This window comes from Brienomyrus brachyistius, chromosome 2 (assembly GCF_023856365.1).
Source record: "Brienomyrus brachyistius isolate T26 chromosome 2, BBRACH_0.4, whole genome shotgun sequence".
NCBI classification, from domain to species: Eukaryota; Metazoa; Chordata; class Actinopteri; order Osteoglossiformes; family Mormyridae; genus Brienomyrus; species Brienomyrus brachyistius.
The window spans coordinates 23168079-23449167 of NC_064534.1; the positions used below are offsets into that span (position 1 = coordinate 23168079).

General features: G+C 38.5%; 9 protein-coding genes across 16 annotated transcripts in view; 3 read left to right on the top strand and 6 right to left on the bottom strand.

Moving 5' to 3' along the window:
- Positions 1-9390: 9390 nt before the first annotated feature.
- On the bottom strand, positions 9391-15154 carry zgc:101858 (uncharacterized protein LOC449555 homolog). Its single transcript, XM_049002880.1, has 8 exons — positions 14996-15154; positions 13063-13233; positions 12768-12946; positions 12196-12289; positions 11102-11171; positions 10770-10806; positions 9937-10000; positions 9391-9650 (listed from the first exon to the last, which is right to left on the bottom strand). The coding sequence occupies exons 1-8, from the start codon at positions 15116-15118 to the stop codon at positions 9492-9494; spliced, it is 897 nt and encodes a 298-aa protein (XP_048858837.1). The 5' UTR covers positions 15119-15154; the 3' UTR covers positions 9391-9491.
- Positions 15155-17689: 2535 nt separating this feature from the next.
- epg5 (ectopic P-granules autophagy protein 5 homolog (C. elegans)) lies at positions 17690-49005 on the bottom strand. The gene is made up of 45 exons (XM_048984797.1): positions 48846-49005; positions 47610-47765; positions 46489-47463; positions 45932-46175; positions 45632-45768; positions 42988-43095; positions 41395-41468; positions 41135-41255; positions 40840-40954; positions 40511-40661; positions 40261-40416; positions 38826-38980; positions 38574-38728; positions 38236-38376; positions 36707-36868; positions 35754-35876; positions 35158-35420; positions 34885-35025; positions 34579-34723; positions 33876-34073; positions 33676-33786; positions 33479-33601; positions 33177-33343; positions 32623-32844; positions 31546-31669; positions 31310-31457; positions 30352-30523; positions 29179-29341; positions 28915-29057; positions 28627-28783; positions 28343-28537; positions 27075-27288; positions 25749-25885; positions 23097-23304; positions 22922-22997; positions 22718-22818; positions 22432-22607; positions 22063-22248; positions 21722-21925; positions 21418-21562; positions 19882-20124; positions 19302-19521; positions 18789-18995; positions 18536-18650; positions 17690-18237 (listed from the first exon to the last, which is right to left on the bottom strand). Exons 2-45 carry the CDS (start codon positions 47664-47666, stop codon positions 18052-18054), a joined length of 7764 nt encoding a protein of 2587 aa, XP_048840754.1. The 5' UTR covers positions 47667-47765; positions 48846-49005; the 3' UTR covers positions 17690-18051.
- A 1106-nt stretch (positions 49006-50111) lies between these two features.
- Positions 50112-61280, top strand: med27 (mediator complex subunit 27). The gene is made up of 8 exons (XM_048999521.1): positions 50112-50402; positions 51213-51357; positions 53164-53294; positions 53666-53759; positions 54551-54658; positions 56730-56771; positions 57696-57773; positions 59615-61280. The coding sequence occupies exons 1-8, from the start codon at positions 50179-50181 to the stop codon at positions 59747-59749; spliced, it is 957 nt and encodes a 318-aa protein (XP_048855478.1). The 5' UTR covers positions 50112-50178; the 3' UTR covers positions 59750-61280.
- A 14208-nt stretch (positions 61281-75488) lies between these two features.
- LOC125722625 (electrogenic sodium bicarbonate cotransporter 1-like) lies at positions 75489-102599 on the top strand. The gene is made up of 23 exons (XM_048998809.1): positions 75489-76050; positions 77439-77599; positions 78804-78956; positions 85002-85075; positions 86822-86979; positions 87096-87183; positions 88760-88914; positions 90953-91051; positions 91330-91504; positions 91676-91809; positions 92470-92741; positions 93409-93476; positions 93805-93987; positions 94344-94457; positions 94669-94830; positions 95273-95451; positions 95915-95987; positions 96718-96786; positions 97087-97260; positions 98088-98234; positions 100031-100118; positions 100386-100441; positions 100699-102599. Exons 1-22 carry the CDS (start codon positions 75725-75727, stop codon positions 100427-100429), a joined length of 3096 nt encoding a protein of 1031 aa, XP_048854766.1. The 5' UTR covers positions 75489-75724; the 3' UTR covers positions 100430-100441; positions 100699-102599.
- On the bottom strand, positions 102591-156646 carry adamts3 (ADAM metallopeptidase with thrombospondin type 1 motif, 3). 4 transcript variants are annotated; one of them, XM_048998803.1, is made up of 23 exons: positions 156236-156646; positions 155547-155568; positions 154436-154854; positions 140521-140677; positions 133647-133831; positions 125775-125858; positions 125390-125546; positions 123589-123694; positions 122726-122869; positions 122489-122621; positions 122101-122214; positions 121835-121980; positions 121118-121293; positions 120662-120795; positions 119635-119758; positions 115084-115164; positions 113733-113896; positions 113179-113335; positions 112971-113103; positions 112154-112361; positions 110493-110610; positions 104633-104793; positions 102591-104528 (listed from the first exon to the last, which is right to left on the bottom strand). In XM_048998803.1, the coding sequence occupies exons 1-23, from the start codon at positions 156302-156304 to the stop codon at positions 104517-104519; spliced, it is 3204 nt and encodes a 1067-aa protein (XP_048854760.1). In that variant the 5' UTR covers positions 156305-156646; the 3' UTR covers positions 102591-104516. The 4 variants fall into 4 exon arrangements, with proteins under 4 accessions (XP_048854760.1, XP_048854752.1, XP_048854765.1 ...); XM_048998795.1 differs by having other exon boundaries at positions 102591-104793; positions 125399-125546; XM_048998808.1 differs by having other exon boundaries at positions 102591-104793; positions 122101-122148.
- An 8771-nt stretch (positions 156647-165417) lies between these two features.
- Positions 165418-196431, bottom strand: smarca2 (SWI/SNF related, matrix associated, actin dependent regulator of chromatin, subfamily a, member 2). 2 transcript variants are annotated; one of them, XR_007386466.1, is made up of 34 exons: positions 196292-196431; positions 194428-194680; positions 192642-192771; positions 191590-191919; positions 191342-191443; positions 188349-188589; positions 187850-187976; positions 187109-187282; positions 186279-186452; positions 185977-186147; positions 184941-184991; positions 184673-184803; positions 184327-184384; positions 183779-183876; positions 183509-183656; positions 181848-182011; positions 181648-181714; positions 181087-181197; positions 180751-180993; positions 180486-180599; positions 180294-180401; positions 180091-180177; positions 179840-179886; positions 179539-179705; positions 178231-178394; positions 177403-177630; positions 176352-176429; positions 174588-174806; positions 173671-173888; positions 171839-171944; positions 171368-171469; positions 167384-167510; positions 166802-167228; positions 165418-166585 (listed from the first exon to the last, which is right to left on the bottom strand). XR_007386466.1 is itself a non-coding variant. In XM_048998754.1 (34 exons), exons 2-34 carry the CDS (start codon positions 194653-194655, stop codon positions 166550-166552), a joined length of 4686 nt encoding a protein of 1561 aa, XP_048854711.1. In that variant the 5' UTR covers positions 194656-194680; positions 196292-196431; the 3' UTR covers positions 165418-166549. The 2 variants fall into 2 exon arrangements, 1 of the variants encoding a protein (XP_048854711.1); XM_048998754.1 differs by having other exon boundaries at positions 167092-167228.
- Positions 196432-233688: 37257 nt separating this feature from the next.
- Positions 233689-236478, bottom strand: dmrt2a (doublesex and mab-3 related transcription factor 2a). 2 transcript variants are annotated; one of them, XM_048998818.1, is made up of 4 exons: positions 236299-236478; positions 235642-236059; positions 235351-235453; positions 233689-235011 (listed from the first exon to the last, which is right to left on the bottom strand). In XM_048998818.1, the coding sequence occupies exons 2-4, from the start codon at positions 235990-235992 to the stop codon at positions 233963-233965; spliced, it is 1503 nt and encodes a 500-aa protein (XP_048854775.1). In that variant the 5' UTR covers positions 235993-236059; positions 236299-236478; the 3' UTR covers positions 233689-233962. The 2 variants fall into 2 exon arrangements, with proteins under 2 accessions (XP_048854775.1, XP_048854773.1); XM_048998816.1 differs by having other exon boundaries at positions 235642-236062.
- Positions 236479-248035: 11557 nt separating this feature from the next.
- Positions 248036-257547, top strand: fbp2 (fructose-1,6-bisphosphatase 2). Its single transcript, XM_048998820.1, has 7 exons — positions 248036-248308; positions 250157-250319; positions 252901-252993; positions 253873-254013; positions 254266-254403; positions 256103-256222; positions 257309-257547. Exons 1-7 carry the CDS (start codon positions 248136-248138, stop codon positions 257495-257497), a joined length of 1017 nt encoding a protein of 338 aa, XP_048854777.1. The 5' UTR covers positions 248036-248135; the 3' UTR covers positions 257498-257547.
- A 237-nt stretch (positions 257548-257784) lies between these two features.
- The window catches only part of LOC125722583 (death-associated protein kinase 1-like), a 38675-nt gene continuing 15370 nt past the window's right edge, over positions 257785-281089 (bottom strand). For 2 of the 3 annotated variants that reach the window (XM_048998766.1, XM_048998774.1), the window contains exons 6-26: positions 279627-279675; positions 279512-279538; positions 276345-276497; positions 276039-276084; positions 275285-275374; positions 274652-274744; positions 273172-273291; positions 272496-272594; positions 272243-272341; positions 271630-271728; positions 271307-271504; positions 270830-271027; positions 270452-270550; positions 268970-269047; positions 267497-267719; positions 266781-266963; positions 266347-266544; positions 264028-264166; positions 263808-263928; positions 260726-260914; positions 257785-260506 (exon numbers count right to left, since the gene is read on the bottom strand). In XM_048998766.1, the coding sequence (XP_048854723.1) occupies positions 259268-260506; positions 260726-260914; positions 263808-263928; positions 264028-264166; positions 266347-266544; positions 266781-266963; positions 267497-267719; positions 268970-269047; positions 270452-270550; positions 270830-271027; positions 271307-271504; positions 271630-271728; positions 272243-272341; positions 272496-272594; positions 273172-273291; positions 274652-274744; positions 275285-275374; positions 276039-276084; positions 276345-276497; positions 279512-279538; positions 279627-279675 (3740 nt within the window). In that variant the 3' untranslated portion in view covers positions 257785-259267. Of the gene's footprint in view, positions 260507-260725; positions 260915-263807; positions 263929-264027; positions 264167-266346; positions 266545-266780; positions 266964-267496; positions 267720-268969; positions 269048-270451; positions 270551-270829; positions 271028-271306; positions 271505-271629; positions 271729-272242; positions 272342-272495; positions 272595-273171; positions 273292-274651; positions 274745-275284; positions 275375-276038; positions 276085-276344; positions 276498-279511; positions 279539-279626; positions 279676-281089 lie in introns of those variants that run through there. The other variant, XM_048998780.1, reaches the window with a different exon arrangement.

Sequence of the window (281089 nt, forward strand, 5' to 3'; positions counted from 1 at the left end):
TTGCAAGTGTCAAACTGGTTGCTAGTGCACAGATTTTCAATCTGTAGATAAATGCCGAAATAATAATTAGAATAAGGTAATCGGAAGGAAAACCCTTCAAGTTAAATAATCTTCCACAAGTTAATCTCAAAACTCTGCTGGATTAACCACCTTCCCTGGGCACCGACAATCTCTGGCAACTGCTTGGAATATAAAGGGTCAGTCGTGATTCTGTCTTGCACGCCTGTGTTTTGTAGCTGCTGTGGCAGACTGTACAATGCAGACTGTCCTTCCAATGCTCCAGATAGTATCATATGCCAGAAGTGTTTAGTCAGAGTCTAGTCCGGATTTGCGCATTAGTACCTTAGTGGAGATAAGTAGTACACTACTAACAAAATTCACTTTTTTCTCTAATGAATTTTTAGGTTGTATTAAGTCCATTTAGGGAATGCGTTAGCCATCAAACCTCTCTTTTGTAATTCTGATGCATGTACTATTTTTTTTACCCTACCTGGAATAATCAGATAATCCCATTATATGTGTTTCAATACCCCCTGCACTGGAACTACTATATATATTTAGCTTGTTTGTTGCCAGCCAAATAAAAATAATAATTAATACTTTTTATTGATCCCCGTGAGGAAATTCTTTTCACGCCTCCCCCAGCTTGCTCTGCGTAGATGAGAGCCAGCTGGCCGTGAAGGGTAGCCACCCATAGCACCTTGCGGGGGGGGGGGGGGTGGGGGGGGTTACAGATCTTGCTTGAGGATGAACAGACGTACTGAGGCTGGACTTGAACTGACAACCTTCTGATCTCAGGCCCAGATGCTTAGCCCACTGTGGGTTACAAACTTCATCAGATGAACACTTGGAAGAAAGTACTTCTATGCTAACGTCAACCTCCAGCACTAAAGATGCTCTGAATGCTTTTCAATATATGTAAGAGTCGCAGTAATGGGAGAAAGCCAGCAGCCTCCTCTACCTGGAGGAAGCCAATCTCTGCACTTCATTCCACCTGAGACACCTTGCATGGAACAGGTGAAACACAATGGAGATCCCTGCTATAGTTACAGCGCTGAAGAGGGAAATTTTCCATAGATCTTATTTATCAATCTAGTGGATTTTGTACTCTCTAAATACTTCTCTTTCTGAGAACATACACGTATGATCAACAATTAAATTGTTATTGGCATAAAAAGCAATACCAAACGTGTCACTTATTTGTTTAAATGATCAGCATGAAATTCCTGCATCCTCTCTGGTATCCAGAGTTTGTACTGGGTAAAAACTGCAGGTATTTCACTAAACCTGTTGTCAGCATTGCATATGGTTTGTGCTGCTATTAGATATCGAAGTATTACTAATTATGAGCTGATACTAAACACTGGATAATAAAAATGACTGATGTTAATTGGCATACGGGATCTGAATCGCTGACGGTAATAGTGTAGTTTTCAGTGGCTATTGGCAGTATTCAGAGGGTATTTTGGTGATTGCTGCTCATACTGGTTCCTTGAACTATGTACTGGCATAATTTATACAGCTTTACATTTATTCATGTAATGAAAATCATTTATATCTTTACTGTAGTCCTCCACTGAAGTAGATTGAATACATGAAATCAGAGCTAAAAACATACCATTATTGATTCTGGAATTTCCTTAATCCATATTAATTGTAATTACAAATAATGAAACTTCAAACAATAAAATGTTAAGGGAAGAATAATTTATTTTGCAAGTTTACAAAATGTAGGCTGCACTTCAGGGTTTCTCCTTTTCTCCAGACGTCCTCAGCTGCTGTGACTGTTGGATGACTGTTGCATCTCTCTTATTTGACTCTCCCTGCCAGCCCCTGGAGGTTTGGGCTCCCCCTTTGAGTCTGGTCCCTCCCAAGGTTTCTTCCTTCTGGGAGTTTTTCCTTGCCACTAATCACCTTTGGCTTGCTCACTGGGGGCTTTGGGATCGGATGCTGTAAAGTGCTTTGAGACGATGTAATGTTGTGATAATGCACTATACAAAAATAAATTTGTTGTTGTTGATGAATGGTGACGTATGAGATCCTGAGATTGGGCTGCTGCTCCAACGATGAGTGGCAGGAGGCTTTTCCCGGGAACTGCAGGATGGAGATGCCTGAGGATTTGTTCTGGAGTGAAGACAGAAAGAGAAGAAGGGAAGAAGCAGAGGGTGTGTGGAGAAAAAGACTGCAGAAGCAGTTAAAGTTGTACAGATGAATTGTACAAAGTGCCCTTGAAGTCTTGGGCTACGAGGGATCCTGTGCTTAACAAAAATAGACAATAAATTAATTCTAATTAATCTTAAGACTTATCATGTCTATCTGTTTATGAGTTAAAACACCTAAAATAAACTTATTTTGGAACTTCCGATTCCAAAGCAAAATACAGTAGCAAACTGAGGCTAGGGTTAGGGCTAGAAAAAGTATGGCATATCCAGAGATAAACATGTGTTTTTATGACAGTTCTGCTGCCCTGTAGGATAGTAAACGACAGTTTAAGATGGTTTAATAGCATATTTCCTGCTTTCCAACAGCCTGTTGATTAACCCTAAGGCCCCAAATTAGGGTTATGGTTAGCAAATTAAGGCTAGGGATAGGGTTAGACAAAACATGGTATATCTAGACATCAACATGTGTTTTTTATGACAGTTCTACTGCCCAGAAGGATATTAAACTACAGTGTAGCATGTTTTAGTAGCAGATTTACTACTTTCCAACAGCCTGTTGATTCACCCTAAGGCCCCAAATTAGGGTTAGGGTTAGCAAACTGAGGCTGAGGTTAGCACTAGAAAAAGTATGGCATATTCAGAGATAAACATCTTTTTTAAGACAGTTCTGCAGCCCTGTAGGATAGTAAACCACAGTTTAGGATGGATTAATAACATATTTCCTGCTTTTCAATAGCCTGGTGATTCACCCTAAGGCCCCAAATTAGGGTCAGGCTTAGCAAACTGAGGCTAGAGATAGCGTTAGAAAAAGCATGGTATACCTTGGTATCAGCATGTGTTTTTCTTGACAGTTCTGCTGCCCTGTAGGATAGTAAACCACAGTTTAGGATGGATTAATAGCATATTTCCTACTTTTCAACAGCCTGTTGATTAACCCTAAGGCCCCAAATAAGGGTTAGGGTAAGCAAACTGAGGCTGAGGTTAGCGCTAGAAAAAGTATGGCATATCCAGAGATAAACATCTGTTTTTCTTGACAGTTCTGCTGCCTTGTAGGATAGTAAACCACAGTTTAGGATGCTTTAGTAGTATATTTCATCATTTCCAATAGCCTGGTGATTCATCCTAAGGTCCCAAATTAGGGTTATGAAATAGTCTGTCATTATTTAAATATTAGCAACCACATTAGCAATAAAAACCACTGCACTTTGAATGACGTTAAAATATGTACTTTTTTGCCGTATTATATACATTTACTATGTCATTATAGTATAAAAGGTTAAATAATCAAAGCAGCACAACATCAGTTGAAGAATTCAAAGACATTTTGGAGAGCTAACATGCTACTCACCTCTGCGCCATTTTCACTCAGAGTTTGTTGTGCTTTAAACGGTAAAGTTTGTTTACGTTGTTTCTATGGAAACTGCTCTGACTCTCCGCTTGCTCGTAATATAAAGGCATGTATGCAGTAATTGGCTGATTGCAGATTTGATCCCTATGCAATAATTGACCACTGACCTCTTGGACCCTCTGTGCTGCTGTCACCTGCATTGAGGCAGCTGTTACGTTTGCTGTCATTACGTTCAGCCCAAAATGTCAAAGTACAGGATTTCAGCTTAGATTTGAATTAGTAACAGGACCGTGGCAAATAAAACATATATGTTATTGATCCCATGAGGAAAGTCTTCAATTTTCTCCTTCTTTCAGTTCTTAAATAATGGGTCAGTTCTTGCTGTGTTTGGTTGGGATTTACCATTTTAACATTGTAGCAGTTCTCAGGCAATACACAGATAAATTCATTTTTTAGCATAGAATTGTTTTGCTGTAAGCGATTACCTTCATATTTAAACAAAGGTCCTTGCTTTGGATAAGGGCAAGATATATCAGTTTTGATCATCTGTACTCTGGTCTTACTCCCTGCACATATGGATGGCATGGAAGGACAGTCACTGCAGTCACCTTAGTGGATGGAAGGCCACATGTCTGTCTGTCCGCCATAAAAGAAATAAACGGAGGAGTTGGAATTGCTTATGATTATGGAGAAAATGGTTGGCCATCGTGAAAAAGGTATGGAAATGTTTACCAATTCACATAAGGGACTGCATAAAGGGTTGTTTAAATCAGTATGGGAGGAACTGATGTGCTTGTGTTAAGATAACTACACTTAACCTAAGTGTGTTAACCCATAACCTAAGTGTTTTTCTCTTGAATTAAACTTAACTTTTAAATTTAAAATGTTCCGTATAATACTGCTCCAATAACACATTGCATGTCTAATGAGTCAGTTTGCCAAATATATACTCTATCTCACTCCATCCATCCATCCATCCATCCATCCATCCATCCATTATCAGCAGTCTCAGCAGGGAAACCCAGACTTCCCTTTCCTCGGCCACTTCATCCAGCTCCTTCGGGGGAATCCCGAGGCGTTCCCAGGCCAGCCGAGAAACATTGTCTCTCCAGCATGTCCTGGGTTTTCCCCACGGCCTCCTCCCAGTGGGACATGCCTGGAACACCTCACCAGGGAGGCGTCCAGAAGGCATCCTAAGCAGATGCCCGAGCCACCTCATCTGGCTCCTCTTGATGTGGAGGAGCAGCGGCTCTACTCTGAGTCTCTCCCGGATAAACGAGGTCCTCACCCTATCTCTAAGGGAGAGCCCAGCCTGAGGAATCCTGTGTATTAGCAATCTCGTTCTTTCGGTCACTACCCATACCTCATGACCATAGATGAGGGTAGGAACGTAGATCGACTGGTAAATCGAGAGCTTTGCCTTTTGGCTCAGCTCCTTCTTCACCATGACAGACCGATGCAGCGCCCACATGACTGCTGACGCCGCACCGATCCGCCTGTCGATCTCCCGCTCCATCCTTCCCTCACTCGTGAACAAGACCCCGAGATACTTAAACTCCTCCACTTGGGGAAGGACCCCCTCCCCGACCTGGAGAGAGCACTCCACCCTTTTCCGGCTGAGGACCATGGTCTCGGATTTGGAGGCACTAATTCTCATCCCAGCTGCTTCACACTCGGCTGCGAACTGCTCCAGTGAGAGCCGAAGGTCACGGTTCGATGAAGCCAACAGAAGCACGTCATCTGCAAAATGCAGAGACCTAATCCTGAGGTCACCAAACCAGACATCCTCAAGGCCTTGGCTGCGGCTAGAAATCCTGTCCATAAAAGCTATGAACAGAATTGGTGACAAAGGTCAGCCCTGGCAGAGCCCAACCCCCACTGGAAAAGAGTCAGACTTACTGCCGACCATGTGGACCAAACTCTGTCACCAGTCATACAGGGACCGAACAGCCCTTATAAGGAAGCCCGGCACCCCATACTCCCGGAGCACTCCCCGCAGGATTTCCCAAGGGCCACGTTCAAATGTCTTCTCCAAGTCCACAAAGCACATGTAGACTCGTTGGGCAAACTCCCATGCACCCTCCAAGACCCTGCTGAGAGTATAGAGCTGGTCCACTGTTCCACGGCCAGGGTGAAAACCACACTACTCCTCCTGAATCTGAGGGTTGACAATCCGACACACCCTCCTCTCCAGGACCCCCAAATAGACTTTACCAGGGAAGCTAAAGAGTGTGATCCCCCTATAGTTGGAGCACACCCTCCGGTCCCCCTTCTTAAAGAGGGGGACCACCACCCCGGTCTGCCAGTCCAGAGGCATGGCCCCCGATGTCCATGCAATGCTGCAGATGCGTGTCAACCAGGACAGTTTCGCAACATCCAGAGCCTTTAAGAACTCCAGGCAGATCATATCCACCCCCGGGGCCCGGCCACTGAGGAGCTTTTTAGCCACCTCAGCGACCTCCGCCCCAGAGATAGGGGAGTCCACCCCCAAGTCCCCAGACTCGTTGGAAGGCGTGTCGATGGGATTGAGGAGGTCTTTGAAGTATTCCTTCCATCAAGCTAAAACATCCCAAGTTGAGGTCAGCAGCGTCCCATCCCCACCATAAACAGTGTTGATGCTGCACCGCTTTTCTACCCTGAGCCGCCGGATGGTGGACCAGAATCTCCTCGAAGCCGTCCAGAAGTCGTTCTCCATGGCTTTGCCAAACTCCTCCCACACCAGAGTTTTTGCCTCAGCGACCACCGAAGCCACATTCTGATTGGCCCGCCGGTACCTATCAGCTGCCTCTGGAGTCCCACAGGCTAAAAAGGTTCAATAGGACTCCTTCTTCAGCTTGATGGCAACACTCACCACCGGTGTCCACCAGCGGGTTCAGGGATTGCCACCGTGACAGGCACCGACCACCTTACAGCCACAGCTCCAGTCAGCTGCCTCCACAATGGAGGCGCAGAACATGGCCCATTCGGACTCAATGTCCCCTGCCCCCCTGGCACATGAGAGAAGTTCTGCCGGAGGTTGGAGTTGAAGCTCCTCCTGACAAGGGATTCTGCCAGACATTCCCAACAGACCCTCACTATACGCTTGGGCCTGCCAAGCCTGACTGGCTTCCTCACCCACCAGTGGAACCAACCCACCACCATGTGGTGATCAGTTGACAGCTCCGCCGCTCTCTTCACCCAAGTGTCCAACACATGTGGCCACTAGTCCGACAAACGACCACAAACTCCTGGCAACTCCTTCTGTTTTTTACGGTTTGAACTGTGTCTGCTTCTTCCCACCATATCTGTTACGTAATGCGATGGCCGGCTGCAAACTCACCAGCAACCAGCAGGGGGCAATCAGACCATCCATGTTAATATTAACCATGGTTTCCTCTTTGGGGGCCTTAAGAGGTAATAACCGGGCATGGCTGGTGACCCCTGTTTGGCCCAGCCAAGGAGTGCAGCTGTCCCTGCCAAGGCTCATAGCAGGAACAAAAAGGGACAGAAGAAAGAAGAATCAAAGGGCCTGCAGATAGTGCTGGTCAACTTGCTTTTCATAGGTAATATTGGGGATGACCATCCTAAAGGGAAAACTACATCCAGTCTACCCCTACCCCTATGTTTCTGCATTTTTTTCCTCTTGTATCTTTGCTAATAAAATTTGCCCTGAGGGGGTTTTCCTGCATCTGAGCCTTTTTGTCAGTGACAAGACTCTCAGTCACACTCTATATATCTGTGCACTTTGTTGTATGTTGCTGTATGGAAAAGAATTTCCCATTGAGAAAAATAATGTACATGATCTTAACACAACACATTGTCATTTATGATTTTGGTTATAGTCATGTACTGTGTTTCTGATTTTTTATAAATAATTGGCAGAATTTTACTAAGCACGTGTGGTTTGCTTGTAAGTTAAATGAGGATACCTTGTATTTCTTAATGATTTTTTTTTACCACAAGGTTAAAAAAGCATTAACAAAGGATTTTGATGAAAAACTAAAATATTTATGTCTGTGTGTTTTTTCAGTGTTAATTGAGTCTGTCCCTGTGTATTTCAGGTTTCCGTAGTTTTTATGTTGGGCTTTGTTTATAATTTTGTTAAAATGTGCAGTTTTCCGAGAATTATGTGTAATCAATTGAGTAAAACTGTAAAGATAAGATATTATTTTATTGTATATTGTACAAATACAGTGGGATTCAGTGTGCAGTTCCAAGAATATATATATAAAATATAGCATCAGAAGACATGAACACAAAATAGACAGTAAAATGTGTAAAAATGGTAGAATGTGAAACATATATGTGTGTGCAAATCTGCACATGTATAAAGCAGCAGTTTACCATCAGGATGAGGTGCAATGGACACCGTAAGCATGAAAGGTTGGCAACTTTTTCCAAAGGTGCTGTGCACACACACAATTCACTCTATTGTTTAAGCAGATTGAGGGAGTTTTTGAAATGGCTCAATCGGAGCACACAGCCAGCTTAGATGTGGTCGTAGTCTCTCCTGCTGAAACAGTTTCCAGCCCGGCACCAGCAGCCAGCACACAAAAGCCTAATCTCATCCAAGAGCTCCGGCATAACAGCCAGCTGTTATACTTAGCGAAAGCACCTGTGCTCTTGACAGTTTGTCTACCGGAGAGAAAAAGGTGGTCCTAATTGATTAGAGTTTCCAACAGTCAAAAAGCAGCAGTTTGTGTAAAATCCCTCCCCAGGGCCAGAACTTCACATTGAGGTGAAATTGAACTCCCTCTCCAGCAACATAATCTTGGTTTTTCACGCTGGAACTAATGGTCCGACTATCCGAGGTATTAAAGACAAACTTCATTTCTGTGTGTGCAAAAGCTAAAACAAAATGCCGGAATCTAATTATCTCTGGTCCTTTACCAATTCTCTATAGAGGGGATGTAACCTAGGGCAGGCTACTCTCCCTAATCCTCTGGTTAGAGACTTTGTGTGCATCTCAAAGCATAGCCTTCGTTGATAATTGTCATTATTGTTCTTTGGGAATGGCCTGGTTTTATAAATAGGACAATCTCCATCCTAATTGGATCATTTATGCTATCTCAAAACATGGCAAAAGGTTTACCTGCCTGACTTCTGTGAGCAGCACCCGGGCCCCAGCCTTGTGACCTTAAAACGAAGGCTGTTTATTCTCCCACCTTTAGATCATGTTCAGCCTTGACCAAGGAGCTCCATCACATGGCCTCCCCTAAATCTAACAAATATTTGGAAACAGAACTGAATCAGCCTAGAAAGAATACAGCAACTATTATTAGACCAAGTCTTTGAGCTAAACGTTCCACTGGGAGCTCCTGTGCGCATATCTTGATATCATTCCCATTAATAAGATTGAATGAGTCACAATACAAACCCATCGTAACATGCACACTATTGATCGTTCGCTGTTTAGGAAGTAAATCACTTCTTGTGAATCACATGGTGTGATCCTTGGAGGTACGTAATTTTTTTTATAGCCATTGCCTGTATATTGTCTCATTTGTGTATTCTCTACTCTAACTCACGTTGATGAATAACTAAGGGAATCTGACATTTTTCCAAGGGTGCTAATAATTCTGGAGGGCACTGTATATAACCAGCCCTGGATGGAGAACACAGAGCCATTTTGTGGGCTCATCATCGCCATGGTAATCGGCGGGATGCAAGTTGCAGTGCCATTTGGGTGACAAGTATTGGGTGACCTATGGAAAAACGGATACAAGGACCAGAAAGTACGTATCTTACAACTTGTGTTCCACTTTGATAAAAATAAGCCTCCAATTCTACAAGTTCCACCATTCTTTAACCCCTACTGCGAAATGGTTTGATGAAAATATGAAATGTTTATTTTGAGGGAGGACATTTCGATCACTTGTTACACAGGAAAGACAATGTGAATTATTTTTCAATTCAATTTATTCCTTGCTGTTAAAAGTATGTGCGACTACCTCAAGAAATTATGTCTGTTGAATTCCCAAGTGGCTAATCACTGGCACTGGTTACCGCGGACACATTGCATGACGACCCCCATCTACAGGTAGAGTGACTCCTGTGATGAAGGATGCTGCATCAGATGCCAAAAAAGCAATGGCATGAGCCACTTCCTCAACCTCTCCTGGGCGACCAAGGGCATGGGTCTGTTTACTTTTCTCCAGGAACTATAGACGAAAAGGACAGAGACAGTAAACCATATTGTTTACCATTATTCTTTCTGAGAAAACAAAAGTCATTGCAGACATTTAAGACAACAGAACTACAACTACTTGGTCTTCTGTTAAATTACAAGACAAACTAAATGTGATTGTATTATCTGTGGCTACTCTTAGGGCTTATAACCACATGTAATTTTAAAATCCAACAGACTATTCTGTCCTGCAGGTTCGTCAAATTTAAATTGCCTTCAGATTATTGCAGTGTGACAGTGAAGTATTTAGAATGAAATACCTTAGCATACTGCTCCTCGTCCAACCCTGCACGCTTGTGAACTTCAGTGATAATCACGCCAGGGCTGACAGGGAGAAACAAACATGCAAATGTTTAAATGCATATAAAGCACCTTTAAATTTGATAGACTGGCTGTGCAAAGGACAATTTTCAAATTCATTTAATTGTTCTCTCTAATTTATAACTTGGGTGGCCAGACCCCAGATTAGTAAAAAGTATACAATACAATTGCAACAAACACAAATACAAGCAGTGTAGTGAAATGGATAAATTTTTTACAAAGAGTTTTAAATTATGAAGTCTAGAGCTTGGGTGATATTAAGGTAATATGGCATACCAGGGTATTTTGAAATCCTTAAAACAAAATTAGCTGTGACCCTCACCAGGACTGCCCCCTACCCCTGCTAAGATTTAAAATACCCCTGCTTTTCAAAATACCATATACCAAATTCTGCTCTGTGGAAGACAAAGCTACTGAAATTCCTTTATCTTGCATAGGTACAGTCAGCACACACAGACGTGCAAGATCTCCACCAGGCAGAAAAATCTGGGCTACACTCGCACCGTCCACAACTATCCAGCGCGAAACACCGAAGATTAAATTTACATCACCTCACCCTTTGTGCGATCAAAAGCACAGAGAAAAGTGAAACATGAATCGACCAATCATGTTTACCAATAAAAACAGCATTTTGACTGAACAAGTCATTCAATTTCTACTTTTATTCAGATCTCTAATAGAAGAAATACCAACATACCCAGCCGTGGAGGCCGCCACTGCTATTCATATTTTTAACAATATACATTTTTTTAAATCTGATAATACCACTTACCAGACTGAGTTGACTCGTACTTGTTTGGTGGACAGTTCTATAAGAAAGTTGACATGAAATAAATGCTAATGAAATTAAAGATGGACAATGGTTTCAACTCATCTAGATATGCAAAATAAAACCAAAAATATGTTAGAGAATGAAAAAATCCATCATTAATATATAGATCTATTTGGTGCATATGGTGTGTATAAATGTTTCTATATGTGCAGTCATTTTGGAAGTGTGTATATAGAAATATCCATATATGGCACAGTGGTTAAAACACTACATGAGTATGGCTTTGTGGTATTTTTAAGACAAAGATATCACAAGCAAACAGGTTCACTCACCCAGGGCAATGCAACGAGTAAACTGGTCAATGGCAGACTTTGACATGCAATAAGCCAGGACTCCAGGAAACTAAACCACAAAACAGTTCTCATGAGAACGCATAATTTTCATGTTTCTTTATTTCTAAATAATTTTTACATAAAATTTTACATAATATCTGACAATTGCATATTGCATTCTTCATTTTGTATTCAATCTTGTTTTCTTCATTACTAAAGACAAGTAAGTGAATATTGGAAATGCAGAAAGTCAAATGTCTCGCATAATAAAATGTAGGTGCTGCTAGCATTATTTAATGATGATATCAAGTAATGCCTTGCTGCATTTTATCCTGACTTACTTCTGTCCACAAAATGCAAAGCGCTGATATCAATTCTGTGCACAAAATGAGACGTTCCTTTTGATTTCTGTACATGAAAGAAAGTGAAGTCTTTATGCTTTCATGGATACAGTACAGCAAAGCACTACTTGACTTCATTAACTAATGTTTATTTGTGGCACAGAATGTATTTTTGCATGAAAATGAGTGCTTGACATTTGGCACCCCGTATAGCATGACATGCAGATAGACATACTCTAGTTTTTGATTATTTTTTTATTATAGTTATTCAGTGATTTATTTATGTATTTATTGGCTACTATTAAACAATAGCTATGATTTACCTCCAACCTTATTAAGATGTAGCCATATTCCACATTTTTTCTTACTTGCTTTTAGTAATTTCATTGTTTGGCTTCCTTTGTAATCATGATTTTTTATATATATCAAATATCAAATATATATATTCATATATATATGAATATGTTTCTGTAGTTTTAGTTTTGTATTTTGTACTTCAGAGCCCCTTAATATGACTTAATATATAGTAAATAACATTAAAACAGAGAATTGGTTGCCTCTTATTACTTTATCATCATTTTAATTTATTATCTTTTCTCATAGGTCTTTCCTTTTCGAACACAACCAAGGGAGCATGTGGAAAAATCAATTCACTACACACATATACAGTGTACAGTATGTTTGTGTATGTAAGACAAAACTTGAACCTTGCCCTCTATTAAACTATATAACTCTAAGTCCAGCGATACCTACTGATCTTTGGCCATTGACACTGGATACGTTCACAATGGAGCCCTTAGTTTGGATAAGATGAGGAACACAGAGTTGAGTCAGATGATAAACTGACCTGGCAGACAGAAAAGAATCGTTATGCTACAATTATAAAATACTACTTAAAAGAGCAGTAGGTATTACATACAGAACAATTAATTAAATATTACAAGACATAGATGTGGGGTGTATTATAGACAGATGATTGACAGTAATAATTAATACGAATTAACACTTTATTGATTCCTGTGGGGAAATTCTCTTTACACCTCCCCCAACTTGCTTTCTGTAGGTGAGAGTAAGCTGGCTGTGAAAGGCACCATCCAGGGGGTGGGGGGTTAAGGGCCTCGCTCAAGGAGCCCCCGATGTGCTGAGGCCGGGCTCGAAGTGACAACCTTCCGATCACAGGCACAGATCACTTAGCCCACTTAGCCCCCCGCCGCCCACCCTCCGCCCCTCAATCAGTCACTACTATAGAACATAAGCTGCAAGGTCGAACAACATTTTACATGTAGAAGTCACAACACAAAAAAATAATTCAGAATTAATCATACCTTACGTTGACATTCATAACCTGGTCAAACTGGGCTAAGTTAGTAGTCTCTATACTGCCCATGGCCAGAATTCCAGCACTGTTCACCAGGACATCCAGCCTTCCAAAATGAGAGACTGTCTGTTCCACCACACTTTTCACCGCCTCTTCATTAGTCAGATCTCCAGGAACTAACATGGGCTAATAGTGGAAACACATTCTTAATATGACTAGTATTTGATTGAAACAAATATATATTTTTTATATTATATATTAGGTGTGTGTGTGTATATATATATTTATATAAATGCAGCTACCTCAGTTGCTCCTACGTCTGTACACTGTTTGGCTATTTTCGCGAGATTGTCCATATTGCGGCCATTTAAGGCCAGCTGGGCTCCCAGTTTTGCAAACAGGATGCTGGCAGCAGCACCGATACCTGAGCTGGCTCCTGTTATTAGAGTCACCTTTCCTTTTAGAGAAGAAATCTGGGAACACAGACAAACCAGAACATAGTTCAGACTGAGTTCATCAAGTACACAATTTTTACATTATGTATTAAATAATATGTATTAAAGCATAAATCCAAAACAACAACAAAAAACAATCATATAAAGTAATTCATCTAGGTAGTAAACACATATTTCCTCAGTAAAAACACCTCATTTAACATTAGAAATATCATAATATTATAATACAGGGTAGGGTTGTCAAACTTCAGTCCTGGGGGGCCGGAGCCCTGTGTAGCTTAGTTCTTTCCCTGTTCCACCACAAATTATTCAGCTCAGGAGCTGTGTGGTAATTAGCACAAGGTGGTACAAGGAGTTGAATCCCGTGTGTTAAATGAGGGGAAAGTCCCTCCTTCAGGATGGGTTTGACACACTTCACAAAGGCGATAAATCTATTAACACTGGGAATCAGCCATATAAACCACCCAGTCCCCTGTGGCTTTTAGTCTTTTGACATTTTCAAAATTTGATTTCAATACCTATTTAAACTATATTTATAGCAAATAAAACAGTTACAGGTACAAAATATTCAGACCTTGGGGATAATAATGCAATATATACAGAAAAAGTTTACTATTGGGTCATTCAATTTTAATTCAATAAATGGCCATTTTTGATTATGATTAAATTTGACATGTGGTTTTCGCATACTACTGTTTTGGTCAGGTGGCTGGTCTGAGATTTTCAATTAGAGACAAGTCTATACACACATTTATATGTATGTAACAGTGTAAAATAGTCTGTTTAAATTGTAAATAGTCTGCAGAGTTCGTAAACTACCCTGATGCTTTTGATGTAGTTAACTGTAGGTTTATAATTGAATAATACTGATTTGCTGTAACATTTCTTGCACAAGCGTGAGATTCAAAAATCGTGAGTGTCAGGCCAGATGAGTGAGAGCCTGAAACCCTTCACGTACTTCCCAGAAATGTCGTTTTTTAAATTTCCCTTTGCGTTATAGAGCCTTTTCTGCAACCCGGGTACCAAAAAAAAATAATGTTCATTCAGGATGTCTTTTACAAGCTCTAACTTTTCTAACAACACGGATCAGCTGTAGCTATAGATCTAACCGCGATCAAGGACCATGCGCACTCGCAGATGACAGGATGGCCAACTCTCACCACTTGGCATGACGCTCTGATCTAAAGTCATTCCTTTGGACTCACGGTCAAATCTTACGGCAAATCTGTATTATTTCCATTATAAACCTAAAATTAACAACATCAAAAGGGGTAATTTGCAAACTGTACAGACTATTTACCAAGTAATACAACTGATCGATGCATGCAACTGCGTGTGCAGACTTGTCTCGAATAGAAAATCACACCAGTAAGCTGACCAAAGTTGGCAACCCTGAGATGAACGACTTGTGGTCTTAATTATCTAACACAATAGCATCCATATTTCATTATATATAGATCTACGTATGTTAGGTAAATTCAAATAAATTCATTCATTACGTTTATTGCATCCACTGCACGTTAATGTACCGGCTGTAATGACCCTATCCTCACTCTTCCGGTTGTTCCTAATATCATTATTAATATATAACATTTAACATTCCACGAAAATATTAAAATACTAAATCAACAAACCAAACTTGTGTTACTACTAAGAACAATTTTATCAGCAACATGGACAAAAGGCAACAGAAGAAACTTTTACTGTATTCATTTAAAATAAAAATACATCATCAGCAAGGACCCTTCCAAAGGAACGTGATAAAATAATTAAAACTTACTTTAAATGCATCCTCGGCCATAATTACTGCGTCGTATTGCTGCTGCTTTTGCAAAACCGTACTACAACCTGCACATACAGAAAAATACGTCGCAGTATAAATGATGTCATCACTCGCGGCCATGGAGTCGAGAGTATTTTACTTACGTGTTCATGGGAGGGCAGAAGAAAAACGGAGAGTTCCCGTTTTTGAGGCCTCGTTTTGGGGGAGGCCCCTGTGTAAGCCCGTGCATTAAAGCGCCCCAAAGTGAGCCCTTATTATATCATATATAATAATGTGAATCATTATTATATTTACACACACACACACACACACACACACATATATATATATATATATATATATATATATATATATATATATATATATATCCTTCTTTATCTTCTTTCAGAATTCTTTACTGGAAAATTGCTTTTTTAACCCATCCACTTTCAATAAAATTATAAAAATATAATATTGTACTTCAAAAAGAATAGGTTTTTGATAAGTTGCTGTAAGTGATGCTTTTTTACACACAAAAAATGTTAGCAGATATTAATGGAAAATCTCATATTGGATAAGTGTTTATAGCAGATCGATGGATAGATTATGGTAATAGAGGTGATGTCATGAATAACTAGGGGTCACAGCTACTATTATGCATCATCATCCCCCATCATCGCAACCCACAGAGCTGCCCCCCCCATCCTCAACAAATGTATTTTCTGTAGGAGGAAACGTAAAAAAAAATAAAAATAAAAAAAAAATAGGAAAAACGCAAAAACTGTGAAAACTGCACACACAGAGACCTGGGCAAACACACGTGTATCTTTATGAAAAAGCCTCTGCACAGATACTGACAGTGGCAGTTCTAGCTTGGATGGTGCCCCTCGTCAACAAAAATTGTGGGTTTAATACCCCAGTAACAATAAACTCACCATTTGGCGTTGTCATTTTTAGTAAGATGTTTGGAATGGTACAAATAAATTATGATAAAATTAAAAACTACATGAATATAGAAAATATTATTCATAAATATCAAAAAGACGTAACAAAGACAAATAGCAACTGTAGTATATAAACTAAAAAGTGAAAAAGAATTGCATTATTACACTATTATGCCTACGCTATTGGCCAAGAAACATACTGGTGCTGTTTGATTACCTGTATAATATTATACAGGTAAAGTGATGAAATGGCTGCATTATTTATTTTTTGGTCATTCCTCCTTTTCTCTTTACTAATTTTTCTAAACTGGGCACCTGAAGGCTTTATCCTTTTCCTATTCAGAAAGTTAATTTGGCAATCAAACATCAATACATTAGCCATCCCCTAACACTGTCAACCAGTACTCAAAACTAAACCAGTTCACCTTTGTGGTGTGCAGACTGGCTTTATATTATTCTTAACGAGTTTGCACAAACCAGAAAAAATGCAACAACATGTCTGTGAAACTATATATTCACAGTGTTATGAATAAATTGTGGTTCATTTGGAAGCATTTTTGTAGGGTGACTGATTTTACTAATTACTTTAGTACTGTACACAGATACGGGGCGCAATTTGATAGATTCCCCTGCTCCCCCTACCTTGGGCTTCCAGTGGGGTGACCTGAGGTCAGCCCAGCCCTGCCCCCTCCCCATCTTGTACTTTGGAGTGGTACCCTGCCTAGCACACAAACTAGCATCAGGGTGCCCACTCCGACAAGGTTCATTGACCCACACAGTGACATGATATAATTGGCGTGACATGCAAGTGAGTGGTAGAAAACCAATCACACAAATGTCACCATTCCAAATTTTTGTGCGAGCGCCCTTTCCCCCCCTCCCATACCTAAACCCACCAGTGCGTACTGGAGAGGAGAATTCACCTGATGGGAAAACCCATGATTTACGTGAAACAATATGGATTCCGTACTTGTTGTGGAATACTGAACTAAAGATTCTCCCTCACACAGCGGTGGGAGGTTTGTGGGAATATGCCAACATAATCTAGCAAGTGGTTTGCGGGCATTTTACTGAATCCTCTGGCACATAATGCAGGAGGGGCTACAGGAAAATGAGATTCTGAAATTGCTAAGAGTTAAGTCCACATACTTGGCCTAAATGTCTAGGCCATTTAAAGTGGCCAGTAACCTCTCTTTTCCAGTCTTGTGACTTTCATCAATAGCTGTGCATGAAAGCATATGGTATATAGGGTGAGGGTTTCAGCCTGGACATAGGACATGCTGGAGGACTTGTATCTCCCAGCTACCTTAGGGACTCCTGGAGTTTGTCTAGAATAAACTTGAATCTGTGGGCTTGGATAAAGATAAAGCCATCCAGGACAAAGAGGTCTGGACTGACCTGCTAAGCCTCACCAGCAATAGAAAGTTGAAGATGAATGGATGTATATACATTTTTGGAGTGTCACTATTCCCAGATTCTCCCTCTAATGTATCATTTGTATATGTACTGTATATGCTTAGTGCTTGTTATTTGCATTGTATTACCTGAAAGAATCATGAACCTATAAATAACAACTTTAAAAGTTGAACCTTTAGATGTCTGTTGATCAAAGAATAACAGATAATAGAACAAACAGCATGCTAAAATGCAGGTACATGATGTGCATCACTGTGAATGCAGTTTAGGTGCATTTTCATTGCAAAACCAAACTAAAATTAGATGAGTATTATGTAACAAATGCATCTACTTTAATAAGATCTACTTTCAGTAGGAGTTATAACAAGTTTTAATGTACATCTCCATCAGTATCCATCAAATGAATGCAACAAATTTTCTCCGCATTTCTAAATACACATAAATAGATCCGCAATAGTGCACAAAAGTAGTTTCATACAATTTTTATAGTCTGACACAGCCTCACATTTTCAAGGACTTGATGTACACAGATGATTTGAGAGAGAAACTCATGCAAAAATCAACAAGACCCACAAACACATGAAGCCTTGTATCGGAATCACACAACCTTGAAAAACCTTTTCTTGCATTCAACATGGGGAATGGTAACTGCCATTATCACAGGGTATTATGTGATTTTGTTATTCAGAGCGCAATCAGACACTTGGGATAGTCTCAGTCTCGCAGAATGTCCAGGAAGTGGATGTCGACATATAGCGAGTTAATAAGGAGGGCAAACAAGTGGCTCCAGTCTTGCAGACAGTGTCCTCGGTACCTAATAAACTGACACGTCTGATCTAAAGTCAGCTTGAACTCTGAATACTGCTTACTTTCAGACATGGTCTCCAAGGCTGCCAGTGCCTGAAGGAAAACACACAAAAATATTTAACATACAAAGTCAGCCAATCAATCAGTCAGTCAGTCAGTCAGTCAGTCAGTCAGTCAGTCAGTCAATCAATCAATCAATCCATCCATCCTGAGTGGTGGTGGGTCCAGTTTACACATGGCACAAGGCTGGGGTACATCCTGGACATTAGTCCAGTAATCATACAAAATATGTCCTAGAAATATGCGCTTCTTTATTGAACTAAATTGTATTTTAAGATATGTACAACATAGAAACATTAGAACCTTTAAACCAATGAGTGAGTGAGCTGACCTGCTGAGCTTTGGCAGACATTTCGAGGTCCATTTCAGGAGTGTTGCGCACCTGGCTGTTTGAAGACACCTGGCTCAGCAGGAAAGCAGACATGCTGCGAGCCACGACCCGGAACCTGAAAGTCAAAATCACAAACACACGGTCTAATGAAAGTACCAAGTACCACACTAATCAAGATATACAAGTGGAATTATAAAAAAGCAATATTAGAGGCAATGACACTCAAACTCCCCTTACAAATCCCCTTACGTACCTGCTAGAGAGTGGTGACTTTCTACCCAGACCGATAGCCCCCAACAAACCCGAGCTGAGCCGTTCATCACTAAGTTGGGCCATTCTGTTTTGCAGGCTAAGCAGGAGGGATTCCAGGCCTAGTGCCTGGACCTTATCCAGCTGCAGCAGAGTTAACTGAAGGGCCTTGTGCCACCACAAAAACAACTTTGCCTCATCAGCAGGACCACTGAAAAGTAATGAAAGTAATATGCAAATTTACATATGTAAATTTTGATAATCCTTTAATGTCTTTGGATACAGACTTACAACATGGTTACTGATGAATTTTTTTTTATTAGCCAGGTTAATATAGATTTTCGTGGTCAGGTTGAATTAACTACCGTTAATGCTAATCAGTCACTCAGGTATCATAACTAGTGACTATAAAATGGCAATGTCCAATAATGAGATGTTACAGTCATTAAGCACTTGCTTTAGTCTAGGGAAATACCAAATGTGTATTAAAATTCATTTTAATGCCAAATGAAATCACCTGGGAAAGACCTGGTTGATCCATGTGTTGAGCAAAGCCAAAGTCTTTTGCTCATTGGATGATGTTTGTTCGAGGTTAAGCTTCTGCAGAATGTAGACATGGAGGGTGAGCAAGCTACCCATTGCCAGGCTTTCCTTGATAAACTCCTTCACAGTTAGTTCAGGGACCTTCATGGAGGCCAGAATGGGCCCCCAACCAGAGAAATGATTTGTAGGACTCACTAGTCAAAAACAAAAAGAGAACAGGCTATTTTTTTGCTTTCATATAAAGGCTTATCATACACAATAATATGCTGAACATCCATGTACTGAAGATCCATAAAACTAATCACTTCATTCATCTTCAGTCAATTTCTCTTAGAGAGGGTCTTGATGACCCCTGTCGGGGCATTTGAATTTTCACTGTACTGCCAGTCTGTAGTCTAGGGCAGTAGCACCGGCTATGTAAAGGCTAATATAATTTAAATACGAAAATCAAATGCTTCTTTTTTGTTTTAATTCATACTGATTGTAAGAATGAATGGAAAATACATGAGCATAGTGTTTCCCAAAGGGATTATATCAAACTATCTTCTACTTACTGTCAGCAAAATAGGCCAAAATGCAGGTTTCAGTCGTATGAGTCATGTGCCGCACAGAAGCCAGAGAATAGCAAGAAGCTGTGAGTAGTGCCAGTGCGAGGTGGGAGTTGGCCCGTTTCACCACCCAACTCTGCACTCTGGCTGCCAGACCCTCTGCTGTAGATATGTCTGTGCTGTTCAGCAGTGTCAGCAGCTCTGCAAACAAGCTGGATATGGCCATGTGTCTTTGCTGCTGATCAGTCTCTGAAAGGAAGACCATAACCACTGTCTCAATTCTCATCCCCCCACCAATTTTGAGTAATCAGCTACCCTATTGTACACCAGCTCCTCAGCACAATAGGACAAGAGCAGTATTTATCTTTGTATCAACCATACCAGTGTTCCAGCAAAGAGGTCTATTTGTTGTTTCATCACTATACATCAATGAGCCAAAACAATACAACCATCCCCATGTGATGTGAATAATGTTAACTATTTTGTAAAAACAGTGCATGTTAAGGTCTGTGATATATTAGATAGTAAGCCAACATTCAATATTCATAGTCAACGTGTTGATCACAGATGAAATGGTCAATGATATAGATCTGAATGACTTTGATAAGGGCTAAATTATTGTGGCCTGACATCTAGGTCAAATATTCTCTGCAATGCCAAGGTTTGTGGGCTGCTCAATGTCAACTATGATGAGACTACACAGAGAGTGGTCAGAGGAAGGAAAAACCAATGGTCCACCAACAGGATGCTGGGGGCCAAGACTCCAAGGCTATCGTGTCTGGTACAAACCAGGAGAAGGGCCACTATGGCACAAATCGCAGACAATTTTAATCATGGTTATGGGAGAAATGTGTTACAACACACAGTGTATCAAGCCTTGCTAATTATATGGTGCCATGTAGCTGTGGATCAGACTTGTTGGTCCAACACATCCCACAGATGCTTGACATGTACCCAGCCATCCAAATGATGTAACAGAAAATAGGATACATCTGCCTATTGTGCCAAGATGCAGTTCCAATGCTTTCATGTCCATTGGTGGTGCTTTCAGGGGTTAGCATGGCAACTCTGACTGGCCTGCAGCAAAGCTGCCCCATGCGCAGCAATTGCATTGAGTCTTGGCTGCCCAACACCTTGTTGGCGAATAGTGGTCTTCCTCTCCGCACACCACTCTCAGCAGGAACTCACCACGGCTGACCATGAGCACCCCACAAGCCTTGCAGTTTGGAGACACTGCTCAGTAGTCTTCTTATAATATTTTCAAAGTCATTCAGATCATTACCCATGTCCATTTCTTCTGCATTCAACACTTCAACTACAAGAATGGAATGTTAGGTTTCTATCTAATAAAACTTAGTCCTTGACCCGCAGCATTTGTAGTTTGTACCATCGGTGTATTGTTCCTAAATTTTATTAAAGGTTTAATCTTTGACTCAACTTTTGAAGTGCAATTCCATGAAGAATTATAAGAAAATGTATCACTCTCTTTTGAACTTTTAGTTTGCAAAGCAAGTAAAAACCGAAAGAGCCTACAAATCTTACCTGGTGGACTGAAGAGCACAATGCACTCTAAAAGCTTTTCAAATTCCTGTTCCATAGAAATAAGACTGACTTTTCCATTCTGATCCAAAGAGGTCAAAAACTTTACCATCAGACGAATGTAGGATTGGCACTTCAAGGTGATGTCCTAACAAAACAACAGAACATCCAACTGAATGTTATTTCTAGAAGAAGAAGAATCTACCGCAGCAGCATTCTGTCATAATTAAACCTGTATACAGAGGGAGATCTGAACAACTCAAAACATCTAGTTCTTGTACAATTCAAATTGCAGGTGCCTGCATACCTTGTACTGTGACCCATTTGAGCCAAAACCTGCCGCCATCTGAAGCAAACTGAAAATCTGCTCTGAGGAGTCATTCTTGCTCAGGATGAGTGTTGGTGAATAATGCGTATCAACATAACCAATTACATTCTGGTAGGAGGAAAAATCCACAAAGTACCAAGGGAAGAAGCTGGACTGCCCCAGCAGATTCAAGAGAGGGGATTCCTATAATGAGAAAAAAAAACAAATATAGTATTACAATATGTACACACACAAAATTAATTTGGGGGAAATCAACATTTAGTGTTTAAGACGAAATCTTTGTATACAGTTCTGATAAAAAGCTTAATGAAGTTGCTTACCGGCATGAGAAGCAGATGTTCCTCTTTGGCCAAGAAGACCATCATATAAAAGAGGTATATGACCATAGACTGGTCTGCAGGACTGGGCTGGGGACCCAAGGCATCTTTCAGCACACTGACCCAGTTGACCTCACAGAGCACCTCACCAAGGAAGAGAAAGCAGCTTTTCGGACTGCCCCTTTCCACCTACATGACATATAGCAAACAAGAACTGAATTTTGACTATTACAACAACAATGTAAGCAAACATCACCATAATAGGAAGAGCACCTTTAACAATAATTTAAGAATAACTACACAATAACATATAATGAAGAAATCACAATATAAATGATACAATGATGAGTAAGATATCATAGGTTCTCTCACATTGAAGAATTTGTTCATAAGGGTCTGATCAGGGTAAAGCTCCCTCCAAGGTAAACTCCTGTACGTGGAGTGGTAAGTGGACAGAAGATACTCTGGAGTCTTGGGAGCAGAGCAGGTATCACAGTAGTGCATGAGATGAAGCCACAGGGCATCCCTGTGTTTGGACTGTAGCAGGCCTGCGTCACAGCAAAGTAACAGGAAAACATGTTTCTGATACCATCTTATTCTGCTCATCATTTTGAAATTTCATGCAGATTGTCAGGTTAATTATTTGTGCTTGTCGTACTTTGAAATTTCTCGTGTAAGGAGCAAGTAAGCTGGGTGTACAGGTCTACCAGTTTGGCTGCTGCATTGTTGTCTGTCTCCAGCCAGGGGAAACAGCGTTGTCTACAGGAAATAGCATGCAGAGCACATCAGAGTTAGGTACACCTTACTTACACCTCTCAACAAAACGCAATGTTGGAAAATCTAACATTTAAACAGATTATACCCAGCATCACTTGACTCTTCAACTAGAATCCAGGGCTTAAAAAGGGCTAGGATCTTTGTGTCCAGGTCTAAAACAGCTGAAAGAAAATGTTTTTAAAAGTGGGTATGGTACATAGCTAAGTTACTTCACCAATATATTAGAACAATTAAAATAGAAACGACTTGTTTTTTCCTACCTTTAACAACTGTGTTGCTGCCAGGAGGCTCCTTAGCACATTCTATAACTTTCATATCTACGATGTAGTTAACTAAATATGCCAAGAATATCTTGATTTCCTCAATGTAAGGACTCCATTTGCAGTAAAGGCCAAAACTATGGAAATCTGGGTTAGACAGGCGGAGCTTCATGAAAAAACTGGACAGCCACTCAATTGTCTCATCAACCTGAATATATAAAGATGAAGCACACAACATAGACACATTCAACATTTTGTGCTGATAAACATTTTCAGGAGACAGTGAATATTCAGAAATATCCATCCATCCATTTTCCAAACCGCTTATCCTACAGGGTCGCGGGGGGTCTGGAGCCTATCCCGGAAGCAATGGGCACGAGGCAGGGAACAACCCAGGATGGGGGGCCAGCCCAATTCAGAAATATCATATATTATATACATTTGATATATTATACATATAGTATATATTCACTGATCTTGTTTTGCTTATTTACATAAAGTATTATTCACCATTATAAAACTAGTACATTACTGTAAAAAAATAAATCCTTTTGTTTGTATTGGTGGGCCACATTTAATAGTAAACAATACTTGTACGTATAAAAATTAAGAATTGAGCTCATAAATTCAGAGGTTTATTCTGTCAGGTTGCTAAATAGGTTTTTGACAAAAATAAGAAAAACTGCATGGGTCTTAACATAACACAATCTAACAGTCATTTATTTTAAGCAGTTTTTAAAATATTTTTCATTGCCTTATGTATGATATTTAAAATATGTTTGATCGCCCACATGCGAAGACGTTTATCATACTGATCGATCCAGTTATAAATGAAGCTTCTTCAAAATGGATACTTCTATAGAACCAGAGGTAACATATGATTTAAGCTTCAGCCTTGTTAAGAAATTTATGCTGATATATTATGGGCTGAAGTGAATTTATCAATAATCCAGCGGTTTTAATACTGAAGTTACACATGTACCATTAATCTTTTTAAGACAGTTATAACTTGAATTACTTTGTCATCAATTAATTTTCCAGAAGGCTGATCATGTACAATAATTAATAATTAATCACAGTTTATAAGACTGATCAATATAAATATATAAATCCCCTGACAGCTGATTAATCTGATCACTGATATAAAATTTGATTCTACAACAAATCACATGACGTGTGTACAGGTGGAAAATGCAGACCAATAATAATATTTTAAGTATTTGTTTTATATTTAAAGGTAATGCATATCGAATCTTTAGAATGCATACTGAACCATTCCAAAAAATGTATTTTGTGCAATAAATATGTGTACTTAATGGTTTCAGATTAGTCATTCATCATTTTCTTTTATTTTCAGGTGTGACCTCTGCAGTGGATGGACACATAAATGTGGCAAATATGGAAGGAAAAAAAAACTATACATAAAAAATTATTGTAAAAATGTGTGGCCAGCACTTGAGGCTAGTTTTGGTATTTTGTTGCACATGTGTTTGTTTGTGTGAATTAATATTTCCAATAAGGTGAATGATAGGACTCTAATAAAGCATACTAGGCCATCGAAATATGCTACCTATTTATGTTTAGGGGGAATGTGTCACAACTGATAAAATTAACAAAATGTATGTAGAATTTTCTCATAAAATATTTTAGACTATGATAAAAATCTACCTATTGTTTTGTATTGGTGGTAAATTTTGATAACTAACTCTGCGTGAAAAATTCAGCAGGGAAACAAACTTTTAAATAGGATCCCATTGGGGCGGTGGTGAGCAACTGATAGCTTTCCAAATATATAAAAATGTATAATATGAAATATATACAAGTTACCTACTCAGTTAGTTCTTTCTAACCTAGCATTTCCTAGTTAATGGCAAGCATGGGGACAGTTTGGTTTTCCAAAAAAAATGAAAAAATGAAATGCTTAATTCATAATTGTACATGCTGGAATACAAATTTTGGTTTGGGGGACAAATAAATGTCACTAAACTGAATATGTTTGCATTCCATTTCTCAGCTGCCACCAATACAATGCAAAGACAACGACAAAGAGTAAATGTTTCTTTCACATATTTTTCTAAAAATCACATTAAGCAAGAAGCAAGTAAAACAACTATTCATCCATGTGATTTATTATTTCAAATCCTACAATTGCTACAGTATTAGGATTTCTTTTTGCTTTCTCTGAATTGTTTTTGGTTAGACATGCCAAATGTTAGTGTAATCATCTGGCAAATGATACAATATACACATTACATCACAAAAGTCTTAAGCAGTCAAAAAAACGTTTAAACGTTTAACTTGGAAAAAAGCATTTTCAGGGGCACCCCAGCCATTCTATGTATTTGTTGCATTTCACCTACAACTTACTTAATTCACTACTTAAGTAACTTGATGAAGTACTGACTAGTCAAATTGAGAATGTCAGTGGTCAACATATATACACAGAGATTGGACAGCTATTGTACATACTGGGGTGACAGTAGGAAAAAATACGAAATCACAAAACTGGCACATTTTATCATGTATAATATAGTTTAACACCAACATCAGGTGAAATTAGGTGAACACCAACAAGGTAAAATATTTTAGCAGCCTAAGACTTTTGCGCAGTGCTGTACATTCATTATGGGCCGTCAGTGTATGTATATTTACCTGCTGAGGTGAGAGCGAGATGGAGTCCAGAGCCAGAGCAGACCCTAGGATTGTTGATGCCTTCATCTTGGGAGAACAGCCAAGAACTTGAAGAAAACTTCTCCAACACTCTGGACTAAGAAGTTGCTCAGAGCAGCCTGTGAGCCAGAGTTTTAGGTAAGAGCAAGGAACACCTCTTTTATACTAAGAACCTAATTTTGTATTATACTAGTATTATGTTAGATACTTTAACAGGGTGAAATTTTAGTATCAATATACACTATATTGCCAAAAGTATCAGTATACACACACAAAAACTTTAATGACATCCCAACCTTAATACATAGGCTTTAATATGTTGCACCATTAAGAGTTACTCTCATTGGAACTAAGGGGCCAAACCCAACCTCTGAAAACAACCCCACACGATAATCCCCCCTCCACCAAACATTACACCTGGCACAATGCAGTAAGCCAAATACCGTTCTCCTGGCAACCAGAAAACCCAGATTCATCCATCGGATTGCCAGACAGAGAAGTGTGATCCGTCATTCCAGAGAACATGTCTCCACTGTTCTATAGTCCAGTGGCAGCGTGCTTTACACCACTGCATCTGACACTTTGCATTGCACTTGGTCATACAAGGCTTGGATGCAGCTGCTCGGCCATGGAAACCCATTCCATGAAGTTCTCTACGCACTGTTCTTGAGCTAATCTGAAGCCCACATGAAGTTTGGAGGTCTGTAGCTATTGACTCTGCAGACAGTTGGCGACTTCTGTAATCTGTGCACCTCAGCATGCGTTGTCCCCGCTCTGTAATTTTACGTTGCCTACCACTTCGTGGCTGAGTTGCTGTTGTTCCCAATTGCGTCCCCTTTGTTATAATACCATTAACAGTTGACCGTGGAATAGTTAGTAGCAAGGAAATTTACCAATGGACTTATTTCACTGTCACTGTATCACACTTGAATTCATTGAGCTCTTGAGAGCGGCCCATTCTTTCGCAAATGTTTGTAGAAGCAGTCTGCAGGCCTAGGTGCTTGATTTTATATACCTGTAACTATGGAAGTAAGTGGAACACCTGAATTCAATGATTAGGACCTGTGTCCCAATACTTTTGGCAATATAGTGTAGTTTATGTCTATGAAATTATTTGTGGAATATAGCTGTACAAACCACAAATATCTCATACGAAATGTGTCATATCATGCAGGTTTATCCACATTTGATATAAAAGTAAAATCCGTAAAATCTAAATGGATGCAAAGGGCTGATATCTATAAATATCTAAAATTAGTAAATGATAAACACTGGATGTTCTGGAAGAAATGCAGACAGCCATCTTACTTTGTATTAGAAGGCGCAGACAGTCACTGTAGTGATCTGGGAACTGGTAGCAGAGTAGCTGTGCCCAGTGCTTACAAAAGAGGTTGAAGGGCATGAGGACCTCAGATTCAGGTTCCATTCCACAGAAAGACAGAGCCAAATGTACATGCTCTACCAGGCGGCTACGGTCACTGAACGATGGCTGGGCTGCGATGAACCACTGGCTCATGTCGAACTGTCCACAGGGCAGAAAAAAACTACAGATCATAATTACACAAGTGGAATACTACAAAACACATTTAAAATATGGAAACTTCTATTTCACTGTTTTTAAAAAAATACTTTGATAGTATTACCATTACCTTATATTTAGAGATGGCTTAGCATTCCAATTAAGTTTATTTGCTACAATTAAGAAACACCAGAATCATTTACCAATGTTTTTAACTATTCAGAAATAAAGACACATTCTGTATATACAGTGCATATAGAAAGTCCACATACTGTTTAAAACTTCGGACATGTTAGGGCAAACAAAGTATAAAAATTAAAATACATGTAAAATGTTGCTCAAATTTTCAATGAAAATTAAAAACAGATATATAGCAGTATATACCAGAGCAGCAAAATATCCTATGAATTACTGCCAATGGCTCTTTTGCAAAAAAAACAGGAATATCTACCTTATTCTTCTTACAAAACACCCAATAAAATAATGCAAACTCCACCAAATGTTATAGTATTAATGGATTCTGCGGGTAATTCTTCAGACAATAAAACCTTTTCCTAAACATGGCTACAGAATTCTAATGGTGTTGCTTTCCCCAAAGAATAATGAGTCTTAGTTTGACCTCAGATTCGTGCTGTCAGAGCTGTTAACGGAACATATCTTGAACAAGATATTTTTAATGTGCAATTCCTCTGGTATAATTAGCTATCCAATACCATCCGATCTGGGGAGTCTCTCAAAAAATCTCACTGCTGTACTCTGACTGTTTTATTGATTTAATGCCCCATTTCAGTATATGACACATATATTCTTGCGGAAGATGTTTATTCATAAAGCCTTTCTGAAATTTGGTTCTAAGCAGCGTTTTTGCAGCTCTTGCTAACTAGCTTGCAGTTATTCCTAGTTGTTCATTGGGAGGTCGGCCATGCAGCCCTTACTCCAACATTGTACATTGTATTGAATAAAAACAACAGGCAAACCAATGTAGGCTTCCTATATGCACCACGTTTATCTTGACAAGAAGTTACTACTACAAAAAATACAATAAAATTCGGTGAACCTTAGTGAGTAGCATAAAGGTGATATCTCCACTGTCAGTGTGAAGAGCTCCCACAACTTCCCCATACATGTCCACCAGCTCCCCAGGGGACGCATTGGGGGTGAAGTAAGGGGACAGCAGGGTACAGAGATGCCGGTTCAGCAGAACGGTCTTTAGTAAGCGCCTGCATTCTGATTGGACACCTTGAATGAAAACCTGGTGTGAGGTGAATAAAAACAAGTGAAAGCTTGTGAAATATGCAAAGTGTGAGGTTTATATATTAATAATATATGTAATACCTTTACCTGTCCAAGGACCTCAATGCAGGAGGAGAAGAACTGGCGCGTGGGGGGGTACCGCTGGGTGTCCTCACAGACAAAGGACACCAAATGGTAGAAGGCTGCAACACCCACATTCCGTATGGCAGAGGTGGGCATCGCTTTGAAGCCATTGACAAGAGCCCTACGTGAATAAACACAGGAGAACTCATGTTTCTTTTAAGCATAAGTGCTGCTTTCCTACTACATGCTTTCTGAATTTCTTATAACGAAATATAGTGAATAATTCAAACGTGTTAAAGAGGGGGTACTGACGTGATAAAGCACTCCACATGCACTGCAGCCTCCACCACACACTGGGGGGGGCGCTTGGTGGCTTCTATCTGCAGCTGTCTGACGTCACTGTTGAGGGACTGAATCTGATTATACACTGGCTCCGACTTGCGCATGACCTCAAACTGCATAAACGAGGGTCAAAACAGGTATCAGTAAACAGCAACGCTTGATACAGACAATTTCAAGCTTATGTTTTTTTCACAAAAATTCAAGTCGGTGGAGCTGTGAAAGAACAAGGCCCACCATGACCGTGATGAGGGCGGGGCCCTGACAGGGACGGCCCCCACTGCCCTTGCACTCCAATCGCATGGTGATCTGCTCCTCGTGGTTACTGTGCAGCTGAGGAAGACTTTCCAAGAGCTCACTGTGCAGAGCTACCTGCTGGGTTTCACGCAGCACCGCCAGTCTAAATGACAAGGACAATCACCACAACCACACTGAATTTCATATGCTGTTATTCCTATAGCATTCTTACATATATACAGTACCGTGCAAAAGTCTTAGGCAGCCAAAGAAAATGTTTAAATGATGTTGGTGTAAAAATATGCCATTACGCCTGTCAAAGTGTGTTAGCTTAGCCATTTCAGAACCTCTGCTAAAATCAACCCATTATTTGCAGCAACCACCCGGTAGACCCATGTATCTTTTGACTTGGCCACTAGCACACTTGTATAAACACTGGCAATATCTTGTTGACTTTTTAAACCAATTAAATGAATAAATTAAGGGAGACGGTGGTGAAGTACATTGAATGGCTGGGGTGCCGCTGAGGAGAGGTTTGGGAATTGAAGCAGTCCCATCCAACAAGATATCAGTAACTTTTTGGAAAACAGAAAGATTCATAGTAGGTTTTATTGTGTTACTTGCATTTTTCATATGTTCTAATGTTAAATTGTGGATTGTCCTCTGACTAAAAGTGCATTACTACCCAAATAAATAGTTTTAAACATTTCTTTGGACTGCCTGAGACTTTAGCACAGTACTATATGTTTATTTTTTACATTGTGTTTTGTTGTCTTTCAGTTTACACCTGGAACGTTTCAACATTTTATATACCTAAAAAAAGACTTTTCCTTGACATATTGCAAATGCCTGTGAATGCATCTACGTTTTTCCTTCATCATGCCACCCTGTCAGACCAGTAGCAGCTGCAGAATATTTTGATTGAGGTTTTAGCATACTCTATGTTAAATATTATTTTATACATAACAGTTCTAATACAATATGCTCTCTATACTACTCCTTTGGAGACAGACACTGCTTTCATAATCTAGGCCACTCTTCACGTTTTCACATAACAGCATATAGTAAAAGGTCACAGACCAGTTACATAAAATGACTAAACATAGCCCTCATTTTTATTTGGGGAAAAACATTAAATCAGAGATGGAAGTGTGCAAATGACTAAATTCTTACTTTGCTTGGTGCTGTAGTTTCTTAAGGTCTTCTTGGAGCAACTTGGAGGACAAATTCTCATCAGAAAGGCAACAGGGTGCAATGTTTGGAACAGGGGGTCTCATAGGTGCCAGTTCGAGGGCAGGCTGGGGTCGCACGTGCTTTCTCAGGTTCATCAGGATGCGCTCTTGTGCTTTAAATATGTACAAAACTTTTTAGAGCACCGACATCATAATGAATTATTATCATTTTGTTATTTTTCTACCACTGTAAATGCATTACATAGATATAAAAAGATCTATCGGCATTGTACAAGCAACTCCATTATAAATAAAGCACATATTTGTTGAGAGTAGCTGACCTCATAAGGCATCATATCCCAAAAATCATAATATCCCAAAAATATAATTTACATCAACAGAACAAGAGGGATTTTCCAACAGGTTCTTTTCTGAAATACATAAATGTGTTTGCCTTTTTAAGTTAAATCAATGAGCATCTCCCCCAAATAAATGAGCAGGCAACCTGAGAAAACTATCCACTACAATGTGAGATCTAGTTAATTATAGTTAATTAGTCCTCAATACTATTCCCATCAAAAGTAAGCTCTGAAAGATATATATGTGTATATTGTCCATTGAAATCCTCATTCATATAGTTCCAACAGACCATGGTAACAAATTTTTTTAGTAAATATAGCTGACGATGATAAATGGTTATGAAATTTGTACAATTAAGATGGGCAGGAGGTACACTGGAGATGCAACTTGGGGAATGGTCTTACACCATTAATTGTAGCCATTTTTGAGTAGAATTAGATTTTTTTGAAGAGCCTAATTAACAGTGGGTGAAAACTTCTCAGAATTTTGGGCGCTCAAGATGCCATACTGAATGCCAGAAGGAATCAGGGAAACAAGTAATGGTGCAAGATTACTGGCAATTAACTTAAAACAAAATTAAATAAACAAACAATGCATACCAGCTTGAGGACTGAAGAAATCTGTGAAAACAGAGTTGCTATCATTCTGCAAGAGTGATGGTTCTGCCCTGACTTTTTTGCAAAGCTGTACTGTTTCCCTAACTTCATGCTGAACACGTTCCATATCTACAAACTCCATCCAGAGCTCCTGAAACAAAACCACACAAGGGACAGTAAATTTTAAGAAAAAAAATTGAAGTTTGAGGAAACTTTGCTGAGTTAGTATAGTAACTTACCTGCTGATTGTGCATGATTTTGGCCAACCGGTGTGGATCGTGCTGTTTGGGTAATGAAGGCAAATATACTTCCTGTTGTTGAAGATTTTCATCTTCTAACCAAACCATAAACACACTAAAAAGGCTGAATAAGAAGAAAATGGGGAAAAAAATCATTTCTAATACAGAGAAGATTTTCAGGAAAAAAGTAACTGAATGGGAGAAAAACATTTTTTAGCTTGAAACTAAATAAGGGTAAAATATTATCTGGACCACCATAGTCATCCATCCATTTTAAATAACCAATAAATATTGATTAATAAGTTGCTGTGAGTTTGGTGGTTATGACAGGAAGCATGGGTCATGAGGGGGGAGTCAGTTTGTTGCAGGACTTGGATTCACGCAATGAGAAAGGCCAATTAGCATAACTATTTTCTTCTACTGAAGTCCACACACCTATCATATCACTGCGCAGAAGATACGAACATGAGACCCCGGTGATGCCTTTTGCACGGTAATACAATTGGCGTCTGGAGTTTGGCAGAAGAAAACAGTTCCTACATTTAACTGCTCACTACAAAGTTTGTGGATTATATTCAATAACCCAGACATGATTTCTGGTAAGAGACACTGCAGTTCAATTTCTCAAATGTATTTTTTGGCACTTTAATCACCACAGAAAGAACGATATTAAGACCTAATATATTAGAGAAATGCCCAAAACTTCTACAGCTGATATCTCCAAAACTAGGCCACACCCAGCAGAACAACCTAGATGGATAGATAGCACTAGAGTCCCTCAAAAATATACCGTTTCAGTTTTGGGGTGAATTGCCCATTAAAAGAAATTTACATAAAATAAAAAAAATCATTCCAAATTTTCTACACTTATTTTTGCCTCACAGCTTTGAGGTAAGGAATCTAAAGCCTAGTAAGGGCACAAGGCCCCACCATGGTCCTGACCAGGAACATACAAAAAATGGATGGTTAGAAGATGGATTATTAACCAATGGAGGTAGTAAAGATGATAACAACACAAAGAATGGCTATCTGGAAAAATGCCAGGACGACAAGCAAAGTCATGCAGCTCATGCCTACCGAACTAATTCAGTGTGTAGTTCAGGGGAGGTAATATATTGCGGACATGGATATAGCAAGGGAGGGTCTTCTTCACTGGTGGCAGGTGGTATTTTTAGGGCCTTGCTAGCAGCATGGTGGAAATCTGACACCTGGATGAGTCTCTGCTTCAGCTCTTTAAGAAGAGCAGTATGTGCTGAACTCTGAAAGAAACGTCTCCCAATGCAACCTTTGGTTTCCAACCTGGGGACAGATGACACAACAAATTACAGTATATTATAAAACAAAGTGATATGAAAAAAAGTCACAAGCAATGTTACCTAAAAACAGATTTCTCATTGCAATGTCAAAAGTCATTCTTTTGAAAGGCATACAATTGATTTGAAAAATAAATGGAGCATGTTTTTGAAGAAACAAGGTGGCATGCGGAAAACTAAGGCTGCATTCAAAAGCACAACTTTGAAGCTGTGGGGCAACACCAAGGAGTCACAATACGGTTTTTATCCAAGATGTGAGATCCTCCTTAAATTAGATTCATTACTATCTATGTATGTTTTGGTCCTACAAGTGAATACCCAAACTCAGGCCCTGGCTGGCGTAGGTACAGCTGCAGGAACTTCTGCCACACTAGTGGGAGCAGTGGATGGTCAGCTGAGGTGGCTAAGGCTTGATGTGTCCATCGGTACACCATCATCCTTTCCAAGGAAGGCACCACAGGAAGCTTCAGGCGAGCTTGAGCTTTCTTTCAACAAAACAGAATGAATATACTCTGTCAATGTGTTCCAAAGTGCATTATTTCACATGTACAAAAATCTAGAAAATGCAAGGATAATGCACATGAATTTTACTTTTTTCCATACCACATGATTTAAAGTACCTTGAGAGCCTGCTCAGAAGAGATGGTGGGGTTTGACAGCAACTCATGTTCTATGCAGAGACGCAGCTGAGAATCCTCCTCAAAGATAGCTTCCATGTTCAAGGTCAACCAGGCAAACCACACCTGGCAAAACATAAATATTAAGGGAACTAACAGGGACACCCATAACATAAGAAATTGGCTGTTTAGTTCCTTACCTCATCTGTGAGTGCATGTCCTTCAATGAAGGAGGGTGTGACATTTCCAGCCACAAACCAACTCACAAGGGAGGACCACAGACCTCGGTCTCCATGGAAGCCTAAGAGCCTCTTTACACAGCGAAAATCAAATGCAACATTTTGTATTTTTTGTATATGACATAATAAACAAAAAAATACAGAAGTCTTAAAAGTAATACCTTGTGCTGCTGGTACAGAAGTTTCTGTATACACTCTTCCTGTTTGTGCAAAACAGCAGCCTGACACAGATGGTCCATCAGAAAAAGAATAGGCTTTTCTCGATACCAAAAATCCTGACCAGTCAACATCTGGACCCAGAACTCCAGCACTGCAGCTGGCCCAACTCGACCAGCCTTGCAACCCTCAGAGACATGAGCCTAGAGAACAAAACATTCCTTATTCACTACTACAAAATCAGAACTGTGAGTATATCTGTGTTCTTTCATAACCATTTTATATACAAATGCTCCTTACTTTATGATGGTGCATTATTATTTTATTTATGACTTACAATATTTTGACTTTACAATGGTGCATGGCGATGGACATTCAGTAGTCATTAAACTTTGAATTTTGATCTGTTCCCGGACTAGTGAAACACCATACTTTTTGCTGATGCCAGGCGATAGCAGCAACCACTCAGCCCCGCTTTCAGTCTCTATAGTGATTGCGAGTGCAAACATCTCAATGAGTGTTTAACAACATTTAATGACAGGATTCATTTATTTACTTACCAATTACTGGTATTTAGTTAGTCACAGTATTTGGTAATTTACTTATTCAGTGAAAGTAGTTATGTATTTATCATATTCATGTTCAACGTACAGATGTCCTAATGAACCCATCGTATTAGCTAATGGAATTCATGCCCTGGGCGACTACCTGTATAATGCTGTTAAGGAGTTTGACATTTTCTCCATAGGATGACCTTGTGAGATGCTGAGCCACCTTCTGAGTGACTTGCTGGGCCATTCCCTGTGGAGTACCACTTTCCAGTTGGAAGAACAGCCGGATACACCTCAGGAATCTGACAGGCATACAGCACAATCGTACTCAGATATACAGTCTCGAAAAAAATTGCAAGCTTTTGACAAACAAAGAACATTTCAAAGTGACAAACTGTTCGACCCAAAATTAGTTAAGTTATTAAAAGCTTGTTTAATAAACCACAGCAAAAATGTCCTTAACTGTTCATTTTTGAGCAGGTAGAATGGGTAGGAGTACGCCAGGGGAAGAAAGTTCTCCAGAATCTGCACCACAGCTCTGAGTTGCCGGGAGTTTACCAGCGTCCACAGCAAGTCAAGACCCTCACTGCAGAATTTCTCCAAGCTATACAGGCATACATATTGACTTACTCACACATTTTACATATGACACTTCTACGTATCACAAAAATAGTGATGGCACGATAAACTTTGCAGATAATCGGTAAAAATATTTTAATAAAATAGACAACAGAACCTGTGTCCAATGGTGGTTACGGCAATGGCTAGAAAGCAGCCGATTGGGAGTCCAGTCTTCACTGCTTTGAGTATAGGGTACATGATAGGTGAATCAGAGAGCTGTGGGATCAGAGTGCTGCTAGGAGATGCTGGGGTCCATGTGTGCTGGGGGCAGCGCTCAGTCATATGGAGCTTCAGACGCAGCACTAAATCCCACGCCCAATTACTGAAAGAGGCTTCAGGGGTGCGGCCAAGGCGGACAACGTTGGCGAGGTAAGATACCTAGACATACGGAGATAACAAATCTATGCTGAGAACAGCACCTGTTACAAACAGCAGACAACACATTCATTCATATCGATTCATGCAGTCGAAGGAATTTTAAACAATAGTGTCTGCTTTAGAAATTAAATGTAAACATGAACTATATGAACCTATAAAAATTCTAAGTACTCATAATTCTCACAAATTAAGAAACATGTTTAATTTTCAACTCAAATTAATTTTCACTCATTCTAAAATGTATTTTTCACAATACAATTTTCGTAACTTTGAAAACCGATAATGAAAAATACAACATCACAAAAAATGCAAAAAACACAACAATACACAAACCTGCTTGATGCCTTCTGAGACAATCCCTTCATAGGGTTTATCAGTGAGATGTTTCTGATAGGCCTCAACCACCAGCAATGACACTTCAGTGTGTAGTGCAGGTTCCAAGACTAGGGAGCCATCCTAGCAAGACCACGCATGACATTAACAGAAAGTAGGGCTGTTACTATCGATTGTATCAATATTTGAGCAATTCGTCAAGTAATCATTCATAATATAATATAATATAATATAATATAATATAATATAATATAATATAATATAATATAATATAATATAATATAATATAATATAATATGACATTGCAATTGGTGCACACTCAGTCACCCATACGGAAGATTCAGGCACTTTTAATTTACTTAAGTTGGCTGTTTTTGGACAGTGGAAGGAAACCAGAGGATCCGCCAAAAAGCCGTGCACATACAGGGTGCACATGCAAACTACAGAAACCCAAAGTGCTGGTGTGCTACCTAGTCTGCCACTGTGCCACCCTGACAGGTTTGCATGATGTGTGATAATTAATACTGACATGGCATTTCATGCACATACATCTGTCGCATTGCGATAATCTGCTGGGTTGAAAACATCACTAAATTGCGCTAAAACAGTATTTGTCGAGTCAAAACAATACATGGGTGTGTTGGACAGCTATTTCAAATACTGTGGTTTTAAAAGAGGCATTGAAATAGCTAAGCTAACACACTTTGACAATTATAATATATTTTTACGCCATCATTTAAACATCATTTTCAGTGACTGCTTAACACTTTTGTAAGGTACTATATGTTTGTCTGTGCACTATGGTCTCACTACTGTATGTACTAGAATTTCCCCCTGCAATGAAGTCCATCTTAATATTTATCTTAATGTCAATGAAGTGTGTTTAGGTGAATCGTATAATAAAATTTAACACTGACAAACAGAAAAGCTTACAATGAGTTCATTAACCTTACCTGACAGAAGCTCCAGTTGAGTCTTTCAAGAATGATGCATGCAAGCTTGTTCTCCACAGTTATGAGGCTGTAGTCCAGGAGCCAGCTGTGAAGGATCCTCATGTCATAAGTTGCAGGCTTCCATAAGTGGAGGGGCAGCTCTTTGAACAGATACAAAGACACCTGTTTGCAGAATATAGCAGAGATGGGTTTAGGACTCAATTAATGAGAAACAAAATGATAATAGGCTTGGTTAGATTAATATGGAAGTCTGTAGAGGATAACTTTTTTGTTTTTCGTTATCTTGAGATCACAACTTATTTTTTCTTGTGATCTGGACATAGCCCATGTCACTTTCCCATGATCTCGAGGTTTAGTATTATCCTCATGGACGAATGCATCAGATTTTATTTGATCATGGACTGTCCCAATCAGAATCATAATCATAATCAGAAGACTTTATTAATCCAGGAGGAAATTGCTCACATTGCGACTGCACAATCACATATAAACACGAAGACAAGAACAATACAATACAAATATAAAAATAGGAATGAAGTGTAACACAAATTATGGCACTGTTAAACATTCTAATAAATACATTTTTTATTTAAAAAATAAAATAAGATAGAAAATCTAAAATACCTTTGTCCAAAAGTTACAGGAAAAGTAAACGTGTATATTGTACAGTAAAAGTATATTGCACCAATATCATAAGTGGTTATATTGCACTTCTTTGAAAAACCAAGTTAGACTTCAAACTGTGGGAAATATCAAGGTATATACTGTAATATAACAACACTGTCTGTCGGTGCTAGAAAATTGTCATATTAGTGTTCATCATTTGAGAAGAAGGATCAGAAATTTCCTGTTATACCGTCGGATAAATTATAGTGAGCCTGAATGAGTAGTCAGTTTCATTACCAACCAACTGGAGAGTCCGGGATGTCTCCATGGTTACTGGGTGATGTTTGAAAGATGTTGGCTTAACAAAATAAGAAAAATTAAGTTGGTTATGTCTAGATCATGAGAAAAATAAGTTGTGATCTCGAGATAATGAAAAGAAAAAAAAAGCTTATGCATGTCCTCTACAGACTTCCGTAGATTAAACTATGTTGAGTATTTTATTTATTTTTTTTTTTTTGCTTAGACCACCTGTATTTATTGCGGTTCTCACTTCGTTTATTTTATTTTGGGCAGTAAATCTGGCAGGATTGCTATTGATACCCCCCCCCCCCCCCAACAAAGAACATAATCACCACCACAACTCTTTGTCGTGTTTCACTACTTCAGTGTTTTGCACACTGGTGTTGTTATACTTACTGATTGTTGAATTGTTACATAATTTAACTTATAACTTATTTTTGCTTGCACTGCATTGCATTTCACTACTGCCATTTTTGCAAAGTAGTAAAGTAACTTATCTAAAGGTTATTCTTGTACCTTGTCTGCATTATGTTTGTCTGTTTTCTATCTTTACATTTAAGCACCGTTATAGGTAAGTCCCATACATTGCACATATGGTTAGAAAAGTGTGAATGCAGACCCACCATGCCCACTTTGTCAATGGTCTCCTGGAGTCGTTCCAACAGCACAGAGATAATGTGAGGGTGAGATGTGGCTATCGAGGATAGCAGCTCACGTCCAACCTTGGAGAAATTCTCTCTTGTGGTCATACTGACATATGACACCTTGAGGAAATAAAAGCAAATAATTTTCTCAATTGACAATAAAAACGCTAGCACCTTAAGCTCAAGAGCACATCTATAAGCTAAAAAAGTCTTATATTGTATAACACAAAACAGACTGCAAATATTTACAACAACTTGAAGTCAACTAGCAACCACAATAGACTTACTTGGGTAACAGAGTTAGTACATTAACAAACCTTATATATTTTTAGCACTACAGTGCTGACAAACTCAGGATCTACATTGCTGTGATTGGGTTCGGCCATGCGTGCGAGCGTGGTCAGCAGACATATCCCATCAGAGCTGTTCATCTCTGACAGCCAGCACTCAAACTTGTCCTGGTTCTCAGATTCTGAAAGTGTAAGGATATAAATATATATATATCTTTTTACAATTTATTAAATCAGCCTAAAATTCCTTATTTATTTGTGTACCTAAAATGACATTACCTGTAACTTTGGCACAAGGGCCGATGCTTAGATTTGAGCAAAGCCCTTCCAGATCTTCAGTCTCCGCACGCTGCATGATGTAGTAGATTTTCCAAAGCATGGCACTAGAGAGGGTTCCATAGGGCATCTCTGACATAAACAGCCAGATTCCCAGTCTGTCAAAGAAAATAAAACAAGACGCAAAACAAATTCATTCACATACATGCTTTTAGTTTTTTATCAGCACTTTCCAATATTAGATATTAGTAGCACAGCTCCCCTCCAGAGGTCTCCCAGTACAAGTAGTCTGACCTACTCCTGCCCAAAAGGAGTTACACACTAGACAGAACTCCATAATTATTCATAATTATTTTTTTATGCCATCACAGAAACTGCATAGACCCCCGCATCCATGAATTTAGTCATCCATGGTTTACCATGGCCTACATAAAAAAAAACAGACATTCCAGAAATAAAAGGTTCATAAGTTTCAGATGGTGCCAAGTGATTACAGCCTGTTACATGGTGAAATCCACCAACCTGTCATTACAGGTACATGATACAATTTTTTTCATTATAAAATGTGTCAAAATTAAAATTTTCATTGTTTCTTCATCCTTTGAGAGGTATAAAAAGCATGCCTTTCATTATTCTATTACCCCTTCATAAAAGATATTTTTCGTTGCTCTACTGTCTCTTGGGAATTAGGCTACAACATCCATAACACTTCCATTTCAGTAAGAGTACAGTACTGTATAATAATGTACAATGTATTTAATGTTGGTAATGTATTACTGTGCTTAATGTTACAGATAAGCTTTACGATATGCATGGACAAGAAAATCAAGTATATAATGGGATCTGCAGATCTGGCATTATTTACAGTTTCAGTGACCCACAGTAGTTCTTGCAATGCATCGCTTGTGGATACAAGGAGACTACTGTATACTTATTTATACCACACCATATGTACCACAGTACAAACTGTCCCCAATTTATGATTGGGTTCCAATCTGACAGACAGGTCGTAAGTTGAAATGGACATATGTTACAATACGATAACCTTGTGGGTGTGACAATGAGACTGGAAGATAACCATGAGGTTGGGATAGTTACTCTACCAAACAGTACAGTACCTTCCAGTAGCAACTATAGTACGTCGTACAGCATATACTAGGTAGCTTAGTATTTCTGGGCACATGGCCACCCAAAGTTTATTTTTACATACATTTACTTAATTTTTTTTTATAAACTTTGGTTGTGTGTGAATTTTTGTCGCATAGGTTGTTAAGTCAGGGACATGACAGTAACGTTGAATTTAATAAAATATATTCATATTATTTCATATTATTAACTGATGCAGTTGTCTCACTTTCACTGAATTTTCAGGCTGTTAAACTCATTTAAAATATGCAGACTCCAAAACATTCTATACTTTGGTCCACTAGACACTCACCTCTTGGCCCTTAAGACATGCAGCACAGCCCCGAAGAAGAGCAGGTCAAACTCCTCTTGCAGTTTATCCATGGACTGCAGCAGAGCCACGGATTTGTTGGCACCTTTTAAGCTCTTGTACTGAGCCCAGTGGTCACTGACATAGCAAAGAGCCAACCTGCCACAGGGGAATAAAGAGCCCCAGCTTTATGCTTTATCGCAGATAGAAAAACAGGTATCCCATGTCTATTGTATTCCCCATCATGAAATACCTGATTGTATATCCAATGCGCTTCACGAATCTCCTGTATCGGGCTCTATTATATGTCTGCAAGCCAAAAGCCAAAACCTCCAAAAGACATGAGGTGAAATCAAAGACTTTCATAATCTCTTGGCTGGTTTTAGCCTTGGGGTCATATTCACCTAACCAAAAAAGGCAAAAGAGTTTACTATGTATACAATAAAATTTTGATGAATTGCCTATCTATCACAATCATAGGTGCCGCTTCATATAAAATGTTTTTTCCTTACAATTCAAACAGCCAACATCATACCTGCCAACAAAATACTTCAATTTATACCATAATGCCATATTGTGTACCTTTCACTGTGAGTCCTAATAAATTCTTGAAAAGCTCATCAAAAGGAAACTGAGAAAAAAAGGAAATGAGGTCATCCTCTGACAAAAGCAGCCAGCTTGTCTCAGGGTCTTCTTCCTGTGAAAATGGCAATTGCTTAGGTCAGATGTTCAGTAATATATGAGCTTTATTAATCAATTATTAAAAAGCAACATTATTAATTATCCCAGATCATGCTAAAAACTACACAAAGAAATCATGCTAGCTATCCATACACATTCATTACAACATCAACTTTAGAACAATATCACTACTTACCTCCTCTCCACCCTCATCTACCAGGGTCCAATTTCCCGATCCTGGTCCTCGATCAGAATTGCTGCTGGAACTGGTCTTGCTATCACAGTTCCTCAGATGACACAGAAAATCAGCTCGGTTCCTATGATACAGACATTTGGAATCAGGGTGGGAAAGCCATCTACCTGTACATAATATTCTATAATGGTATTACAGTGCAGTATGTTAGCAAATTCGTAATTCTCTGTCAAGCACAAAACAACAGTTAACATGCTCTTTACCTAACTGGTGACATCAGTATAGCCAGTGCCTGCATAAAGTGATTCATTCCAGATGGATCATCCAGCACTTTCACCTGAAAAACAACATTTGTTTAAAAGAGCGGAACTACTGTTATAATGTATTGTTGACCACAATATTTTATTACCCCAGCGATAGGCTGGCCCCCCATCCTGGGTTGTTCCCTGCCTCGTGCCCATTGCTTCCGGGATAGGCTCCGGACCCCCCGCGACCCAGTAGGATAAGCGGTTTGGAAAATGGATGGATAGATGGATATTTTATTACAAAAACCTTTTATTGTGTTTTGTCCGACTGTGTAATCATTTCAACAAATGCGTATGAAAAAAATGTCATGGCCCACAATGAGATTATTAAAATGAGGCTACAGTTGTATTTAAGATGCTGCATTCAGACATATTTTAATTTACTGTTTCTCGGCTGGTGGGTCACCGGACCATTTACAGTGGATCATGAAGTATGTGAGTCATGCAGTACCAGTCCTTGTCAACATGGTGCCTTAGATGAGCATCACTGCCAATGGCCCCCATCCAAGGCAAAGTGAAATTGGCTGGCAAGTTGGCACCCCCTGAGAGGTTGGTGATAAAGGCTGATAAAGGTTGATAAGGTTCAGTCAGATAAAGGTTGGTGGGGAAGATGGTGGTACAGGAGGTAGTGCTCTCGTTCGGCAACTGGAGGGTTGCAAGTTCGAGCCCTGGTTCCTCTTGCCCCCATCAAAGTGTCCTTGAGCAAGACACTGAACCCCAAATTGCTCCCGGTGAGCAGGTTGGCACCTTGCATGGCAGCCTCCGCCACCGGGGTGTGAATGAGTGTGTGGATGGGTGAATGTGAGGCATGAAATGTAAAGCGCTTTGAGTATTCGTAGGAGTAGAAAAGCGCTATATAAATGCAGTCCATTTACCATTTACCATTTAAAGGCAGGTGCCTATGTTGCCTATAGAACTGACTGACCCTGGGATCATGGTAAAATTTCCCTGGTGGCATGGGTGACAAGTCTCACTCCCCCCCACCCCCACCACTTGCCAAGGCTAAGACTCAGTTTTCATCAGACTTTACAGTTTTTGTCATCCATTACTCTGTTTTCGCTGCAGCTAGGTTGACATGTTTTCAGTCAGCAAATTTTACTGTGAGCACCATTCAGTTGGTTTAAAAGTTACACAATTTGGGTTGTGACTTAATGACCAAGGAAAACCCTGAGTGCTGAGGCTAAAACAGCTGAGAATCACATGATCATTGGTAAATGGAAATTTCGCAATTGTTTTGTTTCTCCAATTTCAGCAACCCTATTACGTTTAAGTACTTAAAGAAAAACTCTACATAAATCCGTAAAAAGCATCACTGCATCATCGGGAGTAAAGAATATATTAGAAATGGTCTTATCAATCTGTCCTACTCCATGGGCATCATTAGGCCTGATCACTCGGGAAGTTGGCCCTGAGTATTTTAAGCCTAGCCCCAATGCCAATCTTCCTTCAGAAAAAGATTAAGTCAAGCCCCAAGTAAACATGACTTAGTCTCTGGTCTTTTCAAACAACCAAAAATGCCCCCGCCCTACTCCAAAAGACAGCATGACTTACCTGGAGGAAAGACACTGCCCATTCTCCCACTCCAGAGGGGCAGCAGAGAAGATGATTAAGAAGATACAGGTGGTCCCCAGATGAGCCAACACGGTGCAAGACCGATACCTACCAGAGTGCATTCAATACAGGATAGTTAGCTGGATGCAAACAAATATTTGTCATAATATCAATTCAGGCTATGCATTTAAGTGTGCTTTCCTTTCCTTGAGAGTTCAGCACAGTCCTTCTACAGAAACCTTTGAAGTACAGACATCATTCTTTTTTTGAGCCCATTTATTAATTTCACCTGCTTGTTATTATTAATAACATAAAACTGACTTCTGCTTTTTCTCTTGGCCAAACCACAGACCCAAATGTCTGTTTCAGGTACCCAAGACATGTATAGTAGCCCTTCCAAAACTTGGGGTTGCACAAAACACTTTAAGTTTTCCCCTTAAGTGTGACACTTAAGGTTTATTTTCTCCTTAGCTAAGGGATTTATTTAAGGGTGTTGGACAGAACCCCTTAAAAGGTTTCCTTAGTTAAGGAAAAACATTAAGGGATTTCCAACGTTGAAAGACATTTTACAGCAGTAAAACTGTCCCATTTCCATGGAGACCGTTCATATGCTTGCACTTGTGCCTGCTTGTGATTCCCGTTATCACTTCACAAAGTTACTCACAAAGTAAAAAAAAAAAAGACGACAAGAAAGCCAAATTGGACAGAGGAGGAAAAGATTATACTTTTGGAGGCATACAATAAAAGAAAGAACATACTAAAAAGTAAATCTGATCCGCAAATAACAGAAAACAACGAATGTAGGAGGAAATTGTAATGAAAATTAATTCAAGAAGTCTGGTGAAAAGGTCCATCCAAGAGGTCCAAAATAATACAACTTATCTGTTCTGGCAGAAAAGAGATCACTAATTACAGAAGAGAACGCGACAAAACTGGTAAGATGACTCTTAGGCCTACCAGTTGACATTAACTTACAACTTCAGATAGGTTAAATGACTAAAGGACTGAAGGGAACTGTCTAAAGTATTCACTGCTGACAGTGAAATAGATCTCTGTAAGTTGCTCAACTTCTTTCAACAAGTTGTTACACATTAAAGTATTTAAGGTATAGATATAAAGTAGACTGTAAGGGTGTGTAACGTTATAGGCTATGGTTAGTTAGCGAGCTCGGCTGAACGTGAAACTGGCTTAAAATTCTATGACACTCACGTTTAGACTGCAACCTAATATGCTAGAAAATAAATAATTACCAGAATTTACTCTATACAAAATGTCATTTTCAAGGTGGAGGTCCACCTCCAAAACCTCTTTCAAATGAGGCAGTGATGGTAGCGGACATGAATGACGCGGCACACCGTTGACTTGTGGACATGAAATACATCTCCTGTTACAGCCTGAAAGGAGTCCATAGCACAAAACTGCAGAGCAATCATTAACTGTAACGCAGCTGGAAGAGCACAGCTTCGGATTGTGGGGCGATCCAACTGCAGACGGTCGGACAAATGATTAATTGACTGCTGGTCAAATTTATAATGCAAAATCAATTGCTCATTATTAAGCGTGTCTAAGGGGTTCTCTCGGTCACAGAACACTCTATTTGTGACGTGTTAATTTTCGTTATTTATTATCATAAACTCGGCCATGTTGCAGTCAAGGTATGGTTAGAGGTACTTTAATTTTTTTCCCTTAGTTTGGTTGCTAAGGTCTTTTGTGCAACTGTTAAGGGATTCCTTAAGTATAAGACCAAGATAAGGAGAAAAACTTAAATACTTAAGAGAAAATTTTAAGGAAACCTTAAGGAGGAGACTTAAGGGTGTTTTGTGCAACCGACTTTATTTTAAGAAGACCTTAACTTGGACTTTAAGGAAATTCTTAACTTAAGGTGTTTCCTGCAACCAGCCCCTGATGCTAATTGTGTTTTCCTGTGTTTGCTTTGTTTTCCACACCTGTATCCAAACAGACTGTCCATTCCATCCTCCCATCCTTGTATCACATTACTGTAAGGCTTGGCCTGGAAACTCAACTATGCTGAAACTACACTATTAATTAGCCAGTCAATAACCACCACCCACAGGTAAGCCCCTACGGGTCTTATTTTAGGACAGCCCAGTCCTTGATCTATGAATTGGCTGGCTTTATATATCTATTCACTCATAACCTTCTGTTATATATAGTCTGATACCAAAGAATATATAATAAACAATGTCTCAGTTACACCTACAGCACCAGAGGTACCAGTCAATGTGAAGACTTTACTATTTTCCACACATTCAGTTATTGATATACTTAAACTAGGATGAACTATAATTCAAACAAAATTACGTTGGATTTTAGTACTGCTGTCCACTCACCCCAAACTTACTTTATGTATTTCTTCCCAATGTAACAAAGGCTCTTTTTATTTAGATGTAATCAATGTGGGAGAAAAGTGTCTCTGTTCTAGAAGGTCATCTATGCTGTCACTAACTTTTCGCCAGCATGAAGACTTCTGCTCTACATCGAACTAGATTATTCTCCTAATTTTCCAACGGCAGAATTTTAGAAGAAATATATAACGACACACCAAAGTCAGATTCACTTCACTGCTAAGAGAATTTTTGAAAACAAGCAATCATAACGTAAAACATAGCTGACGGTTAGGTACCAATTTCTGGAGCCACATGTGGACGTCATCCTGGAATTGTTTGTCCTCAAGGATTCTGCGAGTGAAGCTGAAGAGTATGCTGATGCATGTCTTAAGTGGATGTAAACTAGAAGGCTGGGCCATCAAGTCTGGGCAATCTGTCAAAAATGTCAATCATGCACAGCATTGGATATAAAGTGAACAGCAGAGTACAATTTTATGTCACACACTAAAATACTATGGCAAATTGCTCCAGTGCAATTGATACACAGAACAAGTGCATTGAAAGAACTTAAACAAAGACACAGGGTATGCACTCACCAGTAACAGATTCATCCACAACTACGTTCATGGTTACTGGATTCTTTCTGAGCATATAGTAAAGGTAAGAGTCCACCTGAAGGTGTGATAGCATGGTTGTGTATGTGTGCATTGCAACTGTTTGGTGCACCAGGTCTGTCTTGGTTTTAAAATGATGTTGCAATTCTGCCAACACAGTTTCATTCAGCCCAGCCTGCTGGAATCTGTGGTATCCACAAACCTTGGCCTGGTCTGCACATACACCCTGCCACACACAGAGATAGAAACTTAGGATTTGAACTGAAGAAAAAAGTCACTTCAGAATCAGAATTTATTCAAATCAGCTTATCAAAAGTAAGATACAAAGTCAATATCATGAACAGTATGTGAGTGTTATAAAACATGGCAAATACTGATAGCAAAGCAATGGAGTCATGTGACAATTTATGGTGACTGAACTTCAGAAAATGTATGTATTTTTGTTTTCCTAATACTAACATACTAGTTCATTACAAAAAGCATTTCCACTCTTTTCAAAGGCAAGTAATGTAATGAGATGTTGAGATCCTAGTTCTCACCTGTAGCGTGAGCTGCTCATCTCTGAAACTCCACAGCCGATTCTGAGTGCTCTTGCACTCCGAGTTGGCGGCCTGGAGTTTAGCTTGGGACTGGCTCAGCTGGTGACAAGACCGCCAATACTGCTGAAGCAACTCATGCAACTCGTGCCCCTCTTGGTGGGCTATGACTTCAAATTCAGCCGCATGGACCTCAACGTGCTTAAGCAAAGATGCAGGATCCCACATTTTCAACTGCTCTCCTCTTAATTCTTGTGGGTCTGAGTACAGCTCTGATAGTTCTGGGTATATCTTCTGAACCTTTCCCAGTTCCAGCTTTATAGAATGTATTGGCACTAGACTGGAAACTGATGATTCTTCATCTGCCAAGGGAAGCACAGCTGGGGCTTTTTCCTCAAGGTTACACAATACTTCAGACATCTTGTCCTGAACGTTTGATGTTTCATTCAATTCAGAACCAATGGGATTCTGATCCTTTACTGAAAACAACTGTGGTTCTATTATCTGTGCAGTGGCAGAGGCATTACTTTGAGGATACAAGATTGGAATACTGTTTTCCAGTGGGTTTAATCCACAATTCAAAGCTTTTTTGTCACAATTCAGTTCAGTCAACTTGTGATGAATACTGAGCAAATCATTGTCAAACAACTGGCAGCCTCCTGTGCTGTCCTTAGACTGCTTTGCATCCATTTTGTTGATACAGTCCCATGTTGTCTCATCTTCCACATTTTCTGCACTTGTAAATCGGTCTTTCTCCATTTGTGTATGTGCAGTAAATGCTGGATGCTTCTGCTCTGCCGTTGGCCATTCAGTAGAGAGGCTAAGGGCACTGGACTGAGAGGTGGTCATCTGTCTAAATGTAGGATCCAACAACTCACCATCTTCATGTAAAGACAGAAGAGGCTTATCCTTTTCACAATGTATAGGACCATGCCTCCCTGCTTGGTTTACACCTTCACATTGCTCCTGCTTTTTACCCTTAACATAAAATTAAAATGTTTACAATTATTAGAATGAGCATGTACAAAAAAAAATTTGGTCTTTTTGTCCAAACATCAAACAAATAGAAAAAAGATTTATACACAAAGAAACAAACAGCACACGAGCATTAGTTTGGTTTTTACCTGAGACTTCCCAGTTTGCTTAGTCTTCTTTTTTTTTGGTCTCACAGCTTCAGCCATCCCTCTTATTCTAAGGGCAGCTCCCACTTCAGCATTTCAAACAATTGCTTTGCTGTTGGATAGTTTCACCATTTCACACTCACCACTATTTACACTTATCTGTTATGAACAAAACAGCATAAAAACTATTAGATTCCATACATCTGCATATAAAAAGCATCACACTTTATATCTGACTTTCGCTTCATAGTGACTTCACTGAGACAAGACACAAACTTCAGACAGATCTTCAAGAAGAAATTGATATCAAACATTACATCAGCTTTGCCCTGCAGTCATCCAGCCTTTTTCATACATGGGAACAGGGTAATTTTACCGGGAACAGGAAACTGAATGATTATAAAATTACTTTTTAAAAATGATGTTAGATTATACTTTAAACTATACACCCTAAGCAATTATGAGACTTTATTTTATTTTTAAAATTTAAAAAATAGTATGGGTAAGCAAGCTCGACTGAAATTTTTTTTCCGCACAAACTTCACTAAACAACAGAAACACATTGTCATGCAACTTATACACAGTTATGGCGATAAATGCTGTATTCCCATGTACGTGTTAATATCGGATTCAAAAATATTCAAGCGAGAATGGCTTCACTACAGTAAACAGCAAATATGTAATGAAATGTAATGTCACGTAACTGTAGTTTTACAAATTATGGAAATGACAGGGCGTTTCGCATTCGTCGGGCACAGGACGTACAGTCCACTGTCAGCATGTAGTGTAAGGTCAGCGTTTACGTTTCTATTATAAGCAGTATAAGCTATTACGTGAAATCACTGTGTTTAATAAATGCCACAATATAATAACGAAACATATACGACTAATTACGTATAAACACATATGTTTTTCTGCTGAATAAAAAATAAAGTTGGCAGATTTCAGTTTTAAGCTAAGAAATATTACAATTACAAATATTACAAGCTTGGTTGAAACAGTATCGGCCTTACAATAACAATAAATGTATTATGAACATTACTTAAAATAATGACACAAAAGGATTTTCGTGACAACTAGTCTGACAACTGGCTTGCCATTATCGTAATGCAGTTAGCTACCAAGCTATCAGACGTAATTATTCATAACATAGTTCTACTGCTAAATATACAGCTAATGGGCCACATTATAAACGCACGTTGATAAACGGATGTTATAAATAGATATGAATTGTCATACCGAACGTAAGTCTGCTTGTTGTTGACTTCAGTCTTCATTATCCGATCCATAAACATAACCCAAGTCACTCGCAATTTCGTGTTTGTTGTCTTCCTGAAAACGGTGACTACGTTCACGTAACGTAACACCTACGAAATCATGTTCGGAGACTGCGCAGAACGCAGCACTATCATTCAGTAAAAATCAGCTCAAGACTAGACACATACCCTTTTATAATAATAATAACAACGTGCCGCGTAATGGGTTGATGGCCAATCCCGGGTTATTCCCTATCTTGTTCCCGCAATTTCCGTGATTCCCAAAAAAATCGATGCATCATCATAATAATAATAATAATAATAATAATAATAATAATGTTCGTGCCCATTGCTTCCGGGGTAGGCTCCGGACCTCCCGCGACCGTTATAATAATTAACATCTCATATGAATAAAAGACGTTTTCCCATATGTATTGTTTTACTTTATAATTTTCCACATGGCTTGTAATTGTTGCTGTTAAAATTAAAAGTTTACTAAAAGTAAATAAATCATATAACCATTCAATTCACAACAAAACCATCGAAGATGAATCTAGTGTAAATGGTGAGTAGTTATATATATTTAGCAGATGCTTTTGTTCAGAGTAACAGGAATAAAGGTCAGCGATTCCCTGGAGCAACTGTATTGTATTGTATTGAATGCGTTGAATATTTGGCATCCTATGAGTAAGTATGATTCCTGCGTTGGTGATAGAATAAATTAAGCTATAATATGAATAAAACTGCTTATACGTCTTACTTATGCATATTATAGTTATCCCAATATTCAAAACTGCTCAATCTATGAAGAAATATTTTCTGATCGACTATTACATTACCTCACATTTAATTATTTTCTTATTCTACTGGAGAATTCTCTTAAATCTTTTCCAGTCGGAATTTTTCTGCAGAGTTTAAAACATTTTCGTATTTGTTTTTACATAAATATTACCATTTACTTATTTTATGCTCTACCTTTGCGCAAAGCTTCAACGTTCATGCAAAAGCTTGAATGGGTGATTCCTCGGCACCGCACTAGTCTGAATGGACCAATTTGAGTTTTTTCCAGTGGCTGGAGTGCCAATCCTGCCACCAACCCCCAAGCTTTTCCCTGTAAGTTAGAGAACCTCCTTATAGGGCTGGATGTAGATTAACGTCATACCCAAAGTGGTTGGGGTGTAATTAAAGTCTGTGACAAATATAAGGCTGTTATAAGGTCTACTGTTACTTGTGAAACAAACAGGAATAGCGTTAGAAATCGCGTACACGCCCCTTCCAAACTGCGTATCCCACAATTCTTTGCAAACCTTTGACCTATGAGTACCGACGTAAGGAAAATGGCGGAGGTGATGAATGTTGGTGTGAATTTAGAAGCTTTTTCTCAAGCAATAAGTGCGATTCAGGCCCTTCGTTCTAGTGTAACTCGAGTGTTCGATTCGTTGAAAGATGGGATGAAAAATAAAGAGACTCTTGAAGGGCGAGAAAAAGTGTTTACCACTGAATTTCAAGATAACCTGCAGTCGGTGAACCGAGACCTTAAGTAAGTAAAGGCGTAACGTTTACGCTAGCACTGAATGTGAATTGAGTTATCAGAATATAAAGTGTAACCCGAAATGTACCATATATTTTTCTTAGAATTTATAGGTATTTCTTACAGGAGAGACGTCTTTATGTTTGGTTAACTAGCTCAAAGCTACGGATGTGCTAGCCTGCTACAGCTTTAATTGGATACGAAGCAGTGCTGATGAAGTTCTGTAGTTCATGAAGCGTAGCATTAGTACAAATTCATCTCAGTCGACTTTGGATAAGTTCTGAGCATAGATTTTAATAGAGGCCTTTAATATTCCTTTCTAGTTGTAAACAAAGTGAGAGTAGATCATGGGGTTGTACAGAATCCCGAAATTCACACTTATAATCGAGTAAGCCCCTCTTAAAGAAGCTGTTATTACCTGGTTTACTTCGATCTGCCATTTGAGTACATGTGATTGTAAGTACTTGTGGTATACGCCATTATTCGCCAAGGTGTGTATCCCTTTTTATAATACAGTAGCCTCTTCTTTCTTATTGCCATCTGTCCATCAAGCCTTTTCAAAAGCATTGAAATTCAGCTTTTAATTGCTTGCATCTTAAATGAATGTGTGTATCACAAACTTCAGTTAAACCATTACACAAATATTAAAATGTGGGTCATTCTCGTGAATTTGAGAATTTTTCGGGAAAAATTATTTTGGAGAAAGCTCTATTTTGCTGCTCTTAAAATTGCCCAGATATTGACTTCAGTTATCACTGTATCATTCATTTTATATTGGACGTTTTGAAGCAGTTAAATGTGTCATGATGCACTTTGCAGTGAGTTGGAACGTCTCAGCAACCTGGTTGGTAGACCTTCAGAAAGCCATCCCCTTCACAACAGTGGTCTGCTGAGTTTAGACCCAGTTCAGGATAAGACCCCTCTCTATAGCCAGCTACTACAGGCATACAAGTGGTCCAATAAGGTAAGTTAAGTTTCCTTAAGGAAAAACCCTGTCTGTCCCTTACTGATATTACAAATACATGTACTGTAGCTGCAAGCCAGGCAAGGGGTGTGTGTGTGTGTGTGTGTGTGTGTGTGTGTGTGTGTGTGTGTGTGTGTGTGTGTGTGTGTGTGTGTGGTATTTTGGTGTTTTTGGATCTTTGTATATAACTATTTGGTTTGTCACTAGTACTACTGTAGCCTACTTGTTTTTGAATCTTGTGTAGTCTGAGTTACTGGGGTGACTGTAGTTCTCAAAGTTCTAGTGGAAATCCAAAATATTTTACTGAATGACTGACAAATGGGTAGGGGTGGGGGAGATCGATTCTGTTGCTTATTGCAGTTCTTCCAACTATTGTTATTCTGACATTGCCATGAGAGTTAAAAATCAATTTATACACATCAGTTTAAATGTGGGTAACTGAAATGAAATGTACGGCAATCCTGGAGTGCAATCTGATTCCGTATGCATGAGACCTATGACTTGGGAGAAGATATTTCTTTCAGCAAGACAGTGTTCCGAAGCATACTGTGAAAGCTGCACAAAAATGCTCAGAAGCTGAAGATGAATGTTCTGGAGTGGCCAGGTCAAAGCCCAGACCTCAATCCAATAGAGAATTTGTGGCTGTTCATGCCCAATCCCAGTGCAACTTGATAGAACTTGAGCAATTTTGCAAATAAGAATGGAGTAAAATTCCTGTGTCTAGATGTGCAAGCCTGACTGAGAGCTATCCACACAGATTCAGTGATTTGATTGTGGCCAAAGGTGCATCTACTATATACTGACTTGAAGGGGGTGAATATTTATGCAATCACTAATTTTTTCCATTATATAATTTTCATTAACTGACATTACTTTGTTGAAGTCTGTTTTCACGTTGACATTAATTATTCTGTCAGTTCCTGTCAAAAAAAGACAAATTGTAATTAATTTTATGAATTACAGCAATAATAGGGTAAAACCTTCAAAGGGGTGAATACTTTTCATAGGCACTGTAAGTGATGTGGTTGGGTCTTTGAGCTCTCTAGCACTAGCTGTAACCAACTCAAAGCCGCAATTAGCATAATGTTTTCTGTTAAATCTACTTGTAAATTTAGCTTTCACCCGTGTCATGAAATCTATTGATTTAATATATTATGCCAATATGTGTACTGTTTCAGCCATTGTCTTTTACTTTAAATGTAGACCTGAAATGCTTTTCACCAGAATTTTTTAAATTTCAAAGTATATAAAATCATCAAATATACATCGAAATCAGGTGGTCGCTGCTGATTCCTGCCCCTTTTGGTTTCTTTATTGCATTAAACCCCACTGATTTTTTTCCAACTATGTCAGCTGGAGCTAGGAACCTCATCACCTTTTTAGGCCATTTTATACTTTATTGTTGACTTAAATATTTATGCACGATGATGATACACTTTAGACCCATTTCCCTCAGAGAATTACCTCAGCTTGGCCAAATATTTAGGTAGTCTTGTATGGTACTTTTTATTGGAATTTGATATAAAAGTAACACATTGAGACAAAATAGAATAATTTTGTGCAATTTGTAATATTGTAAAAATATATCTTGCATAAGTGAAGACTATCAGAGATAAATCTTATTCAGAAAATGCTGTGCTAGTCTGGAGGTAATATTGCTAAACAGAAATTGTTTGTACGGTTAAGGTGACAAAAGTGTTACCTCCAAGTAAAAACTAAAAAGTCTGCGATTCTCAATTGAAACAGACTTCTGTGTCATCAGCTTAGGAATGTAAATGTTCATGAATATTGTTTCATTGTCCTTAGTTGCAGTACCATGCTGGTCTGGCATCTAGCCTGCTAAACCAGCAGTCCCTCAAGCGTTCTGCTAATCAAATGGGAGCATCTGCCAAGAGGCGGCCTAAAGTCCAACCAAGTGCCCTTGCCCTGCCTCCACAGTAAGTAAAGATTAAGGCTCCACTCCACTTTTCCACGTGCCCTTTCAGTTGCGGATGAGGGGATATGATGTAAATTTCGTCATCAGGGGTTGGCTGCAGACGACTGTTTTCTGTTTTCATTCCTCTGAGGGTCATTGTGACTGATGAGAATAGTAATAATAGTAATAGTAAAATACCATACAACATATTACACGTGATCATAGCATGAAAATGTCATATTGGTGCAGCTCTAGTTGGGATAGGTACTAAGACACCCCCAACCCCCAGATGAGCAGTTATCTGGTAAATGCATGGAGTTGTATTGTTATTACAATGACAGACTGCAACAAGCCCTGAAAGCTGTAGTGTGATTACTGCTTTTACACTTGCAGGTATGTGGATGATGTTATATCAAGGATTGGCAGAATGTTTCCTGATATGACTATTGAACTCTCCAGACCTAATGGGACGTCGGCAGTGCTTCTGGTAAGATCAGCTTTTTCTCCTGTAGCTTCCTTTTTCAGTAGCCCAACATACCTATGATGAAATTTATTTAACTTGGTAGTGCGTCAGAATTTGGTTTTACAGGAAATATTAATTTGCTTACTTCAGCTCTCTTCTGCATTAATCCACCCTAGTTCATCTTTAATCAACCCAGCTCCAAAATGTTAACTTGAACATAAGCTATATTGAATTGTATTGTAGAGTGCCTTGTAGTTTCAGCCAATGACTGTGGAATGTGTGTGATGTTACTTAGCCCAGTGAGCAATGCTGTATTGTAATTGAGTTCTTTAAGGCTTGATGTTAGCAAACAACAGCTTAAATAATATACTGACTAGACATGTGAATGTGTCAAACAAACCCGATTTTAAATGGATGAAAAATTTTAAATTGACCTACTCTAATAACTATTAACAATATTAAATAGCAAAGACCGAGAAAATAAATCATGTGTGTCTTCATAATTACTAATACTTAATCGTATGTTTAAAGTATATGTATACTCATGCCAAATGATTGTAAATGATTATATTTTATTTGCCTTAACTAAAGTTCACTATATACCTCCAATAAAAGTATTTTAACTGGACAACTGGGATCGCTCAAAAATCATAAATTGGTTTAACTTAATGTTTATTTTGAGGATTTGAATAGTCGATATGAATAATAAGCACTGCTTATGCTTAAGTATGTGATACATTTCAGCACAGTTACATCTTAAATTCTCTTTCTCTCCCTCACTTTCTTATGCACATCTACCATCCTGCCATATCAAGGTGACTCTAGGTAAAGTGCTGAAAGCCATTCTGGTGATGCGAAGTTTGTTTATAGATCGGACCATTGTGAGGGCATTCAATGAGAATGTGTACTCTGAGGATGGCAAGGTAAGGACCTACTACTTTTTATGTGATTTACCCAAAAAACTACAATTGGATTAAAGCTGAGACATCTCTCTGGAAATCCAGCTCGTTCTCTGGTTACAGGGATTTTGAGATTTATTTGAGTCCCTCCACTCTTCACAGTACGGTCTGGATTGTGTCCATTGAATTTGAATTGAATTTATGGTGTTTTTCCACTGCCACCAAGAACAGAGCTGTGCTTGATCCATACCGTGAACTGACTGTTTTCCATTGCAAAGTATGTGAGCCGTACCCAGTCCATCCCCGCCTGTACCTGTGCTGACCAAGTAGGGCCGAAAGTGATAAAAACAAGTTGGTTGTGTCACCACTATCTGATTGGTTGAAAGCTTGGAGATACTAGTGATCTGTGTTGATAAGCATGGATTGTCTGAAGGAAAAAAATAAGTAATAATTTAGTACATTGCGATGTATTAATGCATTCCTAATAAGTCAGAACTTATTGGGGACCTGCACTTCTTTGGTTTTAGGTTACTGTTGCTCTCCACACCCTGCAACGCCTTTACCGAACTGACCCTTCTGCAGTTGAAAACCAAAGCGAGCTGGAATTGTGCTGTAACTGGTCTCTCTTTGCAGTACAACTTGGGTTCTGTATGCCAGTGGAAAAGCACCATTAGAGACTGACTACATCTCTCTGAACTGTGGAAGGAACCCAGAGTAGAACTTGTGTAACACATGGAAAATATGCAAACTCCATACGTCCTGTAGATCTAAGCCCGGATATCAACCTTCAACTTTGGGGGTGTGAGGAACAGTGCTACCCACAAAGCCACGGTGTGCCCCTTCTGTTACCTCATGAATGAATCAGAAATGGAAGAGGAGGTTTTCAGTATGACACTTAGCATGTGTTTGAACCAGGATGAAACACCTTTAGATACATGGCAGATATACAGTGGAATTCCAGGAATTTCAGATGTAGAGGTTCACCGATTTGATATCTGGATTGTTATCGGCGCTGATCCATACCTATTAGAGTGATCAGGTATCGGCCAAATGTGACCAATCCACGTCTGATACATACTTATTTCGTTTTCGGCAGTCTGTAAAAAGATTAATAATATTTCTTGTGAGCAGTTTGTACAGTCAGTCGCATGACAGCTCTTTCCCATTTTGATATTTTTTTTTGCAGCATTCAAGCTGAACGCTAACGCTGCCACTCAATTTTTTTTGCAACTCAGTGGCTATAAGGGCAGTGACTTCTGTGACGTCATGCGCATACCCTTCGCAGTATGAGTAGGGTGAGAGCATCAGATATGCTTTTAACAATAACTAGTAGCACAGCAATTTGCAAACTTTGTAAAAACAAAGGTTTGAGAGGTGGAAGTAGCATTTAGTGGAAAATCCCACTAAACAAAGGTACGCAATTATGCGAGTCAACGCAAGAAATATGAAAAGAAGCAATGGGTGATTTGGGAGTCGCCGGCTTGGGCTGTTTTGCGCTCTGGCTACAGCTTATGATACACGAGGGGCTGCGATCGCAACAAAGTGTAAGCAACGCTGTTGACAAGGGGAGAAAATTGTGGGGCATTTTAAGCATTCGCAACTTGCGTATACTTGCTTGGAAGATACTCAGGTTGAACTGCAAATGCCTCAGAAATGCATAAAACAAGATGTACATTTATGTTTATAATAGCCTAATTAAAGACTTTTTTCGAACACATTTTTTCATTTGTATTTAGTTTAAAAATAATAATGTATTGTATGAATATTTATGTTTTATACATATAAGTAAAAAGAGTTCTTGTGTCACAAAATGTGTTGGTATGGACAGTCATTTATCAGAATTGGATCGAAACTGAAAAAACGTGCATCGGCCCATCACTACTAAGATCCTTACTCGTCAGATCTTCATTCTTCCTTTCATAAGCCTCGTCTAGAGTGCATTTTCATGTAGTATGAATAGTTAAGATTATTGTTGTCTGCTTCTGTGTCTGCTCTCATTTATTGATGAGCACTTTGACTGCTACATGCACCTTATAGGTCTTTTAAAAGCCTTAAGTGATATAATCTGTGTAATCTTTACATTTTCTTTTGTCAGTTGGACATCTGGTCAAAGTCTAGCTATCAAGTCTTTCAGAAGGTAAGAAGCAACTGATTAGATCAGCTATTCTCAGTGTGGTCTGCAGACCACCAGCAGTCATTGAGCATACGCCAGGTAGACCACGGGCTGACTTGATCATCTTTGGTTTCCATAAAGTTGGTGCAAGATAACGGTTTGTTTTAACTGAAAACAACGTTCGGTTGTTTCATTGCACAACACGTTTATCTTTCAGATTCACCATGACTGCATAACTTGTGGCTGTCTGTACAGCACATACATTTAGAAAATTGGTAACGACACAACAGCATCCTCAAAAAAACTAATAGTTCATATGGTAATTTCTTGCCCCAACAATAAATTACCATGCATTTGAAGTACAGGCAGTCCTCAGGTTCAGAATGCCTGACTTACAGATAACTCGTACTTAGGGACAGACTGCCATAAAGCCGATTATATTAAAAGTTTAGGATAAATGCAATTGTTTGTGATAATGGACACACACACTACTTTGTGACAGTCATGAAAACATTGCACAGCTTCAGTGGCTTGTAGGCTAAAGCTACAATGCAGTACCATATTAAGTTTTATTGCTGTATAATAACTTTTTTTCCAACTGACCAACAAATTTAACTTTTTTGACTTAGGAAACGGATCTCGTTCATACACTGGGGACTGCCTGTATACATCTGTCATAAAATGTTAAAAAGCATGGTAATTTCTTGTCGTAACAATGCAAATGGACATAATATATAGAATGCAGTTGCGCTCATGTAACAAGAAATTGTATCATTATATACATTATACAGCAAATATGTTCTTGCGCACCCATTATGCCAATCCGTGTTAGAAGGCACTTGAAGAATAGAGATTTTTATTTGTCAGACATTGATTTAATGTCGTTGGACTGAGGCATAGACAGTTGTTACACTGAACACTTTCTTCATCCTGTCCAATTTTTGAAAGGTTACAGACCATGCCACTACTGCTCTGCTGCACTACCAGCTTCCCCAAATGCCCGATGTGGTGGTTCGTTCCTTCATGGTATGTATCAATTATACTGTGTTTCAAAAGCTTTAAGTGTTCCAAGTGTTCCAATGAGGACATTGCTTCATTTCTCAAATGATGATTAGGACCTAAGAGTTCATCTTTCAGATTGAGGATTTCAGATTTCTGTTATATCTTGGGCTGTGCGATATAACTATATATTTTGGACGACGAAATAAAAACGTCCGTTGTTTCATTTTGCGCTCATTTATTTTCTGGTGTCGCAAAAATACACCTTTTACGGCAATACTTCATCATTTGGGTAACGGTTTGCAATGTTTCACGCCACGTGGGATATGGCACTTGTATGGTAGTTTTTATTGGACTTCATTATTTGTAACCCACAGAAGACAATCCACAAGCATGTACCATGATTCAGAAATACTTAACTATCCACAAATACCTCATATGTATTTTTAAAGTTGTTCTGTGTAAAATCATATCCCCAGAAATCTAGAGTGAAATGCACATTTATGGATCACATCCTGTCTATTTTTTGATTGCGTTACATTTGTGGAGGGGCGTCAGAAGCATTTTGAATGTGGGGGGGGACACACTGGCATAAAACTAATATTTAATGTTAAATGTGGGGGGTCCAAACAAATAATTATGAAATGTAAGGGGGACACGTCCCCCTCAGATTTAATGGCGGCAACGCCCATGCATTTGTGACTTACCTTCTATTGATTTGTGGATTTTTGTCGAGTTCATACCGCTACAGAGCTCCTAATACGTCTGGATGGGAAAATATTTCTTGAAATAGTTTTGAATTCACTTGCAATTTTGTGATCCCACTATAGCTATAAATAATTAATATCTATAAATAAATAATATAGACATGTCCTGTAAAGTGTGCGTTAAGTATTAAACTATGGGGACAATGTACACCATGTAACTTTAATATTATGGGTTCTTATATGTGCTTATTTATAATTGTATTGTGTTCATTCACCACCAGTTACACCAGCGAGACAGCTGCGCCATTGAACGTGAATTGCGCACACAAGCACTGAAATATTTTACCAAGCTTGAAAGATCATACAGCCGGAAAAATGCATTTACAGATAATTTTACCACAGTGTTAGAGTTAAGGTTTAAACTCGATCCCACTTTCTGGAATATTTCAGTATAGATCCACATATTCTCACATACACCATCAAGCGAGAATACCGGGCAGGTATACTCAAAAATGGATTTGGGTTTGGGTTTAAACCTCAGCTATGACACCACAGTAAAGTTACCTTTTATATTCAGTTTTCCGGAAGCAATACAATTGATAGTATTGTGAGAGAACTCAAAACTATGAAAAAAATATATATTTTCCCACAATGATTTCTTAGGCACTCCATATCCTGCAGCTAATCTGTAGAAAAAAAACACAAATATATCTTTATCCACAAACATAATCATATCCACAAAAATGCAGTACAATCTGTAGACCTGAATTGGGTTTTGCACATTTGTGGATTACTTGCCAATTTATTTGCGTTACATTTGTGATCTAGCTCCATTCTGTTTGTGGATCTTTGTCTATTTCATTTCACAGCTGATCTGTAGAAAAAACCCCATAAATATGAGGTGCAGCTGAGATGTATACCATTGTCAGGATATTAGATAACTTATATCGGGATATGAGATGTTGGTCATATTGCACAGTCCTATATCTAATTGTCCTTTCCTTCTCTTCCGGTAAAAATACAAACCAACTGAAGAGACTACTGTAATGCTGCATTATGTTAAAAGTAAATGAGTAATACAAATATTTGAGAATTACAAATTAAGAAATGAGGGTTAATGTATTTCCTATAGTTCTTGTGTTTGATTCCTCTACAATGCAGACCTGGCTAAGGAGCTACATCAAGCTTTTCCAGACACCATGTCAGCGCTGTGGAAGATTCTTGCAGGATGGATTACCACCGACTTGGAGGGACTTCCGCACTCTGGAGGCTTCCCACGAAACATGCAGACAATGAGGGCCTCTGGGCTCATGTAGAATAATGTGGAGTATACTTCTCCATGTTTGTATGGTCATATACTATCAGTCAGCCAGAATGTACCAGTTTAATGGTCAAGGACTCTATTGTAATGAAGTGATATATGTTAAATGATGGACTGTGTAAACAGAATTGATTTGAATGATTGTAATGAGTGGCTAGTGATTTCTTCAGTCAAGCAAGTCCCATGTGGTTTAATCTTGATTAATTCAAGATTTTTTAAACTGCTCAGTTCTGGTCTAGTGCTGCAGCTAGGTTAGTATTTTGTTTATTCCTGTTTGTTTGTTCCTGTATTTAAACTGCTTTGACTTGATCCATAAGTGTAATTTAAAATTTACAAAAAATGGTTAAAGAAAGTTTGTTAAAGTCCTTAAATGATCCAGGAATGATCCGCAATCTGAACGACAGTAGTAGGGAAGTTTGCTGTAGAAAACATTAGTGTAAAAATTTGTATCTTGTATTTGTTGTCATTTTTACTGTAAATTCTCGTTGAAAGTCATTATAAAATAGTTTCATACTTGCTTACACAGAACTTTGTATGTCACATCTCAAGCCTTCACCAGGTTCATATGACATGTATACAATGACACCTGTAGCCGTCTGAGCACATGCAGTCCTCTCCCCTCAGATCAGGAGCCAGCATAATGAGACAATGTGCCTGGGGGATTCCCAAATGCAGGGTTTAACGGGCGGGGCAGAGCTGTGGCTGTGGCTGAATCAGCAAGGTTTGGTAGTTTGAGATGGCGTATGGCGTGTCCTTTTCCCAAGAGAAGGTCAACAATAGACATGCATTTTTTTTTTTGCGGAGCTTTATACCGGGAGAAGGTGATTGAATTTAGGCTTTCTGTCATTCCTCCATGAATATCTTTGTAAATGTTTGTGAATCTTTCTTCTTCCAGTGATTAATTTGAACACCTGCCTTCAGCCTCACATTTGCATTCATTGTTAGTTTTATGGATTGCCCTCTCTTTTTTTCCCTTCTAGTAGCTTAAGTAGTACAGAACTGCCGAACAGATTGACTGCCAATGAATTGAAAGGAAAATACGCTCCACAGTCTACATAACCACATGGGAAGCTAACTTTGTGGACATGTCTGAGATCTACAGTGCTCTACATTGTCTGTAAATAAGGTGCATTTTGAATCACATATATATACACACACAAACACACACCACATTAGCATTGTCATACACTAGATAGAGCTGTGTGAAAAGACCCCAATTAAAACTGTGTGGTCACTGCAAAGTTAATTAGATCAGCTAGTGAATCAAAACAGGGATTTTCTATCCAATACGCAAGTTTAACTTTAAAAATACTGAAGGAGGGCTGTGGGAAAGGTGCCATTTAAATCATGCGACGCAACCACCATATTCATTGAGCTTGGCTTGGCTGGACAGCCAGTCATGCAATATTGTAAAACATAAATTATGCATATGGGTGTGTTGTACCAAATATAAATGTTATACATTAAGCACAAATTAAAAAATAAAACTTTTGCTAGGTGTTTTAACTACTCTGTGAGTTACTCTGTTATCCTACATAAACTTTACATTAACAAGTCACTAACAAGTTAATTCAGGTTGCCTCGGGATGTCAAAGAAAAAGCTACGGACTTTGAGAAGTTTCTTAAATTGTTAAAACCCAAACAATTTTAACCTAGTTACACATTATTCAGTTTTATATGCTCCACAAAAAAGTATAAAAGATATGACAGCCTCTCTTTTACAGATTTCAGCAGCTTTTCAGCCGTTCTGTATTATCTCGTTTCCTTTCATTGTTTTTTCATTTGAAACAAGCTGCTGATGTTATACCTGTGCATGCTGAGGGCATCCAGCTGGCTCATGATATCCGTGGGGAGCATGCTTAACTTCTCAAGAATACCCAAAAAATATATGCACCTAAACTCTGGAATACCCTACCAAAATATTACAGGGCCATTATGTTTTTATTGTTTTACTTATATGATCCTCCCTTTTACAAGTCCCGTGGATTGTGTGATTTTCTTTATTGTTGTGTGGCCTATTTATTGCTACATATTTTTTGGTGTTGTGATGTACAGTCATGCGAAAAAGAAGGTTTCAATTCTAAACCTTTAGGGTTCAGGGCATAATAAAAATCATCTGGTCCTTACCAGGTCTTAAAATTAGGTATGATTTAGTCTAATTTGTAAATGTTTTCACCAATCAAATGTGGTCAGTCAGTCATAGATCAGTGTGTGAATCAGGTAGCTAGAAGGAAATTAGGCTGTTTTTATACATAAAGCTTAAAGTGTAAAAACAGCCTCTTTCCCTACTACAGGGGCAGCGAGTGGCTCACCCTGTCTGTGCCTGTGATTGGAAGATCGCCGGTTTGAGCCCCGGCAAAACATGTTTGAAGGCCATTGAGCAAGGCCCTTAAACACCAGCTCCAATTCAATTAATTTTTATATAGCGCCTTTTAACAACAGAGATGCCCCAATATGCTTTTCATGGGTGTGTTGTGATACATTACAACTTCATAAAGAGAGAATAATACAAAACATTATTGGACAACGGAGGCTCTGCACATGGGCTGACTCTGTGCTGTTACTCCTAAGCTATGAAGAGCAAAATGGGGTATGCAAAGAGAGGAATTCAAATGAATCTGTACTCCTCCTTTGTAATGGCAAACTATGGATTATTACCTACCTGACATACACATTTACCTGCGACTGATTGACCCCATTTGGTCACTACGAACTTGGTTCCGTCCTTATTTGGGTGTTTTGGCCACCGGTCTGTCATGTAGCCCTTATATTGCCAAAGCATACGGCCATAGATGCAAATAAAATGATAATATGTATTCAAATATATTTGTGAAATTTTCACAATTCACATTTTGTCAAAAATAAAGTTGATATTGGGATTTATGGGAATATTACCACTGCTACCTGCTTGACACTATAACTGACTGACCACATTTGATTTGTGAAGAAATTCACAATTCAGACTGGACAGTATGAGCCTAGTGGCTCACGTTTTTAGGTGATTTGGCCACTGGTCCGGTATAGCCCATATATTACCATGGCACATGGCCATAGAAGTAAATAAAGTGATAATATGCTATATGCAAATATATGTATGATTTTTTTTTTTCAAAATCACATTGTCACATGTCAAAAACAACATGGATTTTTTGGTTTGGGAGGGTATTTTCATTTTTAGAAAGCTTTAAGTGCAAAACAGCCCATTTCCCTACTACTGTACCTGCCTGTTGCACACAAACAACATTTGATATGGGAAAAAAATCACATGCGATACATTTGGTCTACATGCAATACAACAGTAAAACGAGAGGGGGTGCTAAGACAACAGAACTACAGTGAAAAACTGAATTAACCCAGACAATTGTTTTGTCAGGTGAGCAAACAAATGATATCTCATTGTTAAAATAGATTTCTCTCAGACAAATGTTTCTCTCAGACAATGTACATGCTCAGTCTACATAGACAGTGTGCTACTGACATATTTTTGGTACAAACGGAAAGCTCATATGCATATTGATGTATTTTTGACACAAATGCAACCCCAAATTTTCAATTTTTAATGTCTTTTTTCGTTATTATTAAGAAATCGTTTACATTTAGCTTGACACTACAACCGAGATGATTAACGTTTATTTAGCTCCACTGCTCCATGTTTTGTTTATTCATTTGAAATTTGTTCACAAATGTTTTTTAAAGGCGTGTTTTTATAAATAGAAAATTGCTTACATTTAACTTGATAGTATAACCAACATGTCTTCTTAGATTATCAATGTATATTCAGATCGATAATGATGTTGTCTTATCCAGTATGGTTTTAGTACCTCGACAAATCCACATATTTACCTCAAATGGCGATTATGTTTTATTGATTAAGACTCTATATTTAACTCCTCTAACTATTGAATATGCAGTTATAATCGATAAAACATATCCCTTTCAAGTTGAATATACATGCATTTTGTCAACTAAAGGATTTCATGAGAGGTTCCTTCTGTGTATTAGGCTACTGTTGTGAGGGTTGTGGTTGGTGCATCCCATTTTAGCAAACTGTTTTGCTTATGTTAATCATTTTCCCCCACATTACATAATATATTGGAGTCTAGCTGGCAAACATAAATTGACTTAATTTATGTGGCAACCTTTGTGAATCGCTATACAATGCATAACAAACAAAACGGTTCCTTTGGACAAGCTGCACGGGCCACAGCCCTCACAGAAGTAGCTACAGACGGGGCCTCCTGCTACCATGTGACACCTTGGAGTGAGACAAGTTACAGATGGATCTGCTTAGAGAGAGAAGAAGTAGGGAAAGTCCATTCACAACGAGTAGAGGTGGGATAAGTCAGAGTCACAACAAAAGCTACAACAGCTAGATACATTATCTAATTTCATATGAAAACTTTTTTGACACAGAAACACACATACTATGTTCTTACAATTACCTTTATTTTTCCACTACAGTGGTACTTTAGAAAGCAAACTTAATTCGTTCCAGAAGGCTGGTCAAGTTGGTCAAGGTCCAAGTCGAATTTCCCCATAAGAAATAATGTAAATAAATTTAATCCTTTCCAGACCCCCCAAATGATTGAATATTTCAACTTAGCTGTATACCTAACTAATGATAAAAAGCATTAACAATCAAAATAAAACCAATCAATATATACACATATGAAAAAACACACATACAAAAGCATTAAACATGAAATAAACGACAATCCCATACTCTGAAGCGAGAGCAGACACATGGGCACCACCTTCAAGTCTCGCTATAATTTCCTTTTTACTGTAAGTTCTACAGGTACTTTCTCTACTTTCCTCTTCGTGAAGTTAAGAGGCATTCGAGTTCCAAGGTTCTGCAGTACTTAAATAAGACAAGGTTGTAATATAATAACAAAAATTGATATATTAAAATTAATTTCAAACGAATAAACAAAATAATCACAAGCTAAATCTACATTGGTACAGTAGGTAGCTTTGCATATCACAATGCACACACAATCCAAACAATTGCCACACAATGGCAAAACAAATGTGTAGGGCTGCCTTCATAGACTATTTTCGATTCAGTCACCCAGGAGGCCATTTAAGTGTATTCCAAACTGGCGAGTGATCATTGGCAAAAGGACACTATATGGGCAGCTCCCCAGAAGAGAGCACAAGCTTGGCATTGTTTGTGGAGTCTAAGAAAAAAAGAGCGCTAAGCTGAATTAGATAAACACAAGAAAAATGGGCTAAGTAGCATCATTGACTCATGTGCAGTAGAGGTGCTGGGAACAAAGTTGTTACAATTTGGTAACCTGACATATTTCTCAACTTGTCCAAGTAGCTCAGCAACTTTCAGTTGTGGTAAGACTTTGCCAACCAGATACCCAACTCAGATGAATTCGGAGGACACTCAAATAAAGGTTCCATCAATTCATATTCCCCAAAGACAATGTGAATCTTGTCCTGAGACTGAAGGATGTTTTCTATCAAAGCAATGTGGTCACCAATCTTTACACATCTGTCTCCCTTACTTGATATATTCATTTCGATACCATTAATGAACAAGCCCCTGAAACTGAACTACTGGTACATCCCCAATAGATGAACTGGTCCAAGGCTATGCTCTTTTTGCAACTCCCTCTCCCAGGTAAAGCCTCATTCTCTGTCAAAATATTTACTTCTGGGATTAGCCAAATAACCTGAACCAGTGGATGGTGCATCTTTTTCATTATACCCAAATAATCTTCAAATGGAAATCCAGATATTAAGTCCAGATGTCCACGTAGCTGAACATCGTCAGCGAGGTAGGTTAGCCCATGAACGCTGTAACAATTTCAGAACCATACAATTCGCAGAAATGTGTTAGAAATGGCACAAAGTCATGAAAAAATGCTGACAGATGCTGCCGCTGCGCTGAGGCATGCAGCCAGAGGTTGCAGTGGTGGTGGCAGAGCAGCAGGACGTTGATGATGAGCGACTGGACACCATCAATTGCCAGTGACTGCAGGCGGAGCAGGTGAGAAACCCGATGCTGACCCAAGTAAGGGGTAGACTACAGGCATAATTTTATCTTTATTTTGAGACTTTCACATCTAACTCTTCCAGAAGTTAAGGGAGTCTCCCATAAATTGACAGCCGTAACACTAGTGAATGATGGGCAGTGTCACAGAAATATGTGGAAAAAAAATTAGTTAGCCGAAGTTTTACTCCTACAACCTCATGCCACGTTACTCAGCACTCCCCCTGTTACTTGTTTCCCCTGAAATCCAGTTTATTTCCAGTTTTTGTCCTTTTGGTTTAATAAAGCTCCTTTCTTTTACTCTCCAGGCCTGCTCCCGAGTTCTTCCTCCGTTGCGATGTGACAACTGTACTGTACCTTCATAATGCCTTTATAATGCATCCATACATTACATTCATAAGTGGCATGTAAGTATACCTTAACATTCTAACATATGTTAACAGCTTTTATACACAGTAATAACAAGCATTACATGATATCAAACATTATAATTATATGATGTTTGTTATTAAAGCATATTAACAATACGGTATGCATACATGCTGCTTGTGAATGTACTATGAATCCATTTTAAATGCATTATGAATGCCTTAAATGCACTGTGTGTTCAATGACTGCATTATGGAGGTGCAGTCAATGTAACATGTTACGGAACCTAGTTCTTAGAAAATACTAAGATACAGAGGGAGACATTTCAGGCCCAGAAAGTAAAAATCCAGACCAAGATTTTGTTTCAACCAACCAGTTGAAACAACCTGTGACCCTGACTCTTTATACTCAACTGCTAAAAATACCAAATTATGGTTTTCAGTCCATATCCCCCAGGCCTCCTTCTGCTTATATATTTTATCTTAAATGTTTGTGATAGGCCTTCAAGGTCCCACACTATTTCTGGGGTGGTGGTTTACTGAAAGACGATGATGTTCAGAAATTTTCACTCAACAATATGCACACAAAAAGTCAAGTCAAAACTTGCCGTTACTGCAGTTCATCTCATTCAGTTTCCCAAAACGCTAATGGGGTGAGGCAGATGCTCATAACCAGCCAGGTTTCAGTGGGTGTTGAATGTTTAAACGGAGGAATTGTGCTGATATGCGGCTCATTTTTGATTGTCGCTATGTGACTGAGTCGTCACCCATTCATCTTCCTGTGAAAGCTCTACCGCCAGAGCAGGATGAAACAGGCTAACTAGGCAACTAGGTCAATCAGACAGTAAAACCAAGTCTTCTCTGCATCTGCTAGCCGTTTCACCTCAGTGGTGGGGAGTTGTCGTCATGTGCTGACCAGGTGTCCAAAACATGGGTGCTGAAATTTTGACATGTGACTGCTGTCTGTGGTGGTACATTTGTGTGTAGCTACCTGCTAATCTGCTTGAGCCGTGAGTGAGTAAAACATACAGTATGTAAATTTAGATGTGGGGCCCAAGGTGACATTTTGTCAAGGGGCCCAGAATCGGCAGGTATTCCCCTGCTCTGAGGTGCTGCTGTGACACTCTGTATTATTCGCAGGTTTAATATAGCCTAATTATAATTGGTTATGGTAGTGGTGTTGCTTCCTGCTGTGTCACATAACGCATTTCATTTTAATAGGCCTTTACAACTTCACAGTCCTGTCCTCATATAAGCTAATACACAATGCTTCTGTTTTAATTGCTTGACCAACAATTTCCAATAGATCAGTTGTCTGTCAACCTTTAGAAGAAACACGCACCCTTTTTCATATAGTATAGTGTATATCAATTTCTCTTTCAAAACTGGGCAGATTTGATAAATGGGTCTAAAATTAATTATATGCATTTAGTTTGAGTAAACAAGTCATTTTGGATACTACAAAGTTACATTGTATTTTCCTGTGGTATAGTTTCATTAATGATTTTGGACAACACTTCATGCAAGTAGTTGTATTAGTTTGTGTGAGATTGGCACTGTGCCATCTACCACATTAATTCCAAGTGGCATCTCTACCCTGTTGCCAAGGAAACGAGAAGCATGCATTTCCAATGACTGAATGAGCTAAGGGAGACTGACTGCAAACACTGGCAGCTCAGGCTTTATTTTTTGGGTTCTAAAAGAAAAAAATCACAGGAAGTTCTGTACCAGCCTGCCTTGGCAGTGTGTGTGTGCTTCTTTGCTGCTAACCACAGTTTAATTTCCCACCAATCTCCTTTTTTCCACTGTCAAGTTTATACTAGCTAAAAGTTCACAATCATTTGTTTCATTAGTTATCTTTATTTTTGCATCTATATTCATTAAAATATGTTACTAGGATCACATATTTGGTTAGGAAGGATTTTTGGGAGCAGTTCCTGTTACAGTTACTGCATGGATGCAGAATAAATATTAAGTTATGCCACATATATTTAAAATGTTCTTTTTTTGTAGTTTTAGGGTTACATCTACATCAGCAATATAATGGCAAGAAATGTAATCTTTGGGCAGCAGTCCCCTTCTATTGGCACGCATACAGATTCGTACAGGGCATTCTAAAAATGCTAAGTAGAGTTAGATAAGAAAGGTCATTTTCAGTTTATGTTCATTAATAGAAGAACATTTAGAGAAGATCCTGCTAAATGCTTCCAGCCAGCCATCATTATTAATCAACAGTTCAACTTCCAACTTTAGTAAGAAGCACGCAGGTTTCACAAGATTGCAAATAGATTACAGATTCTGTAGATATAGTGTGTTTCTCGAGTTGAGCATGGATTTCTGTCTTTACGTCTGTCTTTATGTCCCATTGAGCCTTTCTCACTGATTTCTAACCTTCCCAGCAATACTTCAGTTGGCAGGTCAGGATAAAATTGGAGATCTGTGCCATTATGGGATGTTGTGCTTCTTTACTTCTTCTCTCAGAATTGTGGAGTCACCCATAAATCTTACCAGTTTGCTTCTAGTGAGTCATTCTATGTGAGAATTGTGGCAGGAGACCCATGAGGTCATTCAGAGTCTATAATCAAATTCTCCTCATACGTTCACCCAGGATAATATCATTCACTGAGGGAATTCTACTTGACTACTCAGTGATAATTCAATGCTGTTTATTAGATTATACATACATAGATCAAGCCTGTATGGAAATAGAAATGGTCTTTAACCTTTTGCACAGTTCAGAAATAATAATAATAATAATAATAATAATAATAAACATGAATGCCTGCTATTCATACCACCATTATTTCAGACAAATTAGATGCAGAAAATGAGTAAACCAACAATATATTACTCTGTGTTACAGCCCTTGACCTCTGTAGAGGTGAGGGATTGGTCATAATATGAGGGTTAATTAGCTGGGTTAACTTCTACAAAATGACACACCTCCGACTCAATGTAAGTGAAACTGGGGTAAGATACAGCAACCCAAATAAATTGTAAGAAAGAAAGAAAACATGTTCAGAACACAAAGGAAATAATTAAGGAAACAAACCAGTGCTTAACAAACCCACATAATCAACTCAAATACTTCTCTGTACACAAATACTGCACACAATACTTCCACAATGCGCTGTTTTCACATCACCTTCCATTCCTCCTTTTTGGTCTTTGTTGAGAAGGGAGTAGGTTGCCTCAAAGACATAAACGTCTCACCTTCCCTGTTCAAGTTTGGTTGAAGCTCATTTGAACTAGAGACAATTCAACCAATCACAATGGCTGCAGTCTCACACAGTACGGTACAGAAAACGAAGCAAAAAGCATTACCTTTGGCACCATGACACTCAAACACAGTGCTGTATATAGAATGTCCCTCAGTCATGCTATTTACACTATTTACATCTTTGCCAAAATTTGTGCCCTTTTATAAATGAGACTTTATGGTCGTGAGTGCAAATTGAGCACATTGCAGGTATAAAAAAGCAAAAGGTAGGATTTTCCCACATTACTGGATGTGTCTGGTATGTTTTCTCTTTTTTTCTCTTGCAATGAATCAGTTTTCCAGATCATGTAACTTAGGTTGTGATCTGTGTTGTCAACACAAAAGCACTTAGATGTAGGAGGGAGGTTATACACATTTAGAAGGCAGCATACAACTCCATCCCTCCACCCACGACCAGGATAAGTGATTAGAAGACGGATGGATGGATTGATGGATGGATGAACGGACGGACATGTAAGTTCTGTGAGACAGCACAGTACCTTCACTTGAACACCAAGTCATCACACTGAGGAATTCTGGGAGGAGATTTAACTGCACACTGGTGGCAACCGGATCAGAGATGGCAACCAGTGCCCGAGATCACATCCACCACTCCAGCATAAAGGGAGACCAAAGAGAGGAGGTAGGGAGAGAATTCTAATAGGGGGTCACTTTCTTCTTTTCTTTTTCTTTTCTTCCTCTTCCTTAACTCCCAATAAAGCAGCGCTGGGGGGTTCTCACTCACTTCCATGACTCATCTCCATTTCTGTAATGACTGAGCGTAAGCTAGTAACACATACATACTACAGCATGTGCTGAATCACCAACAGTGTTATTGAAAGGTAAGTTATGCAGGTAAAGATTTGAATAAGTTTCCAGAACAATCTGAGTGTCTTTCCTAGATTGTGCACTTTAATCAGCTCAGCTAGATAAGCAGGGACCAGGTCCTTTAATGCCTAATGAGAATGGGAAGCTATTAAGCCTACTGCAAATGTCTTTTATTGGAATTGCTTCTAGATTCTCAAAAATCAAAATAACCAATCATGAACACTGGCATACCCTTGCTCTGAATCTTTAGCTCTCAGTCTTTGCCAGGATTGTATTGTAGAGCTGGTATTGGTGTTTATTGTTGCTGTTGCATGTTTCTCAGTGTGAACTAGGATGGGGGTCATTCCACTATTTCGTCCCAATTGTTCACCTGCTTCCCCTTTGCATGTATTTCCAAACAAGAGTGCAAATATACTCATCCTTAGACCCTGGGTGGTGGATATAGTGCTTCCTCGTAGGGTGGTGGGCCAATTTGAGTGGCTGGGACAAGCATTTTATAAATACAAGTATTCAGCCCTATTTTGTTCACTATTTTCAACCTGGAAAATTGATATAACTGAGTACAGAAAAAAAACAAGAAAGAGAACAGAGAATGTCAAATTTCATATTTTTTATAATTCCTAGAAACTTATTCAAAATATAGGGGCTGTACTTAAGTGAATATCTAACATATTTACCTTATTTAAAGGGCTGCCATTAGTTGTGAAAATGTTTTAATGGCAAATTGTTGTTTCAACTTTATTTGAATGATTCTACTTGAGGAAAGGAGCGCGTAATAATTTTTTCATTCCACATATTTCTTCAAAACCACATTTATCTTCCCAGCAATAGTGGAATGATAAGAACAAACACAAACAAACAATAAACATTTTGAAATGTATGCTTTGCAGAAAAATGCATTCTTCAATAAAAATATCTTGAAGATTTGTGTTAAAATAAAACTATACATCTTCAACAAATACTTGAGAAGGACATTTGAGCTGCTGTTTATGTTCTTTGTTTTGAATCGGCTATCTGTCCATTGTTATGGTTACAACAATTTCAGACAGTAATTTTTGCCAATTGCCAATAATTTTCGAATTGACTGGATTTAAATATAGACCCTATTAACTTCTGGAAAGTATTCAATATTAAATCTTCCCACTATCTTTGCACTTAGATATACACCCTTTTTACCTATAACTTCCAGTTTGCTCATTATTATTTCAAACATTATTATACATACTGAAAATTACAGGTAATTCTTTGTGTGCAAAATTATTATTTTTTGATTACTTTTTTTGAATCTAAAAGAATGAACGTCCTGTTGAAAGTGAGACTGCTAAAGCAATTCTGAGTAGCAGCTCAACTTCTCTTCTGTTGGTCTGTCACTCTTCTTCTTCCTTTCACTTCTTTACTCTCGCAAAGACAAAGTCCTCTTTGTATACACAGAGATTCTGGCAACAGTGTACAGAGCTTTTAAACTCATTTGAATGATTTTAATTTCTCCTTTTCCATGCCTGATAGTTTTTTCACCTTTTCATATAACATGCTATCCCTTAGCAACTCAGAGGGCTGTTGAATCTATGGTGTTTTTTTTTTTTTTTAATTTAGTACAGTGTCAGTAAAAAGGAATTGGAGAGTAATGAGCCTCCTTCAGCTTATCATGCTGACACCATTCCACAATAACACTGCTGTTTTCAATGCATAGTACCGCTGACTATTGATTAATTGCCACTTCATCAGAAAGCACTGTTACCAAGAGTAAACCCTTAATGTATGGAGGAGAACATGCAATCCCCAACCACTGAGCCAGCAGTGAGAACTGAACCTACAGTGCTAAAGGGGGAAAGCTGCCATGACATCCACAGACGTTAATGCAATAAATAAAATTCTTACTATTTTAGGCATGTTGATTTTTCAGGAAATAATAGTTCAAAAAGTATAGAAAATCCATTGCCTTCTGGAAAAAATTCAGAGAGTTCCCAAACCTATTACAAGCCAAGTATGACGGTACAAAATATTATACAGCGGTGGGGGCAAGCCTGTTATTTGAGGAGGATGCATGAAAGTCTCTTTTTTCACTTGCTAACTTCTCTGTGACTTTTTTGTTTTCCATGCATTTGTTCTCATTTATTCTTATTCCTCTCTGCATTTCTCGATGCATTTTATGTCATTTGTACTAATTTGACATGCACATTTCTCTCTGCATAATACGTTTTTGATCTATTTACTGCCTTTTAAAGCTATTCCTTTTATTGGCACAGAGTTGACAAATTAATATTCTGGTTTATTCACTTATGGCAACCTTTCAACTGTTTTATCAAAGAACATTTTTAAGTGAGTTGTGTCCTGCAATCCAACCATGGTTTCCCATTCTATGACATTCTCAAAAGATTCAAATTATTGACATTAAATACATTATTATTTCCACTCAGTTAATTTAGTTTTAAATGCATGGTTGTTTTTCCAAACTCAAAAACTCATTGAGGATCATGTTTTCTATCCATAATTAAAATCATGTTAATTCAGAACAAATGCCAATGTTTCCCTAATAATCACTAATTTTTCAATTCATTATCCAAATGGAGAAAATCTATGGTACCCACAATAAGAATGCGTTTTAGAATTTTGCAAAGATGTTTTGGCTTTTGTAGAATGAAAGACTTGCATCTCCTTTTATAAAAGTAATCTGAATCTTCACCCTTCCCTTGGCACAACCTTTCACAGGTTGTCCCCTGTGATTTTCCTGTATTTGGACTCTATCCATCCTGCCCTTGATGGTAACAGGCTTTGTAGTTCCATGAAAAAAAACCATTGCATGATGCTGCCACCACCATGCTTTATGGCAGGGATTGTGTTACCTGGGTGATGGGCTCTGTTTAGTTTGGCTTTCAGGCCATAGTGTTTCTGCTTTACTTTTCTTCCAGAAGATTTTAGGGTCTGTCACATGGCTTTTGTCAAACTCCAAGCTTGACTTAGTGTTGCCCTTACTCAGAAGTGACTTCCATCTTGCCACTGTCTGAAAGAGATTGAAACCATGACTTGCTGAAAAGGCTACTGGTCACTGGACAGCGTTTCACATTTCAGTCGACGTGGCTAGCGATTCTGCTGTAGGTGTCATAGGTGGTTCACGTCACTGATAGTTGCATTTCTCATCCAGTTGTTTTATTGGATGGCCTTAGCTTTGTAGCACCTTAGTTGTGTGGTGTCTCCATTGTCTTATAATGGACACGACTGTGAAGGTGGCCTTGGATTTATTACTGGCACTAAACATGTCAATGGAATTCATTCTTTTTTGTCAACGTGAGGAATAGATCACACTATCATTGTGAACTGCAGGTGTTTAGTATAAATGATTGCAAGCTTTGTTTTTTTGTGACCTGGCTCCCATGCTGGGTTGTAGAATGATGCAAATGCATGAGAAGCTGAAAAAAAGTGATTTTAAAAATCCCAGTTTATGCTAATTAAAGGAAAGTGATAGGCAACTTTAATTTTTAATGGACTAAAAATTTGCATTTAGAGCCTGTGATGAGTCTAAAATTCCTGTCCAACCTACCTCACCTTGTAAGGCATTTAATTTAAACAAGTTTACTGTAACCTTTGCTTTTTAAACAATTCAAAATACAATTAAGTTTAGCTCTATTGCCCACAAGTGTGACATATAACTATGAGAACACTTTACTTGAGAGGACGCAAGTAACTTACAAATACATCAACAAATACAGTAACTGCAGGAAATACATGAACTGTTATGAAAGGTTAATGATGAATGAACAAGCGATCAGTATGTAACACTTAGTTGCTAAGTAAGAATGTACTAATACAGTATTTGTGCCCACACAAGTGAAGTGTTACCATGAGAATATTAAAGGCTAAGATCACTGTTATATATTTTTCAGTAACTTTATGTCAGAGGACCAGTCTCCAGAGCTTAATGTTCTTATTTGGCTATTCTTAATTTCCTGCATCTGATTTTTTAAAAACAAATAATGTTTCTATGACCTACAGCTACCATCAGAACGCAATCACTACAAAAGGAGGAATCGACTTCATTTCTGCATCAAGAAGTTCTGAATTAAAAGTCAAATGCTTCTTTCAGAAAAAAAACCCATCAGCCCTGCTACCATAGCATACAAATGAAACTTTGTATTTGGGTAAAAAAAAAAGAATATTTCTGCATTATATATGCTGCACAAAATGATAAAAGGGATGTTCTTTTTACAAAAAAAAAATCTATAGAAAGTTTCACTTCTAAAACCAACTATGAGAACCATTGTCAATATCATGAAAGCAGAGCAATATAGCCATATAGTTCCCGTCACAGAAATGCGTTAGGCTCTCCCAGAATGCACTGGGCCAAGGTAGGGATACATCCTGGATAGAGTGCCAGTCCATCTCTGGATACACACACACACACAAACACACACTCTGGGCATTTTAGAAGCACCAATTGTAGGAGGAAACAGGATGGGTTTCACACCCCAGTCCAGGTAGTTTGAGGTAACAGTGATACCCATAGTCACAATGCTGCCCTGGATGGCCATGGTTTATATATTCATTCATTCATTCATTCATTCATTCATTCATTCATTTTCTATACCACTTTGTCCTATTCAGGGTTGCAGGTATTAACAAAAAAATTACCAGTCAGGTTTATCTACCTTTTTAATAAATCATAATATCAGGCCTCAAACACCTTTTTCACAGTGCAGATAAGTTCAAAGTAAATGAAATGGGTTTCTGCAAACACACAAGATGTCCTTAAATTCCTCATGATTCCGTTCTTGCCCCCTTGTAGGTACTTTGATTTCTAAAAATAGTTTTTCACTGTCATTCACCAGTGAATTTTTGATGATTCTTTTAATCCGACGCAGTGCCCATGCAGAATAGCCTGTTCATCATAAATGGTGTAAAATATCACTCACACCTACAACATTATTAAAATAAAGAATTAAATTCTTATTGAAACAATAAGAAGGTTCAGAATAATTGCTTGTTCTTATGCCTGTGTAGGCCTGTCTTCAAGTTAAAAAAGATGGAGCAGGATTTGGGAAATGTTATTTATATATTAGAAAGCCGTTTTCATGGGCAATGATGCTTGACTAAATATTCAAATTAGAAGACAAGAAAAAAGAAAGCAAAGCCCTCTTGCTAAGAATGAACAGTTTGTGAAACATTTCCTAATTGTTAATGAGGGGGAAGTTGGCAAGCAGCCAAATTTTCCCAGGGGCCAATAATAAGGGCTAGTCTTTGAGGCCCAAAGGGAGGGCAGTAGCTGTGGGGACAGGAGGGATTCTACCTGGACTCATTGCTATAAATTTGGAATAGCAGAGAGCAAGACTCTCTCCCTATACACGGACATCTGCTGCATTTACGACTTGGGACAGCACAGAGCATCTCTTCCTGCACATGCATCCATATAATTCATCTTCTTTATTTATACATACTTGAAGGTCTTGTTGATGTCTGTTCAACAAAGAGGAATCATTTTAAGAGAAAAGCAATCAAGATGTTGCCAGTAAAACCTTCACCGCCACCAGTTGTGAAGATACCTCCACCTGTTGTGCAGGTGCCAGATCCTGTTAATATCTGTCCACCTGTAAAGAAGATGAGTGGTACTGGGGATGAGGACAAATTGGAGAGCCGGACAGCAGCCATTGCTTCTCAGTCTGTAAGATGCAGTATTTTCCCCTTTGTGGTCTCCCCAGACACAGAACGAATTCGATTCATGTTAAAGGAGGAAGATGAGGTCCCAGCGACACCCCAGCTCTTCACTGAACTGGATGAGCTGCTGGCTGAGGATGGGCAAACGATGGAGTGGAGAGAGACAGCAAGGTAAACGCTCTGTGAACACAAACTCGGTAGCACAAGCACAGAACTGACAAGGTGCACTAGCTAAACTCTTGGATAGATTTACTTAGAAAGCAATGTCTTTACTCTCCGATTAAACTGCTGTATGCTTTTCTTTCAATTTGCTTTAGCCCAAATTTGAGAATTAAGTGAGATAAATATGTCAAATTGTACTGGATGAAGATAGATGGATCACTGACTACCACAATAATTATTAAATTAGTGAAGGTAATTTATTATAGCTATAAACCAAAGCCACCAAATAAACTATATCAAATCATATTTAGACAATTAAAATATATTACATAATATATTATCAGGTTAAAAGTTCAGTATATTTTATAATATATCACTATATGTATTATGTGTGTAAAGTTAATCTACTTAAATGTGTTAAGGTAAATATATTACACTTTTAGCTGAATATTAACTAGAATGCAAGTTTTAATCCCGAGGAATAATTTTATAATAAACAGACCTGATCGCTTTATGATCATAATATTCAGTTTTTGTGGTCTAGTAAATAAACTAGTCTATAAATAGTGTAGGATTGTTTGTTGTTAGTTAAATGTCTGTAACATATTGAAGCATCTGCTTGGGTCAGTATGTATGTATGTATCTTGTACATACATACATAACTTGTACATGTATCTTCTTTTAGTCTGTATCACTTCTGTTAAGATTCAATGTACTTCTTCAATGGAAAGGACTGTTGCATTTTCACTGTTGAGATTTTACTGAACATCAGACAGCACATTTCTGTAAAATTATCTTAGACAAAATTTTTTAATTAAATAATATATGCAAAACTAATTGAATTTCACTGAAAAGATGTTCCAAGTATTGTTTTCAATGGCCTCAAACTAAAAATGTCTACATGACAAAATCAGATTTTACTCTGGAACTATTACTTAATTTTTACTAACTTTTAATTTTTACTAATCTATAAAATTTGAATTCATTTAAATTGTGAATTTTAATGCAGTTCTGTATTTGTCTTTTAAGGTAAATAGTTCTCAAATGCTTTGAAAGATTTTATTGAATAAAATATATGAGATTTTATTGAATAAAATAAATTATCTTTGCTACTGAGTCCAGTAGCAAAGATAATTTATGAATAATATATCTATTAAAATTGAATTAAGCATGGCTGCCTTTCCATCAGCGTTCTTTGGTGAAATGGTTTATCGTTACATGAAGTAGTGATACATAGTTTAATAGAAGATATTTGATCATAAATAGGTATTAGTTTTGATACATTCATAGTATATCCTTACACCATCCATGCATTGTGATATTCATGAATACCACATGTTGTCAGTGCTACTGATTTAACATTTTTTGACCCAGAAATGCTTTTCCTGTCTCTATAGGTGGGTCAAGTTTGAAGAAAAAGTTGAAAAGGGTGGAGAGCGCTGGAGTAAACCTCATGTCGCCACATTATCCTTGCACAGCCTATTTGAGCTGAGAACATGCATAGAAAAGGGTACTATTATGCTAGACTTGGAGGCCTCAACTCTTCCCTTGGTTGTGGGTAAGCACTGAGAAAAAAAACAAACTTTACAACCAAGTGATTATCCATGCTAAACCTCACAGGAAGGAGCGCTGAACTTAAATCAATCCATTTATTTTCCATCCTCTTACACCAGTACAACATCAAGGTGAAAACTTGTCATTAAAATTTAAATTTCTTATAAGCATAAAAAATAAACATAGACACCTAATACTAATACTGACTTTAGTTAGACAAGGTCACCACTCAAAAGTCACATAAGAACTGTTTAAAGGGGCAGTTCACCCCAAAATTGAAGAAGCATATGTTTTAGAAGGGCATTAGTGCTATTTATCCATCTAGGATGTTCTGCTTGGAGTTACTTAGTTTTGGAGATATTGGCTGTACCACTCTTCTCTTGCATGTAATTGGACTGGATAGCATTCCTTCCATGTTGATTAAGGTGCCAAAAAAATGCATTAGAAAAATTCCACAGCAACATTTCTTATCGGAAATCATGACCTGGTTACTCATGATGGTCAGGTGTCATATTTTTCGCCGGCCTTAATATCTGTAATTAGGGGCGCTCTAATCTATAATGAACGGGTTTGCCCAGGCTGCTGTCAAGGGGCTACCACTAAACCCCCCCTCAGTTGTCAACTTGAACCATTGCCACTCCCCATAACCCCCCCACCCCCTAGGGGGCCCCGGACAGCTGAAATAGCCTCTGCCTGTAATGCTTTCAATAAATTGGTATAATGAAAAAGATGTTACCCATATAAAAAACTATTTGCTATGCCTAATTATCCAGTTTGACCCTTGCAGTGTGAGAGTCCTCTGGGAGTCCTCTGGGAGTCCTCTGGGGGTCTTCTGGGATGACCTAGGCTTCATATCAGCATGACTGCTTTTCTATATGATTACTATATGTTTGTATAGTATATGCCCCGTGTAACAACAACATTACACCAATCATTCCAATAAAAACAAACATTTTGTGCCACACATACTAAGGAGTAATAAAAATGTTGATATATTTTACCTACAATATGAAAAAGTGGCAAGCTGTCAGTGATTATTGACCTTAAAGCTATTCACTACTGCAATTAGTATTGGTTTTAAATGGCATTCTCATGGTTTCCGGAATTGCATTTTGCATCTACTGTATATGAGGAAATCCATAAATCTATGCACTACACACTTGTGTTTTGAGTACAATAAACCATACCTATCTTTTCTCTTTTCGTAGAGAACATCATTGACAGACAGATTGAGAATGGACAGTTGAAAGCTGACTTCAAGGACAAGGTTATGTTCACCTTGCTGCGTAAACATCAGCACCAGGCAAAGAAGAGAAACCTACGGTCACTTTCTGATGTCGACAAGACAGTCCCTAGTGCAAGTAGGCTCTTTTCTAATCCAGATAATACATGTCCTAGTTAGGTGTACTTCTCATTTCCTCTTCATAAAGCAATGGCAGTCAACCCTTATCCTGCAGTGCTGGTATCCAGCAGGTTTTCTATCCTACCTGGTCTCTGATGAACCACACCTAATCTCCGGCTGATAGTAACTCATCAGGCAGGACAGAAAACCTGTTTACCGGCACACCAGGATCAGGGTTGTGTAGCCTGCCAAGGTAATCATTTTTTGTTGTTTGTGAACATGCTCTTTATGTTTTCCTTTATTTAGTTTTAGTGAACAAAAATTATATTTAAGTAACATTAAATATTATTTTAATTTTGGATACGGTTCTGGAGTCAGTTCTCCTATAAAAAAGAAATGTTGAAGCAAACATTTTAAGGTTTGAATATACCTGTAATCTTATCAATACTGATAATTATTCTGTCTGAGATGGTGGGTTTAGTAACAGGTTGACAAATTTTCTGCATTTTATATGTAGTTCAGTAACAAATTCTGATGGCCAAATGGTCTCAAAGTCCTCATGTGCAATTTCCACATTCCTGTTGCATATTTTGTCTTTAATGTTGTACTGTTAGCACCACAGATCATTGATGTGCTGAACCCTCCTCCCTTACGTCACAATTGGTGTGTGATCCTGCAGCTTTTGTGCGCCTGATCAGAAAGTTACCAGTTCAAATCCCATTGGTAGGAGGGATGTCTGTGTGAGGGATAGATGGGCCTGAATAAAGTATCACTATTCTATGTGCTTGAATGAACATTTCCGTCCACTTGCACAAGTGCATATCCTTTTATTTCAAACAAGGATTCTGGCATTATTGAAAGTAATCGGCTATTGGTAGAACACAGAAGTGACGCTTTGTGAAACTCAAAGCTGTAAGTTACATAAGCTTGCTGTGCTTCCAGCTTCTTGTCAAATGAGCGTAGTTTGGTGCGGATCATGGATGGAAGTGGAGGTCCCCGAGTTCATCCCCCTCTTTGTTGTCTTTCATAGCTGCTAGTGGATTGGGTCCAAGCTCCCTAAACCACAGGACAACTGTTTCTCTCTATGTATGCCAAAAAAAAGTGAAGGGCAGAGTTTGAGTGGTGCCTCTCGGGTGTATGAAATAGTGGGTCAGTTCTCCAAGTGACCACATTCTGTGTCAGTACGTTTCCACTGTGTTGGTGGCCATTTTATTTCTAGTCCACATGCAGTTAGAACCACAAACATCAGTCCATTTTTCTGGCATCCATACTGGGCAGTAGCAAAGACAATAATAAACAAAACAAAGCAAAACGAAACAAATATAATTATTATAAATATAAGTATTTATATTTATTTACAGTAAGTATCTTGTAACTGCTGTTGTGACTATTCTTCTGCCTGCTGCTGGAAGTGAAGTCAGGGCTTTGGCATTTCAGGATTTCAGGCTGCCCTCTCGCACTCACACCATTCTGAAGGTTTAAAGGCTGGGGAATATCCCACTTTTCAGATGGACGGATGAAGCCGCTCATTCGGGGCAGGGTGGTGGGGGGGTGATGTAGCTTGATGGGATGCCAGTCTGTATTTATTACAGAGTACTGCTTTTCTGCTGGGAGGCTGCTTCATAAAATCCTTTTTTTCATCGCAGGCCTTTTAAATTACTTAATGCTCCTGCATATTTATCAAATAAAGAAATCAAGAGCCAATCAAAAACATTCTAAACCAGTGGGTGAAAAATCATGGTATTTTATTTAAGCACATTGTGGCTGATTAAACAAAGTCGCAATAAGACATTATTATTTGTCAACTCTCTGACATTACGGTGAACGGCATCCACGTCTTGACTTGCATTTTTGTCATTTACCATTGTCACACTGCTCTAGTATATACTTTGCTTGATTGTTTTTCCACTATATTTTGCAAGGACTAAAATAATGCAAGAGAGGTTTGGGCTCTGCTGTACAGCAGAAACTGTTAGAACCGAGTAAGTGGGCCATTTTCATATCAAAACTTGTAACTGACTGACAATGTAGTGCAGTAATTTTTTTCAATAAATATTATAAAAGCAAAACCATAGAATTTTAAGTAACTAAGTGCATTCATGGATCTGTGTTTTCAGAGAGATCCAGTAGGAGTCAGCAGGCCTCTAAAGATTTGGCACTATTTTGGACTGTGATTGATGAGAGTTAGAGTCAACTGAGTTTTAGCAGTAATCTATTATTGAGTGCTACATGTTACAAAAGGTGCACTGATTTATCTGCCTGCTGGTAACCTCTACTGTATATTGTTCTATTTGAGAACTGGACTATGTATGTGTACCTAGCTGATTGACTTCAGATGTTTCTCGGCTGAGAATCCATCCCCCAAGCTTTCACACAGTAAAGACTATATCTATGCTCTAGACCCCAAAGTTGTCATCAGGTCCCTTGGTAAAATTTGCCTATCTGGGAAGAGGGGAGGGTTCTCTGTAAATTGTTGTGAATTTTGCATGACTGTCTGTTATCAAAAACACCACTAAGTGAAATTTGTCGGCTTGGGGGCGGGGCTGGTCCCCTTGGTAAATTTTGCAGTGGGCCCCATGCTGTGATGGGCCTGGGTGCAGACCCCCCTCCACCTCTCGTCTCTCCGCTAATGTTCTCGTATATTTTATTAAGTGATTATATTGTGTAATGGCAACTGCATATACAGCCCATTTCACATGCTACCTTCATTAGCAAGTTCACTCTAGGAATTCACACCAAATAGAGTTCATAGAGGGTTTTATAGGATATAAACCCAACGGGAAGACCTAAGCTTAAGAGAAAAAATATAGTAAAGCCAAAGTAAATCTGTTAATGCAGATTCCATCCATCCATCCATTTTCCAAACCGCTTATCCTATTGGGTCGTGGGAGGTCCGGAGCCTATCCCGGAAGCAATGGGCACGAGGCAGGGAACAACCCAGGATGGGGGGCCAGCCCATCACAGGGCACACTCACACACCATTCACTCACACGGGCAATTTAGCGACTCCAATTAGCCTCAGCATGTTTTTGGACTGTGGGGGGAAACCGGAGTACCCAGAGGAAACCCCACGACGACATGAGGATAACATGCAAACTCCACACGCATGTGACCCAGGCGGAGACTCGAACCCGGGTCCCAGAGGTGTGAGGCAACAGTGCTAACCACTGCACCACCATGCCGCCCCCTAATGCAGATTCAATCTACAAATTAATTCATTATCAAACATTATGGAAAACTATTACAAATGTAAGGCTATTATCAATACCAGGCAATGCCACCATGCAAAGCCCAGAGAACACTGGAACATGAATAGACTAACTCTTTATATCAAAACAATGATGTGATTCAGCTCACTAACAGCAACAACTGAACGTTGCTAAGGAGTCAGGCCTCTCTGCTGCCATCAGGTGGTGGTGCTGCCTCATAATAACTTAAGACACCAAGGGCACCACAACCCTGTGATAGATAAATGGTTGAAAGAAGGATGGATGGATGAATGGATTAATCAAATGAAAAATAGAGAGATGGATGTATGGATGGATGGATAGATAGTTGTTTCCTAATATGTCAGAAACCATGTTATAATTAAGTAACAGTAATCACAGTAATGAGTAATCATAATAAATAATTGATGTAATTAAGCCCCTATTAATAAATATAGTTTTACCGTGACAGCAGTCTATTCTGCATGTGACATGTGTTTCTCATAGTGATTTCTATATTTATTCCAACCAATTGTCAATAAAACAAAGCTTATTGTATAAAATGTTATTATTATTATTATTATTATAGTATTATTATGAAAGCCCCTCCTGGAGTCGACACCTTATCGTGGTGGAGGGGTTTGCGTGTTACAATGATCCCAGGAGCTATGTTGTCTGGGGCTTTATGCCCCTGGTAGGGTCACCCAAGGCAAACAGGTCCTGGGTGAGGAACCAGACGAAGTACGGCTCAAAAACCCCTTATGATGAGAAAAATTTTGGAACCACGTTTTCCCTTGCCCGGACGCGGGTCACCGGGGCCCCCCCCTGGAGCCAGGCCTGGGGGTGGGGCTCGATGGCGAGCGCCTGGTGGCCAGGCCTACACCCATTGGGCCTGGTCGGGCGCAGCCCGAACAAGGCACGTGGGTCCCCCCTCCAATGGGCTCACCACCCATGGGAGGGGCCATAGGGGTCGGGTGCGAGGTGATCTGGGCGGCGGCCAAAGGCGGGGACCTTGGCGGTCCGATCCTCAGCTGCAGAAGCTAGCTCTAGGGACATGGAATGTCACCTCTCTGATGGGGAAAGAGCCTGAGCTGGTGCGCGAGGTTGTGAAGTTCCGGCTAGATATAGTCGGACTCACCTCGACGCACGACTTGGGCTCTGGAACCAGTCTCCTTGAGGGGGGTTGGACCCTTTTCCACTCTGGAGTTGCCCGCGGGGAGAGGCGACGAGCGGGCGTGGGCATACTTATTGCCCCCAGGACTTGGAAAAGGCATTCGACCGTGTCCCTCGTGGGGTCCTGTGGAGAGTGCTCTGGGAGTATGGGGTACCGGGCTCCCTTTTAAGGGCGGTTCGGTCCCTGTATGACCGGTGCCAGAGTTTGGTCCGCATGGGCGGCAATAAGTCGGACTCGTTTCCGGTGAGGGTTGGACTCCGTCAGGGCTGCCCTTTGTCACCGATTCTGTTCATAGTTTTTATGGACAGAATTTCTATGCGCAGCCAGGGCATTGAGGGTGTCCGGTTCGGTGACCTCAGGATTAGGTCTCTGCTTTTTGCGGATGATGTGGTTCTGTTGGCCTCATCGAGCCGTGACCTTCAGCTCTCACTGGAGCAGTTCACAGCCGAGTGCGAAGCGGCTGGGATGAGAATCAGCACCTCCAAATCCGAGACCATGGTTCTCAGCCGGAAAAGGGTAGAGTGCTCTCTCCGGGTTGGGGATGGGGTCCTCCCCCAAGTGGAGGAGTTTAAGTATCTCGGGATCTTGTTCACGAGTGGGGGAATGATGGAGCGGGAGATCGACAGGCGGATCGGTGCGGCGTCAGCAGTCATGCGGGCGCTGCATCGGTCTGTCATGGTGAAGAGAGAGCTGAGCCAAAAGGAGAAGCTCTCGATTTACCAGTCGATCTACGTTCCTACCCTCACCTATGGTCATGAGCTTTGGGTAGTGACCGAAAGAACGAGATCGTGGGTACAAGCGGCCGAAATGAGTTTCCTCCGCAGGGTGGCTGGGCTCTCCCTTAGAGATAGGGTGAGGAGCTCAGTCATTCGGGAGGGACTCAGAGTAGAGCCGCTGCTCCTCCGCATCGAGAGGAGCCAGATGAGGTGGCTCGGGCATCTGATCAGGATGCCTCCGGGACGCCTCCCTGGGGAGGTATTCCGGGCATGTCCCACTGGGAGAAGGCCCCGGGGAAGACCCAGGACACGCTGGAGAGACTATGTCTCTCGGCTGGCCTGGGAACGCCTCGGGGTCCCCCCAGAGGAGCTGGACGAAGTGGCCGGGGAGAGGGAAGTCTGGGTCTCCCTGCTGAGGCTGCTGCCCCCGCGACCCGACCCCGGATTAAGCGGGAGATGATGGATGGATGGATGGATATTATGAAAGCAATCCAAATGAAATTGACTCATATGACAGACAAAATTGTAAGCAGTGATGAAATACTTTTACAGTGATAATATAACACTGATAGCATTTATCTCTGTGGTGCAGTATTTACTGCATGCTATTATGGTGCCTAAATCAGTGGAAGTCAAAACACTCCTATTCCACAAATCATTTTCCATTCTGCACACATATCACACTTCAGTTTTGAGTTGTCACGACTGTCTACATTTATGTACCATGCAGTGCTGTAATAATTATTAAGAAATGGTTGAGTGCCATTTCCCACTCCCTCCCACCCCCAAGTTTTCTAAAAAAAATACATATTTCCATCACTAAACTACTGGACCACTGCAATATGCATACAGGGTAAACAATAACTTTAATGTAATATGTACATGTTACATGTACATGTAATATGTTTAATGTAATAATAACAGCATAATAACCTTCATGGCTTTTCCCCTGTTTTGCATTTCTACAGGTAGCCCAGCAACTACCCATCAAAATGTAGCATCAGGCAGCTTATATGTTTCTGAAAAACCAGATAAACACCAGGTATGTGTGCTATTGTAGTTCAGAAAAACATAGTTATTGTGTTTAATTATAAGGAGAAACAGCTGGTAAATGCTTAATGGCAATAACTTATTTGCTTTCAGCTTTCATTTTTTCCCCAGCATTGGAAAAACTATCAGTGTTGAAGAACATTTGACTTATAACTTAAATGTGTGAAATAAAATCCAGGTGGTGGGTGTAAAATACAAGTGGCGTGTGTAAATTACAGGTGGCGGGTGTAAAATACAGGTGGCGGGTGTAAAATACAGGTGGCAGGTGTAAAATACGGGTGGCAGGTGGAAAATTCAGGTGTAAAATACGGGTGGCGGGTGTAAAATACAGGTGGCAGGTGTAAAATACGGGTGGCAGGTGGAAAATTCAGGTGTAAAATACAGGTGGCGGGTGTAAAATACAGGTGGCGGGTGTAAAATACGGGTGGCAGGTGTAAAATACGGGTGGCGGGTGTAAAATACAGGTGGCAGGTGTAAAATACGGGTGGCAGGTGGAAAATTCAGGTGTAAAATACGGGTGGCGGGTGTAAAATACAGGTGGCAGGTGTAAAATACGGGTGGCAGGTGGAAAATTCAGGTGTAAAATACGGGTGGCGGGTGTAAAATACAGGTGGCAGGTGTAAAATACGGGTGGCGGGTGTAAAATACAGGTGGCAGGTGTAAAATACGGGTGGCAGGTGGAAAATTCAGGTGTAAAATACGGGTGGCAGGTGTAAAATACGGGTGGCGGGTGTAAAATACAGGTGGCAGGTGTAAAATACGGGTGGCGGGTGTAAAATACAGGTGGCAGGTGTAAAATACGGGTGGCAGGTGGAAAATTCAGGTGTAAAATACGGGTGGCGGGTGTAAAATACAGGTGGCAGGTGTAAAATACGGGTGGCAGGTGGAAAATTCAGGTGTAAAATACGGGTGGCGGGTGTAAAATACAGGTGGCGGGTGTAAAATACGGGTGGCAGGTGTAAAATACGGGTGGCGGGTGTAAAATACAGGTGGCAGGTGTAAAATACGGGTGGCAGGTGGAAAATTCAGGTGTAAAATACAGGTGGCGGGTGTAAAATACAGGTGGCGGGTGTAAAATACGGGTGGCAGGTGCTTTGGGCTTCAGGGGAAACTACTGTTTGTGGGATTGGGATGCCTTGGAAAGGGAATTAAGTGCTGAGACATGGAATAAGCAAGTTTGTTGCAGATTTGATTTGTTGTGTTGTGTTGTGGTGGTTGCAGTTTCTATTTTCTATTCTTATCTTGACTTGTATCAGCTACAAAATGCAATCCAGTAGTGGAAGGAAATTCTTTACAAAAATTGCATCCCGCGACTGTCAATGAAAATGCCCTGTTCCATCCTCCAGTAATTCCAGTAATAAGTAGTTCACAAAAAATTTCCCCCAGGTACTTGGATACACATTTATTTGGCAAAACACACAAAGCTGGTTGGAGCATTGATAGGTTGATATGTGTAGCCTCTTAAGAAAATGTACACATACCCATATTTAAGTTACTAAAGCAAAGGGACAAAAGAGTTAATGTGCTCTTCAGCAAAGCAATATGAAATATAGTGAAATTAATACTTTGTACAGATACTGCATTTTTGATGGGATTGATTAAATTCCATTTGTCACCTGAATTAAAGGTACAACGTTTCAGTTCTCTAATTATAAGTGACATGTGTACAGTAAATATTCAGCTTGAAATTTTATGTGGCTATGAATGTGATATAGAATTTGACTTTTTTTGCTTTTAGTTGAAGAACAAGTTCATAAAGAAGCTACCAAAAGATGCAGAAGCCTCCAATATATTAGTGGGAGAAGTTGACTTTTTAGATTCACCATTAGTGGCATTTGTCCGCTTGCGGCAAGCTGTTATGCTGGGATCTCTGACTGAGGTTCCTCTTCCAACCAGGTATGGCTGCATTCACAAAAATGGCATCTAAACAACAGGCAAGACCTTGCGAAAGCAAATTTACGAATTTAGGCTATATAAATACTGCATAATTATTTTATGAATTTCCTCCTCAGATTCTTGTTTATCTTGCTGGGTCCCAAAGGCAATGCAAAGTCCTACCATGAAATTGGAAGAGCAATTGCTACACTAATGTCTGATGAAGTAAGCATCATAAATATTTAATAAGACAATACAAAGACAATCCTAACATAGTATATAACATAGTCATCTGGATTTCCATTACTATCTTGAGTAACGATTTACATTAACTGCACATTCATAATGCATTTTGTATGCATTCATAGAACATTCAGTGCAACTATTCATAGTGCATTCACGTTGGGATGCATTACACCAAGCTGTCAATTATTTTCCTATAACCGCACACCTCAAAGTGGTTCATACCAGGACTAATGAATAAAAATAATAATAGAATAAACAAGTCGCCGATAATTGTTTGGGAAAAAAAAATTCAATTCACATTTAATAATGTTGTTGTACTCTTAAAAATATAGTCCCTATAAGGATAGAAAGTCTGGACAGGCTCCTCACTGGAAGCAGCAATTCCCTTTACTCTGTATTACGGTTTGTTGTTCCCAGAGAATGCCGCGTACTTTTCATTTGCAATACTTAATAGCTTAAATATATTATCTTATGGTCAATTATTTGCCCAAAAGAACAGGATCGCTAGTTACTCGAACAGGGTAAGGTGTTTGTATTATAAGACTCGCTGTCACTCTGCGTCACTAAACCACATGGTGTGAATGGAGCAATAGCTAGTGGTAGTTTTTGTCGCCTTTGCAACAGGGCAGATACTGAGACACACAGTTACGCACTTTCTCATGTACTCAATCACAGCGCATGATTTTGAACTGTTAAGGGAAATCAGAGTACAAAGAAGACAATCCCGCACAAACACTGAGAACATGAAAACTCTGTATGTGTAGAGTTCTAGTTGTATCTCCTTCTTAATAATAATAATTAGGGCAGGTGCATTGAATTTCAACACAGTAAAAACGATAGAGGTGTATGTACCTCATGTCAAAATTTAAACTCCTCATGCACTTGCGCCAGGGGTTTCAACCAAAGCCACAACCCTCAAATCCCTTTAAAGCCTGGAACACATCAAGGTTCAGTCGGACATGGTTTGTTCCTGTTGGGATTGTTTTGGCTGATTTAGCATGTATGATCGGCAATAAAGCTAATAAAGAAAAGCTGAGCTCTCTGATTGGGCAATACGTCAACTATCCACTCTAGTCATGCGGGTGTGTTCCAGTGCAAATTTTTACAAGTAACAGGATTCGATCGTTCATTGGCCTTGATTGGTGCTAGTTTATTGCCGTTGACTTGTATCCCCTCAATATTTAATTGGGCTTCATTTGTCCCCCAAAAACACACATTTGCATTTAAATTAAGTTGTGTGTTTCCCCAAAATCAAACTCTCTCCTATGCCATTGCACACCAGAATGAAAGTAAAATATTAAAGATGGGTGAACTCCCTCTTATTTTGCAGAAAAACTCTCAGTATGCTGTATCCCTTTTTTGATTTGATGTGTATTATATCTTGTGTAAAGAATGTGGGAACTATGTATAATAAAAAAGCAATATTCCAACACATTTTATGTTTTATGTAATCTATGATGTATACTGTCAGGTCGGTATTTCACTTGCCAATTTATATGTCAAACTGTAGACTTGCAGCATCTGCACTTCTATTGCTAACATTTAATGTATACAGGTCTTCCATGACATTGCATACAAGGCCAAGGAAAGACAGGATCTCCTGGCTGGCATTGATGAATTCCTAGACGAGGTAATTGTCCTTCCCCCTGCGGAGTGGGACCCTGCCATCAGGATAGAGCCACCAAAGTCTCTGCCACCCACAGACAAAAGGTGAACTCTGACTATCATCACCGTATCATTCTGCACCACAAAACTTGACCAAAAAGGTTTATTTCCTCCATCCATCCATCCATCCATCCATCCATCCATCCATCCATCCATCCATCCATCCATCCATCCATCCATCATTTTCCATAACTGTATATGCAGTTTAGGACTGAAGCAAGCATGGAGGAAATTTAGAGTTGCCATTTCAACCTGTCAATTGAGCAAGACCTGGGACCTCATTTATAAAGTCTTAGAACGAATAAAATTGCCATGAAACATTCCTATGCTCATTTATACAAAAACTTTAGGATTTTTAAAGGCACAGCATGAAACAAAACCTGCAGAAGTTCTTACATATACAAATGTTTTGGAGGAAACAGAAAAGAACGACATCTAGAGGTCAGATGGAGATGTGCATCTAAGTTGGCATTTAGATTTTGTTTTAGCACTTGGTGAAGTGCGTGTTAAATACAGAAACATTTTTATTATATTGAATATACAACTAACATTAAATATTTGTTTTATTTTTTAATGGCTGAATTTATATATACCAATACATTTATTGGGTGCGATCTAAGTTAGATATGTACGTACTGAAAAGTCAAAGTAAGTTCAAGCACCAACACTTGTGCACCCATATGTATAGTGACCCCATTAACACGCACGGTTTCAGTGATTTGTGAGTTGGCCATAAACTATTACATGGGAATGTTTTTAGAGCTTGCTGATAGATCGCAGAAACTCACAAACAACCCCAAAATCAATACAGAAATGATTTGGATCAGATAGAATAATATAATAGGCCTTGTAAAATTTTAGTGATGCATGCCATTTGTTAGTGTAAATGTATCTTTAATATCAAAATTCTTGCCTAGGTTACGGAACACATAGTGGGCAACCAGCCTCACTCACGTTTGCTGTTTTTGTGATTAAGTTTTAAACTTTACAGTGCCGTTAACTTTTTAGTTGCGGTTCCAAAACAGGCCTAGTGCTCCCAGTGTGTACAGTAATAAATTTATAGGCTACATAATTCAGCATAATTTAGACAGTTTGTATAATACCCCACGCCAATGTGAAGGGGGTAATTTCCCCCATTTCACCAAACATATAGAGAAACGGAATGCAGGTTCAACGGATTTTAAATCCGGCCGTTGCTTTTATTTCTGTGTTTGGCTTATTGACCTGACCGCATTAACAGCAGCAGTCACAAGCTGCCGAATGGCTTTTCTTTGTCACACCAGCAGGTCTACTATCAGATAAAATCGCTTAGCATTCCCCTACTTCGAACACCATAAACTATGCACTTCACATGCTGAAAAAATTTATTTTTCTCTCTTTTGTTTGCCGCTCCGTTGTTCATGAAATGACGTTGCACGTAGAAATTCAAAAAATGTTCCTACGATATGTGAGATTTATAACCTGTACGATGCGTTTCACAGTTTACTTTTACTGTAAATTTGACTTTTCGTACCTACGTATCCTTTTCCTTCCATGAGAATGTATGACTATTCTGTATAAATGAGGCTGCTGGTTACCTGTAAAGAACATGAGGAAGACGTCTAATTTCCACATGCGGAGTGGGGGTATCATTTCATGCTCCCATTTCCTCTGACTATGCGGATTTCCTCCAGGTTAACCCCTGCCTCACGGCCTACTCTTTCTATGATAGACTTGCCATTGGTTAAGTGGTTAAGGAATGTATATGGAATATTTTGTTGTCTGTTGTGATTTATGTAGCTGGTTACAATGTGGAACATAACATTTCTGCTTTGAATCACATTGTTTTGTATGTGTTTGCTTTTGGGGTATTTTGTGCTCAGAATCCTGGGAGGGATTGTAATAGTCAGCAGTTTAATTATTCAATCCCCAAAATAATTCCACGAAGACTCAGTAGAGACTTACGAGTACTAGAACCATGTGTCTCACGTAGAGGGGCTACTTGTCTGGACAAGGAGTGTCTGGTTATTTAAATCATTCACATTAAGACAGTCAATAAGACAGACATAGCCATGCTTTTCTGTGGTGTTCATCTCCATTACAGGAAGAATATGTATTCTGGAGCAGATATGATACAGATGAATGGTGGAGAACATAAAGGAGGAGGCCACCAAATTGGCAATGAACTTAAGAGGACAGGAAGGTAACGTGTTTTTATTCCTAGAACGAAAAGTATTTTTTGTATTTTCACAGAAAAACACAGATTTGTACTGCTTTCACACTGTAACAATTCTTGCGTTTGCTAGGAGGTTAATGACTGCTAGCTGTTTTTGCCCCGTATTAATATAAGAAAAGACTGGTAGCATGGAAAGCAGTGATGTAACCCACCTCTGATTTAAAAAAGCTCCCAGCTATAGTTTGGTTCCATGTTTTTTATTATATACCATTTTATTTGTTTGTTTGTTTGTTTGTTTATTTTAGGTTTTTTGGTGGCCTCTTACTAGATATCAAAAGGAAAGCTCCCTATTTTCCCAGTGATTTTTATGATGCTTTGAATATCCAATCACTGTCAGCCATTCTATTTATCTACCTGGGAACTGTAACAAATGCTATTACTTTTGGGGGCCTCCTTGGGGATGCCACAGAAAATATGCAGGTAGGAGTTACCTGACAACAAAGGTGTAACTATGATATTTTGTTGCATATTTTTTTCGAATAACAGAATGGTTGGTTTTAAGCAAAACACCTGGTTTTGTTGCATTACAGAGATCCTGGCTGGATATGATATGTGCTTGATTGCTTGGGTGTGTTTTGGCTTGTGTTCAAGGGCGTGCTGGAGAGCTTCCTGGGCACTGCTATCACCGGGGCAGTCTTCTGTCTTTTCGCAGGGCAGCCTCTCACCATTCTCAGCAGTACGGGTCCAGTGCTGGTCTTCGAGAGACTTCTTTTTAATTTCAGCAGGTTTTACATTTATTCATTACCTATTCAATACCTTTATTCATCTATTTTGTGCTTACTTTATTCATTATTCCTTTACGCAGTACTTTTATTCAAACTGGAGCGCAGGCAGCAATGATTTAATTCAATACCAACATCAAGTTTAACATTACAGTATATTACACGGTATTGGTGACTGATATACAGTACTACATGCTATCGAAGATTTTTATAATATTTATATTATTTTAACAAAATTATGTAATAGGCGTTAATTTCACTTGTGTGGTCATATTAGTTTTACTCATAGTTTTAAAAGACAAATGACGTTGAACACCAAGATTTTTTTCGTTCATTGTCCCCCTAATATACCATTGTTAGGCAGTATTGTGTAATGTCTTCAGTGTTCGATCAACTTGTCATAGAACAAATTTATTTTGGCAGACATTTTAAAAAGGTTATATGATGCTTTTTATATCACCACGTTCATCTTTAGTTAGCTCTGTAACATTGACTGCTGTCTGAGCTATAAATATATTCTGTAAAGTGAGCATCTGATTAAGTACTACTTTTTTCTTTTAGCGAAGTTTAAATAACTTGCTAATGGTCGTCTTGATTTAATGAAACAGTAGAAAAATGTGTTTTGTTTGAAATGAATAATGCTATAAAAATGTTTTTTTCAAGGGACAATTCTTTTGACTACTTGGAGTTTCGACTGTGGATTGGTCTGTGGTCAGGATTCTTATGCTTGGTTTTGGTGGCAACAGACGCCAGCTATTTGGTTCAGTATTTCACCCGCTTCACAGAGGAAGGCTTCTCTTCCCTCATCAGTTTCATTTTCATCTATGATGCTTTCAAGAAGATGCTGAAGCTGGCTAATTATTACCCAATTAACTCAGAGTATAAGATTAATGATGTAACCCAATATGACTGCATCTGTGTAGCTCCAACAGTGGGTAAGATTTCTTTTCACTATATTTTTGAATATATTGAATATATTAGTTCTATTATTTTACTTTTGTGAGTAACCGCTGCCAAAATACAGCTTGAAATGTTTCTTCATTTTCAGTAGACAGAGAAGTTTAGGAGCATTCAGTTTTAATACAAAACACTGACACTATCCATAAATAAGATAGATAGATAGATAGATAGATAGATAGATAGATAGATAGATAGATAGATAGATAGATAGATAGATAGATCCTATAAGCTTTAAATTGTTTTTGTAAGCTCATCAGTTTTATTGACAAAGACTGATTCTAAATTTAATCATCATAAATATAATACTTGTGTGAATTTCTTTTAGCTCATATTGCAACTGAAAAGCATTAACGAAACAAAGATTATTGTGTATTTGAATTCACTTGAACTTTCAGACTTTCTACACAAAACAATTTTGATTTTATAAAATATGTATACTTATTTCCCGTCAAAGAATTATAGTGTAATTAATAATATAATAGGCTCTGGAGAACCGAGAACTGTACAAGCGGGTATAGAAAATGGATGGATGTATGGATGGATGGATGGATGGATGGGGAAAAAAACTATTCAGTGAAATATTAAAGCAAGTGTATCATAAAGCAGTAATACTTAAATGGATATTCATTTTTGTTCATATAGATAATAAAACAGGGCTGTACAGTGATTCTTTGGAAGTCTCTACATGGATGATGCGTGTCACTGAACTGGCAAGTTGCTTTACTTCAATAAGCTATAAATGATTGCTATTAGTATGACTCAGTTCAACTTATTGGTGTACAGTAATGCATACATATTTTTATCTATATATTTTATAATAAATTCAATATGTGATTTATAATGAAATCTACACACACACACACACGCACACACATCATGTCATACGTTTTTTAATTATCTGAATGAAAAAGCTTTTAACTGATAGACCAATTCTTTCATTTTTTTATTGTCATTTAGTTTTAAAGAACTTATTCAGGTTTGTAATGCTTTATAAATAGTTTTAGGTTCTGATTAATGTGTATTGTGTCTGTCCCACAGCCATTGGACACTTGGTCATCACTGACAAAGAAGGACTGTATAAAATATGGAGGAGAATTAGTTGGGAAGGCTTGCAAATTTGTCCCTGACATAACCTTAATATCCTTTATTCTCTTCTTTGGGACTTACATATGCTCCATGTCTCTTAAAAAGTTCAAGACAAGTACTTTCTTTCCCACCACAGTGAGTATTACTGTAACTTGTTGTTCATTTGATATCAAGTTAAACGATTTCCTTATTAAAGCTCTGGTGCCCACCAGCAACTAATGTGTAATGATCTCATGTATTGCATTTATTGCATTTCAGTTTAGAATGAAAAAGAATTTTGGTTGACTAAAAGCATTTGTTTTTAAAAACATTGACCAAAAATCATTATATTCGCTCTTTTTTTGTCTCCAGTGGATGTCCTTGTTAATCTACTTGCAGAAACATGAATCACCATTTATGTTTGCGTAATTCCTTTGCATTGTGTGTGCCCACAAAACGTAAGGCTGTCTTCCCATATTGCTATTGTTATTTTTTGTTATGTCTTACACCAGGTGAGAAAACTTGTCAGTGACTTTGCTATCATCTTGGCCATTTTAATTTTCTGTGGTGTGGATGCACTGGTAGGAGTGGATACACCAAAACTCATTGTGCCAACTGAATTCAAGGTGAATCAATATGTGCATATATTAAAATTTCCTCTTTATCCTGCATTTTATCTTCTACATTTTTTGTAATCTACGTTATATATGGATACATATAACCTTTATGTTCTGGATGATCGATGCCATAGATTATATTATATTGTGCATCAAAAGAATCTGTTCTTGTAATTGTGATCCATGATTCTGGTAGCTTAAACAAGCTGTTTCTTTCCAGCCAACCAGTCCACACAGGGGTTGGTTCGTATTTCCATTTGGTGGAAACCCTTGGTGGGTGTATTTGATATCAGCCGTTCCTGCCCTGCTTGTCACTATTCTGTTGTTCATGGACCAGCAGATCACAGCTGTCATTGTCAACAGGAAAGAACACAAGCTCAAGGTGGGCTTGCAAGATGAGGCACAATTCTAGCTCGTCCAATGCTATACTCTAAGGGCTGCATGCTCAGGAGCCACACATTAGCAAAAGAGGCATAATTCATTACAACTTTCTCTGAATATAATCATTTGATATGGAAAAAACGAGCAGGAAGTTTATTTGGGTGTGGACTTGGGTATGCGTTTGGTAGTAGAAGAAAGGAAAATGAAAGATGTTTATTATTAGTTCTAACTGTAATTTAAGGCATTTATCAGAGGCGCGATTCAAATAAGTCAGAAAAAGTATTGTGTGTTGGGTCTCTAAATAATCCTCCGATTAATTTTTTAAAGATATGCTGTATTTTGTGTTATAAATCTCTAGAAAATGTTATGATGCAATGAATTACTTTGCATTAAAAATGATCATGTTTGTTCCATTGTTTTTCAACTCTGCCCCTCCCCCACAGAAAGGAGCTGGGTACCATCTGGACCTTTTCTGGGTTGCAGTTTTAATAATTCTGTGCTCTTTTATGGGACTCCCATGGTATGTGGCAGCCACTGTCATCTCCATTGCTCACATTGACAGTTTGAAGATGGAAACCGAAACATCTGCCCCTGGAGAGCAGCCCAAGTTTCTGGGAGTAATGTAAGGCATTTGCAAACACTTCCAGGGTGTGAGAGCCATTGCTCTACAGCAAACACGTGATTTCTGTGCAATAAATTTGTGTTGGTAAATGCTCATTGGAATGTTTATGCATTTATTATTCATATGGGAATTTAAACAATTAAACATCTTTCACATCTTCAAATATTATTTGACTGATGTAATTAGTGGAGAGATTCTATGCACCAGATGCTTGCTTATTTAAGGTGCCTTAAAACAGCACATACTGTAAAGCTTCAATTGGTAGCTGAGCAAAAATCAGTTACTAGTGCAGTGTTACGGAAATATTTTCAGATTACATCATTTTCATTCGTTATAGAATTTGGTTTAAGTTGAAGGGAAAAACAAACTAAAAAGCTAACCGATTGATTTAATAGATTCATGTGTATGTCAACATTCATGTTTTATTTAATATGGATGTAACTAGAGATTTTTATCTACCCAGGGAACAGAGAGTCACTGGTGTTTTTGTCTTCATTTTGACTGGACTATCTGTGTTCATGTCTCCAATACTCAAGGTATTTATTATTATTTTCCAATTTCTATTCCTTTCAAGAAGACAATTTCAGGGATGAAAATTGTAGAAAAACATTTAAATTAAACACACTATGTAACAAATTATTTTATATGGAACATTTTATATGGTATTTCTAATTTATTGTTTAATCTGCTTATATATTGTTGGCATCAAGCTTAATGAAAGCAGACAAGAAGTTTGGAGCCATGTTCCAAAGCTACATATTGATTAATTTTCAAAGTATAGGAGGCTGATGGCATTTTCTCCAGTGACAGATAAATGATTCATAAGTGATGAGCAGAATCTGATTTTAGGGGGGGGGGGGGGGGGGGGGCAGGCTCCACTAGCAGTTATATATTTTAGATATTTCACTTTTAAAACCACCATCATTTATGTCTTGTCTACCAGTTTCTTTTAAATCACAATATATTATTTTTATGGCCGAATAAATTGGCATATTCACTAAAACCAGTACATTTGAGGATTATAAATCTATTTATTTATTCTATTTATTAATTATATACTTGTTTTTGTTAGAAAGCTTTTAAAGCTTTATCAGATGTTTTTACTCGCCATCATAGCCTTTACCCCCTATGTTTTGTTTAACTTGAGTACTAATTGTCAGGCTTTTAGTGACAAGTCATGTAGACTGAATTATGTCAGAAAATAAGTCAAATGCACAGTAGGGATCTTGATCTTAATTCATTAATAACTTGTTTTTTATTTTGCAGTTCATTCCAATGCCTGTTCTATATGGAGTATTCCTCTACATGGGCGTGGCCTCTCTTAAAGGTGTTCAGGTGGGATACAGAAGTACAGCATTAAACAAATTATATGATCATTTGGGCATATTTACAACAACCTTTTTTAGTGTCATTTTTAATTTGCAAAATTAATTGAAGCTCATTTCCTCTATCGATCTGTCTATCTATCTGGACAGTTAATTGAAAGTTCATCACATTTCTTCAAAATTAAAATGCTATTAGTAAAATAACTTCTCTTGCTTAGAATACTATTTAGTATTTTAAAGTTCTGAACCAAACATTCCTATTTACCCTTCTGGTGATATCAAAGTCTTGCCATTGTGTTTCTCTCTGAAGTTTATGGACCGCCTTAAGTTGCTCCTAATGCCAGCCAAGCACCAACCGGATCTGATCTACCTGAGACATGTGCCCCTGCGCAAGGTTCATCTCTTCACATTTTTCCAAGTTCTCTGTCTGGCTCTTCTTTGGATACTCAAATCTACTGTGGCAGCCATTATTTTTCCAGTGATGGTAAGGTTTCTTCCCTATATCACACTGTTGATGGCCATAGTGCTTGTTTCTATGTGCCCTACAATGGACTAGCATCCCACTGAGGGTGTACCCCCACCTTGTGCCCCCTGCTGCCTGAAATAGACTCTAAAGGCCTTTATACACCAAGTCCGAGTTTTTTATGAATGTTTTTTTAATCCATCACCCAATAAAAATCATTACTCACAGGAACTTTTCACATTGAGTTCTATGCATCTTATTGTATAATTGCAAAAATTTGCAATATGAGAGAAAATGGAGTTGTCAAGCAGTGAGGGTGATTATGTAGTTCCCTCATTTCTGAGCTGAAAAAAAGAGAGAAAATATTGAGTCTTTCACCTGATTGAGTAATTTCACCTGCTGGTTTGGGAACTGTGGAATTATCCCGATCATTTCAAGGTGTATTTCGGCAATCATCACCTATTTCCACAATCCAATTGTTCCTGAACTGTGACTAGCGGTGTGTCCAATGTAAGCACACCCATGCACACGAAAAGGAGCTTAATAGGTTATATAAATCGTGCCATCAGAAATATGTGGTCTAGGTGATTGGCAGACATTCAGGGCACAGCTTCACAATGCTGCAACATACATGCAAGATCATGTTCAATAGCTCTTAAATCCAAAAAATGTAATCAAATCTGTTTCAAAAACTTAATGATGGCAGAAAGTTTTGGAGTCGGTGTGAACACGTTATAGTCATATTTACATGTGCGACAATTTCAGACAAAAACTATGGGCTTGGAATGCAATGGCCTTTAGGAACACTGACTGAATCTTGGATTGATTACATGAAATGTCTCCCCCAGATCCTGGCTCTAGTGGCTGTGAGGAAGGGTATGGACTACATTTTTTCCCAGCATGACCTTAGCTTCCTGGATGATGTAATTCCTGAAAAAGACAAGAAGAAAAAGGAAGACACCCAAAAAAAGGGAAGCACAGACAGTGACGAAGATGTGAGTGTTTTTCTGTCATTCTCCGCAGATTCATATAAAATATAAAATAATTTTCCACCCACATCCTTTCATCCTTCTTGCATTTCTTACAAGAACAAGCATATGATTATAGTATAGACTTCATTTATACTACTGTTTTAGAAATCGGAATATTCACCATCATCCTCATACCTTTTGATCTGGGGAGGGCTGCCCTGGCAGCACGTTGAGCAGATCAGACCAGGTTGCAGTCTCTAGCTTGTTCTGGGTGATCCCCAGACATTCCCAAGCCATCTGGAAGATATAATCCCATCCTGCAGTGTGTCCTTGGTCCACCCTGAGGCCTCCTCCCAGTGGAACATGCCCAAAGCAGCTGCTTTGAATGTTTACCAGGTGGCATCTTGATGGTAATCCTGAACTACATCAATTGACTAATCTTAGTCTGAAGGAGCAGAGACCCTACTCTGAGGTGCCCCTGGATGTCCAAACTCCATGCAAAGTGAGCATGGCAACCCTACGGCAAAAACTCATTTTCACCACTTGTGACCTTGTTCTTTTGGTAATTGCCCACAGATCATGCCTATCAGTGAGGTTAGGGATGTAGACCAGTAATCCACCAAATTCATCTGACGGGCATCAGCTGGTTGAGGAGGGCAAACAGTAACCGGTCCTGCCGGTTCTTGGGACCGGTGTAGAACCACTATCTTGTCTGCAGCATTTCTGAATTGTCTATGTTTTTCAATACTGGTGCCTACCAGCAGGTTCTACGAAACTGTTTCCATACTGTAGGTGTGAGTTGAATTCGTTGTGCACAGACACTTCAGCCAGATATTCCTAGGAAACTTCTTATTGGGTGTTCCTGGCCTATTTAGCCTCCTCTCCATGCACTGAATGAAATGCATATGCAGAAGGAGAGCAGTTCATTTCTGCGCCGATCTACTCACCTGACTGTCTAAAACACACAGCCTCAAATCGGATGACTATTACAAAGTCAACCATTGGCCTTAGTTGGACGCCTTTAGCGTTCTGGTTCCAGTTATGCTTAGAAGCATTCTTGTGTTGGTACATCGGTTCATTACATGAAGCTTGTTACATGGATAATCTTTAGCTTGCACAGAAGTCTAATAAGAGTTCACTACTCAGCTTTAGATCTGGGAGGTCATTCTTCCCAGATACACCCCTTCATTGTTCCCCATATGGCCAATTACGTCTCCCAGTTGAACCAAAAGAGGTATCATTTTGAGCATCTTACCAACATCTTCAAAAAGGACTGGGTATTCCAAACTTCAGTTCAGTGTACACATGCAGACAACACTCTGTACCTGGCCCCTACCTTATGAGTGGAGAGCTCACAAGAATCCATGTAGCTAATTTAGAGGGAATTCTGCCAGATTACTCGAGTGGCCTAACCACCATGCCACTTGCTGGTGGACAGAACTCACAGGTTTAACGAGAGCGGTGGGTCCCAGTATTGCTGTTCTGTCTAGGGTTCTCTGGTTTTTTTTCGGTACCTGGCTTCTACTGACAGACCTGTTTGTCAGAGGAAACCTTATAAGCTCTAGAAGACATAGATCTGTGGATCAATGAAGCACACAAACCCATCCACCACATCCAGAGATAATACTGAGAATTGAAAAAGAATTTTTTAAAAATAGCAAAAATAGTAGCTGTAATATGTTATTGTGTATATGTATATATATATATGTATATATATATGTATATGTATATAATATATGTAATATGTAATATGTTATTAGCCTGTCCTTGTTTGTCATGTGAATATTGAATGTAATTCTCTAATGATATTTCTGTTACAGTGTCCCTACAATGAAAGCATCCCCAGTATAAAAATACCCATGGATACCATGGAAAAGGAGGTTTTTTTAAGTGATACAACGTCTGACAGTAAGTAATTATTCCTGATTATAATCATGTGTTAATGTTTGCCTTTTATTTGATAGCAAAAATATGAAAATAGTAAAGAAATCCATCCAGTCATATCACCATAGAATGCTAAATGATTGCTACAATGCAGTTCCTAAAAAGGATTGTGTAAACAACTGTGATATAACATTCATTTATTTTTCATTCTTTTAATTAAGAATATGAGTATATGCAGATTATGTTAAGTCATACATATGATGGAAAGCAAACGTCTCTTTTTTTCCACAGAAGAGAAGTCTCCAAATTTGCTTGAAAGAGATTCATCATGCTGAATAGCTGACAATGTATGACCTTACTGTAGTGAAATCATATATTGGTTTAAGCAATTCTATACAGTAGTATATAGCAATAAGTCTACCAGTAAGGGCTTTTTAAATTGACTGATAGTACACATGTGCAGTCATGGGTTAATGAAAATCTGCAGGATATGTAGGAAACAAGTTGTAAGCAAACTTTAAATTATATCAGGAAATTATAAAGTGTTGACACTTTTCTTAAATATAATGTAGCATATGTTTTAAGCTGACCTCTATCATTACAGATTTCGAGTGACCAGTATCGAAGGAGGAGGACATATTTTCCTATATCATGATGGACGCAGAGTAATATAAGAACAAGAATGGGAATGTTTTGAGATTTTTAGAGCAGTATTTTACCATGCTGAATTGCAGCCTTTATTACAATTTTGTTTATAACCAAAAGCAGATATTAGGAAATAAACATCCTGTTTATGTTACTCTGCAGTCTGTTTTTAAACTTTAGTTTTTAATGATTTTTAAAGTTTCTTTTAAAGTCATATTTCAAAGATTCTGGATTGTAAATATTTTACGACAATGGATTCTTCTTGAGAAATCAGCATCAAAGACTTTCAAGTCTTCATTAACTATAACAATATAAATATAATATTCAGTTCTTCAATTGTTGCCAAATTTTACTTATGTAATTTTTTATTACAGATAATTGTGTTCATACATTTTTTTTCCCTCAGACACGGCATATTTGCTGTGCTAGAAATAAAATTATAATTCTCCAAGTGGCTGAAACACAAAATATGTTTTTCCATTTGGGACTGGCATCCCATCCAAAGGGCAGCCCCTGCTTTGTGCCTCCATGGTCCCTCTATGAACCTGACAAGGAAAAGCAGTTGAAAGATGGATGCAAGTTTTAACTTTTATACTCATTAACTTTTTTTTTTCAGTGTACATGGTGATTGATATTTTTAACATTATTCTCGCATATTGTTTTGTTTTGACTTATTATATAGCAATACATTTCAATGTCTAAAATGTAACACTGATATATTAAAAAATACTAAAAAACAAAGCTTCTAATGCAACTGAATTTGAAAAGGTATCTGTAAATGTAAATATTCTCTCTATAGTAACCTAGAGCCGGTTGATCTGCTTGAGAGAAAAATGCTTAAGGATTAGCAGATATGCACCCCGGGAACTGGTCATATAAATTAAACAAACTTCATGAAAATTAGAATAAAGTTCCTGTTTGATACTATGTGACATGATGTTAGGCTGAAGGGAATTCTTCTAGAGCTCTATGGCTATCTTACAGAACATTTGTGTAAATAACTGTGCTATAACATTAATTAATTTTTCATTCTTTTAATCAAGAATATGAGTATATGCAGATTATGTTAAGGGATTCAGACCTACTTTCAATCCTCTCAATCTTTATATCTAGGCTAAAAATGCACCTGTTTAATTTAGCTTACAGGCTCTTGGTAGTTACCCAACATAGGGATGCAGTCTGAGGTGTAGAGCTGGGTGGGGATCAGTATCACTGACTTTGGACAAACCGTACTGTGGGCCCTGTTGTTCTTGCTCTGCATGTGGTTTTGTGCTGCTTGGTTGCCGCCTCATGATTCCTCATTGATTCATCGTGTTTGTGATCCTACCTGCCTCTCCCTCCTTCTTTACTCATGCTTGTATGTTGCATTGTCATTTTTCTGTTCCACATTTATTGATGAACCTTCCTTATTCCCTCTTACCTGGGGAGGGAACAACCCAGAGGGCCGCATGCAAGGGAGCAGGTTCACTTGTGTATCAGCCTGCTTGTGCTACCCCACCTCCTTGCTGTCTGCCTAACATTATTTGCCCAACTGTTTGTCTGCCTCTGTTCTCCTGCCACCTGCCTGACTTCATCTTGCACTAAATTATGTGACCTTATACTGCTCAATGCTGACCACAGGTGGATGGACCCTCATGAGTTTGGTTTCAAGGTTTGTTCTTCTCTGTAAAGAAGAGTCTTTCCTTGCCATTGTTACCTCAAGCCGGGGACCAAGTATTTTGTGACCTTGTAAATAGCACTAAATATAGAATTGCATTGAACAGAAAGGCTAACTCAGCTATGTGACAAAGAATAAATGAATTAAAATGCATGATCTTGAAAATCCTTAAGAGGCAAAAAAAAGATGGTAAGTAAGGTTCAGTATGTTTATTTCAGTCTGCTCCCATTACAACAAATGGTTTCAGTAGTTTACACAGGAAAAATGCAAGATTAGAATTACAAAAAGTCACAAATGCATGGGTAATACTGTCTGGATAGACCATATATATTCCATATATCTGAGCTGTCTGAATTAAAAATCAAACTAACCAAGCTAATTTATTAAAAATTTAAACACATTATCAAACAAAGCGATTGTTTATCGTTATTCAGCAGCTAAACACCCATAAAATTATCATAATACAATTTCTCTTTCACGTTAAACACTTAAAAATGATAAAAGGTCACATATCTTTTGCTTTGTAAAGCCCCCACTTTAAATAGTTGGAATGCATATATGTAATTCAAGTTTCTTATGAAAATTTATACTACACCTGGCTGTGCAGAAATAGCTTAAAATACAACATTAATGATAAAACAAGTATTTATCCATCTATCCATTCTGATATATGCTACCGAAAAATGACAAATTTGAACTCATTCAGCGTTATTCTGACATGAGAACAATGTTTTAAAAATCATGGGGCTTGGCAAGTGTCAAAAGGAAAATGAAAACTTCTATTTAATGCATTTAAGGCATGCATTGACAGATCAGTATGAAAATGAAATAGAATGTGAAATTTTCAATAAATAAATCCTTTGTTCTGCACAACACATGAAACATACCAGTATAATATCCTAAGTCATGTACATATATCTTATTGCAGTCAAATGCGATGTGATTGCGATACAGTTCTTCCAAAGAACCTTATTCAATATGCTCTACATATATGGCAGCTTGGCTATACATATTCCTTATTTTCATTTTCTTTTTTCAGTGGAGAGGAACATTTGTTGGAACGTACATTCAGATAAATCATGGGTTATCAGTTTATCCATCTGTCTTCCAGCTGCTAATCTTGATCAGGGTCATGGGGGTAAAACAGCATATCTCAGGCAACACAGGACACAAGGCGGGGGTACACCTTGGATCAGGCACCAGTCCATCACCGGGCACACACACTCACACACACACACACAATTTCAAGACACCTACCCTAGCCTAACAACATGTGTGTGGTATGCAGGAGGAAATCGGAGTTACATGTGGTGTGCAAGCCATTGGAGGGACTGAAACCTGAACCAAGGCGGTCGAATGCTGGTGCTACCAGCAGATCCACTGTGACACCCAGTTTTGTTAGTTTAGCTCTTGTCTGTATTGCAACTGAACATGGTATCCATAAATAAAAGTTTTGCTGCTAGAAAATAAGACTTATTTTTAAGCCATATCCAGAACATTTTCCAACTTTCCAATCTATAACCTCATGATCTTAATATTTCTTTCACATGATTTTTTTAAAAAGCTGATCTTAGAATCAGAAGCTTATAAGTGTCTGTGTGAAAATTCTTAACATTGACATTAAATGTTCTTATACTCTTAAGCTCAAATATGACAGATATTTCACAAATATATTGTGTACATGACAAATTATACATATATTACAGGAAAAGTGGTGAGAAATATCTAAAAATATTAATCTTAGTCTTGCCACTGTTGACTGCAACAAAGTTCTTTAAAGTGACTGTAATTATATTGAGGTCTTTGGTATTTTTTATTCCAGGCAGAATAGAATGTTCATTATTAAAGTGAACCAGCACTTTCTATTTTCTGTTCTCTTTCTATTTAAATTTTAAAATACAAGTTATCCAGGCTTGTTGTGAGATATATTCTATCAGGTTTGGCAGCATTTAAAACTCATCATGCCTCCTCAGAACGTTCTTGAAATGCATCTTTCCTCCACGGCTAATCATTAGAATATTTGTGCTGTCTTGAACGTGACACAGGTAAATTCCTTCCTCCACAGTTAGTAGGTGGCATGAACCACCTTTGAGTCAAACTATTTTTACTGAAGATTTTTCTCAGGACAGAAACTGCAGGAGAAATAAAAGTGAGCCGATCAGTTGTGTTATTGGGCTCTGAAAAAAGGTTACGAGATTTTCAAGATTTTAGAAATGTGGTCTGTATGAAACCTGACCTCTTCCTCATCCTCAGCAGCTTCAGAGAAGAAGGGAGTGGGACTGCTGCCATTCTTGCTGCAGGACTCACAGCATAGTTTGTTGTAGTCTGGGATTGAACAATATCGGGCTAGAACTTCCATTTGGCAGAAAATGGACTTATCTCCAGTGCACTGTTCATCTGGGAAAGAAGGCAAACATGCAAAATCATTACAAGTAAATTAAAACTAAGTTGCACATGTTACACACAAATGCAATGTTTGCAGTTTGACATTGTGCAATGAAAGTTACAATGAAATCCCATTTGGCTCAATCCCTAATTGTTGAAGTTGGTTCAAAACTTACACAGATTTAACATTAAATTAAGTGCACTTGAGTTAAACATTTTATTTTTTCAAATAACTTTAGGAGTCTGTTTTCAATAATATATGAAAAGGTTTCAGTAGAAAGGCAGCATTTGTGAGGACTGGCACTGATGTTGGATGTGATTTGCCACCCAGCAGAACATGTTTCCACTGCTCCAGAGTCCAGTGTCAGCGTTACAGCAATCCATCCAAAGCTTGACATCGCACTTGGTGATATGAGGCTTGCATGCAGTCGCTCAGTCGTGGAAGCCCATTCTATGAAGCTCCCAGCAAACAGTTTCTGCGCTGGGGTTAACGTCAGAGGAAGTCCGGAACTCTGCAGTTACTGAGACAACAGAGTGCTGGTGCACCTTGCGCCTCAGCAGTCGGCAACCCTGCTCTGCTACAGTACTTTACATGGTCTGTCACTTTGTGTCTGAATTTCATTTGTTCCTAAATGCTTCTACTTTACAATAATTCCATTTACAGGGAATATCTAGGAGGTGGCATGGTGGTGCAGTGGTTAGCACTGTTGCCTCACACCTCTGGCACCCGGGTTCAAGTCTCCGCCTGGGTCACATGTGTGTGGTGTTTGCATGTTCTCCCCATGTCATCGTGGGGTTTCCTCCGGGTTCTCCGGTTTCCCCCCACAGTCCAAAAACATGCTGAGGCTAATTGGACTTGCTAAATTGCACATAGGAGTGCATGTGTGAGTGAATGGTGTGTGAGTGTGCCCTGCGATGGGCTGGCCCCCCATCCTGGGTTGTTCCCTGCCTCGTGCCCATTGCTTCCGGGATAGGCTCCGGACCCCCCGCGACCCAGTAGGATAAGCGGTTTGGAAAATGGATGGATGGATGGGAATATCTAGCAAGGAAGAAATGTCACAATGTAAACTAAAAGTGGTTGCAGTTTCAACATGGTTTTATTGAATGTTTGCGCACGGCACAGTCTTACTGCAAAGGTGACATCCTATGACAGCACCACGCTTGAATTCACTGAGCTCTTCAGAATGACTCATTCTTTCACAAATGTTTGCAAACCTGACTGCGTGGCTAAGTGTTTGATTTTCTACACTTGTGGCAATGAGTCTGAATCAAACATTTGAATTTAATGATTAAGAGGTGTGTCCTAATACTTTTGTCCATATAGTGCATATTACCATACATAAACAAAAATATATAACTTGTAGCTCATTTATCATTGGGTTAAAGGAGGGAAGCTACAATGAATTGCATTGTACTTATCTGATGAATAATACAATGGACCATGTATCCCGGATTAGGGAGACCAAGGCCTTGCCCTAGAGCCAGACCTGGGCCTGCCACCTATGAGGGAGCTGTGGGGGTCAGATACAATTTTGATCCGGAGGTGGTCGAAGGCAGGGGCCTCGACAGACCAATTGTCAGCTAACTGGCTCTTGGCACGGGGAATGTAACCTCTCTGGTGGGGATAGAGCCTCAGCTGGTGTGGGAGGTAGAGAGATACCAATTAGATATTGTTGGGTTCACCTCAACGCATGTCTCAGGCTCTGGAACCAAACTCCTTGGAGAGGGGCTGGACTCTATTGCACTCTGGAGTTCCTCTCATGGTGAGAGGTGCTGGGCAGGGATGGGTCTACTTATAGCCCCCAGGTTCGGTGTCAGTATGTTGTACTTCGCCCCAGCGAATGAGAGGGTCTCCTTCCTTACTTCCTAATAATACTTCAAGTTGAGGGGTGGGTTCTGGCTGTTGCCTGTGTGTAGGCACCAAACACCAGTTCAGAGTATAAAGCCTTTTTGGAGACCTTGGAAGAGGTGCTCAAAGTAAGTTGTCCTTTTGGGGAGTCCATTATTCTGTTGGGGGACTAATGCTCACGTGGGTAAAGACAGTGAAACTGTGATTGGGAGGAATGGCCTGCCTGATCAGAATATGAGCAAAGATCAGTTATTGAACTTCTGTGCTTACCACAGTTTGTGCATAACAAACATCATATTGGAACATAAGAGTGTTCATAAATGCACCTTGCACCAAAACACCCTAGACCACAGTTTGATGATTGATTTTGTAATTATATCATTGGATCTGCATCCGCATGTTTTGGACACTCAGGTGAAGATGGGAGCTGAGCTGTCAATTGATCACTACCTGGTGGTGAGTTCGATCCGATGGTGGGGGAAGATGCCAGATAAACCAGGTAGACCCAAATTCATAGTGAGGGTACGCTGGGAGCATCTAGCAAAGGCCCCTGTCCAGGAGATCTTTAACTCACACCTCCGGCAGACATTCTCTTGCATCCAGAGGGAGTCTGAGTCTGAATGGACTATATTCCAGGCCTCCATTGCTGAGGCAGCTGTGTGGACCTCTGGCCATAAGGCTGCTGGTGCCTGTTGTGGTGGCAATGCCTGAACCTGGTGGTGGACACCAATGGTAACGGAAGCTGTGAGGCTGAAGGAGCCCTTCCGGGCTTGGTTAGCTTGCGGGACTCCTGAAGCAGCTGACAGATACCAGCAGGCCCAGTGGAAAGCGGCTTTGGCAGTTGCTAAAGTAAAAACTCAGGTGTGGGAGGAGTTAGCAGAGGCCATGGAGAAGGATTTTCCATCAGCCTCGAAAAGATTGTTTCAAATAGTTGAGACGCTGCCTTGCCTTTTTGGACTGGGTTTTTAAATGCTCAGTCCATCACGGGTCCACAGAGACCCAAGTATTTAAAGCTGCTCACCCTCTCCACTGAAGTCCCATTGATGTTGAGGGGAATGTAGGACCGCTGCTGTCTCCTGCTGAAGTCCACTACCAGCTCCTTAGTTTTGCTGATGTTCAGTTTTCCTGATACAACAATGCCAGGTTCCTCACCTCCTTAGTGTAGGATGTCATCACGACAGCGCAGCAAGTGCCCAAAGATGCCATCTGGACCTGGGACTTAAGTGATGTTCTCCCGTTGCAGTGCCCTGCACATATCATGCTCTGCAGTGGTGATCACACTCTCATCCCTGGTAATGTCACTGCTCCCTGTAAGCAGAGTGTAACCAACTCTAGCTGCATGGTTAATGTCAAAGAAGAACTTGCCCATCTTTACGGCTGAGGTCATTGAAGTTGTCAAAAAACTCTTTAGTGGCAAGGCTCCAGGAGTGGACGAGATCTCGGATGCTCTTGATGATGATGGGCTGTCTTAGCTGACATGCGTCTACAACATTGCGTGGATGTTGAGGACAGTGCCTTGGGATTGGCAGACTGGGGTGGTGGTCCCAATTGATAAGAAAGGGGACCTGATGATGTGTTCCAGCTTCAGGAGGATCACACTCCTTAGCCTCCCTGGGAAGGTTTATGCCAGGATACTGGAGCAGGGTCTGTTCATTGGTTGAACCTCAGATCCAGGAGGAACAATGCAAATTCCATTCTGATTGCAGAATGCTATCATTAGTTATTTTACATTTGTGGAACAGAGCCCTTTTCCTCCTGACATTATTCTTACGGCGTTCATTTCTGTGTGTCTCTATGTTGGGTGAATGTGTGAATATTTGTTTATGTATGCATGAGGGTCGGAACGAATGCTTGTGTATGTCTGCCCCTGTTTGTCTATATGCATGTGTCAGGTCGGGTCTTTGACTCCAACTGAAATGACATCTTGGTCTCTATTCCCCCCCGCCACACTCCATGCCGGTGGATAAGGCCCCCAGCCACTGGTGCGTTGGTGGTTCTTGATGTCCGGGGCTGGATGCTCGGGTGGGTACTGGCTCACTCTCGGCAGTTCCCTGGCGGGACCTGGCCCTCCGGGCTCTGTCGGGCCCCTTCTGGGGGGTGGGGGGGGCCCTTGGATCTCTGGGCCCAGGTACCGGTCTGCCCTGGTGTGGCCGGCCGTCGGCGGAGCCTGTGGGCTCGCCCGACCCCCTGGGGCTCCTGCACTGTAGCTGCAGGATGACCTCCCTCCAGAGTTCTCCTCTGCCCTTTTCTGGGTGGGGGCTGCATTTTTCCTTGCAGTGGTCCTCCGGGGGCTCCCATGTCTGGGGGGGCCTCTGGATGTCTGGGGCCTAGGTCTCCTCCATGTCACACTACTAGACATTTACATGGAGAAACTATATGAACATCAGCGCGCTCACACACACAGGTGTGCACACAGGGGTACAAACAGGTACTCACAGACACACAGTGTCTTGATCGGCTGTTGCTTCTAAATATATAATGTAATACTAGTTATATGTACTGTTCAAAACATTTAACGTTCATTGTGATTCGTACAGATGTTGGTTATTGTTTTCTCTTTTCAGCAGGTATTGAAGCAGCTTATCTGTGTTTTTCTTTTCTCTCCCTCTCTCGCTATCCCCTTTCTCCTTTTTTTTCACCCTCTCTCTCCCTCTCCTTCTCTTGAGGAAATAAATAAAAATAAATAAATAAATAGAAATAAAGCAGTCCTCCGCAGAGGGGGGGTGGTAGAGGGATTAAAAAAAAAAGAATGCTAGAGCAGGTCTTCATCCTCACAAAGATACCGTGGGGTTCATAGGAGTTTGCTAAACCAGTCTACACGTGTTTTGTGTTTGATTTGGAAAAGGCATATAATCATGTCCCTTGGGGGGTCCTGTAGGGGGTGATTCAGCAGTATGAGGTTTGGCGTCTGTCGCTGCGAGCCATCGGGTCCCTGTAGAAGTGTAGTGAGTGTTTGGTTCACATTGCCAGCAGTCAGACTCATTCTTGGTGGGTGTTGGACTCCACCACGCTGTCCTTTGTAACCCATTCCGCCCATAACTTTTATGGACAGAATTTCTAGGCATATCCAAGGGGTAGAGGGGGTCTGGTTGGGGGGTCTCAGGATTGCATCTTTGCTTTTTGTGGATCATGTGGTCCTGTTTACGTCGTCAGGCTGTGACCAGCATGCACAGGAGCTATTTCCGCTGAGTCTGAGTTGCCCAGGATGAGACTAGAAAAGGGTGGATTGCCCTTTGGTCAGGGATGAGTTGCTGCCTCAAGCAGTGGAGACAGAAGGTCTCGGGGTCTTGTTCACAATTGAGGGAAGAAGGGAGATCGACAGAAGGACCGGTGAAGCGTCGACAGTAATGCAGAGCTTGTACTGTTTCGTTGTGGTAAAAAGGGAGCTGAAGTAGGTAAAGCTTTCAATTTACTAGTTCCTATCCTCACCCATTGTAATGGGCTTTGGGTAGCAACCGAAAGAAGAAGATTGTGGATACAAACAGCTGCAATGAGTTTCCTTCCCAGCGTGTCTGGGCTCAGCCTTAGAGAGAGGAACTCAGACATTCGGGAGGTGCTCAAAGTAGGACCGTTACTCCTTTGCCTTTATAAGGGCCAGCTGAGGTGGTTCAAGTATCTATTTAGGATGCCTTTTGGGCAGCTCCCTGGGGAGGTGTTTTGGGCATGTCCAACTGGGAAGAGGCCCTGGGGCAGACCCAGGACATGCTGCAGGGATTATATATATGTTGGCTGGCCTGGGAGCACCTTGGTATTCTCTCAGTGGAGCTAGAGGAAGTGGCTGGTGAGAAGGAGGTGTGGGCATCCCATAAATGCTTAACAATCAAATAATTAGGAATGCACTTGCTCTCCAGTGTTGACTTACCATGGCACAAGCTGCGTTTACATGGCCTGATGGCTTCTGGTTTGTCCCCACTGCATTGACCCCCAGTGGGGCAAGTCACCAGGCGATGCTCCATACCCTCTCCACAAGTCACTGAACACTGAAATTATATTAAATAATAAATAAGCTACTTCCAATCATCAGGTATATTCTAAATTATTCACATAGCAATACAGCATTTGTGAATGTGACATAGCTAGTTTATTGGTTAATTAAGGTTGGTTAATTGATTATGGTTCTCACCTGTCCTTCATCTAGTTTTGTTATTAGTGTATTAATACTTTAATACACTAATAACTACTTCTGTTCTGCTCCCCAGTCGGTCATTGTGGCTGTTGCCCTGTGTTAGCTGTGGCATTGTTAAGTGCGGTTAATATAGATATCTCATGTTAGTTATTATATGTTCCTCCCTACCTTTGCTATTCTAGTTTTCTGGTGTTACTTCCTGTTTTACTTCCTGTTTTATGAGTCTTGTTTTGCTCCCTTGCTGTGATCCCTGTCATGCCCTGATCGTTCCGATCCTCCTGTGTGTCATGCCCCCTCAGTTGGCCTGTGTGGAATCCCCATGTTTTCTGCAGTTTCTAGTGGTGTTAATTAATCTGGTGTACATAAAAACATAAGAATAAGAAATTTACAAACGAGAGGAGACCATTCGGCCCATCAAGCTTGTTTGGGGAGAACTTACCTAATAGCTCAGAGTTGTTAAAATCTAAAGCTCTGATTTAAAGGAACCCAGGGTTTTAGCTTGCGCTACACTAGCAGGAAGACTATTCCATACTCCAACTACATGCTGTGTAAAGAAGTGCTTCCTCAAATTCACTTTAAAATGTTCTCCAGCTAATTTCCACTTATGGCCATGAATTATAGTATTTAAACTGTGATTGAAATAGCCGTTTGGCTGAACAGCATCCAGACCTGTTAGAATCTTATATACCTGGATCATGTTCCCCTTTAGTGTCCTTTGCTCGAGGCTGAACAAATTCAGCTCAGCTAACCTCTCCTAATAAGACATTCCTCTAAGACAGTGGATCTCAAATTCGGTCCTCGGGCCCCACTGCCCTGCTTGTTTTCCTGCTATCCCTGCCCCACACACAAGTCCCAGCTGTCTTTCAGCTTCTGATTGACTGAACAAACCTGATCCAGGTAATCAGCAGTGCGTGGGGCAGTGACAGCTGCCAAAATTAACCTCAAATTTAACCATGTTATGATCACTACCGTCCAATGGTTCTAAAACCTCTAATTTTCCCATAATATCCTGGTTATTAGAGAAAACACAATCAAAAAGGGCTTCGCCCCTGGTAGGGGTGTTAAACTGAGTCCGTGTCTGTGTGTCCTTAGTTAGGTCATTAACGTCTTAACGTCGCCAGTGTTCCCTGTGTTCCTGAGTACGTTTCCCCTAATAAACCTCATGTTCCCCCGACTCCTGGGCTCCTGTGCCTGCATCCCCGCTTCCCCGCTCCATGCCAGTGTAGTCATGACAATCCCTTTGTTTTCTGATTCTCCCTTTGTGTTCTGTCATGTTAATAAAACCCTGCTTTGTCAGAGCCACTACATGGATAGTCTCTCCATCATGCCCCCCCCATAACATAATTGCATCAAGCTACAGGGGGCACATTAAGTAAGCAAAATTTCTCCTGTTATACCTTTGACCAGGTCCCAGTTCTCCACTGAGCAGGACAGAGCTGTCTGTTGCAGGGCCTCCGGCTCTCTGGTTTCTTCCCGCTGCAGTGCTTGCTGTGGACTGATCGATTAGCACCTTCATGAAGGAGCTGCATGCACTGCACTGTGCGGATCTGATAGCCCAAGTTGCCACATGTCTTGGTGCAGTGCTCCCATTCTTCCGCTATCCACCTGGATGAGTATAAAAAAGGAGGGTGAAACGGTCTGGCTTGTGAAAAGGCAGTATGGCTGGTGTACTCTTAGATAATGGGTGGGCAACCTTATCCAGAAAGGACCATTAGGCATGTGGGTTTTTGCTGCAACTCCCTAATTAGATTATTAATTAAAGGACTGATTGGCTGAAGAGTCCTCACACCTGGGTGTGAACAGCTCACCTAAAGGTTACCCCCAAAGCCTGCATACACACCGGCCCTTTGTGGATAAGACTGCCCACCCTAGCCCTAAATGGGATGTGCGCCAACTGCTAGACACAAACATGCCCCCGCAGTCATACAGTACAGAGTTTCTTCAGCTTACACTTGTAACTGTACATTCATTGCAAACTCAAACTATCTGTACTTATACTTAGTCAACTCCTTCGCAGCATGCATGTTTGTAATAAGCTATTTGCCACATTCACGCATCATTTTGGACAAATGCATTGCAAAATAAAGGAAATGTAAGTGTGATTGTACCAATTGATTGATGCCAATTTACCTTATGACAAATCATTTTCCTTAAGATAAACACCAAAACAAAAAGTAACTATTAATATTTATTAGACCACGCAGTCTTACTCACTGTGGTGTTGTGCATTCTTCCATGTTACATATGCGACGGACTGGTTTTGGCTTCTTGCTGACGTCACAATAGCTTTGATGGGCCATCTTGCTGTCACCTTTTTTTCTACATCCATACTTAGTATACTGAAACCCTGAAAGCAAACAAGTTAATCTGACTGTATTTGATTAAGCATAAGTGTAACATGGAGAATTTTTGTTCACGATACCTCCAGCACAAGGTCTGGAACACTGTGACCAATTCTTCAATGCCCATTCATAGATATCCTCCTGAATTACATTGTTGTGGTGGACTGGAATGGAGTCTTCATGTACAATGTATTTATACATCAGAGTAGATGCTGTCTTATTATCCTGAGGGATAATCTTAAAATAGACAAACAGTTTTGTTTCAATGAATGATTTATAATTATAAATAAGAGGGTAAGTTTGCAGAGAATTTCTTTCGTTATGGTAACATCTACTCGCAAACCAGGGAAGTGACATGAAAGGCAGGGACAAATGGGCACTGACCCTGACATTCATAGAGCATTCATAATGCATAATAAACATGGCTATAATGTGTTAAGCATTTTTATAAAACATTATAGGCGTGTTTATAATACTTCATGAATGCATTACAAGGTATTACAAGGGTATCTATGATGACTGCTTTAGGTGTTTACCAATGTATCAATTCATTAAAAATAATAAGCATGATAATAATGCGTTATTTGATACAACAATATTTTATCTTCATAACAAAATACTTCTGAATACTTACCAGAACAACCACTTCATCATTTAAAGGCCCATCTGTGTATAAGGTCTCAACATTATTCTCAATGATGTAATTCCATTGCACTCCCAAATCAATGAAAGTCTTTGATTTTGCCTCAACTCCTTTTCCATTAAGTATATATTGTCCTGTTGCTTGGTTCTTGATTGCTGAAATAAACATCTTGTAATCGATAACATTCTGATACTTGAAATAGTTAAAAAAAATCAAAAGGTGTATTTGTGATGCAATGAAAACAATTACAGAAATTCCAATAATAATGTATCATGAATTTGCAAACAAAAAAATAGCAGGCACCCTCTCATAATCCACTGATGATAAACATTTTTGCTACCTTTAGCAATAAGTAATACATATAAGTAGCACTCAAAACAGAGAATGGATATAATTCGAAGCATTCATCCATTTTGTTAAATTATATATCTGAAGTATCATTTATGTTGTATTTTCACAAGACATGTTACCTTTCCATAATGATAACTCGCTCCATCGCAGCAAAGTAAATAAATATTCAAGTCAAGATTCTGAACTAGTACAGTGAAAACTGCTTATAGTGATCATGGTTACAGTGATCAACGTATTATTTGGAACAAAAAGCTTGGGACGGAATCATTTCTGCCGATCAAATAATTTGCTTATAGGAATCAAGTAGTGTTCACTTTGGGTCTTTTAAACATGACAACATATGGAAAAAATGAAAACTGTGGTAATTCTTTTTTTTGTTTTTTTTTTACTTTACTTTGATAACCTTACTTCGCAGCAGCAAAACTACAATAAGTATTTTGAGACAATGTAACCCCGAGAAAATGTGCTGTATAAATAAACTTGAATTGAATATTTATGTACAGTACTGTACTGTATTACAGGGTATTTGAATTACACACAGTTCTGTAATGTAATTTGTACAGAACTGTAATTTGAAAAGTGTTTAAAACAGATGTACTGTGTTTTGAAAACGCAATCTGTTGTACCTTATATTCATGTAATAAATATACAAATGTATATTAGCACAGCAGCTTACCCTGGTGAACCACACATTACCCCCACTGTACAGATGCTACCAAAAAATTATTTATTTATTTAGAGATATTAGGCTGTCATATATATATATATAGTATCCATCTGGGTGTAATTTCTACTTCAGAATAATTAATTAATGTTAGAAAAAAATACTGCAACACTGGCAGGTAGTTAGAATTAGTGCTATTTAAAATGAATGAGGTGCTTTCTATAAAATTTCAAAAACTGAAGTTATAGTGTCTAATTCAAATTGCATTCTCTATACATTTACCACACTTTCCTTTAAAGTACATAAGTATATAACTGAAACACTTACCAAGAATTTGAGGTAATCCCTCATGTTCCTGAACCATCACATGTCTAGCACCAGGTGGAATGAGAAACATCTTAAAGTGGCCTTTGTATTTATATGCAAAAAGAAAATAAGCAAAGTTTCAGAAATACAATAGAACTGATTAGTGATGGAAAAATGTTCCGCTATAGAGGTGGTTAGAAAACACGTAATTGTCTTTACCAATTAACAGATAACAGCATGAAACGCACTACAAATCTACTATGACTTTTCATTGTGCGTGGTCATGACAACCTGCAAATGAAAATCACTGCAAAAGAAAAAAAAACTGAGAAAGGTTTCATATTCATTCATAAGCTAAGGTATTTTGATTCTTATATCTGACCCTTCGATATTACCATATCGAATTTAGTAAGACGAAGCATTACTGAATATCATTCTAGTCTCTTATAAGATCATATCATACAGAAAAATATCACAAACATTATAAAAACGAATGAATAAGTGAAGCTTTGTCAGTTTTAATTGAGGTTAAACAGAAAAACAGCAATTTCGCATCTCACTTCTGGGATGTCCACACTCCTGCAACCTAGTAAGACTCACCGAGAAATGTTTTATAATCTTCTGTTTCATTCAGAGACACATTACTGGCTTCTTTAGCCAGAAGGAATGCTCCTCTTTTTCTCCCTTTACATAAATATTTTGTTACTGTTTTAAAAGATCCCATTACATGCAATGGTCTAGACCAGAGAAACTTAAATTCTGTTCTGAGGGGCTTCGCTTCAGATTTCCTGTCATAAAAACATCGTTGTCAGAACAGTTTTAATTAATGATAACTGCTGTTGACGAGCAGATTGAAAAATATTCCCTCTCTATGTAGCCTACACTGAATGCTTTTAAAAGGCATGCCAAATAATATTTGGCATGTAGGAGACATAGTCCTCAGTTCAGTCCAGACCATGTTCAAAAGGTAAGAACTGTAATGTCTGCCTTGACTATTACCAAATAACAAATGAATCCACTGACATGTCATTAGGGGTGTTTTATAGCACAATCTGGACTGGGATACTGACGAGTCAAGCTTGGGAATCCTCTAGTTATGCAAATATATATGAGAGGTGCGTGAGGTTAACAGTACCATATCCTCCTGTCTATGCATTTCTGCAACATACTGACTACAATAGATTGAGAAAAGTGACTCAAAAATCTAAATATGACACTGACCTTTCTGATTGTATAAGACTAAACATTTCTGGCAACATGATAAAGTCATGGCATTAAAATATACTTCCTATAATGTTAGTAATTTTGTTGCACCTTCGTTCTTCAGGTAAATGGCCTGAAAAATACCAGTGAAAGGTTTAGTACGTAGCTCTCTCAAAAAGTATTAGGCTACGTCTACATTTCAAATTCCCTAAAGGTAATTGTTGCCTGTCAGCTTTTCAGTTCATTATGTCACCCAATGCCATGCCAATGTCATCCAGCACACTCTGTTTTCCAGAGCCTTCTCACTGGCAGATGCTACAGATCTCTGATCCCCAAAACATTTTGCCTACTGTGGTCACAACTTTTAACACTTAAAACAAAAGAATTTCCCACTTTAAACATTACTGCACTGTAAATATAGCGCACTTTTAGCTGCAAATTTCAATTTGAACTGTTCGAGTAGCTGTATTTACTGCATCGGTACTTTCAGTTGTGTATTTGTGAGCTGTGGATGTTTACTGTTATTATTTAGTTTTTTTTCTTTTTTTCCTATGTTTTTTTTATCTCTGTTCAATTTCTGTGAACCCAGATAAAGGAAACTGTACCATCTATACTTGCTACTCCATACACCCCTGCCTTGTCCATTCCAAAATAAGATAGTACTATGCATTTTTAAGCACCACAATGAAACGCTAAATTAAACCAGAAAACTTTGCACTTCCTCTCATATCATAACATTCTCAGTGTAGTCTTTAGACGAAGCCTTTATGGCAATTATTACTTTACTCCACAGCTACAATTTCAAGTTACTTACTTAAATGCTGTATTTCCACATAATTCCATGATTCCACATAAGACATTGTGAATGAATACCTGACATGTTATTGGGTGATATGAAAGAATTATTTTAGTGTTATTAATTATGCACCTATGAATGAGAATTTTGTTTCATTCCTCTAACGTACAAAAGCAAGTCAATTAAAGAAAAGGCTAAAATGGGAAGGCAAAGGCATTAAGTAACACTGGATACTTGCTGATTTTGCTTTCCAACAAATGCATTTCTTTTTGGCATCGCTTGCTTAATTTTTTTCCTGTTAAAAAAAGGTATGTGATTACAATGTCTCCATTCATTCATTCCACCATGGACACACTATTCCTGTTGGATGATCTCATTTTCATTTTAGCTAAGTAATAGTGTTAAATCACAGGCAAAAGGAAATCACTCCATACGTTAGATTTTCTGTAAAATATTGCTCCCAGTATATAACACATAAATCTATAGGAATTCCCTTTCATTGCTTGTGCTGTTGAAAATGGCACTTCCCATTTTTGCCAGTGTGTTGTAGTTGACCCATGGCTAACTTTGGTCTATATATGTTTTAGAAACATACATTTTCTTCAAAATGCAAGACTTTTTTTGTTTATGCTACTTAGTCAAAAAAAGGAATTCTTACAATTATTAATCATCTTGTTCCCTCGTGTCTGTCAATATCCAACAAGATATCAGTTACTTTTACTGCAGATATATAAAGGTTTTAAGTCTTCAATGTTTAAAGCTCTCTGAGTATTTAGTATATATCTACAATAAAAATACAATAAAGAAACAAGCATTTCTTCTGTTGTCCAGATTCTGTTCTCCAGTTACTGATCTTGTTAGATGACTAGATAAACACCACTTCAGTTCCCAAACCTCTGTTCAGGGCCACCAGTCATTCAATGCATTCAATAGATTTCACCACCTGCTTACTTAGATGTGTAATTTTATGAGAATACTGATTAGCCAAACACGGCATACTAGTGGTCGAGTCAACAAACACATGGATATACTAGATGGTTACTGCAGATACTGATGTGACTTTAGGAGACATTTTGAAATGGTAAGCTAACACACTTTGGCAGACATCAAAGTTTTACGTGAACATGAAGATCATCCATCCATCCATCCATTTTCCAAACTACTTATCCTACTGGGTCGCGGGGGGTCCGGAACCTATCCCGGAAGCAACGGGCACGAGGCAGGGAACAACCCAGGATGGGGGGCCAGCCCATCGCAGGGCACACTCACACACCATTCACTCACACAGGTACACCTAACGGCAATTTAGCAACTCCAATCAGACTGTTTTTGGACTGTGGGGGAAACCGGAGTACCCGGAGGAAACCCCATGACGACATGGGGAGAACATGCAAACTCCACACACATGTGACCCAGGCGTAGACTCGAACCCGGGTCCCAGAGGTGTGAGGCGACAGTGCTAACCACTGCACCACCATGCCGCCCCGGATAACAACATCCATCCATCCATCCATTTTCCAAACCGCTTATCCTAGTGGGTCGCGGGGGGTCCGGAGCCTATCCCGGAATCAATGGGCACGAGGCAGGGAACAACCAAGGATGGGGGGCCAGCCCATCGCAGGGCACACTCACACACCATTCACTCACACATGCACACCTATGGGCAATTCAGCAACTCCAATTAGCCTCAGCATGTTTTTGGACTGTGGGGGGAAACCGGAGTACCCGGAGGAAACCCCACGACGACATGGGGAGAACATGCAAACTCCACACACATGTGACCCAGGCGTAGACTCGAACCCGGGTCCCAGAGGTGTGAGGCGACAGTGCTAACCACTGCACCACCATGCCGCCCCGGATAACAACATGAGCTTGTTAATTAATGGGTCCGAGGGACATGCAATTAATCAATCAAAAGGAAAAAAAAAACTCGAAAAAAAAGAAGGTGCCAGATTATAATGGGATTTTACATTAAATATTCTGTTTTAGAAGTACATTCACTGAAAGGTATTATCATTTGTAGCTGTATTGCTTTAATAACAGTGAGAAGCATATACTGTATATACGGTATATAGTGACAGTGCAAAAGCAAATATCTTTGAGGTATATTCATGAAATTTGTGTTTTAGATCAAAAGATGAAAATTTGGCTAAAATAGTGTCACGCCCCAGTCGTCGGATCCCCCCGTGTGCCACGCTGCCGCATCTACCTCGCGTGGAATCTCTGTGTTACCAGCTGCTTCAAGTCGTGTTGAGTAAGTACGCGTTAGAGTACTGTATGTTTCCCCAGTCCGGTCACTGACGTCAGTTCTATGTGCTACTCCGTGTTCCTGCTTGTGTTCTCCCTTAATAAATCCTACATTTCCCCAACTCCTTGGACTCCTGCTCCTCTTTCCCTGCTCCGTACTCCCACGTATATGACATACTGAATATTAGCTTGTTTTCTTGGTAAAGTTTTAATACATCCTAAACCATCCCAAACCAGTGTTGTTTATTCACCCTGAGGGATGGCTTTACTGTGTATTTTGGGGACAGTGCTGTGTGCTGTGATAAAAGGCTTTAAAACCAACCTACCCGATTTCTTGGGAGTGCGAGTGAAGGTTCCCTTGACAGTCCTACAATGAGAGTCGTCTCCGTCACACACCCCACAATTATCCTCAACTTTGTTTGAGCCAATTTCTTTGTCACAGCCCACTTTCTGTGAAAGGAAATAGGCAACAGAGTAAAGCACAGTTTCTAAACTGTGTACTGCTGATGGATATGGGCTGATTAGCTGTAATTTGGCTTTTACCATACTGCCTGCCAAATAAAACTATAAAGCTTGTTAGAAGCACATCTATTACAATATGATGCCATCCATCAAGCATGGAGAGTTTGAATTTTACTTGGCTGTGTTTCAGATGCTCAAAGAATATGTATGATCTAGCTTGGTAATTTAATGATCTGATGTTTGTAGCTATCTATGGATAAGGAAAAACAAATATTTACAGATAAATGATTTCGCATGCTGTCATCAACTGTGCATAAAATGACTCAAAGATATTAGCTAAAAAATAGTTTAAAAATTATAAGGTTATGTAATGATATGGTATAAATGTTTAAACAGGTTTCATGTTTTGATACAAAAATGCTGCAGATTTTTTTCTATTGGTGTCAGATGTGTTTTATGTCAAACCAGTTTTTTTTAGAAATGGTGCTTGTAAATCAATCAATAATCAATGCATAATTATAACTGCCTGAAACTAATACAAAAATTGTATATAGGCAAATCATGCACACGTTTTACAGATATTATATGTGTGAGAAAAAGGGCGTAAGAATGGACGATGACTAAAATAATCAGATAATATGGGAGATAATAGTGGAATAGCAATACACCCTTTCCCCACAATCCTCTGCATTTCAGAGTACTGATAGTACAGTTTGCTGTGACCTAGTCTGTGTTTTCTTCAGTCCTATAAAAACGTGGATAAATTAAAAAAAAAGGAAAACAAATATTAAAAAATAAATAAAAATACAGTAATAGAGTATTGCAAAAAGTGTATTTTGGTAAAGCATTTATCAGGTGTAGCAAATTACAAAATGACATCTCTTTCCTTACCACGCATTCTCCCCGCACACAGATGCTGTGAGGGTCTCTGTAGGAGCATCTTGTCCCATCATGCACTAATTGCTTCATATAAGCCACATTGCTTGTTTCTCTTGACTGACAGTACAAGTGACATCTTTTATTTTCTAGAAAAATAAACATCACAAATGAAAACAATAGTAGTAATAATGTCAAATACCTACATGTGTATGTACAGTATGTATGGCCATAAGACAATACTGCTTGTGGTATTTGAAATATAGAAAAATGTATAAAGTTCACAGTAGGCAACTAAATGTAAGGAGGTAACTGTTATGAATACTAAATATCATATTAAATAATGTAGGCTAAAACAAGGTAAGCTAACTTCATTCGGTAAAAAAAATCCAGTTGAATAAATGGATCTTAAAAGACCTACAGTCGCATCGCTACTGACAATGTGACTGGTCACACTTTGCACATACTCACCGTCTGGGTGCTCATAAGGTAGCCAGTGGTGCTTGCTGTTTTGAAACTTGAAGTACAAGTTACGTTTCTGGCACTGCTGTGCCCGAAAGTCTTCAGATTTCTTGGGGCAGTCATCCATGTTGCAAAGCTGATACTCAAAGTTTACACCTGGACAATCCTGGCCTCCATTAGAAGGGCTGTCGGATACATATAAAATTTTAAATTGATGTATTTTATGTGTACACTCATCTTCCAACTGCTTATCCAGTACGGGGGTAGGTTTACCAACTTACAAATTGTCAAGGAAATAGAGTATATTTTCACACAGTATCACAAGTTTGAAGTTTTTGAAAGAATTTTCAACTTTCAGATGGTATCCACCTAAGGTCCTTTTCATAGCAGCCTTTTTCATAATGCAGAATTAGCAGAAAATGTAAAAAAAAAAAGAATAAATAAACAAATAGATTTTAGAAATATGAAAGAGGTAGGGAATTTCCCATAGGAACTGTTCATAGAAATTTAAAGAAGATTATCAAGTTAGTTCAGCACTTAACATATGTGCACCAGATACAGAGATTATAAACATGAGTGCTAACTTTGCAAGTAAAACAAATTTATAGAAGAATAAATATTACTGCTGAAATAATGGGTAGGTTATTTTGCAGATTATCTACCCCCTTTTTATCCACATTTTCACAGTATGTTACAATTCAAAAGTTTTATTTAAACCAGTCCTACACAGGGTTGTTGCATTGCCGGGTTCTGAACCGAACCCCAGTCCCACAGCTTCGAGTACAAGAGCCAGACTTGGTCCAGGAACCCCAGGCACCATCTTGCTTTGCATGGTTGGAGGTCCTCCACATGCAGTGACCTTTGTAACACCACTGGAAAAATTCAGATCTTTGGTAAGCTTTCTGTTAGCGTTATGCATTATGCTGTTTTAATAAAGGTGTCACAAAATAGCTAAATGTAGTATGGCAATATGAACAACACACTGAAATTACCTTTCCTGGGGAACATTCTGTCCCATCCAAAGGTGGCCCTTTTTTAGTCTTGCAGAAATAGGGATTATCAGAATGACTGCACCACAGTTGCTTGCAAGGATCAAAGGTACGAAACTGAAGAAGTTAAAAGAATTATTGCATTCCTAACAAGAAAATAAAGATGAACACTATTTCCAGCAGTTTCACTGCAAGGTCCATCAATGTACATAACAAAAAACAAAATGTGCCCTGCAGTGCTTGTCCTCATTCTTTGACAAATGTTGTTTTGACCAATAAAAAAAAGATAACTGTGGTGACAGATTCACAAGTTATATTCTTGATTGGTTAGTGAACACATAAGCATTACAGTAACTAACACTATTTTACACACATTTCTGAATCTACTTACAGATGTGCAGATCTTGTATCCAACTCCAAAATCAAATCGGCATTGATCATCCATAGAATAATTCATTCCAGGGAGTTCAGGAATTTGGGGCCAGTCGTGCATGAAAGGGTCATCCAACAGGCAATCATAGGAGCTATAAAACATATGACACATATACAAATTGTGGAGATGTGATGTCACTCCTTATCACACGTTCCATTAAAGTAAATTTAATCCAACTTTCAGATGAGAACTCACTGTATGTATTTTTTGAGCTCTTGCCCGCTACATATTGACCAGTGGTACCGATGGAAAGCAGCTTGCACAAGAGGAGCCATGACACTGCCCATTGCAACCTCGTCCCCACATCGATTTCCCTGCCCGTCATGCTCCATTCCCAGCCTAACGGAAAGAGCACACATTTATCATGGACATTTCATGTTTCTAGAAAACATGATGGTGGGTTTTAATAGGTTTTTGATACGTAAAACGCATATCCTTATAAGTGATTATTAAATTATAAGCAAAAAAAATGATTTGAGAAGATCTGGTGAAGAAAAAGACATGCTTTTTGGTATTACATACTTTTTTCAGTATTTTAATCATTTTTTGGTTATTGGCTGTTGCACTGGAAAAATACTTTCCTTTCAACATAAAATAATCTGTAGCATTCAAATATGAGCCATTTCCTTCTTAGCAAATGTAGCAAAACAGACAGTTGAAATTTCGAGTATCATTTTCAGATTTATGTAAGGACTTGAAGCATTTTGAAGTAAGAAAATGATGACGGTTTTGAAAACCTCTAGACTAACAATTCAAATATCTTTCAGGTATAATCATAGAGCCATATGTTCACATAAAAGTCTTTCTTTTTGTGTTTACTCATAATCACTCTACACATTTCACAAGCAATTGATTTCAGCAGATTACTCTGCCACTTAAAAGCTGAAGCACATTTGTCCCCTGAAACAGCAACAAATATAATCAGGGGAATGAAAATATTTATCTGCTATGTTGCTTGCATTCCAAGCGTTGACCTTCAGTGCTGTGTTCAGCCTGCCCCTCTCCATCTGGAGGGAGTTATGTAATATTCCATACACACATCTGCCAAAGAAACCTACACATGGCCCGTTTCATGGGCTACCACGAATGCGGAGGAGAAGCCGTCTTCGTGATTGAGGGTGCAGCTCCGGACCGGATGGCACATCCCCGTAACCGGGGCGTATCCTGCGAGGGTGACCGAAAAAGAGGTACAACTCTTATTCTGTACAAATACTGTACCTTAAATCCATTATTTTGTGAGCCAGAGTGACAGCAAGATTTTTTATGACCAAATACTTACTGTATTATCAATAAAGCATTATTAAAAAAATTTATAAAACCAAACTTCATAACAGAAAACATGTTTTACGAACATTCTTAAATGCGCTGAATTGCTGCTAAGCAAATCAGTCTCTGTGGCATTGAATATATCTGCATATCATTTTAGTGCCTGAAAACATTCACAAATATGACCATTTCTGTGCCCTTGACAGCAGAGCTAGGTATAACATTTTTTTTCAGTATTTTGGAAAGTTGAGGACCTAGCCTAAATTTGTCATGCCATACCGTTGCTCGTAACATGATCCACTGGAGATATGGTTTATTTGGATTTTTGAAGAAACACCTTACATTAAAATATTATGACTGCATTACTCAGGAGGAGGAAAAGTGGGAAAATGTGAAATAGAAACATGAATTTACTACATGTGCTGTTAATGTCAGCTATGCCCATGCATATGTGTACCCTTTATTCTGTAATACATCAATTCCACATTTAGGATACAGCCTTACCATTGATGTGTGGTGGCAGATTTTTTTGTGATTCTTGGAACTTGTGAAATTATTTCCACAAATTTGAAAGACCACACACCACAAAACCAGCTCAAGAAAGTTGATTTGACACTTTTAAACATGCAAACGTACAGCACTGTGCAAAAGTCTTGGGCAGAGAAAAGAAATGTCTAAAGCTATTGATCTGAATGGTAAGTGTACATTTGCTTAGGACAAAAAAACACAATTTAACTTATACCAATTAAGAGTAATACAACAAAAAATAACAGGAATTTCTTCTGTTTTTCCAAATCGTTTCTGATATTTTGTTGAATGGCTAATAAAACACCACTTCAGTTCCCAAACCTCTCCTTAGGGGCACCTCAGCCATTCCATGTTTATATTAAATTTCACCACCAGCTTACTTATTTAATTCATGTAATTAGCTTTACAAAGTCAGTGAGGTATTGATCAACCATATGAGGTGGTAAATGCTAAATGTGCTATGAGGTGGTTGAGTCAAAAATTACATGGGTGAATTGGCTGGTTGCTGCATATATTCAGGTGATTTTAAGAGAGGTTTTTAAATGGTTCAGCTAAGACATTTTGATGGCATAATAGCATAGTTTTACACCAACATAAAGATAACCATTTCTGTGACTGCCGAAGACTTTTGCACAGTACTCTATGCCATTTTCACCAAGTTTACATCTGGGTCATCATCGCTGTACATACAAAAATTCACAACAGGCCTTTCACAGAACAAATCGCCCGACGCACATCATGAATACATATTTCCGGTAACATAAGAAAAAAACATTTATCTCACAAATATGTGCTGTTCATCAAAGGGTACCAAAGTGTAACATAGCATTTGTATCTTTCTAGATTTTAGCAATTATGTGTACAATTCAGTGAACTTATTCTTAAGACTATGGGAAGTGAATATGGTTGTGTCATAGTGTGCAATGTACATATTGTATTTCTGTTCATTTCAGATTTTTGCATCAAAGTAATGGTTTTTGAAATTATGTCACAGCAATTACAACAGACAGCATTAACATACATGATCCATGATAGCAGTATTTTTAGTGTTTCACTATACTGTACCTTGCATACCAGTGGGGCCAAAGCTTTGTCGGGTCAAAAAGATAGCATGGTCATGGTGCTCACAGTGCTTGGGGTCAGCTTTCTGCTGGATAAAAGCCCAGCGACAGACATTCTCCAGGCTCCGAGAAGGGTTCTCTCTTTCTATAAGACTGACGGACTAGAAAGAGAAATCATAATCAATAGTAAGGTTATTGTTATACTTATTTATAATCAAGCTTGCTATTCTCTCAAATAACTGGACTGCAGAAATAAGATATTTGGGAGTAAATGGAAAAAAATCAGCCCAGATTAGTTACCATGTTATCAATTTTGTGAAATGATACTATATGATAAGTATTAAGTATATAATTTAGTTTAGAGATGTACGTTTGTTTGGAGCTTTTACCTTTGGATATCCAAGCATGATCATTCGCACAAGGACTACGTTTATATGAAAACCTAAAGAGACATCATGATATATTTCATTGACCTGTAAAAGAAGAGGCACGGTTCAGTAACAATTTAACAGATTGTTTTGCTGTCTTTTGTTTGCCGTGTTCATTTTATTTTGCTAGTTACAAAATAATATAATTTTCATATTTTCTGATCGTTTTGATATACTATACTGTTGCACTCCAGATGCTTTGTGCAATTCATTTTATTTATTCTCAAATCTGACAAAGAACACAGGCAAAATTAACTGAACCATTCCTGACATAGAACACAGACAAAACAAACTGAGGTGCCTTATCCACATTGTCAGGTTTTTGCCTGACAGTCCCTGAGTGCATGGAAAAAAATGCAAGAAACAGGCAACTAGTGGGATCTGGGTCTGCTAGAAAGTTCGAGATGAGATACGCTATAATATTCTTGAACACGGGACAAAAAACAGGCAAGATTGGAACCAGAAATCCAAACAAAAACCTGCAAACAGGAGACTAGGAAACTCCGCAAGATTAAGAGCAGAAAACTGGATAACTAAAATAATACTGATAAACTCTACGTAGGTTTCCATGAGTAACCTAAGATAAACAACTCCAGGAAAGAAATTAAGCAAAGCTTGTTGTTCTTATTATACAGGTATATTCCCTAACAGCCTCTCTTCTGGGACTGGGTGCCAAATTGAACCCGACAGGTCTGCAGAGACTGACACCCAAACTGAACCAAGAAGGTACTGATACCCACTTGGTTCTAGGATTCAAACCTGGACAAAATCCTATAGAACGGTGTTTCACAAACCAGTCCTCAGGGACCTCAAGACAGTCCACGTTTTGGCTAAATGTGGACTGTCTGAGAGTGAACTGGGAGGGAGCAAAAACATTTACTGGGAGTCCCTGAGGACTGGGTTGTGATCACTGTTAGAAAACACTTGGGAGAATTAATTAGGTGGGATGGACCAATCACCTTCCAGAATAAAGGACATGGGGAGAGGAAACTTGCATGTAACACATCAAAACAAAGCACTCACCATCAGACACTTTTTTTACAGCCTTCCAATCATAGGCCTGACGGCCATGTATCTGTACATGTACATGCATAAAGTTGGCACATTTTCCATGTGTTTTTTCCTCTCACAGATGTGTGTATGGTTTAGATAAACTGGTGTTTTTAAATTGCCACTGATACATACACCCTCTGAAGGTCTTCTGTCCTATCCTAGCCCATTGTGGCCCTGAACTGGATAAATGATGCCAGACAATTGACATCGGAAAACAGCTTTAAAAACATCTGAGTTTTCCCTATTAAAGGAGATAATTTTATGTCTGTAGAAGAAGTGATATTCTCAAGAGAAAAGGTACATTCAGTGGCTGCTTCATTACGTACACCTGCTCGCTAATGCAAAAAACCTGATCATCTAAGCAGCAAAACATGTGACTACAACTGAGTGCACAAAGCAGTCAGACAGAGTTAAGAGGTTCAGATATTGTTTGACTAAGCATTAGAACAGCTAACATGCCTGATAAAAGTGTTTTTAAATGTGGTGTGATTGTTGGTTCCTGATTTGTGTCTAATGCAGTAGCCGCAGAGCGCAAGGCAGGGTGCTGTTCAGGGTGCTGTTCAGTCTTTATCCTCTATACTCCTTACATTAATATATTAATTTAAGTCATAATGTAAAAGACAAATCCAGCCGAATATGACTTATTTATAATAATACAAATGTTTCCAACCATCAAAAAACATCCGGTCAGAAAGCCACTTCAATAAATATAAATTTAATTTTGTAACATTTCAATATGGCCAGTAGTTGAACTGTGGACTTCCAGTTTGTTTACATGAATAACAAAACACTCGCTGCACAAAGCATACTGATCTTGGTATAAGGGTCCAATGATCGAAATCTCTTATAGTGCTTTAGTCTAAAAACAAGCTAAAATGCCCAAAGGCAGCACAGTTTACATGGCATCCATGACTTTACCCATGGATTTAAGCAGGTACACTGCATATACACATGATTCACAGGACTCAATACATAGCTCATGGCCTACTGAAGAAAATGAGGCCTGATACAGGCCAATCCGTTCAGATTCCACTGAATGGCAGGGGTCTTCACCTGACCACCATGTAAAATGGGGACTACTGACCCTCCCTTCTGATGGATCTCTCGGCCACCCAACAGCCTGTAGCTCCTCAAAATGGTAGAAAAAGGGCAGCCAGTAAAAAGACGAGTACAATGACATATCAAAGCCCCACCTAACCCTAACCCTAACCCTATCCTGCACAACAGCTTCATTGCTCTGGTCACTGTCACCGCAGTTACTTTTAAAACTTAGAATACAAAACCAGGAATTGAATTAAACAGAAAAAACTCAAACTGAACACAGGCAAGGCTCTTTTTTACACTTTTATCAGCAGTTTTCAAGACTGGGTAAACTGGCCGTGCCATGGGAAAAGTCGAAACAGGATTTACAGTGGGGCAAAAAAGTATTTGGTCAGCCACCGATTGTGCAAGTTCTCCCACTGAAAATGATGGCAGAGGTCAGTAATTTTCATCATAGGTACACTTCAACTGTGAGAGACAGAATGTGAAAAAAAAATCCATGAATTCACATGGTAGGATTTTTAAAGAATTTATTTGTAAATTAGGGTGGAAAATAAGTATTTGGTCAATTCAAACAAGGAAAATCTCTGGCTCTCACAGACCTGTAACGTCTTCTTTAAGAAGCTTTTCTGTCCTCCACTCGTTACCTGTCTTAATGGCACCTGTTCGAACTCATTATCTGTATAAAAGACACCTGTCCACAGCCTCAAACAGTCAGACTCCAAACTCCACTATGGCCAAGACCAAAGAGCTTTCGAAGGACACCAGGAAAAGAATTGTAGACCTGCACCAGACTGGGAAGAGTGAATCTACAATAGGCAAGCAGCTTGGTGTGAAAAAATCAACTGTGGGAGCAATTATCAGAAAATGGAAGACATACAAGACCACTGATAATCTCCCTCGATCTGGGGCTCCACGCAAGATCTCATCCCGTGGGGTCAAAATGATCATGAGAACGGTGAGCAAAAATCCCAGAACCACACGGGGGGACCTGGTGAATGACCTGCAGAGAGCTGGGACCAAAGTAACAAAGGTCACCATCAGTAACACACTACAACGGCAGGGAATCAAATCCTGCAGTGCCAGACGTGTTCCGCTGCTGAAGCCAGTGCATGTCCAGGCCCGTCTGAAGTTTGCCAGAGAGCACATGGATGATACAGCAGAGGATTGGGAGAATGTCATGTGGTCAGATGAAACCAATGTAGAACTTTTTGGTCTAAACTCAACTCGTCGTGTTTGGAGGAAGAAGAATACTGAGTTGCATCCCAAGAACACCATACCTACTGTGAAGCATGGGGGGGGGGAAACATCATGCTTTGGGGCTGTTTTTCTGCTAAGGGGACAGGACGACTGATCCGTGTTAAGGAAAGAATGAATGGGGCCATGTATCGTGAGATCTTGAGCCAAAACCTCCTTCCATCAGTGAGAGCTTTGAAGATGAAACGTGGCTGGGTCTTCCAACATGACAATGATCCCAAACACACTGCCCGGGCAACAAAGGAGTGGCTCCGTAAGAAGCATTTGAAAGTCCTGGAGTGGCCTAGCCAGTCTCCAGACCTCAACCCCATAGAAAATCTGTGGAGGGAGTTGAAAGTCCGTGTTGCTCGGCGACAGCCCCAAAACATCACTGCTCTCGAAGATCTGCATGGAGGAATGGGCCAAAATACCAGCTACTGTGTGTGCAAACCTGGTAAAGACCTATAGTAATCGTTTGACCTCTGTTATTGCCAACAAAGGTTATGTTACAAAGTATTGAGTTGAATTTTTGTTATTGACCAAATACTTATTTTCCACCCTAATTTACAAATAAATTCTTTAAAAATCCTACCATGTGAATTCATGGATTTTTTTTTCACATTCTGTCTCTCACAGTTGAAGTGTACCTATGATGAAAATTACTGACCTCTGCCATCATTTTCAGTGGGAGAACTTGCACAATCGGTGGCTGACCAAATACTTTTTTGCCCCACTGTATATGAATTGTTTTGCCCGGTCGCAGAGAACTCCAAAATGTTTATAATGTCAAGAGAAAACCACATTAGCATTTGTTTATGTATGTGTAAAACTTTTAGAAACTGTTTTGTTTTGATTAGCATCTTGTGACTTTCAGAATATAAACCGGACCAGTGTGTATGTTGTGCAAGTTATTTGAATGTTTTAGGCATTTTATTTCAACAAGGTCCTATTTTTGTGGTATTTTTCAAATAGCGGGTGCAGGTTAAGATTTATTTTGTGTCCATTATTAATAATAATAATAATAATAATAATTGTGTAATAATATAATGATTTTGTTAAGTACCTTGAAGCAACAGTATTGCAAACAGTGCTATATAAAAATGAATTTAATACAAATTCCACACTGATAAACTTTTTTTTACTTGAAAGCATGCTACTTACTGAGCTTCTGTCACTGTGTTAAAAAATAAATGGGGTTTGCTTGAAATAATATCTGATTCTAAACTATTCCTAAAACAACAGGCATGTAGACAAAATCTTTCGATAAGTGTATGAATCACTTCTCAGAAAAAATTATGTATGTACAATTGGCCTCATGAAATGATAGACACTGGTCAACCATAACATTAAAATTACCTGCCTAATATTGTGTAGGTCACCCATGTGCAGTCAAAACAGGTCTGACCCATCAAGGCATGGATTCCACAAGACCTCTGAAGGTGTCCTGAAATATCTGGTACCAAGATGTTAGAAGTAGATCCTTTAAGTATGTAAGGCTTCAAAGCTCAGACTTGTTTGTCCAGCACACCCCACAACTGCTCGATCAGATTGAATTAAGAGGCCAATTCAACATCTTGAACTCTTTTCATGTTCCTCAAACCAATCCTGAACAGGTTTTTTTAATGTGGCCGGTCACATTATCCTGCTGAAAGAGGCCACTGCCACTGAGGAATACTGTGGCGGCTGCCAGTCCTTCAAACAGGGGAAGCTCATATCAGGCCTACGTCATAAAATTCATTATGTTATTTGCACATTAATTCTGCCCTCTGTTCCTTTTTCAGAAAATGGTCTGTGACCCTGTCCTACCAATTGGCCGGTCTCTCCAGTTTCCTCTCAATGACCAGGAGAGTAAGGTTGCTCAAACGATCTTGGCCCATCGTGCTGCGGGTGTATGACTTGACCCGTTTTAAACTGGAGAACAGTTACCCAGATCCCCAAAACCCACGTTTGACCAAACAACACATCCCATTCCCCGAGAAGGTTTCATCAAGAGGCATGGCCAACAGTACATTTTCTTTGTCACCATCAGCCAGTTCACCTTGTCATACCAGGAGAGCTGAAAAGACCTGTTATTTTCCCTAATTTTTGCACCAAATCAATTTTAGGCATTGGTCTGCCCTGCTGTTTAATTATGAGTCACTCCTTGTAAGACAGACTATTAAATAGCTTTGCCAAAAGCAGGTCAACAATATTAGCACCGTCTGCCATTATGAACAGCTTGCTAGCTGGACAGTTTCCCTTCACCTGCAAATCCGCATGGGACTGAACTCGAATCTCTGTAGTGCCGGTTAATTTAAAATATGCTGTCAATCAAAAACGGGTTCCACCCTTTAGGCAGGTCCTCCAATCATTATGCAGCAGCCCTGCGTCCTGGCCCACCCACGGCTCCATTCACTCCCTGAGATGCTGAGCTTCCTTGGAGGTAACGATTTTGGTCCATGTATCCAATAACCGTTCAGCTTTTCTGCAGTGAAAAAAGCTCTTCTGTGCCGGGCCATAGAGCTCCAGTGAAGCTGCGCTTCAGGAGATTTTAATTCACTGCGCTGCACGTAAATGTATGAGAAGAAAATTGCGTCAAACAATAAGCAATAAATAGCTGATTCTGAACGAGCTTGTCATGAAGTTGAATGCGTTCTAGCACAATTTTATTAAAAGCAATACAAATACAGCAGTGCATATATGAGCATTTATTTTCTAACATATTTGACGAAGCAGAGCTTCCCTTGTAGTCTTAGAGCAGTCGACACTGCCATGAAGTGGTATACTTGGTTCATACAAATGTTTAGGTAGATGTTATGTGTTAAGGTAACATCTACATGAATGCCAGGACCCAAGGTTTCCCAGCCGAACATTGCTCAGAGCATCATATTGCCTTCACTAACTTGCCTTCACCCTATAGTATATCCTGGTGCCTTCCCCAGGTAAATGACGCACATGCACCAAGCTGTCTACATCATATAACAGAAAATATGACTCATCAGACCAGACCACTTTCTTCTATTACTCCATGGTCCAGTTCTGGAGCTCATATGCCCATCAGAGGTATACCGGAAATAAAAGCAGCGTATTACCAATCAGGGTATATTTTTTACTTGTTTAAGTATTTGCTTGTGTACAATACTGATAACTGATTATCGTCATCACTGAACTTTAGGGCTATTAAGCATACTGTAAGTTTAGCAAAATGCAGACGACTATATTTAACTGAATTTGCATGCAGGAAACCCTTGATTGAGCCATTTAATATTCATTTGCCAACATCAGTCTTTAAAAAAAACGTTCTTAACTCAAGCATCTTAGATTCGGATTGTGCACTTCGCCCATTTAAGAACATAAGAAATTTACAAACGAGAAGAGGCCCATCAAGCTCGTTTGGGGAGAACTTAATTAATAGCTCAGAGTTGTTAAAATCTTATCTAGCTCTGATTTAAAGGAACCCAGGGTTTTAACTTGCGCTACACTAGCAGGAAGACTATTCCATACTCTAACTACACGCTGTGTAAAGAAGTGCTTCCTCAAATTCGTTTTAAAATGTTCTCCTGTTAATTTCCATTTATGGCCATGAGTTCTAGTATTTAAACTATATCTATTGAAATAAATATTTGGCTGAACAGCATCCAGACCTGTTAGAATCTTATATACCTGGAACATGTCCCCCCTTAGTCTCCTTTGCTCGAGGCTAAACAGATTCAGCTCAGCTAACCTCTCCTCATAAGACATTCCTCTAAGACCGGGAATCATTCTCGTAGCCCTACGTTGCCCCCTTTGCAAGGCAGCAATGTCCTTCTTAACGTATGGTGACCAAACCTGCACACAATATTCTAGGTGGGGTTTTACAAGGAATTATATAATCATAGCATCACCTCCCTTGACTTAAACTCCACACACCTAGAGATGTAACCCAACATCCTGTTGGTCTTTTTTATTGCTTCCTCACACATGGTGAGAGTGGTACATGGAAGCATCAAAATACACACTGAGATCTTTCTTGTAATCAGCTACCTTTATTTCTGTGGAACCTGTAAAATATCTGTACTTTATATTTCTGCTCCGTGCATGGATTACCTTACATTTATTTATGTTAAATTTCATCTGCCAGGTATCAGCCCAGTCGCTAATTAAATCAGGATCCCATTGTAGCTTCTGTGCTGCTAGATCAGTATCTGCTACACCACCCACCTTGGTGCCGTCTGCAAATTTAACCAGTTTACTATATGTATTGGTGTCAATATCATTAATGTAAATTAGGAACAATAGTGGTCCTAAAATTTAACCCTGCGGTACCCCACTGTGAATGTAGGCCAAAAATGTCTTTACTTTAAACATTATACATTTATGTATTCATAACTTTCATAATCAGAGAATCGATTCGTGCAAATGTGGATTTATAACAAAAATCTAAATGTATCTAAAAATTCTACCATGCAAACACATTTAAAATTTACATAACTTGACTGTTTTCTCACTTTTCCTGTTATTTGGTTAGTAGACTGCTGTACTTACAATGTTCATGAGGGTCAGCAGGTAGTTCTGGACATGTTCCTTCCCATGAAATCGCACAACAGAATCATCCACTGCCAGCAGCACCTCAATGTTGTAATCGTTGTCTCCTGCATGCCTGCGTTTCCTGCGAGTCTTGTTTACATTCTGGACAATGTTGTCAAGTGTTCCTGGGGTGTCCACCGAGTCTGAAGGGATGTAGAAAAGGTTCATAAACTCTGTTACTATTAATGACTAATATTACTGCCAATGTGATTTATGCAGTTAGGTGATATGGAATTAAGAGACCTCAGCACATTTTTTTGTTTCACTCATTTCTCAATTTATGGGTGTGTGTCTGTGAAAAATATATTTTCTTTCTTGTGATCTGCAGTCTGGTTCTTCTCTGTTTCTCATTAATGACGGGCTTCATCCTTGCTTTATGAGACTTCAGCTTGGCTTCTTGGAGCCTGATACATACGGTCCTAGCTGTGCACTTCACACCTGCACCTAATGTTACCCATTCCTTTTGAAGGTAACTTGATGTCATCCTCTGATTCATGCGAAACTGCCAGATAACTTAACGTTCACCTCTGACATTAGAAAGTCACTTCTGCCCTCCACCTGGCTGGTTTCTGGTCGTTATACTGCTTTTGTGCCTGGAAGCCGCCTGTCATGTAGCCTTCTGCCAGCAGAACCAAGATTAAACTAGGATTTAAAAATGCTGACTTTTTAAAGATAGAATACAGAGTGATCTTTTAAATTTTCCAAAGCTGTATGTTCCTCCTGTGATGGAATAGACTCTAGGATCCCTTGTACTAGATAATTGGATAGAAGTTAATGGTAGACAGTTAGGAAATACAGATCATCCTCTTTATGTTTTACTTCTGGAGAAATTTCTCTTCTTCATATGTTACAATATGTCCTACACTTCATAAATCAGTAAACTTTTGCACTTATTTCTTCAATGTTACTTTTCTATGAAATGTAAGACATCCATTTCAAATTTCTTCAACACTGAATACTTTGCATTCTTGCCAGCTCAACAAAATTCCTTCTAGTTGTGCAGCCCACATGCTCCCTAACATTACTGTGTGACACACATAAATTACAGTTTTCCACTACGAAGTTCAAATCCTCTTTTTCAGAAATTTCCTGCAGAAAGAGCGTCCCAGAACTCTAAGGTCTAAGTAAGAACTCTAAGTAAGTCTGAAATACAACAATAATATAGCTTTCCAGTATTTTTTCTTGAAAACTTTTTTTTTTTAGAAGAGACTTGGGATTGCCACCCCTATAACAAAAAAAAACAATGACTTCAGTTTTTGTCAGACATTGCAATGTTAATTTTAAAGTGAATGCTACAGTAAATTAGGAATTATAAGTCAATTATAAGTGCTGTTAAGTTTCGACGTTGACATCAAGCTTAAAGCGTCTTGGCAGTGTGGTACAGTTGACCGCAGGTCAACTAGTTTGTGCAATAATAAAATATATATATATATTGACTGCACCTGCAGTCAACTGTACCACTCTGCCATGACGCTTTAAGCTTGATGTTGACGTTGAAACTTAACAGCACTTATCAGTTGAACAATGTTACATCGTTTTTTTATTCTGTGGAAAACGAAAAGTCGATTTGCTGCCCAGATACATTCATCCATCCATCTTCTGTAACCGCTGTCCTATTCAGGGTCACGGGGGGGGCGGATTTTGAGCCTATCCCGGAGGCTATGGACACAAGGCATGGAACGAACCAGGATGGGGTGCCAACATGCACACCTATGGGCAATTTGGTAACTCCAGTTAACGTCAGCGTGTTTTTGGGTTCAACCGTGATCAAAATGGGCCACATCCTTTTATTTATATTTTACTTATATGACCTGTGACATGTTCACGATTCTTATTAAATCTAGCCAGCAGATTGATTTTTCATTTTCCATAGAATAAAAAACTATTTAACATTATCCCACTAATAAACTAGTTTCCCTGCCGGCACTGTCATTATTACATAAAAGTATACTGGATAGCGACTGAATATTTTGAAGATGCAAGCAAAAAATTTATACATTGATGCATTGGGATACAAAAATTATTCCATCTGCTCAATTTTTTCTCCACTACATCTCTTTTTCTGCACTTGTGTGTAACTTCCAAGTTAATGCTGGTACTTGTGGTCAACCAGACAGCAAGTTTATTGCTGTAAGCGCTTCCCTAGCAGTTCATGTTTGAAAGAAAAGTACCTAGTCTGGAATAGGTACTAAAAAAGGGTTCGGAAACTGCAGTATGAACACGACAAAAGGCCCTGGTTCCAGAAAAAGGATCAGGGTCCACAAAAAATTTGAGGTGTGAAAATGCCGAATATGTCTGTCAAGGGAGACACTTATTCTAACATTGTAAAAATAAATATGTCAAATTAAAAATGAAAAATATAACAAGTATAATCCACAAAAGCTTAAGCTCTATAGTCTGTAGCAAGAAACAGTCCTATTTAATTTAATTACAGTTTTTATCCTGCACGTCTCGTGTGTTATGAGACCAACATGATTATTAAAAGCAGCAATGTGGAACAGCACTACAAGACGAAGCACAAATCTACTGAGCAAACATGCCCACTCAAAACTCAACTGTGGGCACAGAAGAACCCAATATGATCAATCCACTGGAATATTAACACAATGAATGTGCTAACAAATGGTCCCCTAGAGTTGATTGGATTTTGGGTCAAGATAAGAAACCATTCACTGATGGAAGGACTATCAAGGATTGTCTGCATGCAGTAGCTGAAATCTTACTTGAGGGAAAACATAGAAAAAAAATCAAGCAAATACCTACGTCAGCATCATCAGCTACAAAGAAAACTGAAATATTAATCTTGCATAATTCATCAAATAGTTTTGTGTTCCACCCTGTCAGACAAGTAAGCTGTGGTGATGAACACAATGATAAAAAGGATGCCCTGAAAAAGTTCATCAAATTCCCATCAGCATAACACGCTCAGGGAATTCCTCAGAGAAATTGATGCAAATCCGCCCATGCCTGCTGCTCCGCCCGAGGACCTGGCGCCGCCCATGCCTGCTGCTCCACCCGAGGTCCCGGTGCTGCCCACCCCCGCTGATCCGCCCAAGGTCCCGGCGCCTCCCCCGCCTGCTGCTGTGTCCAAGGCTCCACCTCCGCCTGTCCCAGCTCTGTCCAAGGCCCCTCTGCCTCCGCCTGTCCCTGCTTTGCCCGAGGTTCCTCTGCCTCCCCCGCCTGCTCTGCCTGCACCTGAAGTCCCTGCTCCCATGACCCTAGTCCCCGAGGAGGTCCCAGACTGCCCAACCACCGCTCCTTTACTCTTGGGGGAGGAGGAGCTTGAATGGAACCCCTCGGGGATTTCTCTAATGAACCCACTGGACCCCTCTAGGGGACTGACTCCCTCCACCTTCGCTCCAGCGGGGTGAACCCCGGTCAGGTCCCCACCAGTCAGTGTCCCTGCCCCCTGGCTAACCCTCTGTCCCTGTTGCTGTGGCTCCTGGGGCGCCTGCGGCCCCTCCGACTCCCTCTCGGTGATTGCCTCGGGCTCCTGCTCAGTGGTCACCTGTGGGACCCCCTCCGACAGCTAGTCTGCCGCCCTCAATCCCACCTCTGACGCCTCGTCGGTCACCTGTGGGTCCCCCCACTACTGCTCGTCGGTAGACAGTGCCTTCGCTTGCTGTGGCTTTGCTGTCGCCTGCGGCAGCCTCCCCTCCCTCCTCGCCTCCGCCGGGGTCCCTCCTCGCTTTCTTCGCCTGTCCCACGGTCTGCCTCCTTGCCTCCTTTGGGTTCTCTTCCTGCTCCTGTCTCACAGTTGCCAGGAATCCCTACGGCTCCGGTGTTCCAGTCGCCTGTGGCCCCACCAGGCTGCTGCCCATTGCCCGCTGTGGCTTCCTTGGGCTCCCCCTTGTCCGCCGTCCTGGTTTCGGCCTCCCTGTTTTGTGGTCCTCGTCCTTCTGTGTCTCCCGTGTTTATTCCTCATCCCTTCGTTCCTCCTCTGTCTGCTCCTCGTCCCTTTGTGCCTCCTTTGTTCACTCATGGCCCTTTTGTTCCTCCTGTTGGTGTTTCCCCTGTGTCTCCTTTTCTGGTTTGTCTGTTTGCGTTTCCTGTTCTGTGTCAGGTTTTGTCATGGTTTTTGCCCTTGTGCCTGTTTTGTGTTTCGGTCCTGTTCCCTGTGCCCCGGTAATGGTTTTATCTTGTTTTTCAGGTCCTGTTTTCCCAATCTCGTCCTGTCCGTCGTTCTCCTTGAGGCATGCCCAGAGTGCCCACCTTGGGGGGGGTTCTATCACATCCCTCCGTCCAGCCCACCTCGTTAACCCCATATTTATTCCAGATTGTGATCAGCCGTTTGGTGTTGTTTCCGGGTTGTCCAGTGTATTTTAGTCTGCATTCAAGTCTGTTTCCACAGGTCAGTCATTAACGTTGTTGATCATGTGCTCCCATGTCTGCCTGCTCCGTAATAAACCCTTTTGTTTTGGATTTCGGTCTCCCGTATCCTGCTTCCCCAGCCGATCATTACACTCTCAAAGAAGAACATTATACTCTGTGGAGAATTACTAGGCAAGTACTATTCCTGGATACAATTTTTAGAAAAAGTTAAGAGAAGTGTATTGCTTCCCTCCTTGGTAAATCTAACACTTTAATAAGGCTTAGTTGAGGTTACATCAGGCAATGAAGGGGGTCAGGAACTGAATCAATTTTCAAGTCTTTCTTAGCCAGTGTATGAAATACTTTGATGCATAAGAAGAGGCACTACCCTTCATGCATATCATAACCTTTTTTAAGCTGCTGACTTCTTCTTGTGCCGATGTTTAAAGAAGGTATGTTTTATAACTTGACAGCAGAGCTTGTAGTTTTTTACGCCATCTGCAAGTCGCAAAGAACCAATATGTTCATCAATAATAAATACAATCCACAGCATCACTCCTTCACCACCTTGTTGATGCTTGAAGAAGGTGTCCATCCATGGGCCCATCCATCTACTCCAAGAGTCACTCTCATCTTATATGTCCATAAAATCTTTGTAAAAACAGCCTTGAGTCACATCCATGCCCACTCTTGATGTTTTAGCTTGTGTGTCTTATTCAGTTGAGGTTGTATTTCAGCCTTTGTAACCTTAGCAATGTCACAAAAGAGTTTCTAGAAGTCTGCTCTTTAATTTGACATATATCATTGGCAGCTAATATGAATCATATTCTCTCCACATGTTTCTTCCATATTCTTTGGCGGCTGACCATGAAACACTCAATTGCATATTTTAAAAGTTGAGCAATTTGATTTGCACCCCTTTGACTGGCATTTCCTGATTTTGTTATTTTTCTCTGCTGCTTGCAAGGTCCTTTCTGGCCCATTTTAAAAGTAATAATAATTTGCTTAATACTTTTGCACAGGAAAGTCTCTACAGTTTCCTGTTTCTCTGCAAACAGAAAGTACTCAGAACAAATACAGAGCATGCTCTATTCTTAAACAGTCAATTATTAATTGGGGACTAATTCAGAATGAAGCTGTGGGTCTGAAGAGAAGATAGAAGCAAAATGCACATTTACCTAATAATTCTGCACATGGGGTGTGTGTTTATATATGGTGATTGGTGAGGCCATGGGAGGCATTTGATTTCATTCAGGTGTTCATGAAACCACTCAGATTTGCTCCTTGCATATAGGGGGGCACTATTATTTGAGAATTTGTGGCATGAAGTGCACATCCATCCATTTTCCAAACCGCTTATCCTATTGGGTCGCGGGGGGTCCGGAGCCTATCCCGGAAGCAACGGGCACGAGGCAGGGAACAACCCAGGATGGGGGGCCAGCCCATCACAGGGCACACTCACACACCATTCACTCACACCTACGGGCAATTTAGCAACGCCAATTAGCCTCAGCATGTTTTTGGACTGTGGGGGGAAACCGGAGTACCCGGAGGAAACCCCACGACGACATGGGGAGAACATGCAAACTCCACACACATGTGACCCAGGCGGAGACTCGAACCCGGGTCCCAGAGGTGTGAGGCAACAGTGCTAACCACTGCACCACCATGCCGCCCCATGGAGTGCACATGGTGTTGTAAAATGGACTCAAATTTCTGGGCTATTATATGACACAGCAACCATCAGACAGAAATTAAAAGCTGAAGGCATTTTTTTTTTACTTTCCCCAAACATACCAGTCCATTGTACTCCATTTTATTGTTTTGAGGTTCAGGTTTTGTGTTTCTAATACCAAAGGTTTGCCCTTGCATACAAATGGTTTCTGAAGAACAGCTCCACCATAAACTCCTGCTGTGTTAAGTTCACGACATACAGCTTTTGTTTGAGGTCGGGATGAAAAGCTGATTCAATAACTGTACTTAGTGATGTTTAATAGTAAGCTTTTCAGGTAATTATTCCTTGCAGTTTTTTCAGGTGTGATATATTCTGGCATGATTGTTAAGACTGTTTCCTTTGACACATTAAATGATTGTATGGTTTTTTGACCAATGCACCTGGAATTCAAGGAGCTAACTTTTTGACCACTTTGGAACTGCTATATGTCGCTGTGAAAACTCACATGTCGAAGTGAGTAAGGAGCAAATGTTGGTAATATACTGTATAATGTCATGTTTGGAAGAATAAGTCAAATAATACAAATGAGAACCAATTAACAAATGGATAACGATTACTGCATTATACCTAGGGGCATACTTAGAAATTCTGGGTCTGCCAGGGTATCCATGCCCCTCTGACATCCCTGATGATAAAGTCTGTCTTGTACTCATTTAGTGATCTCTAGTCTGTAAAACATCCATAATGTGTTGTGCTATATCATGTGTTACATCAGATAGTTTCCCGTTGAAATACTCATATTACTAATAAACACATTTTGAATGCTAGTAAAAGAAGAGAACATACCAACGACCTGATAGTCTATTGACGTGCCTGAAGAAGAATGCAGAACATCTGATCTTCTGTAAACCACATGGACTCTCCCCTCCTTTTCCTGCTCCTGAGTTCCCCTCTCCAGGGGCTCAATGAAGTATTCATCGGAGTCAGTACGAATTATTCCAGCCTGTCAAGACAAAAACAACATAAAAATTTAGAGACATCCGATCCCAATACAAATATAAAAATTTTGAGCATCTGCCGATACCAATCCATTTTTCCCCTTTATCAATGACTTAGCATTAAATTAAATATATGTATAAAAAACATTTCAATTAATATAGCAAACTATTTGCAATTAGTGTTGTAGCAGCATTGTTTGAGTATGATAAGAACAGAAAATATAATTGTCATGTTACTCAAGAAAAACTATACCGCTACACTACAGGAAGAAATCCACAGCTAACATGGCTCAGACTGTCTGCTTCTTTGTTTTATTCAGTAATACTGTGACTTCCACAAAAATGACAAGAAATATTTATCAAACTGCAAACTGTGCAATCTGTTTACAGATTAAATATAATAAAGAAATCAATCATAAAAATATCACTGTATACCCTATCATAAAAATATCACTGTATACCCTATCATAAAAATATCACTGTATACCCCAAGTAACCATTCCTAGTCAATAAAAGTACACATATGTACACAGATAAAGCTTTTACGTAGTAACTAATCACACTTAAAGAATACAAGTCTGAAGACATCTAGTTTGTATCACTGTGTTCAGACTTGAGAAAAATCAGCCCTAGCCTTACATGCATTGCAGCCTACAGTTACTGTTTTGTTCCTCCTGCAGCACAAAGTACAGCTTTCACATTCGCAGGCTTTAGGGGTAGAAGATCCCTCACAAATCTGAATATGAATGTGAATGTGTGAATGTGAATGTGTGAATGTGAATTCAGGGAAGATAAGCACCACTAACCTCAATTCAAAACAGTCTGCTAGGCTGAACGATGACATAAAAACATTACATATTACCAATTTCTCAAACTGTACGGTACACTTTGCATATCAGATTATTTTGTCAATGCATAGCAAGACCTCAAGACCTATGATATACAAACCATTTAAATTATATCAAATAAACATGCTTTATTTGCAATTTGCACAAGTTCAGGTACATCGGAATGTTTCTCTTTGTTGAACCCATCTTGCTCTCCAGGTTTGGGGGTCATAGTGCAGGCCAGCTAATGTGCAGCACCCCAGGAACTGGGGGTTAAAGGCCTTGCTCAAGGGCCCACAGACATTCAGGGCTGTTTAGAGCTTGTTTGGTCAATCTTCTGATCACAGGCGCAGAGTGTAAAGGACACGCATTTCCATCATAATTTTGAGATAACAAAAGCTGTTATCTTCAGATCACAACTTATTTTCACCCGGGATGTTACAGCATGTTTAGCAGGTTGGTTGGCTATACATTATCATCATGAACCTAAACACGTTCGATTTCACTTTGATCATGGGCCGTCATAAGGAGAAATACCTGTTTGTCAGTGCTATACAATAATCATATTAGTGTTCATTACTCAAGAATAAACTCAATCACAGTTACTCAAACTAAATCACAGTTTTGAATTAATTTTCCAAGAAAAGGGATGATTACAATAGACAAGGTTGAGCTGTTAAAGCATTGTAACTTTACATCTGTAATCGAGAAGACATATTTATAGACAGTTATGTGATGATTACTTCTCACTAGATCTCTACTAAATAGTTAACAGAAGAAAGAAAGAAACAAAACATTATGAGTAATTCTGATTATTAACTTTCATGTTAGGGTTTGGGGCGGCATGGTGGTGCAGTGGTTAGCACTGTTGCCTCACACCTCTGGGACCCGGGTTCGAGTCTCCACCTGGGTTACATGTGTGTGGAGTTTGCATGTTCTCCCCATGTCGTCGTGGGGTTTCCTCCAGGTACTCCGGTTTCCCTCCACAGTCCAAAAACATGCTGAGGCTAATTGGAGTTGCGAAATTGCCCGTAGGAGTGCATGTGTGAGTGAATGGTGTGTGAGTGTGCCCTGCGATGGGCTGACCCCCCATCCTGGGTTGTTCCCTGCTTTGTGCCCATTGCTTCCGGGATAGGCTCTGGACTCCCCGTGACCCAGTAGGATAAGCGGTTTGGAAAATAGATGGATGGATTTTAGGGTTCAAACAGGGAGTTTATTCAACAGCATAGTCCTTTGTGCTGATGCTGTGGCATAAACAGTGAAGTGATGGCAGTCGTCTACATCACCACATCAGGAAAACGTGATCTCGGGATAACTTTTATTATATTGAGATCATGAGAAACATAAGTCATGATATTGAGACAACAGGAAGAAGAAAAACAATCAAGAGATTAAAAATGCACATTTTTCAGCAATGAAAAGTCACACAGTCAGGCTGGTTGCTGTGACAGAGATAGGTGGCAAACCCAAGCCAACAGTTTTAATCTTAAAGATATAGAATGCACTTACACTAACAAATATTATGCATCATATTATATGATTTTATATGATCCAATTTTCAGTATTGTTTCTCGCTTCTGCATTACCTGCCTGGTTCTGCGATCTTTCGGCAAGCTCTAAAAATGTTCCCGCTTAATTGTTCACAGCCAACTCGTAAATAACCAAAACTGAAACAACAAAATCCGGAAATGTGAAATGTTCAAAGATGAAGGGGTTACTGCATCTCCATACAGCTGACATGACAGCTCTGGCACATGTTTCGCTGAACAAGACATCACGATGCCCTACATTTCTGTTTATGGTAGGCCCTATGTCACGGCTCCAGGAATTTTCACAGTCTCTGATGGAAAATCGGATCGGTTCCTTACTCCCCGTCTGCTCCCCCATGTGCAATCCAGCATTTTCTGCTGGTATCAGCCCGATACCAATAGGGGTATTGGATCGCTGCCATCCCTATAAAAATGTTAATTAATTACTTCCCACGTGGCAAAATCAGTTTTAAATACTGCATTTTTCCATCTCAAATAACCACTTGTCTAGTACGAGACTGCTGTGAGTCTGGAACCCATCACAGGCTGGATAAGGCACAGGGAAAGGGACATCCTAAACAGAATGCCAGCTTCTGACACAATCAAACACACTAGCACTCAACCAATATAATCATTTCTTGACAAAATGAGTAAATATTAAGGTTCTAAAATTGTATCAACTGTGGAAAACTGGCCAATAAAGCACTGATAAAGCACCCTCTGTCTAAATAGTTATGATGAAAAATTTCCATTTTTCACAGAATAAAAAAAATGTTATGCATCCTTCATTATTACTTAGAATGATGGTAATTTCTTACCTCTGAGGAATTAATCGTTTTATTTCTTTTGCTAAGTCGATTCTAAAAATAGACCACTTCTGACACAAAATGGTATTGGAAACCTAAAACATAACACACCTCTCGGAAAAAAAGCCTGTATCTAAAAATATTAGTCTGCATTTGTTGGTTGTTTTGCAATTACATACACATGCATTCATAATGCTTTAACATTCCGATTCTTAAGTGGCAAATTTTAATTTTTTTTGGTATTCTAAATAATTATTTCAGTCGCAATCATACATGCACAAGTAAATGCTTGCTTTCTATTTACACACCATAGAGCTAAACTGTCAATAATAACCAAAACTGTACAACGTTAAGCTATAACATATCAGATCATCAACCCAGACTTCTCCAAATGATCTCTCCAGCCTCAGTATATAACAATATTTAAAGGTATATTTCATTGGAAGGATGATCAAATCTGTGTCCCCTCCCCCAGTACTATTATATACATATTTTATAGTATTAGGTAAACTTTGAAATTAGTTCGTTTGTAAACCCCTCTTGCAATTATGACAACTTAGTTACTATTATTTAAGTGGACCCAGAACCAGGGTCCCTATTTACTTATTTATCTACTTATTTTTCCCCGGTTTATTTCTAGAGGAAATTATTGAAAAATATGCAATTGTAGTCAGGAAGAAGCAACATTTATGGATGTCTGTTCTCTTAAAAGATGAGTCAAAAATGTACCTGTTTAAGCAAGATTGAAAATGCAATGCTTGGAGAATTCTATCAAAACTCTATCCACGTATGTAATAATAGTATGAATATCATAACCTGCGGTGGCCTTTCTTCAACCATGCATCCTTTGCAACATGAGTGTGGGAACATTGAATTACGAGAGAAAAGAGATTCCCCAGCCACCCAAACAATGGACTCTTCTCTCTCCTGAGGTCAGGGAAGTGCTTGAGAACAAGGAGGAGCTCCTTCCCACACCCCACTCGGACCCTCAAGCAGGGCAACACCCAGGACTGATTTTGTTGCTAATCACCGCATATGAAATCTATTTATTACTTACACAACTCCCTCTGTTCATTGTTGTACTACTTTATTATCGGTTTATTATTTGCACATATTACTATTTGCACATACTACTGCATCTGTACTTCATGATATCTGCAACCCCCCCGCCCGCCCAACTCTTAGATTCCCATGTGTAATTTCTTATCTAATTGTGTCTGACCCTGCTACATCTGTATCCCATTGTTGCTTTTATGTCATGGAATACCAAACAACATTTCAATGCGAGTCATACTGTGTGTATGATTGGTATGTGACAAATAAGATTTGGATTTAAAAATCCAGCTTGAATACTGGAGAATGACCCGAATTGAAACTCAAGCCATCAATCTAGGAGCTTAATCTGGAACAAATCAGGGCAAGACAAAGACCTGCATCATTCAAGTAAATCTACAATTGCACTACAGAAAGATTCAGCAGAAAGGAGTTTTCTACTCTCACCTGTATCCACTTGAGACAATAATATATTGCCACATCAGATAGCACTGCAATCCACACTAGTTTGGCCAATGAGGAATGAGTGAAAATCCTTCAAAGATGCCAGAGAGAAATCAGTCATTATAGAAAAACAATTACTTAAGTAAGTGTCTCACTCAAAGAGACACAAAAATTACTGCCTGAATTTTTTTTAATAATAAAAATATATCATACACCTGTGTCTATTGTACGTCTTTAACCGATACAGCCATCTGTTTACCCTGGTCATGGTCATTTATTAGAGGTAGCATGGAGCTCAGGGTTGGGGTACACACAGGACAGTTTGCCTATGTCTGCTTCAAGAAACACATATTGTTGTCTAATTTAGAGACAGCAATTAACCTAAACGCATGCTTTTGTACTGCGGAAGGAAAAGGGAGCTCCCAGAGGACACAGCGAAAACTGGATGTGTGAGGCGACAGTGCCCACCCACAGAGCCATACTACTGCATCTGTACTTCATATTCGCTTTATTGTGCACGCTTCTGTACAGAAAGCTACATTTTGTCCACCTTCTCTTAGCTTGCGAAATAGCAGCTTCAGTAATGTCTGATATAATCTATAATTTTTTTATGAGGTTTTTGCTGGAAATGTAAAAAGCCTGGATAGTGTTCCGTGAAAAGGGCACGGTGCCTGGACAACAAAAACATCAAGACTTTCGCAAATTAATTACTTGTTAACAGCAAAAAATCCTATACAGACACTCCTCTACTTGCGAACCTTCAACTTACGAACTTACAGTCCTTTTCGTTCGTATGTCTGAAAGTCCAAATTGTGTTCATTGGGCTCCCATTTTCTGTCTGCAAGATCAATTTTTTTTCTGCACTCCAATTCAGCCTAGTACCACATCTGGCCGCTACTCCTGCCGCACAGCAGCGTAGCGTGCAGACTCCCAGCATCTTAGTTCTTTGTACTTCCGTGTACCCTTAAAATGATGTTGAATAACGACTTATGAAGATTTCAAATTACAAACAGCCGTTCAGAACGTATTTCATTAGTAAGTAAAAGAGCATCTGTATTTCCATCCAGGTTAAGTCTCTTTGAGAAGGATAAAACTTATAGCTATGTACAACAGGACAATAAGTTATGTATTCCGAGTAAGCAGTATTAAATCAGCTTTCCATATATTATACCCCTTGCTGTCATAAACTGTTATTAGTTGTTGATTCAAAAGAATTTTATAACAGCAATATAGAATCTGTGATACAATAAATCACTGTAATTACACAGAACATTCTGCAGAGATGCTGGATACTGCTTTATTATGACAACTTCAAATGAAGGACAATTGCAGGCAGTTGACAGAAACCTAGGCTACTTTTACCTATGTGGAAAAACCTGAGAAAAGAATCAAGAGTCCTGTGTTCCATCAGTTTAATATCCCAGCATCAGCGCCAGCCAACAGACACTGAATTTCGGCCAAGACAAACATATGGGATTCAGCTGAAGGGTCCCATTTTCTAAGTCGGCAATCCAGTCTAAACTTTTTAAGGAGACGGTATGAACGTGTGGCATTTAAAAAGTTATGACCATTTTCAGAAAGCATGAACTTAGCTTAAACACTGGTACCTTTCATCTTCTGTGTAGCTTAAAGGTGTGTTTACATTAGAAATGTGTTCTTCCTATTCAACATAAAAACTTCATGTACCACATGGTGGAAGCATGCATCACCACTTCGTAGCGGTGAAATACTCATCTTTTAATGTTTGTCTACCTCCAGTTCTATCCTGCTTACAGAAAAGTTGGAATATTTCCAATTTCTGAAATAGGGATTAATTAACCAAGAAACTATTACTAAATACAACAGATGTACCAGCAACCATTAACTGTAACATGGACATATACCCGTAAAGTAAATGTAATACAGAAAACACATAAATAAAATTGGTTTAGAGAATACAGTTCTCAAAAACAAAGAAAAAAAACTATTTAAAAATTACAGATATGACGGAAATGTTTATTTATATTATTATATAAATAATGTATATTATTATAAACATTATTCTAGGTACTACTGAACGTGGTGAAACAAATCTGTATAGGTAATGCAGATACTCCTGCGATATTTATTGTTTTTCTTGTTTATTTTTATGTTTTATTCTTGACATTGTGCCGCAACTACTAACTAAAACAAGATGACAAACATAAAACTCAAAGATTGTTGTAAAGTTTTTTCCTGCATATAACAGCGTTTAAAAATAAATATTCCACCAACCTATCATCATACACATACAATTTTGTACCCCCTTTCAACATGACTAAAATATCAAAGAAAAAAATTAAATAACAGTTAATCTTTCCTGAGTTCCTGAATACATCAATGAATTATTTATCCATCCATCCATCCAAACAGCCATGCATCATTCGATCCATCTTCTAACTATTCATCCCAGTCAAGGTCATAACGGGTCTGCAGCCTTTCTCATGCAGCATAGGGCACAAGTCTGGCATACAACTTGGACAGGATGCCAGTCCACTCCAGGGCAGAGTGGCAGGAGTAAACCCATAGAATATGGAGAGAAGATGCAAACTTCACACAAACAATCAGAGTGAAGGCAGGATTCAACTATCCTAGAAGTGTCACACCAGGTAACAACTGGTGTTCCCCAAGGATCTGTCCGTGGCCCTCTCTTCTTCTCCTTACCCCTCTAGGTCAGATCATCCAATCACATGGCTTTTCTTACCACTACTACAGCAATGACACCCAAATCTATCCCTCTCCTGACAACACAGTGGTCTCCATGCGAAATACTGCATGCCTGGCTGACATGGCAGCTCTGATGGAGACCATTACCTCCAGCCTAATCTGTTCTTGTCTGAGTTTTCTGTCTTTCCTGCCAGCCTTACAATCCATAATGACATTGCTATTCATTTTGGATCATCAACACTCTCTCCATCAATATCTGCCAAGAACTAAGGGTCTAATGATTGTTCAGTCAAACTTTATTTGAGAATAAGATGTGTGTAAAACAGAAGCAAATAAAGATGCTGTTGGAACTCACTTGGGAAAGGGGAGCAGGAGAAAAGGATGAATTACTCATTACTGCCCAATGAGTCTAAAATCACCTGCGACGTCATGCATGCAACGCAGTCTGGAAGCAGCAGGTGGGAAATGAAGTGCCGCGATTCATTGAAGACGCCATGAGAGACTTTGCTAAACACTTTACGCATCAGCGTTCCATGGAATATTGTGCAAATACATAACATCATCAAAGACTAGAGAGGCAGCCAGTAAGAGGAGAAACTATTTATACTGCGATGAAATTTACTGTTGCTGCCAGTGAAAAGTGCTGTTAGGGTTAGTGTAGCCTATGTCAGTGATTGTAACACTTTGTGTGCAAGTTTGCAGAGGGGAAGTACTTTGATACTGGGCTAGCATAATTGGCTGTAAATGATTAAGTGTGTTCTGTTTAATTTGCATGTGGAGATAATGTTTGCTGAAATGCAGTATAAACAATAATGATAATACTTGCCAAGCTAAAGGTGTCTTTTGCGTTGTGGATGGAAGGTACTATATTGTGTGTGTGTGTGTGTGTGTGTGTGTGTGTGTGTGTGTGTGTATATATATATATATATATATATAAATAAATAAACATTTTTATTTTGTTTCTTACTAAAATGTTAAATTTTTTATTATAGAGCAGGGGTCTCCAACTCCAGTCCTGGACAGCTACCAGCTTCTAATGAGCCACATCTGTTCTCAGGTACATACAAGGAACAGGTGTGGCTCATCAGATGCCAGGTACAATAAAAAACCAATTGGATAGTAGCTCTCCAGGAGTTGGAGACCCCTGTTATAGAGGATATATTTTCTATTAAAATGCAATAAATTATTGGTCATTTAATTATGATATTTTGCACATTTGCACTTGTACTTTCATTTGCATATTTGCACATTAATTGTTATCTATTGGTTTTGCTTATGTGTGTATGGATGTAATAGTTTCAAAGGGCGTAACTTTGGTTGGAACATTGGGGGGTTTGAGGTATCCACCCATTACAGGAGAAAAATTATTATTGGAGGGGATGTATTAACTGGTTTTGATTTACTGGGGGGGCTACAACCCCCCATCCCCCCTGTAATTTACGCCCATGAGCTTAGTGTTCTTTTCTTGTTAATTTAAAGGTTTTTCACCAAACCAACTCACCTAATACGGTATAACTGTTTAACCTGCTGAAGTACAAATAAAGGAAAGGAAGAGGAAAGGAAATAACGGTTTATTGCCTGGTCATTTGAGTGGAATCCAGTTAACCCCCCATGTACTGTAGATGTTGTTACTCCTTTTCAAGTTGGGGAACATTACACAACAAAGGGCACAACTTGACAATGATACAGTAGATGACCAGTTATCCTTTGCTAAGCAAATAATGGTGCTTTCCTGATTTTGCAGATTTACCCTGTATAACATCAGGAAGACTCTAGCTTTTCTGTCTGAGTTTGCAGCTTAGCTTCTAGTCCAGGCTCATGACTAGACTATTGCAAGTCCTATCTAGCACGTTTACCAGTTTGTGCTATCAGACCACTACAGATGATTCGAAAACACAGCAGCAAGTCTATAATTCATTCGGCCTAAACGTACTAATGTCACAGCCTGCTTTGTCTCTTTTCACTGGATGCTTATTGGCCCTCGTATCAAGTTTAAATCATTGATGCAGACTTGTAGGTCCATGAATGGACAGGTACCTACAGTATCTCCATCAAAAGGCTCCTCAAGACCAATATCCCATCTTGCTCCCTTCAGTTAGCTAACCAACACGTCCACCATGCGAGAAGTGTCACTCCAGATGATTCTCCTGTGTGGTTAATCAATGGTGGAATGAGCTGTCAAACCACCTGTGGTCATCGGACTCCCTTGTCCACCTTCAAGAAATTACTCAAGATTCATTTGTTACATGAATTCCTCTACTAGCTTGATGCCTCTTTACATTCCCTGAATGTTATGTTACACTTTTGACCTTGAATATTTTATTAGGTACTTGGTTTGTTAAAAATTGTTGTGTGGTTCCTGCTCCAATACTGCTCACACCTGTACCTGGGCATTCAATGGAAGCTCAGCCTAGTGGCACTTATGCCTAGTTCACTTCTTGACAGCATGTTTGTTTGCAGTGTGCTATTTGCCTCACTTGTACATTCGGTTTGGACAAAAATGTCTGTGAAATATGTAAATGTAAAAATGTTTTAGCAAAATATATTGATGGTCTCCCTTTGGCGAATTTTAGCATGAGGGACACCCCACAACCCTTGCCAAGATTTCAAAATATCATTTTGAAACACCCTCAAAATACCACATATCACATAAAGTGTGTCCCCCCCAATAAATCAAAACCGGTTAATACATCCCCCCCAATAATCATTTTTCTCCCGTAATGGGTGGAGACCTCAAACCCCCCAATGTTCCAGCCAAAGTTTCGCCCTTGAAGCTATTACATCCATACACACATAGACCAGATGGTATGACGGTAAAGCTGGGCGATAAAACAATAAGGATACTTATTGCAATATATATCAATGCGCCAAAAGTTTGGTAAACGCTCAATATAATTTAAGACCCAGTTTAATGACATCACTTTCTCTGTGATTGCTTGTCAGGGCCGGGAATGGAGCACAAGTGTAGACACAGCTGTAGTAACACAAATGGAAGAGTTACTGAACAAAGAAGAGAATGGTATAGCACAGGCAGGCAGACAACAGACAATATAGTCAAAACAGCAGGGCAACTCACCGGGAGAGCAAGTTATACAATTATACCATACAATTATACCATACAATTATACCATTCAATTATACCATTCAACCATTTATACCATTGTACCATTCAAAATACCATACAATTATAGTAATCCAGCGAAAACGGAAACGAAACTCCACAGTAGAATTCAGTCCACAAGAAATCCACACAGCAACAATCCACAGGGAATTCAGAAACGCTAGTAAGAATGTGACTGGTGGTATTTTCTCAGCACTGACTAAAATAACTTGATCTGCTGCCAATCAGTGTTTTGAGAATGGACGGCCTAGCACAACAAACACACAGCAAGTTGTATAGAAGTAGCAGAGCACCTCACATACTAATGTTCTGATAATACGTGTGAGTCATGGAGAAAGAAGCAGGTCCCACAGAGGAAACGTCGGTGTCGTTAAAGAAAGTGCAGCAGCTACAACATCTGATTACCATGAAGATATTGTGGATGAACCAGGTAAAAAGACGCTGGTGATGCGGCAATTTGAAGAAGCCTACAACACGCAACAGTGCCAAGTAAAACTGAAAATATTCATTTATTTCACCACTCGAAGCACTGCCATCCATTGCACATGCAGAATGCAAGTGCTTACAGTCACAGACACAAGTATTAGTGCTGCAACTTTCAGACGTGCCCCATATTAGTTCAAAATGGGACAAAGCATTCGTACTTTTGGTGTATTACTTGTATTATGCCCTAAAACTATATATATATATATATATATATATATATATATATATATATATATATATATATATATATATATACACGTATATCTCAACCCAGCTATAATGGTGTTCATGATGGAACAACTGCAATGCCAATATTAACTTCACACATCATGCAAGCCTACCTCTAATCTAATTAGACCCTGTTAATAGCCTCAATTTGTTGAGGGACCTAAAATTAACTGAAAAATACTAGTCCATCGTCCCATCCATAAGCCTCTATTCGCTATCCACTGGAGAAGATTGATACAAACACAGAAAGGTTGGGACAGGCTTTGGCGGAGTATTTCACTCAATTTAAGGGAGAGTTGGATGTAAGAAAGCATAACACACATACACAGGACTGCACAAATAATCAACATACGCATTATATCTTACAAATTGGGTAATGAATCAAAGCAATATATACCCTATTAGCCTTAATGGGAGGTGATGGTAAACCCAATACATTTTTGTTATGTGAGGTAATTATAGACCTTCCCGTGGGCTAGTTCATGGTCGATGTGCTGGCCAATGATCTAGGGATATCACATCTGGGCTAGAATGCAGTTTACAAGTCAAGGCTTATGCCTATTCCAACAGCAAGATGAATTTGAAACCAGTGACACCTACAGTCAATGCATCAAATTACTCAAAGGGGCAGTTCACCTCAAAACAAAAAATATATATATATGTTTTAGAGGAGTTTCATCTATCTAGGTTGTTCTCCGAGGAGTTGCCTAATTCTGGAGATATCATAACATTCTTTCTGTGGTAATTAAAGTGCCAAAAAATACATTTTAAAAACTCAACAACAATGTCCATTGCCAGAATTCATAGTCTGGTTACTCAAGATAATCGTCAGATTTTGTAGTGAGAAGTTTAATGTAGTAACACCAATTGTATCACCGTGCAGAAGATAATGCTGTATCTTCTGTGCAGTGATACAATTATATTTGATTACAGTATGTTTGAGAGAAGAAAGACATTTCTATGGCCAGTATCTCCCAACAGAACAACCTAGGGATAGCTGGTCCTAAAGCCCCACTAAACATACCTCTTTACGGTTTTTGAGGTGAAGTGGCCCTTTAAGCCGTCTCCTTTCAACACTTTACTCAGTTTTGGTTCAGATGGTTTGAATGCCTGGTTTCTTGGGTTCTTACAGTAGTTCTATTTGATATAGTGATTCGGATTGGTTCTGTCACTTCTGCTTTGACCTCTGAAATGATTGATCTATGGCTCATTGTCTAGTTTAGCATCCCGAATTTCTCAATTCTGTCGTAATCTATGATCTCATCTATGATTACTTCCATGCAGTCCATCTCATCTGTGTACCTCACAGTCATTGACTGTAATCTTCTGAGCACTGAAAATCCAGGGAACACCCTATCAAAGTCACCAAAATCAGGTGCTCCTCCACACCCTGGGAAAAATTAAATGTTATTCTTACCTGCTGATAAGAGATCAAGCCCCCCCCCCCCCCCCCCAAAAAAAAAAATGCTTAAGTGGAAAGGCCTTTTCCCATGGCAGCCTAGGGCCCCCCCAGAGATGTTAATCCACCTGTTGTGTACACACAGCTTGGATTGTTACAATTAGTTATTCCTGTTTTGAAAGTTGGTTTGACTTTTTGTTTGGTTTATTTGTTTGTTTGTTTGTTTGTTTGTTTTAGAATGATTTGGCATCCCATTGCTGTCCCTTGCCTTGTATACTTCGTTTCTTTCAGATAAGCTACCCACTCACTGTAATATGGAGAACAGATGGATGATGTCTCATAGTTTTACCAAATTTTTCCAAAAAACCTTAAAAATTTGACATTGTGTTTGTCATTTATTGATTAAACACAGCCCAAAAAGATGTGTATATCCTAATAATTCAAATCCAAATGTTCTTCCAACAAACATAGACTGCTGATTACAAAATTTCCATCACTGAAAGTAAATATTACTGATCATCATTTTAAGTTCAGGCTCTCGCCATATTGTGCTGAAAAATTGGCTTTAATCATTCAAAACTTCCACTGTTGTATAGCCTCACAGCTGTCACATGTGTATGACAGTCATTGTATGGTGTCATTCTCCTGTTTTATATTTCTGGAGTTTCTCTAGTGTCAGTTAGTGTCTATGCCTGGCTTTTGACTGAAAGTAGATTAGCAATTAGGCTTTCGTAGTTCATAGAACTCCAAACTGGATCTTCACCCGGGAGTTTCCTGTCTCTGTGACAATGTCAGTCATCCTGAGGAAATTAATTCTTTAATATAAATGAACATTGCTACTGAGACATCATTAAATATTCAGATATTGACTGATGTCCTTTTACATGAATAATTATAAGGATATTTACTCTTACAGCTATAGTAAGTCACTATTGTCAAGGTAAATATTTTTATGAAGTCCTTTGGATCTTAAAAGGTTAAACAAATTAGAATAAATAGTAGACATATTCCTAATATGATCCACAATGATTTCTCTTTTGCTATCTGTGTTAAACAAATGCTTAAACTAAAGTATGAGTTTTAAATAAAATAAGAATATGAACATAATCAATTTCAGTTTCATTATTGAAGACTGAACAAATCCACATTCATACTAAATGAGCTACTAGTGCATTGAAGACCTACCAGGCCATCACAGTTGTTAATGGCAACAGAAGCTCCTGGAACATCAGTGATGTCACCAACAAATGTACAGTCTGTTCTAAGAAGTTCTCTCTTCAGTATCCTCTCAATCCGGATCCCGGACTGACTCTGAATTTCAGTATTGGTGTCATTCTCAGAGTTGGCCACCTCATCACGCCACTCCACCTTCGCACCGGGTGCCACCAACCTCTCATTTGGGTGCAACCGAAGGTGAAGCTCTCTTCCAAATGCAGTTATGTTGAAAAAAAGGTTGTAATTTTTCGCCGGAAAGCCTTGGGATACATCTCTCTTGATCCGTTGTTTATGGTTTGCTGAGAGTAGATATGACAGGTAGCGTCCCTCTGAATCTGTGCTGATTGGTGTAATAAGGCCGTATTCTTTCAGTCTGTTCTTCAAATATTCTGGAGAAGACATGCACGCAGAGTCGGAAACACCACAGGTCACTCTAGGAATTTCATTGCAACATCTTGTTCAGAACAAAGTGGTATAAACAAGCACATGAATCAGAAATGCTCTAAAATCCTTATATCCAAAGGGAATGTGCTTTATTTTAACTTCACTGGAGAACCTTTGCAGTTGAAGTAATTTTAAGTAATTTTCCAACAAGTATTAGCTTAGGTTTATTTGTTGTCAAATAAGTGAACGTTTTAATGCAAACCAAAAATCATTTAATAAATAACAAAAAAGAATTTAATAACAAAAAGAAATGGACATTTTTCTTATTTGTCTCAGATAAACACAGAATGATAGTTGCACACTAGTTAACTTTTTTAGCAATTATTTTTGCTTTTAGACGTAATTTGATATATTAGACAAGGGTTTATCTGTAAATTGCCAAAATTGGACTGAATTACACATCCTTATCTTCAAGCCCATGCATCGTAAACCTAGATTTAGTAACTGCCTTAGATGGGATACGGTGCCGTTAAAACATACCATATAGAACAATAATAACAATACTCGCAACGTATGTTTACTTTGCTTTAATTGTATAAAATGACAGAACTAAAGACATACAGCCAGGAAAGTTCTAAGCTTATGCTTAAGATGCTGTATATAAATATAGGGATTTCATAGTCATGAAAACGCTTACCTTTCTTTTCCACATCACTAACCTAGAAAAACAAAACGAATACACACTTTAAATGAAGCCAAATTGGTAAACAAATTATATTACAGGCATTCCTTTTAAAAGTTGTACATAACTGAGCCAACACTGGTTTAGTGAGCAGACTATACTTGTAATGCCTCTGGAGTTGGAGAACTAGCAGAAACTCTTCTTTCGGTTTCAGGTGTGAAATATACATTGTCTCGATTTGATCAAACACCACTTAATATGTTTATGGATTCTTATTCAAGTAAGAGAGTTAAAATGACCAGAATTACTTAATTTGACCATTCCGCAGTATTTCGTGGACTTCCATACTTTCAACAAAAAAATTACTGAAGCATTACCGGAGAAGATTCAATACACTAAATTTCGTCGAAACAAATCGTATTCGTTACAGACCCTATATGCAGAAACATATGCATTATTTCATTAAAAAATATGTGTATAAAAACAAAAATTATAATTAAAAACCGCTAAGTAAAAACGGATCTTTAAGGAAACAAATAATTAGTCCGGAATAAATCGTAGACTGGGAGGAACAAATTACCTGAACCACGCCATACTAGTCTAAAATCAAAAGCATTTTGCAATTTAAGTAAGTAATACGCTAACTGGTTTGATATACAGACTATACACATGATATGTACAGAACGGAGGAAGAGTTTACTTACTTTGTTAGCTGAAGTCAGAGTGACTGTAAATCCTACAACTACAAATAAGCACTGTGACAGGAGATTCATCACGAGTCAAGTTTTTCTAGTTGTGGAACAAAGAAAAATATATTCTGATGAATATGTAATGAATATATTTCTCCCACCTCAAAAAAAAAGCCAAACCTTTAAGCACTCTGTCCTTCTTCACTGAAAATTCAACGACATATTTCAAGGTACGTTTTTAATAAAAGTAAAGTAAATTTGACCGTGGCTGCATCCCTTGCGTAATAACTGAGAATAAATATTTCATTCCAAAAGCGGACAGTACTTTTCTTTAGCAAGCTGTTAACGTGAAATCTTCGCAGAGCAGCTTCTAAACTTCGGCAATCTGGCTGCCCGTCCAACTAATACAACTGTAGACTGCTATTCTCTGACGTCATCCTTTAATTTCTTTCTCTCTCCACCTACCTATTAAGCAGTACGCCTATGACTAGTATGTTACAGAAGCGCAATTTGCTAGACTAAGATTGTGTAGTGGCTTCTCTTTACACACCATATTTACCAAGAACCCATACAATTGTCAGCTTAACATACAGAACCAGCCCTCCATTATTTAAGAGCCTTAAAGTTTCTAGACACATAAGCATTAAAACAACAATTTGCATTTTTCTCATCCGCAGCAGTGGTAAGGAACATTTCAGGTTTAGCTGGCCAAGCAATTATTCATACAGATGTTTATAAACCTATGAAGCATCATTAGGTGTGTTTTTCACCAGTATGGAACAACTGGTTAGAAATTGTCGGTGTTTTGGCTTAAAAAAAAAACACAATCCAACAATCCATGATTCTAGCGTTGCATGTATGTAACTTTGTTAACCTGGAGACCACAAGAAGAAATGCTACCATTGCCATAACATGTCATGATACTATACATCAGTCAAGCCAATAAAACAGGACTTGGTAAAGTCAAACCAAAGGCAGTAAAAGCTTTCCTTTTATCTAAACACTAAAACCAAGAAGTAAATGCTTTCTATATAACACAACTATGGAGTCTATGCAAACCACTGAGTGATTTTCCGGCACTGTATATACTGTATGTATTGCAACTCAACCACCTGGAATCCAGCAGGGGGCAATCAGCACAGCGCATGCTGTGGGTAACCATGGTTTCCCCAGAGTCAGCCACAAAGAGTGCCAACAGGGCACAGCTGGCAGCTGGTAATTGCCCCAACCAAGTGGGGAGGCATCCTTCACATGCAAGGTCTAAAGCACTTACCAGGGAGAAGGTAGTCAGAGAAGGAAACAGCAAGCCAGCTGAGTGAGCAGACTCTGCAAGTAAATACTGGGTTAGGGCCACCCTGAAGGGACTGCTGCCTCCAAACTGACTCCCTTTTGTATATTTTTCCATGGTTCCCCTTAATAAAACTTGGCCTTCAAGGAGTATTTTCCTGCACCTCCATCTCCTAAACCTCTTTATCCAACACCATATGTATGTATGTAAGGTAATAACTTAAATGAAAAAAATCACTTAAAATGACAATGATATGGCAAATCAGAAATGCAACTTCCTGCCTTTAGGAAAATAATATGCCTGTCAAAAGGGTCACATAAAAAAAATAATTCTTCATCTGTTTTGATAGATCAAAACATTCAATTAGAAAATACACAATTTATTTTAAAAACAAAAATGAAAAACAGGCAGCATGGTAGCTTAGAGTGTAGTCTCACATCTCCAGGGTTCCACCCCTGCTCTTTATCCCCATGTTGTGCAGGTTTCCTCTGAGTAAACCCACATTTTTCCTTGGTCATTAAAGAAGACCTATTATTCTTTTCCAGTTTTTCCCTTTCCTGTAGTTTGTTTTAAATCGTTATGTGCGTTTAAACTGATTGCAAAGTATTAACGACCAAAGTAGGCCTATATGCCAAAGGGAGAACCTCTCACCACAGAAACCACTTCTCTGTCATCTGCCTGAAATGCCTCATTGGAATTTCAGCCTTTCTTCTGTGACATGGTGAGGTCACCTTGTAACACAGTCCTTGTTGGATTTCCAGCCTGCAAGGGTCTGTCTGCAGACTGCAAGACAGGGGAGGAACATGGAGGGGAAGCTGACCAATCAGAGCACACTAGGCTCAATGGGGGTGGGGCTTAAAGCTCTAACATCCATCCATTTTCCAAACCGCTTATCCTACTGGGTCGCAGGGGGTCCGGAACCTATCCTGGAAGCAATGGGCACGAGGCAAGGAACAACCCAGGATGAGGGGCCAGCCCATGGCAGGGTGCACTCACACACCATTCACTCACACATGCACACCTACGGGCAATTTAGCAACTCCAATTAGCGTCAGCATGTTTTTGGATTGTGGGGGGAAACCGGAGTACCTGGAGGAAACTCCATGATGACATGGGGAGAACATGCAAACTCCACACACATGTGACCCAGGCGGAGACTCGAATCCGGGTCCCAGAGGTGTGAGGCAACAGTGCTAACCACTGCACCACCATGCCGCCCCCTGTTACTTATCTTTAGTCATATATACAGTTTAAAGCTTAAAAACTATGGCTTCAAGTAGGACCTGGAATTGTACACACACACACATACACACACACATTTCAGTACATGTAAAACTTACTTTCTTGCCAGGGTTTTGATCCTGCACTTGGGCTGTGACCTTGCATCCCAGAGGCAGGACATGGTCCAGGACCAGTTACACCCATAGAGTGAACTGGCATACCTAAAATGACAGGCATTTTGACAGGCAACAATGCTAACCACTGCACCACCATGCCGCCCTAAAGCTCTAACAAAGTGTTTCAATTCAAGTCAAATAAAAAAAACCTTATTTGTCCCCAAGGGGCAATTTGAGGCCCGTAGAGCAGTGTTGCACAGACACAGAACCAGACATTAAAGAAATAGAACAAATAAAATAAAAATGCAAAATCAGAATAAAAGTAATAATAATAATAATAAAGAAATAAAGTAATAAAATGGTTCTCAATATATACATAAGGTACAAAATTGCAGTTACAAGGAAGCAAATTAATAGACTAACATAAGATGCAAAAATGGAAAAATTTCAATCAGAAATAATGTGTTTTTGGAACATTGAAGCATGTAATTCTCTTCTAGTAGAAAAATTATGAAGAGTGAAAATGAACATTATGTCCCCTTTAAGTCAAGACCCAAAGAAGCTGTCAACTGAGGGGTCTACGTTGGTAAAAGTCGTAAAAGATCTATGTATGTAAGGAGCATGTACAGCAACTGAGCCGTCCAAGAAAAAGTGAAATTGGGTGATGAAGTTTGCCGGTGGGGGTGATGGTGTTGGGTGTTGCGGGGACAGGGGCTGCTCGCAGTGTAGGTTACCCAGGGCACCACATGGACTGGGCCAGCACTGCCTGCAGCGATGAAGCAAAAGCAGTTTCTGCTGTGACCCCCCAAGCTTTTAACAAAACTGATCATATACTTAACAACAAGAAGCTTTTAGACATTTAATCCCAGTAGATGAACAGGAGTAAATGGAAAAGAAAAGGAAAAATTCTGCTTGTTATGAAGCATTTATGCACACAGAAAAATCTAGAGTCATGAAACTTCTGAATGCCATGGATGCATTTCAAACAGCAGTGATCTAATGTACCTTGCCTTTCAGAGTTAAATTCCTCTAAACCACATTAGGTTTCAAACTGTGTATTGTGGGTGCTGTGGGGTATTGAAGGTAACATTTGCATGCCATTCTCCCCAGTAACTCACTGAATGCCCGCTGAACCTTTCCAATGAGCCATTTATCTTAGGCCTACCAAAATTATGTTAGCATCATCTTATGCATTCCCTGAACAATAGCAAAATGTCCTATAATCTGAATGTAATTTATTCCTAAATTCACTTTGGCATGGGAGAACAATCTGAAAGGTAACACGATAGAAACCAAACCAAACCCACCCCTTTTCCTATCATCCTCCTACTTTTTCATAGTCCAGCTGCTTATCTGGGTCCAGGTTGGAGGGACTGATCCTCATCCTGACAGCTTAACAATGGGCTGCACACTTAGTACACACTGGAGGTGATAGTTCAATTAAACAAACTGGACAACACCATCCACAAAAAACAAAGATGTAATCCTAAGGTCACTGAACCGGACATCCTCCAAGAAATTCTGTCCATAAAAATTTTGAGCAGAATTTGGCAGCCCCACAGCCACCGGGAACAAGCCTGACATACTGTCATCAGTGCAAACCAAGTTCTTGCTTTGGTTATACAGGACCTAATGACCTGTAGCAGCAGACCTGGCACCATGCTCGTGGAGTTCCCCTCACAGAACCCCCCAAGAGACACGATTCTATGCTTTTTTCAAGACCACAAAACTCATGTAGACTGGTTGACCCATGAACCAACCAGGTACCACTTCAGTCTGCCAATCCAGAGGCCCTATCCCTGATCTTCAAACAATATTGAAACTGTGTGTCAGCCAAGACAAACCAACAACATCAAGAGCTTCCATGAAGGAACTCAGGATAAATCTTATCCACCCCGGGAGCTTTACTATTGATGAGTTTTTAAGTACCTCAGTGATCTCAGTCTTTGATTCCTCTGACTCTACTTCATTCAAGGAAGGCGTGTCCGAAAAACTACCTCAGTGACTCCACTTCATCCAATAATGCCGTGTCAGTTGGATTCTGGGGGTTCAGTACTCCTTCCACTGCCTGACTATATCCTGAGGTCAACAGCAATCCATCCCTGCTGTAAACAGCATGTGCAGTACTTTGTTTCCCCCTCCTGAGTCATCTGACGATTTGCCAGAATCTTTTTGAGGCTGACCAATAATAATTTTCCATGACATCACCAAACTCTTCCCACACCCAAGCCTTTTCTTCCACAACTGCCAAAGCCACATTCTGCTTAGCCTGCCAGCACCTGTCAGCTGCTCGAGTCCCACAAGTTAACCAAGCTTGGAAGACCTCCTTCATCAGCCTGAGAGTTCCCTTTACCACTGGTGTCCACCACCTGGCTTGGGGGTTGCCAGTGCAACAGACACCAAGAACTTTACAGCCATAGCTCTGCACAGCCGCTCCAGCAATGGAAACACGGAACATGGCCCATTCGGGCTCAATATCTCCAGTGTAATTCAGAATGCAAGAGGTGTGAGTAGACAGTCTCCTGCGGAGGGGCCTCTGCCAGATGTTCCCAGCACACCATTACTGTACATTTGGATCTACTAGGTATGTGTGGCATTTCCCCCCACCATCTGATTTAACTCACCACCAGGTGCTGATCAGTTGACAGCTCAGCTCCTCTTTTCACCAGAATGTCGAAGACATACAATCGCAGATCCGATGTACAAAATTAATCATTGTGCTTCGGCCTAGGGTGTTCTGGTGCCAGGTGCAGGGGAACACCCTCATGCTTATGATTAACTGCCATCCAATAATAGAGCACTCATTGGGTTTAGATCAGGCTAGCCATTACACCCAATCACATCCTTCCAGGTTTCACTGTTGTTACCCTTGTGAGTGTTAACATCCCCCAATAGAACAATGGAGTCCCCTGAGGGGCCGCCTTCCAGCACCTTGCCCAAGGTCTCCAAGAAGGCTGGATACCCTGAACTGATGTTTAGTTCATAACCACAGACAAGAGTCAGAGTCTGTCCTCTGACTTAAAGTTGAAGGGAAGCAACTCTCTCATTCACTGGGTTGAACTCCAATGTATAAGTGCCAAACTGGGGGGCTATGAGTAGACCCATAACTGCATAATGCCTTTCACCTAGGGCAACTAAGTACAATTGAGTCAGGCGCCACCCCAGGAGTTTGGTACCAGAATCCGTCCTGTGCGCTGAGGCGAGCCCAACTTTATCTCACTACTCTCTGCACTCAGGCTTCTTTCTCATCAGAAAAATCACAAACCATATCTCTGGAGTCAGTATTGGTAGCTGGGGAGCGGTCCGTCAAGGCCTATGCCTTCAATTGCCGCCCAATCCACAACACACCGAATCCATATAGCTCCTCCTGCAGGTGGTGTGCCAGAGGAGAACAGTGCCATGTGTCTCATTCAGACTGTGCCTGGCCAGTCCCCATGGGCGACGGCCCAACCACTAGGTGCCTGCCAAAGAGGCCCCCATCCCAGGCTTGGCTACAGGGGCCCTGGTATTCCTGTTCTACATGACGTTTCTGGTCCCTTGGTTGTGTAAGTGTTTCTTGGATAGCCCTTAGTCTGCCTGTTCACTTACCATTTATTTGGCATGAGAGACAGGGGCAATTACCTCCGGCAACATAGCTTACTGGATCATTAGCAGACAGAAACGCCTCCAACACGATAACGGGCGATTCATGGAGGGGATCCGACATCATATTAAAGGCTCCGTACTTGAACTTGCATTATTTGCAGGATCTCATACCCAATGTTTAAAGAAACTGCAAATTTTGGGCTTAGTGTTAAGTACATTATAATAAAACGCAACTGTCAAACTCCCTTTTGGACCTGTTTGGTTTTGTTTCATGCTCAGATTACTAAGAACAGGCATTGGCACAGCACCCTTTTAATTTTCTATTTTTATCCTTCCTACAAAACCTGCAAAATATAACCAGATGTTTTATTTCTTAAATATTTACTTACATACACAACCATTTTGTCTCCTTTATAAAGCAGTGGCATTCTATAACTCGCTTAAGAAGGTTTGATTGATCACATATTAGTATTTTTTTCCTTCTTCATTACTTTGAGCTCTCATAAGAGGCTGCATGTTGTTCTTGTCCTTTATGACTAACCCTAATAGTTTCTCATAGAAGTATTTCACAAAAATGTCATGGACTAAAGATTCACCGTGTTGGTAAAATGTGATGATTGCAAGGTTGCTGACAAAGCCACTGCAAAGACAACAAAAGAATAGCAGAAATTGCATCGGCACCTGACTATATCCAGCTGACATCTGTAGCTCCGAGAGAACAATCAGTGTCCAGTTTATCCTATTGTTGTGAGGCTTCCGACTATCTAAACAGCTAAAAACTTCAAAGTACAACAGGGTAGAATGTATGTCTTCTGCAGAAGCAGTCAAAAGGTTTTGATCTGAAAAATGCTAAATTCCAAATGCTAAATCTTTGGCACAGGCATCTTTGAACTACCAGTCTGAAAGCAGCAGACTGTAGTGACACTGTGAAAAAAATAGTCTGACAGATTAAAATAACTAATGTTTTGTTTCATAATTCAGGCATTAATGTATTGGATTTTGGGACAACTTAAACATTCAACACATACTCGGACTTCTCTGGATTCCTTCTGCTTCTATTGTATAATCAACTACTGTTTATCCAGTAAAGGGTAACAGGGAGCCGGAAGCCTAGTCCAGAAAACACAGATGACAAAGCAGGGGTTTCGCCGGACAGGAAGCTACTACATGTAAAGCACATACTGAGGGCAATTTAGAGAATCCCAACGCAACATGTTTACCTTCCAAATAATCTGTTAGCATGAAGGTGGCATCTGATGGTTTTTTTGAAGACCTTGTAACCCCAAGATTTTACTTGGTCTTGTAATTTACCAACAGCGATTCTTAGGGATTTTTTTTTGCCTTTCTTGCGATCCTCCTCACTGTGCGTGGAGGAAAACTAAACTTGGGTCCTCTTCCAGGCAGGTTTGTAACAGTTCCGGTGGTTGTCCACTTTTTTTATTATTGCCATAATAGCAGAAATGTACATTTTCAGGTGAGTAGCTATTTTAATACATTCCTGACTTATGAAGGTCAACAAACTTCGCCCTCATTTGATTTGTATGTTCTGTTATCTTTCCCATGTTAATGAATGACTTAGGGAATTCATTTCATTGAAAAAAACAATACTTTTATTTTATTGAAATAGTGAATTTATTTCAGCGAAAGGTCGGACTTTTCCTCATTTTTTCAGTGCGAGATGAAGCTACTTCACTAAAAGGTACATTTTTTCAAACCCTTTTGACAAATCTTTACAAGGGGTGCCAATAATTGTGGAGGGTGCTCTACATTCCGTGCCACAAAAACATTATTTAGTCACGAAATCAAGTAATCCCTTGCTGCATTCTGTCCACAAAGCAAAAAAGACATTCACAGAAATCAAAACGAATGGTTCATTTTGTGCACAGAATTGATATCAGCACTTTACATTTTGTGGATAAAACAAAGTCATTTTTTGGTGGAAATGCCTTTCATTAATGACAGAAAGTCATTTTGTGGACGTCTTTCGCTGAGTCATGAAAGGTACCACAAAATGCATTAGGCAGTTGACCAGTGATTGTCCTGTCCTGGCTGTTCTCCTGAACACTGTGCTGACCAGGTCGAGTAACTGTAGCTCCATCAGCAGTTTGCGACACTAGTGATTCTAAGAGGATCTGCAGACAGGCTGTGACTCCTTGTGTTAATCCATTTATGTTTGCCCATTTTAACATGCAGGTCACCCAGTGTGTCTGATCTGAACTATCGGGGACAATGTTATTCAGGAGAAAATGGCATGGTAACATAGCCTACAATTGGAGAGAATCAGCGCCTAGATTTTTCATTGGCTTAAAAATGCAAAAATGTAATGAAAAATAGTAACACAAAATACAGAAGTATGAGGCCAGGAGTTATTTGTATTTTTCTTACATTTAAATGCAAATTAAACGTAATTACACGCGCCTACAATATCTAAGCTGGTACTCCACCTAAATTTGTAAATTATTTTGTTGTTTGACAAGTCTATAAATCACAAATGAAATCTATACTGGATTGATGATTCAATTACCCCACTAAGGGTTGTGTTGTATATTTCACTTGGGAGACCAAACTGTGAAAGCAACAGGAATACTGCAGATCAAACTTACTCAGGCTGAAACGAACACATTTACCTCAGAGGGATTTATAGGAAAATGTCTAAATAGTACTAGACCGCAAGTGAATTGTTCCTTTATTCATAGAAAAAGGGAAGACAATCTGTACTGTACAAGGCATGTGATACTGGCCCAGATGGTAGAATACATGGAACCATTTGGTTTTAATAACATGGGTGATTTTTTTTCCATGTCTTGTTTTTGTACTAATAATAGTTTTCATTTGTGTGAAAATACTGAAATATAGGCATGTTATTATTATTAAGCTGAATATTCTTGAACATAAATGTTATGTTAGGGGATTAGTGACTACAAAATGTTAGACATTCAGTAAACTGCAAACAACTGAAGACAATATAACAGACAATACTCAAAATCTGTCAGACAAAAAGCTGTGAAATTTATTTGCTATGGATAACAATAACCACAAAGACTGTGAAGAAGGAAAACTGTTACATTTAAGAAGTTGCAGATATTATGTAGCTGGAAATGGAACAGGATATCTTTAATGAACGCTGTTCCATCATGTCCCATAAAGAACACTTAAGAATCAAGAAAACAATAAGAGCTAATGTATTTAATACTTTAAAAAGCATAAATGTTATGTAGTATGAAGGCAAATACTGTCAATCATTCAAAAGATTCAATGAAATAGTTCATTTAAACAATACAAAAATACAGATAGCTGCTAGACCGATACACCATGAAACATCTAGATACTGTAGACACTCTTCTTCAGGACCAGGTTTTACAGATGAATTACTGAGACTATCAGCCATACAAATACAAGCAAAAAGCTTTTTCATCAATATCAGTTAAAGAAATTGCATAAAACAAAACTTTAATCTTGGACTAGGATTTGGAAAATCCAAAACTGTCAATTAGATTTTACACATATCTATCGTAACTAATGACTTAAACATTTAAAATTACTGCTTTGTTTGTATATCAAGGAATAATGTAGCCTTCCATATTTTAATCCACCTATAAAATTTTCCTTTTACATTGCGATTTTATGTCCTATTTACAAACAAAATTTATTTGCCTATGATTGACCATAGGCAACATGGAAAATATATATATTTTTATATTTTTTACTATGTATTAAGTTTCCAAACAGAAAACAAAGCAAAATTAAGTTTCTTTTGCCAAACAATGCATTTTCGACACTTCAAATAACTACACTACATCCTTATTATTTTGAATGGGATGTTCTTTAAGGCAAGCTGTGTATAACATTCATTTCTTTTGAGAATGTAAATCATTACACCTATAGAGGAAAAAAAGAGAAAATAAAGAGTAAAATGTCCTCAAAATCACAAACTAGAAAATTTTGCTAAAAATTGCTACTATATGTTATGCAAGTCTCCAATATGTAGATTTTGTGAGGGTCATGCCCTTTTTCCTTTTTCTTCATAACAGATATGAATTGTGAAAATGAGGACAGACATTTCATAAAGAAAATGAATATCTTAAAAAGCAGTGTTCTTTCTATCAGGTTATCCCTCCTTCAATCATCATCACTCCCAGTTGCCTCAGACTGATCCTGTTGAGATAAGAGTACCAATATTAGCAAGTTTTCTGCACAAGATTGTCACTAAAATGGTGCACGTGATGGTAAATCCAAGTGTAGCCGTCTGTATTGAACTGAATAGTCTTAACTTTTTTTCAGTTTTTACCAGTCTGTAAAAGCAAGAGGAAGGACATCTAGTCAAATGTGCGGACAGAGGAAAAAAAAAAAAAAAAAAAAAAAAAAACTTACCTTTTCCTCTGGCATTGAAGCGCATAAAAACAAGGTTGCAGAGTTTAGAGACAACTGACTGACATAGCAGTATATATACAGTACACTAACCCATTTGTCATATAGAATACCACAGGAGCGAAATTACATGAATGCATCTACACTGAAGCTATTTTTACTAAAGATCAATGCATTTAGAAATCAAGCAATTGTATAAGTAACTGATAAATTACAATAATCAATCAGAACAGATCAATGTTGTTACCATAAGCTCAGCTAAAGCCACTGTTTGTCACATCTCCCACACATACATTAACATCTTGGTCCTCCTCAGTGTCATCATCGCTGACGACAGGCTTGGCCTTAATTCGGCTCTGCCTCTTCTTTCCCTTTTCATAACCTCTGTCATCCTTCTTGCCAATCTTGATTTTCACTCTCATTGATTTTGCTGCAATATAAATTTATTTTAGGAGAGATTTTTATTTTCCATGTAAAACTTCACCCAGCATTTGATGAAACATATATATTATCCATAGAAAAATAGAGTGTATAGACCTACACTTAATGAAAATGCTACATAGTGAGAAGATACTGTTATCTTACACTCAGATTCAGAATCTTCATCTTCATCATCCTCATAGGGACTTTCCTCTTCACTGTCTTCCTCTTTAATGATCTTCTGTCTGGCACTTCTGAATACTGACTGCAGAACAATGGAGTCCTCATAGATCTGCAGGGACATACATCACGAAGCAATAATTTGAATTATTACCAGTAAAAACAAGCAGCTAAAATAAACAAAAACCCCTCATTGATACATTAATCTCTGACCATAACAAAGGAAGGAAGAGGATGGACGAATGGAAGTATACAGTTCAGTATGCAAACATCATGTTCTGACACTGAACTCTGGGTGTGGAAGTCCATCCCAGGAAACATGGGGCATAATACAGTGTATGCTAGGCCTGAGATGTCAAACCTCATTATTCAAATAAAAATATTTACATTAATCAATGGCAAAAATCCATGCTCCATTTTTTTTTTAAATTGTGTAGGCTACTATGTCACTTAATTTTGTTTTGCTTTGACTAAAGGCCTTCGAAGCACAACGTAGAATAAGGAATCTGTCACAAGCGGCAGACTTCCACATATTTATTCAGCTAGCTGGAATGGCTGAAGGGATGTAGTCAGCAAGAAACGAGTAGCGAGTGATTTACTATAAGAATGTGATGATACAATAGCTCCCGAAAACCTGACAAGAGCAGTCTGGAAACTGGATTCACTATAAATGGACAGATTCAACAATTTTAATGTTGGATGGAGCTTAAACCGAAGGCAACATCTGACTGCATGATTTTTGATTTATAAGCTATTTTATACACATACAGTATGCTAGCTGTAACAAAGTTATTTGCTCATTTCTGCAGGTTTACAGGGACCTTGGGATAAATGATAACCAGAGATTATTTTTCTGCAAAGTATTTACATAAAAGTTCACCCAAATTCAAATTTCACTTTAATGCTTTAAGGCTGCCTGCTGGGGCACCATAGCAGTGCAGTGGTTAGAACTGTCACCTCACACCTCTGGCATCTGTTACAGGGTTAAATGTGTGGAGTTTGCATGTTCTCCCTGTGTCGTTGTGGGGTTTCCTCTGGGTATTCCAGCTTTGCCCCACAGTCCAAAGACATGCTGAGGGTAATTGGAGTTGCCATATTGCCCGTATGTATGTGTGTGGTGTATGAGTGTGCGCTATGATGGGTTGGTGGCCATCCTTGGTTGTGAGATACTAATACCAACACTGCATGTTATGCACATGCAATTCTTATATCCATGTACGCGCATCCATGTAATAATGTGCTTGCACACTATTTTCTTACTTCCTCCCCCACCCCTTCTGGGGTGTGCTGCCCGGAGAACCATAACATCGAGGAATTTATGCTTCTGCTGCCTGCAAGACCACTACCTCCACTTCCGGCAACTACCCTCCAGCCTGCCTGCCCTTGGCTCACGGATGCCTCTCCTTCCTCCCCTGCATATTAGCTTAAACTATATAATTCTTGTTTTGTTTGATTTTTCTGCTGGCCCCTGGAGGATGGCCCCCCCCTTTGGGTCTGGTTCCTCCCAAGGTTTCTTCCTCTTAGGGAGTTTTTCCTTGCCACCGTTGCCTTTGGCTTACTCACTGGGGGGTCTTTACGTGGCAGAAATGTAAAGCGCATTGAGACAATGTAATGTTGTGATAATGCGCTATATAAATAAAATTGCATTGCATTGCATTGCAGCGGGATCACATACAACATTGGCTGGTAGTTGGCTATTAACTGTCTAACATGATCGGAACAGCTATGAACTCAGTGGAAAACTCTACTCCGTATGCCTGCACATTGTCCATTAATTCTATATAATGGAAGACCTTGGTTGCCATTATCCCTTACTGTACTTATGTGAGTATGTGAACTGGTTGAAATACGTGTGTGTTATAGTCAATGCGTGAGACTTGGGAGTTCTGATATGACCCGCAACATGTTTGCAATTCGTAAATAATCTGGCCAGCAGATCGATCTTTCATTTACTGCAGAATAAAAAAACAATGTAACGATATCCCACTAATAAGCACTGGCACGTTTCACTGTCGGCACCGGCTGGAGACGTAGGCAAAAGGTATTCAATCTCACTGAGGTACAAAAGTAATACCATCCACTCTGCATTTTTTTCTGTACTTTTGCACAACTTCCATGTTAGCACTGGTGCTTGTGGTCAAGCAATCACCAAGTAATCACTGTAAGCACCTCCACAGTAGTGCCTCTGAGGACCTGATGAGTTCTGATGATCTCACTTACACACACACACACACACACACACACACACACACACACACACACACACACACACACACACACACACCTGCATACACATAAACACTCCCTCTGGATGTTTCACATGATATATGACAGTGTGGTCAGCCACTATATGGGGGCATATCTGGGCATAAATGAGGGGTACATTTGCAATCATACTGATGTACCTACAGTAGTTATAAAATTTAGTCACACTGTCTCCAAAAACGGTCAGAAAATGCGACTAAATGGTTGAAGGCTAGAACCCTGTGGAGCCAAGCTTTTAATTTCTTAGGCATTTTTCATGATACGGGACAAAAACCACAATACACACACGTGAACCAGTTTGCAAGTTTTTACAATACGTTTTTCCTCTGGCCTCTATGAGATACTCGTGAAATGTTACATTAGACAGCCAATCGCCATTGACTTGTGATATTTACACAAGCATGCTTATTAGCTAAAAGCCGCTGAGATTTACTGTTTGGGTATTGGATTTTTACACTGAAGGAAAATTGATTTTTCAATCATCAATAGCATTGGAGCATTTCGGTTGGTACTACAAAAGTACCAATGTACGGTACCCAGCCGTAACTTTAGGTACTGGTACTCAATTGGAAGTCAGTGGAAAAGGGACAGCATTGAAAATACAATACCAAAAGTACAGTACCTGGTGTGGTTTAAAAGCACCCCAAGTGAATTGGAGTGTTTAAATTGACCTTATGAGACTGAACCGTGCAATGGTTAGTTGGTTCCTGCCTCATCCCAATTGCAATATAAAATATAACATAATGTAATATAATATATGAAAAGTTACTTGATGAACCATTAGATAAATAGCTGTAGTGCAAACCATGGACTGTCCATAACAAACATCATGTTCAAACACAGGAATGCTCATGTGTACATTGCAGTAGAGCACCTTTGACCAAAAGGTAAATGATTAACTTCACAGTTGAGTCATATGACTTGAGGCCATGTTTTTTGAACACTCAAGTGAAGAAAGGCCAGAGCTACCAAACAATCATCATGTGATGTTGAGTTGTATTTGCTGCATGGGAAGGAGGTCAAATGGACCATGGAAAAAAGAAAGCAGTGTGGTTTGCTGAGAATGACCATGACCGGTTGAGGTGTCTGTGTAAGATGAATTCAAGTTACACCTCCTGAAAAAAATCTCCTGCATGCCAAGTGAGGTCAGGGACGTTGAGTCTGAATAAACTATTTAACGTCTCAATTGCTGCAACAGCTGCAAAGAGTTGCGGCCAGAAAGCAGTCTGGGCCCATCATGGAAGTAACCCCTAGACCTGCTAGTAGACATTTGTGATGAACAAAGCTATCAAGTCGAAAGAGACCTTTAGGGCAATGCGGGTACAAGGTTCTCCAAAGATTTAGAGAGACCTTAAAGTAGAGCTGCTGCTCCCTCAGATCGAGAGAAGCTAAGATGGTTCAGGCACTTTATAAGGATGCCACCTGGTCACTTTCAAGAGATCTATTCTGGATAAGTCTGACTGGGTGGAGGCTGTGGGGCAGACGTACAATACTCAGTAGGGAATGTATTTTCCAGATGGGACAGAAATGTCTATAGAGTCCCTGGCCTCGGTGAAGGAGATCTGGTCTGACCGGCTTTGCATGCTACCACAGTGACCCTCACTTGGAAAAAAGGCGTGATGAACATGAGAAGATTTTGGTTAATCACATACCACACATGACAGTACATTTATGGCTAACCTAGTTCAAATTTATTGAACAAACCTGAGACCCTTCAAGATTGAAAGTCTGGGCATTGTGACAGAGAAGCATCACATCCTTTTCCAGATCACCAACACTTCTGTATTTGTGGTTACGGACGCGATCCTGCAAAACAAAACAATAAAACTTGAGTCAGAACAAAACATACAATTGAGAATGTTTGGAGACATGCATTAATTATGCAAATTCGAAAAACAGAATCAACATGGAAAGAAACACTATTTACATTATTTCTGGGGGCCAAGGGCCTTGCTCAAGAGCCAAATAATAGAATAACTCCGCCAATCACGGGACTTGAACTAGTAACCTTCTGATCGCAGGCACACAGTCCTAAACCGCAGAGCTATATACCACCCCAGAATATGCTTTGATTTGAAACACTGTTAGAAAATTAAGATTAATAATCTAATGCTGAAATAGGCCTTAATGCTAAAATATGCCTATTGGCTATTGTTTCAAATGACTTAAGGATACCTTGATCTTCTTAAAGTCTACAGGCTTGCGGATCAACTCGTAGTACTCTGGTAACTCTTTCCTGGAAGGTAGCTGGACAAAAACTTCACTGAGCTGTCGGCCTGACCTGGTAACGAGACAAAAATCTGCTATAAAATACCAGTCAGAACATGGGGCTTGCATAATAGAAGTTCTGTGACAGCAGTGTTTCATATATGTATATAATGAACAATTACATGTAATCCATCTATCTACCAACCTTTTATCTTGTTCATGGAGTATGGAGCCTACCTCATGCAGTGCAGAACACCTGGCAGGGTTGCCAGGGATGTACTTTATGTATTGAAAATAAACATTAAAATGTTTTAAACACTAGATGATCATTTTCTGTCCTTCTGATAATAACAAAAGGAAAATTGTGGCAATGTATACACTTATGTTAAATGTTTTTATCATCGACATAAAAAGCATACCTCACAAAATTTAACCAGAATGCTAGCCCAATTACTAAAGTACAGATTTTAGAGATTTGTCGGAATCTGACATAACTGCACTTTTAGAGAACATGCAATATAGTAACACATTACCAGCAGATAGCAATGTTCTAAAGGTAGTCAGCAAACTCGTCCATTATTCACTTTAATATGAGTGGTTTAAGTAACATGGAATCACAATGGTGGATATTCTCCAACATGGTTAAGTCAGCTGAGCAGTCCACTCAAACCACAGTGCTTGAGCTTGCGATAAACTGCAGAGCAGCATATAGTAAACCCTGATGAATTTGCGCTTTGTGATTCGCGAATTTACAGATCTGCAAAAATTTAATTGGAACCGAACTTATTTGAATCTGCGATTTTTTCGCACATCTGCGAAATCAGTGCGAAAGTTTTCATGCTTTTAAACCTCTGGGGTCGATGGCATTGTCGGCGATGCTGCGTATCTTCCTCTTGTATTTCAGTTCAAAACTTTCTGAAATCTTATTGTAGAAACATGAAAAATACACTCACTAAATCTGTAATCTATCTTCTTTTAAAAAACGTCTATGGTTGGAAGTATTAAAGTTTTTAAAAATAGGCTAAATTGGCAAATAAGCAAACCATGTCACCTTAATTTGTTTTACCTGCATTGAGGGCGTGAAGTACCGCCCTCACCTGAAGATCGCTATTCGCATACTAAATACCACATATTACCATTTTTAGTGACTCTACTAATATGTTCTTGTTCAATTTTCACATTGTTCAGTTTAAACTTCCCTTTTATAACATTCCTTCCGGAGTGAGCACTATGACTATTTTTTTGTAGTTTCATCATCCTCATTTGGAGACCAGTGTATATTGATCAACTATATTGAGTGAAAAAATATATGCCTGTTTATTACATGTTTCTGATTAGTGTAGTGTCCATCCATCCATCCATCCATCCATCCAATCGCAGTCAGAATTGGCTGCTTTAAGAAAGCAGACCTCTCCTCCCTTCTAACAGCAAAATCCAGGAACAGTTAAGTTTCAGCCAGTTAGTTTTTTGTAGAGCCTATTTCACACCAAATACATGTATTGGTCTATGGTGGTATTACTTTCTGTTACATGTGTTATTGTTATTTATCATGAGGTGCTGTACACACTGGCTTATATTCATTCGGCAATATGTTCTGCTAAAAGCATGCAAGAAAGAATATCATTGTATTTATGTACACATAAAAACCTTGGATATTTGCATATTCTGAATCACTTGCGGGTTTCCACTAACTGTCCAGCATGCAACATTAAAGCTGCTTAAGCACCTTTTTAATTGGACTGATTTTTATATACTGTATACATAGATAGATGAATAACTCTTGAAATTAAAACCCTTACCCATCTCTGTAGTTGATGACTGTGTCAATGATGGCACTCATTTGTTTGGTGAGTTTCGGTGGGTTAGGAGACAACTTTTCTGCAGGTGGACGGCCCCTCCTCTTTTTTGCCTTCTCTCCATCATCCTTCCCAGTATCCTTATCAGCATGTCTCTTGCGTTTGCGTTTCTTGAGCCGTATTTCCTCTTCAATTTCTTCCAAATTACCATCCTCAATCGCCTGCAATAAAATATTTTGCCGGTTTTGTAAATATATGGGACTATATAAAGAACAGCCTGGTAATTACTGACAAATGAAAACAGTTACAACATGAAAACGGTCATTTCAGAAATATAAACGTATGCTACATATCGCACTGCCTCCCAAACTATAATGATTTCGTTCAGACAGTTAGTGATATCTGGGAGCACATTTAAAGATTCAAACTTGAATGTACTGGTCCTTTGAAGGTCCTTCTCTTTTTGACCGATTTATCAGGCTTTCTTTTGAGGAGAAAAAGCAGATTCATACAGGGTATGAAGGTTATCAAGGAAACCATCATCCAGAATTTAGTCTACAGAGTTATGTGGATGTCAGAGGTTCTAAACTTATTCAACTGTCTAATTTTTGAACCTACACAAAGAACATTAGTGGATTAGCTGGATCAATGCAGATACTAAAAATTTTGTGTTTTAGGTGACAAGGACTCTACCACTGACTCCAACGTTACAAATGTATCTTTATTTTACTGAATACAGAGATCGATCAATTGATCCATCCATGCCTTTTCCACCTAGCCTCATGAATCTCATTAATCATAAGGTAGAATGCCAGTACGATTCTCTTGATTATTCATTGTTCAATATTGAACCTGTACCAAGAACTAAACATTCAAGAAATTCAAGAATTTAAAAGAAATCTTCCTCAACCTGAACCTACCCGCAGCCACTGTTTCTCTGTCAGGGCATCACTATAGTCGACATCCCGGCGGTGACGGGAACCTCTGCCGAAGATTTTCTCCTCCTCCTCCTCACACGTTAGACGTTCCACCTCTGCATCATCCTTGATGATCCAGGATGGCAGTTCATCCTCCTCCATCAGCCGTGGCCTGCGCTTGGGGTTTCGCGCATCCTCGCGACGTCTGTCCATGTCCATACGCTAGTCACCCAAAAGTTAAAATTTTAAAGCAATGCATAGGAAAAGCAGATATTGAAAGTGGATGAATGCAGAGTAAGGTTTACACACCACATAAATGTGTACTGATATCAATATCAAATGCACAACACTTATTTTGCAAAGATGCACATTTCACAAGCTTACTCTGGACTTTGATGGTTATTGTGTGCTACTGGTCAGTGCTATTGAGTGGCTGCCAGAGATTAATCAGACAGTTAATTTCCAGAAAGGTACATTGTTTGCTTTTTGTGTTGTATGATACATCAGTAGGTTTTATAGCAGGATTACCAGACTCAAATTTCATAAGTTGCATCCAAAAAACACACTTAGTCTGAGGAGAGTAAGTATATTTAAAAGCTTTCCACGCTTATACCGTGCTGCTAAGCTTATTCACTATGAACAGTTTTAAATGGTCCATCCATATATCCATCTTCCAACCACTTATCTACCACAATTACTTTGGTCAATAACAGTGCACTTCAAAACTTGGTTTACAACAAACACAAACAAAGTATAATAAATAAATATTTAAATCATAAATGCAAGGTTTTGAATCTTTAAATGTGCAAACGTGTGGAACTTTTCTTTAGCACCAATTCGTCTTATCAGCCATGCCATAGATTCTGTTTATTCGACAGCATATTTCACCCATCTTTGGTGTCACCACATGACACAAGTGCAAATTTATAGCAGTCTGATAGCATGTTATTCATTTTTTTCTTAATTTTTTTACCAAGTTAGGTAACTGGTTAGAATTCATCAATTAGGTCAAGATCTAGTCACTAAGTTGAGATCCACTGAGAGAGATAATTGAAACCAAGAAATGAGATAAACAGCACTAAGATGTTACACAAGCTGAAATAGCTTTGTTTCACATCGGTCTGTTTTTTTGTAAGATGTCTGCAGCCTTGAAACATATAAGCATTGTGTGACAGGTGTTTGTCGGTTTGCACTGTCATTACAGTGGAAGCGTTAAGTGGTGGTGTATCAATTCCAGCGATAACTGAAAAGCTTATTATGGATATAATTGTAACCAGTGATGATAAATTATTGTCATACTTCCCACCACTAGAAAGCATCATATAAGATAAGGTAGGGTACATCCTGCAAGGAATACCATTCCATCTTAGGACACATACTGTACATACACACACACACACACAAGGCAATTTACAGTTGCCAATCAGCCTTACTGTATGATGGTAATTATTTATTGCATTAATGGTCATTCTAAAAGTAGATTTTTTTCCTGCAAGGCTTTTGTACCAAACTAAATGGTAACACACCTGGAAATCCAATTTCATTCGTAAAAACACATTGTTATTTATTAACAATGTGGCCCAAGGGCCGAAATGTGAAATCACTGTCAGACAAGGGTTTAAAACCAGCAACCTTTCAAACCATAGATGTATCCCACAGAAGCACACACCACCCCAGTGTATATTACATTAGGAAAATACCAAACATCCAAAAAAAAATAAAAAAATCACATCACATCACATAAAATGACATGGTTTCCTTTCTTACCATGAAAAGATCAAATTCTTCCTCATTACGTGCAATCATTTGATTCAGAGTTTCATCATCAGGAACTTCATCTTCCTCCTAAAAAGAACACAACAGGCATAAACACACAAATGAAAGTTGGCCATTACTCATTTTTTTACCAAAAGCACAAGTAATTTCGGCCAATTCTATCTGCATACACACATGGGATATGGGGACTAATGTTTGGTCACTATCTCAAAAAGCACATTACTACTGCTCATGTTTTTGTCATGCACGTTCAGGTCTTAAATGACAGTATAAAATAAAATAGGAAGGAAATAGGCTCTATTTCCTTCCTAATCACAGCTTTGTAAATTTGAAATACAATACTATACACATTATACTGTTTGTATTTTTTAGTTTCTTCTTTTTGTTTTGCAGTTTTAAGGTAAAAATAAGTGTAAGAAAAGTAAAAAAACTAATGTAATGGAATATGTTAACGGCATACTTTATATATAACGTGTAGATAGGAGAGACATGATACAAAGTAAATGATGCAAATATGAACTTGGACAGGAATTTGTTAATTATATGAGAGTATTGGTCTCTTGTCATGCCCGGCTCGTCCACTCCTCGTGTGTGCCACGCCCCATGTTTACCCGCGTGTGCTTCCCTGATCGTCTCCAGCTGTCTCCGATTATTTTGACGAGTCTCGTCCATTTAAGTCCTGGTCTTGCTTGTCTCCCTTGTCCGTCATTGTGGTTAGGTGTGGTCCTATTTGTCCTAGTCTTGACTCCCTGAATAAACCCTGAGTTTTGCCCCGATTTCTGCCTGTTTGCCTGCTCCTTGACCACCTGCCCACACGATCGCTGCTCTGCTCGCCCCCGATCGTGACAGTCTCTATTCGTAGTAATTTTTATACAAATGAACTTTTTAAAAGCATATTGAATGAAACTTGCCCAAGATGTATGTATATGTATGTGTGTCTGTATTATATATATATAAATATATATATTTTACAAGATAAAAATAATCTTCACTTTAAAACCAAATGATGAAATCTTGCTGATGCATTTTAAGAATAACTTGCCTCATTCTGCTCCTCATGCTCCAAGATTGCCTGCAAGAAAGCCCGGCGTTCATGGCTGGATGATTTCTGGTCAAACATTCCTGCCTGAATGACCTTCTGGTCCACATTGAGCTTGTATTTGGCAGCTGCCAAGATCTTCTCCTCAACACTGTTCACAGTGCAGAGACGCAGCACTCGCACTTCATTCTGCTGTCCAATACGATGAGCTCTGTCTTGGGCCTGCAGATCCTACGTCAAAGAAATCCAGGTAGTAAAGAACACTTGCATGATCCTCTGTTAAAATCTAAAAGCGACCAAAATGTTGAACAAGAAAATGTAAGTAGCACTTAACATGCAACAATAATCTTTTTTCTAGAGCTTAGTACTGCTTTGGCCAAATTCGTCTCTCAAATCATTTGACCCATTAAACAATTTTCTTGATCTTAAATATGTTTTGACACCTGCCCTGTCTATTGCACAATTTACATCTTACTTGGAAAATGGTTTTTAACATCTGTTGACATCTAATGACTGTTGTGGTTAATAAGATACATATTAGGAACAACAGAATATTTATGATACTGCTCAAGACGATTGTACAGAAGCAAAAGGACTTCAATTCATACACTAAAGTCTCAAATGCATCCTACCTCCATATTACATAATTCTTAGAATACTTACAAACCTATTAATATCTGGTATGGCTAAACAGGGAATTAAACACCTTCTTTACCAGACCGGGTCTGATTCTGGGCCAAAATAAATCCAGTGGAAATCTGACTATCATCATATTATAGCTGTCAAGTTCTAAAGGGTTATCTTAAGATCACAGGAGTTTTGAAAACCAACCTGGTGTGGATTCCAGTCACTGTCAAAGATCACCACAGTGTCAGCGGCCTGAAGGTTTAAGCCTAGACCTCCAGCTCTGGTGCTCAACAGGAAAATGAAGTACTGAGAACCCTTCTCATTAAACTTCTTCAGCAAAGTTGCACGGTCCTCAGATTTGGTCGTTCCTATTAGAGAAGAAAAGCAGGAAACATAACGTTTATACACATTTCCTTCTCGCCTGCTTCGAGCCAAAACATGCTAACATGCTGTAAGCCTAGCATGGTAAGGTGGAATCAGTCAACAGCAAAAAAAATAATAAACTCTGCTGCATTTCAGTTGTCATTTTGAAGGCATTTCCCCCCAATAGATTTATCTAAAACAGTGATAGATGAAAAGCTTCTTTCTGAGGTTCATCATTTGTTTTCTCACAGTATGTAGGTTCAAATGCGGGCAACTAGTGCAATGATTATATGGGAATAGAACTGCAAGTAAACTGTAAATTCTATTAACTGAAACCTATATAATGCAATTTAATTTAATGGTTATATAATCAGTGAGGCCTACAGACTTCCACATCTACCTGCATGTACAATCACAACACTGATTTATACATAAAGTGACAATGTAATCAAAAAAGATTAAATAAAAAATACGCCTTTAACCAATGATTCCTGTATTCTTTGATTTTATGAATACAGGACGAAGGCCTAAGACAGACTAAGAAAACATTCCAGATGAAAAGAAAACAAAGATTTAATGCTATGTACAATTTGTAGAGGTTCCTCAGAGTTTTGGAAAACAGATGAACATTATTTCAGATTTTTATTATTGACAAGAATGGATTTATAATGGAAATACATATAAGCGTTTTAATTTAAGGAGAAATTTACAGTGTGACCTCACATTTCCACAGCTTAAAGGTTCAAATGCCATCTCTGGTCTGTGTGCATGTAATTTGCACATTTTACTCATGCAGGGTTTCCTTCTGTAGTAGAAAGGCAATTAGCAGATAGGCTAACTGTACCCTATGCTGCCCAGGTTACGGGCCCCTTGAGGCACTGCTCAGTAAAAACAGCTGGAACATGAATGATTGGAATAATATATCCCCATTACAACAAAATATATAAAAATACAACTGTTTATAGGATCGGAAATGACAAATTTCATATATGTATTTGCAGCAGCCACACAATAAACAGAAGTTGCCCATGAAGAAAATATTTATAATTTTATATTAAATTATAAAACTGATTATAAATTTTTTATTAATGATAAGTATTTTGAATTCTTAGCAAAACATGTGACATTGACCAGATAAGTGAAACCCACCATCAAGGCGCAGATAGAGAAAATTTCGATAGGCGAAGTAATCCTCCATGATAGTCATGAGTGATGTCATCTGGCAGAAGAGCAGAACTCTGTGGTGGGTCGCTTGAAGTTTGGGCAGAATACGGTCCAATAGCTCAAACTTCCCTGAAGCCCGATAGAGATCGGGTCTGATTTGAAAAGCAAAACGAAGCATTAGAATTCTTACATTTCTGTTATAGGTGCCTATATCTACATGCAATATAATGAAAAATACAGTCCGGCGACATTGTCTTAAAACTATAAAACAAACGAAATCACTTACCCATTGATAATGCCATTTGGGTATCCCAAGTGCTCTGCAAATGATTCCTTTTGGAAGAAAATCAATATTATAGACCAGAAAAAAAAAATACTTCAACTTTGACATGAAGCAATGTGCACATAAATGAGTATATGGGCGTTTCAAATACAATGAAGCCACCCTCAACAGAAAATTAACTAAATATTTCAATTAAATTTTATGAATTTGACAGATTATTTTTGGAACACGATTCCAGTTTCAAAGACACACACCTCTATATGCTGAAACATGTATGGGTGGTTGCAGATTTTCTTGAGCTGCATTATGGTGTTCATCAAGGTTTTTGCCCCTCCTTTTCCCTATTAAACAAAGAAAACAATCCAAAAAAGCTGTGATTAAACAGACAATGACACGATTGTATGTCTATACAGAGGCACAGACTGATTTTTCAGTCACAGACTGATGACAGACTGACCTTTTTGTCCTTCTCCGAACCATCTGTGAGAAGAATGCCTTTCCCTTGCATATGGCGGTACAGAACCTTCTGAATGGCAGACATGTCACATTTTATGACATACTCCACCTGTCAAAGAGCAATCATAAATAAGCATTATGTTTTAAACATTATTGTGCCCCCTGCTTAAAAGACAGAGGAGGTTGCACTCACTTTTTCTGGCAGTTGGGACTCCACTTCTTTCTTTAGCCGGCGCAGTAAGAAGGGTCTTAGCACCTTGTGCAGACGGCGGATGATCAGAATGGTCTCCTCTTCATTCAAATCCACCTAACATTCAGGAAAAAGACTGAACAATTAATTCAGTCCAATAATCCAAGAAAACGCATGTGAATTTGATATATTACTAAGTATTCTCCCACTAAAAAAAAAAAAAAACAAAAAAAACAATGAAATGGAATGTAAGAAAAGAGATACACACCCTCTCTCCAGTCATGGCAAAGGGAGCATTGAACCATTGCTCAAAAGTGCTGCAGCTCTTAAAAATAGTTGGAAGAAGGAAATTCAGCAGAGCCCACAGCTCAGGGAGTTTGTTCTGCAATGGAGTGCCTGTTAGAAGGAGCCGACGTGGGGCCACGTAATGAGTATTTAGCACCTGGGTCAGCTTACAATGGTGGTTCTTCATTCTGTGACCCTCATCCACAATCATGTACTTCCATCGGATCTAGGCAGAGAACAGGATGTTTCTTACATGTAAATTAATGCTACTACCCACTATGGACTGTGTACTAATTCTTTAAAGAGGGACAAATCATACTTTGGCAAGAATCTGCTTGTCCTTGATAATGTATTCGTATGTGGTGATCAGAACATTGAACTTTCCACTACGAAGCTGGGGCACAAGAGACCTTCGCATAGCTGGGGTACCCTTTATAATGAAAGGAGACAAAATGAACAACAAATTGAACAAAATATCAACAATAAAACATCACTGCCCACAGTCCTATTGCTGCATTTAGGCTATTACAATTTATGAATCCTCCAAAACAGCTTACATGATGTACAATCATTACAGAAAATGCAGAGCAGGGAAGCCATGAATGGGATGCCAGTTCATGGTAAGTCATATACTCATAGAATAAGGGAAAATTAGAAGCACCAACTCATCTAAATGGATGTTTTTGGAATATGGAGGAAAATGAAAGTACCGACAGAAAACCTGCAACCAGAAATTAAACCAACAGCCCTGGAGGTCTGAGGCACCAAAATTTCTAAATAGCATCAGATCTTAGTTGGTTGCACTGTTGCCTCACACCAGAGTGCATTTTTAAGGTTTTAACATGGAAAAATGATTAAAAACAGAAAATGGAATACTAACCTTATATGCAATTTTCACAACAGATGGTGCCCATTTGTCCAGCTCATATACCCAGTTGGACAATGTCCTACAAAAAAATAAATAACTGCTAACATGTACTCCTTTAAAACACCCAGTAAATGCTTAGCCAGTAAACTACCTTCATTTAATCATTCCAGCAAAGACCCATTCCACTAATTAGAGTAAATCTGATTACTCACGAGAGCGGGACAATGATAAGGTACGGCCCGTTGAGGCGCTTGTGTTCCATCAGGTACGTGATCAGGGCAATGGTCTGGATGGTTTTCCCAAGGCCCATTTCATCAGCCAAAATCCCATTCAAATTGTTGTTATACAGTGACACCATCCATTCAAGTCCCTGTACCTAATGGAAATGTATAAATAAATATTTCCATTGTTAAATATTATATTTCATGTGTTATCTATATTTAAACTACTTTTGAGATTTTTTTCAAATGGAAAAGCAGGGGAGACATATACACATGCTGCTGTATATGGTGCAAAACAAGGCCAAACCCAACAACTACCAATAAGCATATGAAGTTCCTGGAAATCCAGTAGAATGATACACTGTGACTCAGTCGGATGTAATAATTAATTTCAGTACTGGGAACTTCTATGCTGGTTTTTTGCTAAATGTTAATCGTTAAAGTTAACTTAAAGGCTCTAAAAGAGCATGCACCGTTCATTCCAAGCTATTCCACCAGGGAGCTTGGTGGGAGCTGTGGTGTATTTACTAATAAGCCAGTGTGCTCCTCTTTTGTTCTCCATGCAAATAGTACATCATAATTTTTTAAACAGACAGGTGCATCTTATGCTTTGACTGATCAGTGGCTAGCCTGTATCGTAATAGGTGACAATCTGTAAGCTGGTCAGACACACTTTTCCAGGCACTGAAATGTTGTACAAGTAGTGGAAAATGGGGCAAATTTTTAGAGAATATTTGCTCTATACTGAAATGGAAGAGCGATGGTTTTACAACATCTAAATCTCTCGTAAAAGGGCCATCTGAGTTCACACAGTATATTGGGAATGTAGATAATGACACCCACTGGTCTGACAAAGTGGGCACATCAAATTCCTTAAAGACCGGAGGGAGATGGAACCTGTGTTCTAAACCCTAAAAATACTTAAATAGCCTGAAATTTCCCAAAAGAGCCAATTCTACGTTCAAGCCTAGGATTAGGTGGTGCAGTAACAGTGACTAGCACAGACTGATTACATATAATCAGAGTTTTCAAATGCATTTTTCCCTTCTGGGACACACAAATTTCATACAACATCTGACTGATTATATACCGACTACAGACAAGTCAGTGAGGTGTTCGGATTTGATGCATAATCCAATGACCTGAATCAATAAACTGAATGATCAATTTGATTAGACAGTGCATTTAACAGAGATATTCACATTTAAGTCTAATCTATACTCCTTTTGGTTTTCACAACTTTTGCACACTCCTGCCTCAATTACATGGGGAATTATCCACATTACTGCAACTAAAAGACTGCATTCTATCTCCTCATAATGTTAATGAGTGGAATATTCCCAAGATAGTATTTACTGTATAGTTTTGACTGGTTTCAGGATTTACAATATTTGAAGGCATTCCACCAGTCTCTGACAGAGGCGGTTACTCATAGTGAACAAGGTGAAATGTGCAATTATTCAAAGAGATGTACAGCAATTGGGCTTCCATATGAAGGATGGATACTGTAAGTTGGCCGGCAGATTTCTAAAACTGACTAAAACACAACTAGTCTAAAAATAACAGGGTCTACAAAACTGCGTCCATGGACAGAATCACCACACCACTGACTTCATAGAGACTTTCAAACTTAAGAGTCCAAGAAAACATACCTGGTAATGTTTCAGTGTTCCATTAATAAGAAGAGAAGATTGTTTATCAACTCTTTCATTGACAGCATGAGCAACTCCATAATAGGACTGCAAGCTTTTCTCTCCAGTCTGCACACTGTATTCATCATCCACATCCTGTTTGGCTGACCTGTGGAAGAGATCCCTTTCACTTTCAGAAAAACCAAAAAGCAAACCCTGATGTTAACCTCAACAAAGCCTTTCAAGCTCCACTTCAGATTAATCTGAGGGATGACTAGGATGACTACATACTCAATTATGTGTTTTGCAGCAGTCTCTGACACCTCATCACTGTTTGGGTCAATCGTCTTTTTTTCTTCAGATTCAGCCCTGGAAACCTCATCCTCATCCTAAGCAAATGCAGAAGAGAAATCCTTTGAAATGATAAGCTGAAATTTACATTTGAGAAACAGGCGAAAATTGTTAACAAAAAATGTATACTGAACAAAAATATAAACGCAACACTCTTGTTATAAGGTACACCTGTGCACTACCCATGATGTCAGATCAGCATCTTGATGTGGCACACCTGTGAGGTGGGATGGATTATCTCAGCAAAGCAGAAGTGCTCACTATCACACATTTAGACTGATTTGTGAGAAATGTTTGAGAGAAATGGTAATATTGTGTATCTGGAATGAATTGTAGATCTTTAAGTCCATCTCATGAAAAATGGGAGCAAAAACAAAAGTGTTGCGTTTATATTTTTGTTCAGTGTAAGTAATGAATACACCCGGAGCTTTTTGTTGAAGAATGATGCCTCACTTAAAAATCACAAGCTGAAAAAGAATGTCACATACCTCCTCCTCAAAATCAGACCCACTTTCTTCACTGTCTGATCTTGGGGCAACTTCATAACTTTTGGGGGGAAAAAAGCATTTTTACCCGCCGGTAATGGACATGCAAAAGCCATCATAATGAAATAACAGCTGGTACAAATTCTTACGGATGTTTCCCAGGATTTCCAAGAATAATTAATATATATTTATTCTTTAATTTATTTAAGTGAATGGAAACACACACACTGCACAGATCAAATATTTAATAAAATTGCATGAGCATTTTTATGAGAAAACAGTAATTATATTTGCATTTATCTTTCTTGCTTTACACAGAAGTAGAAATAAAATGGAGATAGACTATTACCCAGGATTCATCTCCAACCAGGCTTCCAACTGACTAGACTTGGGAGCATCCATACCCTGCAGCACCTTCCCAGTCTCTGTCTGAATCACCTTTACTGGGAGCTCACTCATCTGACTGCTCTCATCCATTGGCTACATAAAACAAGCAAATAGGGGGGGGGGGAAATCATGTACATTCATAAGAAAAATCTTTTAGTATTACATACTACCTGAAATATTAGAGCTGGATTCAGTTACTGTAAACACATTCCTATTCTTGGCCGTCCTACCTCTCCATCTGGCCCAATAGCCCCAAGCACATCAGGATTCTCTTCCATTTTCTAAAAATCAAAGATAAAAGTAAGCGAAAACACATACATTTTACATTTGGTCTAATACTAAGGCTGGGCATCATTCAAAATTTTCCGATACAAGTACCAGAATGATATGGGTTCCTGAACAATACTCTTTTCAATACCAATAGGTTTTAAAATCAAAAATTCAACGAAAATAATACATTAAACATTACAGCACTAATCTTATATTTGAACAAGTTGTTTTGTTATTTATCGGTTAGTTATCACAATTATAAAAGGACATAGGCTTTTATTTATATTTTACCAGGGCTCTCAAGTTTCATCAAAAGTGTGGAGTAAGATTGCATCTGTTAGGGGCCCAGTGTGTGACACTTTAGAGCCCAGCCTACTGCATTCATCAGATCCTGCTCTGCCACTCCCACCTTGTCTGCACTCCATATGTGTGCGCATCCATTTAATAATGTGCTCAGTAGTGCCTTGGACTGAATGGAACCAAGTTCCGATGATATCGCACACACACACCTGCATACACATACACACCAATTCTCACTCCTTCCGGATGTTTCACGTGATACATGACAATGTAAGGTGCATATTTGCAAGTCATACTGGTGCAACTAGTTATAAAACTTAGTCACATCGTCTCCAAAAACGCAGCCTGGAACCCCAGGAGCCACATTTTTCATTTCTTAGGTATTTTTTAAGCTATGTGACAAACAAATACAACAGCACACACACGCGAGCCAGTTCATAAGTTTGTCTCTGGGCATATGTGTTTGTGCAACGTTACATTAGCCAATCTCCAGTGACTTTAGATCTGTACACAAGTAAACTGCATGATTATTAGCTCAAAAGCACTGAGATTTTCTGTCTGGGTATTGGAATTCGGAACCAAAAGAAATTAATTTTTTGATCCTGGAGTATTTCAGTTGGTACTACAAAAGTACCGAAGTTCGGTACCCAGCCCTAATCAGTACAAACAAAATGAGAACAAGTAAATTGTTCTTACTTTCTTCTTCTTCCTCTTCTTCTTCTTTTCCTTAGCAGCCTGTGCAGCCTTGTGCTCGTACACCAGGTCAGTAAGGTTAGCCACATATTCATCAGTCTGCTGCAGTAAGTAGGCCAGACGCTTGTCCTTCTTCTGATCAATGAGTTTACGGTACCCTTCCTCATCTTCAGCCTTTAAACGGTATACAGAGAGAGAAAAGCAGCACCAAATTGCAAATAGATTAAATTCTGTTAACATAATAATCTATTTGGTGGTGACTGGGTATGATCCATATATCTTGTGTGCAAATGTTAACTACAAACCATAAGTCTTCTCATTCTTTCTTTTTCAATCCTCTCAGTCTCCTTCTTCTGTTCCCTCTCTGTATTAGTGTGCCAGGTGGCAATGGCTTTAGACAGCTTCTGAATTTTTCCCGTAATAGACCGGTGATATTCCTTGAAGTCTTTAGCATGTTGTAGTATACTGTTAAGGTATTCCTACACAAGAGTAAAAGGAATTAGAAAACACAAAAATGTGCATTTTTCCCTTAATTTAAATAGTATATGTTTGATGCAAAAATACCACTTAATCAGCACAGGGTTGGCGTAAACCTGGAAATGAATGTTTCAGGTAACACTTAAGGCAAGATGGACTTAAACAGGTCAGTTATCAGCAGTAATGCTGTATTTCTTATTGCAAGTGACCTGTACTCATGAATGCCCATGCTCTACTGTTGTGGAACAGCATTCAGTAAATAAGGCTGCATACCTTCAAAGAAAAGGTTCTAATATTGCCCTAAGAAACGTATCATATTTCAATGTAACAGGAACTTTATTCAAAGATACCAATATATTTACAGTGCCTTGGAAAATTGTTCAGACGCCTCAATATTGGTGTGATTTAACAAAACTGCATTAAAGGTTTAAATATTTAATAAGAATAGTTTTTGCTAAAATGAAGTTAGAAACATGTATTGCATAGATATTTATGCAATAACGCAACATACAGTACGTTGCAATAGCTTCTGTATCCTAATCCTCTATCAGATCTGTATACTAGCCGATGCCATTTTTTTCCTATTTTTCTTAAGGACACATTACTGATTAGGATTCACAAGTACTGAGACATACACTGATTGCGCAAGGTTACCTACCTGGTGCTTTTGTCTGCGTTTCCGTTCCTGCTCAATCTTCTGCTGCTTTTCCAGCTTCTCAGTCATGCGGGCTTCCCGCAGGGTCTGACGCTTGCTCCGCTTGTAGGCCTTGGAGTTAAGGGCCGTCTCCAAGGTTGTGTCCCTGCGCATGCAAGCTACTACGTCCTGCCTCAACTATAAGAGAGAGCACAGTTTTTATGCAACCAGGTGTGCAATTACATATTTTTCAATAATCACTCAAAACTAAAAATAATAATTGAACTCAGAGAACATGAGACTCATTCTGAAAAATGTAGTAATCAACTTTAAAACATCAAACATACTTTATAAAGCAGTTTTCTTCACTGAATGTTATGTAAGGGCCACGCTTATCAGATGTGGAGGGGCGTTGGGGGTAACCATTTACTTTTTAAAAGCTGGTTAGCCAGAAGTAATCTTGATTCTGCTTCACTTGATTGTTAGTTAACTATGTATTCTAGAACTATGTAACTACAGTAGCTGCATATTACTGGGGAAGTTGTATTGCATGTAGAATAAAAAAAAAAATTTTTATAATAATAATAATTTAAAAATAAATAAATATGATGGTCAGGAAGGTTTGCTTTTTCAGTCCGAGGCTGCCACACTGGCCTCTGGGGACCGCCAGTGGCCTGCAGGTCACGCAGTGAAGACCACTGCTAAAAAGCATATGTTTAAACCTAAATCAATAAGTAAGAGTAAAGTAGGAAATTTGATCTCAACCTGGCGTTGGAAGTTGAGCAGTCGTAATGCTTTTAACTCCACAGTTGCCTTGGTTCTTAAGTCCGGGGGCAAAGAACCAGGTAAATTCTCCAGCTCCTGGATTCTGTGAGCAATCCTAGCTTGAAGTCTTGTAATCAAAAAGATATTGAGAAAGACAAAAAAAAGACTGACTCAACATTACCAAACAATACACAATACAATATATGTCACTGAGCGAAAGGGGGAAATTCATTATAAAGAATATAAAGATCAAAAAACCATTTTATAATATTATTATATTAAATACTAACTGAGACCTTGTTTTAGCCAAAGAAGCTACTGTATTTTCTGGTGCTATATATTTCACTGGAGCATTCAGCCATATCCATTACACACAGAGGTGAGCAATTTTCTTTTATCATTTAATTGTAAATGTTTAATTTCCTTTTTTATCAATTTGTACGTGTCACTAAAGAGTATGCAAGCTTACAATGACCCATAACAATAGACCCATAAAGACCTGTATTCTCTTTCCTGAAGAATCTCCACTGGGTCCAGGCCGTGGGGTTTCTGGATGGGTGTAATACGATTCTGTTTCTGTTGCAGCTGAATGATGTGTGACGGTTGACCTGGGGGCTGCGGGGTAACAGAGATGCTGGGAATGGTTGGCGGCACAGCCTGACTGGGAACAGGTGAAGGTCTTCCACTTGCAGCAGACACCGGAAGCTTCTGGGAGGAGCTGGCAGCATCAGCACTCTGAACTGAAATATAAAAACGCAGCTGAAAATCAGTGGGTGCAGATTTCAGCATTTACTGAAACTGATATAGCAACATATAAAAAAAACAGACACCATGTGGTGAGGAATATTTGGCTAATTAGCAGATTCCATTCCAGAATCTGGCCACATGGCATTACTGTTTCCTGTAACTGGCTTGCAGTTGGCCGTCTCACTGAAGACCTGCATGAAACGTGTGGTAAATTTTAATAGCCTAAGAGTATAATTAGTACTAAAATCACTAAAATAAAGAACTTTGCTTCAACAGGCCAAACTAATGGAAATATAAACAAGCTTCTCTGCCATGTTTGGAGGCACTTTGACTGAGATCCTCATTGATAGACATAGATAGCTGCCTCTAACACTGAGTAAGCTTCTCTGTAATATTTGGAAGGCAGTTCTTTCAACAAGGACCTCATACTGACGGTCAAACATATTGCTGAAAGAAACCTTCTCCGTTGTGTGAAAACGTACCACTTCTTTTTCAGTGTCTCTCGTGACTGCATTTGTGCATTCCTTCCATCTCACGTTTGTACTTGATGCGTTTGCAAAATGTCTGATAACTGTTAACTAAATTGAGTTTGAAGTGGGTATTTCGCAAGTCAAACATGCAGTGCTGAACCTGCCACTGAAGCAGCCTTTCATATCTTTGCAAATTCAGTTGAACTTTGATCTGATTGCAAAAATTTGTATTTAAAATATATTCAGCCGCCTCCCGCACCTTACAAACTTATAAACACAAACTTTTTGTAAAACTGAAGGTAATCAATCTTGAAACTTTATTAGTATTCAGCTTTTTCATTTATCAATACTGGTTTCAAACTACTCAACTAGAAAAGATGCCATTGGAACAACAATGTTTTTCCCAGACAACCCCATCAGCCCCCAAACTAACCCCTCCTCCTCCCACACCCTTAACCGCTACAATTTCTAGAATTACTGGATGGATCTCCCGGATATGTAAAAGTGACACATAACTAAACTACATCTATAAATTTATTGAACATTCCACTTGCATGCCAATTGGAACAATCTTTCCCCAACAATTAGATGGTCAACTGTATTTATTTGTGTTTGTTATAATGTTCAAGTCTTAAAATGTAATTTTTTTTTAAATATTCTTTATGCCTAGATATTTATATTCCCGTTATTTATATTTCCGTCATTACATAAAAGTAAGAACTGTAACAGACACATCAATGGTAAAACTAAGTAACTACCAAGTAATGTCATGGAGAATTCATTGTGATTTTCTTCTGAGGTCAAATGTTACTGTTTCAGATTGAATCAGTTCCAGTTACAGTACAATCTGTCGGCAAAGTTTGAAAAAGATCCGTCAAACAATTTGACTTATTATTTTAACAAAAAAGTATCTTTGGCACTGGATTGGTCTCAAATCCATATGTAGTCCCTATCCAGCATTTCGATACCCAAATGGGGGAATAGTATGAGCAAAGACATTTAATAGAGACCTATAACATTCCTCCCTGGTTGTAAACCACATAGCACTCAGTCATGACATTCCCAGAACTCACAGATTCAAAACATTCTGTTGGTTGTGTGATGGAAAGGAAAAGTGAGAAAGTATTATTTGTGTAGTATTTGGTTTCATTTTTTAAAAACTTTCCAGATGGCTCAGAGGATATAAAATCATAATTTGCAATATTTGTTTTATTTTATTAAAGGTTAATACCTTAAAATGGGGATCTAAAATGAATATTACTGTAAGAATACTTTCAATGGCTGTCACACTTCTGTTTTTAGAGCCATGTGCCAAATTTAGATGATTTAGATGGCTTTTTGTTGTTAAACACTGCTCTCAAAACAGAAGGTAAACATCAAAAACTGAGGGAAAAGGGGTTACAAAATGTTAATTAACTTTGGTTTATATTCAACCATTCATTTACGTACTAAACATTTATATATAGAACATTTTACATCATGTATTCTCTCTTAATACTTTAGACCGGAAAAAATACATAATATATAAAACAATACATATGGTATACCAGAGCAGTGTTCTGAAACTCAACTGAAAAACTGAAAATACTAATTCCTAGATTACTCAAATGAGCCACCATTTACTTTGGTAACAGCTTCAAAAATCAGCATTTTGTTAACAAGTCTCAGCAGGAATCATCTAGCAAATTTTCCCAGCTCTTCTCCAGCAATTCCCAGAAATGGGTGTGTCTGGTTTTCTTTGCTTTAACTCTTCCATCTATTTCATTTCATAAAAGTTTTATGGGCTTGAGATCTGGAAACTGGGTACCAGGTTATTATTCTGAGTTATTCCAATTTCCTTCTTCCTCAGTTATTACACTATTTGAGGTCTTCTTGGTTGTTGTTGCAATTGTCACGAGGCAGGGATCAACCCAGGATGGGGGGCCAGCCCATCGCAGGGCACACTCACACACCATTCACTTACACATGCACACCTACGGGCAATTTAGCAACTCCAATTAGCCTCAGCATGTTTTTGGGCTGTGGGGGGAAACCGGAGTACCCGGAGGAAACCCCACGACGACATGGGGAGAACATGCAAACTCCTCACACATGTGACCCAGGCGGAGACTCGAACCCTTCCAGAGGTGTGAAGCAACAGTGCTAACCACTGCACCACCATGCCGCCCCCTGTTACTTATCTTAAGTCATATATACAGTTTATAGCTTAAAAACTATGGCTTCAAGTAGGACCTGGAATTGTACACACACACATTTCAGTACATGTAAAACTTACGTTCTTGCCAGGGTTTTGATCCTGCACTTGGGGTGTGACCTTGCATCCCAGAGGCAGGACATGGTCCAGGACCAGTTACACCCATAGAGTGAACTGGCATACCTAAAATGACAAAGTTATTACTGTGTAATAATGAACTAAACAAGGCTTGGATGTTCACTGTCCTCAAACTTACTCTTACAACAGCATGCAGTGTACATCATATTAGTATTTTTAATACTATGCAAAATATTTTTTGCAGCACCTACCTGGGGACTTGTTGTATGGGACAGTTGTTGGTTGTTGCTGCATAGTTGGCAAGCTCCTCTTTCCCTGTACAGCCAGCTGCAGGTTCTCTGGAAGGGGCTGCCCTCGACCCAGGATTTTGTAGGCTAAAATCTGGGCTCGCAGTTGCTGCAGTTGGACAGGACTGAAGGCACATGGGCTGCGTCCCTGTTGGCTAATTGCTTGGGAATCTACCGGCATCATGGGGCCAGCCTGGGATGTAGCAATCTGGGGAGGCGTTGGGCCCCCTCCTGACATTGGGCTGGTTGCATGCTCAGGGACACCCATTGGTGAAGGGTGAGGAGATATGTAACCTGTACCCATTAAAACATAATATGTTAAGAAAAAACATATTATTAAGTTCCCTTTTGGGTTCTGACAGTTTGCAAGGGTGCTGAAAACTGGCTGACCCTGCGCTGTGACACTCAAATTTGCTCTCACCTATGTACAGTATGCATCTGTTTGTCTCATTGAGAGTAAAATGGGGATGAATAAATCATCACTATTACTAATATTACTAAATCTGAGGATTTATTTAGCCAGCCATCTAAAGCAAGCGACCTTATTTGTCAACATTATTCAAAGGTATAATGCTCCATTTCAGATGTAACATTTGCACCATGTATACAGTATGTTTAGATTTTCAAATAATTTTATACAAGGGGAGATACATGTTCCTACAGAATACAAATCACTAAGTAATGGTAAGAAAAATACATTCCTGAAAATGAGAGAAAGACATTGCATATTGACTTGCATTTTTAAAAACTTAATTTCACTGCACCAGAATTAGAGGGACTGCACTAAATACTACAAATCCATCTAATCTATTTTCATTTCCAGTACCAGTGGTAAAGAAAGAGCTGCAACTAATACAGAAAATCAGTCGTATACTTCTCCTTCACTAAAAGTGAGAAATTTTAAACTGCCCAGTACACATTTATTTTTTAAATAATCTTAAGATATTTCAATGTAAGCATATAAAGAGTATATGCCATATGCTAAAGTTTCATCCCATCATTTAAAAGCATTTTACCTTGATTGTGCTGATCTAGCGGACTCTGTGGAGGACCCATTCCACTGTGAAGGGACCTCATCCCCATACTCTTCATCTGGCCAAAGTGCAATTCTTCCCCCATACCTTTGTCATGAATACCTTCCATTGGCTATAGTGAAAATCATGATTTAAAAAAAAAAATAATAATAATCAGTGGCTTTCTCATTTGCAAAACACATCATAGCCATTAGTCAAGTTAAAATGTAATTTATTGTATATTTACAGTGTTCAGAATCTGTCTAGTGACAATGTGGCATAGAAACCATATTCAGCTCAATAATGATTAAACTCTGTGTCGCAGTATACGGTATTTACCCCAGTATACTATATCGCATATCTATTTCATGTCTGTGAAAAATATAAATATAAATATCCATCAGCAAATCTGCTGGTGAATACATAACATTTTTCAAATAAAACACAAGGGTTAAACAGTTTATGGCCATACACCACGCATTAGCCGTCACTGAGTTGTAAGATTTGCCTGCATCGACTTAACCAAAGCAAAGAAGACAGTACCCTACATCACTTACCTGCAGTGTCAAAGCTTTGGCAAACATTCCATGTTGGAATGTATTACCGGCCTTCAATTTGTTAGTGTCCAGCTTTTTTATGGCACAAGGGTGGCAGCCACAGCTCCACCACACATCCCTAATATTATTTTAAGACTTTCGTATACAACATAAGCATGAATCATAACAAATAAATAAATGAATGCCAATAAGTGCTCAAAATAAATAAGCAAGTGTCCAAAATAAGTCCAAAATATAGTGCACTCAAGATAACAACTATAACCCATGTTGTGGTCTGGCTGGTGAGATCGCAACATAAAACTTAAAACTGCCAAAAAGGTACCCCAGTAGATTTGGGATTTTAGGTATTGGAACTAAATTGAAAAGGGAAAGTAAAGTACCATAACAAAAGTATTAGGGATGGGCCAATGCACATTTTTTCAATTCTGATCCGATTCTGCCAACACCAATACAGATTCCGATACAAGAGCTCTTTTTACTTCAATATTTTAATATAACCCGCGACCCAGTAGTATAAGCAGTTTGGAAAATGGATGGATGATTGGATTTTAATATAATAAATAAATTATATATTTATACTCCAAAACTGTCTCCATAAAACTCCATAAAATACTTCAAAACTGTCACATTCTTATGTTCCTGGTGTTGTAAAGGGTATGCGTATGATGTCACAGAAGACAGAAGTCACTGTGTTTACCCCTACTGAGCAACAAAAAAAACGGAGCGGCAGCATTAGCGTTCAACTTAAAAGCCACAAAAAACACACATAAATATCGTATCTGTGCATCTCTAAAGAGTATGGTACCTGGTATGGCACCCTTTGTGATGTGACACTTTAGAATTTTTAGAATTAGAGAATTTAGAATTTGGTGATTAGTGGTCATTGTTGACACAACACAGCACAAAGTGCACAAGAACGAAATGTGTTCTCTGCATTTCACCCATATGTGACATTGTGACATAGCAGGGGGCATATAATTCAGCACCTGGGGAGCGGTACCGTGCTCAGGGTACGTCAGTGGTGCCTTGCTGGTCGGGGATTTGAACCAGTAATCTTTCAATTGCAAGTGCGCTTCCCTAATGATGAATTTGTCATAAAATATAGTCCATTGTGGGGAGGGGGATGTGTACAATATATATATTTAAACATAACCTGCAGTTATTAGTTCTTTAATCATATACATTTCAACCAATGTCCCTAAAATTTTAGTCTTTAAAAGTATATTATGTACCTTAAGCATCTGGTGCATGTTGTCTTGTTGATAATCTGCCACCCCCTGGCCAGGCATGCTGTGGGAAACACTGGGTGTACCAGGACTTGGACCCATCATACTATGAACAGAACCTGGAGAAAGGCCTGGGCCAGGGCTGGGACCCAAAATTGGTCCAGGGGACAGGCCCGAACCAGGAGATGGACCTGGATGGGACATCCCCCCTGACGGATCAGTGGGGGTGGACATTTTTTATGATGTTGCTCCTTAAAACCTGTATAAATAAGTAAAAATAAGTACATTAAATCAGTAAAGATTGAAATTAAATCAACATCAAGTATTTATGAAAGTCAATGTTCCGTATGTTTAAGACAAATTTACATAAAAATGCTTAAAGTCCATCTTGTGTTTTACGCTTGAAATTAAAGTTCTAATAGCCAAAATACATAATTTATTTTTCAATGAGCAATTAAAATGCTAGGATAAATTGCACATATTCACCAAATAATGCTTGTAATACAACATCTGCAGCATTTCACTACATAGAAGTGCTGTGTATGATTGTGTATGTAACATTTAAAACTTTAAAAGAGAAGAATATCTGTCATTCACCTTGTAGTAACGTAATATACTCGGTACATGTTGTTAACCTTTTGCATGGATAATAACCTTTTGCATGGATTGTATTTTGCAATAATAATGTCATTTTATCGGATATTCTGTTAATAAAATCCATACACAATACATAATACATATTTTTTTTTTTAAGAATAAATAAGTTTTTTAAGTATTAGTGTCATGATTGCATTAAAGCGTTTGAAGAAAAAACAACAAAAAATCTTGTATGAACTACATTAGGCTCGTGATTTCCGGGTCTCGATTTAGCTTCCTAAATACTGGTACCATAAACCTTGCAGTCACCCGAGCTCCAAGGCTAATTTAGCATTACAGTTTTACAGTTTAATTCATAGCTAAATAGCTTCACGGACGACCATCTATAGCACATTAAAGTCAAATAAATGTAGCTAACAAATATAAGGGCATGTTATACTTTATGTTACGGCACTCACAGCAAATACCGCAAACTATCGACATGCTGCTTGCCTACATCACTTTTTCCTGTAATTATTAAGTAGATCAAGCTACAATGTAGAAAATTTTTTTTCTATAATACGTAATAGACACAGATTTGCTATTTTCCACGTTTTAATTCGTAATAGCAACTTAGGCATATTTTATGCAAGTGACAAATGTTTACTGGTTATAAACAATCGATTCGAATTTGTCCAACCGTAGCACTTATCTTGTTGCCTCAAAAACCTCACGTGAGTTTAAACAACGTCAGTTCGACCTGTCAAAACCATTCCGTTACCCCAACGAGCAAAATACAATCCCAAACAAAGGTCTGAAAAGGCTGCACTACGTAGCGTCACTATTACTGACACTTACACACACCTAAGTGTATAAGCTTAAGCTATAGCAACGTTTGGGAAATACGACTTGGATCATGGCTTCCCCATGTCGCGGAGAATGTGCCCTGCCCTCTGAAGCTAACTTCTCATATAACCAAAATAAGGGAAACTTAGCTTATCATAACACCGTTTCCGTAACAACACACACTATATACATTCACGTATGCAGCATATTTTTAATTTTATCGTGCGTGCGTAAGTAATTAAGTAAAACTTTATTAGACTTTACCCCGACAATCTGTCAAATCAGACCAGTAATAAGTTCATGAAGCCATAGTGCAAACGCTGCGTAGCCAGCCATCACATTTTTTGTTTGCTACGACTACATATCTACGAATCAAATTTCCAGCATTGGTGACAAACATGTTAAACGCAGTAATATAAAACACAAAAAACATATATATCCAGTTTACCTTACTGAAGTACAAACTTAAAATATCGTCTTTTTCGGTTTGTAAATATGAGTTCCGTCAGCGGCTCCCCTCCCCCTCCACTTCTGCTGACATCTTGCGTTGAGATTTTTTTTTTTTTTTTGTACGTTCATATTTTTTGATTTGTTGAGCGGACAGGAAACACCACCCAATTTCGTAAATGATTGGTTGAAGATCCAACTATTTTTGGTGGGCAGAAGCCCGGCTACGCAGAAAGTACTGGAACCGTAACTGCTGCGTAACGTAGGTACTACTTTTATCTTTAACTGTCACCTGGACGGAGGGAAGAAGTGGTTACAATCCCCAGCAAAACGACGTCAGAATTATAACAATAACAAGACACGGACAAAATAAAGTATTAATACCGCCACTTAAACCAAGTCATTCATAAATAAATCATGTGCAGTTCAGTTCCAAAAGGGTACTCGCTTTGGAGTCGTGGGCGAAGATGGAGTAAAGTTCCGCGAACGTAGTTAGGACCCGTAAACTCCTGCATTCACGAACGGCAGAAGAAATATAAGGAGGCGGCATAATAGCCACCGTGGCAATTTAGCGACATTCGTCAGGCTACCTTTATGTTTTTGGGACGACACTCCAAACGCGGAGTGAGGCGGGACTCGAACCTATAACCATAGAGCTGTCAGTTAATATACTACTTACTGTGCCCCAGTGTATACGCTAAAAAATCTTTTTAAAATCACGAAAATCCGTACGAATGTAATGTTGATATTGAACTAGTTCATTAATCTTTATGACAACATATGATACCAAGACTATATAACTGTTTGTTAAACTTTTAAAATATATGTGCCCCAAACGTATTTAGAATTTTAATCAAGTAGACAATAGTACGGTCCTTAAATATTTGGAAATGTGTTCTTTATAACAAATACTACTTGTTTACAAAAATAGCTTCTATGTTCAGGCTAGCAGTGAGCATGGAACCACTACCAGGAAGCACAATGCAGGGTACACCCTGGGCGCGATGCCAGGCCGTCGCAGCCATAAACAAAATGTGTTCTGGAGTAATGGAGTCTCTTTCCGCTGAACGATTAAAATGTTTGCTGCGTTGTAACCACCAGATGGAGCTATTTACTAAAAAAAAAGATCCATCTTCCTTACATATCTTTTTGAACAACTTAAAATGTTTGTAATTTATATTTCACGTCACTCTTTAAGTTCCAAATGGCTTCACATGTTTACTCTTATCTGGCTTTACATTTATAGTCATGATAGTGTTTCAAATTCCGCAGGGTTCCACAAGTTTTGACTAAATTTTGTATAGCACAGATTGAAGATAATTTCTATGACGATTATATGACGAATGACCAAGGTGAATTTAAACGGGTTGTAATCCTTGTGGCCCACAATTTATTATTTATAAATGAACATTATAAATGTTCTATGATATGACGGACAACAATTAATAATATGAGAAATAAATATTTTTGTAAACGTAATATAATTCGCACATATTCTTCATAATGTACAGCCCTTTACATCTTGCATTTATTAGCAGATAATAGCTTTTATCCAGAGCCACATGCATTTTTTGAGAAAGTAAGATTAGGCAGCCCTTGGAGCAATTGGAAGTTAAGGGTCTTGTTCAGGGGCCTGGTGGTGAAATCATTCTGTTGTCCCTGGGATTCAAACCAGCAACCTTCCAATCAAATAACAGAATACAGAAAAATAATTGTACTAATTTTCCATTATCTTTAGACTGTTCCTACAGTACAGTTAGTGGGGCACTAGGGTGCGGATCTCATTTTAAAAATTTAAATGCTAAAATAAAACATCAGAAAAATGAACAAAGAAACCCTTTCCAGCATAAATTTAGCACAAAATAGATCCAGCATACATTTATACTGTGCTTAGTTCGTCCTCATATTTATTGCCCTCTAGGTGGCAAAACAAGACAAAAAATGTTTAGAAAGTTGCATATCACATAGGGTGGCATGGTGACTGTGGTTAGCAGTGTAATATGTTCACAGTTACAGATGTAGTTCTTTCTCCTCATGCAGTGCATGCAAAGTTTGCATGTTTGTGTGAGTTTCCTTCTGTAGTACAAACTAAACTGTGTGTGCATGCGTGGTTGTGTGTGTGTGTGTCCATTAAAATTGACAGGCATTCTGTATAGAGTGTGCCCTGCAATTCCTGACTGGGGCACTGTAACCCAGGCATGGATATTTAAAATCAATGGAGATAATATAATCAATCCATCTGTTTTCCAGTTGCTTATTCAGTACAGGAAGCATGGAAGCATAAGGCGAAGGAACACCCTGGGTCTGATGCCAGTCAATCACTGGACACACACGCAATCTAGCCAGTTTAGAAACACCAATTTGCCTAACCACATGTTTTTGGACTGAGAAAGGAAGCCAGAGTACCCGGAGGAAAACCCATGCAAACTCCATAAACACAGAGTGGGGGCCGGATTAAAAGTCCAAACCCTGAAGGCTTAAGGCAACTGTGTGACTCACTGTGCCACGCATTCACCAGTCCTAGAGTCACCTGACTCCTGACCTGATTTTCAATAGTGGACTTTCAATTCTAGATTCTCTATGCCCCTTGCCTGCCACTCCAGGTTTCACATATAATCTGCAAAGCACAATGTGAAGCATTCTGGCAATACAGTGTTTTTATTGGTACGAGAGAGATGTGAATAAAACAATAGTATATGAGTAGAGAGAAGTTGTGCCAAATTTCCACTATGACACCTGTGGTCTTCAGAACTTCAGACATAAGCTCTTCTGTCGTGGCAGTTTTCTTCATCGCATGTCAGACCAGGAGACTAATGTGAGTAGATATGGAATCCGTTTGTTGCATGGATGTAAGGTAGACAGTCACCACTGTTCTACAAAGGTCCGACAGGAAGAATTTTCTTTAGAATTTTTTATTTGCCCTTTTGGTTGTGAGGTCACCATATGTCTCGACCTATCTATCTTCTTCCAGTTCTTGCAGGCTTTTGTCATTCTTCTGAGGATGTTTTTTCCACTTTACTACAGAGAAAGGGTTGTAGAAAGGTGTGAAAAGGTCTTTAAAAAGAAACAAAATCAGCATAAGTCTATGATGATTTGGAAACCGTATCCACAAGGGTCTATGAAGCTTGTCTTATACACGCTAAAAATTAAGGTTAACCCAGTAATATCTACGTTTTTTCCACACTCATTTGCACATGTTTTACCTGCACATCTTTGTAGTCATACTCATCTTGAGGCATATAAAAATGGATATTTCAAGGACTCAAAGATGTTGGAAGAGTTTGTTAAATACAGTATGCGAATTTGCTACATAGCTTCATAAAAAAGAGAAAAACTATTGCTAATTCAGTTCACTCACTCCTTGTTGCTTGTATAGATATACATTTGTCTTTACCTTTCATTTGCTTCCATGTCACCATGTTATTTACATCTGTTTTGTGGTCCCCACCAGAGGTGCTTTTGCAATAATAAGATGTAGTACAATTCCAAAATGGTTCCATTTATGTGGTAATATAGTTTATTATTGTTTCTCAGAATTTTGAAATATCATCTAATTCATAATTAAGGTATAATTTTAACAAAAGAAAAAAACATCTCCATTTGTCCATCTTCCAGTTTCCTGTCCACTACAGAATGTGGAGCCTATTCCGGTAAGCATATATCATCAGTTTTTTTATAATTCAATATAGGCTACCCTGAAACCACCTTTTTTGATGAAAAAAATCTTTTAATACGTGTATAGTAGCTCTTACATGTTACTACAGCAGGAAGACAAACTTCATTTAAGACAGAGTCAGACGCACTGCAGCATTGAAAGAGATTTGCATAGTCCATTACCAAATAAACAAAACAGACAGGGAGAATTCAGACACGACTTCCCCACCTCAAACCCCTCTCCTTTCTTGGCTTCTGTGAAAAGGATGTGTGCAAGACTCCTGAATGGAAATTAATTCAAATAAACTTTACAAATTAACTTAAGAGGTTTCATGCATTATTGCAAATTTATTAACCAGGAAAGAACTTACCCACCTTTATTTGGCAGTGAAAATATTTGTGGTTGTGGTTACAAATAACCTTAAAACCATTGAGTCAGTATGCATAAAGAGTTACCAGCATGAAGGTATTCAAAGGCCATTGGTTTATTTAAACTAAACAGCTTAACCACTCAATGTTTAATAAACAAGCTTTTGAAATGCCTAAATCTAGAACTAGATTATAACAGAAATTTTTGATTGCTAGTATTTGCTTATAATCATCGCTATTATTATATTTTCAGAAAGTTAGTCCAGGAAATACAATAGTTGCAGTAGAAGAATGGATGTTGGATTTAATTTTATAATCTTGTAAAGCCAGTAATTTTAATTAATTTCTTTTGTGAAATAAGGAGCTGAACACCACGTAACTCAATATAGTTGACTTTGTAATCTCGTAGATGTGCGTTCTGGTCTCACCATTGCAATAAAGAATTTTCTTAACATCCCTCATGGCCAATTGACCACTCTCTACCTTTTTCATCTTATGGACTTCAGGCAGTGTTTATTTTTCTTACTTCCTCATGAAGGAACTCTTAGTGAGATTTATGGGCAGGTGCAGCGTGCTGTCTGTCTCTTGACCCTTCATTTCTCTGTTATGGTACTCAATTCACAAGCATTGTTTTAACTAGCCTCTTGGGACGGGACCTGAGTGCAACCTACGAAATCTTTTTCCAAGATGGTGTGGGATTCCAAAGAGGTCATGTACAAAACAAATAAAGGAAGTGCTGTCAGTAAGGGACTCTTTGTAGTTGCCTTAGCTGCAGGTGCTCTGTCAGTCAATATTAAGCCTCTTCTTTTGTTCACTATCACAACCTGCTTGACATCTGCTAGACCAGCAACACCACTGCAGCAGCCTTAAAGGAATTTTCACAGATTTACAAAGTTATGTGGTGTGAATGTGTATCTATTCACATTTTACAAGCAAAATATTGCTGGTACTTTTTGTATAAACTGTATAAACTTTTCTCAGGGTCAAGATAAAAAAACAAGCACAGTGTTCTCTCATCTTTAACAGCAGAAGCACAAGAAATCTGAATACTTGGTTTATAAACTATAAGCTGCATCACGTTTTGTACAGCATAACACAATTATAATTACGAATATTTTAATGCAAATGTTGCTATTTTTTCTAATGTGAAATTTCTATGTCTTTTCTTTTAGAGCTTAAGTTTACAATTGCTGCATATCCATGACTGTTGATTGTTTTTGAGCACTTTTTAATTTTAATGTTTAATTACTTGTAACTAATTGTATGAAAGATTTTATATAGAGAAAATTTAGTTCACTTATTAAATCAGTTTCATTGTTTATTTGTTGTTATTATTATCTCAGTCCAACACTTTCACTACATTTGCTACATATGTTTGTCAACAAAAAAGTTGGATCATTCTGATAATGAAAAATATGTATCTTCTTTCTAGAAAGCCCACATTATAAATAATGCCAACAAAATCAGTTTTAAAGAAACAAATGACTTACAGAACATGTTCGCCTGCCAAAAACCCCTAAAGTTTCCACATTTCCCTGGAAACCTGGTGTAGGGAGAAACCTAGGCTCTCATACCATTCCAGTTTGTCTGCATGTGTTATTCATGAAACAGGCCTGTAATTTCCTGCCCAGAAATTCCGTGACCTGTGTCAGCTGGTCTATTGAGTGACGTTATTGACTTACTGTAACGCCAGAATAAACTGAACATCCACACTTGGCATCAAATAAACAAAATCAAGAAAAATTTCATATCAAGCTTCCCAAATTTTCACGTTAACTTTAATAATCAAAAAATTAACTAACTATTTATCTTCTAAATACATGGTTAAAACATTCAGAAAAAATCTGTACTTTTTGCAAACGATTGAGAGAATATATTTAAATATGATTTGTAACTGCCTAAACAATCAGAGCCTTTTTACTTGTTAATAATAAAAAGTTATTATTATTATTATTATTATTATTATTATTATTATGCCAAATTCATGTTTATTTGAGAAGTTGTTACCTTAGCTATGGCAGTTTCATTTTTTCCTTCCTTTGAGAACTGACAGCTGCCGTATACGGTAATGAATTTCTAATTCCTCTGTGCAAACACCCATGTCCTGCCCCATTTTTTTTCATAATGCAAATTCATTACATTCATACATTGGGTCGCCAAGCTTACAAAGCATTCACTTTGGAAGAGTTGGATAGATGGGTATATTGTCCTAGTTGTACAGTGCTTGTGTGGGCTTGTTATCGGTAAAGAACTGGAAGCATAAACAGCACATAACAGCTTTTATACATATTTTACAATAAAATTATCAATAATTCTAAACTTTATGGCTTAAACGCCTGTATTGTGTGATTATCTGTAGCAGTGTGCGCTTTGTGATTGACTGACATCCCATCTGCCTCAAGTTTTGTAATTCTTGCCATAGACTCTTGGCTCACCACATGTTATAGTAAAAAGATGGATAACTATGAGATAACATTAAAACATTATTCACACATATGGCCCAGTCAATGTATTAATTTCCTGGTTTACATTAATCTGTAGAAGATCACAGATCAAAATAAACAGAAATAAACAGAAAATACAAATTGCAGTATTATAATATATGACAGAAACGTCTTGTCAAATATGCCTCTGTAAGCTGAGATGATTATGTAATGTGCATTACCCATTCATCTTTCAATGACATAGTACAAAGTACTATCCAATGAACCATCATGTGCTATATATAATGTTTCACATAATACACATAATTTTAAAAGCACAGAATGAGAAGATTGTTATAGATGATAACAATGGTTTTTACATTGAAATTGTGTGAAAATTAAGTAAATTCATTTTGATGATGCATGGGCTGTGGGTCAAGTTTAGGGTTGAAAAAAGAAGGTCAGGCAAAAGTTAGGGTTACTCCCAAGGGTTTATTGCTTAAGAGGTCATCAAAACAAGATATTCAGGGTTGTACGCAAACAGACCACTGAACCACAGCTTGAGCCGAGATATTTTACTCTAGACAGGAGTCTGTTCAAGACTCAGCACTTACTGTAGGTAATGGAGGAACAGTACTTAAAGGGACCACACCTTCAGACGGCTAACGTTGACTTAATTGATCGATACCAATTGTCACCAGTATGTTTACATGTTTGTTAACATATTTCAGTATCAGTAAAATAACTTTCTGCTTCACTGTTTTACTGCTGGTAAAGCATTAAGCCACAGGGTTGCTGGCAAATCTATGGGTTTCCACCTCTGTCTCAGTAATTAAATCCAGAATGAAGGGCTGTTAATTTATCTTAGTCTGCCGTAAATAAGGTTTCTGGTATACCGGTACATGTCACAATTTGGTCTTGTTTTTGTCAGTCGCATCAGTATTGACTTGTTGTATCCCTGTACTTTCTACATGCCTAGACACTCTGTAACTGGTGTGAACATTTCCTGAGATCGTGGACACTGCCAACCACAGGCAAAGATACCGGTCAATATAAAGCTAAAGACTGGTATGCAGAAGAATGAACAAAGAGCTGAGCAACAGTGAGATGACTCCAAATGGTATGAGAGTAGATAGAACCACACAAACTTTGCACACAACACAGGCAGCAGACCTTGAATGTGTTTTTTTCAAATTGTGGAATTTTGTCACACCTCCCTTGCCAATTTTCATTTTCATTATTGTTCTCCTTAATTGCTGTACATTATATGGACAATAGTATTTGAACACCTGGCCATTACACCTGCAGCGATTTTTATGACATCCCATTCTAAATGCGTAGGCATCAATGTGGAGTTGGTCCCCCCTTTGCAGCTATAACAGTTGCCACTCTTCTGGGAAGGCTTCCCACAAGATTTTTGAATGTGTCTTTGGGAATGTTATTCCTGCTGTACATGCTTCCACTTTGCACTAATACCACTAACTATTGACTGTGGAATATCCACCAGGGAAGAAATTTCACAAACTGACTTATTACAAAAGTGATACCCTATGACAGTACCACGCTTAAATTCACTGAGTTCTTCAGAATGAATTTCTTTCACAAATGTTTGTAAACCTGACCGCATGGCTAGGTACTATACATAAGCGGTTCTAGACCCCATTTAGGAAGGGCTTCAGTCCCCCTGTTTTTTTGAAAAATAGTTTTTCTAGACCATTTAGTGATTTGTCCTGGATTTTCCTGTACATTTTGTACCCCTCAATGCAAACATCATTGTGGAGATCCCCCCTCTTCTCAGCATATTGAATCATGGGGGGGATATCCCATATTTCTTCAGAGGGCTGATCCCCCCTAAGGGTCAAATCATAAAATCGCTCATGGTGATTTATAAAAAATAAATGAATTGAATTGAGTGCTTCCATTAGTTTATACACTGTGCATCAACCACATGAACTGTAAAGCAAGATATGAACTACACAAATATATACTCTATTTAAATTTTAATTTAGACTTAATTTTATAGCTGTAGTTAATTTTATAGTTATATAGCCTTCATGCATAAAACTGCAGAACTTCCATTGTGTTTTATATAATATCTGGATTCACATCACAATATTCATAGAAACCTCCATCACGTTTCATATACCAAAATATTGTTTTATTGAAAAACTAAATTGTGTCTGTGGTTAAATTGTATAGATATAATCAAGCTGCATAGCTTTTTCTTCTTGTTGCTGAGGTACACATTTCTTTGGAAAATAGGTCAGGCATAAAATCAGAATGCTTTTTGGATGGTGCTGTGTTACAAAGTAGCCTAGCAAGTCTCACAATGTTGCTTCTGTTGAATTTTAAATAATGCTCTGCCAGTGTTTAAACAGATAGGCTGAGACAAAGGTAAAGTTTACACTGTCAGATGTTCATCATTAATCTTCTTCTCCCTTCATATTGAGTGCTACTCCTTCTCTGTTACCAAGCTACTACATGTCAGCTTGTTTGGTTACATTAGCTTGTGATTTCAGGAACTTTCTGACTTGCAATAACATTGATCTCATTTAACTGTTACTACATATTTTTAAAGTTTTATATTTTATTCGTATGTTTCGATTTTTATGTTAAATTTTTATTATACAGTAACACGAAGCAATTTTTATCATGGTATCTAGTTTTAGTCACAGCTTACATCAATGAATCAGTAGTTTTTAATAAATAAAATGTAGTTACATATTCACATATTAATAGGCAAAAAAACATTATCTTGTATATTACTGTGGCTAACCTTACAAATCCCAGGTAAACAATGCACATGATCTCAAGTGCACATGATCTCAAACCCCAGTGGGGTTTTATAATCCGGAAACACAGGTGTATGACTAATGTTGGAATTTAGCAAGAAATCAGCTCTAGTTTCACAAAACATTATTATAATAAAAAGTAATGCTGATACCCAAGTCAATGATTAATGAGAAACTATAATAGGTTCAATCTTTCAAATGCTTCCTTGTATTTCACTTTTGGTTTGGTGGTTGTGATAATGAAAAGTGTCACGGAAGCATGTAATGAGCCTTTTCGCTTTGTTGCTTAAGGTTGTGAGTTCAGTGACAGCACTGAAAAAGAGCACTTGGGTTTTTTCATTTCTGGCTGACTATCCGTTAAAGGCTAGAGTAATGTTTTTTTGAGCTACTTGTTCAGAACACATAAAACATAGCCAGAATGAATGAGAGTGATCTGAAAGAAATTTTATGTTTCATTCAATGATATTCGATTTTTTTTTCCAAATACACTACCCATTTATAACACGAAAGGTGTAAATAAAAAGAAACCTATTGTAATAAGATATACAGTAGCACTTTAGTGAAGGCCACATCTTTGGTAATTTATATAAACATTCATAACAAATAACACATTCATAAAACATTATAAACATGCTATAAATATTAATCAAAAGGCATAACATTATATCCATGTGCATTATGCATTATAAATGCTTTATGAAGCTCTCATCTATAATGCACTATAAATACCTTTAAAATACATTATAATGGTTGGCATACGAATTACGGATGCTTTGTACTGCTTATAAAGGCATCTATAGTGCAATACAAATGAGAGCTTCATGAAGCCTTCATAATGCATAATAAACATGGCAATAGTATATTGTGCAGTGGTGCAGTGGTTAGCACTGTTGCCTCACACCTCTGGGACCTGGGTTCAAGTCTCCGCCTGGGTCACATGTGTGTGGAGTTTGCATGTTCTCCCCATGTCGTCGTGGGGTTTCCTCCGGGTACTCCGGTTTCCCCCAACAGTCCAAAAACATGCTGAGGCTAATTGGAGTTGCTAAATTGCCCGTAGGAATGCATGTGAGAGTGAATAGTGTGTGAGTGTGCCCTGCGATGGGCTGGCCCCCCATCCTGGGTTGTTCCCTGCCTCGTGCCCATTGGATAGGCTCCGGACCCCCCGCGACCCAGTAGGATAAGTGGTTTGGAAAATGGATGGATGGTAGGTGGACTATAGCCATCCAGGTAGACCAAGGAAGGGTCCCAGGAAGACTAATCCAAACTTTCCCATAAACAGAAACTAATGAAAGGAGAAACAAGTCCTTGCAGCTACATCAAAGAGACAGGGGTTTAAATGGCCATACTGTTAACGAGCAACAGGTGAAAATAATCATCAAATTAGTATTCCAATGAAACGGAGCGCTAATAATTGCATGAGTGAAACAGAAATGACACATATATGGTTAATTTGGCAGGTAGGAAACTAAATTCCTCAATATCTTTTTTTTTCCTCAATATCTTACAATCATATAGTCTATCTATGGGTTTTATCCATTGTTATGAATAGTTATATGCATTAAAATTATTTGTTGTATTACACCATATTGGTTTAAAATTCAAAATAATCAATACAGAATACAAACATTTGATCACCAATTTGGCAATATTAAAATATTTATATTCAAAATTACTCACACATTAAGCAGAACAAACAGAAGAAAATAGTTCCAATCACATCACAATGTAAATGTTTCATGCACAAAACACCAATTCATTTTAATTCAAAAAATAATCTAGAGCAAACTTATCCACAAAGGGCCTGTATGTTTCAAGTTTTTAGGATTACCTTTAGATCGGCTGTTCAACCCCACGTGTGAGGACACTTCAGCCAATCAGCCAGTAATTAGTAATCTAATTATGGATTTGCAGCAAAAACCTGCAGTGGCCCAAAACATATCCAGTTTGATATCCAGTATGCTAGTCAAACAAGACTTATGTAGTCAGTAAATCCATTTAATTGCATTGCAAGCTAGTTGCTCCACCTGTGTACTGGTAGTTTCTAAATACATCTGAATAAAAATGCCTATATTTTAATGTATGTGCCATCATTTTGTCAAAATAGATAAATTGAATCAGGTTGAACAGTTTTCTACAGGGCTATTGTCCAGTGCACCCTTATCGATTAATGTCAATCCATGCATAATACATAAAGTATTATATGAATTATTACGTTTTAATAATATGGACATTTTTTAGCATAGAAATCGCTAGAATTTTAAAAGGGTAAATGTTCTGTAAAACGCTAACCTCACAATGAAATGATAAATGAATGAAAACAAAATTTTACTTCAGATCGTCTATTCATCAGAGCTTGATAATATGTAGCTGCACCATAATAGAAAACCATGACCGTCCCGCCCTATAGACAACATAGGCAATTGCCTGGGGCATCATCTGATTAGGGGGCACAAAAGAGCGAGTGAAAAGATCTGAAGAAATTCTTCTGGCTGCATTCCTTGACATTCTGTAACAACAGTTATTTACACAAGCTTTAATATTTCACTACTTTTCTTGTGAAATAGACATGAGCTAGCTAGTTAGCAACCAGATACCCCATGCTACCGAAAAGTTTTTATTATAAATGAATTGACAAAAAGTGTTTTCTGCTGTTTGTGGGCTGTGGGGCAGAATCTCTCCTAGCGCCTCAGAATTCCCAGGGCCAGCCATGGACAGAACGTAGCTAAAGCACTATATTTGTACAATCACCATGCATTATGCCACTACTATCTGTACAGCCTCTTTTTTTAATATCTGCTCTTATAAACTATAGCGGTAGAATTTTCCCTACCTATTCATTCGTGCTCGAACAGTCATTTGTTTACAATAACAGAATTTGTTCTGGGATATGCCTCTGATACTGTAGCTAATCAAAGGCTGGATTTGTTTAGTGTTTTATTACCAAATTATTTAAACAAATAATAATTCAGAAACTGAATTATGAATTTTAGGGATTTAATTGGGGATGTCATTGGGTTTTGTTCCGGGTTCTATACACTAGTCAATCTCTTCTATCTGCTTTCATGCTAAAAGAAAGGCTTCAACAGTGAGAAAGCAATGTGGCCCATTGTTTTTCAGAAACCGACTTGAATGTTTCGTCACCTCAGTTTTACTTTGCACTGAGGCATATAAGCATAAATTTAGATGCAGGTATTTTTTGTACATGTCAGAACTAAACAACTCTCTGATGAATTGTTGATCAGGAATTATTTGAACCTTTATAAAACAAGTCCCGTATCTGCGGAACAACCACAAGCACCCTAAATAATCAGATAAGATCATCCTACAAATCAGAAAAAATAAGCATAGTTATTGGAATAGAAATGAAAAATGCCAAATTGGATGAAACATGAATTAACACTTCAAGAAATTTTAACTTACAAACTACACAACTCTCACATCATCTACTAATTTGTAATGAAGTCCACTCTTTCTAGAGTTTGGGCTGCTACTATTCATTTCAAGTCGTGCAGCCTGATGTTGATGCATATCTGTCCTATGCTTGAATGAATGTTATCTGATGCCAGGTGTCCAACATTTTAATCTTTACACAAAGCTGTCATTGCCACTGAAAACAGCAGCTACAATCTGTTAACAGTTTTCTGTGGCTGTATAACACAGCTGACGTAGAATGGTTCACTGCAGGATTGCTGCAGGAAGAATAGCTTTTCCTCCATTTGGACAGTATTTTTTTTTAGCAACCTGAATGCAAAATACCGCTATGCCTATGTAGAGGTGTATATGGGGACATATTGGTTCTACATTTAGTATCTTCATACATGTAATAAAGCAGGTACTCAATACTTTCTCAGCTCATGACCATTTAAGAGTTGCCATCCCAAACTGACAAGCAGTGTTCATGACAATGGGAATTGCACCAAAACAAGTATCAGAGATGCCATACATCTTTGCCAAAGAAGGGGATGGTCCTACCTTAAGAGAAAAGCAGTCCCCAAACCTAAAGGGCAAACAGGAAACCAAACAATGACGGTAGCCCATTTTTATCTTGTGCATTTTAAACATTTTTAGCTATGTTGAAATTGCATGAACTTCTGTTGGATGAATGGGATAAAAGTGCTATAGATTACATCAACCACTACAGCATATATTCTCTATAAAGGAATAAGGTCAGGCTGCGGATTTGATTACTTCTTGTTAAACACCAAGAGCATTTGCTAAAACAAAGATACAAGTTTATTATGATATTCTCAAGGAGTCTCTCGGTTGTTACAGTACACCAATGAGAAAAGCAAGATAAGTCACTTTTCTTAGTGGTGTAAGGAGGAGGCCTGGCTTTCAGGGTAAAGAACGCCCTTTTATTAAAGCCCTTAAAAAGACTGACAGAGACACCAAACAACCACCAACAACACATAGTGGGGAAATGCAGGGAGGTCTGCCGCCTTTGACCCTTTCTTGCAATTAGTCACAGTATTCCCACAAACTGCCATCAAAACAGTGTCAGAGCTGTCTAGGAAAATAATGTGCTGTGCGTGTGGTTCTGCATGTTCCAAACACCTGCAAGTATAATAACTGCCATCCAGGGCTGCTCCGCAATAAAGGCTGACATAGGCAGCCACTTACTGTAGCGTGCCATTTTCTGGGGGGGGGTGGAGACGCTGACGTGGCAAGCCACCCCTCCCCCCTCCAATGTCACCACCAATGCTTAAAAATGTTCTTACATTTTCTTCATGTAATTCAAAATAAACAACAAACAATAATAAAAATTATTATTATTATTATTATTATTATTATTATTATTATTATTATTATTATTATTATTAGTAGTAGTAGTAGTAGTAGTAGTAGAAGTAGTAGAAGTAGAAGTATTGCACAAAGATTTTCTCAAACATACAGTTGCTTCAGATCTTATGCATTTCCTCCATAGTCATCAGTGCCAGAGTTCCAGTTCTCCCAGTTGCCGGTATACAGACTGGAGTGTTTCACTGTCATGCTTCCTAATTGCCAATGATTATACCTCACGTGCGTCATGATGTCTCCCTATATAAGTCAGCGTCCACCCTTGTTGCTTCTCGATTGCCTTGCATCAGCTTCCTGTCTTTATTCAGTGTAGATGCTTTGTTATCTACCATAATCTCCTTGTCATTATGTAGTTTGTCCTGTGTTCAAGGCAGAGATCAATGTTCCCTTGGTTCCTATTGTCCCTGCATTAAAACCACTATACACACTTGTATTCCGGTGTCTGGGACTTTCTGTGTGTCTGGACCTGGGAGCCCATGACAGTTGTGTTCTTATTTATTTAAAGAACATAATTATAAGACTGATGTGAATTTGTTTAACGACGAAGATGACAAATTCATCACTGGAATGTTCCAGCAATAATCTTAATATGGCACTCGCTTGGCAGCACTGCGGGAGATGTGTGTTTGATTTAAGTCATGGTTGATAAATCAGTCCTTTGAACTTTCCCACTTGAGAGTCAGTAAGGTGTCACATTTTGGAAACACATGCTTGAAATGCTTTTGCGATCAGGTATAGATGAAGTTCACCCTTGGTCAGGTGGATTTTTGTGTAGCAGACATCTTGATATGTGAAACACAGGGAACATATTTATGTGTTGTGATTATCTTCTGAATGGTCGTTCTTATTATTATGGACCGATTTATTCATATATAATAATCTGAAACAGTTCAGATTGGAGTCCTTATGTAAGGATCCTTTAGCAAGTTTCCTTTTTAAGAGAAGGTTGTCTGAAAGCTATTTGACTGTTTTGTGCCAACTATACATTAATAATAATGAAATGCATTTGTCAACAGCATAGAAATGTTATAATTACTTAGATATTTGTTTGAACATGGTTTATCTATTTCTGTATGTATCACGTGCATGATTGTATTTTATAGCAATTTCATTTAAAACCACTGATATTGTCAATTCATTTTTTTCCCATTGTGAAATGTGAGTTTTCAGTGTGATGACCAAATCATCATGTGTCAAGGGGGACATTCAAAAAAATCATGACAGAACATGGTTTCTCCAACATGAAAAACTACATTGAAAATGAGGAACAGTGGTTGCAAGTCACAGCTCACTGACTTAACAGCAGAAAGGTACGGCCTCAAACATGACCACAGAACTGAATCAACGCCTGGGTTGATTCATAGCATAATATTCATTTGCATACTCATTTAACCTGCAGGGACAGACCATTGATCCCATCTCACCTCTCTGTGTGTGACATTTACTTGCACTCCCTACATTGTGTAGGTTTCCTCCAGGTTGCTTTGCTCCATCTAAAACACACAGTTAGGCAAAATGACTTAAACTGGCAATCTAAAGTGCCCATAATGTGTGATTGTGCATGCTTTCTACTGCAGGCTGGTGTATTCCTCTATCCTCTGCTTCCTTAGACAGACGCTATGATCATTATGATCCTGTACTATGAGTAAGTGGATAGATGTTTATTTCCTCTATAGGTTATATTAGCAATGGGCTGTAAAAGCAATGTTTTTATGATATGAAAAAGCTATAGATACAAGGAATACTCTATGTATTGAGATGTTGTAAAAGTTTAAGCAATATTAACACACAAGAAACATGTCATTAATCCCCATGTTTCTACTGGTAATTATTAATATTGAAAGTGAATATGGAATAATATTCCAAAGTGTGTTTCAGCACAGCTAGGGCAAGTATCTGAAACTGGGCAAGATAAAAGTCAAATCCCCGCCTTTTACACCTTAGGAAACAACTTACTGTACTACAGAACAAGAGCTAAGAGTTACATTAAAATCTACCATAAAAAAACACTGGCCTGCTGGAATACCTGGCACAATCTTGATGCCTCTTTTCTGCAATGATGTCAGCAACCTGGCTTCCCCCCCCCCCCCGTGTCCTCTTCATCCAGAGTCTCTAGCCTATCTAGCAGACAACCCTGGACCTTATTCAAAGCCTGGGGTCTCAGCGGACCAAGAGTGAGAGGCAGATGTGCAAAGTCCTGCTGACCACCTTCGCTTTGTACATTTCACTCCCACATTTTCAGAATTAAATATGCAGGGTGGGAGGTTGTCAGAGACGTGCCAGGACACAAAAATTAGATTGTAGCTGTTAGAATGGAAAGCCAAGGGCACTCTCTTGGGAACTATTTGTCTTCTTAGGGAGCCCTGTGAACTGTTCTTTGGTATCAAGAGCATCATCTTGAGAATCCATCTGACATTCCAAAAGGAATTAGTTTGTAATTCCCACATTAAAAGTACTAAGACCAGGTGGCTGACCACTATATGGGCATGCTGTGTAGAACTAAAAAGGTTTGCATGTCTGTGTGTGGAATGTCTGGCAATTTGCACAGACATTTTTGTACTTAAACCATGGCTACTTAAAACTATCTGTCAATGTTATGGCATTCTCTACTCTTGCATACAGTGAAAGAGAGAAAGCTGAAGCAGAAAGTAGATTATGTATAATGAAATTAAAATATTATTAGATTCATGACAAGTTTAATTTTTCATGCAGATTTGTCAGATTCCATTGTGTTAAACCACATAGTTTCAAATCTGTTGGCCACTTTACCCATATTTTTCCACATATGCCCACATGTGTTTTTCGAATAGCTTTCTGCATGACAAACTGCAGAGTTTTATGTTAGTCTACATGTGTTTCAGTATGGTTATGTTGTAAATTATATGAAGATATTTGTTAAAAGTGGCTGGTTAAGGGTTCTGTAAGAATATTTTTCTTTTCTGATGTTAACGAAGATGCCTAATATATTTTGCAATATGAATCTGAGGATATTTTCTTTATTGTTATGCAATTCCTCATGTAAATCATCACTTTTAGATTCAGTGTTCAGTTGTAACATCTGTTGAAAAAGTGGTTGAAAAATGGATGAGTTTTACCAATTAATTATAACTGTCAGGCTAAACAAATCAAGATGCTCCATTCATGATTTATGAATTGCTATTAATTCTGACTTTTTGTACCAATTTGGAAGGTCACAGAAAAACAGTGTCTCCACAGTATCATTTAAAATCTCCTATAAAAGAGATGTTGGTCGGTCTTTGATAGTTCTATTACAATGAAAATCGAATTACCCTTCGAAATAATTTGTTTGGTGGGGCCCTTTATAGTTGGGGTGGTGATATATATGGTGTTAATATATTACAAGTGGTAACATAATATGAAATGTTTTATACATAAAAATAGGCTACTAGTGAGAATGGAAAGAAAGACAAAAGTATAATTTATTAGGCTACCTAAACAATTGGCAGTTTGCCTGTATCTTTTTTATTATTTGCCCTTATTGGTGCTACGAGATGCCAGACAAAGAACTCAAAGGCAGGCATTTGGTGAACAAAAAGGGGTTTATTGAAATGAACAGGAGCATGGAAACAAACGAGACCATGAGGGAAGAGCAAGCACGGGGAAAAGTCAAAGTCCGGACTGGGGATGTCCAGACAAACAGGTACTTAAAGGCAAAGACTAATGAGGGGTAACAAGCAAGAGGCAGACGTGGCGGGCAGCATGTAACATTTCAACTACGCTGTATTGCCGTCTGCATCAGACAAAGTTATAGAAATTGATAAACATGTACGATACTCCATTATATATTATGATGTGTTAGGATTCCTTAGATGTATCCGATTACAAAGGCATTTTGTTGTTTTCTTTGGAATGCTGTGTTACTTATTAAGTTAACAGGGGTCTAGTCATGAATGGATGAGCTTTATTGACCATGTAAGTTCACACTCAGAAGGAAATTGTCTTGGCATGCTGCCTGCCGTGACAAAACAAACAACAAGCAAGAACAGATATGAGAACACTGAAACATCTCATAAGCATCAAACATCGTGCTTGACATTGAATAGCACAAAAGTTAAAAATAAATAAATGTGCATCATCACATTATTACATTTCATCACATTGCCAGAAGTACCCACGCTTTAATTAAAAAGAAAGGTTTCAGTTGTCACAATGACATTCTTATCTTTTGTTCACATATAGTTGCAATCTTGGAAAAATAGTGTAATCAAGCTAATAGAAAAGCTTTTAATTTCATAGTTCAGTGAATCAGTGAGCAACATGACATCTGTAAAAATAGAATGTTATAGGAATAGAGCCCATTTTTTTGAGCAGTAAAACAAAAAAAAGTTAGTCCACATCATTGTGCCCTTAGGTAATAGAACTTCAAATAGATTCAACCACCTGGATACAACGACGTCTAGAAAATGGATCCATGTGTTTTCATAAACCATGATATTGATGCAGTTGTCTGCAGTACTCATCCCCAGTCTCTTCTCATTCACATCTGGATCAGGTCAATCTCAGTTCTTGCTTTTTGCGATCAATTCATTCATTCACTCATTCATTCATCATTTTTACAAATTTAGGAAGTACTTTTCAGAATAGTCAGGGAGTAAATTTGATTTTTTTTTCCCGAATGTTATAAAAGGTTGCGAAGGATTTTGTAACTGCTTCCTTATAAGCAGTGCAGTGGGTAATAAAAGGGCACCCACTGACTTTGCACCTATGTGGTATACAGGTATTATCGTTATCACCTAGCCATGAAACATGAAGCAGTAACAACATTTGGTATATAAAGTGAATACACCCTAGGAAATTGCACTGGTCATCAAAAAGACTAGAACTACTCGTAGCAGAGATTTTGCCATATAGGAAAAATGAAGAGGAAAGCTAATGAAGGTTATAAATCCATTCATCTTCTATACCACTTATCCAATATCAGATCATTGTGAGACCCCGTTCAAGCAGACAAGGCAGGGGAAGACCCTGGATGGGTTGCAAGTCCATCACATTGTATGCAAACCCACTATGGGCAATTAAGGAATGTAAGTTCTCCAAATTTTATATTTTTGAACTGCAGGGGAAACCCACACAACGAAAGGAGAACATGCAAAACTCGTACACAAAGACCTTGGGGTGGACATTGAATTACCAACCCTGGAGGCATAAGGAGTCAGACGACAATGTACAACAAAACAAACAAAATGAACCCATAGGGTTCCACAATCTCAAATCAGCATCTGCATGCTTATAACAGGATATAAAGCTCTGTGTTTATGAAAGAAAGATTTGGAACACCTGCCCATTGCATCTACAGTACAGGAACTTTTATGACATCCCATTCTAAATCCATCGGCATCAATATGGAGCCGGTTCCCCCTTTGCAGCTGTAACAGCTGCCACTCTTCTGGGAAGGCTTTCCACAAGATGTTGTGTCTGTGTGATTTTTTTTCCCATTCATCCAGAAGAGCATTTGTGAGGTCAGGCACTGATGTTGGATGTGATGGCCTGGCTCGCAATCTCTGTTGTAGTTCATCCCAAAGGTGTTCGATGGGATTGAGGTCAGGGCTCTGTGCAGGTCATCCAAGTTCTTCCATTCCAGACTCACACAATCATGTCTTTATGGACCTTGTTTTGTGCACTAGGGCACAGTCATGCTGGAAGAGACAAGGGTCTTCCCCAAACTGTCCCCACAAAAATTGGAAGCATAGAATTGTCCAAAATGTTTTAGTATGCTGAATCATTAAGAGTTCCCTTAACTGGAACTAACGGGCCAAGCCCAACCCCTGAAAAACAACCCCATACCTCTATCCCTCCTCAAGCAAACTTTAGAGTTGGCACAATGCAATCAGGCAGGTAATGTTCTCCTGGCATCCACCAAACCCAGACTAATCCATCAGACTGGCAGACAGAGAAGCATGGTTTGTAACTCCACAGAACACTGCCTGTTTCCACTGCTCCAGAGTCAAATGGCAGTATACTTTACACCACTCCATCCGATGTTTGGTATTGCACTTGATCATGTGAGGCTTGCTTGCAGCTGCTCGACCAAGGAAGCCCATTACAAATTTCCTGAACTGACTTAATGCAAAGGTGGCATCCTATGACAGGTGTTCTTCAGAATGACCAATTCTTTCACAAATGTTTGTAAGCCTGAATGCATGGCTAGGTGCCTAATTTTATACACCTGTGGTCAGGGCCATAGGTTTCATATTAACATTGGGGGGGCAGGAATATCAGTGTCACAGGTGTAACATCACATTGCCTTATAAGGCGATTCAGTAGTTGTGCTTTTTTCATAAATTATTACTGTTATAGTCACAATATATAAAATGAAATTTATCTTTCCATTTTACTGTTATTCATATATTCGCTAATATGGTAATTTAATTGCGTTAAGTCCCGTATTATGTATGTTGAATTTGCGGGAATTATAAAAATTATGCACAATTTGCGAGATTCCACCACAAATGTCCATTCATTGTGGACAAATGACCTCACCTCTGCAGGGTCCACTCTCCTGCACCCCGTCTCTCTTGCAAACACATCCTAACTTTGTGGAAAGAAACACACCACACATAAAACAGCGACTAGAAGATCTTCTCCGAGAGACCAATAGAAATAAATATAGGGGATTTATTCCATCTCATCTTAGCTATAAAAGGGACTTTCAGCCTTGAACGAAATGAACGAAATGATTCTGAGTTACTGGTAATTGAGTAACTTACTTCATAGTGTTTCCCAAATAAATGCCAGGTCTGGCCTCATTTTTGACGGGCTTATTACTCATCCTTATTCCCTAACAGCAAACACTGTGGGATGAGAATTGTGACTAGCACAAACGTTATGTACTGCTGCGTTATCAGTATTGCAATTTGTGCCATGCGGTTTAGCTAACCAAGCCAGTTGCGGTCTGCACAATCAAATAAAATAATGTTTATGAAACTTAATATACATGGGATGATTCAATTCCACCATTTCACGTGGCCTTTTATTGATTAACTGCTGGTTATGATACAAGGTCTTCAGTGTGTTAAGTGTAGATATGAAGGTGTACCGCGCTCTCTCTACGTTGCCTCCTGATTGGCGGCGTCTGCCTGCCGGAGCGGGAGTCCGGAATAAACCGTTTTAGCTGAGGGTATGAGGGTCTCCAAATAAAAACTGTACGAAAAAACTGTGCCACTTTACAATAAGGCTACCATATAAAGAGTTTATGAATGGTTTATTATCTGGTTATTAATTAGGTTTAACACATTGTAAATTATTAATAGACAAGTTTAAACAAGTTATAACACAGTTTTCTTTTCATTGATGAGTTGCAAAAGGGAACCTTATTGTAAAGTGGTACCGAATAAACTTTAAATTATGTAATGATCTACGCCTGTGCCTGTGGCAGAGGGTCTGAGTGAAACATCTGAATTAAGTGATTAAGAGGTGTGTCCCATGTAGTTTATGTTAAACAGAAACATTGTTTGGACATTCAGACAAAAAAAGAGATATCGGGAACCTTTGCTTGGTTGCCTAAAACATGCGTTTCTCTGTCGTATATGGGCTATAAGACTCTTTTCTTTTATTTCAGTGAATGTTTAGTACACCTGTTGTTGTTTTTGGAAACGTTTTTAAAAAGTGCATTTTTCTTCAAGAAATATATTTTTGAAAATCTCGTATAAAAAAAAAGAGAGAGAGAGTTTTATACATACGCCTTGCAGTTCAAATGTAGACATAGTCTAGTGCCTGTGTTAATGAAATTGCTCCTAAACTTGTAGGTATGCTCATTATATGTCAATCTAGATACCTATAGATTACTAGAAATTAAAAACATAGACGTTCCTATTTTTTATCTATTATATAGCATTTTTTTCCAGCTAACTTTCTGGGAATGACGCATGAATATTTCATTCAGGTGATACGAACTTTTCCAACTTCCACGAACACCCGTGAGATTTGTAAATATTTCTCCTGATTTGTTCTTCATCTGCAATTAGTCACGGTAGCCAGATCAAAGACCTGTCGGCCAGTTGCATGTGAACTACTGTCCCTCATGATGACATCCATATAGCAGAATGAAATATGAAATATCAAGTTTCCACGGATGCAAAGTCTCGTAAAATATCTGAAAGAATAGGAAGACTTTCACACTGGCTAATGTGAAACATTTGGTGCAGATTGTAGACCTCTTAGGGGGGAAAGCAAGAGCCAGATTCAGCTTGGCAGTAAAACAGAAGTGGAAACAGGCAAAAAATGTATATATATATATATATATATATATATATATATATATGTGTGTGTGTGTGTGTGTGTGTGTGTATATATATATATATATATATATATATGCATGTATATATATATATATATGTATGTAGTAGTATGATGCACCTTCCTATTAGAACAATAAATATAAATGTTATGTTATACTTTACTGAATATCTAAGCATGTGATTTTTTTTTGTACCATGAAGTGATCTCATTCTTTTTTATTTTAATAAAAGTGTTTTAATATAGTACATTATTCCGTTGTGTTTCTACTATGACAAAGTACTTATGTATTATTATATTTTGTTAAATATAATTAGTATAACATTACACGGTGAAGTTATTTTTTTAATATGGCAATTTTCGGTCATATTTATAACACATCAATTTCAGTGAAAGATCTATATGTCTAATGTATGCCTTATCTTATGTAAATAAAGAATGAAAGATACCAGGCCAGATTCTAGGAGTAAACGGAAGACAGGCCAACCCATGCCAAATTCTCCCTCACTTGTTTTCACTGGCTTCAAAATGAAGTAGCAGATTTTGTAACAAATTGTACTAACCAGGACAGGTGCAGCAGTAATTAACCCCAATGACTGAAATCTTCCTTCTTCAAAAGCTGTGTAAGCAAATAAAGACCTGTCAGTTGAGAGAGAAGAATATATAACGCAGGCAATCACGGCCACATGTAGCAGAAGTCTTAGCCCTTTATCTTTTTACCAGGCACCTCATCAGGACTGCTGACCATCATTGGCTACAAGTCCTTTGTGAAGCATACAGTTTGTTTTAATTGCTTCCTAAAGCTTTTCCATATGTAGGTCACAATCATAGAGATGGAAAGACTGAGGCGTTAAAGGTGTTGTTGTCGGTGTTTAAAAGCTGTAAGCCATATTTATACCAATGGCTCACAATATATCATTCCAAAGACCCAGTACAAAGGTATGTGCAAATTTTAATAGTGATACAACATGTAAATGAAGTAGGAATTATTACGAAAACTTTAATTTGATACCACTGAAAATGGTATGATACATATATGTTAAGCAGAAGGCAAGATAAAAAAAATATGTTTATAAATTACTGTATTTTAGGAATTATCTGGTAATTGTAATCCTGAAAATAAACTGCCAAACCATTTCTTTATAATCTCATGTATTTTATGCACTGTACACTGTCTTCATAATTATTAGGCAAATACTGTTTCTGGAGATAATTTTTAGGAAAAGCTGAGTAGACTTATCAAAACAAATTTAGAAGTTTTCTTTTATCAGTATACGTAATTATTAGGTATTCTACAGAACAAAAAACAGTTTTAGTTATTTAGTCTATATAAGGAATGTACAGTCCTGTACAGTCCACTATACCAAATTTAATTTCCTGTATAACTACCTTTCTTCTCAATGACCATCACGAACCTGCTGTCCATCGAACCAGCGAAGTTTTTGATTTGATCTTGTCCTACTGTATATTGGCCAAGGCAGCTAGGACTACCTCCCAGATGCTGCTCCGAGAAGTGTACTGCTTGCTACCTACTTTAGTAAGGTCCAGTAATTCTCAATAGGGGTGAAGTCAGGCGATGTCATAATTTAATCACCTTTGTCCAGCATGAATGTCATGGGAAGGGGCACTGTACTGCGTGAATATCATGGGAAGGGGCACTGTCCTGTGTGAATATCATTGGAAGGGGCACTGTCCTGCGTGAATATCATGGGAAGGGGCACTGTCCTGCGTGAATATCATTGGAAGGGGCACTGTCCTGTGTGAATATCATGGGAAGGGGCATTGTCCTGTGTGAATATCATGGGGAGGGGCACTGTCCTGTGTGAATATCATGGGGAGGGGCACTGTCCTGTGTGAATATCATCGGGAGGGGCACTGTCCTGCGTGAATATCATTGGAAGGGGCACTGTCCTGTGTGAATATCATGGGAAGGGGCATTGTCCTGTGTGAATATCATGGGGAGGGGCACTGTCCTGTGTGAATATCATCGGGAGGGGCACTGTCCTGCGTGAATATCATGGGAAGGGGCACTGTCCTGCGTGAATATCATGGGGAGGGGCACTGTCCTGTGTGAATATCATCGGGAGGGGCACTGTCCTGCATGTTTTTTCCATCCAGTGGCATCCAAGATCAGTGGCTAAGTCAAGTTTACCTGGAGTTTGACTGTTTTTTGTTTGACGGAAGACTGACATTGGGGCTAAAATACTTACAGCCAAAGAAGATGGAAGCATTCGTGTCATTAAGTCTGATCACTCGGAGCTATAGCCCGAGTATTTTAAGCCTACCCCCGAGTATTTTAAGCCTAACCCCGAGTATTTTAAACCTTGCCCCAAGTGATCAGACTTAACGACACCCATGCTTACATCTTCTTCGGCTGTTGACCACAAAGTACTCAGTTGTACGGTGATCTCCTTTTAAAAGTTTGTCAGTTTCAGTAATTCTCTCCCAACCCCCCCCCCCCCCCCCCCCCCGACTGGCACTGACAGAATTTTGCTCTTTTTTTCCTCTCTGTAAGGTGCTTTTTTGACCCATTTTAATAGTAATAATAATCAGTTTAGTAAATATGAACATGAAATTATCTACAGTTTCCTGTTTTACTGCAAACAGTAAAACTCAGACCAAATACCAAGCATGCTCTGTTTTTTAGCCATACTTTATTGATCCCCGTCGGGATATTTGCTTTTCACCAACCCCATATTCAGTCCTTTCTGAACTGGAGATTAATCTAGACTGAAACTATTGGTCAGAAGAGAAGATTCAAGCAAAATACACACTTGCCTAATAAATGCATAGTTTTGGGGAACAAATAATTTTATGACTGACCTTATTTTAAAAGAAAAACAATTAATTCCATACACGTACCTTTAATCTGCATTCTGAGTACAGTATTTAAAAAAAATTTCTGTGAAGACGGGCACCCTATAAACATATTCAATGTACCAAAGGAACGGAATTGCGAACTTACTTTCATTAAATCACTAAAATATGTGGAACTTGACATGGACGGTGGGTGTCGTTTGCAGAAGAGAATTGCTTCCAGCAGTCTTTACATCATACATTGTGTTTATCATACATCTCTTTCCATAATACATGACAGGAACTCAACATCTTTGCATTTTTATAAGAAATGGGAAATAGTAGGAACGACTTGAATATGTAACTTTATGATATTATTGAACTGGAACTAAAATTAGCCAATGACATAAGCAGAACAAAAATAAAATCAATATTTAAGCAATCATCTGTGAAATCTAAGAGTTTTACAAACTAAATTAAAAAATGTAAAAATCCTTACACATATTTCAAGCTCTTTAAAAGTAATAAAAACGTATGAATATTAGAAGTTTAAATAAGTATAATGTAAAAAAGCTGTTCTCCAACTCTCCTGACACTCCGGAAGATCTACATCCTCCATGTTCACGTCAGCTGGGGAAACATTAGTTCTGGTGTGAACTGGTTTCCAAAGCCGGGGAACAGTCACAGTGCTGAGTAATAAAGTTGTTTTTCCTGACCTCACAGTCTTTTTATATCTAATAAAGTTAGAATAATCTTCTATTTCAGATCCGATGAAGATCATAACTGTGGTGTTTCTTGCAAAAACCTTCATGTCTGTCCAGAAATCTTTTTGTGTGTACAGTGTTATCCATATGGATTTCCACTTTAAGCACATTTGTTATGAGGTCACTATAAATCATTGCTCACTACCATGTAAATTTTATGATTTCCTTTAATTCAACATCATTTGTAAGGATTTCATTAAATTTTACAATCTAAATTCTACCATTTAGTATTTGGAACTGTTCATTTTACTCTCCGGAATAGTAATGTTTCATCACTTCTCAAATTTTGTTATCAGTGCGACAGACTTTCATGATGTCATCATTTGATTTGGCCTCTTGTGTTTGCCTATATTATCTTTTCATGTACCTACATTTAATGGACTCATACCTGTATTAGATATTATTAAGTATCAGTAAGTATTTTAAGCATGACTAAAATATAAAGCATGCTCAGAATTTAAATATTTGTATTGGATAGCAATATTAAACAACCATTCCTGGAAGACACCTTGTTGAACTATATTGTTTTTATGAAGCTAATATCTTTACTAGAAAATGGAAATTATTTTAAAACCCAATAAGCATCTCACTTTCTGTTCTCACTTTCATTTCTCAGAGTGGTTTGTTGCTATATGAGCCATTCAGCTATAGCAGAGAGGTATTTTGTGTTTTGAGTATTGAAACAAGAGCCAGAGACTGTGAAACTATCTGCATGAGAAGCGTAAAAGAATTTTATTTTACTTTCTGCATTACATTACATATTTCTATTAAACCTCTATTAAACATGCATACATGTTTTTCTTACAAAGCAAATAGTTATTTTTTTATTTATTTGGTATTTAAAATGAGAGATACAGAGAGATACAAGCTCAAGAGAGATACAAACCCATCCTACAAAAGCTAGTTACAAACAACATTTATTTCAAGCCATAGTATGTCATGAGGCTAATATTTATTATATGAATGATGCATAAACTCTGATGTAAAACACCACTGTTTATAAATGTGGATAGACATTGGAATCATTATTATATTTCCATTAGAAATCTGAAATCAATCTGATTTCTAGAGGTGATGTTTTTATAATAGATACAAAAAAATTGCACTTGGGAAGAATGGATTCCTAAGATAAACACATTTCCATATGATGAGGTTTGGCCCAGACTCATTTTCATGTATTGTCTGAAATAACAGACTTCCTATCCTGTTCAGCTTCTAATGCAAGATGTGACTAATAAATTGGAAATGGAAGCTATCAAATATATTAATGGGTTGTATCAGAATGTCAGTTTAAAGTCTTGTTTGTCTGTTTGTTCATTCATTTATTTATTTATTGCTACAGACTTTTGGTTTAGGATTCGCTACACATCTGTAAGATGACGGAAATACCCTAATCTCACGTGCTTCCTTGATTGTTACATTTAACATATCATGTGTGCTACTGGCTCAGCTGCTGCAAAGCATTAGGCTTAGTAACTGGGAGCTTGTAAAATACTTTTAGAGATACTACAGACAAGCAGAGAAGATGATGAGGATTCCACATGGTTATCCTAGGAGATGATAAACAAAGGGATAAGGTGATACACTTTAAGTGATATATTGAGCACATGTGGGGTTGCAAAAAGAACAGGGCTTTCTGCTGATTTATTCTAATCCTTAATGGCTAGTGTATCCAGAACAAGATTATTTCAGTAGATCGCATCACTCTATACGCTTTATAGATCCCCAACTCCAAGTCATAATATATATTCAGTCTGTGTTCCTGATTTGTATTGCTTTCGTAGGATTCACAGAATTCCATTGTAACCAGAGCCATCCCCTGGAAATAGCCACATCACACTTATTAGATTACCTTGTACAATGTCCATTCAAATAGTAGGCTGTGTTTTGAGTACAAAATCAGTGTATTCGAAGTAGTGTATGTATTTTAGCTTTGAAGCTACGTGAAGCTGATTTCACCATCTGAGGTCAGAGGACAATAATTTATGATTAAAATAATGTTCATTAGAATATTTTATCCAATAATGAATTGCAAGCATTTTTCATTGTAATAAAGAAGCTTTTTTTTGTAGTGTGTCAACACAATATGACTTGCCTCAGTCTTCATGGTGCTGTGTCTTGGTGATGAGTGCATGTCTTCGCTCACCTGCAGAGTCCATGGCAGTTCACTGCTTGACATCACACCAATAGGTTTAGCAGCAACAAAAGCATAATGTTAGATAATATATTATATGCATAACTCAGACGACAAATGAACGGGTAAAAAGTATCTCGTTTGTAAGAAACAGGAAATACAAGTAATAGAACAACAGTATTTGTATAAAAAAAAAATCAAATTTCTATTCAAAACATGTTGTAACTAAGTTTAGTTCATTCTTTGATATCAATATTTAAATATATATTTTTTAAATATTTTTATGAAACATTATATGACCCAGCAAGCAGACAAAACCAGGAAGCTGACTTTCGTTCTATTTGGATCTACTCGTTAAATAAGGTGGGTTTAGGACGACTTAATGTAAAACGTCAACATATGCATGTCAACAGCCATGTGTCTAACACAGCCAATCACAAGTGATTTGCGCACAGTATTCTATTGTATTTCTAAGCGATATCCAAATATTAAAAATGTCCTCACTACCCCGGACAGTACACAGTTTTGAAAGGTTTCTTGGACAGTTTTGGAAGATGCCCAGGCAGGGTCACATCCCATTGGCCATCACTCAATCAAAAAAGGGGGATAGGAAAGTCTGGTTGCAATTAGCCTTGTCCCATGTTGTGAAAAGTCTGTTGCAATGGCGGAAGATTTGACTGTCAGACTCCTGCTGGGCTCATTGGGGTGTCCCTGGAAAGTATGTGTGTCAAAGTGCAGGGAGGGGTTCACTGCAGCAACCCCCCACCCCACCTCCACCCTAAAGCTCAGTCCATCCTCTAGCAACTTCCTTTTGGTCACGGTGCTCCACAGCACAGCTGTTAGTGTTAAAGTTCGCACCGAAGAATGAGAAAGCTGCCATCGGCTGGCCATAAATATTTCTCTTTTCTTGGAATCAGGAATGAAGGGAACTTCATTCAAACACATACAGATAGTTTTAATAGCATATAACATTTACAGTATTATAATTAATATACATACCAAAATTCCGAAACATTACATCATCATCAGTACAGATTACACTGTGAAATTGTTCAGTAAATATATGTATATCTTATAATACTTAATACATATATACATAAATATATCAAATTAAAAATAAATTTAAATGACAAAAAATTTGTCTGCTTTAGAGAAGTCTTACCAAAAGTTCTGGAAGGAAGGAAGACATTAGAGCCATAAAGTGTGATTTCAGGTATTTCAGTGGGAAAGCAGCAGGTTGAAAGAGCTGCAAAGCAGCTAAATTGTCCAGGGAACAGATGTTTGTTTGGGTGACCTAGGAGAAGGAGCCTGTAGCAGTTGGGAATCTGACAAGCCTGTCAGAATCAGGAAGTTTTATTGCCCGATGCTAAATGTCTGCCTTCTGTTGACTGTCTATGGTAATGCATATGAAGAAGCTAAATGCTGGGCAATGCAAATGCATTATTATGTATTATGGCATATACAAAAATATAGACTGTGCATGTTTTCCAATGTAATAACTTTAGATAAACTGCTGAATAAATGACAGTTCAGCAGATTAAATTAAAATTACTGTTGCCTCCCACCTCAGGGACCAGGGTTCAAATCTCCACCACAGCTCCATGTGTGTAGAGCTTGCGTGCTCACCTCATGCCACCCCCCCCCCCCCCCCCGACTAAATTTTTACATCCCATGTTTAGGTGCATATACAGTATGGAGTCACAGGGCAGCCCAAATGGAGTTCATTTTTATATGTAAGTAACATCCCTACAGCACGTACCAGAGATTAAGAGGAGCAGAAATGATTAAATCATTTCCATTTAAGATGAATACAAAATAGGCATAGAATAATGCATAGAATAATGCATAGAATGCAAAACATTAACTATTTCGTATTCTTCTAATTTTATATACATTATTATTGTTAATGACTAGTAGTATTGTTATTATTGTTGCTGTTGTTGTTATTATAGTAGTGGTAGTAATTGTTATAGTAGTATTGTTATTGTTGTTATTATCAAGTGCAACAACAACAATAATAATTCCATCATTTATCTGTACAGCAGTAAAAATGGTAACCTTGGAATCAAGGTGGTTGAAGCAAATTTATTATATAATTATATCAATAAATATCATACTGTATATGTCATAAAACATTGGTGTGTATAAGTGCTGATCTACCAAAAAGCTGATGCCATAATTCATATTCAGTACATTTAGTATAGGTAACATTAATGTTGTAGAAGGAAAGCAGAATGTGAAAGTATTGAAGAAAGCTATCTGATCATGTTTCAAGCTGAATTTGTTCTTTGACAGGGAGTCATTGTTTATCCTATTGCATCATTAATACTTTAGGACTGTCAGATCTGTTATAAAAGAGGAGTCAAGCATGACAAAGACTGCTTATTCAGCCTGAAAAACATGTGCTTCAAAGGAATATGGGTAATTTTATGCTGCTTTCCCCATTGATACATCAGTTTAGTGGCAACCATTCATTATGTTATCCCTTTTAATCTTAACTTATGGTTCCTCCAAGTAGTACCACAGATATCTAAAGTAATATTAAAGGGTCAAACTGGATCATTATATTATTACTTACAAAAGCTCACAAAGTCATAGACGATATATGCTTGAAAATGGATACTTAATGGTAATCATAAAAGAATTCTGATATTCACTTTTCAAAGACACCGTCGACGTGGTATGGTCAGGGGAAGGAAAAAAAATATTTCCTTTGAAAAATTGATTCAAATTTATAAGGGGTCTTGTGCAGATGTCATATACAATTGCCTGCTTTAAATACTAAATCTTTCGGGCAGAAGCTTTTAAAACTTCAAATGCACCAATATCTACTTACATATGTCATGGTGCACCCCTATATAGCCTTTTCCTGTTCGCTCTCCTGAAACATAAACGTATGAGCTGGATATTGGCACGTTATTTTCCACAGATAAAACAGAGAACCTGCACACTATAAAAATACACACGCTGTCTGAGTTTTCCATTACAGTCCGAGTATCAAAAAACTGTCTTCAGTCCTTAACCGTTTACTATAAGGTGCTGTGATTTGAAAAAGATGTGAAACTAATGTTTTTTTGTTTCTCCATTATCAGGAGTCTTAATGACTTAATAAGGCCTCGGACTCCAGAGGGTAAAGATATAATAGAAAAAAAATCCTTTTATTGTATAATAGTGTGTAGCTATCTAGATATTTAACATTATATGACTATATATCATGCGTAAAGCTGTTTTTTCAATGGCCATTGTATGTGTATATTTTTTCTGAAAGTATTGCATTCTTCGCTGTACTCTTTCTTTTAGCTGCTCTAGGTAGGCCTCATTAAGAATGGAGTGAAAGTTGGGAAGCCTGGGATCACAAACTACTGTTCACATTACAGTCCAAGCTCTTTTATTTATTTAATGCATGCCATATGCCGAGAGATCCAACCAAGTTTATCGTATTGCAATGAACATCGACACATTTGGCCAATGGAGTAAATGGGTATCTTTCAAGTAATACTGTATGATACTGTTATGTTTAACTGCTATAGAGGATTCAGAACCCATGGGGTCAGCAGTATTTTTGAGGTTTGGTAAAAATTGTTCAACATGAAAACATGAAGGGTGATTATTACCTTAAATATATAACTTAAAATGTTCATTGTAAAATATTCCCTTATGTCAGTCTCATAGTCACCCCTTAAGAAAGGTGCCTTGGAGGGTCATTCAATGTGCATAGAACATAAATCTTTCATATCATTACAGTAACGTGTACAGATTTTTGTCTTAAATTGAGCCCGGCGCTGAAGCAATCCAAACAGCTGAGCAGCATATGTCAAACCCCCTGAGTCTTTTCAAAGGCTTTCCTGATAGATTTCTAGGGAGCATTTTATGAGGTACTTAACTATACAAATATATATTTTTCAGTTTAACAGAAACCCAGACCCATTTATTTTTCTTTCTTCAGCAACATATCTACTGACTTAACGTTTATTTCTATTTGAAGTATATTAAAATTGATGTTTTTGCTGTGATTTTATGCCAGAGACCAGCATCCATTCTTCAGAGAGAGATACCTGCAAACTGTGGCAGTGTGTAAGAGGTCTTCAGTAAATATTTTAGCAGCATCGGCAGTATTAGCGGGACGACACCACAAGATTCACTATGTGGATCTCCTACTACTTCTTTTATTCTGTCGAATATAACTCTTTAATACATTAATATTACAAAATGATACATTCTCTTCAAACACCAAATAAAACTCAGCCTCGTACTAGTAATCCATATAACTCAATTGCCATTTAAAATAATATTTCAGTCAGAGCTGCAAAAATGAAACAATAAAAATCAAAAAAGAGAAATAAAAGCCCTTTGCAGAGCCTCTTCTCAAAATCTCTTCTTTATAATCCTTTGTAAAACAAAAAGGCATTTTATATGATAAAGATGTTGGTCATGGTTTCCAGTGGAACACCTCCATCTCACGCATTCCAGTTTTATTGACATGATTGTACATCTAAATACTTTAGGCATGCTTTGGGTTTTGATAAAAAAGCCCTGTACAGCTGCTTATATCATTATAGATAGAAAAAATTTCTGGATAATATGTTACTGTAAAATATAAATATATAGATTCAGATACATAACTGACATAAATAATCCATCCATCCATCCATCCATCCATGCTTTAGCCACTTATAGTAATGAATACAGGACTTTCGAAAATCATATCTCAGTGTTTCAAATATCATTAATGATTTGCATATAGTGAAAGTCATATTCATCTTACATATTAGTCTTATATTAGTCAATGTATTCGTCTTACAGTGATGTATTAAAATCGTCTACTGAGAAAGCGTGAGAATCTTTAAATTTAATGACGATTTGTATTAAATGCAATTGAAATGCTATTGCCAAAATACGGAGTCTTAATGTATTCGTTAAACTTATCTAACAACATAAATATGGCTATGGTCATTGTTTAGGATTCAGTAAATGAGAGTTGAAAGATATAGAAACATGGGTAAAGAATCACAAATCATAACATCATTTCCCTTCTGTCACTTCTGTTTAAATAACAGCACTTCTAAGAAGTTAGTGAAGCACGGTCGGGTGCCAGGGGCAAAGCATTTGAAATGCCCTTAGGGGAACCATTACAGCTACATTGGTAGCTTCATATTTACACCCCCACCATAAATATAGCAGACTGTCATAACCTGAAAAGATAAGAAGTATAAACCAGTTTTTAACTGTATTGTACCGGAAACAATCTATGTTTACAGTAAAACAAGAGAAATGGCACACATTGTATTGCCAAAACACATCTTAAGTTTCACAGTGGCAACGGACTAGTCTGGTTTCCACCAAGGTTAAAGGGGCATTCTGCCAGTATATATTACTGGAGAATCTACGGCCTGTAAAATGTCAGCAATTTTGGGTTAAAGAATTCGGTTCCTTATAAAAAATAGTACTAATCAAATTGAGCTTTCATGATTATGTCTTTCGAGATGTAAGTGTGTAAGTTCACTCCTATTTGACACTGAGATATGGTCCATTTTCGTATCCAAACTACTCTTATTAAACAGTCTCTTCATCCCCTCCCTTATAGTCTCATTGGGTGGCACATAATCCCTTTTCCTTCTTCCAACTGATCTGTCAGCAAGGGTCTGTTATGCCTAACTGCAATGTAGACTCTCAGCCAGCAGGTTTAGTCAGGAGGATCAGAGAGCTGTAAATTGGACAGAAGTTAAGTATCCTTTTCGGGCTCACCCTTAACCCCTAGCTATGTGTTTGTGGACACCCATGGTATTCTACCCACAAAGTACAAGTCTTTTGAAAATCATTGCAGTGTTTTTATTTTATTTAACTTCTCGTTAGATGCTAAATCCTTCAGTAAACAATGTTTCCCGGAGAACCACAGGCCATAATTTCAAATCCTCAAACCCTCTGCCCTCTTTCAATACTGTATACGTTTTTTTTTTTTTTCTTAGCTGTGCATTTCAAAAGATATTAATAAAATAATTATAGTTTTATCTGTCCTTCCCAAATACCTCCCCAGGTTTAATAGCACTGATGGCAAAAAAAATTGTGATCCGCTCTGATTACATTTGAAAGTGATCAGTGTTACAGTGGAATGAAAACAATACAAATGTTTACAAAATTTAAAAGAACATCTTTTAAACATAGAACACCATAGTAATGGGAAACAACATGATGAAGCAGTGAGTAATAGTTCAACTGTTGTGTCGTCACAGATGAAAAGCCATTGGGAAACATTTTGTATACATCGCACTGTTTTTCCATTAAATTTACATGCTACTTTAGAATGGCAAATTCTAACATTGATCAGGGAGGGGATGGTTTCATTTTGTGATTATTATTAAGTTTGTATCAGGGAAGCGAAAAATTTGACAAGAGTAGTAGTAGCCATATTTTAATTGATTGATTTCCAGCAATGAAAGAGCCCAGTGTTACGTTACAAATGAATGTCAACTGAGAGTTAAATACAATGCAGTTAATGCTGTCTGCCAAATACCCGTGTCTAAAGATCTGTTTAAGGACATTTGCATACAGTTTGCAGGACCTGTTTGTGTACTTCAAGACCTTTTAATTAAAATACCACTAAGATCCCACAAGCACCAATATGTGTGCTTTGGCTGGAAATGTGGAGGTTTCTGTAGCATATGTAAATCTTGTATAATGTCTGCCAATAAAAATGTAAAATATAAAATTTCATACTATGTTAGTATGTATTCTTTGTTTAACCTAACAAAGAGTGAAATTGCCCGACAATATACTAACTAACATTTTTTATATGACCATGGCTTTTTAAGATGTGCAGAAGGTTTTGTAGAATTCTAAAAGCATTACCAGAATCATATGTTCTGTGAAAGTACTGAATGTATATTTAAGTAGCAAAAACATTGGAGTTTGCAGTTATTTCCTTGTTGGCAATACAGCGTCAGTAATATGCAGGCACATGCTTGCAATCTTGTAAAGGGTATTTCCAAAAACATGATGCAGGTGTTAATAATATAAACTTGTTCAACTCCCATTGTTTTGCTACCTGCTACTGAATCTGAAGGTGGGGAGAAGGGCAGTATGTGCATAAGCGCATCTAAACATCCAGTAGCTTAAACCTGATTTGCCTGAGCCCTTATCGGTAGAAACAGCTGTCAGCTCAGCATGGTAATTAAGTGTTATACGCTTGTCAAAAGATTCCAGGCTAGACATTTCTTATTATATTACAAGTTGCCCTTGAGGAATTTGTGCATCTTTAAACATAGAGGCTGATGGTCTTAAAAAGAAGTATAAACAGCAGCTAAGCTGTGTAAAACGAACAAGTATCCTACCCTATTGTTAACACTCATTGACTCCAAAATATAAACAGAGTCTGTACCATTTATTTTCAAAGTCAAAATAACCTTGTGTGTGACTACTGTGTATCAGGTTCACCTACATTTCAGCTTAACAGATTTTTAATGTGCAGGGGCTTGTAATAAATTGTATACCTAGCTACATACCTAAAATAGTCGAACACCTGGGGAAGCAGGGAATGGCAACATATGTGGGTCTGTACAGAGGTAACATAAATGTGATGAAAGAATTAATTCCCCTTCAGATTGCTGTGATAGCGTGCAGTCATATGGGTGGGATCACAATAGATCAGAGTGGAGTAGCGAAGTTTAGAATGGGAGCTTTTTATTGGTGTACAGTTTGTCTGTAATGACCTTAAATTACATTTAATTCCATGGCTAACCAAAAGATGTAGGATGCCCGTATACGTTTTATACTTAACCTAATGCTCGATAGCAGCAAAGTCATCCTTAAAATGCATTTGGCATTTTTAAATCATTGCTACCTTAAAACTTTCAATATCTCTTCTTTTTTTGGAAAATGTACTTGGGAAATAGACTAAAGAAGAAAAATAGAATTTACTTTTATCTGTTGATGGCTTTGATGAATTTTTTTTTATTTTAGTGCAGTGTTATAGTGTGCCATAATTCATGTATGAAAGCCACCTTGCGTGGCGATAGTTATAATCAAATCCAGGTGGTAATATGAACTGTCGACAAAATAAAACACAGGGCATCATGAAATATTAAAATTTACAAAACTTTTTTATGTACTATATTTTGAAAATTATATTATAGATGAACATACAGAAACATACAAAATGAACATACAGAAAAATATCTTGCCTGTACAAGAGCCTGCGTGAGAAATATCAGGATTGTTTGACATGGCATGTGAAGCTGGTAATAAGAGATAGATAAACATCTGTGAGATGGACTATATTGTACTTTGCAAACCTGCTGAATTTGAAACTTTGGAAATGGATCCTATCAGATCTGATGTCATCAGCACATTTCAGTAAAAAAAATGCTAAATTCCCTTAACCTAGAATCCCTACACCTTAACTTTATCAGTTACTGCCTTATGTTACCTTAAACAGCTATTAAATCTTGCCCACTGTAAAGTCTGCACCATCAGCCATGATAAACCTTTGTTTTTTCACGTATTATATGTTCATGCAGGGTGTGTAAATTTCAATCACTGAATGTTTCATTTATCAGTTAAACAGACTACAACTTTTTTATAGCAAAAACAACGCTGTATTCCATAATACTCAATCTACTATCTGTCCAACACTGTAGAAAAAAAGTATATAAGCTGCCATATGGCTGCAAAAAGCTGAAGAAATAATAAATTTGTATATTTTTAACAAAAGTACAGATAAATAAAATGGATATAAATAGTGTTTCCAAACATAATATTAGGTACTTTGAAGTAGCGTTTTCCTTAATAGTGGCTACACATTACTTGCTCTTGTTCATGAGGTTTACCTTCGCTAAGGCCTGCAGCCGTCCGGAGGCTCAGTGGCTGTAGTTATAACCATACATCTCTAGGTTGAGGGTTTGTTTCCGGAACCTTGCTAATCCATGTAATTACATATTCTCTTTACGTCCACTTGTCCATTGTGTGTGTGCACTATTCTACTGAACAATTCTTTTTCTTTTTAAGTATTATAAAAGAATCAAATCAGCATTGTAGCAGTACAAACAGATATTCTAGAAAAACTGTTTTTTGTAATATAAATTTAATACACAATGTAACATTCAATTTGGGAAAGTGTTATCAGATATAAATCTTCATTAACCTGATTAGAAACTTGGATATCTGTATCATTTGGTATGATGTGGCCTTTATTTTATCACTGAAATATTTGATATATTCCAGGTTTGCTTTATTTTCACCAGGTAAATGTCTATACATCCATCCATCCATCCATCCATCCATCACCGTAACCGCATAAGCTGGGGTCGCTGGGGGGGGGGGCGGGCTATCCTGGGAACTAGGGGCACGGGCGGGAAATGTCTATACTTTTTAAACAAAACTTTAAAAAAACTAAATTTAAAAAAGGAAAAAGATAAAGCTTTTTAACTATCTGAAACTTGTTTATTGACAGTGCATTGTAAAATTACAGGTTAAAGTAATTTATAATACATTTAAATATATTCTCTATCGTGTACATGCTCACATTTACAGATAATTTTTTACATTAGGTAATAGATTTATAGAAAGCAATGCAGTAAAGCTATACTATAAAATGTCATACGGTAATGAAAAACAGACTTTTAACATCAGGCATCACTAAATCTTTTGAGACCAAAGAAGGAACAGAAGAGTTCATCTGTAAAAGGCCGCGTCTTATGGGGACGCATGGCTCATGGACGGTGATGGTCTCTTTAGTATTGATTCCACAGAAAAAGATAAAGATTCACAGGAAGCTTTCGTCTTATTTTGCTTGAACGCAAATTCTTTTGGGAAGCTCTCCACATTTTCGAGGTTCTGGAGCTCTCTGGTGGCACCATCCCTGTATTTTTTTGCTGCTTCTTCCAAGAGTTCTTTGCACTGAAGCCCTTTCAACTCGAGGCTTGATTTTTCACTGAGAGTCTGCTGGATGAGGGAGTGGAAGGAACTGAGCTTCACAGAGAGGGCATGTTTCGCACCATCTTTGTTCAGCTTGTTCAGAACATAGTCTGGCCCAGCTGGGGAGAGCAAGTTGGGAAAACCTTGTCCACAGGCTCTCTTAAGTGGTGAGAAGGCTGATCTCTCCTTCTGGTTTGAAGAAAGCACCCTTTGATTGTCTACTTGCTGCAGATCACAGAGCTCTGGAGCTGTGCAGAATCTTGTTACTACTCTGTCTTGGTTTGATGAGTGGTTCTCTGAGGATGGTATCATTTTTGTGTCCCAAATAATGTCAGGTTTCATGTTCTGTACTGCTGTAGCATTGAGGAGACATTGCTGGTACAACAAAGCGTCATTGATATTGCTACCACGAGCCCACATCATAAAACGGTGTGGGAGAGGGTACTGCCGGTAGGTGGCTGCTACGCTGACATTTGAGGAGATGAGTTCAACATTCCCAGTGCCAGCGTATTGCATAGACACATCCAGACAGTTAGGAAGGAAGTTGCAAAGGTCTTTGGGTGGTGGGTCCACCTGTGCACTGCCGTAGGATGATGCCTTGTAGGAATTATACTCTGCAGCATGAACAGTGTTGTTTGGAAGGAGCAGGGATGTGGCTGCTGCTTGACTGGATTCCATCATCTCTCGTTCTTTGTACTCGCGCTCCAGCATGATTGTCTCCAACTCCTTGTCAGCAAACGCTCTTCGCTTCCTCATACGATCACTCAGTGGAGGAGGAAGAGAAGGGTTTCCACCCATAAAGTGATCTGACTGAAGTGGACGATACCCTATAAGACATAAAAATTCTGTGATGTTCTTGCTTGACAATTTGCATGAATACATAGTCAGGCGAGATATTTCAATTTACTTTATTTACACAAATACACCATGAACTAATGTGATGCCTACTACCAATGCAACAAATGTTAATACATGTTTTAATACAAATAGTATCACTTGTACTAAAGCCTACCGATGCAATCGATATCCAAGCAAAGCTAAGAAATCGGAAAAGAAAAAGAATAGAAGGGCGACATCATTAGGGCAGGAAAGAATGAGAAGAATATAGTATTTAAACAATAGATTTTCTTATTGTGTAATGACCTGGAATGTTTTCTAATTCTTACCCTCTAAAATACTTTTTGCCAGCATGGTTGAAGGACGGAGGTGCCTCTGATAGATTGTTTTCCTTTCTGCTGAAATTTGCTTCACTGATAAACCTTTTTTATCCTGAAATTCAAAAAAACCACGGTCTGTATGTGCTATTTTTATTGTGCATATCCCAACAATATAATTTCCATATACAAGTTTTTTTTTTTTAATTCCATGTTCGACAATGCTGTCTTTACAAGAAAGACCAAAAATTTCATGCATTACAATCAGTCTGGAGTAGAAATTATATTTCATGAACTACCTACCTCTGTAGCTTGCTGCCTCCTTAGTGCCACCTGTGCTGCCATTACACGCTGTCTCTCCACTACAAGTAAACAATTAGCACACTGGCAATCTCGCCACCTGCAGAAACGTTTGTGTCCCTTCAGACAAGAGACCACTCCGTGATTCCTGCAGCGAGCACACTTCGGGGTCCTGCTCAGCTTTCTTTGATCCCCAGGATTGAGCGTCATTTGGGCTGATTTGTCATTGTCCCTACATTGTGAAGCATCGTCTCCTAACTCGGCCACCACACTGCTGTATTCTGCTTGATCGTCACTCTCCGTCTCGAGACTCTCCACGTCTATTTCAAGATCAGGAGCGGCAAGATCCGACATGTTTCTTTAGGTCTCCTTATCGATCAGTACTTTCTTCTAGGCTGTTCTAAGGCCGTATAACTGGCACCTGCTAAATATAAAACAGCAAACAACAAAATCAGCATCAATCACTTAACTATTGAATATTGCAGACATTTCATCATATATTTGTCTACCACAGTTCTAAAAACATTTGGGTGCATACCAGTTTTTGTATGGTGCGTACAAATAGTTATCACATGCATATGTTTATGAGGAAAACCAAAGGTCTTGTTAGTCCTAAAACATAATTCTAAATGCATAGTATATTTAACTCACAAAACTTACGTATTTCACGTAACGATGAACGATCGACACGCGGAAAGATCCTAATAATCGTAATAATATCCAGGAAATGCTTTTGATGGTCTAGTCCGTCGCTCACACTTAAGCCTATACTGTACTGGCCCGAAGGGTATCGTCACCCCAATACGACCACTTCACCGCCTTGATGTTTCCGCTGCAATTTCAGGCGCCACCTCTCTTAAGCCCTCGAGTACGCGCGGTTTTCCTTGCGATTGGCTGATTTTCAGTACTTCATCCTTATTGGCTGCGCATAGATTGTGAATTTAAGAAGCTTTAAAAAATACAATAAAAAATGTATATGAATGTATTGATTATCCCGTGGTTACGCATATACAAGCTATTAATCTGGATGGGTTATTTCTTCATTTAATTTTATGCTGGGATGGCTCATAAAATTATGTGTTATAATGCATTATTCAAAAACTTTTCCTGAACGTTTTTTTTTCCTTTTTTAATAAAGTAACAGGCGTCTGCACTAAACATTCCAGCTTCATTAAATATTCGATATTTGTAATACATGCATAGTATAACACAATTTTGGGATGTGTAATATTCTGACATTTTGGCTATTTCGGCATGTCAAATTCCTGTGTGCATTCTGTATAAGTATATACGCAGTCATATCACACACACACACAGACACACACACACACACACACACACACACACACACACACACACACATATATATATATATATATATATATATATATATATATATATATATATATATATATATATACACACACATGTATGTATATGTGTGTGTGTACTTTATATGCCGTTTTTCTGAAGTTTTTCTGAACAATTATATTTAAACTTTACCGAATAAGCGGTTGGATGATGGCCCGTTGGATGAATAGATGGATGATATCACTATTTATAAATTAGTATTGTGGAAATATTTTTGACGCAAGGTAGACGACTGTTGGGTTCCCCAGTTTCACAAAAACATACCTCTTGCAAATGCGCATGAAAGACACGCGTGTATAGAAAATGGATGGATGGAAATTTAATTTATAGGGTCTGCTTACTTTGTAAATTTACGTTGTCGTAGCATATAATACATTGTTTTATTTCAATTATTTTTTTATGTTTTCAAGTTTACATTATTGTGTTCATAAGAAAAAACCTACACAGTAGGCCTATAATGCATGCTATTATATCCGTCGTCAGTTATACTTTTCCTAAAAAAAAAAAAGATTGAAAGCGATTACTGGGTTTACATAACAAACAAACAAACGCTAAAACATGCACTCAGCAGGCTTAGCTGTGTACAGCCGACACAACCGAAAGAGGCCGTATTTCTGTATGACCTCGTTAGATTTTACACATTTTAAATCTTCGCTGTTCAAAATGAAGTAAATTATAGGAATGTACAGTACAACTAGCCCAAGATATATGAATGCGCGAAACGATTCATGAAAATATATGAAATCTAATTTCATAAATTTGTGTCGAAAATATCATTATGTCTTTTTTGTAAAAGAGATGGGTTGATCGAGTAGGCTATTTGAACAAGGTGGTTGTATGAAGGACGTTTTCCGCTTCAAGAAATATGACACCAAACAAAAGGAACATAAAATCCACGAGACCATTGAATGGAACAAATGGAAAATACAAGTGAAACGACAAATACATCTGTATAATTGATATGGGTGAATAATTTAAATATTGTTTTTCACATTTCAAAATTCTTCCAGTAAATTAGCGGAAAATGTCATTTGATTTTTAGTTAATTGGATCAATGTATTCAAGAAACTGCAGTAGATTACATACCATTGCGAATTTAATTTAATCAGAGTGAATTCAGATAAAATTAATTCATGTTCGGGCCGTATGGTGTCCACATGATACACAAAACAGGCATTTTTAATAAAAAGGGCCTAAAATTGCTGACATAATTCTTTAAGTCTAATTACTATTGTGTAGACCTACATGGGTCTTGATTGTGCCTTGTTTTTCCTTCGAGCTTATGTGTGAGAACATTTTAAATGTCCACAAGTAACTCCACTGCTGATCAGTCCTTGCCCAAAATACAGCCAAAAAAAATAAAATGAAAGAGGGGACATACACATATATATATATATATATATATATATATATATATATATATATATATATACACACACACACACACACACACTTCTTTTTTTTTTTAAAAAAAAAAAAAAAGGTAACTGTCACGCATAAAATGTAATCACTTAATCGTTTATTTGTCATCTATATATCCGCTACCGGAGTTCCTCAATCACTTAAAATTATAGAGTATTTTTAGTACAGTTTTTAAAATTATTTTTAATTTAAATTTTTATTCATTTATTTATTTATTTTGCGGTCTGGGTACGCAATGGCTACTTGTCCGGACTTAAGCCTTTGATGTCCAGAGACCTAGGCGTGTTTCAGTAACTATCCATCCATTCAAAAACACGCAGTTAGATGAGCTGATTACTTCATGCGGTTTATAGTCAATAGTGTGTTTGTCCTTTATTTTTTGGAAGTGGCTCTAGTCACTACGGCAACATACTATGTTTTGCTATCTGGCTTCCTGGATAGCTAGTTAATTACTTTATTCCATGTATAGTTTGACCATTTCAAGTTAGTTATATTTCGACTCCTTCCCACCCATATATCTACCGTACGAGTAGCATTAACATAAGGAAACTTCCCATCGCCCTGAGAAATATCCACCTGTTTGCTTTCACCAGGGCCCCCTAGTGGAAATTGAAAGGTGACGCCTAAAAACGAAGCTTTCTGGCACGTGTGGACATGAAGTTCCGGGATGCACAACATTTGCACTTTGTAACTTTTTGATAGCTGTACTTTGACCGTAACATATTTGTATAAATCACCTTCCAAGGACAATCAACAGATCTCAGCCCAATAGATGCATGAGACAGTGTTCAGTACACGTCATGGTAGATTTTGTCAGCAGACAGTCTGCACTAAAGCACAATGAGGCCGTTACTCGGATATACATGTTTATGTAGCCCACGACCGACTGCCTTTCAGTACAGTACGACGTATTGATGACGAAAAAATACATATTTCTACAATTCCCATTATGCCGCAATAAATGCAATTATTTTCAATATTCTTCATATCTACTCATAAGGGTAACGAGCTAATGCAATTACGAGTAGGTCCATCACCTCATAGTGCATTAATGAAGAGGTATTTATGAAGGACACCTTCCACGCGATACAGTTCTCTGGGTGATCGCCGAACTGTATTGACGGTGAAAATATATATATATATTTTATAATTCTCATTAATTATGCAACAATAAATGCTATTATTATTTTTAGAAATTCTTTATCTAACCACAAAGCTGCAACACTGAGCTTCATTGCAATAATCCAATCGCTTGCACTCTGATACATTATTGACGCCTTTTATTCCTGCTTTTGTTCATTTTATATGACATGTGAAGATAGCTATGGTTACAAGGTGTGTGTTTGTGTCTGAGTATAATTCTCATGTATTTCTTTCATTATATATAACCATTGATTTGCATTATACACTGTCATACACTACATAGCTATCAGTTTTGACAGTTGCATCAATGAAAGTATGCTTTAATCCAGTGAATTACTTATCACATAACAAAAGCCTGATTATGATACTATAAAAGGATTTTAATAATCTTACAGCAGAAAAAAAATACATAAGACGTGTTTTTTGAAGGGTATGTTCTATACCTCTATCGCATTTTTTCTGAAACAGAGCTCGCAGTTAAAAAAACAACTTCTTTTGTACTCAAATGAAGACCAATTTTCTTTGACATCATGGCATTTCTTTTGACATTTTTTTGACATATTTCCTTAAAAGGTTGAATGACTTCACTTTCACACCTGCATGTGTGTTTGTCTTACAGTTGCAGAAATGTCATAAAAAGACCTTGCTGAGAGACACAAATGTGAAATTGTCCACAAAATACCTGTAAAATAGAAAGTATAATTTGGAAGTGGAATACAAAAACAAAACATATGTAGTGAGACACATTCTGGTAGGAGGTAGAAGTAAAATCCAATAGAGGGAGTTGAAACATGAGGCAATGAAATCATTATTGTGATTAATGAGCTGTAAGTTCTGTTTGACAGGCAAGATGCAGTGGGACTAGATTCCTGCTGTCCATGTTTAGAATAAGACAGACATGTGCTTAAAATAATAAGCAATGTGTCTCACTTCTGAAAAGCTATCCAGATTAGTGCTCAGTTGCTTTACATCAACATCAAGAACTACAACATTACTATTCGATATTGCCAGTAGGTGGAGCCAAAGCACCAAATAAATGTAAAGGAAAACATAAAATTTAACAGAACATCCCAAAGGGCCCACCATTCATGGATTACCTCATTAATGGGTCAAAGGAATAGATTGGGTACTGGACTTGTGTAACAATTGGCAAGTAAAGCATCATTTCATTTCTTCATTTCATTTCAACCTTTCACACTTTCCCATTTTTCCTGGGATATACTTCCATGATGATACCTGAAGGCCAGACATTGCTCTTGGACAGAGGATCCCTCAGCAGGACTATACTGCGCGCAATTAGACGGAGTTGTATTATATACCCACCTGTTCCAAAAGGTTTTTTTGGCTCAGTACTCTGTGCATTTGCTGCATGTACAAGTCAGAGATTCCAAATGCACTGTCAAGGGTGAAACACGAATTTAGAATTAGGTGATCAGTGTTGACAAACCACGACAACGAAATGTGTCCTCTGTATTTAACCCAGTGGTTCTCAAAGTCGGTCCTTGGGCCCCACTGATCTGCTTGTTTTCCCTATCTATCAACTATCCCTGTCCTACACACTGCTGATTACCTGGATCAGGTGTGCTCAGTCAATCACAGACTGAAAGACAGCTGGGACTTGTGTGTGGGGCAGGGATAGCAGGAAAACAAGCAGGGCAGTGGGTCACGAGGACCGAGTTTGAGAACCATTGATTTAACCCATATGGGACATCATGACATAGCAGGGGGCAGCTAAATCAGCACCCAGGGAGCAGTGCTTGGGGTGGAAGCTTGCTGGTCAGGGATTTGAACCAGCCATCGTTCAAGCACAAGTGCACTTTCCTAACCAATAGACTAACACTGCCCTGTATTTCAGACCTCTTAAAAAAAAAAAATACATCTTACTCTTAGGGTTGTTACCCCGCAATTACACTGTCCACCTTCGTCACAAACGCAAGTCCTCAGGTACTCAAGAACCCTTTTTCGCCATTCCACTGTCAAATGACCAACTTGCCAGTTCTTTTCCCAAGCCTTCCACATCCAGTCTTATAAATATTACAGTTACAGCTAAGACTTTACTTACAGGGGCACAAGTAACTTAGTAATTCAGTTACAATTCAAGGAAATCATGAATAGATATAGTCACTGCATGAAATACTTAAATCGTTATGACTGATTAATGATGAATGACAATGGGATCAGTATGTAACTAACACTTAGTTTCTGGTTAATTAATACATTAAATCAGACTGTACTACTATATTATTTGTACCCTTCTCAAGTAAAGGGTAACACTTTACTTGACGGGGCACAAAAAATATAGTATAGAATGCTCTTAATTATGTGTTAATTAACTACAAACTGAGTTTTAGTTACATACTGATCTCATGTTTGTCCAACATTAATGAATCTTGATGTATCTTATCTCAACTAGCAACTATATTTGTTTATGATTTGTACTTCATTAGTAACTGAGTAATTACTGATTATTTGTGCCCAACAAGTAGTGTTGTCCAAGTACATAAGATAAGAATTTCTATAACTAACAAAATCTAAAACTAAATGGCATCACCCATATCACTCACACTGCACTTGCAATACACACATCGTTTAGGTGCATTACTTAACCCAACCCAGAAGTCACATACTACATAGTGAATTACAAAAGCTGCAACTCAAAAAGATGTCAGTAAGGTCTGACTCAATATTAGCATTCTGTATGTGTATATGCGTATGCATGAAAGAGGAAATGTAACTGCATTTAAAATGGCTACTGGCATACTGCCAAATAAAACTGAATAGACACATCTGTGCACCTATGATCCAGACAGCTGACCTGAGGCGATGAAGGTGAATGTACTGCAACAGCTCACCAGCCAGTCAGTTATAGGCCTGTCATGCACAATGATCCTCCTCTGCCACTGCAGGCTTTCTCTAAAGTACATACTTGTGTGAGTGATACAGTCGGCACCACAGGAGGGAATGGCTTCTTCGTACACTGGCCTTTTCTTCTTGTATTTGCTTACCTGGAGGAGCTGCCATATTTCCATATCTCCAATGTCGATCCTGAACGTCACTCGAACACCCCTTAAACCTTTTTCAAATACTGCACAGGTAGTCCCCGAGTTACGATGGAGTTGTGTTCCGAGAACCCCATTGTAACTTGAAGATATCGTAAGTCGAGCGTATTGTATTGCAGTTTAAATGTAAAGAATTAAAATGTAAAGAATTATTAATTCATAGCCTATATGCGTTATAAAGCAGAGTCATACATTTGCCTAATACAATTCAATATCGTTTGCTCAGTAATAATCCTATTTGGCATGAAAATGTTAACAATGGTAGTAACCCTAAAATGAAATAGCTAAAGCTACGTATCATGCATACATACATTGAACGTGTATTGTATGGTATTGTTGCTTACAAAGATTCTGTCCGACTTCTGCATACTTGATACTCTTAAAACAAAGAAAAAAAATACATGCTCTAGCAAGAGTGAGGCATCACATAGGGAACTTCCAATGACAGTCACAAGCTTTAGAGGTACAGCAATACCTCTGAAATGTGATTTTCTTAAAATAACATAATTCTTTACTGATCAAGGAGGAAATGAGTTTCCATACAGCAGCAAGGTACATAAAGTGCACAGATAATAACAAAATACAAAGATAGTACACACAGTATTGTTCGGGTGGTGTTCTTGTAACTTGTGTAGCAAAAAAACGAAACAAAACCTGTTTTAGAGGCATCAGAGAAGTCAAAGAACATGATCCTGCCAGCTCTGTCCTGGTGTGAGTAGGTCTGTGGAGCGTGTGCTGTACGCTTCTGCATATTCAAGGGCTCCTGAAGTGCTGGGCCCCCTGAATCTTCCAGGGCGCCCATGCACTACTGCACCTCTACATGTAGCTGTACGTGAATGCCAGTCCCTCCACACAGGCTCAGCTGTACAAGGCTGAAAAAAGTATACAGTACCAAGACTTATAAAAGGCTGGATAACACTGAACTGTCGACTGTTAAAGCACTAGGATTTTTCAAACACTTTTTTTGTTGCAATTAACATAAATAGCAACCGACAACAACAGAAAAAAACATTCAGTTGGTGCCCACTATATACAAATGAATGTGATTACGTTACTCTTATTATAGTGATGATAGTAATGCGACTAATCAAACTTCCTCACAGCAGGTATGAGCAGAAGATATACAAATAATTGTATGTTGGAATAGCTCAGTTAGAAGAGAATTAAACTGAAGCTCTAAAAGGGCTGATGGTCAATCCCAAGCTCCTGCAGCAGGGTGAAAAGATGCTGATGTAGGCTTGACTTTTGGCTTTCTATACGACACCAAAGAATGAAGAGCAAGGTCCCACCAAATGGTAGGAACGAGATCTAGCTCAGAGACATTAGTACTACTCTTAAGGCACAGCAGAATAGCAGCTGATAAAGTCTTAGCAAGTCCAAGGGACGTCCCTACAGAGTTGCATCACACATTACATTTCTAGTAAGGTTTGACAGGTTCACCGCAAAAGCTAGACATAATTAAAATCTTGCCTTTATATGGAGAAATGGTTATTATATGCTGTGGCCACCACAACTTTCAGCTATATGCCACTGACACAATTCATTTCAACTTCATTTCAACAGGCGAGATGTCGGTCCCTGCTTGCCATAATGAAATACACTCAAATACACTAGGGAGGAGTGACAGAGGGGCATTGGGTATCCTAGCAGATCCATGGGGTCCAGCACTTGATAAGGGCCCTTGAATATGTAAAATTCTAATTAAAATGCCTGAAGAAGCTGGTCAGGAAAGCCAGCTCCACCACAGGATTGACCCAGGACCCCCTGGAGGGAGCAGCGGAAAAGTTGTTGGCAAAATTGAACAATATTATGAATTCCGTCCATTCGCTCCAGGGGGCGCTATCTTACTCACATTTAGCCACAAGCTCATTCCCTCCACAGTGTGCTAAACACTGAACACTGTGCAGGACTTATATCTGTCAAGACACATTAATGCTGTATTCACCCCAGAAGGAGGTTCTACACCATACAAATAAACTATTGTAGTCTAAAATCAGGAGGTTCAGTTTCATTGCCCAACCCCTGTGTCACGTTTTGTTGAGCACACAGCGAGAAGGAAGGCAAGGGAGTCTGGGATACGGGGAAATCTCGGGGTCTAATGAGGGTAGGATACAGAAACAGCCATCAGTGATCCAGAGATGTTAATGACAGTATTGGGGAAACAAATTCGAACGCGGACTGAAATACACAGGATCAATTGGAAATAACAGGAAACAGCTGGCGACATCGGGATTTCACACGAGGTTACAGTACGTGGTGGGCGTGGTACATGGGAGGATCGGACGAGCAGGGCGTGACACCCTGTATGTGTATGTGTATATATGCATCATGGAAAAAATTTAAAGACCACTCTATATTCTTAAACAAATCTGCATTTTTAAATCCTGCATGGTTTAATCCTGGTTCTGCTGGCTGAAGGCTACGCTAAGCAGCAGGTTGCTTCCAGGCTCAAAATATCAAAGACCACAGTACACAAGCATAATGTGAACCAGAAGATACTGGGAATGACGAAAAAACTAGTCAGGTAGAGGGCAGAAGCAACTTTCTAATGCCAGAGATGACCATCAACTTATCCAACAATGCCTCATGAATTGAAGGATGACATCAAATGATCTTCACAGGAAATGGGGAACATTAAGTGCAGGTGTGAAGTGCACTAAGACAGTTCGTATGGGGCTACTAGAAACAAAAGTGAAGTCCCATAACGCATGGAAGAAGCTTTTCATCAGTAAGAAACAGAGAAGAACCAGGCTGCAGTTTACAAAAAATATATACTGAACAAAAATATAAACGCAACACTCTTGTTTCTGCTCCCATTTTTCATGAGATGGACTTAAAGACCTACAATTCATTCCAGATACACAATATTACCATTTCTCTCAAACATTTCTCACAAATCAGTCTAAATGTGTGATAGTGAGCACTTCTGCTTTGCTGAGATAATCCATCCCACCTCACAGGTGTGCCACATCAAGATGCTGATCTGACATCATGGGTAGTGCACAGGTGTACCTTATACTGCCCACAATAAAAGGCCACCCTGGAATGTGCAGTTTTTTGCTTTATTGGGGGTCTGGGGACTCAGAACCGGTCAGTATCTGGTGTGACCACCATTTGCCTCATGCAATGCAACACATCTTCTTCGCATAGAGTTTATCAGATTGTCAATTGTGGCCTGTGGAATGTTGGTCCACTCCTCTTCAATGGCTGTGCGAAGTTGTTGGATATTAGTGGGAACTGGTACACGCTGTCGTATACGCCGGTCAAGCACATCCCAAACATGCTCAACGGGTGACATGTCCGGTGAGTATGCTGGCCATGCAAGAACTGGGACATTTTCAGCTTCCAAGAACTGTGTACAGATCCTTGCAACATGGGGCCGTGCATTATCTGTCTGAGTGGCTGGTCTCAGACGATCTTGGAGGTGAACCTGCTGGATGTGGAGGTCCTGGGCTGGTGTGGTTACACGTGGTCTGCGGTTGTGAGGCCGGTTGGATGTACTGCCATATTCTCTGAAACGCCTTTGGAGACGGCTTATGGTTGAGAAATGAACATTCAATGCACGAGCAACAGATCTGGTTGACATTCCTGTTGTCAGCATGCCAATTGCACGCTCCCTCAATGCTTGTGGCATCTGTGGCATTTTGCTGTGAGACAAAACTGCACATTCCAGGGTGGCCTTTTATTGTGGGCAGTATAAGGTACACCTGTGCACTACCCATGATGTCAGATCAGCATCTTGATGTGGCACACCTGTGAGGTGGGATGGATTATCTCAGCAAAGCAGAAGTGCTCACTATCACACATTTAGACTGATTTGTGAGAAATGTTTGAGAGAAATGGTAATATTGTGTATCTGGAATGAATTGTAGATCTTTAAGTCCATCTCATGAAAAATGGGAGCAAAAACAAAAGTGTTGCGTTTATATTTTTGTTCAGTGTATATATATTATTCACAGACACATACCCATAAATCGAGAAACAATGTGAAACAAAAAATTGTGCTGTGGTCTCTGCTTACAAACCGAACACTTGAAACACATGTAAAAATACAGACACTTTACTGTGTTCAGGTCACTAGCGACCTGGAAATTTTTGGCAAGTAAATGAGCATAAAACAATAATTCTAAGTTATTTTGTCATAAATTTGGTGGCTGCAGGTAAAAAGTGCGTAGAATACCCTGGGAACAGCGTCCAAAATGAATCATTATCACCAAGCTTATAATCTGGAGACTCCAGATAAAAGAGGTTCAGAGACTCTGGTGGTTGATGTTCTTTCACACCAATAAAGAAAAATATGCTCATTGTTACATATTGTTTGCAAACACGTTTGCTCTTTTGGGTTGGGCATCTTATATGCGACGGGGTGTGGCTGTCTGTTTTTTCTCTTTCTTGTCTCCCCCTTTACTAGATCTACAAAGAACATGATTGGTGCTTCTCACTGTTCAGCCCTACGCATTTGATACATACCTGTATGGCAACCTGTAGTTTGTGCTGGAGTGTTCCAGGCTTTTAGTGTCTCTCCTTGGATTTAGCCAATCAGTGCACGAGAAACCACCCCATGGTCCATCCTGACTAAAGGATGACATAAAACCCAGACCATTCCCTAAAATCATCACAGTTGTTAAATGAATGCTGTTTTTTTTTACAGAGACCAAGTTTTTAACCTTACCATAAGGTATATTGCACAATTGGCATGGAACCAGATACTATTAAGTAAATCGCAATCGCAATTTGTTGATTCAGTTATGAATTTCCATGAGCTCATTCATCGTGTTCCACAATATTGTAACATTAGTATTTATCAGTAATCCGGATTTGTAACCTAGATATAATTTTAAAAAAGCAAGAAAAAAATGCTTTGTGTGATGTTATGCAATGTCATCATCAAGAAGAGGCAATGTTGCCTCTTCTTAAATAATAACCTTATTTTGAACACATATTAAATTCACCCTCTTATTACAGTATGATTTCTGTTTCAGCAGAGGCAGTGAAGATCAAAGTTCAAGATACTATATCTAGAGGTAGGTGCCTTTAAATGAAAGGTCAGGTGGAGTATAAATTTGTCCATTGAAACTTGAGAACTGTTTGGTGTTTGAAAACTCAGGCAGTGCTGCTACAGTGCTGAAGAGCAACTCACTGGAGGCGTCTGAACAATAATACACATTCCCTAAGGTACTTTTCCATGTATCCAAAACAAGATTAAATACTATGCATTTAAATCTGTATGATCAAGCATGCACAACCATGCCCAATAATACTGACATTATGTAAAACACAGTGAAAAAGAGTAAAATATTTTTAGTTTAAAAACCTATCTAATTAAATTTTAAAATGTTTCACTGATTTGCATAACAAGATGACTGAGGCATATTCGACATTTGACACCTCCAGCATTCAAATATAGCTCTGGCCTTCTGCTTAACTGGAGCTGCACTCCCTTCTCCCTTTCATAATCCCACAACTGAGCAACTGAACTCGTGAAAGAACAACTATACCAAGATGTCAGATCAATCAGCCTTTGATGTGGATGTGTGGACCCTAACCCGCTTTGTTATGGAGACTGGACGACAGGCGAAGGGAGCTACTGGAGAGCTGACCCAGCTGATAAATTCCATGCTGACGGCCATCAAAGCCATCTCATCTGCCGTCCGAAAAGCGGGCCTTGCCCACCTGTAAGTCCAGCTGCTTAAAAACTGTCTGTGGAATCTGTTTCAAGGGGTGTGTTGTCAAGTCTGTGAATTAACAAAACTGTTTTTTTTTTATATAATATAATATGGTTACTCCCTATTATAAGAAGGAGAAGCAGAGAATTGCATGTATTATAGAGAAATTGTCTCGTTAGACATTGCAGTTTGTTTAGTAATGTTTCCTACAACAGTGGCAGTCTCTCATCATGCAACAAATGAGAATTGCTCTGGACTATTTAGGAATTTTTATGTGTTTGCTCAATTTTCAGAAATGAGCCTTGTTTTATTTGTTTGTCTGGAACATAAAAAAATAAGCTATGAAAAGTTAATGTGTCAATGCATAGTAGTAATTTTAAAGTCATAAGACAATAACAAAGTCATTGTTATTCGTTTGTAACATTTGCACATATTGATTTTAGAGAGAGGGGCGGCATGGTGGTGCAGTGGTTAGCACTGTTGCCTCACACCTCTGGGACCCAGGTTCGAGTCTCCGCCTGGGTCACATGTGTGTGGAGTTTGCATGTACTCCCCATGTCGTCGTGGGGTTTCCTCCGGGTACTCCGGTTTCCCCCCACAGTCCAAAAACATGCTGAGGCTAATTGGAGTTGCTAAATTGCCCATAGGTGTGAATGGTGTGTGAATGTGCCCTGTGATGGGCTGGCCCCCCATCCTGGGTTGTTCCCTGCCTCGTGCCCATTGCTTCCGGGATAGGCTCCGGACCCCCTGTGACCCAATAGGATAAGCGGTTTGGAATATGGATGGATGGATGGATGGATTTTAGAGAGGTGCAAGAGGGACAACTGGGGGGGGGGTGGGCAGTGCTGGGTAGGTGCGGTCTGTATTATGGTAATTCTGCATATTGCGATATTTATGGTGTTTTGGGTGTACTGTAGTAATTCCATTCAAAGAACCCCCAACCCTCCAGCATTTTTTTTTTGGAAAAAACTGAAGGGTTATCATGAGATCACAGTAGTTTTGAAAACCAACCTGGTGTGGATTCCAGTCACTGTCAAAGATCACCACAGTGTCAGCGGCCTGGACGTTTAAGCCTAGACCTCCAGCTCTGGTGATCAACAGGAAAATGAAGTACTGAGAGCCCTTCTCATTAAACTTCTTCAGCAAAGTTGCACGGTCTTCAGATTTGGTCGTTCCTATTAGAGAAGAAAAGCAGGACACATAACATTTATATATTTCCTTCTCGCCTGCTTCGAGCCGAGACATGCTAACATGCTGTAAGCCTAGCATGGTAAGGTGGAATCAGTCAACAGCAAAAAAAAAAATAAACTACTGAATAGTGAACTATTTTACTCTGCTGCATTTCAGTTGTCATTTTGAAGGCATTTCCCCCCAATAGATTTATCTAAAACAGTGATAGATGAAAAGCTTCTTCTGAGGTTCATCATTTGTTTTCTCACAGTATGTAGGTTCAAATGCGGGCAACTAGTGCAATGATTATATGGGAATAGAACTGCAAGTAAACTGTAAATTCTATTAACTGAAACCTATATAATGTAATTTAACTTAATGCTTATATAAGCAATGAGGCCTACAGACTTCCACACCTACCTGCATGTACCATCACAACACTGTCAATTTATGAATAAAAACAAATACCAAAAATAAAAAATAAAATATACCTTTAACAAATGATTTCTGTATTTTTTGATTATATGAATATAGGAAGAAAGCCTGAGACCGTGTCGCTCAAAAATACCATTGAATTTAAAAACTCATATCAAATAAGTACATAATTATAAATTAAAGATGTTTACCTTCAGTTTGCTGCATGATGTGGTTTTGTGATTGCTAATGCTGTTCTTATTACTGCTCAAGGCAAGGAATTGCCGGCACAGTGAATGTCACTGGAGATGATGTAAAGAAGCTGGATGTCCTGTCCAATGATCTCGTTGTCAACATGCTTCGTGCATCATACAGCACCTGCCTGCTGGTCTCTGAGGAAAATAAAGATGTCATAATCATTCCAGCTGAAAAGAGAGTATGTTATGGACTTTTCAGCTCACTAGATGCATCAGATCAATCTGTTTATTTTTAATACACATATTTATCTGTAAAGCATAAGATACTTAGGGTTATCACCGGCTATCACAGGGCATGCAGTGTGTGGAGAAAATGCAAATGCATGTGTCTGGTCAAAGTATGATTATGAAATACCGTTGAGGTCCATAGTGTTTCTGAAAATGTTCAGTGGCCTGTACATTTTAATACTTGTCTTAGAGCACAAATAACAATGATGAATAATGTTTTATTTGGCAGGGTATGTACACACTAAAGTTAAGATGCTTATAAAAAGAGAATCATTCAGTTTTTCAATATATGAACCATTTCTGAAAGGTTCCCAGACACATGTACACAAAAAAACAGGAAAATTAATGGATATTATACACAAACACACACATGCACACATAAATATATGTGTGTGTGTGTGTGTGTGTGTGTGTGTGTGTGTGTGTCTTTTAGGGGTGTCACAATATACTGGTATTGACGGTAACCGTGGTATTTAAAAAATGAAATGGCAAAATTGTGTTAATGATACACATATGATTGTAAAAAATGCAGCATCAGTAACTGACTCACATATACAGTAGGTGCTGCTTCTTAACGTCGGTTTCTACCAGTGCTTAATTTGTGAACTCTGTGGCTCATAAAGAGCAGAGACCATCATTATATGAGGAGGCAGAGTGCAACGACTTTGAATGATGTCACACGCACTCAAAAGCAAAATGAACCTTATGTTATTAACAGAAGTAATAATGATGTCAGTACAGGAATTCTGCAGGAAATGCCAGTGAACAGTAAGCGGTCCTGGCTGTATCACTATCTATGTAGTGAAATTCAATATATATATATATATATATATATATATATATATATATATATATATATACATACATATATATATATATATATATATATATATATACATACATATACACATACATACATACATACATACATACATACACCCACACACACACACACACACACAGCGGGTATTTTTTTGATTTACAGCCTTAAATGAAAACACACACAAAAAATATTTCTTTCCAGCTTTAGTTACCTAATGCAACCTGTAACATAAAAGTGAAAGATATTACAGCTACAGTTCAGAAAAAAAAAATTTTGAAAATCAAAAACAAGACATACAGAGATTAATAAAGGATCACCCCCCCCAATGTCAATATTTTATGAACCACCTTTTGCTTTAATGACAGCCTTGAGTATGTTGGGATACTTCTCTATCAACTTTGCACACCTAGATTGAGCAATACTTGCCCACTCTTCAGTACAGAACTGATCAAGTTTGGTCATATTGCATGGTGAGTGTTGGTGGACTGGTCTCTTCAAATATTTCCACAGATACTCAATGGGGTTTAGGTCTGGGCTCTGATTGGGCCACACGAGGACATTCACTTTTTTCTCCTTCAGCCACTGCGTGGTCCATTTTGCTGTGTGCTTCAGGTGGTTGTCATGTTGAAAGGCGAACATCCCACCCATCTTCATCTTCCTGGCAGAGAGTAGTAGGTTTTCCTCAAGAATTTGACGGTATTTTGCCCCATCCATTTTTCCGTCTACCCTAACAAGAGCCCCAGACCCCCACAGAAGGATACTGCCACCATCATGCATTACTGTAGGTGTGGCGGGTTGCGGGTGGTGAGCTGCATTGGATTTCCGCCAGGTATACCATTTGGTATTGAGGCCAAATAGTTCAATTTTGGTCTCATCTGACCATAAGACCTTTTTGCACTCGGCATCAGAATCTTCAAGGTGCATTCTGGCAAAGCTCAAACGAGCCTTAGTGTGGCCTTTCTTGAGAAGTGGCTTTTTCTTTACGACCCTTCTGAACAAGCCACAATTGTGCAGCGCTTGTGAAATTGTTGTCACAACACAATGACCACTCTTTGCCATAAAATCCTGTAACTCCTTCAAAGTGGCCATTGGCCTCTTGGTAGCCCCTCTTACCAGTTTCCTCCTTGATCTTTCATCCAGTTTGGATGGACGGCTGGATCCAGGAAGGTTCCCAGTAATACCAAACATTTGCCACTTCTTTATTATGGACTTTACTGTGCTCCTTGGGATTGATAAAGCTTTTGAGATGTTTTTGTATGCATCTCCTGCCTTATGTCTGTCCACAACTCGATCCCTGAGATCTTTTGAAAATGACTTGCCATCCATAGTCACTTGTTTGCTGTCAGTTTCGCTACCAAGCAAGGGAGTGCGCCAGGAACAGCTGTTTTTATGCTTCACTAATAACACTGATTACAACTGATCACAAGTGGAAGTCAGTAACCATGGTAATTATAATAAAGTGTTTACAATTGATCACAGGTGGAAGCCAGTAACCATGGTAATTATAATAATAATGTGTGTAGTAAAAATTTGATATCATGACAGCCCCTATACACACACACACACACATACACACACACACACACTATATATATATATATATATATAGAATGGGTGTTTATATAGTATATTTATATAGTATATATATCTGAAAGTTTGTGAAATACTGTGTATAATAATGTTTTTCCACAATATTTTACTGAACACAGGGTAAATACATTGTTTGTTTTGATCCTCTGGATGGTTCATCCAATATTGACTGTCTGGCATCAATAGGCACCATTTTCGCAATCTACAAAAGGGTAAGTGTTTCTTACCAAAAAGTTTACGGAATATTGAAACATTTCAAAGTTTTTGAATTTTAATCAGCAAATATACTTTGCTTTCTCAGTAACCTGACGCTCAGTACTGTAATGAACTGCAAGTTCTGTTCTAAATTTCATACACTTAGGTTGGTCATTTTATTGCACTACTACCAGTTGCATCCGTAGCAACAACATCAAGAATAGTAAATGCTTTGGAATGTCAATTTCTGAATCTCAAGCAATATTATTTTGTTGTTTTTAAACATTACAATTAATTCACATTAATTTATCAATTAATGTTTAACCACAAAACTGCCTCATACTATACACATTACAGTTTAATTTTTCTAGACTCTGCCAGTGACCTCAACTTTCAGTTTTCTGTATCATTGGTAGCTATTTAATTATATAAAAAAATGAAGTATAATTTGTCCCTGACAAATTACTGTAGGTAGCCCAGTGTGACAACAAAGGAACTATTAAAATTAAAATGTTCTATTGCAGGAATACTTTAGCATGTTCTCACTATTGTAAAACGTACTGCACATTGTGCTTTTGTCATGCCCTGCTCGTCGGCTCCTCCTGTGTGCCACGCCCCCTGCCTATCCACGTGTGTTTCCCGGATTGTACCCAGCTGTGTCCGTTTGCTTTCAATCAGTCTTGTGCATTTAAGTCCTGGTCTCCCCAGTTTTCCTTGTCTGTCATTGATGTTTGTTTGCGTGAGATCCCCGTTCTGTTTATTAAATCCCTGGTTTACCCCGACTTCTGCCTGTCCGCCTGCTTCCTGCCCGTTTGCCTCGCACGATCGCCGCTCTCCCCGCGCCAGATCGTGACAGCTTTATATTAAGCTGAAATGTGTCGTATATGTATACACAGGTTACAGATGGTGAACCGACTGAAGAAGATGCCTTACAGCCAGGAACCCAGATTGTCTGTGCAGGCTATGCACTGTATGGAAGTGCCACACTGGTGGCCCTCAGCATGGGTGCTGGACTTAACTTTTTCACATTAGATCCAGTAAGTGTTCATACAAAAGCCTTTATTTGAATAAGGCTTCTGTAAAACCAAATGTTTTTCATTAGCCATTTACCTGCTACAAAGCAAGTCAATAAGACAATATAGAATTGTAGACTATTAACCCACTGCAATAGCAACACACTAAGTACTTGGCTTGAAAATTATTTCACCATTGTGGAATCTCTCATTTAGATACATTTTGTTTTAAATTAATTAATTTTGCTCATTATAATTTTATTTTATTTTTTTCAGGCAGTGGGTGAGTTTATTCTCACAGAGAGAAATGTGAAGATCAAAAAAAAGGGAAAAATCTATAGTATTAATGAAGGTTATGCCAAGTACTTTGATTCCGCTGTGAACGAGTATGTAAAGTGGAAGAAGTATCCCGAGGTATGTCGTACATTCAGATTTGCATGTTGGTAGCTACTTTAGAAATCTATTTTATGTTCTTCCCTCTAATATAAAGCAGCAAATGGTAGCCATTTGGAAAAAAAGTTTTCTTGCTAAAAAACGATCTTTTGCTAGGGATGAGTTATATGACAAATAGTTATCAGTACATGCATATAATTTTATGTGTAGTTATGTGCTGTGAGACTCTTGTTTTTAGTAAAATGTTGTTTTTAAAAAATGAGAGCATATATAATGCTGTTAAATTTTGTACTTATACTAACCCTTGTCTAAGGCCGTGGGTAACACGTTCCCTCAGCGTGGTAACACGTTCCCTCAGCGTGGTAACACGTTCCCTCAGCGATGTTCATTTCATTGTATGTTAAACATCATGGTTTCCACTTGAAACTCTGGTACTTTTCATACCTGCAGAAGGAATGCCTGAACACCAAAATTTCATGTTATTTCTGTTGACAAATGCCAAAAATTACGCCTAAACAGCCTTTGCACTGGTACAAAGGGTTTAGACTCTTATCCAGACACAAAGGCTGGGAATCATCTGAGCTGCCCATGACTTCCAACCATTTATAGATATTTCATACAAATGCTAAATTATAAAAAAAAAAAAAATCACAACAAATCTTTTACTTTACTGAGACAGTTCTATTCAGATATAGTGGAATGCGTCCAATCAGGTTACAGATCACACAAACTAAGATCCTTTTCTCCAAAGGGGGGAGCTCAAACCTAACTTTTGTGCAGATACACTCAGTGGCATTTTAAGGTACACCTTAGGTCCCACTATGTCACAGGTAGAGCTCCCAGACAAGCCTTTCTGCACACTGGTGTTGCACTGTTGCAATTGTGGTCTTCCTGTTACCTTTAACACGTCTGCTCTTCATTTCTGAGCTCTACAATTAACAAGGTGTTTTCACTGACAGCAGTGGCACTGGCCGGATGTCTATATGTGTAAAAATTGCATGTAGGTGTTTGTGAGACGGATTGACCATGACTGTCACCAACAGTTACAGCCCATTGAAAATCAAAAGGATCATGTATCTTAGCCATTTTAATTGACACCTGTATGTGTGCTATACCTGTATGCATTCAGTTACAGGCACATGTCACTGAAAAAGCAGGCTTTTTGTGTTAACAAGCATTTAAGATGCTTCTGTTTTTGTAAGAATATTACTTTATCTGTGGTTGAACATTCATACAGCCCATGTACAGTAGATGTAGGAATTATTAATCTGAATGCAGAAATGTGTGCCCATGAATTTGTGAATGTAGTGGATCTAGTTAACTGGATATGTATAACCTAAGTTGGGACAATCAATGCCTTAATTGTTCATTCGTGCTTTTTGGCTAGTGAAGATTCTCAGAGCAGGAAAGACTAGTAAATTCTGTGAGCGATGCATATTTCGGTCGGATTTTAAAACTCAAGAGTAAATTGGCTTTTTAAAAACTCTCTACAAGGTGGCATGCAGGCTCAGCGGCTGGCGCTGTCTCACACCTTCAGGACTGGGCATTTTAATCCCACCGCTTTTCTGTTTGCAATATTTGCCTTGCTCAGGTGTCATCGAAGTAGTTTCCCACCACAATCCAAAATCATGCAGTTAAGCAAAATAGATCCCTAACTTGTCCATGGTATGTGACTGCATTGTGAATTAGGAATGCCTAATCAGTACTCCTTTTCCCCTAGGATGGAAGTGCACCATATGGTGCCAGATATGTAGGGTCCATGGTAGCTGATATTCACCGCACCATTGCATATGGAGGCATCTTCATGTATCCGGCAAATGAGAAAAGCCCAAAAGGAAAGGTTGTTAATTTTTCATACTTTTTTAAAACTAAAGTAAGCCAAAAAAACTGTAATAGCTCTGTGTGTTATGTGTGTTTTCTCCTGAAGTTACAATGTTGCGCATATTGGCATGTCTAAAGTGTAAAGTGCAATGTGTGTTTGTGCCCTGTGATGGACTGGTATCTAACATATCTCTTTTGAGGTATTCTCTGCCTCATGCACTATGCTTTCTGGTCCAGAAAATGGTTTCTTACCATTTTCCTGGTACTCTGGTGTCTTCCTACAATCCAAACAACCGTTTGGATGAAGGGTAGTAATGTTCAACTATATGGCATTTCTTAAATATCCTTAGCTAATGAATAACACATGCCATGTGGCGCTAATGTTACAAAAAGAAATTCCTTTAGTTTTATGATGATCCTGCAATTATACACTACATGGACAAAAGTATTGGGACACCTGGCCATTACACCTACAGGAATTTTTATGACATTGTATTCTAAATCCATAGGCATCCATATAGAGTTGGTCCCCCCTTTGCAGCTATAACAGCTGCCACTCTTCTGGGAGTTTGCAGCGTGTCTGTGGGACTTCTTTGCCCATTTGCCCAGAAGAGCATTTGTGAGGTCAGGCACTGATGTTGGATGTTGGATGAAGTTCTGGCTCACAGTCTCCATTCTAGTTCATCCCAAAGATGTTCGATGGGGTTGAGGTCAGGGCTCTGTGCAGGGCAGTCAAGTACTTCCACACCAAACTCAGATAGCCATGTCTTTACGGATCTTGTTTTGTGCATCATGCTGAAACTGATTTCATAACTACTTATGTGCGATTTAGTATTTCACATGTGCGAATGTCACTGTATTTTCATTCAGTCTCTGCACCCTGTTCATGCCATCTATGCTATCTTGGTAAACGACTACCTGGTATGTGGCTTGAAAAAACTGCATGATGACCGTTTTCTGTTTATTTGGTGTTAAAATCCAAAATGTAATTTCAACCGGAGAAAAAGCAGCAAGGCATTAATTCTGTTTTAAAAATAAATTGCTCTCTTTTTTTGTTTGGTTTCCAAGGATTATATTAACAGTATTCTTTGTTTTTGATCTGCAGCTAAGGCTCCTGTATGAGTGCAACCCCATAGCCTTCATTATAGAGCAAGCTGGGGGTGCAGCCACCACCGGCACAGAGCGAGTACTAGCAGTGAAACCAGAGGCACTTCACCAGCGCGTACCATTTGTCGCTGGCTCCCCAGATGATGTGGAGGAGTACCTTTCCTTTGTCAAGAAGCACCAGAAATAGCTTTAACAGTAAAGTATTATGATGTATAATAAAAATAGGTGAATAAGGTCTGATATGATCTGTCTTGATTTCGATAAACATGGGCTCTGAGTTAGCATTAGTGACTGAAACGGTGCCACATCCGGTACTTAGAGGGATTTCATACATTTCTCAATTATATCCTGCTTTGGATAGACGTGTCTGCTAAGTGACTGTAAATATATAACAGTTGTAGACTTCAGATTGCCACTGTATATTTGGCCATATGATTATTTGTACGATTAATTATGCAAAGACATACAACTAGGTACATAAGAACAACCCCTTGAATTTATGGAATTGTATTATGCATGAATAAATACACAGGTTGCACACTTTGTATACCTCATGCCTAAGTTGGTAGGGGAGACAAGACCATTGCTAAAGTGCAATGGACTGATCTCTTTATTGCCAACAACCTTGGTTGACAGAAAATGCTTAAAAATTAGGAAAATACATTCAATTGAGTGCATAAGTATAACAAAAACGTACATACATGAGCAATAATAACTTATCTTTGTCCAGAAAGAGAGAAAAAACTTTCGAACTATTCATTATAAAACGTAATTTACCAGGTAGGTTTAAGAACACAGAGGGCATGCTTTACAAACAAATCTGAAAAAGCTAGTGAAAAGACATTTCTGTACAAAAAACTTGAATACAGCTCTAAGATTCTTTAAGACTTTTGGAGCACTTTACAAAAGGCAATTTTCTCCCTTAGTATATGTAATAAACAAGCAAAAAAAAAAAAAAAAACACTACTTGCATGTGTTCTTACTTTCTTGCTAAATCAATTTTATGTATTCAGTTTTATTGCTATAATGTAACGAATGTAGAATGTATCTTCATATGATCCTCAAAAGTGAAACGACAAAAGGTTTTTACAAAAAATAAGGATTTGACAAATTACATCTCAGGACACTTAACAGATTTTTTTTTTAAATACTGATATGCCCCCTAACCAAGAGAATTGTTATGATTTATGCTTATGTTTTACCTTTACCCTGTGCCTCTTAGTTCCCCCTTTCCCAACAAGGCAATGATTTCTACAACAGGGCAAAAATTGCCACTGGGACTGCATTTTAGGATGCCCACGTCCTGCCCAGACTTAAATGAAAGTCCCAAATTTTAAAAACAAATATCCAAAGTTAGGATTTAAACAAATTCAGTATTTTAATTGTATTTGAATGACAAGGGACTTCATAGCTAATAACTTTTAATATGTGCATCTAGAAAAAGCCTGGTTTAAATGATGGAGGACTGTGCTTTTTTCGGGAAATAAAGGGCTTTAATATAATGCTCTAAAAATGTAATTTATATATGTACATACATAAAGGCACTCACATTCACAGCAGCTGCCAAGCATTGAATTTCCATTTGAGTTTTTAAATAATACAGCTGTCAGAAAATACTTTCTGCAGAATATTTAAAGAAATTCATGATGGATAAAAGATGCCTTACCGAACATTAGGGAAGATTTAAGAAAGGATTTGTTTTCAAGACAACATGTAAAAAAGAAATTATATAAACTGCCTGAAAACACATTCTTGAATAATAAATCATTGACTAGTATTTACAATATTCAAATCAACAACAATGATAAATCATTAACTATAGGCCAACACAGGACTCTACAATACAAGTAATAGATTCCTATTAATTATAGGGTGTTGTTTTTGTACAAAATTAGATTTAAAGGTGGTCAATGGTTACCAGTTAAATTGCACTTAAATTCCAAAAACTCATGGCATTTTACCTAGATATGACAGAGCTGATAGAATTATAAGATGTTCCACCATTGCATGTTGGTCCATAGCTGTCTGAAGCAGTCACCTCTGGGTTAACCCTGAACACAGGCGACGACTTTAAAAGAAAGTCAGCAGCGTCTCTTCTCCCCAGTTCTCGAAGCTTAGCCATAAAGATACCAATGGTGCTGTCAGGGTGACTGCTCCACTCCTGCAGGAGCAATTCTGTGGGACTTGGCTGAAACATACCTATCGTATGAGTACCATTATTACTACTGTATTTGGCCAATACAGCCGACAAGCCCAGGTTCATGGCAAGCAGACACCAATCCTTGCCCATGGGATCTGGTGGATCAAGGAGCCTGCAGAGTTTTCTCCTGGCTAGCAGACTGACATCTGATATATGGATGTCCATTCCAAGCCTACCCTGTTGGAAGACTTCTGTGCAACCAAAGCTCAAGATGCTTCCAAAGCTTTCCTTGTAGCCACCCATTGTGTTAGTAAGGGACATCTCCTTTTGAGCCTGGGCTCTGAAGAAGTCTTTTGGCTGGTAGATCATGATGGGTCCATGGTGCTCCCTCAGCTGTTGTGGGCTAAGGTAGTACTTCACAGTCAGCAGCCCAGGAAGTGTGGAAGCCAGTAAGTTGTCTATGACACTGCAGACCAAATCCAATAGCATACAACACTTGAGCTTCTCAGAATCCGGCCCCCTCACTTGCACCTCGATTCCTTGTCCATGGTTCACTAAGAGCACCATGACATCAGCTCCACCATGCGAGATCTTGGCACCATTAGTCCATAGACGAATGTCATCACCATCAGGTTTCTGCTGATAACTCCAACGGCAAAGGTTGACCTGTAGCTTGTGAAAGATGCCACATGGGAATGGGGTAAGGTGCTCTGCGGGGACCAACCGTACCCCACCATATATAAACACTTCTTCTTCGTCATCTTCTTCTGTCCAGGAACGGTGCAGCCCATTGGTTTTGATGAGTGCTGGTATATCCACCATAGCAGAGTTAAGATCACGAACGCATATATCCATGGCATCGAGAATCTGAAGCAGTTCATCGGCATCACTCTCTGACAAAAGGCTCTGCATCTCCTCCAGACGAAAGCGTCCCCTGTAGTGATGTATCGCCTTAGGAGTCTCAATGGATAAGATCTTTGCCAGAACATTGCTGCACAGCCAGCGTGGATCCAAAAGAACCACATCCTGCACAGTTTCACTCTGCATGATGTTTATCTGTAGGGAGGGCAATGTGACAAACAGCATGATAAGATGGTTGCACAAAGTAACTCTAGAGTTTAGTCATGATCATTAAATGTACATGCTAGCTTATTGTACGGATTATATCCTCATGTTTTATGTCATTGATACATACAGTAAAATATGACATTATGGAATACAGATTTGGATAACGAATATAAAACATTTAAGGTTTATTCTAATTAGCATACGCACCTCTCCCATACTATGCAATTGCAAGGCTACAGCTCGTAGGTCCTCCTCACTGACAAGAGGGTTGATCTGCTCCTGAACATCTAGCACAAACTGCTGCCACGACATTAGCTGGTTGGGCCCATTGAGCTTTCTCCAAGATGGAAGTGTAGATAAAATCTTCTCACATAGTACTGTTACCGGTTGACATTTCTGGGCCCATGAAAAGAGGAAAAGGCAGATGTTATTGTTGCTAATCAGCATTAGAAAATTTTACAATACAGCAAAAAAAATGCTAAGGAAATGTGTTTATATATCTTTCTACATGACAACAAATAATTTTTGTAAAAGTTAAAAACACTTCCTACCGATATCGATCCTTGAAATTCTGATTTTCTTAGTTTAATATTAAATCAACTAAACATTTTAAAACACCTCTTTATTGAACTTAGCTTCTGCAAGCAAAATAATTTAAATAACCTTTTCAAATAAAAATGGCTTCACAAATGTCAAATTTCAATTTAGTAGTTCCTCCACGGACAACTTTTTGTTCACGTCTTACGCAATGTGAATTTAACGTCTTCGTCCCACACTGTACGGAATCTCCAAAACAAACATGTTTCCCATAAGTGATTTACCTTCTCCATCATGGAACATTAGTGTGGGAAGAGAAGGTGACGGGTCATGGGCGTGACTATGGATGGAAACTGAGTGGTGTGGTGGGCATTATGACTAAAATGTCATATCGCAATACTTTTGGTTATAATCTTGAACCACCATATAGATCAATATTTCTTGGAATGTATGTAGTAATGATAATTAATTAAAAATATTGGTTGTGTTGCCACCTACTGTATAAATGATACCTACATATTTGAAAAATACAGTAGATTGATCATCAGAATTTCACAAATACAAACCATTTCCAGACAATCAAAGCAGTACTTTTTTGTAACCAATTCTTGTACATCAGCCATGCCACACATTATTAATTATTCTGCTTTATTAATGTAGAATAGTGAGTTAAATCATTTTGCTTTATTGATTCTGTATCATTTATTTAGCTCACAACTGGCGGTAAATGTTTTTGGGGGTCATTATGAATCCAGAACACAGGAGGGAATGTAATTTTGCAAACCTGTGTGAGTTTGTAAGCTGACGCACCCAAAAGCAAAGCTCTCTTATGTCTTTGAGAAGTTAAAATATGGCTCCTGGCTCATCAGATTTAGGGGAATTAAATTTAGCCATCTATATGCTTATATGTTGAAGCACATTTCGTAATGAGCTGGGTTGAAGTTTATTTTGTTCAATTGAAAGATTTTGATTAAATGTGGTATGTTTAATGTTTTCAAAATTATATGCATCTCAGCTGGTAAAGTTAGCAGTTATTTCCGGGCAAATAAGTATAACTAAGCCAGTAACCGGTTAAATATTTATCATTATAATTTTGTTGTATTTGCCCATATTTTATGGAACCAACATTGAAAAGTTTAATTTATTACTATTGCAAACTGTTGCATGTACTGTACAGCAAAAGCAAGTACTCTTGTGTTTGTGAAGGGAGAAGAATCAATCACCAAGTCATTCATATGTTTAGGATATAGGGAAGGGAGGAAAAATCTTTAATACAATCCAAAAAGTGTTTATTTGTCCAGCGAGAAATTTTATTTTGTTGTAAACTCATATTCACCTCCAGGCTGTATTCACCGTCACCCCCCTCTCCCATCATACTGCACTTCCCGCTGGGTCAGAACAGCAGAAATCAGACTGTCACCTCGGTTACTGCTGCTGTATCGCACCTGGGTCTGCATCTCCCTCACCATGCTACATCACATCAACATGCCACAACACAACACTCCAGGGCCTGGCCTGCACTGTCCACTGGAGTTAGAGCAGGTAGCAGCTCATGGCCAGGGTTACATACATATTTCATTATTAGCTGAAACCCTATTATTTAAAAATGGGACCAATAATTTTATATTTAGATTGATTCCCCCTCTCTAAACTGTTTCTCAAACACCTTCTTTCATCTCCAGTTCTCCACTGCTGTCAGTGGTCAATTCACCGCAAGTCTCTATCCCAAGTCTCATAGGAGTTGGAGGCATGTCCAGAGATGCATTGCATCCTATCATGTCAAATCACACCGCACTGCAATAGGGGTGAATCATAGCACATTGCAGCAGTAGTTGCTTGATGTGTAGCTTTAATGTATCAGTTCATTGGCAGTGCATCAAGATGTGTATCACATCACCTCAGAGATGGAAATTCACATCGCTAATTTAGACTGATTGGCGCTGACTGGCACTCAACCAATCAGGATGAAGAATCATCTCTTTCCACTCACTAGCTGATCGATCGGCACATACCTACTGTACTTAGAGATGAATTATATATCGGGATGTATTGATATCTGCTGATGTTTGCTGCACTATACGAACTCTTTGCTACAGACATGCACAAGTTCTTAAGAAATAATGTCACTGACGTAAGTTTCACTGTAGATCTGTGAAACCTATTACCTGTATCAGTTATGGGTAAAATTAGACAAAAATATATCAGTTATTGGTATCATCCAAAATTTCCACATTGGCGCACTACTGCTAATTATATTTAAATTCACTGTTCTGAATGCATGTTAGTATATACCACAGAAATATGACACAGAATAGCATTAACAAAATTACTTGATGCTAGAGATACTGTTACATATTTACTAAGGTATATAGATATACTGTTAGATATTTACTAAGATATTTTAGTAACTTTTATCAACAACTTCCCCTTTCCAAATGGTATTGCGATTACAAATGTCAATATTTTTAAAAGAATGAAATCTATGGCTAAATACAAGGTTTAAATAGCCCGTAAAAATGCCTCCATTTCAATCCATTGCATTAAATTTGAGACTATTTATGCATATTTTCGCACAATCGTTGACAAAATTTAGTTCAGGGAAATAAAGTTTGTACATTGAAGGCAAATGACACATCACAATCATAATATGCTTATTCACATGCCAGTATTATGGGATTTATACAGTCGTTAGAATATTTTGTAGAATATCTTACTCAGATTTTCCATGAAAATGATATATTTGTGTACTTACACAAATAATGGAATTTCGAAGGTCTTGTAGGTGATTTCTAAGCAACTTCATGTCCTTTGAGTTGGATGCTCCAGCATCCACAACAAAAACCTTTTCAGAAATCTGCAGGTCATTGCCAAATCTGAAAACAACATAGTTACAAAATTATATTTCATAGAATGCACACAGAAAAGTAATTACGTGGAGCTGTTATAAACTTTAATACTGTGAAACTGCTTACCTGCTTCGGACTTCCTTAAGTAGACACCTTTCCTTGTCATAGTCAAATTCCCCTCCAAAAGACCGGGGCAGATTCACAAAATCTGCATGAGTTGCTACCAGCACAACTTGCAGTGGATTCTTCATCTTCCCACCAAAGGCTAGGGGGATATATATGTATATATGAGCATGTTGGTACCACAGACACACAAACAGACACAGATTGAATTACTGAATTACAAAAATAGAACAGAACAAGCAACAATTAAACACATCATTGGCTATAGGTTACACATTCTACCCAAGATGTAATATTTGTTAACATAATATTAGATAAAACATATCTGAAAAAAATACCCTCAAATTACACTGTATACATCTTTCATACATACATCATATGAATGTGTTCTCTACAACATACTTGCACAATGAACAATCAATTAACTGAGAGTTAAGGCAAGCCAAACAAACCATGAGAACACATTTGAGAGAATATAAGAAAGGCAAGTGAAATCAATATGTCTTATAGGACATATTCTACTAAGCACATGGAGAATGAAACACACACTGGATGTCAGACTTAAAACATGATAAATTCTGACGGATTAGCTTAAGTGCAAGCAGTACCGACCCAAGCAAAGCATGACGTGAAACAAAAGTACGTCAGAACTATAAATAATTCCTAGAACAGAAACAGAGTAAACAAAATGGTTCTGCTTTATGACAGGAGGAGGAACATGGGCAGGGCAGACAGAACATCCAGAGTCATCAGGCGGTTTAGTGTTTTGGAAGTTAAGGAAGCGAGACAGTGATCCAAAAGGTACTGCCAGCTGAAATATGAGGAAGTGCCATGTTGCTTCACAAAGCTAAATTGTGTGTCAACTCAAATTACTGTGAATTGTCCATTTGGGGAGAGCAATGCAAATAAAACCTTGCAGCATGAAATGTACAACTTCATAGCTTTTGCTGTAGGACACTCAAGCTAAGGGCATTTCAGCTGGATTGAATTATTCAATGGTGTACAGCAAAAACTGAGCAGCTACTGCAACGCCTAGCAATAAGTTCAACACGGATATATGGACATTTGAAACAATCCCAACAACAATTCCTGAAGCATCACACGTTCACGCAATAAGCTTCTCAGACAATTCATTTCAGAGGAAAATGCAGTAATACTTACGCATTAAAATTTGCCCCTATTTCATGAAACACACTGTTTAACTAGCATCAATGGAAATAGACCTGCTTTTTTGTTTCCTGTTAGTTGCTGTTTTTTATATTACATTTGAATTTTGAAGACTTGCATGAGAGAAACAGAATAATAATGTGAGAAGTGTAAATTCTTATTAAATTCTTAAAACCACAAGATGCAGAAATATTTGTTGGCTTTATATATTGCATATAAGAATTGTAGTTCTCAGGATTTTTAATACACAAAATACTACATAAGATATTAAAACTAATTTTAAAATGAGAACGTGCGTGTTCTATGCTACACATTTTTTGTGCTCAAATGGCAAGTATGTGCTTTTTCCTCATCATCCTTTAAAGTTGTGTTAAAAGTAGTTTCTCTAAAGACCTCAAAAAAAATGTAATTTTAGTAACCGATCTCCAAGTAGTGGAATACATTGTGTAGATAAAATGCATAGTTTTACACTTAGTGCTTTAGAGTAATACAAAAATTGTCATTTTTATTTCACATTATTTAACAGTCAGACAACCATCTATATTTTCTCATTTATGTCTCTTATACAGGAATACAGGAAAACAAGTTAGCTCCAGGTACCATCCAGCCATCCATCCATTTTCCAAACCGCCTATCCTATTGGGTCGCGGGGGGTCCGGAGCCTATCCCGGAATCAATGGGCACGAGGCAGGGAACAACCCAGGATGGGGGGCCAGCCCATCGCAGGGCACACTCACACACCATTCACTCACACATGCACACCTACGGGCAATTCAGCAACTCCAATTAGCCTCAGCATGTTTTTGGACTGTGGGGGGAAACCGGAGTACCTGGAGGAAACCCCACGACGACACGGGGAGAACATGCAAACTCCACACACGTGACCCAGGCGGAGACTCGAACCCGGGTCCCATAGGTGTGAGGCGACAGTGCTAACCACTGCACCACCATGCCGCCCCCGCTCCAGGTACCATTCAATGCAATATATTTTATATAGTTTAAATGTAAAAAGAAACATAATATGGGAAGTTCAAGTTATCTGAACTGATATAAATTTTTTTTTACAAATGAACTTCTAGGGAACGTGATACTGGCAAACAGGTACTGATGAAATACGAGATAAAACAAAGAGAATATGTCAAAAATGATACAAACCTATGGATTCCTCCGGAATGGTGAGGGACTTGAGTAAGTTGAGCCAAAAGGTGATCTGGTTCAGCTGTGTCTCATATGGCACCTCCAAGCTAAAGAGAACCAAGTGCAAGGCAGTGCTGTCGTTTGCAGCAAAGTAATCATAGGAGCAGTAATATACCGGATTGCCAGAGAACTCCCAAACGCTGAAGTCCCCAACTCCTAGGAAAGAGCCAGAGAAACACCCACAGCAGAATGTTAAATACATAAGAGTATTACATCAATCCTATATCATATAACAGCAGTTTAACAATTGAAATAATACTGCAAAATATTGATGGGGGGGGGGGTCTAAAAATGAACTACAATAATATGCATTTTTCTCATTTGCCAAGAAAATTTATGAATTCTATGTATATTCACTGCAGAGAAAGAAAAGAAAGAAACATTGCACAGACCACTGAGGTTGGTGTTTTGAATATCAATGGCCTTGGTTGCTTGGTCGGCTGCAGAGAGGGTGGTGTGCATGGGGGAGAAGACCTCCAGCACTCCCTTTGTCAGACTGGGCTCAAACATCATACTGCGGCTGCGCACGCTGACGTTCTCACAGCCAGGGTAAAGGTTGGAGATGCTTAAAGAGGCTGCAAAGAAAAGGCAGCTTTTTGGTTTTTATTGGACACTTTCCCCCTCACATTCAAAGTTTTACCCTAGTTTTTAATGGCAAACACAATACAATCTAAATCTACAGAGTTAACCTTTGGTGTTTTGTTGACATTACTGTAAAATACTTCCCATATAACACTGGTAGGATAATTATTACTGATTGATGACACTAAACATTCCAACAGGCTGCAATATTGTCTGTTTTAAAGATTATGGCCACAAAATAGAGGAGAGTCAAGAAAACTCAATTACATGGTTAAAAATAAAGCATATTAATCTGTGTCATGAAACAATCTGTCAAACTCTGTTGCATAAAACTGAAATCAAAATTATTGAAATGTTGCATTGCTATAAATATTACTTCATTAAATGAACTCTGACTACTCTCAAAGAAAACAATACGGTGATAAAAGTACAGTAAAATAACATGAGCTTAAATACTGGCTAAATATCAGTTATTTTTCTACAACAACAATAATAATAATGAATTAAATAGCATATGACTCTATACCTGCAGGTTTAGAGGACACAGGAGATGAGGGTGAATGAGATAAGCTGGCAGAGGACAGCCGTGGCCGTCTCCTTTTGAAGAAGCTTCTCAGAATACCACACTTGAGAGACTCCAAGAGTGTACTTTTTCCTGATCCAGAGTGGCCAAAAAGTTTTAGCTTTATCTTTGGTTGCGTGGTCTGTGTGGCCCTCAGTTGCTGTATGTAGCTACCTTTGTGGGCGTCCTGTAAACATTAAGTTAATGTTACAATACAAAGTGAAAGTGAAACTAACGAAACTGGAGGCCGTCCTCCTACCAAGACATGCACACCTGGATTTACGCAATTGTTCCATCTCCACAGCCATTATGCAATTAGAAATTGATGTCCAAACTGATCCCGCACCCCATACGCCATGCATACCTGTTTACAATATTTTATAGTACACTCTTATGCCAATGAACATGCCTAAGATGTTGGTCAGTTTCCATCACGACACACCAACATAAAAGTACCTGTCATAAAAAAGTTATTTTGGTTATTATCCTTTACTCTGAGAAGTAAAATTTGTAGCCTTCACTTCAAGCCACAACAGCTTTTGCATTTCATAAAAAAAAAAAAAAAAAATCAGACCTCCAATTCTTTTTTTTTAAATTGTTGTTATTGACTTTAAAGGGTCTTATATTTTCACATGTCGATTGAGATGGGGGGCATCCTGTACAACTGTATTCACTACTGAGACAGACTGTGTTCAAGACTTCATATTTATCATTTCAATGAAAATCAATTGTTGTATATCTGCATCGAGTTTTAACACTCTTGTGATCTGCCTCTCAGTCAGAATTACTTTATCATTATTACTTTATCAACCCACTAACAGTATTTATTTACTAAAATATCAGTAACAAAGCAGGACAGAAGGCTAAAAAGGTAACGTACCACACAGGTGCTGTGCAGCTTTCAGTAATAAAGCACATGAATGATGCAAATAATCATAACACATTAACAACCTTGCAGAAGAGGTTGTATAAGTCCAAGTTACACATCATGCATTTGCAACCCCTTGAGCATTTCAATATGATTATAACTAAATTAGTGTACAGACACTCCTCTACTTACAAACTTTTAGACATACGAACGAAGAGGACCAAGTTCAATTGTGTTCACTGGGCTCCCGTTTCCTGTCCGCAACATCAATTTATTTTTCTCATCGCCAATTCCACCTAGTACAACTTCTGGCTGCTACTCCCGCCGGTCAGCGGCGTAGCGTGCATCTCCCAGCATCCTAGTTCTTTATACTTGTGTATACCCATAAAATTATGTTGAATAATGACTTATGAACATTTCAATTTACAAACGGTAGTTTGGAATGTATCTCATTCACAAGTACAGGAGTGTCTGTATATTCTGTTAATAATAATTCTTAGTTCTCTCAAATAATATGCATTATGAAAGGTTTACAAGTTATAATCATAAAGTTCAAGCCGTACCATTACCTTTCTTAGCTTTCCCAACAAGACAGCAACATGCTTGTGCTGTTCATTTATAGCCAGATCTTCGGCTGTTTTCCCATCCTAAAAACAGATGAATTACTGAGATTACATAATGTGCCCTAAAGCTCAATGGAACAAAATACTCTCACCTGAGATGGCCTGAATATGATCTCTACTAGTTCCATTTATTTTCAGATTCCTTTTTGGGAAATCCCAACACAATGACTGTAATAGAACTCTAATCCTGAAGCAGAATAATATAAACACTAGCATACATTAATTTTGGACAATAAAATGGCTTTCTGAGTTGTAACAATGGGACATGATTTCCAATCTATAAATATAAATGGAAAAACAGGTTTGGCAGGTACTGTTTCCTGGCGAATTCAAATTCAGCAACCTTTACATGAAAACATCCATTCCCATACTATACAGGCATAAAAAAAAATGTAAGTACCCACATGGAAACTCATTTTGCATGAAACAGGTGGCAACAAATTATTTAGAATGACAATTATACGTGTAGACAACACAATTTTAATCAATTCAGTTTTAAAAATGAATAATCAAAAGTAGCATTGGTAGCAGTCAATTTCTGGAATTCTCAGTAATCCAGTTCATCTACATCGGATAAAAATCATCCTATCAGTCAATGAGACGATAAATCATAGACAAAGAATAAATTAATACAATTAGCATTACTGCACTGAAAAATCCATGTGTCTGTTATAATATCTTAAGATAAAATAACTGAAGTTGCTCAAACACTTAGAACAGTATAATGCACTCAAAATAAAAACTATTTCAGAGTCTTTGGTTATAGATATTAAAAGGATGTTTCTCTCTGCGGTTTGCACACGTTTATTTATTTTCAAACACCAAGCAACAATCACAGCAGTCTTGATGTTGTAAATGATGACAATGCTGGTTTATTCGGACTGCTATTTTCTCAGGTAGGTGAAGGATTATAAATCCTGTGTGTGGCTCTGTGTGTAACACAATCATCTTGTATAGGTGTCATTTTCTATTATGGGGATTACTTTCACTGTGGTTACCATGGTGTCAGAATATAGATACAGTTACAATGAAAACATACTGAACAATTGCTGGTTCACATCACCTTGTTTACAAAAGCTCAAGCACAGGATATGACGCTAAAAATGTGGCAATGCTGTGTACCCAAAGACTCAGGACTAATAGCGCAGTCAACTGGTTCTTCAAAGTAATTCACGGATATTTCACCAGTGTTGCAGAAAACAAATGCAATCCTCCCTAAACATAAAGTGACGACAAGAATCCGCCAAAGACTAAGATTAGTCACAGCCCTAAATGAACTGATGATTAGCATTCTTAGCTTGGAACTAATTTTAAAAACCACTATATATATTGGTAAAATCTTAATCTACTGAAGATTTTATTTATATACATGATTTTTTGTTATAAAAAAAGCAATACATAGATTCAAATAGGGAACCAACTACTTACATTGGTGGCAATTTCAATGGTAGCACCAGCAGCACAAAGGTATCGGACAACTTCAAGGGCTCCTTTGTTTGCTGCCAAGTGTAGTGCCGTTCTCCCAAACTAGGATGTTACACAAAAAGACAAAATATTTCATAATTATTAGGCAGGAATGTAACAATTCACAAACACCTGAACAGCCATAGTGGGTTTAATGACTACAACTCCTATACAAAAAAATCATATTAAATTAGAGAGAGTCATATTTATACAGCTGTATGTGTATGCAAGTAAATTTGTCAATAAAGCCTAAAGAGAGAAGAATCCTGATTTATCCATGAATAAGATTAAAACAGATGGTAGGGAAAGAGCAGACATCTCTAATGTACCATGGATACTCACTTTATTAGTGATATCCAGGTTAGCCATCGCATCACAGAGCAATAATAAAACAGGAAGATTTCCATCCTTGCAGGCAATATGCAGGGGGGTGTTGCCTTGGTGATCCTGGTGGTCAAGCTGGCAGCTGTGTCTAAGTAGGTACTTTATAACTTCCACCTGACATCTTCGCACAGCCAGGTGTAGGGCAGTATGGCCATCCTGAAACAAACAATGTCAAAATTATTTCCACATTCAAATCAAATAATTTCAGTGAAATGCAGATGTGCCATAAAAATTGATGATACTGATGACAAATCACTTAAGGCTGATTCATACTTCAGCATAGAATCTATGGCGTAAATACGCTGTAGGCCGACACACACGTCCCCAGAAATGTGACTACAGGCATCAGGCTACGGCCTAGGGTACAGCATCTGCTGACAGTGTGGATACTATGGAGAAGTCAGCATTTACACTGTATCAGTACAGCAGACCCACCTTGTCGGTGGAGTTCAAGTCAGCGCCATACTCCACCAGACATGCCGCAATGTCCTGGAAACCCCTGGCAGCGGCAGTCAAGAGTGGGCTCTCCCCCTCTCGATTCCTCAAATTGACATCACAACCAGCGGCACACAGAGCTCTAGCCACAGAGAAGTAACCATGCCAAGCTGCACAGTGAAGAGGCGTCTCTTCTTCCTGTCAGGAGGTTTGCATCATCATGAATAAAGAGCGGACACATACACACTTTCCAGTTCTTGCAGAGAAACTACACCCACTTAGAACATTAAAAAAAAGCACATTAAATATTCATAGATAAATACCTTGTCTGCTAGATTAGGTTTGGCATGTATGCTGCAGAGGTACTGGACCACATCCACGTTTCCATACCTTGCTGCCACATGAAGAGCTGTTTCTCCAGACTAGAAGGCAAGCATAGGACATATTTCATTTTTAAATCATTCTTTACACTTTTCTTAATCATTTATACTAATGAGGACCACAGGACGGTGTCAGATACTAGTATTGAGGGTTAAGGGTCTTGCTCAAGGACCCAATGGTGAAATCACTCAGACACATTTAGACATTTATATTGATTATACTGTGTATTATCGGTATCTTATCCATGGATGCATCTGTGTTATTACTGCCCCCTCCCCTCTCTATCAACACTAACCCAAATTAGTGATTGAACGATGGAGGGGGGGGATTTGTATTTTTGTACTAAACTCATCCATGGCTCAAAAGTTAAAAGCTGGTTTGACTTGTATGCTGTTGGTTAACAGCAAAATATTTTTATGTTTTATGGACAGAAGTGTCCAGACACAAAGTGACATCCCTGCTGTGTGGAAAAAAGAGCACACAAACACAAAAGATAGTGAGATGCTTCTATCTTCAGGAAAGGCAGGTCATACATGTCAGCATGTGACTGTTTACCTTATCTTGAATATCCAGAGGACAGTTCTTTTCATGCAAGATTTTCAAGGTTTCCACATGCCCTTGCCTTGAAGCATAATAGACAGCATTTGCACCAGACTGAAATGAAAAAGCAGTTTCATAGTGTGAATTATGAAATGCAGTTAGTAACTGATATGACAGTGACAGGACATTTCTACATTAAACTGCAAAATATTTTATATTCAATATATATTTTACATAATTATGCACACAGCAGTGAGGAAGTACAGACCTTGTCATGGGCGTTGATATCTGCTCCCTTTTTAACAAGCACATCAATAATTTGGATGTTTCCACAGCCTGCAGCAATGAGGAGAGGGGGTATCCCATGCTGAAAGGTAGGTGGTGTGTGTACATGTGATACTATTATTAAATGACAATATTTTGATTTAAACCTAATTTGACCAACTCAGAATATTTCAAGTACTAAACATTTTCTTGATAGCCGAACACTCTGCAGTCATCTCCACCAATGTATAAGCTCTTAGAACCAGCAACACCATAAATACAGTATGATCACAGTTAAGAAAACACAACATTGAATGGTTACTATAGTCTCTACTCAAAAATATATTAAAATTCTCTTCCTACATATTTTCACTTCACTTTTGTCCAGATAATGTTAGGCACGATGGAGATTTAAGATTAAAAAAAAAAAAAAAAACCTTTCTTCCAAAAGTTTGCTCTATTGTTGGTATTTAAAATTTTTAGAATTCCGATTTAAGTCACACATGATGCATTTGGAAAGTTCAATTTTAGCCATTATCTTCAAACTAAATACATTTAATTTTTGGAAGCAGATTAAATTTAAAACTATTCATGATGTTCAGCACAATCCAGATAAAACCAAAGAATGATGTTTTCCTATTTAATCTCTTAATCAAGAGAAACCTCAAGCCCATATTTACCTTGTTGGGCTGATTCACATCATAGCTTGTAAGTGATCCAAGGAGGTGCTGCAGACCTGGCACATTGTCGTCATTGATGGCATGAATGATTGCTTTCATCACAAAGCAATCTTCCTCATCCTGAGGACAGTGTATACACAGGTTATATTATGAATCTGGCAACTGCACTCGTCATTAGACTAGGTCACAGAATGCTTGAAGGCGTGCACAGCAAAAATTATTTATGGTAAGAACAGACACAACTAGATCTTCAAAATAGCAAAATTACAAAAACTTTGACAAGGTCAACATTATCAAAGCTAGTGTAAGAGTAGCATGTTCCACATACAGTAAAACCTCGGATTGCGAGCATAATTCGTTCCGGAAACGTTCTTGTAATCCAAAGCACTCGTATATCAAAGCAAATTTTCCTATTAGAAGTAATGGAAATTCAGATGATTCGTTCCACAACCCAAAAATATTCACATAAAAATGATTAATACAAAATGTAAAGTAAAAATACATAAAATTAACTTGCACGTTTCCTTTGAAAGGAATCGTGGATGGTGTGAGGGAGATGTGAGAGAGAAGAGGATGGTTATTTTGTAGGACAACTTTCACAATAACTAACGGAATCACTGCTATCTGTTGGCTCACTGGAATCTTTTTCTTTTTGTGCGACTTTAACAAGGAACCAATAGAATGACAGCTGCTTTTGCCTCCTTTTCAATTTTGTGGAAATGTGGACATTGCATTGTCAAACAGATTCATTACTCACACTGCTACACCCTTATTCAGGTGGTGCTTTTTTACTAAATTTTGACTATATGAGTGAGGCATGCCGACTGAGACCAAACATGGGAAAAGATTACTCACAGCAAGAGAGAAAGAACCATCAGCTCAGTTGTGATTATGTGATGCTTGGCAGTCAAAGCGTATACGCAATACTCGGATTGCAATATCAAACCAAGTTACTCGCAATCCGAGGTTTTACTGTATACCATTTCATGCTTCAGAGTAACATCATGCTTTTATAAAACCACTATTAAATATTGAACTTTTCAAAGAGGAAAATGCTGGTTTCCTGACTCAAACATAATTTGATAGTTTGATGTTAGCTTCTGAACTTCTGCAATTGTACACAAGAAAGAACATAACAGTGTATGACTCTTCCTGTAGCTGTTAAGCGCCATGGCAACCGTGTTGTGAATGTCACTATATAAATAAAACTTTATATAGAAGTGAAGACACAGTCTGCAAAATCTTGCATACTACATATAGCCCCAAGTGTGATACTACACGCAGATTGGGAGAAGATAAACCTAGAAGCTTGTCATAGGCAACTGATGGGCACGGGCACGGGCACACGCACACGGGCACACACACACACGCACACACACACACACACACACACACACACACACACACACACACACACACACACACACACACACACACGCACACACACACACACACACACACACACTTTTTTGTAATTTACCAGGGTGTCATCACTGCGTGCAACACTTATGTTGCTCCTGGAGAGGAAGGACCGAGACAACCGATTACACAAAGAGATGAGACGAACTGATTGCTGTACAAGAAAGAAGAAAAAACAGTAAATAAGGGAAAACACGGAACTGAATTTCACCTTTTTTTTCCCCATATTGTCATTTTCCCTAATATCACAAACATATAATGAAAATGTTAAACTTAATTACTATTAATGGGTAATACATATAGAAGTCTTCAGATATAATATCTTTATAAGCTGAAACAGGCTAATAAGCAGCAAACGTCAAACTATCATTCCCTCATCTTAACAGCAAGATTAGTGGCTGTGGGCCTCATACATGACGTCACTCACATGACATTTAACCAGTGGTTTGAATAATATGAAACATACACCATTATCTCATGATAGTTTAAAACATAAACAGGACTCAGTATGAGGTTGATGAGTCATGTTGACAAGAAAAATTCCCAATATACAATAAAAAGGGAAAAAAACTACCATTTCAGCAATCAATTTGCCAAACTTTTAGTCATGGTAAAGACTGATTGTTAAGTTATTCATAACCATGAATTCTGCTGTTCTCAGATCTGTTGAGCATCTCCAGACTGATTAAATTACCTTCCACTTTCTTCGTGCAGCAAACTTCTTAAACTTCTCCATATTTACAGCAGATTCTTTTCTGGTAAGTGCCTGCTGAGTATCCTTCGGCTAGACAATCACACGAAAAACACATTTATAATACTTATTGAATTCCAGTATAACATACAGCCGTGGAAAAAATAAGCAAATCTGCATTTTTAAATCCTGGTTTAATCGTGGTTCTGCTGGCAGAAGGCTACGCTGAGCAGCAGGTTGCTTCCAGGTTCATGATTTCTAAGACAGCAATACACAAGAATAAGGTGAAGCAGGAGACATTGGGAACGACCAGAAACCAGCCAGGTAAAGGGCAGAAGTGACTTTCTAATGGCAGAGATGACCGTTAACTTATCTAACAGTTTCTCATGAATCAGAGGATGACATCAAATGACCTTCAGAAGGAATGGGAAACATTAAATGCAGGTCTGAAGTGCACAGCTAGGACAGCTCATATCAGGCTCCTAGAAGTAGGACTGAAGTCCCATATAGCTAGGAAGAAGCCCTTCATTAATGAGAAGCAGAAGAACCATATATATAAATATATATATATATATATATATAAAATCACATACGAACACCCAGAGAGAGAGATAAGAGTGAAACAAAAAAGTGCTGTAGTTTCTTCATTTTTTCTATGGCTGTATTTTTCCAATACACACAGAATTTTAAAATGCATATACTGTGGAATAATGATTAAAAACAGATAAAAATACAATGGAACGCAAACTAGACAGACCTTAATCCAAGGATGCTGAAAACTTTCTTGAATTGTCATTCTTTTTCTGAAAGATTACAAAAACAAAACAAAAAAATCTTACAAGAGTCTAGAAGCAATTCTTAAAAATATTATCATCTTAGTAAGAGCTGATAAACATGGGAGACAAACAGTCTAAGATCTCATTTAATACACAGATTAGCACAAATTATTAAATGTGTTAATACATTTTCTTTATTGTGTTAATTTGCTTTTAGAGGTACAGAACTGCTTTAGTTTGAGTAAGGTGTATTATAGCTATACTCATAAGACACAGCAAGGACATACTTGGGATCTTTTATTAGAAGTCTTTTGATGAAGTCTTTGGCCAGATTACTGGTGTTACTGAAGAACTCCTCAACAAACTCATAACTGACAGCAGAAACATTTGCCAGTGTCTGCTGTTTGTTGTCCCCCAGAAAAGGAGAGGCACCACTCAAACTGTCAAAAAGAACATAAGTACAATTAAAGAACAAAATTCCAGCATTGTACAGGGTGTTTTTAAAACCAAAAAGCTGGAGACTGCAAAGGGATGATGAGATTAACAGAACAAAATCAGTCAACCGAACAAGTGAAAAACAATTCTGTAGAAAGTCACACACATGTTTATATTCATCTCTTGAGGAGACGGTGCATTCATTTCTAATGGAAAAATCTTAATCCCAACTATGACAACCTTAACCTCTACCCAGATCTAATCTTAACTATGGAAAACCAAACGGAATACAAGACTTTAGGCATTTTTCATTATTTGATTGGATTTACAGACTTCTATAAAATTGAGTTTCACCTTGAAAAAGAACAGGTTTTTATTACATTGTGGGGATATTTGGTCCAGCGCTTTGTATTTTCTACCACTCACTGCAGGCTGTATTGAGTAGGGTCAATGCTAGAAAAGCTGCTAGACCAGATGGCATGCCTGGCCATGTGCACAGGACAACTCACTGGGGTCATCGCTGACATTTTCAACCTGTTCCAGGTTGAAACAGTTGTCCCCACATGCTTCAAAACAAGAATGATTGTTCCAGTGCCAAAGGCATTCCCTGTAAACACCCTAAATGGCCTCCATTCTGTAGCGCTCACCCGCGGCCTCGAGAGGATGGTCCGAACTTGAGTGAAAACCTGTTTTCCCTTTATCAGTTTGCCTACTGCCCCCAAGAAATCAACGGAGGATGCTGTCTGTGCAACATTACACTCCACTTTGATACTCTTAGACAATAAGAACATCTATGTCAGGATGCTGTTTGTGGATGTCACGTCAGTATTTAACACTAACATTCCATGCATACCGGTCTCCAAACTCATTAACCTTTGCATCATTACCTAACTCTGTAACTGGACTCTGGACTTTCTGACCAACAGAACCCTGTCACAGAGTACTGCAGTCCTACAAAGCTGTGTGTTGAGCCCTCTCCTCTACCCTTGTTGACCTACAACTGCATTGTTATGCATGAATCAAACATCACCAACAAGTTCGCAAATAACAATCACAGTAGGCGGCCTAATCAGCACTCTAAAATGAGAAGCTTCAACACCGGGTTGTGTGATCCGCTGATAACAACCTGGCTATCAACACCAGGAAGACCAAGGTTCTCATTGTGTACTTCAGGAGAGTTAGAGACTGCAGATACACCCCCGTTCACGTCAAAGAGTTGGAGAATCTTCAGCTTCATGCTCCTGAGAACTATCATGACTATTAGTCCCACTACCCAGGTCAGAAAAACACAACAAAATCTTTACACAGTCCTTCCATAAGGCAAATGGGTAATATCACAGGTTTACAGTAGAGCCTGATAGCGTATGAGGGAGATGTTACTATCAATGAAGCCAGGGGGAATGATCTGCATGAAATGAAATAAATGCTGTCAGAATGACAATAATGTTCAGTATTGCCTGGAAGGTTCTGTCATACCCACACCCCCCCAATCTAATTCCTACTCCTCATACACCTTTAACCTCTACCACCTCTAGCCCCCCTACACATTCTCCCCACCTCACCAAAATTTTTTTACTAAAAGCCCAACTATGTAATCCGGTTCAACAGATCTGAGCCTGTGACTACCCTTTCATGTGCCACCTCTTACTTTGTTTTCACTAGCATGGAGCCGGTACTGGTGTTGAGCTGGTTCTCACTTGGTGCCTTTGAGAACCTGCCTGCACAGGAATGGAAACGTCGGTGGAAGTGAGAGTAACATAAAAGGTCCATACGAGTTCCATTTTGTTCAGATCAGTTTTGGATTTTATAAGCTGCCAAACTGAAAAAAACTGAGTCTTTAAGGAGAGAAAAGTCTCTAGTTTTCAGATTATGACTAGTTGTGCTCTGTCTTATTGCCTGTATCCGCTTTCGTCTCCTTAAAGGCTGTGCTTCTCCCCAGTCTGTCTGTGCGTGAGTTTATTCTCATTCACCATTTTACCTCTGTCCTCTTAAGGATCACACAATAAAAAGAGTTTGTTAAAAATTGAACTTTGCCGCCTGCCTCATGATCTCTTTGCCACTCAAGTGCCACAATATTTTATTTACTTGACCTGCAATATTTATAATTTATTATTAAACCTGGCCAGCAGATCAATCTTTATACATCGATCAAATTCTATGGCTACGTGGAAGATTTGGATGCAATAGCCTGTCCCACTTTTCCTGATGTTACAGTTCCTAATTTAGAGACCAGTTTTTCTGTGGTGCTGTGCTGAAACTTCTGACATCAGGCCAGTTATTTTTATTTTTTATTTTTTTTACAGTGAAAATGTGTGGAACCAGTTCCAGATCACGGAAAAGCCCAGGACCGGCTCCAACAATGTGTTGGTAGAAGATATTACATATATGATACTACTTCAATTTTGTCCTACATTGTCTCAAAATAAAATCACAAAGAGCTTCATCTGTATTGTTTTTGCGGAATTGTAAAAAAAAAAGCTATTAATACTTTGAGTTATGTCCACAAGTGAAACATGCAATTATTCTTCCTTTTGTCAATACTAAGTGGCTTTGCTTCAATATTGATGTGATTGGTCTAAAAATGAACAGTTATCAAACTTCTCCTATACAATGCTGTGAAGTCTGAAAAATATAACATTTTCAGTTGTTGTGCTATCACGTCAAGTGTCCAAGGCTGCCCTTCCCTTTGTAATCATTATGTTTTGCAGATTTAGTGCAATTAATTCATCAGTTTGAAAAAGATCCATCAAATGCCTTTTTAGTTGTTATCTTAAACAGATAAGTGTCTGCAGGAGTAACGGACCGGCCGCAAAACCATATGTATTCCCTGTCCAGGGAAAACAAGCATTGCAAACATCCAAACAATAAAGCATGTTGTGAGCTAGCTTAACTGGCATTTCCTCCCATCTGAAGATTTAAAGGACACCAAACCAGATAACCCTGATAAAGGATAGATAAAGGCTCACCCTGACCTTGTGTGTGATAAAATGGATAAACAGATGTTATGAATTGTACTTACAGCACATATGTGATCACACCAATACTCCTGAAAGGAAAAAAGCAAAGTATTACACATCAGAGGCAGAAAATAAAGATCTGATTTAAAATAACTGAATTAATCCATGGAAGCTCACCACATATCTGCTTCCAGGCCAAGGGGCTCATAATTAACCACTTCTGGAGCTGCCACAGGAAAATGAACACAACATAAAAAGTGTTTAAAATAGTATGAATTGAAATTAAATATTCTCAATAACAGGGATGGGGGAAAAAATAAATGTAATGGTTAATTGTAATCCTGGATTGACAATTTAATATTGATTCACAATTTATGCCTTCTCTGACTTTTACTTGTATCGGTCCTCTAATCATATTGGTGGTGTTATTTTCTCTGTCACCTATAGGGGGGTTGCAACAGTACTGTGCAATCATCTCATACCGCCATCTTGGTGCATACTATGTGTATGTGAATGCAAGCATGTCATGTCAAGTAGGGCTTAATTCTCACACCAATCATTTTCAGTACACTTCTTATGATGAGAAGTAATGTTATAAAAGAGAGAAAATAAATAAAATGAAATAAAGAAAATATTTCACTGGATGTGACCTGCTGTCAGTTACAAAAATATTGTTAATTATTTGTTTTTTCAAAAATCTTGTGTAACACTGAGCCAAATTAAAGTGGCCAAAAGTCTGAAGGTATAATTTATTTATTTATGGTTTGGTTTAAGACGTGCAGGGGGAAAAGTGTGGATGAAATATTTTGGGGCATTCATGGGCAAGTACAATAATAAATTTCATGTTTATTATATACTTATTTTTCACCATCTTATTTTTGTCATGTAATGGATGACTTAAAGAATTACACTGCTTTACAATGGCAATGCCACAGTGCTGTGCCCTGTTGTCATATTTACAGCGGATCTGGTTTGACACACTGTAGTGTATATTTAGCGACTAAGCCTTAAATAGAGTCAAAATGGACTCCAATTGGACACTTGTGAAATGAGATACAATTAAATTCTGAGGTCAGGGCCGATACCCGTGTGTTTCTCAACAAAAAAAGATGATTCTGATTTGTTTTGATACATATCTAAGTTAAAATCCTTCTGAAACATGGCATGTGAGTTTTAGACTTGCCCATTTTTATTTTCAACTATTCTTTTCAGTCTGAAGCCAGTATTCGTGCTCTGAGAGAGTCACTGTGGTTTTGTTTTTAAGGAAATACACTCATATGTTCCTCAAATAAGATTTTGGTATACAAGCTTTTGTTTACTGGTTTACACAGTTTGTCTCCAGTGACTCCCCATTTGAAATTCTGTGTTCAATTTAGAGCTTTTTATACATCTCTCCAAAAGTGGAAAGGAGCTGTAGAGTATTTCATATCTAATTCCTATCAGACTGACATCAAATTAGAATCGATTCAAGTCAGATTGAACTGAATCATTAGCTTGTAAATCGGAATCGAATTGGGGCATCTGTGCCACTCCCCACCCAGCCCTACTAAACAAGCACTTTAACAATTATCTTAACATACACCCACTCTAGCCCACATACATATATATACACATATATACACACATATGTATAGATACAT

Coding starts and splice junctions, on each gene's coding strand:
- zgc:101858 (XM_049002880.1), bottom strand. CDS start 15,118: ATGGCCGCGAGTGATGACATCATTTATACTGCGACGTATTTTTCTGTA. Junction 11,172..12,195: donor GTGTCAATGGCCAAAGATCA/GTAGGTATCGCT, acceptor TTTGTGGTTTAG/TTTCCTGGAGTCCTGGCTTA. Junction 10,001..10,769: donor GTACGAGTCAACTCAGTCTG/GTAAGTGGTATT, acceptor TCTCCCTGTCAG/CCCTGGCGTGATTATCACTG.
- epg5 (XM_048984797.1), bottom strand. CDS start 47,666: ATGGCTGAAGCTGTGAGACCAAAAAAAAAGAAGACTAAGCAAACTGGG. Junction 23,305..25,748: donor TCTCGCTCTCACCTCAGCAG/GTAAATATACAT, acceptor TTATATATTCAG/GTTGATGAGACAATTGAGTG. Junction 22,998..23,096: donor CAGCAACACAGTTGTTAAAG/GTAGGAAAAAAC, acceptor ATTTTCTTTCAG/CTGTTTTAGACCTGGACACA.
- med27 (XM_048999521.1), top strand. CDS start 50,179: ATGAGTACCGACGTAAGGAAAATGGCGGAGGTGATGAATGTTGGTGTG. Junction 54,659..56,729: donor TGTACTCTGAGGATGGCAAG/GTAAGGACCTAC, acceptor TTCTTTTGTCAG/TTGGACATCTGGTCAAAGTC. Junction 57,774..59,614: donor TGGTGGTTCGTTCCTTCATG/GTATGTATCAAT, acceptor TCTACAATGCAG/ACCTGGCTAAGGAGCTACAT.
- LOC125722625 (XM_048998809.1), top strand. CDS start 75,725: ATGTTGCCAGTAAAACCTTCACCGCCACCAGTTGTGAAGATACCTCCA. Junction 76,051..77,438: donor GAGTGGAGAGAGACAGCAAG/GTAAACGCTCTG, acceptor CTGTCTCTATAG/GTGGGTCAAGTTTGAAGAAA. Junction 88,915..90,952: donor CTGCCACCCACAGACAAAAG/GTGAACTCTGAC, acceptor TCTCCATTACAG/GAAGAATATGTATTCTGGAG.
- adamts3 (XM_048998790.1), bottom strand. CDS start 156,304: ATGAATCTCCTGTCACAGTGCTTATTTGTAGTTGTAGGATTTACAGTC. Junction 121,981..122,100: donor CAGAATGTTCCCCAGGAAAG/GTAATTTCAGTG, acceptor GAATTTTTCCAG/TGGTGTTACAAAGGTCACTG. Junction 113,104..113,178: donor TTCCAGACCTTGTGCTGGAG/GTATCGTGAACA, acceptor GTTTGCTTTCAG/GGTTTCAGTATACTAAGTAT.
- smarca2 (XM_048998754.1), bottom strand. CDS start 194,655: ATGTCCACCCCCACTGATCCGTCAGGGGGGATGTCCCATCCAGGTCCA. Junction 186,453..187,108: donor AACGCAGACAAAAGCACCAG/GTAGGTAACCTT, acceptor ACTCTTGTGTAG/GAATACCTTAACAGTATACT. Junction 180,600..180,750: donor TTGCCATGACTGGAGAGAGG/GTGTGTATCTCT, acceptor CCTGAATGTTAG/GTGGATTTGAATGAAGAGGA.
- dmrt2a (XM_048998818.1), bottom strand. CDS start 235,992: ATGTCGGATCTTGCCGCTCCTGATCTTGAAATAGACGTGGAGAGTCTC. Junction 235,454..235,641: donor GGAGGCAGCAAGCTACAGAG/GTAGGTAGTTCA, acceptor TTTGAATTTCAG/GATAAAAAAGGTTTATCAGT. Junction 235,012..235,350: donor GGCAAAAAGTATTTTAGAGG/GTAAGAATTAGA, acceptor TATGTCTTATAG/GGTATCGTCCACTTCAGTCA.
- fbp2 (XM_048998820.1), top strand. CDS start 248,136: ATGTCAGATCAATCAGCCTTTGATGTGGATGTGTGGACCCTAACCCGC. Junction 248,309..250,156: donor AAAGCGGGCCTTGCCCACCT/GTAAGTCCAGCT, acceptor TTACTGCTCAAG/GCAAGGAATTGCCGGCACAG. Junction 254,404..256,102: donor AGTGGAAGAAGTATCCCGAG/GTATGTCGTACA, acceptor CTTTTCCCCTAG/GATGGAAGTGCACCATATGG.